At 38.3% G+C, this 215,204-nt stretch overlaps 5 protein-coding genes and 1 non-coding gene across 8 annotated transcripts; 1 reads left to right on the top strand and 5 right to left on the bottom strand.

Moving 5' to 3' along the window:
- Positions 1-14,950: 14,950 nt before the first annotated feature.
- Positions 14,951-16,961, bottom strand: LOC148862106 (gibberellin 2-beta-dioxygenase-like). Its single transcript, XM_088982848.1, has 3 exons — positions 16,250-16,961; positions 15,788-16,136; positions 14,951-15,436 (listed from the first exon to the last, which is right to left on the bottom strand). The coding sequence occupies exons 1-3, from the start codon at positions 16,648-16,650 to the stop codon at positions 15,161-15,163; spliced, it is 1,026 nt and encodes a 341-aa protein (XP_088838974.1). The 5' UTR covers positions 16,651-16,961; the 3' UTR covers positions 14,951-15,160.
- Positions 16,962-75,758: 58,797 nt separating this feature from the next.
- LOC148862105 (uncharacterized) lies at positions 75,759-76,737 on the top strand. Its single transcript, XM_088983569.1, has one exon. The coding sequence runs from the start codon at positions 75,945-75,947 to the stop codon at positions 76,602-76,604; it is 660 nt and encodes a 219-aa protein (XP_088839695.1). The 5' UTR covers positions 75,759-75,944; the 3' UTR covers positions 76,605-76,737.
- Positions 76,738-87,378: 10,641 nt separating this feature from the next.
- Positions 87,379-88,607, bottom strand: LOC148862104 (uncharacterized). The gene is made up of 2 exons (XM_088985314.1): positions 88,249-88,607; positions 87,379-88,094 (listed from the first exon to the last, which is right to left on the bottom strand). The coding sequence occupies exons 1-2, from the start codon at positions 88,497-88,499 to the stop codon at positions 87,662-87,664; spliced, it is 684 nt and encodes a 227-aa protein (XP_088841440.1). The 5' UTR covers positions 88,500-88,607; the 3' UTR covers positions 87,379-87,661.
- A 4,397-nt stretch (positions 88,608-93,004) lies between these two features.
- LOC148862103 (ubiquitin C-terminal hydrolase 15-like) lies at positions 93,005-128,718 on the bottom strand. The gene is given in 15 exon segments (XM_088941158.1): positions 93,005-93,366; positions 93,368-93,821; positions 93,890-93,951; positions 95,180-95,392; positions 114,918-115,002; positions 115,127-115,284; positions 115,408-115,531; positions 115,716-115,878; positions 115,985-116,070; positions 122,382-122,470; positions 122,566-122,723; positions 122,818-123,271; positions 123,369-123,822; positions 126,659-127,011; positions 128,494-128,718. Coding segments are annotated over 14 exon segments (3,111 nt in total). The 5' UTR covers positions 126,946-127,011; positions 128,494-128,718; the 3' UTR covers positions 93,005-93,042.
- A 2,016-nt stretch (positions 128,719-130,734) lies between these two features.
- LOC148862102 (small nucleolar RNA snoR14) lies at positions 130,735-130,821 on the bottom strand. The gene has a single exon (XR_016095384.1). It is a non-coding gene; the product is annotated as a small nucleolar RNA snoR14 (small nucleolar RNA).
- Positions 130,822-150,065: 19,244 nt separating this feature from the next.
- Positions 150,066-198,598, bottom strand: LOC148862101 (heat shock protein 70 (Hsp 70) family protein). 3 transcript variants are annotated; one of them, XM_088985354.1, is made up of 15 exons: positions 197,527-198,598; positions 191,354-191,586; positions 188,961-189,120; positions 178,401-178,646; positions 178,122-178,258; positions 177,622-177,961; positions 177,306-177,467; positions 176,723-176,797; positions 176,529-176,629; positions 176,382-176,451; positions 161,798-161,854; positions 161,611-161,672; positions 150,791-150,863; positions 150,476-150,689; positions 150,066-150,257 (listed from the first exon to the last, which is right to left on the bottom strand). In XM_088985354.1, the coding sequence occupies exons 1-14, from the start codon at positions 198,283-198,285 to the stop codon at positions 150,483-150,485; spliced, it is 2,682 nt and encodes an 893-aa protein (XP_088841480.1). In that variant the 5' UTR covers positions 198,286-198,598; the 3' UTR covers positions 150,066-150,257; positions 150,476-150,482. The 3 variants fall into 3 exon arrangements, with proteins under 3 accessions (XP_088841480.1, XP_088841481.1, XP_088841478.1); XM_088985355.1 differs by having other exon boundaries at positions 150,066-150,252; XM_088985352.1 differs by having other exon boundaries at positions 150,066-150,689.
- Between the last annotated feature and the right edge of the window lie 16,606 nt (positions 198,599-215,204).

Here is a 215,204-nt window from a genome sequence, read left to right as displayed (position 1 = left end):
ATGCTAGTTGTGGGAGAACCTTATCATATAAGGATTTAGTACCTATTTGGGAGGGTTTTCATATACTGGCTTTTGGATTTACAAGATGAATCCCATATGAAAAGCTTAGAAGTTATGTTGGGTGAAAACCCCGGAAAGATCAAATATGTATTATTCTAGTTAAGAAATCGACTTTCCGATGAAGCTAATTTTAATATCAAAATGGCTCAATTAAAACTGAAGCCCTCCTAAATGGGCTCTTAATGAAGGTAGCAAAGCCCAAGAGGAATTGAAATGCTATTTGAAGTCAGTTATTCAAGGCTGAAAGGTGTCCCCATAAGTAGTCTTTTGGGCCCAAAAGATAGTTGCCACATGAGGCAGCCATAACATCATCAACTTTGCATTATTTTAAAAGACTGTCGAGAAAAAAAGAAGGCTTGGCTGTTGTAACCTTAGACTGTACTAGCAAGGCTTAGGCTTTGAGTTGTTTGAGGTTTACCCATTTGGGCCTTCAGCCTTGTAATGTCTACAGCTTGAGACTCAATCATTTAGCAAACTAATCTTGAATATGAAGGTTTATATAAGGGTATAATGGAAATTTAAGACAAAAAAGCGTACATTGTTTTATATATATTGGCATATTGAACAAATAAATATAAATATGACAAATAAATGCATATGATAATAGTTTGTTCTATTGTTCATACTTTATTCTTACCCCTTTTCATTTATCCCGTATTTGATAATTTATTATTTTCTAAAGTGTATGCAACGCATAGGTGGTCATTTTCCTTTTTCTTTTTTTATATCTAGGGGGCGGTGGTCCAGGTGCAAGTGGGATTTGATCCTAAGTCTATGCTACAACTTAGGATATGCTACACCTTACAAAAGAGGCTGAGGCTGAAATTGAAGTAACATAACTGGTCATTTTTCACTAATGCATAAAGGTGCAAAAAACGAAAAAAAATGCTTTGCTCTTAAAGCATTGTTGGTTTATATCATTGAACTGAATAGTTAGATTTATATGGTATTGTTCTTATAGCGCTTAGTGATGGTGCCGGTCAGTCCTAGCTGCCGGTTACTTCGCTTCCGACGAGATTGAAGGTGCCTGAAATAAGGAAGAAAATGGAGACATCCGGGGAGGAATCCGGTTGGAACACTCCAAAACTTAAGTTAGTGCTCTTCAGAAGGCAAGGGAAATGAGAAATTCTAAGACCAGAAAGCGCAAGAATCACATACCTTCTTCCCCATGAGATGGGGGCCTTTATAGTCACCTTGTATACTTACTCTCGAACCCTTGTCAGTTCGGGTATCATTACCTCTGCCAGATCGGGTCACTTCCTCTAATAGATCAGGTCACTTCCTCTGCCAGATTGGGGCCATTTCGGGTGTCAACATCCACTGCCAATTGCCAGTTCGGGTGTCATAACCTCCACTGTTCCTTGTCAGGGCCGTCCCTGCCACGTCTGAGATGGCAGTGGCAGGTGGCTGTTGGGGGGCGACTATCATGTGTCGGACCCCTAATCAGTCAGGTGCACCGCCTCCATGTACAGGCTTCCTGGGCATCAGGAACGGCTCAGTCAGGCGACTTGGGGCCGAAGTGGTGTGCGAGGTGAAGTCCGTTTGGATAGAAGTATGGTCTGAATTGCCCTTTGGCTAGCAGTTCGGGTCTTTGCCTTTTGTGCCTTTTGTAAGACTCAAGACCTTGAAGGGAGAGCTCGGGTTCCCCTTGGGGAGCTCGGGACTCTTCAGCTCGGAGCTCAGGTTGTAGGTTCCCCTTTGGGGGAGCTGACTTTTTCCTCGGAGATCAGGTTATGGGGCCCACTGTCGTGTCGAGCTGGCGTTTCTGCCAGGTCACTCTTGGTTGCTTTCACGTGTCGTATGGCCAAGGGGTCGGGTCAAATCTTCCTCCATCAATTGCCCCCCATTCCCCATGCTCGGGGTCCTAACCTGGCGTGGGGAGTTCACGGGATGACAGGTGGATTTGCCTCGGGACACTTTGGCCTCGGTCTGGGACTTCTCTGGTTTGGCCTGCTTGTGTTCTTGGCTCAACTGGGGTCGGCTTGGTTCGACCAGGGGTCGGTCCTGGGTTGTGTAAATGATTTCAAATTTTTGAACGTAAACAACGCGTGCCAAAGTGTCTTTTCCTCGGGAAGTGCACTCCTAATTTCACGGGGAGCCGTTGGATGGTTTCGATCTTGGTCGTTGATGTGCAGGTACCATGGCTATAAATAGTGGGGGACTCCTTGTCACTTTCCTCCGTCATCCTTCAGCATTTGTTCCTTGAGCTCACGTCCAAGCCTGTTAGCTCGCGTCACTTGTTCGTAGTTTGGTAGCTTTTTCTAGTGAGTCCTCAGCCCCTTTTGTTTTGATGTCTAGCTCGGGTAGCTTAGGTAGTCTCATGGGGGGTCCGATGCTGGTTCTACGAACCGAGCTACTGCCCCCGACAGCCTTAGTGAGTCCGAGGCGGGGCTCGAGGTAGAGCTTGAGGAAGAGCTCAAGGAAGAGCCCATATACCGAGTCACCTTGGGTAGTTTGGCATCCACTTCCCGCTGAGGTCGAGTGCCAGATAAGTTTGGACCTTCCACTATGACGTCCGAAAGGCTTTGGTCCCTTATCGTCCAGTACAACCTGCCCGGGGAGTATACCTACTTTGTACCTTCGGGCGACTTTCCTTGGGAGCACGATCCAAATGAGATCGTGATATTCTGGGACCAGCTTGTTGCCTGGCTGTGCCTTTCCTTTCATCCTCTTATCGTCGAAGTCATGAACCACTTCGGCATTACTATAGGTCAGCTCCACCCGAACTCTGCTTGTAACCTTGTTGGGACTATCTCCCTGTGCTGCGAACACTGCCTTCCTTTAGACTTGGAAGTCTTTTCGGCTATCCTCATGCTCAAAAAACAGGTGGGTCCCTTGCCCGAGCGTAGGAGGGTGTACTACTTGTTACTTCGCCCGAGCTTCAAGCTCTTACACGACCTTCCAAACAAGGTCCCGGCATGGAAGCGAGACTACTTCATAGTTCGAAGTGCTACGGGGTGGCCATTTCCTACTGAGTGGGGTTTGGCCGCTCCTGACCCCGATGTCACATTAGATGAAGACACGGTGAAGGGCCTCCAAGACTAGGCCCAGCAAGGGCTCAAATGCGAAGTCTACCTGACGGAGGACAAGCTTATTCAGGCCGGTTTGAGTTTGGGTAGGTTTCTTGCTTAGACGAAGATACTCTTGCTTTTGCTTTTATTCCTGTCTTCTCATGCCAAGCTCCTTTTTGTAGGTGTTATGGAGGCAGGGAAGACTCGAGGTGCGAACTTGTTCGCTAGCATGAAAAGAAGGAAGTGAGCTGCTAAGCGGGTCCGCACCGATCCTTCCCAGGTTGCGGAGCCTGAGGCACCGAGAATGGAGCCTCCTGGGGAGCCCGAGGTGCCCCCTTCAGTTCAGGAAGCGGCAGGGGCTCCCTATGCCGACACTGCCTATACTCGGGCTGTGCCTTTAGGCTTGGGAAGTCATGAGGAGGTTGGGAGCGTGTTGACGTCGAGCTACACTCTCCAAAAAAGCAAGAAGGCCACTTGCCCTGAGGAGGTCGCGTAGTGGGCCGATCTTCCTACGAATCTCATACACGCTCGTGCTTCAACTCATGCCATGGTGGTAAGCCGAAGTAGTTTTTTTTTTACCGAGTTGATTCATCCTCATTTTGGCAGGTGAACTCTTCTATCCACGCTTTGGAAATCTAGGCGAAGAGGGGCTTGAAGCGAGCACAAGCTGCCGAAGCGACTTCCTGTGCTGCGCGAGCTAAGTTGTCGAGGTCTCGGAGGGACACAAAGGCCTTAGGAATGGTGGTGAGGCACATGGTCTAACTGAAGTTGGACCTGGAGCATCAGGTCGAGTACCTTTAGGAAGATATTAGGGAGAAGACTCAGATCTTTTCTCAGGCTGTCGAGGAGGCGAAGGTGAAAGCCGTTAAGGATTATATTGCTTCGCCGCGCTTTGACGATATGATGATGGGCTCGTACAGAAGGGGTTTCAAGTTAATCCAATGAATGATAAGGAACACGTACCCCGAGCTCGATGTTAGTGTCATAACCACTTCGTGCATCACTCAGGAGATGGCTACCGCAGCTGATGACGATGCGGATTCTGAAGACGAAGTGGGTCCTTCGGGTGTTGCGGAAGTCCCTTCTGAAGGCAAGGAAGATTGACCTCTGGGCTTGCGAGCTCATTTGTGCTTTTTGTTTGTTTTTGCTTTTTCTTTTTAAACACAATAAAGCAAAGATTTAGCAATGAAGTACTTTTTCTGTTCAAAAGTGTTGTGCAAATATTCTCCTTTTGCCGAATTGACTATATACCCGAGCTGCTAGACTTAAGCCCCGAGGCGAGTTATCATAGTAAGGTTATGTGCCCGATCTGTTCTCCGCCCGGGTTAGTTAACATAGGCCGGATTGTGCCTTGGGCTATGCACCTCGGGCTCCATACTTGTGCAGATTGCTTTTGTTGATGAGGTGCCGAGGTCATCTTTAGCTCAGTATTCTGCTCCTTTCGGTGCTAAGGTCCTTGTTAGCTCGACATTCCAGACCTTAGGGTGCTGAGGTCTTTGCTAACTCGACATTCTGGCCCTTAGGCTCTGGTAGCAGCTCATGACCTGCTTAGTTATAGGTAAAATCGTCTTAAGTTGACGATGTTCCATGCCCGGGGTATCTGTTTACCTTCCAGGGTCTCCAGCTCGTATGCTCCCCTGAGGACTCTCTTCACTCGGTAGGGTCCTTCCCAGTTCAGCCCAAGTTTGCCAACACTGTGCTCAAGTACCATGATTTTGCGGAGAACCAGATCGCTGACGTGAAAGTTTCGTTTCTTAACTCTAGCGTTGTAGTACCATACTACCATTTGCTGATATGTTGCAGTTCTGATGTATGCGAGGTCCCTCACCTCGTCAAGTAGGTCGAGGTTGGTACGTAGCTTGTTGTTATTAGTATTGTCACTGTATGCTTCCAGCCGAAGTGAGGGGACTTCGATTTCGGCTGGGATGACTGCCTCCGTGCCATAGGTGAGGTTGAAGGGAGTTTCTCCAGTGACGGTCTTCTCTGTAGTTCGGTATGCCCATAGGATGTTAGGCAGCTCGTCTGTTCGTAAACCTTTAGCTCGGTCTAGCCTGGCTTTTAGTTCGCGGAGGATAGCTTTGTTCGTGACTTCTACCTGACCGTTTGCTTGTGGGTGCACGACCGACGTGAAGTTTTGCCGGATCCCCATACCTTGGCACAACTCTTGGAATTTGATGTCTTCGAACTGCTTGTCGTTATCGGAGAACAACACCCGAGGTAGCCCGAAGCGGCACACTATGTTCTTCCCGAAGAAGTTCTGGATGTTTCGATCTGCAATGGTTACGAGAGTTTCAGCTTCAACCCACTTGGTTAAGTAGTCTACTACCACTACTAGGAACTTCCTTCTTCCTGTTGCTGGCGGGAATGGCCCAAGTAGGTCGATACCCCATTGTGCGAAGGGCCATGGGCTGGTGAGGTACTTGAGGTAGGCAGCGGGTTGATGGTGAATATTGGCGTGCTTTTGGAACCTTTCGCACTTCCTGATTAGCCCGACGGCGTCTGCTTTCATTGTTGGTCAATAGTACCCTTGTCGTAGTGCCTTCTGAGCGATAGCCCTGCCCCCCAAGTGTCCCCCACATAGGCCTTCATGAATGTCGCGGAGTACGAGCTCGGCTTTGGGAGGTTGCAAGCAACCCAGGTAGGGGAGCGTGTAGGATCTTTGGTACAGCCGTTTGTCTATCAAGACGTACTTGGCTGCCTGATGCTCTACCCTCCTAGCGGCGTTGCGTTATGCGGGGAGCATTCCATGTAGCAGGAAGCTCGCGAGTGGGTCAATCCAGCTCGGTTATGCTTGGGCGACAAGAGCGACCTCCTCTGCCTCCCGGAGAATGTTAGGCCGAGGTAACTCCTCTATGTACACAGCTCTCATGGTGTTGTCACTGGTGCTAGCTAGCCGGGACAGGGCGTCGGGCTCAGTGTTCTCTGACCTCGAGATTTGTTTGATGAAGTGTGACTAGAAGCTAAGCAGTGCCTCTTTTACCTTTGCCAAGTAGGCGACCATATCTGGCTTGCGGGCTTCGTATTCCCCTGTAACTTGGTTGATCACGAGTTGGGAATCGCTGCAGACAACTATGTGTTTTGCCTTTACCTCTTGCACCAGAGCTAGCCTTGCTATCAATGCCTCGTATTCCACCTCATTGTTGGATGCCTTTACCTCTGAACCTCTTTTACTTTTCGAGGTGGTCTCATATCTAGGATGGCTTTGATTTTGTCTGGGTTGGCCTCAATACCACGCCGGTTGACGATGTACCCTAGGAACTTGCCCGAGGTGACACCGAAGACACACTTGTTTAGGTTTAGTTTCATGCTAAATTGACACAGAATTTGAAAGACAGAATGCAAGTCTTGTATTAATTCATGTGAAAACTGTCTTGACGACCATGTCGTCTACATAACATTCTATTTTTGTGCTAATTAAGGGCTGAAACAACTTATTCACGAGCCTTTGGATGGTCGCCCCAACATTTTTCAGTTCGAAGGGCATAACTTTGTAGCAGTACAGGCCGAACTTGGTTATGAAGTAGTTTTTTCCTCATCAGACGGGTCCATCCTAATTTGGTTGTAGCCTGAGTGGGCATCCAGGAAGCTTAGCAACTCGTGTTCCGAGGTCGCGTCAACTAGGCGATCGATCCTGGGGAGGGGGAAGCAATCTTTTGGGCAAGATCGGTTCAGGTCGGTGTAGTCGACGCACATGCGCCACTTGCCATTTGCCTTTTTACCAGAACTGGGTTGGCTACCCAACTCGGGTAATGAACTTCCCTTATGAAGTCCGCTGCGAGGAGCTTCTCGACCTCCTCATCAACCACCCTCCAGCGTTCTGGGGCTAAGTTGTGTTTCTTCTGTCTAATGAGTCTGACTATAGAGTCAGTATTGAGCTTGTGAGTTATGAGCATAGGGTCTATGTCGGGCATTTTTGCCGCGGACCAAGCAAAAACATCTAAGTAATCTGGTGGGGTCTTCTGCCGAGATAGAAATGGGAATAGTTTCCTCTGTTGGTGCAGCTCGCTTCTCGTTCTATTCCGTAGGTTGCTCCAGTTCGAGGTCGTTGGTTACCTTGGCCTTTCCCTTGAGGGCGACAACGTAGCACTTGCGGGACTCGAGTTGGTCGCCCCGCACTACCCCGATGCCGAAGTCCATTGGGAATTTCATGGCCAAATAGTAAGTGGATGCCACAACTCTTAAGGCGTGGGTGATCAGCCGATCTAACTAAGGCATTATAGGGGGAGGGGGTTGCGACCACCAAGAAATCATGACTAAGTCTTATCGTGCTAGGCCACATGCCGACTTCCACAGGTACTGTGACCTTTCCCAGGGGTCTGGCCTCTTCTCCGCTGAAGCCGACCAGCGGGGTGTTCACGGGCTTCAAGTCACTCTCTTGGAACTGGAGCTTGTTGAAGGCCGCTTTAAAGAGGATGTCTGCCGAACTGTCAGAGTCAATGAGTACCCATCGGACTTCGAACTCGTTGATCTTTATCTTTATGACAAGTGCGTCGTCGTGGGGGTTTTTCGTCCTAGGCCGCTTCGGGGGATTTTGTTCTTCTCTGGCGGCCTCCCTAGTTGACGCGTGAGCTGCTGCCGAGGTGCACCTTGCCATGACCGATCCTCCAACGATCACGTGGATTGTTCCCCGAACAGGTCTTTCCTCCGGGGGCTGCTTCTATGGTTCTGCTGGCCGGCTACTGGACTTGGGAGCGTCTTTGTTGTGCTCTCCCTGCTGACCTGGCTTATTACTATTGTTATTATTATTGTGCTGTACAAAATTTCGTAGATATCTGCGACGGATAAGTTCCTCTATCTTGTCGCGGAGATTATTACAATGTTCAGTGTTATGACCGTGATCCCTATGGAAACTGCAGTACAAGTTTTTATTCCTCTCGTTCGGGTTTCCCTTCAGACGAGGTGGCCACTTCACATACGGGGCGTCTTTGATCGTCATTAAGATCTCGGCCCACTTCACGTTTAAGGGTGTGTAGTCCGTCCGAGTTGCTAAGGGAGCTCGGAATGGCTGGCTTGGCTTCGTCTCTCGAGCTGGGTCTTTCCTTCTTCTGTCATCTGGGTTGGAGGGCTCGCCTTCCCTCTTCCTTTTCTCGATCCCGCTTTCAATCCTTTGGTTGATCTCCTCCTCTGTTCTCATGAATTTGTCCGCGAGCTTGAGGAATTCAGCCACGGTCATAGGCTAGTTAACTACCATGTGCCACTTGAACTCCTTGTGTGTTGCTCCTCTCTTGGCTGCCGTGATCTGCACCGCGGGGTCCAGGCGCGGTATCTGCAAGCATGCGCCATTGAACCGCTTGATGTAGCCCCGGATGGACTCTCCTTCTCTCTGGACTACTTCGAAGATGCTCTCCTCGGTTCGGGGGCACCGTTTGCTGGTAACAAAGTCCGCGGTGAAGACATGCACAAACTGGGTCCAGCTTCTTATTGACCTGGGGGCCAAGTTCTTGTACCAGGTGCGGGCCACCCCCCTGAAGGTGGTAGTGAAGGCCACACACATGCAGGATTCACTGGCCCTTGCCAGGTGCATTTGGGACTGGAAGGCATTGACGTGGATGTTAGGGTCGAAGGACCCATCGTACTTGTCTAGAGAGGGGAGTTTGAAATCTCTGGGCATGGGGACTGCAAGGAGTTCTGATGAGAGGGGGAAAGGGACTGAGAGAATAGGGACAGCTTTTACCTCGTCCGAGCTTGTCTCTTCTTTACCTCGGAGCTCGGACAGGATATGGGTGGTAGTTCGGCGACTTCACCGACGTCTTCGTTGCTACTTAGAGGGCCTGGTATTGGCGTTGTTGGCCTTGGTGTTGTCGAGCTTGATGGGCCCGGACTATTGGTAGTCTGCCGCTAGGATGCCGAATCGGTTCTCTGTGAGCGGGAGCTCAAACTTGGAGTGCCGAGGTGCTGACTTGACTGGCAAGGAGGTTCCCGATCCGCCGGCGAGCTACAAGGCGGGGGTGATTAGTCTTTCCCTCCTGCACGGGGATGAGGCCTGGCTCTTGGAGGGGTTTTGAAGTTGGGAGGCTTCTCCTCGGTGAAGGCGTCCGCCTTGAGGGGAGGGCTTAATCGACTTCAGAGCGGGGTGCCAAGGTGGAAGCCGTGGTTGGTTCGGAGGCAGTTGGGGGAACTGCTGTTGATAGTGATACTGAGAGATGTGGTGTAGTACTTGTTGTTGATGGAGCTAATGTTGCTGGAACTGCTGCATTTGGGCTTGCATTGCCCGCATGCACTGCATCAAGTCATCAAACTGGTTTTGGCTAGTCGCCAGAGGGACAACAGTTGGTTTGGCAAAGGTTGTCTCAACAGGGAGAGGAAGGGGAACATTCACAGGTGCCACTATGCTTGGTGCATTGAGGCTAGGGATTTCGTTCGTTGATAGGGGGACGGTGAACTGTCCTATGCACACAGTGGCAGGCTGGGGGTGTTCCCCTACAATATTCAAGTCGGCGTTGTGCCTGTTGTTGTTGGGAGAAGCCATGGAAGCTATGGTTTCTTTGAGAGAGAGAGAGAGAGAGAGAGAGAGAGAGAGAGAGAGAGAGAGATTAAAGGTTAGGGGAGGCTTTTTGAAGTCTTCCCACAGATGGTGCCAAATGATGGTGTACAATCCGGTCGGTCCTAGCTGCCGGTTACCTCGCTTCTGATGAGATTGGAGGTGCTTGAAACAAGGAAGAAAATGGAGACTTCCGAGGAGGAACCCGGTTGGAACACTCTGAAACTTAAGTTAGTGCTCTTCAGAAGGCAAGGAAAATGAGAAATTCTAAGACCAGAAAGCGCAAGAATCACATACTTTCTTCCCCATGAGATGGGGGCCTTTATAGTCACTTTGTATACTTACTCCCGAACCCTTGTCAGTTCGGGTATCATTACCTCTACCAGATCAGGTCACTTCCTCTGAAAGATCGGGTCACTTCTTCTACCAGATCGGGGGTCATTTCGAGTGTCAACCTCCACTACCAGTTGCCAGTTCGGGTGTCATAACCTCCACTGTTCCTTGTCAGGGCCGTCCTCGCCACGTCTGATATGGCGGTGGCAAGTGGCCGTTGGGGGGCGGCTGTCATGTGTCGGACCCCTAATCATTCAAATGCGCCGCCTCCGTGTATGGGCTTCCTGGGCGTCAGGTACGGTTCAGTCAGGCGACTTGGGGCTGAAGTGGTGTGCGAGGTGAAGTCCGTTTGGACAGAAGTATGGTCCGAACTGCCCTTGTGCTGGCAGTTCGGGTCTTTGCCTTTTGTAAGGCTCAGGACCTTGAAGGGAGAGCTTGGGTTCCTCCTTGGGGAGTTCAGGACTCTTTAGCTCGGAGCTTGGGTTGTAGGTTCCCCTTCGGGGGAACTCACTTTTTCTTCGGAGCTCAGACTGTGGGGCCCGCTGTCATCCTGAGCTGGCATTTCTACCAGGTCACTCTCGATTGCTTCTACGTGTCGTATGACCAAGAGGTCGGGTCAAATCTTCCTCCATCACTTACATTTCTAAAAAAAAAAATCCAATGCAAATTAATGCCTAAAATATCAAACAAGTCATAATAAAATTTCTTATTTTTCATGTCTTTATTATTTATAGATTATATTTTTTTGCTCAATAATGCTTACCCCTCAAAACGCCGGGCCCTCTGTCACCCAACCGCCTCTCCTCCACTTTCCTTTTAGCACTGTTCATCTATCTTTCTATATAGCAACTTTTCTTCCAATAACTCTTTGCCAACTGGCAAGAAAAAATCACCTCCTTCTCCTTGTTTGTTAAAGATTAAACAAGAATAATTGTAAGGCTATTATTTGCGGGGGGAAAAGTGCAATATAGGGCATATATCGAGCTGAAGTGACAAGGACATGATAGAAAAAGGCCCACAATCAAATCAAATCAAATCACGGGTTGCAATCCCATAAAGAGTAGGTAGAGATGGGGGACTGAGTGTTGGGATCAGAACATTGAATTGGAACATTCTATCCCAGTGATTGGAAGTATGAACTACCACTCTGCAACAATGATTGTGTACCAACCAACCCTTTGGATTTTGAGATAAGATGGTCAAGCCCCAGAGGATTTTCCAGAAGATACACTCAAAATAAATTATTCCAAATTGATGATTTTTGCATCATGTGTATACCCTCCAACCTCTAGATACCAAGAAATCTAAAATGTGGCAGCACCTAATGTGATCGCATCTATTTATGAGGCAAGTGTAGCCAAAAGAGCCCCTCAGCTTGGCCAGATAAAAGGGTTCTTTTCAATTATTTTCAAAGTTAAAAACAATGAATGAATCATTGAATGGCCTCTATCATTTACAAAAAGACCTCAAACCCAAATAATTCTGACCAGCTGAGGCATGCATGATATGAGCTGGGAAATGAAAACAAATTAAGCGCTTCATCTGTTATCCTTACAGTCTAGAACTAGGAGCCTCATATTTGACACAAATAATTTGAAAAATAAAGTACTTCAGCTTTCCCCCCAGACCACCTGTGTTGTCTCTCAATCACATGATAATAATGGCTAATCCATACCCATATTAATTTAGGTTATTATTATTGCATTCAGAATAACCACATTAGACCTTTTCACTCAGTATCATTTAGTCCTTTGAAAGCAGATTTGATTTGAAACTATCAGCAAATGATAGGACAGTTGTCTATGTTTTCAAAAAGGGTTATTTGCATAAACATCTCTCTAATTTCACATATTTACTACAACTTAGAGTAGGAAGTGATGTTTTTGACCCTAATGTCTATTTGATCAAATTAATGAAAAAAAAGGCAGCTGAGAGGTAACCCACTTGGCATGCTGGATGAATTGTCTCAGCAGTGATCTGTTATTATCATGTTTATGAGAAAAAGAATTGTATAATATTGTACTGTTCGCTTAAAAAGAGTAACGGTCCCTATAAAGTATCATCTTTATAGACAGTGATTAATACCAAAAAAATAATAACAAGAGGCATGACCCTTCTAATAATATGGATGCTATGAAGTAGGTTTGAGTAAATACATGAAATGAATTCAAATGATTCTCTAATTAAATGACCTTTTTAAAATATAAAAATTTGAGATGGTTTTGGATTTAGGCATGTGGCCCATGATGTGATTCTCTGTGTTTGAGTGTGACACCTTTTTATTTGAACAATTATCTTTCTTTAGCATTCTTTGTATTAAATTGGTGAATGAAAAAATACTGATGAATTATTTTTATTTCTAAATGAAATTATATTAGATTTGGTTTCTGGGTTCATAATTCAGATCAAGTAATTATGTTAGATTTTGAAGAGACTTAAAAAAGGGGAGGGAGACTAAACTAAAAAGTTGGTTGTGTTTTGTTTAAAAAATGAAACAGTTATGAGGACTGTACTTTTGATCATTCACTTGTTCAATTTCCATCCAGATCACCTGCAAGCCTTGGCAGGATTTTTTTTTACCAAAAAATAAGTAGGATATTTTTTTTTGTCCAGACAACAATATTTGATACTTTATAGCAATAGTTGATAGCAAGGGTTCTTTTAAGGTTCCAAGCAGTGTATTAAAAGTTTAAAACCCACCCAGTCTGGAGCTTGAACTGTTTTTACTCTGGCTCAATGAGTCAGTGGTTCAATCGTTTAGTTCAAATACATCAACCCATAATGTTATCAACAAAAAATTCTAAAAAAAAATCCCAATAACCTGCTGAACCGGTCAAATAGATCAAGGGGTTGTTAATTTTATCGACATTTTCTTTTTGTAAAATAGCTGATTGGAGGTTGACCAACACCGGTATTGTGACCGGATCACCGGTCCTATGATTCATTTAGAGACTATTATTTATTACTTATTACAAAAAAATCTATGATACTGGAAAGACATGATACCAGGAGACATTTGGCTGGCTCTATTTTTTTCCGGTATCATATTAGAACGCTACTTATCATTATAAATTTTAATGAATGATTTTCATCCCACTATTTTTTCCATCAAAATTACTTACGCCCTCCATCAAACCAATTAATCAAGAACCCAGGCAACAACATTATTTGACAGACCGGCATAAACTTTTGTCCATAAAGACTTAATCAAAAGAGGACAAACATGATTGTTTTTTTTTGCAAATACATTAATTGTTTGTTATCGCTTGTCATTTTGTGATTTAAGGGCTCAATGACCACAAAGGCACTACAACCAGTGACTTGGTTCAAACCAGTTGAAAGGACCATCACTTTTGGCCGGTCCCTTTATCTAAATCACACGGAAAATAATCTGTGGATGCCCTTGCCAAACAATTCAATGGGGTAGGTGCTAGGCACAGGCCAGAAAATGTAGGGCTACAAGATCACCAGTTTGGTATTTCTCTCTCTACAAATCCAATCCAATGGGTGGCTGAAAAAAAGAAGTGTTTCAATATATAGAAGATCACAAACAACATGATTGGGATAATATTTTGTCTAATACATTCATGTAAGCCCACCTAGGCACCTATAAACCTTATAGTTCCCCAACACAGTAAACTTAGTCCTTAGATTGAGGTGGAGATTGGTTCATTGAGCCTCAGCCCTGCTCAACTTATGCTTTGTAATCTCACATCTATTCTATCATTGTATAGGCGTTTTTGTCTTTTGGAGTTAGTGCAAAGCCATTGAGTTGAGATATATATGCTTTTTAGGATTATTCTTGAATTTTTCATAAATTTTTAAAGATTCCAATGAAGATGCATTTTGTAAGTTTTATTGTACATTACAACAATATTTCAATCAATCATGTTAAAGACGTCATATGGTCTATTTATTTTTCATTGATTTATATTTTACAAAGATGTATTTATCATTAAAGACTTCTACCATATTAAAAATGCTATTGTGATATGCCAATTTATCACGAATTATGTATAGTTTTTGCCATTTTTTAATAATCAAAGATCTTTTCAAGGAATTACCAAATTTGCATGTATTTTACTAGTACTTAATTGAATTGTCAAATTTACCTATACAACCTTTTAAGTTTGTGTTTTATTAAGCCTAACGAATTATAAAAAAAAAAAAAAAGTTTTGAATTGTATGTCTTCTTCTTCTTGCAAGAAATCCTGGACACAAAAAAGTGATGACACAAAGTAGCTGAAAATCACTTCTTTGCCTAAAGTTTTTAAGGGCTCTTAAATATAGCTAAAAGTTGGAAAAAAAATCTCAGTTGAAAAAACACTACCTAAGCGGGATTTTGGGAGGAAAAATCTAAAGAACTCCATGGCATAGGCTATAGAAGAAGATCAGTATATTTGTGCTTAGTGTCCCCAAGAGGTTGTATGAAGTACAATTACTTGAGCGGTTTTCATGATAGGTTTGCAGGTTTTTTACTTATAATTAAGAGTGTTCAAGAAATTTTCTTGCTTCTTAGATTAATCAATGCAATTTTCCAATGTCTCTTACATTCTATGCAATTTCTGATTTTCTGTTATAATTCCCTTCTTCGGGTAATTAATAAATAAATAAACAAAGGTAATCCTACATTCTAAATGGATAAACCAAGGGTAGCTTTTGTCTTCTCAACGGACATGCCCCAATTACTTTTGGCCAGAAAGAGAGAGAGAGTATTAGTAGGGAAGGTGGGGCCCAGATGATCAAAACATAGGGCACTAAATAGGCCCTTCTCAATACTGTTCAACTCATATGTCAAGAGCGGATCTGCCAATGTTAAGACCCAGTGACCCCAAAACAAATTAAGGGAAGATGAGAAGAAAAAACAAAAAAGAAAGAAAAAAAAAAAGGAGAAAGAAAGAAAGTTTATTGTCTGTTTGGGTTTTATTGGTTACTTCTTTTGTTAGTGAGGCATTTCCTTGTTATTATGCAAAGTAAGTTGGCTGTCTTAGTAAAATCCATTTTGTGGATGCTTCCTTGGTACGACCGTCACCATCCTTTATTAGCAATTCTGCAATTCTGTACATAATGGTAATCATAAAGCTCTATTGGGACAAAGAGTAGTTACATGAGATTGAAAACCCAAAATAAAAAAAAGGAAATAAGAGAAATAAAAAAGAAATACATCAAATTAAAAATAAAAATAAAAATAAGAGAGAAAAAAAACCTATTTTTGTTTCCATCTTTGGGTACTTTGTTCCACCTGTCCAACCTGTTTTGACCAAGAGAAATTTTCCTAAAATGGAGACTTGAGTACATCATCTGACCTCATTTTTCTTAAGAAGTGCCCAAGTCTATTTTCAGCCAACCTTGATTTATAAGCTGTCTTTTTATATTCACACCATGTGAACTCTTTGTACAAGCTCTCCTCTCCTTCTTCCATGAGTGCTGCCAAGGGGACTATTCTCTCACTCAGAGGTGGCCCTCCAAAATAAATCATGGAAACCCTAGATTTGAAGCTGTTGGCCAGTACTCTATGTCTCACACTTTTAAACCTTCCATTGGTCATAACCTGCAAAACCCATCAAATCCAAGCAACAGGGAAATTAATGCAAAGAGAGAAATTGGGTACTTGGGTACTGGATGGAGTAGAGTCTGAGAGTACAGAAACAGAGAAGGGCCAGGGGTAGGGGAGACAGACTTGAAAAAATCCATCACAACAGTAGATAAAATCTTAAGGAGAAACCCATTAAAATGCTCAGAAATAATTTAAAGAAAAACCCATTAACAGATTTCGATTCATTAAACTAATAAATATACTGATTGCCACTTGGCAAATAGGCTTTGATTTCCTGTTTGAGAGATGGTGGGAGGAGACTCTGCAAGGAATGAAGTAATAACAGTAAGTGGTTACTGGTTGTACCTGGAGGGAATCACCAACATTGATGAAGAAGGAAGTCTGATCAGGCGGGACTGAGACCCAGCTCCCATCTTTTAGAGAGATTTGCAGGCCCGACGCGTTGTTGGAGCGTAGAATCGAAATTATATGTGGGTCTGTATGCTCCCCAAATCCAATCAAGTTCTGACCACTCAGTGCTTGAAGCTCTGGACATGGAGGGTAGTGGTTTAATCTGAAAAAAGAGTCACTTTTATCATCCATCAAAAGCCTACTGAACACATTCCTCGGTTGAATCATCAGTCCTTCCGCCAGTAATTCAAGAACTTGGAAAGCCATCTTCTTCACTGCTGAAATATAATCATTGACAGCAGAGCTGAAACAGACAGGGAAGAACAAATTCAGAAATCTCTCCAAGCAAGAAATGCTAAACTGATTAAGAAGAAAATGAAACAAATTATAAGAGTTTGTTTCTTCTGCGTTTCTTACCAGAACATTTCTGGGTTTTCTCTGAAAATGGAAAGAGAGCTCTGATAAATGGTTTCTGGATTGGTGTTGAAGAGGAGATATTCAATCCAACCCACATCACCGTTGGATCCAATTCTCCTGTTTCCATACCCAAATGGATCAGGAGGTCCTCTTCTTTCTTTCTCAGATTGGGGTAAAGAGAAGAATTTGACGGCTTCTGATTCCAATCTGGAAACAAAGTCCATTGGAACACCATGGTTGATAACCTTGAAGAACCCAAACTCTTCACAGGCCTTCACCAGGAGGGTCTTTGCGTCTGGCTTCGAGAGGTCTATTACAGGAATCCCAGGGAAGAAGAAAGTTGATTTGCAGGTTTTGATCAGGGGAAACTGGTCGAATGATGGTTTAGACAAGAGCACCATGACTTCCTTCTGTTGCAGAGGAAACAGGGGAGATTTACAAAGAGCTGGTCGTAGAGAGAGAGAGATGGAGAGAGAAAAGAGGGGGAGATTGGGTGATAATGCAGATTTGGTCGATGAGGGTGTTATTTAAATGCGCAGTGGGTGGGTTGGGAACTTGAGATTGCATGAACAGAGGCGTTACGAACTATAAAGCTCAGACATCTGGCTTTCGGGTCTGTTTGGCGACTCAACACGAGAAGAGAAAAGAGATAGAGAGAGGATTATTTTTTTATTAAATTGGTTTCTGGGTTTCTACTTTGTAGTAGGACTTCATTGAAAAGAAGTCAATTGGAGGAAGAAGAATTAAATTAAGGTGACGAATTAAGGAAAAAATCCAGAAATGAATCCATTTTTATTAGAGTGGTTGAGGAACTTGCCTTGCTTATTAAAATGGGTTGGAATTTCAAAAGTGTCTACGCGTCTTGGTGTGAAATGACAACTGGGATAATGGAGTCCTTGTGTGAAAAGGACCGTAAAAGGGGCTTAACGTGAGAAGGTGTATAGCATGCACAAGGAGTTTGTGACATCACCCTCACCTTGATTTCATTGGTTTGAGATCCGGGTCGGGTTGCCCCATTCCCATTTTCATATTCAGCAACCAGAATCAGTTGATTAGTGATTTTTCATTTAATTTCTTTTTGATAATTAGTTGATTAGTGATTAGTATAGCAGATCTTGAAACCAAGGATGCAACTTGGGTCGGGTCGGGTCGGGATGAAAATGCGTTAATTTTTAAAATGAGCCCATATTCTATATCAGTTGAAATTCTTCCAAGTTGGGCAGCTCCACTTGTAATCCTAGTGCCAATTGGTTTGCTGGTAAATTTCCATGCTTGTTTTAGGGTTACGACCTTAGGGGGTAGCCGGGTAGGGCTGTTAACAGACTCCGACAATCAGATACCTGATCCGACATTTTTTTTTTTAAATAAATCCAATATCTAGTCTGATTATTTGGATTTAGATGTTTAACTGCAGCATGCGGATTTGACCCATTTGATCCATAAAAATCTAAATTGTATTATATTATACTATATTTTATTATATAAGTTAAAAAAATTAATATTTTAAAATTTCTTTATTTCAATGGCAATAGAGAATTTGATTAAAGTCTGATATTTCGAGTTTTAGGTCGGATTTGGATGTAATTGAATCCTATTTGAATCTGACTTGATTATCGCTCTATGAGAGGAGTTAGTTAGGGATGCAACTTGGGGTGGGATTGGGTTGAACATTTTGTTGAATTATATTTTAGATGGGGCCCTAGCCTGATATAATTGAAATTCTTTTGATGTATTTGAGCTTAAACTTATGCAACCCGAATTTCTGGCTGTGGGGTTGGACAGTGAACTCCAGTAAATTCTAAATTTTAAATCACTATTAAATATAAATTCATAATTGATTTGTTTTAGAGGGTGTTTGCCAATGTATATGATTTTGTTTTTTTGTTTTTTAAAAATAAAAATAAAAGTGCCACAATAATAAAAAAGTGATTTTTTTTCTCAAATTTACAAACTCTAGTAAAGATCCAAAGGATCTATGTTTAAAAGGGGACATTACTTGGTGTAATACTAAAATCTTAGGTGGGCAAGCGTGATAATATGGGTTTGAATTCGGGAGAAATCACTTTGTACCAAAAAAATGCCAAACATTAGGACTGTATCTACTCTACTCCTCCCAACACCCCAGATAGTTAGAACCGACCTTGGATGGCCTTTTCTTTTCGTTGGTATTGAATTATTTATAGAGGGTGTTTGCTAATGTGTATATTCTTGTTTTCTAATAATAACTGCCAGATCAGCAAAAATGTGGATTTTGTTAAACTTACAAGATCTGTGCATCTAGTAATATTTGTAATTTGTAGATGAAATTAACTTATTTCACTAGTAACTTGGATCTCAACAGTTACCTAGTGAATGGTTCAAGAGGCAGAGGATCCATACATACAGGACTGAACATCCGGATTCGATCTATTGAGGGAGTTGAGATCTTCTGCCAATAAAATATGTTCCGACCCTCCACCAACTTGATCTAATACCACACATCTCACTATGAGATTGGGACTCATCATGTATGAGATGTGGGGTATAAGATCATGTTGATAGAAGGTTGAAACATGTTTTATTGGCAGGTGATTCGGACTCCTATTGGGGTTGCCTTTGATCTGAATAAACCTTACATAAAACAAAAGAAAATAAAAAAAAAAAGAAAGAAAGATAAATGAAGTGGGGAAGAGACAAGGTTTAAAGCATCAGTGTCACAAAATGCATTAATAAGGTTGAAATTGGATATATATGGATGCATGTTGAGATATTCTTTGGATTCAGTGGAAAGATCTGGATATGTGAAACATCAAAAAATCTCATGAATTACATAAATATATTAATAACGATAACTTTAATAAGGAACAGGCATATAATTAACCAAAAATAAATAAATTAAGTTACATATGCATAGGAAACACATCAACAGTTTATATAAAAAAATCACAAAATGCACTAATAATGCACCAACCAAGAATCCAACACACATACTATATAGCATTTTATAAATTATTACATGTATAAAGTCATTAATATGCCATTATTGGTTTGTTAAGTTATTATTTAAAAATCATTAAAATATACAATTAATGAAAATTATATATTAGATCTACAAGAATGTAGAAGATCCATAAATCCAACAGTCCAAGACACACATTATATGTTACTAAAAAATAAGTCAATTTAATCTTAAGTTCCTAATATACATGCTAAATGTAATGGCTATATAAATTCTTAAGAATTATTAGCATAAATAAAGATAATTTTTAAATAATATATTTTTCATTTCTATAAATAATAAATTTGTGGTTATTTAATTATTGTAAATAAAATTATTAATCAATAATTTATAAAAACATATAATCTTAATTAAAATTATATCAGATCCATTATATTTTCTATGTTTGTTTCTTGAAATTACCAAAAAAATGAAAAATCATCTTTTTGACATAAAGGATCAATGGATTTGATAGATCATTCACAGATCCATCTTCTACTTCTTTTCCTCCATCAAAACAATTTAATATAAATTATTTTCTTTTTTTGGATTTCCTTACTTTTGGGGGAAAATCCATAGATATGAAAGACATAATAAACCCAATAAAAAATCAAAATATATATCCTTGGATTTCAAACACCAAAATAGATCGATTGAAGGTTTAAAAAATGTGCGCATTCTTCTTCTTCTTCTTCTTCTTCTTCTTAGCTTTCTTCATTACTAATGTTAGACCTCAAGTCTTTTTTTAGATAGGAATTGTCTGAAGTGAGAAAACATGCTGGAAAAATGGAACTAGCAAATGTAAATAATTTCGCCGACACATGGTCCATATTAACCTGTATCAGTCTGTATCGACCGATACAGGTTGGATATAGCATGATATGAACAATACCAACTGGCACATATGGAATGAAAGGACACCAGCCCCGTTCTACTTGTGCCATGTTCTAATTTCTATGGAAATGGATATGGTACACCTTGTATCAGGCATATTGTGTCGATATTTTAAACCTTGGGAAGAGAGTTATTAGATGAAAAAATTTTGTTGGGCAAGGAAATAGTTGCCACCTAAAAAGCATTAAAGACTTTGTCTTACTTCCTGCATTTATAGCATACCCTAATTTTGTCCCCAAACATGCCCATGTCCCCCAACTTGTTTAAGGGTGGTAATCTCATGACTCTCATTGGATACCCCCTAGGTGTGTATCACTTATTGAGTTGCAAATAGAGAAAGTTCACAATTTTGTTTTTTTATAATATTTGAACGAATGGCTGAAAGGCTGAAGTTTTGTGCTTTTTACTTATTGTTAAAATGAAACTTAGCCTTTTTCAAATTAAATCAAGTAAGGGTGAAGTTTTAAAATAAAAATAATTTTATTTTGGCTTTGTAGAAAGGCACACTAAAAAGAAAAATAAAGCAAATATATTACTTCTTATTTGGTGAAGCTCTCCATAACAATAATAACAACCAATGCAAAAGGCTATTGGATGCCTAAAATGTCATTTTAGAAGCAGTTGAGCAGAGGTTGAATTTTAAGAAGAGGTTGTTGTTTTTTTTCTTTTGACAAGTAGAACAGGACCTAGTTGGCACAAGTTTTCATTAGAAGAAAAACTTATTTTTCAAAGAGTTTTACCCCAAATTCTCTAATTGTATTAAAAGCTTAGAGGTGCCTACATCAGTATATTTTCAAGATTTGTGAGGCAATAAATGATAAGCGCTTAGGACATTCATGATTTAAAAAGAGCACATTCATAGGATCATGGCATATTCTTTAATCCTTATTCATATTTCTCAGCATAGTTTCTTCCAATGATGTCAGATAGGAGCGGTAGAATTGTCGACTTCATCAAACTTATTAAAATTTAATACTTAGGCCCCTTTAGGGGTTTGGAATCAGAATCAGAATGGGTTATTCTGATTTCAACTGTTTGGCTGGGTGGAATCGGAATCCCATTCTCATTCCTGTTGGAATGGCATTCCCCTATTTAAGAGAATGACCATTCCCCGTTCCTCCATTGGGAATGAAATCACATTCCTGCTGATTCCAATTTCCATTCCTATTCCTGTTTGAACCAATAGACTATGGGAATAGATCATTCCAATTCCGAATTTCAAAACCAAATGAACTCTTTTTGTTTTAAGATTATTTTGATGTAGAACAGTTTTAAAAGATTATATAAAACTATTTGCCTTTTTGTTATTTTTTATGTAAGTGAACCGGTTATCACACAATGGTCAAAACAAATTTTCATCCAATCCAAGTCTCAACAGTGATTTCTTCTATTTCATTTTCCCTCTTATGCTAGAAGTCCCAAAGTGAAATTCATCCACTACATGAATTCAAATAGGCCATATAATTTTTTCTATTTTTCATTTAGGTGGCATTCAGTAGCGTGTATATATCGTGGATAGGACCGTTTTGGTCCTATCTACAATAAGATATGGCATTCTACTATGTGTGGACGATCTCCATCCACAAAATAGTGTGGACATGGATGGGTCACACTCCAATTTATCATCCACAATATTTTCTCGTGGATGGTCCATACTATGGTGTGAACAGTTTGTGGGAAGGTTTCCGTGTAATGCACATATATTACATTGGTCCAATTACTCTTATTTTATTTAATATTTTAATAATTTTTAAATTTTTAAATTTTAATATTTTATCAACAAAATAATAATTTATAATGTTAATTCTAGCACAAATCCAATGGTTCTCCTTCTCAACTCTTTTTTTCATTATTTAAATAATAAGTTTTAATATTTTTATCAATAAAATAATATTTAAAATCTTATTTTTTAATTTTTTTAATTATTTTAAAAAATGCAATTGTTGTCTACATATTGATGCATTTTTTTTCAATTTATTTATCATATAAAATGCAAAAATTAGACATTTATGATCGACTATGTAAATCTCTCATAAAATGTATATAAGATAAGTGGAATAAAAAAGTGTGATGTGGGTTAGTCCAAACAATCTATCCACAATTTAAAACAATTTTGTACTATGATGTGGTATGGATTGGTCCTTGCCACAAGGTGTGGTGTGGATCAATCCACACCCATCAATTTGTCATCCACAGTACAAAACACCCCCTTAATTTTTGGTAAAGCAAGTATATAACAAAAATTTTTAGCTAACCAATGTGACACTCTTGCATCATCATCATCATCATGAGATTCATCATTATCTCAAGCCTGACATTGGACAGTCTTAAATCCATCATCCTTCAATTAGTTAGTTATGAATCTAATTAAGCAGGTATATAACAAAAGTTTTTAGCTAACCAATGTGACACTCTTGCATCATCATCATCATCATGAGATTCATCATTATCTCAAGCCTGACATTGGCCAGTCTTAAATCCATCATCCTTCAATTGGTTAGTTATGAATCTAATTATCTTCATCAGTTTAAGGGAAATCCAAATTACACCTAACATTTCATTTGTTGGTTAGTTGATTGATGTTGACCTATATTGTATGTCAAGGAGAAGAAGAATAAGAAAGAGAAAGAAAGACAAACCCTAGTTTGACAATGCGTAAATAAATTAGAACCATAGAAATTAAACAAGATGTCAATCCAGCCCAATTCTTCAATATATAGACATGCTTTGCTTTAGTCTTGTACACAATGTATTTCAATTTATCTCTTTTCAATGGTAGATAACATAGACACATCACCCATGTTATCATATGAACAAAATTGTTATTCTTAGCTAAAAGGTTGAATTAATAATAAAAAAAAGACTCTCCTTGTCAAGATTATATTCCTAAGGCTGTCTTTGGTTGTAGTACAATTTTATTTGCACTAATACAAATGCATGAGAATGCAAATGAAAAGACTGCAAATTCTAGTTTAGTTTTATTTTATTTTGCTTCAGCTCTTATTTTACTTTATTTGTATTGTAATCAAACAAAATACGGTAAAATTTGAAACAAAAATAAATCATAATTTGCATTATAATAGTTTTGCATCAATGCAAATTTATTTGCATTACAACCAAATGCATCAGAAAGGAAACCAGACTAGCTACAATATTGTTAATTAATATCATGTCATCATCAAATAGTTGTTCACCCTAAAGTAGCTGATATTAGTAACAGTAACCATTGCATGTTGCATGTTTGGTCAATAATCTAATCTTCAGCTTACTACTCTCTTATTAACTTAGTCAAGGAATACATATAATTTTCAAATTAACCTATCTCTTACTTGATTCTAGTGAGACTTTTGATGTCTCATTCTTGGCAATACATAGAGTCAATACTTGACTCCAGGTCCATCCCATAATACGAAAATAATCTCATTTCTCCAAGGGGTATGCTAAAGCTACAACTTTTTTCTTCTAAAAAATGTTCATGATACAGACACCTTTTATGTGAAATCATTCTCATATGGCATAGTGGGCAATTTGGATTACAAAGAAATCTTCAGTGAAAGTGATGAAACAATTATTGGGAAATAGGAATGATAAGGGCAAGCTCCGAATCACAGCTTTATCTTATCTTCCTTCTACCACAAAAGAAAAAAGGAAAAAAAGAAAGAAAGAAAGAAGAGATAAACATAAAGAAAGAGCAAAAGTAGATAAACATGGATAGTATAATCTGAGATGTCATATTGTCATATGAAACTCATCTTAGTGATCTACAAAGAAAAGATATAAAGAAGCCATCCCAAGAGACAGATATAGTATGTTTGGATATAACCATAATTTGGACTTTCCGTAAAGAAATATAATCCCCAAGAGATGCTCTCAAATATGGACCAATCTATATCTAGATCCAAATTTGGTTGGTTAATATTTGGTCTCGAATTGAATCTTATCCATTGGATTTAGTTCGAATTCAGATTGAATTTATATTGACTTTTGGATATAGAATTGCATTAATAAATTAAAATGAAAATGATCAAAAGATTATATATTTTAATAAAGTAAACTAAAAATGACTTTGTCATTGTATTTCATGCATCTACGAGAGTTAAACATTATGAACCTATATAAATACATAACATCTAAACCAAAATTATTAATATACAAATTTTATATACAAAATTATTAATAGAGAGAGAGAGGTAAATCAATCCACTTATATACAAATTGAAAATCATATTAGATTTGAATTTGAAGTTGGAAAAAATAATACCATTTAATTACCTAATGCTATATAAGTTGGAAAATCATATTGGATTTGAAAATCAAATTGTTAATGAGCTTGCTTTGTCATAAACACCATTAAATTAAAAGAATATATATAGATAGATAGATAGATAGATTCTTTGAACCTTGGTCTGATCCAAACTTGCAATATTAGTCCTTACACTATTTAGTGTAATGGTTCTGTTTCAATTTTCAAATGCAAGCAGCTAAATAGTGTAAGGACTAATGTTGCAAGTATGGATCAGACCAAGGTTCAAAGTATCAATATTCTTTTTATTTTTATATTTTATTTTTTCGAATCTGGTTCAGAGGGACTGGTTTAAGGCTGGTCTACCCCCTGAATCACTTGCCAACCCGAAACACCTCCTGTAGGGACATATCGGGAAGAATCTGATATGATACGTATCGGTATTTTGAACCTTGGATCAGACTGCTACCTCAGCTTATCACATGTAAAATCCAATGCTTATTTTGATCCAAATATCATACCTTGCCTCTTGCATAAAAGAAATCTATCTATATCTATATATACTGAACTGTAAAATGATTGAACGGACCTGGAGTGTTTTTGGACTTTTTCTTGACTGAAACAGCCTTATTTCTGAATTTAGCCTTTTTTCTATTTTGAGGGTAGAAAGCTTTATTTGAACTGCTACTTTTCATTTCACCATACCTTCTCTCATTAATTTCTATATTTAAGATATAACTCCCATGGTCATCTCAAGGAAACATTCAACTTAAAAGCTTAATTTCTATTAGGTGAGGTTGTTGAATAGGTTTTTATTCTCTTACAGGCCCCCTCATGCAAAAATCTATTGGTTTTGAATGATGGACAAGCACAGGCCCACCCATACCTTGTGCTGAAATTTAATTAACTATGATGGGGGCAAAGAGGACTGAACACTAGATCACTTGGTCAAATGGGCCCACCCATTTGGGTGGCAGGTCAACGATTAATTGTCTGGGTCAAATGATCCAACTTGTGACATCATAGTTAAATAACAAAGTTTAAAATATAAAATTTACACAAAATACAAATAAGAACTTAGAACATACATACATACATATACATATTATTGTGATGAATAAATATTATTTTTATTAATGACAAAAATGTTAAAAAACATAAAAAAATTATGATATCTAACTTATGACACCGCTTATTAGGTCAAATGATTCAATCAGTTGAATCACTAGGTCATTAATTGAGTCAATGATTTTTGTAGGCAAGTAGCTTGGTGGTGATATGAACATGAAATCCTGATTATTAGTTCAACCATACAGATTAAACGAGGCAAACCTCTAATGTCATAAATTAGTAATAAAAATCAAAATATAAAAATCATAAAATTTGTTGAAATTGGACTTATTTCTAATATTTTATGTTCATCATCTTAAACAAAATTATATGTGATAAATTTGCATTATTGTATTAATGATGGGGACGACTAAAATAATTAAAAAATGAAAATGAGAATTGACCAAGACAATGTTTTCAACAAAAAAGGTGGTTTTGGGTGAAATAGGTAAAAGAAATATAGCCTAATGATAAGTCAACTAATCCAACTGTTCTAACTATTCAATTCAACTGCAGGTTGAAAATGTTGATATAAACTACAAGTAGAAAGATTTAGAGTTGGGGTTTTAAGTTGATGGACAACAGATTGACCACTGTGCCATGCTTCAATTATCTGTTTTTGTTACTGGGAATTCTAATAATAATAATAATAATAATAATTTTATTATTATTATTGTTATTTGCATATTGGCAAGTACAAGAAAAAAAAAGAAATTTATGAAGTTGGTAATGAGTTTTAGATATTTGCATTAATACATAGGTGGGTATTATGTTTCATCAGTTATTGCAGAAGAATAAATATTGATGTCCCCCATGTTTTCTCTTGAAATTAAATGTGTTAGAAATAGCCCAATTGAAAGGTCGTTGATCACTTCTCAAAATTTCTAGGCTCCCATCACCCTTTGCTTACCTACCAAGACATAAACAGTCCTCTCCCTTTTATGGGTCCCAAGCACTATTTGGATTTGGTCAATGTTAAATCACATTAGGACCCATTAAATAGTACAGTCACAGTCGGCAGTTATGAAGACTGAAATGTCTCACGTGTGGACCTACCATTAAAAAATGGGTAGAAGTAAAACCCCACCATAAAGTCCTGACAGTTCACAAATTCAAGAGAGAAAAATCATAGTACTGGACCCCTCACATAAGGAGGTGGTTTTTTAACCTATGACTTATCATGCATTATATGTGTCAGTTATGGCTTTTTAATTTATCATGCCATGATGAGTCAAAATCATCAGTCTTATTGGTGGATACACACACATATATATATATATATATATATATATATATATATATATATATATATATATATATATATATATATATATATATAGATATATATATAATATGTGTATATGTTAACTATCTAAGGTTTCATTCATTTTTTCAGTAAATTATTTATTTGGGCAAATACTTTTTTATTTTTTAGATAAATAAGGTAATGACCTTTTTAGTTATAAAAAACCATTATTAAAAGAGGTATTTTTATCTCATTCAAATGTTAGTGATTTTTTTCATAGGTGGAAAAATTATTTACTCACCTCGGAGATAGGTATCGTTTGTCCGAGAAAATAAACTTCCTTTGGTCTCTACATAAATATGAAAAAAGGATATTGGTTTATTGATCAATGGGAACTAAAATCCCATTAACCAACTTTCCCTTCTCAAAATCCAAAAAAAGAATGCCCCACTAAGAAATTTCTTGCATTGCATTCATTTGATAAAAGGATTAAACGGGGAGGCTCTCACTAGGGATGGCTTTTAAGCATGCATCCTAAATTAATTAAGCTAGAGGGATTCTCTGTACTATATGAAGTGTGACAGCTCTTTGTACCTTTTGTTGTGATACTTATCCCTTTATATGAAAATAAAGGATATGTTTGCTTTGATAGAAAATAAGGGGAAAAACAGTTTCACAATTTTTTTTAGGCTTGGTTATTTGCAGGCAAATATTGATCAGATGGGTGCAAAATTTGTAAATTTTATATTCCAAAAACTGATGCAGAATTTGCACCACCCTTCTAATTACTTTATTTTACTTCCTGCTTTATTTCTCACAAACAAATAAGGTATTACACTCAATCCTTTTACACTCCCATGCATTTACACCAAACGGAAATGAAATTTGTACTTCAAGTCTTCAACCAAACAGTCATAGGAACTTTCCTTCAACTTATTTGCTTATCTCTCTCTCTCTCTCTCTCCTATCAAACCAAAGACGGCCATAATGTCAAAACATCTAGCTATAATATAGTGGAGCCAAAAAAGAAGCTCGTAATAACCTTTATTCTCCTTTTTGTACACTTTGAGGAAGAGTACAAATACGAAAATGCATTGTATAAAAGCTTGTACATGATATTTCTAAACCTCGTATTTGCATTGTACATATTTACATTTGCACTATTTTCAAATTGAACCTCATGAGCATATAGCACATGCTATCAAATATTCTTCTTATAAATTGATAATGAGAGGTGTCAAACTGTCAGTTGCTGTAAAGGCCATTACCCTATGTGAGTCCCAGGCTTTCAGCTATCTTGGGGTCTTGGAAGGAGTAGACTGGATATGATTAATATAAACATTTTTTTCTTCGCACAAAGTAGCCACTCTCAAACTCGAATTCGTATTCTCACACTTTCCGGTCCAAAATTTTACTATTACATCAAGTAATGGCCCTTAAGGGTATTAATTGTTATTTGTTCTTTTAATAAACTGGCTTAAATTCAAATCTACCATAACCTTAATTGTAGCGAAACTTGTGATTGTACAATAAAACATAAATATATTTTCATTTAAGCTCCGTTTGAAACGATTATAAATATAAATTTGTAGAGCACAAACTCTTATATTTTGTATTATTTTATACGCATTTGCACTATATATTGTATTTATACTCCTTCCAAGCTGAGCCTTAACTTCAATTCAGAAGATGAGAGTGATTCGCTTTTTGGCTGGATTGTCAGTGCATTGGTGTTTTATTAACGGGCAATCATAAGATTTTACTGCAACCATAATGGCAGCAGATGTAGGTAGGGAAAAAGAAAGAAGATATTCATCTGTGCATCTTTCTTGAATCAATCACTAATTCCACAACTGTCAGAGCAATTGCCTTCAGAAAAAGCAATCACAACGTGGATGTAGTGAGTGAATGTGTTAAGTGGGGCATAGGTTTGTACGAACCCCTAATCCCATGGGACAAAACCATGGGACTGTGGGAGATGGAGTCCAACCAACACACGTGTTGAAATTGCACTTTAAAAGCAGAGGACCCCACCAACTGATCTATGACGTGGTTGCTTGTCATTGGTTTTCAGCGTCGGTCATATTAGGGTGGTTTTGTCTTTTGTGATGTAGCTCTGATGTTACAGGTTGGCCATTAAGCCATCCATAGACCGTAGGGATAACAGTATTGCATCTTATACGTCTCCTCTTCTCTATATCAATATCACCCCCATACTTTGGCATTCTTGTAAAATTGTGAAGACGAAACTGGGAATTGCAAAGGGAGGGTTGAGTTACCATCACATTTGTCATTTGTCCTTATGATGTAAGGACACAAAATGAATAGATAAAAGAAAACAGAACTTTGAAATTCAAGTCAAAACAGTTTAAGCTTGTGAAAGACAAAAATGTTTCGGTCTAACATGTATATACACACACCCACACCCTACCCTGACTCAGTTAGGCTCCGTGTACATGTGCCTGAAAGCACCCCCAATTCCCATCATATGCATGTAGACATATATATTGCTTTCCTCCTATATCCATGGAGAGAGCAATCCTAGTAATATACTCCAAGCCTACTTTTTTCCCAATCAATATGAAATATGAGTCTTCTAAATATAAGGGGAAGAAAGAAAGAAAAGACAAAACCAAAAAAAAAAAAAAAGAGAGAGAAAATTCTTAAAATTTTGAATTTCCTACCCACAAACTATTCCCACATCCATACTTATGCTACAAGGGCACATTGGAAATAGTTTATAGTTCCTATGGATATGGATATTGGAACAGTTTGTGGGTGGAAAATGGGGAGTGGTCTAAGACCTATCCCCCATGACCAGTTTTGATAAAAAAAATTAAAAATAAAAAAATAAAAAAGGGTTTTAGGCGGGGTGTATTTATACTTTGAATCTTTCACATTTCTATATCATAACCTTCTCAATACAATTCAACAACTAGTAGAGAGGGGTTTGTATTGGAATTGTCACATTGCTATTTGCTACATCAAAGAAGACAACTTTTTCTTAATAAAGAACTTGCAATTATAAGTACTCAAGTCTTGAAACTCGTATAAAGACTTAAAAGAAATTATCATGTGCTTGGTTTTTAAATATTGCTTCAGCAAAGCATCTCATATAAAAGAGCATGATCATACAGTGTCCGTTTGGCCTAGGATTTGTCTAGGCAATCGGTTCCATTTTACCCCAAACCTGATCCCTAGCAAAAAATCGTTGAATCGATAAACGACCATTGACTTGAGTGGTCGAACCATCGACCCGTCGACCTGTTCAATGATTTTGGACATTTTTATTTTTAATTATTATTTTTATTTTATTTTGAAAATTTTTGTTGTCAGAACAAGTTGTCCATTCAAACCAGACGGTCGAATCATTGACCTAGAGACAGTGGTCAGAACGACTTCATTTTTGGGTCATTTTTTCTAGATGTCAATAATTAGACAAAATAACTTTATAGTCATAGTCATGGAAGGGTGGACATTGCGAGGGATTCCAAAACCTTGAAAAATAAATCCAAAATGACCTTAAACACACAAAAAAAATGGCAGTAAATCCACCAAACTAGAAAACCCAAGGCGAGGTTACTGCCATTTTTAATTATCGAAGTCCACAAATCCCCTGAGACATTACATTCACTAGACCAAAGGCGAGGTTACTCTAATTAGAGCCGTTATAAGGACAACTAAAATTGTTCTGCTAATTAAGGCTGAAATGATTGAGCTGAGATTTTTAATTTTGAACTGATGGGATGTATATCGATCTTATTGTTGGATAGTTTTGGTTTTAACATTTTATTTCTTAGCTGGAGTCGTACGAATTCCAGCAACAAAAACACTTATAAATAGAAGGGAAATGTATTTTGGTCAACATGTAGATGGAACATATCTAACAGTTTAATTGCTCAAATCAATAGATTGTTGACCAAATCAACGAATTTTGGCAAGATTCTAGTTAGAGGTGAAACGGAACCAGTTGAATACAATGATACACTAGTGTGTTTTTGTCAAAAACTCTTTTATGGGGGTAGATTGGAGTGGGTTACTTTGGATTTGAATATTTGTCTCTACAATTGTTGGTGAACACTTTGGTTAATTAGTTAGAATTGAATACTTGTCTCTATAATTGAAATCCACAAATAATTGAGTACATTGATTAGACCAAAGTGTGGTTACTTTGGTATAACCATTATAATAGAACACATAAGTATTTTTGTAGATTGAAGTGGGTCACTCTGGATTTCAATATTTGTCTCTTAAATTGTTGAACATTTTGGTTAGTAGAATTGAATACTTGTCTCTAAATCCACAATCCATTTAGTACATTGATTAGACGAAGTGAAGTTACATTGGTCTAACCATTATAAGGAGGAGAAGGAGAACAACTAAAACTGTCCTCTTGCTAAAACAATTGGGCAGGTTTTCAATTTTGGACTGATTGGATGTATATCAATCAATCTTATTGTTCAATATTTTCAGTTTTGGCATTTTATCCTTAGCTGGAATGTCATACAGATTCTGCCCATGTAAAATAGAACATACAAGTATTATTGTCAAGAGTTCTCTTTATAGGGTAGACTAGATAAGGTTACTTTGGATTTGAATATTTCTCTCTGCAATTCTTGGAGAACATTTTGGCTTGTAGAATTGCATATTTCTCTTTAGATTCAAGGCTATATTTGGTTGCAGTGCAAATAAATTTGTACTGATATGAAACTATGGTAGTGCAAATTGCAAATGATTTGGATGCAAATTTTAATTTATTTTTGTTTCTAGTTTTATTTTAATTTGTTTGATTGCAGTACAAGTGAAGTAAAAAGTAAAACCCAAAGCAAAATTAAACCAGAATTTACATTCTTTTTATTTGCACTCCCATGCATTTGTATTAATGCAAATAAAATTGCACTACAACCAAATACAACAAAATATTTGTGACAAAAAAATCAATGCAAAATATTTCTTGATTTAATTTTTTATTTTATAAAGGATAAGTCAAAAAATTTCCAAAATCTCAAAAGAAACTTTTGAATATATATATATTTGAATAAAACCAACTTCGCACTCCAAAGATGAGAGTGAAATTTTGTCATGTGGAAGAACACATGGACTTATTTCTTGATGGTTACATCAAATGCCATAAGCAAGCATGTGCATAAACAAAACATTGAATAATGTGTTTGGCATGAAAAACCATCTTTTCTTTGACTTGATTGTTGAATAGGCATTCTTGGTGGTTGATACATGCATCCTTGGTGATAATGAGAGTTCAATTTGCCTGCAAAAATATCAACAATGGACCCAGAAGATCTTTCTTAGGATGGACTATGGTAGAGCAACTTCAAAAACCCATTGTGGCCATGTCTTTCAAAGATCACATCTGCTGCAGCAGTGGTCATAGTGCTCCCTTGTGGCTAGACCTGTTCATGGGCGGCCGGGCCGGGTCCAGGTCGGGCTTTCACTCTATATTATAGATTTTTCTAAGGCCCGAGTTTGAGTCTGGCTTGACCGGTCTACAAATTAGGTCCGAGCCCGACCCTCATAAAAAAGCCTAAAGCTCGGGTTTGGGCCTGAGCCCGAAATTGAGCCCATACTGTTACTACTGTTGAAGCGGCTAAAGAGAGAGAGAGAGAATTTATAAAGAAAATAATAAAAAATGTATATATATTAAATTATATATATATATATATATATATACATTTCAATAAATATTATATCATTTATATATTTTATAAAAATATATAATGTTGAGTCGGGCCGGGTTGGGCCTTTTTGACAAATCCTGAGCCTGGCCTGAAACACAGTTGGGCTTACTGTGTTAGGCCCGAGGTCAGGCCTGCAAGCTTAATTACATGAACAAAGCCCGATCGGGGTGTGGGCCGGGCCGGGCCAGGCCATCGGGCTACCCAGCCCATGAGCAGGTTTACTTGTGGCCCCCCTAATGAAACACAAACACACTGGTGATGGAAATAAATTCAAAACATCCTATGCTCTTTCATTTTCGGGTCGACTATGGTACCAGAAAGACATGACATCCGAAAAATTTCTGACCAATCAACTTGTATCATAAACATGGTGACAAATCATGTGTTATTTATCAAAATTCATGGATAAGTTTTGATTGATCAAAACTCTTCTGATATCATGTCTTTCCTGCATCATAATTTTCCTTTCATTTCCTGATATCAAAACTCTTCTGGATATTTCAGAAAAGAAATTTTGAAGAGGTATTTGGGAGGAGGACCATATCTTTCGTGATCATAAAATCTATGATGCTGAAAAGAGATAATACTGAAAAGGATTTGACATGAATTTTGATAAAAAAAATAGTTTAGGGGTTTTAATAGCATTCATCTAATACTTATGAAATAAAAAAAAAGATAAAGAGTATCACTTATATCAATATACACCAATACTCACTTGAGTTTATTGGGCGTATGGGTATTTTGATTCTTGGATTGGTTAAGCAATATTCATTGATATTTTCTAGTGTTTAGGAAACCGGACTTGATGAGGGATGAATCATCCGACTTCCCTATTGGAGGATAGTTTGGACGAATAGTGGCTGAGGTAGGTAGACCAATCTGTAAAGAAAATATGATCAAAGTATCTAGGGGTTTGGATCCATGCTGAGCACTTCGATGCTTAAGTTAGACGAGTTGCATGGGATTGTTAAGAAAGCAAAGAGTAGAGAAAGAGAATGAGAGCAAGAGAGTTAATTTTGCACTTAATCACATGCATCTTGTGAAGACATGGAGGTACTTTTTATATGCATCGGGGTCCAAGAGCCATATTTGAGATATTCAGGAGCGATAAGCCTTATCGGCCCATTATCTTGGGGCACATTGTATAGGCGTTGGCAATGAATGGTCTTCATTCAGTCCCTTCGTAGCATGTGGGGACCAGGGTCATCATTGTCGGGTGGACAATGTGTCGTTTGTTTCAGAATCGATAGGTGTGCTAACCAGACAAGGACATCTCGACATGTAGGTCAATACCCCAGAGGTCGGTTTGCTACTCAAGTTGTTTTTTGCTGAGGTCGGGGAGGTCAAGTTGACATCTGAGGTCATCAGCTTGTTCTCTCGAGGTGATGTGCTCTGCTCTACTGTGGAACAACTCGTCGGTCTTCCATTGGTTGAGACATAGGTTGGATTGGTCGGCTTGGGCCGATCTGGCCAAGTGCAACCTGCCTCCATGTGGTGCCGAGGTGTCATTAAACAGTTTGGAATTGCTACATGACACTATGTAATTGGACGACCAAATCATCCCTTATTAGAACTGGATCAGTCGGTCCAATTGGTTGAACCATAACTTGAGGCCTTACCTAGCTTAATCACACACCAAGAACCACAATAGTTAAAATTTTATAATATATGAGTAAACTTGAACGCATGACCTCTTATTTTCTTTATTGTATTACTTTACCACTATTTTATCTCTTTAATTGTATTAATTAATGACTTTTTATTGTATATATTATTTTGTTATATATGCATTTAAAAAAATATATAAATTAATATACTTGAATCTTTATCATTTACTTTAAAAATAAAAGAAACATATCATCCATGCAACACATTTAAATATAATAAAATTATAAAATATATATTATCTAATATTCATATGAACCGTATATATGGTCAAATTCTCTCAACATTTATATTTTGAAATCTGATATATATATATATATATATATATATAAATATATATATATATATATATATATATATATAAACAGATAAATGAATTCAACTTAAGGAATCAACTTTTTTTTATAACATAACCAACAGGATTAAATCCAATCAATTTGCAGTCATATCCCCAAATGAATTTTATTGAATAGAAAACCGATATAGGTCCGTACTAGCCTTGTATCGGTCCGTTTCGGGCATGTATCGATACAATTCAAAACAGGCCGATATGCATTATGTATCAATTTTAATTTATATATTCTCTCTCTCTCTCTCTCTCATTAATATCAATTTTAATTAAGCCTTAAAGTCTGAGATGTCACTAAATGCTAATATAATTTAATTAAATGCTTGTTTAAGTTACCTTTAATTACAACATTTAATATGTCATTAAATGTTATTTTAAGTTTTGAACCCAAGTCATTTGCTTGCAACACTATTTAATTAACCATTATGCTAACCTCAATTGCTTATTATAATAACATGCTTTTTTATACTTAAAAGTAATCTTTCTTACCTTGGTGGATGTTTCCCAACAAATGCTATAAATTTGATTATTAATATTTATATAATAATAAGATGAATGCAAGTTAAATTTATTTATTAAAAACTAAGGAGTATATTAACTTGTATACACACACATTTTAGTTCTTTTATTATTTTTCAATGGTTACTAATTATATCCCAATACTTCATATAAATCATTAAATAATGATTTTTTATGTTTAAATAAAAGTTATAATCACATAGAACTCATTTTTATTATTGTTCATATTTTTTAAAGATTTTTTAAGTATTCTAGTATATCCATGCATTTCTTAAATTTTCGTCCATATTTATATATTTTCAAAACATATCTTAATACATTTCTTAAAATTACCTTTCCATTCTTTAAACCTTATTCGTGAATACCCGCGTCCAACCAGCCCATTATTACCACCTTTATCAGTTTTTATAGCATCATGTCATATCATACTCGGACTCAAAAACATTAGACATGACTCTGCTTTATTAGGGTTACAGATGCCAATTGCCAACTGAGTGGATGACATGGGCCCTTGGGCCCACGCGTAGTGGTGAATCAAATTCAAACACGTGATCCATGTTTTAAGAAAATCCCATGTTGCAGCAGATCATACAATAATCATTACTTATTAGCCGTTGGATTGAGATTTATATCAATATTTAGGGTGAGATATTCCAAATCCAGTTCATAGTACGAAACTTGGGTGTTATTAGAGTTGAAAACAACCCAATCTTCCAGGATTTTAAGCATTGGCATTTCATGTGATCCGATGCTGATACAATTACACTGTATCATTTCTTCTAACAAATTTAAAACACAAATATTATTTATTTACTCTTGACTGTGGATGGACCGGACTGGGGGTCCACAGATCAGACACGTACGGAACACGGCTAATTCTTAGAAGCGGCGCTGCAACCTGATAACGATTAACGAACGTAGTAGGGGCCATCACCCTTCACCATAATTTAGACACTTGGCAAAGCTCATCACCCATGAAAGCAACTTTCTTTTTACGACTGTGAATGGGCCCCACGATCCAACAGGCCTTGATGTTGGCGTCGTAAGATTGGGCCGACGCTGAGCATTGAATCTGTCCACGGTAACCCAGGGATGGTCCACATAAACCCAAACACAGAACGCGACTATAACGTGGCAAGCAAATCATCACAAGGCCCAAGAAAAGGACGGATCAGATCACCCGTGGTAGTACAGCTGTTTGGTCCACTTTTGAGAGATAATGACACGTGGAAGTCAATGGGCCTTGATGGAACGTAGAATCCATCAGACAATCTTACTCATCATACTTGGAAAATAAGAGGTGGGCTGGTGGGTGGCGGGTCCGGGTCACGCTGTTTCGAGTTGAATATTTGTATCAGGCGTGTCTCGTTTGACTCATACATGTGCTTCAACTGCATGGACTCTGAACCTTCTGACCGCCTTCCTTTGATCTGAAATCCTATTGGTTCAAATGGATAAGCCCGGTCCACGGTCGACCATGTGTCCGTACATGATAATGGTCGCAATCTAATTGGGAACATTTCCGTACTTTATGTTTTATTTCATGGTTGTTTGAACAGACTTTGCAGTGACTGAATCCCATTTCCGCAATCTAGCAATTCGATCGATCCGTTTATTCAGTAGCTCCAGGAATTGACCGGGCTTTGGGGGCCCGGGGGGGGGTGGTTGGTCTTGATTCTCCTTGAAAAAAATGCTTGGTTAGGTCCAATATGGTTTAATCCGGCTAGAATTGTTTTCATCCGAACCCATATAAAAAGGTCCGTTTTTATCATGAGTGTTATGCTTAATTGGAGATCATGTCCTTTCATGACTAAGCTGCAAAAAGTATCTAATTGTCTGAATTCCAATTATATCTCAGTAAGGATTATTTGAATTTGATCCATTTATAGTTGTATCAAATATAAATTAATTCATCTTGTTCATGAAATATAATATTAAAATCTATTTAATTTACTTGTACTATTCAATATCTATTTAAAATCTGAAATCAATCCGACAGAGATAAATTTAAAATAGAAATGAATCAAATTTAGATATATCGAAATATTAGATTAGACTTTGTACAACCCCATCATGATCTAATCCTATCAAATAAATTGGAGGAGAACCCCAATTCAAAAGGGTTTTCTTACTATATGTAGTCAAGTTTTGGGGTTTTACTTTATTTGCAATGAAGAAGGTTGAACTGGTTTTTAAAACCCGGTTTCTTCATCAACCCGGAAAACCGGTCGGGTGGTGGGTCATCAGATCAACTATCCGGGTCAATGATTGTTCAACAATTCTGATATCAACCGGCTTGATGGGTGCAATGTGCATACTGAAGACATGTGGTTGTCAATTCACAGTCCTTTAGCACTTGGCTTCTTGCCTTATTGAACCAGAAGCCTAAATTACACAGACCTTGAGCAGAGGTGATGGGATCGCATTCACGTTCCTCTGTTTCCTTTGGGGCCATGAGGGTGTCTTCTATAATCGGGTAAATTCATGGGTAAACCGGATCCAGATGGATTGTGAAGGGAGTCTTGTTCATGGGTATACTAGTTTTTCAGGTCTTGTTCCTGATCAGAGAAGGAATTCTTTTTTAACACATTCTATAATTGATATATTTTGGAGGGGTCCTTCACGATCCTACTGTCTTTTCAGTAATAGAGGTGATTATTTTTTACCCGGCCCTACCTGGCCCACAAGTTTCTAGGCTTGGAACTGGGTTTTGTGTGCGGGCTCGTACTCATATCAGGACTGGAAATCTGGGGGCCTGGGTTTTAAGTCATTTTACTACTTTATTCTAGGGGTGGCAATGAGTCGAGTTTTTTACGAGTTGTTCGAGCTCGATTCGTGAAAAGTTTGGCTTAGCTCGATTTCAGTCGAGCTCGAGTCCAATTCAGTGACTCGATTGTTAAACGAGGTGAACTCGAACCTAGTAGAGCTTGGATTGTGAGGCTCATGAGTTGGCTCAAATATATATATTCGATATTTAATATATATATATAATAAAATTATAGAAAATAATATATAATAAAATTATTATAATTCTGAATTTTTTAAATATAAAATAAAAATAATATATAATTTTTATTTTTATAAAATATTTTTATAATAAAATATTTATAAAATATAAAACGAGCCGATCCGAGCCGAGCCGAGCTGAATAGTACCAGGCTCAAGCTCAGTTCGAGCCAGAACCTTTAATTTGTAATATATCACTTTTTACGAGTATTATAGATAAATCGATCCCTCTGAACCGATTTAAAAAAAAAAAAAAAAAAAAAAACACCGATACTGACGTATCAACTTGTATCGTTATTTAGAATTTTGCTGTAGATAATTTTTTACTACATGTGATCAATTAGAACTGTCAATCGAGCGGATTGAGTTTGATGTAGGGTGACCCAGAGACCCTTATATATAAAATCGGCTTGGGTCGTAATTGATTCAGAATAGCAAAAGCAGGTACCCAATTGTAATTGGGACATAAAACTTAAAGCCAAAACAGGTATAGTTGTTTTGATTCGGTTTACTTCTATTGGATAGACCTGACCCGAGATTTAAAGTATTGAGGCATCTATACATACGAACTTGCGTATCGGGTGTTGAAAAGGCACTCTCCTCTGTTTTCTAGTTTTTTTTTTTTTTTTTTTTTTTTTTTTTTAATTTTAGGGGGGATCGATCTTAAGCATGCCTATTACATGAAAGTGGTCAAACCCAAAAATAATTGTTATTTAGCATATTAATGGGCCAAACATACAATTTGATATATGCCACATCGAATCAATACTTTAAACCTTGGATAGACCATGTGCAAAGGGGTGTTAATTGGACTGGATTTGGAAGGGGTATAAATCAAACACTACTTAAAGGTCTCCCAACTTTCTTTTTCTTCCTTTTCCTACTTTTTCTTTCAAACCAAACACAACTTAAAGGTCTCCTAACCTCCTAGGAATGGTCTGATCACCATAGAACCTACCTTAGGATATCCTAGTGTAGATTCCAAATGGAGGAACATGACTAGCCCATTTTGCCCACCTTTTAACCAATAATATCTATGGTGTGACAATTAATGAAAATTATATATACCATTAATCTCCAAATGATTTTATTTATCAAGTAACCAATTCTGATTATCAAATCAATGATTTCATAAGCCCTGATTATCCCAATTGTCTGTTGAGGATGAATATCCATTGATCCATGGCTTGATTGCATAAAATTATGGAGGTTAGGACTTAGGAGTGATCTCCATGTCTGGGGAGACTAACCATCTCTTCTTCCTTTTGTTCCTATTTGGGGAAGCCCTGTTTTAGGCTCCTAACTCCTAAGCCAGTCTTTTTCTTTTTTAGGAAATCCCCCTATTGTGTTTGTTACATAGTTACCGGATTTGTGCCACTTGGATTGATTAAGATTTCACCATGTGTCAAACTTAATCTAAGCTGATTATGAAGTTGGGGTATTGTGAGTTCACATCTGCACCCCACAGCACATCCCAACTGTGTATTGAAAAGATCTCTCAATGATAAGTATAGGAGATGTTTCCAATGCATGCTGAGATATGCATATGGGGCATTTGTAGGGCGCAGATGTGAAATTGATATGATTGGGTTTGAATCCTAGCTAGCCAGCTGACCCATACACATGCAACCACATTTTGCCCATAAACATGATACATGGACACCATATACCACTGATATTTTGCAAAAAGAGCCCCAAGTAAACTCTTCTCTATTCTACTCTCATATTCATGGGAAATGACTCAAAATAGAGTGAGGTATGGAGCTCATGCAAATAAGGGTTTTGCAAATGTGATTAATTCATGCCAATGTTCCCTTTTCAACTACACACATGGCTTGGAGCTGTCATACCCTGCAAATAGATAACGAAAACACTGTAGGTCTGTATCTGTACAGTTTTGGGCCTTCCCTGCAAACCCTATCTGCTGCCAATTTTGCTTCCTCTTATCCATGACATATGTTGCTAAAGATGAAACCTTCTGCCGGGAGGTAGGGGAGAGTCTGGACCGCACATTAAATCAAGTATTCTAGTCAAAGAGACATACTTGAACTTATACCTTACTTGCATTAGAGATTTGGTACAATGAGGGCACCCTCATCATACCAGCAATGAATTCCTCCTCTATGTTGTCATGTGTCTAGGTAAAGAGGATGGAGACCTTTCATTAGATAGGTCCCACTTTCACACATATCTACATCAACAATCAGCCAAATCAATCTGGTTTAAGGGTGCAACTTAGGTCGAGTTGGATTAGATTAATTTTTGATAAATTTTGAATGGGCCCAAGCCCAAGCCCAAGCCTTGTATAGTTTAAATTCTTCAAATGAAATAACATGAGATGATATATGCATGTATGTTGTAGGATGATGAGGATTCTCTTATTGTAGCATGAGATAAGCCATGTTTGGTTGGAATAGTCAGACGGCCCAAATAAGGCCTAGCCCAATCCTTACCTTGGTCAGTCACTTTTGGAATTGGGTCTGACGTAAGGTTGCACAGTCTAAGCATCTTCTCTTAAAAATAATAATCTTGAATTCTGATGATAAATGGTTTCATTCTTTCTTTTTTCTTTTTTATTCAACTCCATATAACATCTGATATGGCAGCCTCAGTTTGGTCCCAATGTTTCAAGAGACCACCCTCTTTTAATTTGACAAGTATGGGACCTATAGACATCTTCAACAAACCAAACGTGTCACCACCTCAACATTTTTATTGGAATCTCTTCAGTGCAATAACAAATAAGAATTTGTAGGGCATTTATACAAGGAAAATGACTTGACATGTAGTGTGTTATGGAGCTCACATCAAAGCAAATTTTGCACACATGATCTACCCAGAAGGTTCCTTGTCAATGTGTGTACCAGTGCCAGTCACTGGCTTCTAAAGATTTTATCGATCTTTCTTTCTGTTCTTCACTAGAAATAATAGTACACTTATGCTGTTTTTTTATTAAAATTCCAGTGCAAATGATCACTGTTTGAGGAGTGAGTTCTGAAGCCAAAAACTTCGTTTGATGTGAGCTCAGAGAATCACTATATTTTGTTCAAATTCGGTTTCAAATTGAATCCAGTAAAGGATGATCCAATCAGACATTTTTTTTAGGAGAAATTACTGATATAATCATTCCTAAAAGTAGTAATCAATCAGGTGGGTTTTCATCAAATTAATGGGGAGGGGGGAGTTGTGATTGGTCAAAGCCTTTATCACGTCTTTCCGGCATCACAGATTAATTTTCCCCATCAATTAACATGAATTAGTTTTTTTTTTTTTTTTTTTTTTTTTTTTTTTTTTTTTTTTTGTATTTGCTTTCTTGCTTTGTATATTTCTGGTTTTATTTTACAAAAATTAAACTGCTAAAGTATATTTTTGATTTTATTTTATCCTTTTATATTTATTTGATTAATAATCTATTTACGTTTCCAACAATATGATTCTGTGACATAACACAAGAGCAGAATGTAAATAAGTATTCTACATTTTGTTGTTAACTGATATGATATTAAGTAACACAGAATGAGGTTTATGCTAGATTTCGGACTTAGTGGGAACTACCCATTACTTTAAAGATGGTGAAAATTAATGCAAAGAAGCTTAATGCATTATCCTTGGTCGGAGCCTATTTTTGGGAATTTCCCTTTATTTTATTAATAATATATAACATTTTGGTCACTTTTAGTCTAATATATGAATGTTATTTATAGGTATATCTGATTTGCTCTGATCCATTCTGTAGATTGCTTATAAAATTGCTTTACAAGTTAACTGCACATTGGTCCTGACACCCTTCAGCGATTTGACCACTAGAGTCTTATTTGCATGTAGGAGTGTCAATTGGACTGGATTTGGTCCAATTCCATCCAGTTCAATGTGAATCCACTACAAATGGACCAGGTCCAATTCAATTCAATGAATATTTTGGATTGGTCCAATTAAATGTCTAGACTGTTCAATCAATCCATTCAATAAGCCCATCCAATCCATTCAAATTGGTTTTGATTTCGACAGATCCAATCCAAAATCGGTCCAGTGACACCCCCTATTTGCAGGTCCTTTGCAATACAGTTTCTGCCCTACCATGCATTAGATTCTACAGATGTATTAAAGTTTAATTTGATTTTGATAGAAGGGTTTATTGAGGGCACATGCTGGAAGGTATGTCCTTATTAAGAGGATTCTCTCTTCAATTCATGGATACTATATGGCTTGTCAACACTGTGTGTAATAAGATTGATGCCATTTTTATAAGAGATTTTTGGTGGGGATATAGAGAGGGGAAGCAACACATTACACGTGTTTGAAAAGTTAAAAATCTTTATTGCAGAATATGGAGGACAGGAGGAGGGTGGTTTGGGTTTGCAGGAGACTTGGTTGCAGAACCACACACTTGTCATGAAGTTGGAGTGGAGACTAGAGAGCAGAGAGTACTACAATCACATAATAAGCTTTTGGGATGAGTCTTATTAATAGCAAAAGTATTTGAGCCATTCAAAGAGGATTGATGAAGGGTTTCATGGGGGTCTTCCATTTCGCCATTATAATGTTTCATTGCACATTAATTGTGGCCTACATTCATTCAGGGGTGCAACTTGGGCGGGCTCAACCGGAGCAAAGGCTTTGGACGTGGAGTGGACCACTCTGATGATCATTGACCATCTTCCTCCATTCACTATTGAACTTCCCCCTTGCTAAGTCACGTCTGCATCGCTGCCCGATTGTCACACTCGAGTTAGCTTTTCTTGGACAACTTCCGGCCTTGAGCCTGCAACTCTCTCCCAACTCTCTTTCCCAACCTCTCCCCGTAATCCCGGCCTTGAGCCTGTAACTCTCTTACTACCTTAACCAAATCGCCCTCTAGTAACTTAAGCCGTCACACAACACACAGTTCCTAGATCACCCTCTTCCCTGCGGAAAGTTTGTACCTCCACTCTTTTTCTCTTTTCTCTACTGACCACATATTCCTTCACCTGGGCCCCTACAAAAAAAATCTGTTTTTTTTTTTTTTTTTTCACCAGATGGCACTGAAGGAAAATAAGGGTAAAGAGATCATTGACATGGCACAACTTTTTGTACATGTAGTCACTGTAATAACAGACCAAGAATATCTCTCCTTTGACCCAGTAAAAGATGCAGTAAATATCATGAATCTTACACTAAAGCCTGTCAAAGAGTTAACTCACCAAGAAAGCGACACCCCAATGCAGATGGCACGTGGAATTCATGCAAAAGCACCATTAAATGTCCATTGAAATAATAACATGAAACCCACAAATGGAGAACATGCATCCAAGCAAAAAGCAAAGCAAGTCACCCAAGTAACTAACATGCACACCATGCATGATAATTACGTGGAACCCACAGAACCCATGAAATCTTTCTCACCACCCACTCAAGTTTTCAGCCACAGGAAGAGAGGACCAAACCCAAGAAGTCATCAAACTCGACAGCTGGACATTGCCTCGAACCAAATGGTTGTGAGCTCATTGCACCAATGGATGGCTTGGGGTCTCCGACAATGGAAGCAAATTATGGGCATTGTACATCACAAAAAAAGGAGAGATCGGTGCCATTGATCTTCACACAGGCAAGAAGAAGAGAGGACGCCCATTTTCAACATTGCTCGATGCCACTACAAATAACATCAATAACATCCTAATGGTTGAGAATGGTGCACTCGTAAACTTCTTCACGGGCCTAGGACCCCATCAAGAATTGCCACCCCAATCACAACCATCTGCAGTTCATGACAATCTCCCTTACTGGCAACCAGATTGGATGCAAACCGAAATGCCAAAGGTGGTAAAAAAAGTGGAGTCAAAGCTTGTTTGTAGGGAATCTGGAAGGCGGAGGGCTCAACCAACTTGCTCAATACCTTACATAGGAACCATTCCCCCTCCCCATATCTATAGGACAGGTAAACTCTCCCTTCATATATCATTTTTATTTCTCCTTATTATTGTTTTCTCACTCATATTATTCACAGCAACATTGCACTCACCCCACTACTACAATGAAAATGTATTCATGGAATATCAGAGGTGCTAATAAACCCTCCAAGCTCCGGGATCTGTACAAAACAATAAGAAAAGAAAAATCATATGTTTGCTGAGAGAAACCAAGATGGACATGAACAATAGTAGGAACCTGGTGCAAAAATTACAATATCTAGGTTACTTAATTCACCCATGAAGAGGCCAATCAAGGGGTTTATTATGCTGCTAGACAGGAAACATCATAGCAAAACCTCTTCATGTACAACCAAATTTTATCATCCTTGAAATGGAAAACCTTCCCCCAAACAAATCTTGGATCCTCATTTGTACATATGGACACCCTCAAAATAACTAAAAAAATTCATCTGGACCCAATTAATAAACATCTTACAACAAACCAGTCTCCCTTGGCTTTTAATTAGAGATACCAATGCCCTCCTCACAACTCAAGACAAAAAAAAAACTACAGAAACCAAATTCCCAAGACATCAAAACATCTCCAAAATTCCGTACAACTTTTTAACCTAATCGGTATAGATTATATAGGTTCACCTTACACATGGATAAACAGATAGCATGGAAGAGCCAAAATCCTAGTAAGGCTAGACAGAGCTTTCACTACATACTCTTGGACCGATCTATACCCTGACTCTATAGTTCATCATCTGCCAATTATCTCATCAGACCATGCACCCATCATGCTAACCACAGAACAAATCACAGTTAACAAAACATCATATTTCCATTTATTGCCTTTTTGAATAGAACACAAAGAATGTGGAGACATTATCACTTCAGCATGGCAAACATGTATACCTGGATCTCTACATTTCCAAATATCCACAAAACTCAAAGATTGCAAAAAAACACCTCAAAGTTTGGAATCATCAAACTTTTGGAAAGATACAAGACCATCTCAATAAAATACAAAAGAAAATATCAGATTCTCATCTACAAAATGAAAGTCAACAAAAGCTCAAAAATCTCCAAGCCCAATACTCATATTGACAAAAAAAAGAAGAGTAAATATGGAGGCTAAAATCCAAGGAGCTCTAGCTTACAGCAGGAGATAAGAACACAATTTTTTTTCACAAAATAGCAAAATAGAGAGCCATCCAGAACCATTTTCAATGGTTGAGGAAACCATCGGGAGAATGGACATGCAATAAAGAGCAAGTTGCTCAACTCTTCATCAATTCCATGCAAGAGGTGAAGACACTCAATGAAAGTTTGAACACCAACCTCTTTTCTTTGATCACTACCCCAACCCTTATGGAGCAACAGAAAGAGAATCTTTTACAACCTCCAACCTTCGAAGAAGTAACATGGGTAGTGAGACAGATGCACCCCCACAAAGCACCAGGACCAGATGGCTACACAGCTTTTTTTTATCAACACTTTCGGGATGTCATAGGAAATGACATACATCAAATGGTGTTCCAATTTTTTCACTCTAAACATCTCCCCAAAGAAATAAACAATACAAATTCGGTGTTCATACCAAAAGTCCATGACCCCACAGATACCACACATTTCAGACCCATCAGTCTCAACAATGTCCTCTACAAGATTATCTCTAAGTGGTTTGTGCTCAAACTGCAACCAGTGCTAGAAGAGGTGATTTCCCCTTATCAATCTGGCTTCCTAAAAAACAGACAAATAATAGACAACATCATACTAACTAAGGAGATATTGCATCAAATGAGAAAGCAGAAAAAAGGAAAGGGTTTTATCGCCCTAAAATTAGACATGTCTAAAGCTTTTGATAGAATGGGCTAGATTTTTCTCAAAGAGACACTTAACGAAATGGGTTTTCCACCTAAATGGATTCAAATGATTTATTAATGTATCACTACCCCAACATTCTCAGTGAAACTAAATGGCAGATGTTATCCTCTCTCCCCATATCTATTTATCATGGGTATGGAGATACTAACACAATTGCTAACATGTGCTGAAAGAGAAGGTCTCATTGAAAGAGCCAATATTTGCAAGAATGGCATGTCTGTTATTTGTAGATAATTGCATTATTTTCTACAAAGCAGATGCGCCACAGGTTAAAGTTCTATGCCAAATCTTATCCATTTTTTAGCAGCTTTCGAGACAAAAGGCAAACTATGAAAAATCCTCTATCATGTTTAGCATCAATGTCCCAAGACACCCATAGAAAATTCATCTCCCATATTCTCAATGTCAGAAAGCTTCTACAAGGCACAAAGTACCTAGGTACCAAACTAGGAGTTCAAGACAATAGGATATCAACATATCAGCCACTAGTGGATTGGGTGCTATCAAAAATCACATCTTGAAACTCCAAATTCCTATCCCAAGCAGGGCACACCACTCTAATCCAATCAATTCTACAAGTCATGCCAGTTTACTCCATGCAGACATTAATTCTCCCCAAAGGAGTACTCTCCAAACTGAACAAATTGATGAGGGACTTCTGGTGGCATGTGGGTGACAACAAGTCTAAACACACAATACAATGGAGAAGAGCAAATCAACCGAAACAAAATGGTGGTTTGGGCTTCAGAAAAAGCAAATACATGAATAGTCAATTTTTGGAAAACAAGTTTGGATAATGATATTTTCTCCAAACAATCTAGGGAGCCGAATCATCAAACAAAGGTACTTTCCAACTCAAAGCCCATTTCAACCAAAACCACCCGCACTTCATCTTTATGGTGGCGATCCACATAAAAACTACTCAAAGAACTAAAGCCAAACATAATATGGCAAGTTAGTTCAAGTAGGAACATTGTAGCTTTTACGGATCCATGGGTTCCAACAATCATGGGGGTCTCCCGCATCCCAGAGATACAACCATTGAGCCTCATGGTAACCATCATGTTTGATCTTTTTGAACCCAGATCGAAACTGGAATCATCAAATGCTGGCCCAAATTTTTGATGAACAAACATGCTCCCATATCCTCCAAATCACACCAGATCCAGAGTCTAGCCAAGATAATATTTTGTGAAAACGCAACACCTCCGGAATATACACAGTGAAATCGACATACAAGGTTTTTGAAAACCAAAAACCATCGCCCTCCCAAACACATTTTCCATGGAAGGATCTATGCAAACTGAACATACCCTATAGGTGTTCAGTTTTCATTTGAAAAGTGGTGTGGAATGGTCTTCTAACCCGGAATGAATGCACAAAATGGCTTCATCCCTCTCAAAAAGACTACCCTTTCTGCAAAAGTCAAAAGGAAACAACCTCACATCTCCTCTTTAGATGCCCTTTTACAAGAGCAGTCTGGTGTGAAGCACAAGTAGGATTGAACCTGAATGACATCAAAGAGGAAGAGGAAGTTTATATCTCCATCACAAGGTGGTGGGAAAAACTGAAAAATAACTCACCATCGCAAGAGACTATACAACTGTTAGGGAAGGGTTGTATCTTATTATATCTCATATGGAGAGCCATAAATGATTTCATTTACGACCACAAGAACACAAATCCAAGGAATATCATATTTCGAGCATGGAAGTATCAATGTTTTCAAGACAAATGTTTTGAAAATATTAATACCACCTTTCCCATAGATGTGAGAAGGAACACCCTCACCATACTCTACACTGATGGACAAGCTTTCATCATCCAATGCATAGATAGAGGTACAGTCTTTGCTGAAGGAGAACCATGTTGGGCCATCGATAGCTATGATGCGGAACCCTGGGCTCTAATCCAAGGGCTAAAAATAGTCAGCCAACTTCAGATATCTAGGATCATGATATAAAGTGACTCATCCTAGCTAATAGATTTTTTGCAAGATAGAAGTCAACCAAGGAGATAGATAGACCAGTTACATTGGGCACAACTATCAAGACTTTTATCTACTTTTGATCAACTACAGTTTGTACATATAAATAGAAACTATAACAAGGCTGCTCATAAACTAGCCTACCTAGCATGTAAAGGCCAGCTGAAAATATCTTATAACCCATGCTTATACTCATTTGTGCAGTTCGGTTTACCTTAATGAAAAGGCTAACCGTTTTCTTTTCAAAAAACAAAAAAAAAAACCTTGGGCGGGTTCAGAATAGGCTAAGTTTGAATGGGCCTGTCCCAAAGCAATGTAAAATGCTAACTCGGCCCAATTCAAAATTTTGGGTTTGGTTCTTTCGGTTGTGCCTATTCAAATTTTTACAAAAGCATATTCTCAGCCCGCCCAAGTTGACAAAAGCCTATTATGGCTCTCTCAGCAAAAAAAGTATTTGGATCTATATAATCAAAGACCAAAACATTTTTATTTTTTTCTAGATAAATCACAATATGAATTCAGTCTATTAAAGGAATCTTTGGTTTCTAAGAGACTTTTTTCTTCTACATTTTGTTGAAACAATAGAGGGGGAAAAATCCTCAAAACCTTCCAATAGGGAATCTTAAATTCCAAGCACAATGCATGTTTTGCCACATTGCATTTATAAATTATATGTTTCATTGTTTTCTTTGCTTCACAACACCAATTACAGTTAGGGGTGAGAAAAAAAAACCAAAAAATTAAATCGATTGAAAAAACTGAACAAAACTGAACAGAAAAATCGATTAACCGAACAGATCGGTTCGGTTTTGGTTAACTAATATAGAAAACCGATGGTTAATTGAACCAACCGGTATATATATTTATGTATACTAGTAATTAAGCACGTACGTTGCACATATGAATTTTTTTCATATTAATTACTTGAATTTTAGATATATCATAGTTAAGATAGAAATTGAAAATTAATAAAACTAACAATATGGTTAAAAATAAACTTAAATACGTGTATTAAATGTGCACTTGCAGAAATTTTAAATTACAATAACAATTACTATTGCTACTACTACTACTACTATTACTACTCTATAACATTAGAAATGTTCCAAAATGCCTTTGAAAAAACTCTATACTTTTTTATCTTTTGTGTTCTATCATTTATTTAAATATTTACTATCCAATTATGACATCATGAATTTCTTTGAAAATTTGGATCACTGACCTACCATTTAAATAAGAAAATTCCTTTGCTTTCTAATCAATTTTAAATTATATATTTCATCTACACTATATATATATATATATTATTTTTACTTATCACACTTAATTTTTGTTTGACATAATTAAAATATAATTTTTTATATATTCTTTTGATTACTTGTACTTTTTATATTTTTAAATATTTATTATTTAACTATTATATCATCGATTAATCTATTTGACCCAAACAACTAACTCAAGACCCAAAAAGAAAAATAGTTTGATTTCTATGTTGACATTAAACTTTGTATTACATTCCCATTATTGATAAAATTATATCTTATGTATAATATTTATTTTTGTTCAATATAATGAATGTGTAATATTATATATGTATCCAATATTTTATTTTTTATAAATATATAATATTATATCTTATGTATAATAATTATTTGTGTTTCTTTGTATTTTCAATTTTTATTATTTCACTATGACATCATTTCATTTTTAGATTGATTTTAATTTTGGCATTCCATTTTCATCATTTACAAAAATATTTTTTACATTTCATACTTATTTCTGTTAAGTATAATAAATATACAATATTAATGGCATGCCCAGTTCCTTTCATTTTTTTGTATTATATATTTTATTTATTTAAAACTTTTATTATTTAATTATGGCATTATTTATTAATGGATTTGACCCCAAATGGTTGAATTGCTTACCCACCACCAAGAGGGAAGAAAATAGTTTTGTTTTCAAATTATTTTTTAAAATATTTATTTTTATACTATTAAAAAGAATGTTGTTGATTTAATAACATAATATACCTTAGATATGGGATTTAATGAGAGATAATAGGAAAAATAATTTTACTTCCAATTGGTTTTAAATTTTACATTTCATTTCAATCATTAATAAAAGCATTTTTTATTTATCATCAATGTTTTCAACTTGTTGTTGACTAGGCCAATTGAAACACTCAAACTGTCACTCGGCCTTGATTCTAGGTTTGGTTCTGTTGAAAACTCCCCCTTTTGGTTAAAAACCGTCTAACTTAGGCGATTCAACCATTGACCCTTTCGACCAAGTAACCAAGTTGTAGGTTGCACACTTAATTATGTGCAAACTTTTGGAAACCATAACTTTGCACTTTGATGTCCAATTAGGTTTATCTTTTTTTTTAATAACTTTTCAAGATCTATACGTCCAAATCTAGAATTTTCTAAGGACAAAATTTATCCCTCTATATTTAAATTTATTGATAAAAAATGAGGGCAAATAAGGTAATCGGTTCTTGGTATTAAATGAGTTGAAAATAGGTAGTTTAAAGATATTCAATACATTCAATTCTCTTTTCATTAAATCCAACATTTAAGTTATTAACTTGTATTTAAAGTATAAGTTTTATGTTATTGAAATTATTATTTTATTATGTATGTATTTAATTATAGAATTTAATGATGAGAAGAAACAAATAATCTTTAAATATATTATTTAATGAAAGTGAATGCAAATTAATACCTTAAATGTTGGATTTGATGAGAGATAATTGAATGCATTGAATATCTTAAAATTAACTCATTTTAACTCATTTAATATCAATAACTAATTATCCCATTTGCCCTCATTTTTTATCAATAAATATAAAGATAGAGGGGTAAATTTTGTCATTACAAAATTCCAGAATAATTCTTGAGGCTATTCGTACTTTTTAAAGTAGTATAGATTATATTATATATATATATATATATATATATATATATATATATATATATTTATTTATTTATATATTATAAATTAATGTGTGCTTTATATATATAAATATATATTTATAATATATGCTATATTATTTATTATTTAAAATATAATGTGTTATATATAAATTTATATAATATATATTATAAAAATTAAAAACTCAAAAAACCGACAAATCAGACTGACGATTAACCGAACCAGTCAACCAGTTAACCGATTGACTTCAGTTCAATTTTGGTTACTGGTTTTTCAAAAACCGGTAGTACCGGTTTGGTTACAAGCACCCCTAATTACAGTGTCAACATTCTTGCCTCTGTTGCTTAGAAGCACCTAAGTGGGTAGTTTCCCTCCCAGTGGCAGCCAAATAATATCTTTTATTCCTATTATGAGGGCTTAAATTAGTTTGCATTGATAGATTTCCTTTTGGAAATTTCCTCTTGCTGGCTTTGATTTTCTCACTAAGATCATCACCAACTGTAGAATGAGAATCAACCTTCTTCTCTTTACGGTCTGCGTCTGCTATAACTTTAATCTCCGTTTTGTCACACACCCCACCCTACAGAGTTTCAATTTATCCGGACAATCCAAAGCTAGCTGCGACATTGAATCTTGATCGCTCTCTCAATGACAGTGTGCACCACGACTGACTTACTTACCACCACAGCTCAAAGTGTGCACCACGAAAATAAACCCGTCAGCCGAGGCCGCCATACTTACCACCAAAGCTCACAACTAACGATGAAGAAATAATGACAGAAACAAGAAAACCCAAAGCAATTGATTGACGCAGAGATGAATTAGAAATTTTCCTCCCCATCAATACTAGTTGTTTATAAATCTTGGAAAGAGTTAGAATCGGCTTCCAACAGGGGTTATATTTTAGAAACTTCTATATATGTTAACATACTTTGTATCGAAGTTACAACATGGATTAGAAAGTATTGACAAGTGATAACTTTACTGCCCAAATTACTTTGCCGAGCCGTTGCTCGATCAACTCTCTTCTTACTCTCAACTCTCTTCTCACTCTCTGTTCTCTCTTTTACTCTATTGTCTCTTCTCACTTTTGAGTCGGTTGGAATGAATTTTCATTCGAGGGAGAGGGAATGGCCGTTGGAATTCCAATTCATCAGGCATGGAATTGGATTCCAATTCCAACTAAACTGTTGGAATCATACCCCTATTCCCACTAATCAAACTGACCCTTTTGCAGGCTGGTTAATGATGGTTTAGCCCAGGGTCAGAATTTTTAAGCCCAAAGTACCGTTGAGCTAGGTGTCAGATTGAAATTGATGCCAATTCACGGGTGGGCATTGATGCAAATAGTATGGGTATTTGATATTTTGAATGTTTATAGATCTGCAGTGGAATTCAGAAATCTGCAATGGGCCTGTCTGTACTTTTCCATATATTAGGCTTTGGGTCTAGAAATTTTCAGCCCTGATGTGGACCTAGGCTAGACCAAACCTAGAGAAAAAACCAAGCCCCAAACCCATATATTTCTAGGTTGGTCCTGGTGGGGCTGAAAATGATCAGCCCTAATTCATATTTTGAAAATGACATTGGACCAATAATGATATGCGATGCTAGTTAGACGAGTAGGATTCACAGTTGGATCTAGCTTTCCAAACCACCAATTTTTAATATTAATTAATAAAAAAAATCCCAACCTTATTCCAAGTTTCAATGGTGTTGAGGTGGATTTAGTCGATTGTCGAATGTTGCCACCAATATGTTGTTATTAACTTATTATCCATGACTTAATTGACTTCTCTCCCATTAATTCTATTCTTCTATATAATCATCTTAGTAGAGGCGTAACTTGGACAGGCCTAATCCAAGCCTAAACCGACCTAGCCTGTAATCTTACATGGACTGAACTTGGATTTTTGGTCCTCAGAGTAGGCCTAGTCCCAAAAATTTGGGCTTTTTTATTTTTTGGGCTGGGCCTGGGCCTTGCCCTTAGGTAGCCCAAGCCCTTATCTTAACCTTGTATTTTGAATGTATTTGAAAAGACTAAAAATACAAACATGTACAGTAAAAATACATACAAAATATAAGGTTTTATATTCTACATATTTGTATTTGTACTCATTTGATATGCCATATCAGTTAGACAAGTAGAATTCACAGTTGGATCCAGCTTTCCAAACCACCAATTTTTACTTTTTAGCATTAGTCTATATCTATCTATACTATTTACAAAAGTATGAATGGGGTGTAATTTTTTGGAATTTTTATTGGACAAAATTTGCTCCTTCAACTTGAGTTATCTAAGGGGTAAATGTGTATATTGATAAAACTTTAATTAAGATGGTTGAAATACCCATATTTGTGAATTTAGTCCACTGATTGTGAGGGTTGAAAACATAATTTCAACTATTATTTTTTACTTCATTTAATCCTCTCTCATTAAGTCTTATATTAAGGTATTGACTTCCATTATCCCTTGTTAAATCCTATATTAAAGTTATTTTTCACAAATAAATGCTATTAATTAGATCTACTTTTAATACTTTTAACAATATGAACCCATGTATTTTAAAAGTGACTCATAAATAAAACCATTCTTCCATCTAAATGGTGACTAAGCAATTCAACCATTCGAACCAAATTAGTTAACCCATGAAGTCATAGATAATAAAATTTTCAAAATAGAAATAAATATAGAATATTACAAAAACATGTAGAAAAAATTGGACATATTTATGACATTTTTATTAATCAAATTAAAAAATAAGGGTAATAAACAAAAAAAAAATTATTGACAATGAAAATGAAATACATAATCTAAAACTAACCAAAAATGAAATTATTTCCCTGTTTGGTGGAGATTAATAATTCTACTTTTTGGAAAAATGTGTTTACTTTTAATGTCATAATTAAATAAAAAAAGATAAAAGACAAAAAAATACATAAATTTTGCGAAAAAGAATCGGGCACATGTATAATATCGTATATTTATCATATTAAACAAAAAACTAAGTGCAACATATCAAAATTATTTTTATGCACATAGAAATGTAAAAAATTATAGAAACAAATTGAACACATCTATAGTTCAGATTTTGCAATCTGTATCCAATTAATAATCGAATTGAATTCAAATTTGGCTCTATTCGTTCCCGAAAGAAAATCCGAATTCAATTATATTATAATATTTATAGGTTTTAATATATAAAATTTATATTTATATTTAAAATTATATAAAATAGTTTTATAAATTATGTTATATATGAATTTATATATATAATAAATTTGATATGTTATATTTATATTAATTTATTATATAAAAAAGTTGAAAAGTAATTAACTTTTTATTTTATCAATGAACGTGGAGTCATATTATAACCAAATCTGATTGGACTTCAGATTAGATCCAAATGCATATTTTCAATACCAGGTCAGATTCGCATACATATTTTCAATAATTAGATCAGATTTGAATTTTGCTCAATCTGAATAAAATTTGATTCATTTGTAGCTCTACAAGGGGGCGGGGGGGGGGGGCTTTCTCATATACAACATTCATTCAAAGGTCTAACCTTCTAGGGTATAATATGAGTAGGTTTAGTGAAATGTCAAGATTTGTAACCCAAAGTAACAAAAGAAAAATGTTTAGCAAGCTTCCTAATTTTTCTTAGAACCCAATGGGCATTTCCTTTAATATTTTTTAGAATGGTGTCATTACCATGTTTCCATATGAGATATTAAATCTTGTTGTCTCTCTATTTAAGGTATTTTTTCTCATAAATAAATTCTATTAATTAGATCTATATCCAATACTTTTAATAATATAACTCATATTTAGAAAAATAACCCAAAAACAAAACTTTCTTTTGTCCATATGGCAAGTAAGCAATTCAACCTACATGTCAAATGGGTCAACCCATGAAGTCATATAAATTTTATAAAAAAAAATTAGGTACATTATTATTACTATTATCGTCATCTAAAATTGTCATGTGCATACTTAGTAGTACTATTTATAAAAGTACAAATAGGGTCTGGTTTTTTGGAATTTTCATTGGACCTAAATTATCTCTTTAATCATTAAATTTCTTGGGAGAAATGTGTACTTTCACAAAGCACCATAATTAAGAGTTTAAGATAGTTATTTTCTGAAATTTCCAGAACATAAATTACCCCTTTAATCACTGAATTTCTTAGGATAAATGTATACTTTGACAAAGCACCATAATTAAGAGTGTAAGACATTGTTTTTTGGAAATTTTAAGGCATCAATTACCCCTTTAATCACTTAATTTCTTGGGACAAATGTGTACTTTGATAAAGCACCGTAATTAAGAGTTTAAGATAGCGGTTTTCTAGAATTTTCATTGGACATAAATTACCCCTTTAATCAATCAATTTCTTGGGACAAATGAGTATTTTGACAAAGTACCATAATTAAGAGTTTAAGACATTTGATATTGTAATTATTCAAAAGTCATGCACGTGGATAAACTCCACCTCATCCTTCCATTAAAATTCACTCAATCAAAAAGAAATGCATCCTCACCTTCACATACACCATTATAAATGTAAATTTTCCTCTCATTCAAAAGGAACAAAATTTATAAATAAAAAATCAATTGTAATACATGACAAGAAATAATGACTAAATGAACCAAATCTAAATTTGATCAGTTACGTAACATGTCATCCCTTTTTAAATTACCTTTGTTGATTGAATTAAAAGGGCTATTGAAAAGTAGTTCCAATCCAATGCAACTTGACTTCATTAGGTATTTTTCCAAGCTCATTAAATTTGTGACAAGTTGAAAAGGTCTGACATTAGCCAAACCTTTAATCGGAAGGTTCTCTAAGGTTGTCTTTGGCCTGAAAGAAAAAGTAGTGAAAGGATGCATTTCCCTACTTTTCTTTCCTTCAAACCAAACATAGCCTAATGAAAATCAAGAATAGTGAACTTTTTATTTAGTTTATTTTATTTTTTAAATATTAAAAATAAAGTTTTTGTTTACCAATTCTTTCACCTCCCATCTGTAGCACTTTTAAAAGAAGGAAGGAAAAATATATAATATCGGAAAGACATGACGCTAGAACCCCCACCCCCGTGAATTTTGCTAAAAACTTAGTTGGTTGGCTACCACTTTTTATGATGTCCCAATACCATGTCTTCCCATGGTGTCATGGTTAAATAATAAAAAATTATAAATAAATATAAAATTATAAAACATAGAAAGAAGTGAAATTTTTAGCACATTTCAAATATTATATATTTATCATATTAAAAAATAAGTATATTAAATAAGAAGAATTATTTATTAATGGTTGAAATGAATTGCAAATTTTAAAAACTATCCAAAGACAAACAATTTTCATATTCAAGTGGTGGGTTAATGGTTCGGCCTTTTAGGTCAAATGGGTTAAATAAAAATTAAAAAAAAAGATAAAATCATATAATTACTAAGAAATATAGGAATTTTGAATAAAAATATGTATTTATCGTGTCCAAAAAGTAAGTGTGATAGATATAATGTTATTTTTATTAATGTGGAAACAGAATAGAAAGTTAAACTTAACTCTAAAGAAAACTATTTTCTATCTAAGCAGTGGTCAACAGTCCATTGGGGTCTACTTAGGTGAGCCCAACTCAAGTCCGGACTGACTTAGATTGCAAATTAAGACAAGCTAGGCTTGGACTTAGTCCTTAAGTAGCTTTACCCCAGCCCAACTATATACGTATAGAGACATATTTGCATATATACATACATATATGCATACATAAAGACATACATTTATGGCAAATTATAGTCCAGGCTGATTGAGCAATCTAAGCTTGGCCCCAGTGCAAGCCCAACCCAAGTGCATCAAATTCCAAAATGATTAAGCTTGGATCGAACAAATTAGGCTTAGGTTAGAGCTTAAATCAGGCTTAATCCGCCCAACTTTCTATGGACTCAAACAAATCGGATTGGGATTCAGATAAGAGGTATATCCCAATAATGTTAATCCTATATCTGATCCAATCTGACCTGATGATGTGATGGATCTTACAAAGATCATTTGGAATTCAAATCTACTAAGGATGTCGGGTATCCATTCTGGTTTTAAAAACAGACATGGAACCTGACCATTCTGGCCACCAGTTTCCATTGATGATTCGAATGGATGGCCCCCTTCCACCTTAAAAATAAAAAATTAAAATATTAATTAAAATAAATAAATGGTCAAAACCATTGAACAGGTTGACGAGTCGGCCACCGGGATTAGTGGATCGCTGACCAAATCAATAGTTATTGACCAAGGACCGGTTTAAGAAAAAATGGAACTAGTTGTCTGGATGGTTCCCGGGCCAAATGATCTGACAATTAGAGTTAATAGTGATTCAAAAACAAAATAGGAAAAATAAATAAAATAGTTTATATAAAGAAAAACAAAAAACACAAACATTTGTTTCAACCATTTTTTTTATTATATACACACATTTTTTGAATGGATCCTATTTTGCAATCCTATCTTATTCAAATTCAAAGCGGGTCATGATTTGAACTAGTTTGCACCCCTAATGATTCAACCACTTGAATAAAATGGCTAAACTAATGACATCATAATTAAATGATAAATACTAAAATATATAGAAATAAGAAACTTATAGAAAAAATTAGAATATCTCAAATGTTATAAACTTATTATATTAAACAAAGATAAGTGTGATAAACAACAATTGTTTTTATAAACAAATTATAAAAATGGAAGAGAAAATTAAAGGCTACCCAAAAATGATACCGCTTTTTCTTTCAAGTCAAATGGTCAACAAAGGATGCCATAATTATATAATAAAAACTCAAAAAAAATGTCAAAAAAATTATTCAAGCATCTAATATCATACATTTATCATATTAAACAAAGATAGGCTTCTTTTAATAAGTGATATTTTTGCTAAAAATGAAAATGAAAATACATAATTTAAATCCACAAGCGCACAATGCTTTAATTACTTAATTATCTTTTTATAATGATTCAAATAAGCATATTGAAATTAACATTTTATTGAGCTATTATTGAAGTTAATACATGCAATGCACATACACATTTACTAGTTAATGAAAAATATCCCAACCTTCTTCCAAGTTCCAATGATGTTGAGGTGGATTTAGTTGTTTTACTTTCTTAAGGATCATAAAGTGAATATCGAAAGCCGAATGTTGCCACTAATATGTTATTATTATCCATGATTTGATTGACTTCCCTCCCATTAATTCTATTCTTCTAGATAATCTTAGTAGAGGTGAAACTTGGGTGGGCCTAACCCGAGCCTAAACAATCCTAGCTTCTAATATATGGTCTGAACTTGGATTTTTGGTCCTTAGAGTAGGCCTAGCCCCAAAAATTTTGGCTATTTTATTTTTCGGGTTGGGCTTGGACCTAGCCCTTAGGTAGCCCGATCCCTAGTCTACCCTTATCTTAACCTTGTATTTTTTTATTTCTAAATTTGTATTTGCATTGTACATATTTGTATTTGTACTCTTTCCAAACAGAACATAAGGGGTAACTAGAAAAGGCCACTAAAAGTGTTCAACATCCCCCAATCACTTTTGTTGGTATGCTCATTATCTCTAAGTGATCTAGGAATGGCAAAGGGGCAGGGCACCCCCTCCCCATCCCCGCCTCATGGCTAAAATCCCCTAACCTGTCCCCGCCCCATCCTCGGTACCGGAGTAAGGATTCAACTCCCATCTCCGACCCCATCAGGTATGGGGAATCCCCAACATATCCCCACTCCGCAACCATTGAACTTGGGGACAGGGAATCCCCGACATATCCCCGCCCTGCAACCAGCCAAGCTTTGTTGAAACTTGAAATCCCATGTTATATGGATAAAGAGATAGCTGAAATCCTAGGTTTTCATCTGTTCATTTGTTCAATGGCCTAAATGAGCTAATGCACAAATAGAGTAACAAAATGGATACTCACAAATAAAAATACAAATTGAAGAAAAGAATAAAACAATTAATAGCATTTTCAAATGAGCATGAAAGATGATGTCAACTAATTACAGTCCATAAACATAATAAATACTTCTAATCATAGCTAACTTTAGAAAACTTAGGAGGCAAAGGTGAACAATTGCACACAAAAACATAGATGACTGACCCATAAACATAATAAACACTTCTAAGCATAGCTAACTTTAGAAAACTGGAGGCAAAGGTGAACAATTGCACACAAAAACATAGATGACTGACCGACTATACATACACAGTGTTGCTACTTGTAAAGGATTCATCAATGGAAGGGATTAAAGGGAAGAAGACCAGGCCACAAGTACATGCATTATAATAATTTAAAACATCATTATATTGCCTAACTGCACTCTGGTACCTAATTCTTCTTGCACACTAGGAATACCAAAAAGAAGATTGGAAGAAGAAGAAAAGAGTTCCATTAAGCTTGATAAAGTTGAAGAGGAGACTAAAGCAGTCCCCCACAAGACTACCCTCCACAACGTCCCATACCACATCTCCACCGTGTATTGGGAACATCTCTCGATGATATTATCATCAGTACACGGCGGGATGTGCTGTGGGACATTATGGGAGGCTGATTTGAACCTGTTGAAGAGGTTTCAGATTTTAGGATAAGACTAATACAAATGCATGAAAGTAAAAACATAAGAATTCAAATTGTGGTCCACTGTTACTTTGGTTTTACTATGATTAGCTTCAGGTTTTGTTTTACTTCACCTACAATGCAAAAAAACAAAACAAGGCTAAAGATAAAACAAAAATGAATCAAATTTACCCTAAAATCATTCGTACAACCTACCCGGGTTTGATTAGCTTCAGGTTTTGTTATGTCATTTAATAGAAAATTTTATTTAGAGTCAATTAGTCAAAAGACTCAAAACAGCTAAATTGGAAGTCAGGAAGCTCTCTGTGCAGAAAGAAACTTCATTATACACCATTCTAGACTTTTTTTTTTCCATTGAACAACAACCATTTTTTCCATCAACTTCATTATACTCAATAAATCTACATATATAAAAATATAAAATAAATTTCCAAACTTTTAAGGGTTAAATTTTACAAATAAAGCTTTACATGGTTAAAAGGAGAAATAGAGAACGATTTTAGAGTCTGGAGCAGAGAGAGAGAGAGAGAGAAAGAGAGGGAGAAATAGTTTCGTTGCTGCTACGACGAATTGAGAAAGGGAGAAGGATAATGGAGCCACTAGTCCACACTCCGCCGCTAGTGTTCTTCGCGTTGGTTGATTTATGGGACTATGATCTAGTTTTTTATAGGGGTTAGCTTGGGGGGAAGTTGAAATGCCAATTGCGCTCTGCGAAGAGGAAGAGAAGAACCAGAGAAGAGCAAACAACAAAATGATGAGAAGTCTGGAAGTGAGAAACCCAAAGTACAAAATTTAACTCACATCTCTCTCTCTCTCTTTCTATATATATAAGGAGTATTATTGTAATTTACAACTAGGATATGGTTGGAGACTTATATGCAGATCCCATCTCCACCTCGTCCCTAGTTTGGGGCAAAAGAAAAATCCCTGAACCCGATTCGTCCCCATTTAAGGATGGGTAAAATCCACTCCGTTTAGGGCAGGTCAGATCGGGGACCCAGTTTTGTGGGGAAAATTGCCATCCCTTTAGTGATCATTATATATCATGGTTTAACATCATATGGCAATCTTCTCATTCAACCCAAGCAACCTCTTTTTCATCTTTTTTATTTTTCTCCAAAATTTACTCTAGGTGGAGGGGTGGCCACGTTCAGTAGGACATAGACCGCATTGCCCCGAGCCCAATACACAAGTCTCACTGCTAAACCACTCACTCCAAAAGACATTAAGAGATCCTAAGTCTAGGAAGAAATAAAAGGTCATTGAATAAACACTTCTATACTGAACGTGGCAAAGAGGATCTACAGCCAAACTAGTTGTCCTACTGGGAGTCACACGCATAATTGGCCAAAGCACCTGCAACTGAGTTTCCCTCACGAAGAACATGGGTAATACCCATTTGTACGTTACCTGAAGCTTTGCTATGTCATCAAGAAGATGGAGAATGGCCCAAGGTGGTCTAGTGCTGCCTTGAAGAATGTTAATAACCAACACCTGGGACTAGGAGTCACCCTCAATTGCAATTTTCATAAAACCAAGGGTTTGCGCAAACATAAGTGCATCACACAAAGCCCTACATTCAGCAACCATATTAGAGGTTGAATGATAGTAATTCACAAAAGCAAACTGAAAAGCTCCTCGTTCCCCTCAAAAAATTCCTCCACCAGAAATAACAGGATTGCCCCTTGAAGCTCCATCAACATTCACTTTCACCAAATCACGTTTAGGAGCATTCCACATCACAAGCCGATCTCTCAGAAATCTAGGAAAGAGAACTTAGAGATCCAACAAGTCGAGAAGAATTTTGTCAGAGAAAGAATGATCCTATTTTAGATAGGACCACTTCAGTTCCCGAAGCCAATCAAAAGTTTCTTTTAATTATAAAATTTGCAGTTTAAGCTCTACCTTCCATGTGTTTGGAGCATCTTTCCTTCTAGATTTCCCAATAGATAAGGATAGTAGAGGTCACGATTACCTCACACACCTGCGACGAGTGGGACTATCCAAAGGACAACCAAAATAATAAACCTGGATCGAGCCATTTGGTTAGCAATCTTAGGAATGGATAAAAGAGAAGAAAACTCCCTCCAAACCTTAGAGGTGAGAGTGCTATAGAGAAATAAGTGGTTGCAGCGGTGGTTTCAAAACACCTTTGCACACAACAATTGTATGTAGAAGCAAAGGGGATGCCAAGCTTTCAAACACTTTCATTAGTTAGGACATTGCCTTTTAGAAATTTCCAAGCAAGAAAATCCATTTTCAGGGCAATCCTCATGTTCCACAGAGTGACAAGAGAACAGGCCATTAGAGGTGAGCTTCTAGATCTATACATCATCTCCCTCACTTAATATGATCTCTTGGGAAACAATATGGACTTTCAAATCATCCCGAATGTTGTTTCTTATCTATTCCCAATGCCAAACACTAGAGTTGTCTAGAATGTCCCTAATTTTAATACTGGGATCAATATCCAAGGGGTCCATAGCAAATTTAAAAAGAGGTTCATCACCACACCAATTTTTTAGTCCAAAAAGGGATGTTACCTCGTCAGATGTGCCTAGTAGAATTATCCAAGAGAGTTTCCAAGAAGCTGAGGTTCTTTCTCTAGGAAGACAAACCCTTACACACCCATCTCAGTCGCTAGTGATTGGTAATTTTATCACTCAAACACATCGGCCAACACCCATTCTCTAACAAAGCACACCACAAGACTTTCAAGAGAAAAGTAACACCCAAATCCGTTAGTCTTCAGACCAAGATGTCCTTCCTCTAGTGGTTTACAAACCTTGGACCATGCCACACAACTATGTTTATTGATTTCTTTAGTACCCGACCGTAGGAAATGTTTAAATATTCTTTCCATTTTGGTGAGAACACGCCGAGGTAAATCGAAGGCCATCGTTTGGTAAAGTTTCATTGTATATAAAACAGATCTGAGAAGAATAAGTCTCCCTCTTGCTAAAAGCATTCTTCCTTTCCATGAGGACAACTTAGTTGATATCTTGCTGAGCAGCTCTTCAAACATGTGTTGATGGGCCTTTCCCTTATGGTTGGGAACCCCTAAGTATTTACAAGGAAGGGAATGGAATCCAAAACCAAGAACCCCCTGTATTATATTCAGCCTAGAAACAATAGCCTTTGAGGAAGTGTAAAAAAATCTTTTCCTCTTGTTTATACGCTGCCTAGAAGAACTCTCATAACGATGCAGAAAACTCATGAGTTTGTGTAGAGAACCCCTAGTCCCATTATAAAAAATGATTGTATCATCTGCATAAAGACAGTGAGAAATAGCAGGACACCCTTTGGGGACATGATAAATTAAAGCATATCAGAATTCTAGGAAAGAAGCCAAGACAGTCCATGGCCGAGACTTCTTTTGCAATAGTGAAGAGGTGTGGCAATAGAGGGCCCCCTTGTTGGAGAGCTCTAGAGGATTTAAGATATCCATGTAATCAGCCATTCATTTTTAGAGAGAACCAGCAATTACAAACAACTATTCAGATTATAGAAATCCAGGAAGCATGAAATCCGAAATTATCAAGCACCGAGAAAAGAAATTCCCACTCTAGCTGATCATATGCTTTAAGCATATCTAGCTTAATCATCACATTAAACCCTCTTACTTTCCTATCAATCTCCTGTACTAACTCTTGCACAAGATCAACATTATCCAAAATATTTCAGCCTTGAAGGAAGGCCACCTGTTGAGGAGATATCAACTTATGTAATAAACCAGCAAGCCAATCAACCAAAATTTTTTAGATAATTTTGTACGAGAAGTTACACACTGATGGGCCAATAATCTGAAAAAGTAAGGGGGTTCTGACCTTTGGGAATAAGGGAGATGTAGGCTAAAGTATAGCTGAGAGGAAGATCACTTCCCAAGAAGAACTCTTATACAACCAATATTACATCATCATCCTTTACAATATCCCAACAATGGGTATAGAAGTGGCCGGTGAAACCATCAGGACCAAAGCGTTGCCCTTGGAAAGAGAAAAGATTATAAATCATTGTTAGAGTGGGTGATGACTATAGGAATAACATTTAAAAGGTTTGCAAACACACTACATTGTTTGGCTATAAGAGTAGAGCTAAAATAGCAAATACCCTCCAGAACTATCTAAGGGTTATCTGTGATCATCGTACCTTCATCCAAAGAGATTTTAGATAGAGCCAAGAGTTTTCTATTAGCCTTAACTGTAGCATGAAAAAACTTCATGTTTCTGTCTCCTTTTGAAATATGATTGGTTAAAAGAAAGCAACAAATATGTTTTTTATGTAATCATTTGCTTGGTATGTACAACACAAGATGCTCAACAAATAGGTTGAGCAAGAGCAAGTGAAGAGAGGAGAGGAGAAGAGAGAAGAGAAATGAGTTGAGTGACTGAAAGCCCTCCAGAACATAGGGGGCAAAAGAATGATTTTCTTATTTATACTAGTATAGTCGAACAGTATAAATAAAGGAGAAATTACAATAGTACTCTTATGGTACTAAATCTAAATACATAAACAACTGACAACACTCCCTCTCAAGTTGGAGCATAGATATCAATCATGCCCAACTTGTCACAAAGATCATGATGTTTGGAAAGGTTTAAACCCTTTGTAAAGATGTCTGCAAGCTGGTTCTCAGAAGTGATATAGGGGGTATACACTTCGCTTGTGATAACTTTCTCTCTTATAAAATGCTTGTCAACTTCGATGTGCTTTGTTCTATCATGTAGCACTGGATTGCCAGCAATGCTCATAGCTGCTTTGTTATCACAAAATAGAGTTATAGGTTTGGTCACTGGGAAACCCAACTCCCCCAACAAATTCTTTATCCACATGCCTTCAGCAACCCCGTGGGCCATAGCACGATATTCAACTTCAACACTGGATCTAGCTACCACATTTTGCTTTTTACTCCTCTATGTAACAAGGTTCCCTCCTATAAAGGTGCAGTAGCCACTGGTAGACTTTCTGTCACTTTGGGATTCAGCCCAATCTGCATCTGTATAAACTTCAACTTTCAAATGTCCATGCTTTTGAAACAACAAACTAGTACCCATATACTTCTTTAGATATCGGAGGATTCTCTCTGTTGCTTCAAGATGAGAAGACCTAGGAGCATGCATGAACTGACTGAGGACACCAACAACATATGCAATGTCTGGGCGAGTCATAGAAAGGTATAACAATCTCCTTACAAGTCTCTGAAACTGTTTTACATCCTTGAGTGATTCACCACAGTTGTCACCTAATTTATGGTTGGGGTCAATGTGAGAGTCAATTGGCTTCACCCCCATCTTTCCAGTGTCCTGAAGTAAATCTATGATATATTTCCTTTGAGAAATGAAGATACCCTTCTTTGATCGGGCAACTTCAATTTCAAGGAAGTATCTGGTAGGTCCTAGATCCTTCACTTCAAACTGAGTGGCAAGAAAAAGTTTCAATTTCTGAATTTCATCCTCCCAATCACCAGTAACAATTATGTCATCCACATATACAATTAGAGTAGCAATTTTACCTTCTCCTTTTTTCACAAACAATGTGTGATCTGATTGACATTGCCTGTATCCTTTCTGCTGAATTGCCACATGGAATCTGCTGAACCAAGCTCTTGGTTATTGTTTCAGCTCGTAAAAGGACTTCTTCAACTTGCACACTTTCTATTCATTGCCTTGGGCTAGAAAACCAGGAGGTTGAATCATGTACACTTCCTCTTCAAGGTCACCATTCAAGAATGCATTCTTGATGTCTAACTGGTGTAAAACCTAATCCAGATTAGCCGCAAGAGAGAAAATGACTCTAATGGAATTCATTTTGACAATGGGGGCAAAAGTTTCTGCATAATCAACTCCATACACTTGAGTAAATCCCTTTGCCACTAAGTGAGCTTTATACCTTTCCACTGTTCCATCAGCCTTATGCTTGACTGTGAACACCCATTTACATCCAACTGGAACCTTTCCCTTAGGAAGATCAACAAGTTCCCATGTGCCATTTTTGTGAAGGGCATTAATTTCTTCTCTCATGGCATTTGTCCATTCAGGAACTAAAAGAACTTCTACCACATTCTTAGGGATAGGGACACTGTTAATAGAGGTAAGGAAGGCATGGAATGAGGATGAAATATTCTCATAGGAGACAAAGTTGGAAATGGGATGTTTAGTGGTGCACAATCTAACACCCTTCCTGTGAGCAATAGGACGGTCAAGATCATTAGCAGTAGATTAATCATTTTCAATAGATTCAAGGACATCATTGGGAGCCAAAATACCTGTGTGAGTATGGTCCTCCCCCGAGGAGTCTGGTGGCACTGAAGGTATAACTTTCAAATTCTCTGCAGCTCTTGAATTTGGTTGGCCTTTGCGACGATGAGAAAAAACACGAAAAGGTGGAGGGTCAGGGAGAGAGGGAAGCTGAACCAGTTTCTCCTCATGCCTACACTCCCCCTGAGGAGAAACAGGATAGAAATGCTCATCTTCAAAGAAAGAAACATCCATGGAAACATAGAATTTACGAGAAACATGACCAAAACAGCGGTATCCCTTTTGAGTGAAGGAGTAACCAAGAAATATGCAAGGGATAGCATGATAATCCAATTTCCCACGGGTGGGAGACAGATTTTGGACAAAACACCGGCAACCAAAGACACGAGGAGGAATAGAAAGAAGGGGAGCCTTAGGAAAGAGAAGTTGATGTGGGGCTTTGTACTCTAACCGACGAGAGGGCATACAATTTATAAGGTAAGTGGAACAAAGAACAACTTCAAGCCAAAACCGTTTGGTAACATTCATATGAAGTAGTAAACCTCGAGCCACTTCAAAGAGATGCTGGTTCTTCCGTTCGACCACACCATTTTGTTGTGGTGTGCGGGCACTAGAGCTATGGTGAAGGGAACCACGCGAAGCAAAAAAATTCGTGAGGTCACTATGAAAAAATTCTTTTGCATTGTCTGATTGGAAAATTTGGATTTCAGTTTGAAATTGAGTGAAGACCATCCGCTGGAAATCTTGAATGATTTTTGGTACTTCTTCTCTAGTTCGCATCGGGTATACCCAAGTATATCTAGAATAATCATCAATGAGGGTAATGAAATACTTGTAGCCACTCTCAGATGGTAAAGTAACAGGGCCCCACACATCAGAATGAACAATGTGAAACGGAGATTCAGATTTACTATTTCTTTGAAGAAAATGAGTTCTACAATGCTTACTCAACTGACATGTTTGACAAGAAAAAACAGAAACAAACATTGACTTAAACAGTTCTGGGAATACAACTTTCAAAGACTCAAAAGACAAATGACCAAGACGACAATGCCATAAATAGACTTTTTTCTTACAGGACTGACTCATAGACTGACTCATAGACTCTGTAACATGAAGACCAGCCTTATTCTCTAGCATGTAAAGTCCATCAGCCATACGACCCCTACCAATCGTCCTCCTCGAGGTCAGATCCTGAATCACACAATGAGAAGGGAAAAAAGGTCATTGAGCAATTTAAGGAATTAGTAACACTACTAACATAGAACAAATTAATGGAAAAATTTGGAACATGAAGAACATAAAAAAGGGTAAGGCCAAGAGGAAGAGAGAGAGTTCCTTGATTAGATATGGAAGAGTATGATCCATTGGCTAGTCTCACATTGTCTCTTCCAGAAAGAGGGTGATAGGTTTGAAAGTAAGAGGACGTACCGGTCATATGTTTTGATGCTCCAGAATCAATGATCCATGGAGAGTCAGGGGTGTGAGAAGCAACATGGAAAGCAGTGGTAGGGTTACCTGAGGTAGATGCAAATGAGGTCGAGGGAGGAGAATCCATCTGACGAATTGCTCTACCATAGAGCTCTAAATGGTCATGGAAAGAATTCATAATGTCCTCCCTCGGGTCAAGTCCAGTGAGATGTGTCTGAGTCATAGTAGAAATGGGGGGCTGATTCTCCCGAGTAGCCATGTTGGCCATGTGATGTTTCTTTGTACTTTTCTGTCCGTACTTCTTATTCATCTCTGAACCTTGCTTCTTAGTCAGATCTTGAGCTCATTTTGGTTTTCCATGAAGATCCCAATAGGTATCTTTGGTGTGTCAGGGTTTCTGGCAATGAGTGCACCACAAATTTTCCTTATATTTTGTTTTTTTCTGGAGATCTCCTTTCCGGGAAGAAGATCTCACACCAGTAGATACACCTCATTTTGTAACTAACACAACAGCATCCCCACCAGGGTTGTTCATCAAATTTCTTCTGCTTTCTTCAGATTGTACAAGAGCATAGATTTCTTGAACAGAAGGGAGATCCTTAGAGCTGAGAATCTGAACCCTGATAGATTCATACATAGGATTCAGACCATGTAAGAATGCAAACACCCTTTGCTGGGAGGCAAGCTGTTTGTACTTCTTAGCATCCTCATCACACTTCCAATCCACACTCTGGTAGTGATCCAACTCCTTCCAGACAAATGTTAAGTCAGAGTAATAAACCGATAAACACCTCTCCCCCTGTCTACAAGTAGAAGATGCTGCCTGCAGTTGATAAATTTTGGCATAGTGTTGCAATTCTGAATATGTAGACTTTGCTTGTTCCCAGATTTCATTCGATGTTTCAGCCCACATGAAATTCTTCTTGATTTGATGTTGCATGGACACCAAGAGTCAGAACATAACAATATTGTTCTCCTGATTCCACCTATCATATTCAGCACTCCCAGAGGATGGTTCTTTTATCCTCCCATTAATATAGCCTATCTTCCCCCTTGCAGTGATGTATAGTTTGATCCCTCTTGACCACTCTAGGTAATTTAAATCATCAAGAGGGACAACAACCATGGGAAAGGATAGGTCACCCCCACCCATTCCATTCAGCATTGAGGAAACTCCAGATGTGGCTGAATCTTCACTGCCCATGATATCTGAATAAAAAGTTGAAACAGCAACCAAAAAAGGCATAGCCGTACAAGACTATTTCAGAGATAGGTCCTTCTGACCACCGGTTTCACTGAGAACAAAAGAAAGAGCACTGTTGTTATAGTACAAGAACAAGTCCTTCTGACCTACAACTTCACTGAGAACAAATAACAAACTGAACACTGGTGTTGTAGTACTGAAACAGGTCCTTCTGACCTACGGTTTCACTGAAACAAGTCTGCACACTGCTGTTGCAGTACAAGAACAGGTCTGAATGACCTACTTAGTAGGGCTTAATAAGATTGATGTTGAGCAGACAATTAGTTAGCTAAAACAGGCCATGGAGATCAATGGATAGAATAGGTTTGGTTCCTAGGCTTTGATAGACTTAAAACAAGATTTGAAATGTTGAAACCCTTTTGAAAGTCAAGGATAAGATCCCCAAACCTTTAGATAATTTTTTTTTAAGTTTTTAGTGTTATGTTGCAAATAATCAACTACCCAAAATTTATAGTCAACTACCCTTGATAGCCAAGGCCATTGTCAAGCAATAACCAACTACCCAGAAATGTATAGTAAATTACCTTGATAGCCTAGCCATGAAATACCCTAGCACTATGCAATAGTCGGTTACCCAAAAGCGCATAGTCGACTACCCTTGATAGCCGAGGCATGAAATGTCCTAACACTGAGTTGTAGTTGACTACCTGAAAATGCATAGTCAACTATTTCTAATAGGTTGAGTTTGAATCAGCCAACTAAATGGAGGAACCGGTCGATCGAAGGAGAAAAAAGATTCCTTTGTCTAACAAGCAACTACCAACTCATTGTAATGGACTACTTTGTCAGATCTTTTACTGTTTGAAGGCATAACAATTAGTTTTATTTTTGGGTATGCTATCTTCTTGAGGACACTCTAAATCACTTCTATGAATGGTAAAAGTTCTCTAACAACTAGAAAATGGCCACCCACTCTCCATCCTCTTTAAATGAGAGGTTCTATCTATAAATTCATAAGAGCTTGCATTGTATATATTGTATAGATAGTAGAGGGCAAGTTTTTGCAAGAGTTCTTTCTTTTCTAAGAGATTTCTGAGCTTTAATAGTTTAAATTGTGAGAGAATCTAAGAAGCCATTATCCTTGTATAATCTCACCAAGCTATTGTGAATCTCTTCACTACACTAAGCATCTTAGTTTGTTAATCTCTTGCATTTGAATAGTTTGTGTTGTATCTTATTATATCTACCTATTAAGAGGCCTTGTGTTCTGTTGTATATGAACTTCATTGTAATATCTTTGTAAACAAGAGGTGTTCAAAAGTGAGAACACCATCCAATGTTTGATTGGCACCTAGAAGTCTAATCTAGTTTGGTAGACACTTGTAATTTCTACCAAGTTAGTTGGGATAGAACTTGCAAGACTGTCTAAGATATTAGTAGAAATCCTCAAAGGGTGTTTAAGATAGAAAACATAGGTAGGGTTTGTCAAACCTCTATAAAAATTGTATGTGTAATTTTTTTTGCTATTTCTTGATTTTTATTTCTTACTTTACCTTCAAGTTTTTCCATTTACTTGTTACTAACTACTACTAACTTCTTGATCATTGCCTAAACTTGAATATTTGGCTATCTTGTAGTTCTTGTTCTTTACTTTAGTTTATATTCTCTTCAACTACTAGATATAGATATCTTGGTTACTTAGCTACTAACTTTACTAACATTCTACTAACTACACTGACATTTACTTTCAATAGCTGTTTGTGTTTATCTCAAAGAATCATTCATCTCTTTAAGTGCATAGCCCATAATTGTTTGTGCTCATTCTTAGGGATGCAAATGGATCGGATCCATTTCGAATAAGGGTATATTTGAATATGATCCGACACTATTCATGTCGGATCCGGTCACATCTAATAGCACTCGATTTGAATTTGAATATCAATAAGTCAGATCTTCAGGCCTAATCCGATTTGACTTGTTTTCTTTAAAATTTAATAAATTATTAAAATAAAAATAAAATGTGCTGATTTAAATAAAGTAAAAAACAAAAAGTACAAGTATTTTTTAATTATTTTCATCATATATATACATGTTTTTATAAAAAAAATAAATAATATAACAAATTTATAAAAATATATTTATAAATAAATAAATAACATATATATATGTATTATATATAATTATATTCATAAATATATAATATATATCGGATTGGATCTTCTTGGATCAGATAGGGGTGATCTGAATCCGATTTGATCCAAAGATCCGAATTTGACCAAATAGGATCGGATCAGATCATGATCCGACCAATTTGCACCCGTACTCGTTCTTACATTTGAGTAGTTTGGTTTGTAATTACATATTAGCCTAGTAGAGGCAATATCTTTGAGGTTTATTAGTTCATCTCACTATATTTTCTATATTTGGATCAACTGGGATAGCACCCGTACGTCTATCCAAACCTAGGAAGATTAACTATTGTAAAGGTTTTTCCCGCACCCGTGAAGTCTAGCTGGTTTAGTGAAACTCCTAGGTGGTGTGCTTGGAAAGAGGATGTTGGTCTAGTTTGGTTCAACTTCTATAAATCCTATTTATATTATCTATTTACTTGTTTTTGTAGTTCTTTATATTTCTTTTTGGTATTGTTTTATTATTTTGTTTTACATAATTTCATATTATTACTCTCTACTATGCTTGAATAGCGTTGATTTGGGTTTGAAAAGGTATTAGTTGGAGAGGAAATATATAACCCAATTCACCCTCTCTTGGATTAGGCTACCTAGGCAACACATTGTACCTTGGTCCCTGAACCCAATAGGATTCTAATCCCCATTGGGCTCATGCGTCACTAAGAAAACTTGTTTTTCTTAACAAGTGCTAGGTTTCCTAAGTTTCTCGTTCCAAAAACTATTAGATGCGCAACTCCATCTTACTACTTAGTGAACCAAATTGGTTTGGCCTCCTTTAAACATGTTTCCACAAGTTTAAAATCAATCCAAAAATCTAAAGGACTACAACAGAGAGAGAGAGAAAGAAAAGTGAGGAAATGAGATAGTTAATAATAAATATTTATATATTGATGCTTTTTTTGAAGTTTTTTATTACTTTAATTTTGGTTATGCTTAAATCTAGAAGTTCAGGGGGGGGTCTTTTTTGCAAAACAAAGTTCAGGGGCTAAGGTGGCATTTGATAAATCTAAAATCTGAAATCTGAAATCTGAAATCTAAAAAGAGACATATGCTTTTTGACATTTTAGAGGCTCTGAATAGAGAAGGTTGTTTGTGTGGATCAAACCTTCAGCATATGAAATTTGTTAATTTTACTATTTTACCCCTAAAACATACTATTTGGTAATTTTGAGTTCAATTTGTACTATTTCATAAAATATAATTTATTAAATTCAAAATAATATTGAAAAGTATGAACAAATTATGATAAATTATAAAAAAATAAAATTATTAAAATAAAAATAAAATTGAATATATATATAAATTTATAAATTAAAAGTAAATTATTAAAAGTTAAAATAATAACAAAAATAGTAATAAAGTTCATGAAGCAATGAAAAAAAGTATTTAATAATTATCAAATTATTAAATTAAACCTATTAAACTATTTAATAATTAAAATTTTCAAATAATTAATAATTAACACAAATAAAAATTATAAAAAAATAATTTATTATAATAAGAATGCCGTTGCAACTCTTTGCAGCGGTGGTGGTGAGAAGACAAGGAGAGAGAGAGAGAGAGAGAGAGAAAGAGGGAGAGGGAAACGCCGCTATTGAGAGTTGCAACAATGGTGGCGGGAAGACAAGGGAAGAGAGAGGGAGAGGGTGAGGGAAATTGAACACCATTGTAACACTTTGCAGCAGCGGTGGCGAGAAGACAGGGAGAGAGAGAGAGAGAGAGAGAGGGAGAGTGAGAGCGAAAGGGAGAGCGGGTGTGGAAAATCGAATGCTGCTGCAACTCTTTACAGCGGTGGTGGTGAGAAAACAGGGGGAGAGAGAGAATGGGAGAAGGAGAAGGAGAGGGAGAGGGAAACACTGCTGCTGAGAGTTGTAGCGGCGGTGGCGGGAAGACAAGGGGGGGGAGAGAGAGAGAGAGAGAGAGGAAAACACCGCTGTTAAGAGTTGTAGCAACGGTGGTTGGAAGACAAGGGAGAGATGAGAGGGTGAGGGAAATCGAAGATGGGCATTTTTGTCTTTTGATGTGGTATGAAAAACGTCTGAGCGCATTAAATCATTGGCCTGCCTCTTACAAATTCAGATCTAAAAATGCATTTCAGATCTGAATTTTCAGATTCAACCCAAACATAAATGATGTTTGAAAAACAATATTTTCAGACTGCTTTAGAGGTTTAAAAAGTGTTATCAAACACCACCTAATTGTCACTACCCCCAAGTACAATACAGGTGTAAGTTGAGTGGGTTAAGTTGAGTTTAACGTCAACCCAAGCCCAACCTTAAGCATTAATCTTTAATACTCGATCTCGAACCAAGCTGAAGGTCAAACCCGGTCAATCCATCTCGAGCTTAGCTCAAAGTAAAACATGCATGTTGTATTTTTAAACTTTCATTAGTCATTTATCATGGCCCTCTACAAACCCATGATTCAAGGCTGCACTGCATGACATGAAACTATCTGACCAACTTTTGTCATACCATCAAGCCTTTACCTATGATGATTCCCTAATATCCATTTTTCGTATATCCCTCCTTGGTGGAGATCCACCAGCTCATCAAATACAATTAGCCTTACAACACATGGAACCCTCCTTAGCCACCCAACAAAATATCCAAATAATTGCCCCAACTTTTCACTAGCATAACCTGATCAGCCAAGAAGGCCCACCCATAAGCAAATGACTAGCTTTTAAACTAGTGTCCTCTCCAACCAAAAACTTGCCCGGATCAAAATCCTCATCTCTCACGTCAAAATCCTTTAACCATTATCTAAGACCCACTAAACTCAAGGATCAGGCTCCTTCTCATTCGGCGGTCTTGTATAACAAGTACCCCTTTCAATTCAAACTCGAGAGCAATGGTAGCCCTACCGACAGGTTGGGGCTGTCAGGCCAAATAGGATCATGGCTTGGAATTATTAGGGCTTGGGGTAGGCCTTGGCTGTTCATGCTCTATGATCCCACATTTAGGATCATATTCATACCCTAAAAATTCTAGGGTTTTTTGGACTGCACTCCCCCTTAGAAATGGGATTTGCAGTCCCCTCCTAGTCTTTTAATAGCCCTCTCTATACACCCATTCTGCCCGTAAATCTAGCATTAATCCATGAACAGGATTCCAGTCCACCCCTAAAAATCCTAACTCCAGCTAGGGATGGACTGAATGGTAAAAACCCCAAAATTCTATTCATTTTGGAGACAAAATTTGTGTCTAGCATAGTTACCCTTTCCTTAATCGCAAAGTCCATAATCTGGAGCAGTTTGTCTCTCTAGGGGCCCTTATTATTGTTGCATGGTTGTGCATGGAAGTCTTGACGAGAAAGCATAAATCAAATGTTTGGAAAGAAGTGTTTACCTGTGTGTTGGGTTTTAACAGGAGATTTCAATGCAATCCTAAATCTTGATGAGAAATTTAATGGGAGGAACTATATGGCCAGGGACTTACCTAGTTTTAAGACTTTGTTATGGGACTTTAGGCTGTCTAAGGGGATTCCTTTTACATAGGACAAATAAAAGATAGGGTCATGGTTTTATTTGTGCCAGGTTGGATCTTTTTTTTTGGCTTGTATAGATTGTTGGAAAAGGAATCTAGAGGCTATGGTATTTAGAGAAGCTCCCTCAGGGTCTGATCATGGGCCAATGGTCCTTCCTTGCTCTCCTTTAACCAATCAAGAACCACACATGTTTTTGTTTTGGGGCCGTTAATTTGGATTTTCCACTCATTGTGAAGATGTGATAAATTGGGGTGGGGTGTCCATGAAAAATCGAACTTAATCGAAAAAACTGAACCAAAAAATGTGGTTAATCAAATCGATCAGTTCGGTTTTCGATTGATTACCCTAGAAAAAATGACAGTTAACCGAATCGATCGGTATATATATTTATATATATTTTTAAATATACATCACATATTTTTTATATATTATATATATAAATATATGCATATATTATATATAATTTATTATTTATAATATAATATTATGTATATGTATATAATATATTATAAATATAAAAGCTAAAAAATCAAAGAATCGAACCGGTCAAAAACCAAAACCAACAGACCGATTAACTTGTGACACTGATTCAATTTTGGTTTCGAAAAATTGAAAAACCAATAAAACCGATTCAATTTACAAAAATTATCCATAATTCAATTAACCGAATCATAAACACCCATAGTGATAGCTTAATCTGAGGGGTTCAGTGAGCATGCTTCCCCCTATGGACGAAGTTTGCTATAGTCTTAAGGAGTGCTCCAATCATCTTCACGGATGGAATAACTAATAAGCACCATTTCAATAACATTGATGATTGGGTCAGGGTAGCAAAATGGAACCTCCAAATGTATCTTGAGCATCTAGAGAGATAAGTGACTCCAACAGGAGGAATTAAATTATTCTAGCATTAGAAATCTAGAATAAGATGGATTAAGGAAGGTGACCAAAATACTCTGTTTTTCCATCAAATAAAATTCTAAATAAAAGGGCTTCAAATAGGACTCTTCATCTTCAGTTGAATGATGAGAGTTTGATTAGCTTTGAGTTTCTCGTATTGAGTTTGAGGCAGAGATCATTCAGTATTATTCCTCTTAGTTATTCTCGGCTTAGAACTTGATCTCTACTAGGACTAATCATATTTTCAATTCCATTGCAAAGAAGTTCGCTCCAAAGGTAGCTTCTAAGTTGTCCCTTCCTTGGTTTTTAAAACCGATCTGGAGATCGAATCAGTCAGGGGTTTGATTATCGGGTCAAACGGTCTAACTGTTCAAATTGAACGGTCAGTCCATTCTGACAATAAATAAATAAATAACGGTCAAAACTGTTTGAACAGTTAATCGCTTGAGTCAATGATTAATAGACCAAAATCAATAGTTTTTTGAGAAAATTCGGTTTTTGAGAAAAACCGAACCAGTTCCCGGTTTTTCAATCCGACCGTCCGGTCCCGGTTTTGAAAACCATGGTCCATTCTTTTCGTTGAAGAAGAAATCCACTTTGTAGTCTTATCAATAGCGCCTTCAAAAGCATCGAGCCCAGATGTCTCATCCTTTTTGGCTCTTCCACATGGCAACATGGTTTGCAATAATTTCTTCCACGTGGAATATCTTAGCCCAAAAACTTTGCCACGTGTCTAAAACAAAGCCTTTTTCATATACATATTTTAAACTCAAAAATTGAAAATCTGCGAAGATTATTAACGACATTTAGGATAGATCACGGTGGAATGGATCAGTCATAAGTACAAACATAAATGGATCACCCAAAGTTTTGTGTCCCTCATAAATGGATTTTCCCAATGGTTCCTCCACTTGGGCAAAAAAGTGGAGTGCTGTCAAAAATCAAAATGAGAAACCAAGTTCATTCAATTATACCCCAAAATCACCCATGTGCAAGGCACGTGCAAAATGAGTGCACTTCTGACCATTCGATTACGGTAAAATGGAATCAAATCAAGCACCAATGGAAATATTAAACACGTGTAAAGTAGATACTAATCCAACGGCCATCATTAAACCTAGATGGTAATTTTTACATCACTGGCTCACTGCCCAACTGTGAACCGTCAACAACCTCCTTGTCTATAAATTATAATGGAAACTGGAATCGGCAAGAAGTCGCAATTCCAACGAATCAATGAGGATATTTCAGTAATTTCAAAGTCCACCGCGTCTACAAAATTCCTCATCTCCGAGACTCCTCCGACCCATTCAACTAATATTCGTCGCTCGGCCTTTTCCAGAACCAGAGACAGAGCCTCGAAGCAAAGAATTGAAGGAGAGAGAGAGATGGCAGCTCAAGCAATCGAGAAGTACAGAGAGAACGCAGAGATCTACAACGGAAAGGCCCTCTGCAAGGAAAAGTCGCGGCAGCTGCTGGAGGAGATTGCGCTGCCGAAGGGTCTGTTGCCGCTGGAAGACATGGAGGAAGTTGGGTACAACAGGGAAGCCGGGTTCGTGTGGCTGAAGCAGAAGAAGAGCACCCAGCACAGTTTCAAGCGCATCGGGAAGAATGTGTCGTATGGGACCGATGTTACGGCCTTCGTGGAGAACCGTCGGATGAAGAAGTTGACTGGGGTCAGGAGCAAGGAGCTCTTGATTTGGGTCACCATCGCCGAAATCTACATCGACGATCCCGCTTCCGATAAGATCACTTTCAAGACGCCGGCCGGGATCTCCCGTTCGTTCCCCATCTCTGCTTTCGAGCTCGAAGAGGAAGAAGAGAAGAAGAAGGAAGAATCCGGCAAGAACTGAACTGTATTGCTTCTAAGAATTGTAAGGGAGTTGTACTTTCTATAGATGGGATCTCTACTGTTACTCTGTGTAGAAGGCCGATATAATTAAAAAGGTGAATAAAAGAATAAAAAAATCAGGTTCGGTTTTCCTAGATTACCCTTACCTTTATATATTGGAGAAATTAATTACACTTTAAATATCATATGTAGATTTGTAATTTTATATTTTTATCATGTCTAACTAGTGTCTAAAATTATTAGGAAAGGATCAAATTTGAATCACAATTTATAAGATTCATCGGGTTGATATTAAATTCGGATCACCCTAAAATTTTATAGAACCAAATCCAAATGGGAGATGGAATGAATCCAATTTGAACCACAATTTATAACACCCATCGGGTTCATATTGGATTCAGATCACCCCAGAATGTTATCGAACGGAATCGGATCTCGATCCCTTGCAGAATTCGATTTGATCCCTTTGCACATGAAATCATCTCATTGGTTCTGGTATAGAGAAAATGTTTCGATGCCTTATCTTCAATGCCATTCAGTCAACGCAGTTCAATTAAAATTGACGTTCTCTTCTAGGGGTGATCATTTCAGCCCGGCCAGGCCAGGCCTGGCTCGGGCCCGCGTTACATCACGCCCGTAAATTTTAAAATCGGGCTTGGGCTTAATATTTCAAGTCTGGTTGGGCCAACCCGCATACAATTAAATTTATACCATTTTTTTGTGTATAATATATTGTGTATAATGTATATAAGAGTGTAACTTGAGCGGGCCTAGCCCAAGTTCGAACCGACTCGACCCAGAATTTTACACGGGTTGGACTTGGATTTTCGGTCTTTGGGCTGGGCTCGAGCCCAAGGTGTCGGCCTTTTTTAATTTTTGGGCCAGGCTTTGGCCTAGCCCTTAGGTAGCCCAAGCCCGGCCTGAGTCCAGATCAACCCGAGCCTAGATATATTTGCATAAATACATAGTTACATATATATATATACATACATATTTATATATATAACTTTTGTATAGATATTTTGCATGCATATTTACATACATAAATAAATACATCTATATATATTTGCATAAATACATTTATATATGTATCATTTTAGAGTGGGTTCATTGATCAACCTGAGCCTAGATCGGGCTCATGCCCAACCCAAGTGCATCAAATTACAAGGCAGGTTGGGCTCGGGTTGGAAAAATTAGGCTTGACCTTGGGCTCAGGCCAGGCTCGGACCTTAAGCCCAAATTTTAGGATCGGGCTTGGGTTAACCATAAACCTGACTCAACCTGCCCCACTTGCAACCCTAAATGTATACATATGTGTACATGCTATTTTACATTATATTATATATTTTATATATAAATATTATAATATGACATGTATAATTTATATTATATATAATATTTTATATTATATAATGTATAAAATAAGTTTATATGCATGTTATGTCATTTAATATAAAATATTATGGATATGTAATGTTTTATATGAAAGGCATTGGTCTAGAATCAGGCCTGGCCCGTGTAGACTTGAGTTAGGGCTTATGTTTCAGGCTCAAAACCCCAGGCCCGGGCCTAATCTATAGCCCTTATCATAAGTGCAAAACCCGGCCCGGCCCATGATCACCCCTACTCTCTTCCAAACAGGGCTCTATGGTGGTGTTTGTCAAAAATCATATTTTTTTCATACAAGAAGACAAAAAAAAATGGCATTTAAAAGATCATTCAAGAATGTTACACCAAATGTCAAAATGTTTCTTATCTAATAAGCAATTATTCAAAATAAATGCTTATTTAAAAGCGCCTTTAGAAAGGAAAAGGGCCCTACACAGGGTAGGTCTGCAATTGGGGTTTTGGGTTTTTTTTAATGTATGTTTGGCATTGATGTTGTAGATACTATGCTGATGTGTGGGTTGAAAGCACCTTTCTCAAAAAACAATGTCTTTTTTTTGTTTAGAAATGTTTGCTGTCATATAGAACATTTCCTGGAGCAATAACAACACCTTCTGTTTGGTACTAATGCTCCATATCTGTTTTCAACACTGATACTCATTATAGGAAGTCCACGTCATTGCCACATCATGTCCTCATTGGCAGCAACGAGCTCCAATATAAGAAAACGTCAAATTCGGCATTGCTCCAAACCATGCATTCTCGATTTTCAAGGCATGGCTTGGAGCACCATTTTTTATGGAAAAACGGTTCCAAACATATTGGCATTTCCTGGAGCACCGTTTTTTCCAATGTAGTGCTGATGTGTCACCGTTTTCTAGAGCAATGGCTTCGATGCCAAATAGACGCTTAGTATAGTCCTTTCTAATGTTTGATGAGGTGCAACTTTTTCTTTGAAAAATATGAAATGGGTTTTAGGCTCCATTTGTTTGCGATACAAATGTTGAATTGGGGTATTTATATACTTGGTTTGCATTTGCAAATATTTGTTTGACATGTAAAAAAGTAATAATTAAGAGATCAAAAATGTATTTTCTAACATTTTTGTACTATACGAAGAGAGCATTATTTTACCTATTTTGTAGATACAATTTTGTGCTCTTCATAATTTTGCTATTTGACCAAAGTTTAAGGAAGTGGAATAGTAGTTGAGCATTAATGATGGGACCCATGCTTTGCATTGATTTCAAATAAACAAGATGAGTGCAAAAACGGTTTAAAAATGTAAATAATATTTTGCACTCATGAACCAGAAAAAAAAAAGGTAATTATGTAGAGTATATATTTGCATTTGCATTACAATCAAATGCAGCCTTATATTAAAAAAAGCCAGCCAAGTGTTATTTTTGAGTGCTTTTGGTTTTTTAATGCAAATTTTGGACTTTTGCTTTTAAGTAAAAAAAAAAAGTGTTTGCAACTTTTTACCAAGTATAACTTTTTAGGTTAAAAAAATCAATTTTGTCCTAACGAAAACATATTTAAGCTTTTTAGACACCAAACTAAACTTTTTTTTTTTCATATAGGGCCACCTTCAGGCCTTTCCAAACCGGCGTGAAAAAGTCGTAAAATAACGACACTAATTAATAGGGAAAAGTACCGATTAACCCAACTCAGAATTTACTAGCCACGAAATACAGGAGGAATGCATCTTAACCGTGAATTGATGTCAAATTCACGGGCAGGATGTGGTTTATAGGGGGGAAGAGGGCTAATCGTAGAGGGTGGCTGAAATTCAAAATTCTGCATCATGTGTATTATACTTTTTCCTAATTAATAAAGAGAAAATCTATGGCATGAAAAAGATATAATATAGAAATAGTTTTGACCACTCAAAACCAAAGTATGAATTTTGACAAATAACACCTGATTATCACAATTATAATTTCAATTTATTGATTAATTGCTCTTCGGACCATATCTTTGTCATATCATAATCGAACCCGAACGGTGGAGGGCCCAGCAGCATGGCCCACTAAAGTAATCAAATTTCACATATTCCTGGACCGACCCACACGGCCCACAAGAATTATGGCGGGTTATTACTAGGTCCCACGCATTTATTTATGGGCCCAGTGACCTAGGAATCAAGATGCTGCTTTGATATGAACTGCACTTAATTTCTTTCTCCCCTATCATTTATCTATTTTATAGTTTTTTAATTTGTATTTTTTTAATTAAATAAAATAATTTAAATGAAAAGTTAAATTTAAGTTTTAAAGACTTTTATCTCTCCTCATTAACTCATTTGATTATCTTTCACTAATCATTCTCATTCCATTAAATTTATCTCCTCTAATAACATTTTCCACTAATTCTTTCTCCTTTGACTTACTCCATTAAATTGCTTAAAATTTATTGATTCCTTTTCCTTTTCTTTCTTCTTTACCTATTTATTTTTATTTTTTTTCACTCTCCCTTCCTCATTATCTAATAAACCAAAAGCAATTTGCTTGTGGGTGATTATTTCAGTTTGACCTTAGCTCGTGCCTCAAAAATTATAATTTAAAGCCCAATAAATAGAATTAATAAAAAATTACTGAAGTCAATAAAAAATATTAAAATTTTACAATTCTTTATCTAGCAATTATTAAAAATTAAGAAATTAATAAAAATTAGTAGTTTGTAAATTAAAAATTAAAACAAATTTGAATTCTATTTAAAATAACTAATATTGAAATGATAATTCAAATTAATAATAAAAAAGTAAAAACAATATTAAAAGTAATAAAACAAACCATTTGCTTTGAATATAAAAATTAACTAAAATAATAAAACTAATAATGACCCAATTAGAAATGTCATAATACTCCTACTTAGGGGTGATCATTTATAACCTAGCCTAACCTGGCTAGACCTACAAATTTCCATGTTAAAACAACCATCTTCTTATAAGATAGATTTAGCTCAAATCTATACCAAGTCCACACATAATGTGGGCACTGGGCAAGGCCTAAGCTAAGCAACCCCTAAGCTTGACCTGAAAGTTATATATTATATTTAGATAACAAATTTTATATTAACATATAGATAGAAATTTTTATATTTTTTTTTCCAATATAATAAAATTAAATGAAAATTTTAATTTGTAAAAAAAAATTATAGTTTTATAATTAACATGGGTAAGTCTGTCCCTATCCCAAGCCTAGACAAATATTATTACGCTTGGGGTGTGGGTCGAGTTAGGCCAGGCAGCCTTAAAAACTGTTAATACACTATCAAAATCTAGTTTGTGATCTTTTACCTTTTTATTTTTATTTTTTGGTTCCTTGGGCTGTACAAATGGGGATAGCCCACTCCCCATAGCTCCTTTAGCTACTTTATTAATAATTTCTTGGCCTTTTATAGTCCACTCTCCCTTAGAATTGTTTTACTAATTCCTCAAATGTATTTATCCCTACCCCCTGTAAACACAATTCCCCCTTCCCCACATGATTTGGGAATCTTTCCTCTCTTCCCCTTGACACTGACCCAAACTAATTGCATTATGAATTATGAGGGGGACTGAACTCAAATTGCCCATAATTTTTATCTTAAAATAGTTAAAATCCCAAAAGTAATGTATGCATGAGTTGTACTCAGTTTGATTTGATCCAATTACAAATGTCAAATTGCTCTTATGGGTGCAACTTGGACAGGTTGGGCCACGTTAGGGATTAACCCAAGCCTAAACCAAAGTCTTAAACTTATAGCTCAGGTTTAGATAAATTTAATTATGACTACAACCTAATTTTATATATCTACTAATATTTAAGTATTTTAAATGTGTAAGTAATATTTATAAAAATTTTAACACTTAATAATTAATAAGGTAAAATAAATAAAATAGAACACTAATAGATAATATGAAAAAATAATTATTTTTATCAAGTATTTAACAGTAATTTATTATTTTTGCAAAAATAATTAATGTAATTAATCTGAATTACTAAATTACTTTTGTAGCAAATTACTAAAATAAAGATTATTTATTTATTTAAAACAATAATGTATCCCTTCCTTATAATAGTTGTTAGTTTCCGTTGTTTCACTTTCCCTTGACAAATGCCATGCATTGCATGGGTCCCTCCTAGTCTATATATTACAATTAGTCTTATCATGTTAGTAGCCTTTTCCTTTCTCCCCTACAACTTATCTATTTTTCGGGATTTTTTTTGAATTTTTATTTTTAAAATTGAATAAAGAAACTCAAGTAACTCATCAACTTTAAGTCTTTAACACTTTCATCTTTCCTTGTTAACTCAACCATTAACTCTCTCTCTCTCTCTCATTAACTCCTTTGATCATCTCTCCTTATTATTATTCCATTAAATCTCTCTCCTCCAATAACTTACTCCACTAATTCTCCCACCTCTCAATTACTCTAATAAATTGCTCGAAATTCATTGACTCTTTTTTTTTTTTTTTTTATTCTCTCTGCTCTCCTCATTAATCTAATAATTCAAAATAAATTTTCTTAGGGGGTGGTCATTTTAGTACATCTTAGGCCCAAGCCTGCATCAAGCCCACAAATTTCAGGGCCAAGCTGGAGCCTAATACTTCAAGGCTAGCATGGGCTCAACCCAGCCTGTAAACAAATAACAATTTAAAAATTAGTTAACAAAAGTATTATAAATAGTTAAATCACCTAAAAATGATGAGAGAGAGAATTCCAATTATTTGTGTAGGCCTCTTCCCTTATATAGCCTATTGTATTCCAAAGAGAGAGAGAGAGAGAATTTTACTCTCATCCAAATTTCATTTATTTGTTTCATAGTCAAATTATATATAATTGTTTAATTGTTAGAAAATAATAATTTGAAACTTAATAACTAAAATTAATGAAAGACTACTTAAGTTAATAAAAATATTAAAATTTAACAAGTTTTTATCTAGTAACTATTAAAAATTAAGAAGTTAATAAAAATTAGTTGTTCATAAATTATAATACATTTGAATTCTATTTAAAAATAACTAATATTAATAGGATGGCTAAAATTAATAATAAAAAGTGAAAACTATTAAAAGTAATAAAACAAACCATTTGCACTCCATATAATAATTATAAAAATTAGTTAAAATAATAAAACTAATAATGACCCGATTAGAAATGTCTTAAGACTGCTAGTTAGGGATGATTGTTTATAACTTAGCCCAACCCGGCTAGACCTACAAATTTATGGGCTCAAACAACTATTTTATTCTAAGCTAGGTCTAGCTCGAGTTTACACCAAGCAACTATTTTCTTCTATAGCCGAATTCTTGCTTTATGTCTTGGGCAAAAACCTCTAGTACTAGAACCTTTTCTCTTGTATATATAGTGCTCTAGGAGTCCTAATCCAATCCAAAAGGAAACTTTCCAACCAGTTGAGAGTTCTAACATCTTAAGAAAGAATCCCATTGTGGAATTATTCTCCTAACTAATTATAGAAAATATCCAATTCGGGTCAAGGTAGTCTCACTAAAGAATTTCCTAATCCAAATAGGAAACATATATTTCAACAAATCTCCTTAAAACAAAAGGGTTCTCTTAGTATGCTAAGTCGAGATCGACCTTGTATGGTGTATGACCGCTAAGATCTCAGTCTAAATTAAATTTAAATAAAATCCGATGCCTCATAGGTGTGGTACCCACTATGACCGAATCCATTATACCCAATATAGTGAATCATCCACTAGTGATCGAGTCTAGCATCACCACAATAATGTCTAAAATTATGTTAAAAAGTGTATGCCTTTAGTTCTAATAATATATTGTAAACAACATTTATTGTGGATAAAATTAGCACATTTATTATTTCATGTTTTAATTATACCCCTAAGATATGTATTATATGAAACTCATGTAAGCTTAAATGTTCTCAATCAATGATTTAACTTGGGGTGTTTATCATGTCAAGATTGACATTCCTGTGCCACCCAAAACTATGGAGCAATTTGTGTTAGTTGCTAGAGTTGAACCCAAGGTATAAGAATGGGTGTTTATGAAATTAACACTGAATTGGACCATTTACAATTTAGTCCTAGACCTTGGAGCTGGTAGATTGTTTGAAAAGTTACATGTGATCTCCTAATTTGATAATGATACTACATTAAATATCATACTAGTTTATTTTTGATATACCAACTAGTGAGATCTTTTGGGGAGTCAAATATCTAGGTAGGATCAACAATTTTCTCAAATAGAGAAAATAGTCTAATTTACATTATTTTTAGTGGACAATGGATTTTGCAAATGGTTATAATCTTGGGATCGGTTTGAGTGGAGGGTGAAGAGGCCCTTCCATGTTGGCAATGCATTGATATTATTAGTTATGAAACTGTGTGCAAATGTCTAATTAGGTAAATATGTGATGAGTCCTGGGCTCATAAGATAATTGAAACCTAAGTTCACAATGTTAGACATTATTGGGCTAATTTATGCCCAAAACACTAGTTGATGATTCATTGGACATAGTGAATTCAGCCATAGTGGATTCCATGCCTATGAAGTGTTGAATTTATTTATACTTACTTTGGACTAAGATAATTGGTGGGTCCCACACCCTACAAGGTCGACCTCCACTTGGAATTCAAAAAAAAAAAACATTTTGCTTCTAAGAGATTTGTTGAAACATTTCCTATTTGGAATAGGAAACTGCCTAGTAAAATTCCTATTTGGAAAAAATTATCGATTGGGATTCTCTCCAAAGAGGTTAGGACTCCCAACTTGCTGGAAACTTCCCATTTGATTGGATAAGGACTCCTAGAGTTTTTGTTAGAAATGAGATTTTTCCATATATTCATTCAAAGTCAGATGTAGCAATTAATTTCGCATTATCTTTGTTAATAAAATATTAAACTTTTTCACAAGGCATGTTATCTACACTTTACTTTCTCCTTAAACGTTGTGTCCCTACGTAATCAAATAAGGCATCTAAATGATAGATGAGATTTATCATGGGAGATCTAGATAGCACAGTTTCTTATAGACCTAAAATATCCTAAAGGTGAATCTACACCACTGACTTTAAAGGTTAGCACATGGATGGCTTTCACTAGGTGGAATAGTGGGATCTCATCCATTGAAGTAATGTTGCCCATTTATCCTATCCCAAGAGGGGACAAATTGGGTGATAAAAGCTTTTTCCCCAATTAAAGCCTTCTAAGGTGATGGATGTATAAATGATTCAATGGAAAGCTTCTGTGTGTGTGTTATACAAATGTACTAGAAAGTAAAGCAACCAAATTAAAGTAGATAATAGATATAGGAAGAGATTACAAGAAAGTAAAATACAAAAAGATTTTTATAGAGGTTCGATTAAACCCAAGCCTACGTCATTTTTTTGGCAACCACTTAATAATTCCACTAAATTCGACTGGGCTTATTGGTGCTAGTCAAATCTTACAATTAGTAGGGCTTTGTACTTTCAAGACCTTAATCAGTTGAGCTTCTTAGGCCCCATTCGTTTTTTGGTAAGTTATTTACCTGGTTAAATGCAGTTACTTAGGTAAGTGCATTTACCCATGTTCTTTTATTTCTCGTGTAAATAAGGCAATGACCATTTTAGTCATAAAAATCCATTATTAAAAAGGGCATTTTTTGTCCCGTTCAAGTGTTGGCAATTTTTCCCCTAGGTGGGAAAGTTATTTACCCACCTAAGAGATGAGTATCATTTATCCGGGTAAGTGGTACCTAAGAAAATAAACTTTCCCTAATCCCTACATAAATATGAAAAAAAAACATGTGATTCTTGGTTAATGGGAACCAAAATCCCTTTGACTAACTTTCCCCCCTCTCAAAATCCGGAAAAAGAACACCTCGTTTGTATCAATCCAACTTGAATAGTTGACTTATAGGCACTAGCCACACCTATAATGGTGTTATAGTCTTTAACACCTCAAGTACAGGAGATATTATAATTTAAACTCAAAAGCAACAAATATGCCTCTCAATAGGCAGATAATAACAAATACAAAATAAACTAGTTTAAAGCAAGAGAATGCACAAATAAATATAGTCTCAACTCTTAAAGAGATTCACAAATTGGACTTGGTCCAATCTAATTTGAGATAACTTAAGTTGGGCTTATTCCAACCCAAATCATGTAAAAAAATCTCACATGATACATTTCTTTTTTGAATGCATAAGATCAATAAGTAGAGAAATCGGTAATTCCCCTATAATACCCAAAAAAAAAATTAAAAGTAAAAAAGAAACTAATGATAATAGTGGGAAAAGTGAGTTGTGACTTGATTGGAAGGGATATTTGCAACTTTTTCATTAGGGGCTACTTATTAAAACATAAAAGTATTAAGAAGCGAAAACCTAATTTTTTATTAGCTAATTAAAGAAACCTTCTCTGAGATAAAGATAATCCATCTTTGGAGAATCGAGGTGGGGCTAATGAGAATTATATGAAATCTTAGATTATAACAAAGTGGACATCAGCCAATTTTAGGCCTTTCGAAGCTAGCCTTCTAATGACATTTTTTAATAGATTTTGGTTTCAACTCTTAATTTGGATCTGCTCCTCACACCTGGCGCCTCACAAACTATTATTCACGAGATATATTCCCCCATTTGTGAGTGATCCCAATTCATTGAAAGATTATTGTCGTATATCTTTTCTTTATAAATAAAGTAATTATATTAGAAGAAACAAATATTTACAAAGTTTTGCACATTAGGTAGCCCGTTGGGATTAAATACTGTCTCATTTTGATTTTAATATTAAGCAGGTAAAACATTCCATGCTTAATAAGGAAGCATTTGGCGTTGTCCCGTGCCTAACTAACCTGGGGTGTGACATCCCCAAAACCCTCAAAATCAATAATTATTGAAAAAATGATTTTTGTAAATCAATACTCCAACCAAACAACCACTTAAGACATTGCATTGCAAGAGAAACCATAATTTTAGCGATGGAAAAGGGTTGGACAAATGTTTGGCTTGAAGATAATTCAAAGTTAAAAGGGGCAAGAATCAAGATGGTTGACGAAATTGTAACTTGTTACACTGCATTTCATTTAAAGAAATTCGGGCTGTGCCAACTGATACCCTTATGGCTTTATCTACTATAGCCTTCTCTGAGGTCTTTCATCATACACCAGAACGGAAAAGTAGAAAAAAAATTAAGAGAGCCTACAACAAACCCTTTTACAGATTTACCATCTAATTATGTGTATTTAATTTGTTTCACAAATGTAGCGTGAGGTGATGTTAGGGTTCTTAAACTGTTTGTTAGAAAATATGGTGGAAGTACTCTTGATAATGGCTCAAGTGACTTGACTTTTGCTTTGCCTTTTAATGGGTTGGTTTTATATGTGTATGTGTGAGGTGGAATATAGCAAACAGATAAAGAAACTCAAAATTATAGATAAAACAGACACAATTTAGTGATGTTTATTTAATCTAGAAGCAGGGTTAGGAGTAGGAATACAGCCTAAGGACAGGAAGAACAGAGTGATTGATTGATGAAAGTCTCTCGATACAATTCGACCACTGAGTTTTATATCTCAAGACGTTTTCTTTTTTTTTTTTTTTTTGAGATCTTTATGAAGAAAGTAGAATCCCATCAACTTCACATTCACAAACTGCCCATCAGTTGGTTTTGTAGTTTGTACATGAAATTTCAAAGCTGAAATTAGTTTAGCTTACATGGCTGCTGAATCGTCCTCCATGTCAAACATCATCCATATCTCATTCACTCTGTTCTGAAACTCAAATGGGGAGTTGTACTGAGCAACAGTGTACACCGATGTGGGATCAGCCCGGCCTTTTTCAACTGCAGACGACCAGCTAGTGCCGGCAAGACTGGCCTGCAGTGCCGCTGCTTCCTCTCCGACATTCTCGTCTGTTACGAATCCACTAAATTGTCTTACTGCTGCATGCACAGGACCCCATTTCTGAGAATGGAGGCCTTTTGCCGGAGGTGGGTCTGCTTGATTCACTCTCGGGACATAAAAGCTAACCACAAAGGATGATTCACAGAAGGGTCCATCGCTAGGGGAGACCTGGGTGATCACAGGAGCAGTCATCTCTATCTTCTCGTCGTAGTCATTCTTCCCTTGGATGTAATCAAATAGCCTGTGAAAAGGAATCATGAAAACTGAAAAAATCAATTTACTGGGTTCTTTCAGAGAAGGGAATGGATTCCATACTTGTTCTCTGTTAAAGAACAGAAGAATCAATCAAATACTAGAAAATTAAAGAAAGATGAAAAGTGGGTGAGATTTCTTACTGTAGAAAGCCTGTTCTGGTGGCGTCGACGAGGGAAATGTCTTGGATGGGAGAAGTCGACATCCAGACAGTGGAATTGTAACGACGAACTTCGAAACCATTGCCGACATGAACTACATCGAAGCTCGGGCACTCGATACGACTGCAAGTGGGTGGAAATATCCCGACGCTATCATGGTTTTCCGACCAAGGCACGATGCTGGAGAGGAGCCCGAAGAGAAGCGATAGCCGCTTGAAGAGATGGGTAGCCATGGCAACTTCCCTATTTCTGACTTTTGAGCTGCCAAAATTGAGGCCTTTACATGTAAAGATACATGGATGATTTGAGAAGGGAAGCACTCAAAACAATAGCCCTTGCAAGCATTCTTAATTACAGGGGTGCAAATGGATAGCATCATCATCCGATCCGAAGTGCGATCCTATTTTGTCGGATTCGGTTTTGGATCCGACATTCCGATATATATTATTTATTTATTTATAAATATATTAATTATATTATATTTTTATAAATTTATTATGTTATTAATTTTTTATAATATATATAATGCAAAATAATTAAAAGATACTTGTATTTTTTTTGTTTTTCTTTATTTAAATTACCATATTTTATTTTTTTAATAATTTATTAAATTTTTAAAGAATTGATCAGATCGGATCATATCCGAATATCCGACTTCATTATCAAATTTGGATTCAAATCAATGTTTATGAGATTGATCAGGTCTTTGAATGGAATCAAATCTATCATTCAAAATATCGGATCAAATTGAATATGCTCTTCATAGTATGGGATCAATTGATATACCCTAATTTAAATCCAATCCAATCCATTTGCATCTCTCTACAAAAAAAAATTGAAACTCTAGAATTAGAAGCGTTTTTATCTTGATTTATAATTGGTTTAGAATCGTGTGTTTCAAACCTATGATAATCCTAACCGATTATTGTACACATGGTTTTTAAAATTGAATCGATCAGGGTCCGATTACTAGTTCGACTAGTCTAACCATTCGACCCGAATGGTCGACCCGTTCTAACAAAAAAATTTAAAAAAATTGAAAAATAGTCAAAACCGTTCAAACAATTCGAACAGTTAACCGGCCAATTCAATGGTTTGCTAACTAAAATCAACGGTTTTGGTGAAAAACGGAACCAGTCACCTGATCGGTTTCTAGTTTTTCCGGTCCAACCATCCGGTCCGGTCTGGTTTCAAAAACCATGATTGTACATGTTTTTCTTATAATTTTCGTAATATTTTATTATATAAAAGGATAAATTTTATGGAGAATATATAAGATAGTTTTGATTAAAAATACTATTTGTCAATATATAAATAATTTATTATTTTATTACCATTTTTATTAAGATTGTATTATCAAAAGATGGATTTTTAAACTATTATTAACATTGATAACTATAGATGTCAAATATAATCGGGTCGTTAAACCTAATTAGTAATTGGTTCGGACCTACTACACTCTGTCCTGAACAAAAAAGCCCGACCCATTGACAGCTCTCTAATTATGCAACTTTCTGATTTTCTTGGAACACCTTGGGCTTTTATATAGCATTTGTAGGGCTAAAATGGTTCCACGTAGAGAGACCATTATCTGAAGTAAGGGCTTTTATATAGCCTTTGTAGGGCTAAAATGGTTCCACGTAGAGACCATTATCTGAAGTAAAATGGGAAATTTCTAACCATTGGTTGGTGTGAAAGGATAGACCCATTTGTAATCTTAGATTTTATTGGGAGGAATATCCCTCTAGCTAGGGACTTGAGATACTTCAACACATTACACATGGCTTGAAACATGACATTACACGTGGCAGAAAAAAAACTTAAATTGTCATCAATGTGGACTAGAAAAGCCCATAACTTAAGGTTTTTTTACACGTGGCTTAGGAAAGAAAAATTATATGGGTCGGGTGGCCCGACGGGAATATCCAGCCCGACCCGACCCCCGGACGGGCTTAAACATGCTTATAGGCCCGCAGGCTTTAATTCAGGCCAAAAAGCCCGACCCGCAATAAATTCGAGTCGGGCTCGGGTTTTGTTAAATTAGCCCGGCCCGAGCCCAGTCCAACCCAACCTAATATTAAACTTAAAACTAGTTATGTGATTATGTCCATTTGAATAAATTTTTTGATTTAAGAATGTAAAGTTGTGTTTTAAAATATAAAAGAAAGGGAAAAATACCATCTTGTAGGCCCATCGTTCATTTAAATAGAAAAAAAATACTATCTGAATTTTTAATTCTAATTTGAATAGGAAAAATTGTTATTTTTTTTCAATTAGGTCGGGCTTCGGGCTCGGGCTCGGGTTTCGGGCTTTTTACCAGGGTTGGGCTCGGGCCCAAGTTATAAGCCTGTTGGTCGGGCCAGGTTCAGGCTCGGGCCTAGTATATTTTCATTAGTGATAAGTGAAAGCCCGGCCCGAGCTCGGCCCGGCCCGGCCCATGAATAAGTCCACTCATGACCCACCAAAGGAAAAGCAGGGAGACCGAATATCCCGGTTCCATCCCTTCTACAGAAATGCAAGGCAATTGCAATAACCAATTCATCATCCAGAAGGAATAAAAACAAACTTGGGCCTCAAATGTTGTTTGCACCTAGGGCTCTGTTTTATTTGTAGAATAAATATTTTGGTTCGCTATTTCTTTGGCTTGATTTTGCTTTAGTGTTTATTTTACTTAATTTGCAATACAAACAAACAAAATAAAGCAAAAATATGAAACAAAAATGAATCAGAATTTGCATTCAAATTGTTTGTACTTTGTACTCCCATGCTTTTGCATCAGTACAATCAAAATTGCAAAGGAAACAAACCAGACTTTGTGGATGATGATGGCAGTGCCTGTGTGATCTTCAACTATATGACTTGCCTTACTCTTGCCTCTTAGGCCTCCTTCATTTTTGGCATGGTTTTAAAAAACAACTCGGAAATGGAACCATTCTGGCCACTAATTTTTGGGTCAACAGTTTAATCATCCGGTTCGAATGTACAGTATGTTCTGATAAATAAATTAAAAAAATATATTTAAAAATAGTCAAATGTTGGATGGGTCGATGGTTCAACTGCCAGGGTCAATGGATTGTTTACTTTTTTAACGGTTTTGGGCCAAAGACAGGGTTTAGGGTAAAACAAAACCGGTTGCCTAGACTATTTTCGAGCTGAACAATCCAACTATCTGGGTCAACAGCGGTTCAAAAGCCTTTTTTTTTATAAGTCATTTATCTAAGTAAATGTACTTACCTAAGCAAGTGTATCATGAGGAATACTTATTGAGATAAGTATACTTATTGGTGTTCTTTTATTTCTTAGATAAAGTTATATAATGACCATTTTATCTATATAACAGTAATTATTGAGGGGACAATTTTGTCTCATCACATGTAAAAAATTTTCCACTCCGACAAGAATAAATCCCAATTGAACGTATTTTCTACTCTGTTCAAATAAATCTCAACTTTTTCTTTGGTAGGAAAAAGTTAAACCAACTTGTTGTAAACTCCTCCATATCTACGATAGGGTCTGTAAGGGCTTTGAAGTAGACTGATTGATTATAAACTTATAATATGTAGCAGCCTGTAGTACTTCAGCTCTGTTGTGTATAAACCTACTTGTTAAATTGACAAGCTACTTATTTGTTAAATTTGACACATTTGGACATCATAATATGATAATATTACAATACCATGAGAAAAATGTGTATCCAACATGTGTGCCCGTTTGAGAGGGCTGAAGCACAGTGGCTTTTGGCTTTTCCAAGGTGATTCCCACACAGGCAGCTACTATGTTTGTCAAAACATCCCGAGAGCCCAGATTGGCTATCAATCAGTCATTTGAAGAGCCGTCTGTTTAAGCCTCTATAAATTGCATCTTCTGGATAACTTTAAAGAAGCTGAACCAGTTAAACTGAATCTTTAGCCCAGCCTCTCTCAAACAGGCCCTATATATAGTTGGTTCAGAATTAAGGTTCAAAATATCGATAGGTCCGATAAACCAGTAGAGGAGTATCATTTCTTTTCTTTTTTTTTTTTTTCAAATCTGGTTTCCATCCACCCCCTGAACCAATCGAGACCCCAAAACACCCTCTGTAGGGCGTATCAGGAAGCCCCTGATACAATGTGTATTGATATTTTGAACCTTGTTCAGAACAACTAAAACCAATCTCAACCCAATTATGATTGAGACAACGTAATGCAGACCCTAGCCCTATATAATTGAGTTGGTTTAGTCCGATTCTGTCATGTTTTCCCCATACATTGGCAGCCCTAGTTTGGGTCCTGACGGTTATAAAGTCAGATCAGAGTGGGGCTGCTAATGGCTTTTATTTCTGTTTTTCTGAGAATTGGTGTTTCTGTCTGTTTGCGATTTGGTTGTCTTTCCCTTAATGACGTTTCCTTTACCAGTAAAACCATGTAATCCACATGTGATAATCCCCACGACCGAGTAATCCTTATTGTTTCTGCTTGAATTAAAATGGTTCGAAACTTTGAATACATTGACCTTCAAATTTGAATCCGATTAAAATCCAATTCATTTGCAACCATATGAGCCTACATTAAGCTGTAAGGATTGTTTAAATTCATCTGCAGTATGAAAGTAAAGGTCAGTGATTCAGGGACAACGGAGGAGATCTGAAATAAAACAACAGGCTCCGCAATCGAAATTATCCTGTCATAAAACTCACTCCAGGAAGGAGTCGAGAACATGACATGAACATTTTAATCTTAATCTTAAAAGACCCCACTGATTTAGGTATAACACCATATAGCTCATTTAACGGATTTGTTAAAAAAGTAAAGCCTGAAGTGTAATTACTGTGGAAGTGACATATTTGATCAGAAGGGAATTCCCACCACAAGATTCTAAAATTACAGTTGACAATGACCAGATGTTTGAGCAAAAGTATCTTTTGGGACTACTCCCGTTTTTCACAAATAAACTGCAGTTACCAATAGAAGGAACAGGTTCAGTCGGAAAAATGCTGACCTGTTTCGGATTATTCCCATTCTGTACACTGTCTAGGGGTTGGTTTGACAGGGATGAGTCCAAAACAAAACCTTTGTCTTCTGAGTGGAATCGTATATGTGGCTTACTACGAGAGACTTTTACAGGAATGAGATCCGTGAGAGTATTCTGGTGGATAGTAGGAGGTGTTGAATATTGAGGATATGGAATCAAAGTTGAAGTCAGCATAGTCTACAGTACTAAAAGAATCTCTGGTGCTCTCAGTGGTAAATGATGATTCATCTGAGCTTGTAAAAAGGGGCCAATCACTTGATGTGGCATCTGGAAATTCAGTGCTTGAGTCGGCATAGTTCTCTCTCATAGACAAGACATTTACATTTGCACTCCTTAGAATGCTGTTAGAGGTTTGGTTGCTTGTCCCCGTACTAATTTCTAGTTTGGGATCTGATGAAAATCCTGAGGTGATAGAGTGGCCACTAGGATTGGTTTGCTCTAGCCTTGAAGACTTCTGAGTTTTGGATGTACAATGCCTTGCAGAAGATGGACTTTGCAGGGAAGTAGCTTTCCCAAAACAAGCTCTTGGAGAGCGTGGGCAAGACCTGGACAGGGTTTAACAATTGAAAACTGGATGAACAACTGAATAGGGAAAAAATTAAGTCAACGTTACCTTGAATAGAAAAGGATGTATGCACCTTCAGACATCACCTGGCTCATTGGCACTGGCTGAACCTGTTAACAGAAGAATGATATTGGATAAGAAATCACAAACTGTGGAAAATAACTACAGTTTACATCGAGTTGAGAACTAACTCAACCAAATAACAATCCTATCAATAGAATAGAGAAATAAAACATTACAGAGCTCCTTCAGCAATTTGGACATATCTTGGAACTCAGTACAAACCATCCAGTCCAGAATGAGGGAGAATATCAGCCACCATCCTAGTGATGTTTCTACTTTCTACCTTCCTGTCAAAAGCTATTTTGTTTCCTTTCTCCTTGTTGAGGATTTTGCTGTTTTGCTGTTAGTAGCTTGTTGGGACCACAGCCTATTAGTTGGAAGTTACTTGAGCAGTAGTTCATCTTTCTTTTTCAAGTTGTAAGCACCTGCCAGCCCTATTAAGGGAATATGTCTTTATACATGCTTTTCATTTAAAGTAGAAAAGCTAATGGGATAGGGCGGCCAGCATTATTGGCTTCTCTTCCTTTTCTCCATTCCTTCTCTTTCTCTTCTCTTCTCTTACAAATTCTTTCTTTCTTCTCTTTGTATAATTTTTTTTCTTACTACTTGGTATCAGAGCCTAGTTAGGCTTTCTTGAAGCTGATTCATGCAGCCCTAGATCAGTCAACTGCATGAGGGGATAGACAGCTGATCGATTGTCTATAGATTGCCCAGGTCTTGGATTTTTTGGTGGGATTCAATTATCAGGAGGATGATTTGGGATTTGGGATCAAAATCAGGAAGAACTGGAATGAGGGGAAGAGTCCTAGTCAGGTAGAAGGAAGGAAAGGAGTAGAGGGATCATTAAAAGGAACTAGGGCAATCAAGGTGTATTCAATGAATATGCAGGGATATATGTGCATTCATTTTGAATTGGGAAATGATGGTAAAATAATGTAAGCGTATAAGCTGAAAAGATAATCAATATTTTAAGTCAATGGGATGAGACGGATATTCGGGGGAGTCTTTTGTGATCGGGTGTTTGTGGTATACTAAACTTTTATGTAATTATCCTTTTTGGCGGATCTACAATATATATGTGTAGATCTTTTTGTTTACTTCTTGTAATCCATGTGTCATTGATACAAATCTCTTATAACTCGTCAAAAAACATCTGAGAGATCAATGAATGCTGCAAAAATCCCTTGCATGAATTTCTTTTAACCAATAAAAAAGTAGTTTAAAAATGCCTTAAAATTAAGAAATTGAAACAATTGCAAAATAGATAGATTTTACCTCTGTGTCATCTATCCTTAACCATATACCCTGTAGATCTTTCACATAGGCCACATAATGCCCTGAAAATGATGCATTCAATGTATCCAAGTGCACAACGACAGCATAAAGCAAGTACAGTGGAGGGCTATCGCCTATTCCAGTCATGAATGGAATCATGTCTAGCATATCTGGGAATGTGATATATTTGTTTATTTTTCCATATTTCCCTGTCTGATAAAGAAAAATACTCAACAAGTCAATAATTATACCAAAATTAGCAGAGCTTCAAAAAAAGTTAGATAGTTAATATATTTCCTCAGAAAAAGCTGAAAAACAGGAAACCATTTTAGGCAAGGATCATCAAGCAAGAATATAAGGAATTGAATATTAGACTATTGATGAAGCTTAGTGAACACTGCAAACAATATTATTTGCAATAACTAAGCAGTTCCTTAAAAGGAACTCAGCAGAAACATTTTAAAAGGAACCGAAGGCACACACCTGGAGGTGCACCTTAAGGAAAGGCATGATCCCCCAGTATAGAGGTGCATATGCTTGCAGTATAGATATAAGAGGCATACACCTCTGTTGTGCTTTATACAAGACAGGTGTGACATCATATCCTTTTTTTTTTTTTGATAGATAACCAGAAAATTGAGTTAATTAAGGAAAATTAGAATAAATACAAAGCGACCTGAGAGACCAAGGTTCAAATCTTGGAAACAGCATCTCTGTAAGTGCAGGGGTAATGCTGCATACATCTGTCCCTCCCCAGACCCTGCATTAATGGGAGCCACGTGCACTGGGCTTCCCTTCTTTGGAATAAGTATAAAGCTCCCAAGCCAAGCCAAACCCACATTAAGAGATTAAATTAGCCCAGATCAAATGATCCCTATGCATCCCTTGCTTTACTAGTTATCTACCATTGCATTTGCCGACCTGTTTATTCATTTAAAATTAGCCTCAACCTCACCTGCTAGCCTCCTTATTCTCTTATTACCTGCTTTACTAGTTATCTACCATTGCATCTACCATTGCATCCACCTTATTGCCAGCAAAGAGTCACCCTCCACCTCAACATGTCTCAAATTCAGCTGTCTCATAATTTTTAACCCTTGCAGAAGGGCAGAGAGTTCTGCTAATATGGAATCTGTAGCCCCAATAGGACCTGAATATAAAAACCAAAACTGCACCCCTATCATCTCTAAAGACTCCTATGCCCAAGGACCTGGATTTTCAAGAGAGTTACCATCAAAATTCATTTTGATTCTGTTATTGCTAGATGGAACCCAGTCCTCTTGCACTATCGGTTTCTGCAATGAAGACACTACCATTGCACTGTCGTCTGTCGTAACTTGTATGACCTTATATCTCTTATCTTTTAAACTGGTTTTCTATAATAAAAATATAATATATAAGTTGGAGAGCCATTTTGTCATGTTACGTGTTTTTTAGGATCTTAATACAGGGAAAACGATTGATGAAGGCACGGGCATGAGAGCAAAGGAGTGTATTATCTATTTATCTCAATGGTGATGGAAAACTGACTACACTCAACTTTTCTGTTGAACCACATCAATAACATTGTAAACTTGGTCATCCATCTCTTCATACACTGAAGTTCTTGTTCATCTTTGAGTTCAATGTCCATGTTAGATTGTGACTTGTGAGTCATGTTAACTTGGGAAACTATAGTGTCAGGTGTTCTCACAGTGGAAATAGATACTTTGTAACCATTTTGTCATGTTACTCCTCTTATGCATTTTGACATTTAGGGTCCTATTTGAGTCATGCTTTACAGTGGATATAGATACTTTGTAACCTTTATTGATGACTATTCAAGAATGGCATGGCTTTACTTGGCAAAAGAAAAAAAAATTGATTTGTTTGCCATTTTTCAATCTTTCCACGCTAAAATAAAAAACAATTTGGTGCTTCAATAAAGATTTTATGTTTAAATGGAAACAAATTCCTATACTCTTACAAAACATATTTCACCCAGCATAGTATTTTTCTTGGACTTCTTGTTCACATACTCCAAAACAAAATGTAATAGCTGAACGGAAGAACCAGTATTTGTAGAAGATTGCTCGTCCAAGTGACTATACCAAAATGTTTTGGAGTGACTTTTCTTGTGTTGTTTGCTACTCTCCCTCCACTGGTATTTGTTGTGACTGTTTTGTCCGGCGTTTAGATCCTTATTTGTCTAAGTATAGTACCGCAGGGGTACTCTTGTAATTTTCTTCTTTTACTTTTTATGTTCTGTCGCCCTAGTATATATATCAAAGCTGACACCACCAGCAGTACCTTTTTGGCTCAGTTCTCTCTTCTCTTCTTCTTCTTCTCTCTCTCTCTCTCTCTCTCTCTCTCTCTCTCTCTTTTCTCTCTTCTTCCATTCTTCTCTCCTGCATAACATGGTGTCAGAGCGGGACTACCAGATCTGAAAGGAGAAGTCGAGTGAACAGTTTTTCTTCACACCAGATTTCCAGATCTGCCGCCCTCATCTGCTGTTCGGCTGATTGAAGATCTCACGCACTGAAGTAACTTTTCTCTCTCCTTTTATCTGGTCATGTGCCAGGGCAGAACCTGTACTAGGTCTGCTGATTGGATGTGAGGTGATCAGCACCTCTTTCTTTCCTTTTTTGTGGGGTTGGCTGATCCCTGTAAAACTGTAGGTCGTGAGGACCTTTTGTGTGCTGCAACAGCAGCTTTTATGGTGAACTGAAGGTCAGAAAGTGACCTGTACTTGCTGTAACAGATTTTGTGTGGTGCAACAGCAGCTTCTATGGTGAACTGAAAGTCAGAAAGTGACCTGTACTTGCTGTAACAGCCGTCCTGTTGATGCGTAGGTCAAGAGATGACCTGTATGCACTGTGGCAACACTTGTGTTGATTCTGTAGGTCAAGGGATGACCTGTTTGTGAGGTAACAACACCTATGTTTTTACAAAAAGAGGTGTATTTCTGAAGAAAAAAAGGGTTTTTCCTTTCTCCCTCTGTCAAAATTTTTTTAAGGCTGTATACCCCATTTAAGAGTATTTTTCTGAATCTGAAATCATGAGTGGTCAAGAGGGATCAAATTATACACCACTGCATGGGGAAAGATAGGTTATATAAATGGGAGAATCAAATAACTCAATTCTGGGAGTGTTGAATATGACAGATGGAACCAAGAAAACAGCATGGTCATATCCTAGCTTTTAGTGTCTATGCAATCTTAAATAAGAAGGAATTTTATGTGGGCTGAAACGGCAAATGAGATATGGAAACAAGCAAAATCAACCTATTCCGAACTGCGTCACTATGCAAAAATCTACTAGTTACAGGCAGAATCGTCCACTTGTAAACAGGGGGAGAGGCGTCTATCTATGTACTACTCAGACTTGACCTCTGTCTAGAAGGAGTTAGACCATTATCAGAGTGTGGACTGGAAGTGTGATGAAGATGCAAAACTGTACAAAAAACTTGTTTCCCAACAGAAAGTGTTTGCTTTCCTACATGGTTTGAACCCTACATATGAATTTATCAGTCTAGATCCTAGGTAGCAAGGATCTTCCATCAGTCTAGGAAGCTTATGCTCTTATATAATCAGAAGAAAGCAAAAGAAATTTGATGAAAATTTCTAGAGGAGATGCAGTTGTGTTGGCAACAAAAGGGAGTGTTACTACCAGTGGGGGAAATACCTTTAAAAAGGGGGATTTTCAGAGAAAGGTGAATGACAAGGACAAATTGTAGTGTACTCATTGCCAGAAACCTCGACACACCCGAGACACATGCTGGGATCTTCATGGGAAGCCAAAATGGGCTCAAGATCTGAATAAGAAGCAAGGTTCAGATATGAATAAAAAGTCAAGACAGCAAGGTACAAGAAAACACACTATGGAAAATATGGCTACTCAGGAGAATCAGCCCCCCATTACTACTATTACTCAGACACATACCCCTGGATCTGGACCAAGGGAGGATATTATAAATTACTTCTGTGACCATCGAGAGCTTTATGGTAAAGCAATTCGTCAAATGGATACTCCTCCCTCAACCTCATTTGTGTCTACATCAGGTAACTCTGCCACTGCTTTCCACGTAAAATCTCATACCCCTAACACTCCTTGAACCATTGATTCCGGAGCGTCTAAACACATGACTGATAAATCCTCTTACTTTCAAACCTACCTCCTTTCTGGAAGAGACAAGGTGAGACTAGCCGATGGATCATACTCTACCATTGTTGGTCAAGGAACCATTTCTCTTCCTTTTGGCCTTACATTGTCTAATGTTTTACATGTCCCAAAATTTCCCATTAATTTGTTCTCTGTTAGTAGTATTATTAATTCCTTAAACTGCTCAGTAACCTCTTTCCCTTCTCACTGTGTGATTCAGGATCTGGCCTCGGGGAAGATGATTGGTAAAGGATTTATGGTGGATGGGCTTTACATGCTGGAGAACAAGGATGGCCTTCAAGTCCCAGAGTCTAAGAGTCGGTCTTGTAAGAGTCAGGTCTATTTATGGCACATTTGTCTTGGTCATTTATCTTTTGAGTCTTTAAAAGTTGTGTTTCCAGAATTGTTTAAGTCAGTGTCAGTGCTAGAATTTACTTATCAAACTTGTCAACTGAGTAAGCAATGTAGAACTCATTTCTCTTCGAAGAATAATAAATCTGAATTTCCCTTCCACATTATTCATTCTAATGTTTGGGGCCCTATTACTTTACCATCTAAGAGTGCTTACAAGTATTTTCTTACCCTTATTGATGATTACTCCAGATATACATGGGTATATCCCATGCGAACCAGGGATGAAGTACCTAAAATTATCCAAGATTTCCAGCAGATGATCTTCACCCAATTTCAAATTGAAATCCAAAGAATATTTTCATAGTGATCTCACGGAATTTTTTGCTTCGCGTGGCTCACTTCACCGTAGCTCTTGTTCCCAAACACCACAACAAAACGGTGTTGCTAAAAGAAAGAACCAACACCTTCTTGAAGTGGCTCGGGGGTTGCTATTCCATATGAATGTCCCGAAACGTTTTTGGCTTGAGGCTGTCCTTTGTGCTACCTACCTCATCAACCACATGCCCTCTTGGTGGTTAGAGTATGTAGAGAAGATGGGCCGAATGGCCCATAGAGTGTCATTTCATGTTATGCTATGTTTCTCTCTGTTGTGGGCCTTATTCTGGGCCCATACTCTGTAATGTTTTGTTTTTTGTATTTTCCTGCCCACTCAAGGGCCTCTCTGTAATTTGTCAAAGATTAACTTATTAATAAGATGTTTAGAGTGTTAGAGGTGTGTTATGTTCGAAACTCTTACTCTCTAACACTCGTTGCATCTAACTCAAACAGTTCCATACATCAAGTGGGCTGTTTTTCAACTTGGTATCAGAGCGAGCCATTGCTTGGCGTGTCCCTCATGTGGTTCTAGTTCAGCCAACTACATGAGGAGGTTCTAGGGCTGAAAGTTTACAGTCATCCGCCTGGTTCTTGGAGGTCATTGGAGGGTGCCCAAGGTGACCAGGAAGAATCAGAGAGCAAGTTGTTTGGCCTGATTTGAAATCAGAGAAAAAGAATTTCGAAGTTATCTCAGAGAACAAGTGTTCGGCCTGGTTTATAGTTCAAACCAGAGACTCTCTTACTGTAAGTCTTTTCTCAGTCCTTTGCTGGGTTATTTTTTGTTGTTTGGGAGGACTGTTAAAGCATTTAAAGCCCACCTCCATTCGGCCCACTGTTGCTGGACTGATTCTACTCAGAAATTTCTAGGTTGTTTTGGAAGTGCTATTCGACTGATTATTGGACTGCCAAACTGCTGAAACTGATCTAAAACTAAGTGGTACTAGTCTCATCTTCATCCCAGCCTCTTCTTGGACCTATACTGAACACTTTGAAGTGGTTTCTTCTAGTTAACAGTAGGCTGTTAAATACTGCACACTGAGTGTTCGACAAAAGGTCTCTTAAGGACTGTGGCCCTTTTTTTCTTCTCTTTGGGACAACAGCTGTTGGGAATCTGAAATACCTTGTGATTGGAGGTTTGTTGGGTGTCCTTTGAAGGCTGAAATAGTAAAGAAAGAACTACCACCGAACTGGACACAGTTATCAAGATTGAACTGATTCTGTGAGCTAGTTGTTGTTGCCTATTCAACTCAAACTAAACTCATCAAGACCCCAATACCTTGGGAAACCTATTGAAAATCCTAATTGAAGTCTTTACATGATGGATTTCTCAAGCCTTGAAAACAAGAATGCTGCTGAATATGGACAGATTTTGGGAACCCCAACTGATTCTATGCTGGCTGTAACTACAATTAAGCTTGATGGGACCAACTACTTGGCTTGGTCACAATCAGTGAAAATCCATATTTGTAGCAAAGGAAAATGGGGTTTTATTTCTGGGAACAAGAAAGCTCCTCCAGAGGATGATCCATCTTATGAGAGATGGGTGCAAGAAAACTACACAGTGATTGGGTGGCTTGTGAACACAATGCAACCACAAATTAGTCAACATTATCTGTGGATGAACTCGGCTAAAGAAATCTAGGATAGTGTTGCAGAAACTTACTCCCAGAAGTTGAATGTTGCCAGAGCTTACAAACTGAGAAATGATGTGAAGAATCTAAAACAGGGGGAGAAGTCACTTGCAGCATACTTCTCAGCCCTAAAATCTATATGGCAAGAGATTGATTTGATAGAGGCTGTGACATGGGATACCCCTAAGGATGCTGAAACATATAGGAAATTGGTTGAAAAGAATAGGGTCTTTGAGTTCTTGATAGGGCTGAATTCTGAATATGACATTACAAAGCAAAACATCTTGTCCAAGGAAGATGTTTCATTGTCTCAAGCATATGCTTTGGTCAACAGTGAATTGGTTGAAAAGAATAGGGTCTTTGAGTTCTTGATAGGGCTGAATTCTGAATATGACATTACAAAGCAAAACATCTTGTCCAAGGAAGATGTTTCATTGTCTCAAGCATATGCTTTGGTCAACAGTGAAGAAAGTAGGAGGCAAGTGCAGGTTCAAGAAGTCAGTACCAATGATCATTTTGCAAATATGGGAATTAAACCCAAAGGGGTTACAAGAGCTCCCAGTGGCACAGGAAAGGAGGTGGTGTGTGAATATTGCAAGAAGTCGAAACACACCAAGGACAAGTGCTGGAAATTGCATCCCAGTCTTGTCCCTATCCGATTCCAGAAGAAAAATGATAGTAGAAAGACAGGAAGTGCACATGCAGCCACAAGTACAGATACAGAGGTTGAGTCTGCCAGTGCACAATTGGCAGCCATGAAAGCTGAATATGTTTAGTTTGGAAAGATGATCAGCCAGCTTGAAGGTGTAACTTCATCATCCAACCCTTCTGTAAGTCCAGCCACCACCGCATTTGCTCACTCAGGTATAAGGGCTTCTGCTACCATGCATCCACCTCAGGTAATCCCAAGACCCCTTGGATCATTGACTCGGGTGCTTCTGATCACATGACCAACATTTCCACTTTGTTTGTGTCATATGATTTGCTTCTTGGTCATGACAAAATCACCTTAGCTGATGGTTCTCTTGCCCCTATTTCTGGCAAGGGAACTGTCAAGCCTACAGACTCTTTACTCTTATCTTCCACTCTTCATGTACCTAAATTAAATACCAACTTGTTATCTGCAAGTAGCTTGACCAAGTCATTGAATTGTTGTGTAACCTTTTTCCCTTCTCACTGTGTGTTTCAGGACTTGAAGTCTCGGAAGGTGATTGGGAGTGGTCATGAAGCGAATGGAATATACTTGCTCGACACCCCTGGCCAATGCTTTGATCATCCCAAGAATGTTGCTTTTGGTTCTACTTCTTTAGAGTCTGCCAGTCAAATTATGTTGAGTCATTGTCAGTTGGGTCATTTACCTTTTTCTGCTTTAAGTCATTTGCTTCCCAAACTGTTTAAGGGAGTCGGTGTGTCCAGTCTCAATTGTGAGTCATGTCAGTTGTCAAGCATTGTAGAAAAAATTACCCTGTAAGCAATAAAAGATCTTCTTTTCTTTTTCATATTGTACACTCTGATGTGTGGGGACCTTACCACTTATCCTCTATGGGGGGTTACATATACTTTATCCAGTTTATTGATGACTTTTCTAGATTCACTTGGATATACTTAATGAAATCCCGAGATGAAGTCCTGAGACTTGTGAGGCAATTTCATGAGTTTGTTTTAACTCAATTTGATACGAGAATTAAGGTTTTCAGATCTGACAATGCAAAAGAGTATTTTGAGAAGAGTTTATCCTTGTATCTCTCTAACATGGGGGTTACTCACCAAAGCTCTTGTGTTAGAACCCCTGAACAAAATGGAGTTGCTGAGAGGAAAAATAGACATTGTTGAAGTTGCAAGGAGCCTTTTATTTGCCTCACATGTTCCCACAAGATTTTGGAGTGATGTTGTACTTATTGCTACCTATCTCATAAACCGTATGCCATCCAGGGTTTTAGGGTTTAAATCCCCCTTCAGTCTTCTTCATCCAAACAAGGATCTCTTCCCAATTCCTCTTCGTGTGTTTGGCTGTACCTATTTTGTTCACATTCCAAGTGTGCAGAGACACAAATTTGAACCAAAAGCCCACAAATGCATGTTCCTTGGTTACTCCCCCACACAAAAGGGTTATTGTTGTTTTGATTCAAAGACTGGCACCCGACATGTCTCTATGGATGTTACCTTTGATGAACTTTCTCCTTTTTATGGTTCCTCTCAGGAAGGACATTGTCAACAGGGGGAGAGTCTGTCACAAGTTTTTGCTCTTCCCCTTCCTGTCCTGGTTGAGTCTCTTAACAAATCTGTATCCTCACCAAATGAATCAAAGGAGGATCAGCCACTTCATTCCTCTTGTCCTAGTAATCCTATTTCTTTACCTCCTCGTCCTACCCATAATCCCAAAGTGTATCAAAGGCAGAGATCCAGGAATGAGCAAGTGGTTTCCCTTACAACAGATGAGGCTCATACACTCTCAATCACATATGAGATAATAGGTACTACTTCAGCTCCCTTGGAATCATCCTTCCCAGATCTTGATGTCCCCATTGCTGTTAGGAAAGGAAAGCGAAAGTGTACTGCACATTGCATTTCCAAACACCTTTCTTATGACCTACTTTCCCCCTCATATTGTGCCTACCTCTCTTCAGTTGCTTCTAACCCCATTCCTAGGCCTGTCTCAGAAGCTCTTGGGATTCCAGAATGGAGAGATGCCATGCAAACTGAAATGGATGCTCTACATGAAAATGGTACTTGGGAGGTGGTGGATTTGCCCGAAGGGAAGGATCCAGTTGGGTGCAAGTGGGTTTTTACCATTAAATATAGGGCAGATGGGACTATTGAGAGGTACAAGGCCAGACTTGTTGCAAAAGGCTACACACAGACATATGGGATTGACTATCTAGAGACTTTTGCCCCTGTTGCTAAGATGACATCTGTGAGGGTTCTTTTATCTATGGAGCTCACTTTGATTGGCCTCTCTATCAGTTAGATGTAAAGAATGCATTTCTGAATGGTGACTTACATGAGGAGGTCTACATGTGTCTTCCTCCATGAATGTATGGGAAAGATATGCAAGGAAAGGTATGTAAACTAAAGAAATCTCTTTAGGGCCTCAAACAATCTCCTAGAGCATGGTTTGAGAGATTTAGAGCTGCACTTGTTAAATTCGGCTATGTTCAGACACAATCAGATCATACTCTCTTTGTGAAGAAAAGTGGATCTCTAGCAGTGTATCTCATTGTGTATGTTGATGACATTATAGTGACTGGTGATGATGCCTCAGGCATTCTGGCCCTTAAGTCTTTCCTCCGTACAGAATTTGAGATTAAGGATCTGGGGGAGTTGAGATACTTCCTTGGCATAGAAGTTGTCAGATCCAGGGATGGGATTCTTATTTCCCAGAGGAAATATGTCCTTGATTTGTTGTCTGAAACTGGAAAATTTGGTGCAAGACCAGCTGCAACTCCTATTGATACGAGTCACAAACTTTCAGCTTCGGATGGAACTTTGTTGGAAGACAAAGGGGTCTTTCAGAGACTTCTTGGGAAGCTTCTGTACCTGTGCATGACTAGGCCAGACCAGATATTGCGTATGCTGTCAGTTGCATTAGCTAGTTCATGCATGCTCCTAGAGATACCCATATGGCAGTAGCAGAACGGATTTTGTGCTATTTGAAAGGCTCTCTAGGAAAAGGAATTCTATTTGCCAAACATGGTCATCTGAAACTTGAAGCCTATACTGATGCTGATTGAGCTGGAAATATTGATGATAGAAGATCTACTTCAGGGTATTGCAGTCTGGTGGCTAGTAATATTGTCTCTTGGAGGAGTAAGAAACAAACAGTTGTGGCTCGATCCTCCGCAGAAACAGAATATAGAGCCATGGCACATGGAGTCTCGGAATTGTTGTGGCTAGGGTCCTTAATGGAAGAACTTGGGATTGATCATGACAAACCCATGATGTTGTATTGTGATAATCAAGCTGCCATCAACATTGCTCACAACCCGGTACAACATGATAGAACCAAACATATTGAGGTTGATAAACACTTTATTCATGAAAGAGTCTCCTCCAGTGAAGTGTGTCTTCCATTCATTACTTCTGAAGGACAATTAGCAGATTTCCTCACCAAGGGCATTTCCAAGGCAAGGCTTCAACATGACACTGGCAAGCTAGGCATGATTAACATCTATGCTCAGCTTGAGGGGGTGTAGAGAAGATGGGTCGAATGGCCCATAGACTGTCATTTCATGTTATGTTATGTTTCTCTCTGTTGTGGGCCTTATTCTGGGCCCATACTCTGTAATGTTCTGTTTTTTGTATTTTCCTACCCACTCAAGGGCCTCTCTGTAATTTGTCAAAGATTAACTTATTAATAAGATGTTTAGAGTGTTAGAGGTGTGTTATGTTCGAACCTCTTACTCGCTAACACTCATTGCCGCCAACCCTCTCTTCTCTTCCTTTCTTGTTTGTTTTGTTCTGGTTTGCATCTAATCTCAAACAGTTCCATACATCAAGTGGGTTGTTTTTCAACTGAGTACAAAGCCCCACATCAGCTTCTTTTCCCTAAGGCTAATCTTCTTTCTATTCCTCCTCTTGTGTTTGGGTGTCATTGTTTTGTTCAAAATCTGTCACCCACTCGTGGCAAATTAGATCCTCGTGCCATTCCTTGCATTTTCTTCAGGTACTCCTTCACTCAGAAGGGATATCGGTGCTTTGATCTTGTCTCTCAAAAATTTTATGTCCCTATGGATCTCTCTTTTTTTGAGAGTGAGCATTTCTTCCCTGTTTCTCCTTAAGGGGAGTGTAGGAATGAGGAGAAATTAGTTCAGCTCCCTCCTCCCTTCCGTGTCTTCTTTCATCGTCACAAAGGCCAACCGTGTGTTTGAGAGTTGTGGGGCACCTAGAAGCTGTACCACCAATGCCATCAGACTCTCTGGGAGCGGATCATACCCATTCAGGTACATTGGTCCTTGTTGATGTTCCTGACCCTATTGCCATTGACACTTTTGTTGCTAATGACCTTGACCTTCCTATTGCTCACCAGAAAGGTATTAGATCTTGCACCACTAAACACCAAATTTCTCACTTTGTTTTCTATGAAAACATTTCACCCTCCTTTCGAGCCTTTCTTTCTTCCATTGACAATGTCCCTACCTAAGAATGTGGCAAAAGCTCTTTTGATACCTGAATGGACAAATGCTATGAAGGGAGATATTAATATGTTACATAAAAATGGCACATGGGAACTTGTAAATCTTCTTGAAGAGAAAGATCCAATTGGATGTAAATGGGTTTTCATGGTTAAACACAAGGCTAATGGCACCGTGGAACGGTATAAAGCTCGTTTATTAGCAAAGGGGTTTACACAAGTGTATGGAGTAGATTATGCAGAAACTTTTGCACCCATTGCTAAGATGAACTCCATTAGAATCCTTTTCTCCCTTGTTGCTAACCTTGATTGGGATTTATATCAGTTTGACATCAAGAATGCCTTCCTAAATGGTGACCTTGAAGAGGAAGTATACATGGTTCAACTCCCTAGTTTTTAGGTTCAAGGTAATAAATAGAAAGTGTGCAGGCTAAAGAAATCATTATATGGGTTGAAACAATCACCAAGAGCCTAGTTCAACAGGTTCCATGTAGCAGTACAGCAAAGAGGATACAAGCAATGTCAGTCTAATCACACATTGTTTGTGAAGAGAGGGGAAGGGAAAATTGCAGCACTGATAGTATATGTTGATGATATAGTTATCACTGGTGATTGGAATGATGAAATTCAGAAGTTGAAGAATTTTCTTACTATCCAATTTGAAGTGAAAGATCTAGGTCCTCTAAGGTACTTCCTTGGGATTGAAGTGGCCCGCTCACAAAGGATATCTTCATTTCCCAAAGATAATATGTCCTAGATCTACTCCAGAATACAAGAAAACTAGGAATGAAGCCAGTTGATTCCCCCATTGACCCTAACCACAAACTAGGTGACTATCAGGGTGAACCCATCAAGGATGTTAAACTGTTCTAGAGACTTTGTAGGAAGATTGTTATATCTTTCTATGACTCGACCAGACATAGCTTATACAGTGGGTGTTTTTAGCCAGTTCATGCATGCCCCTAAGACTATCCATCTTAAAGCAGTAGAAAGAGTTCTTAGATATCTTAAGAAGTTCCCAGGTGCAGGCTTGTTGTTCCAAAAGCATGGACATTTGAAAGTTGAAGTGTATACAGATGCAGATTGGGCAGGATCCCTAAGTGACAGAAAGTTAACTAGTGGCTACTATACCTTCATAGGAGGTAATTTAGTTACTTGGAGAAGCAAAAAGCAGAATGTGGTAGCTAGATCTAGTGTTGAAGCTGAATACCGGGCAATGTCTCATGGAGTGAATGAAATTATGTGGCTGAAAAATTTGTTGGGTGAGTTGGGTTTTCTAGTTGACGGACCTATGACACTATTCAGTGTTGCATGATAGAGCTAAACACATCGAAGTCGACAAACACTTTATCAAAGAAAAGGTCGTCACAGGGGAAGTGTGCACTCCTTATGTTAGTTCAGAAGATCAATTTGCAGACATCTTTACAAAAGGGTTACACCACTCACGGCATCATGATTTATGTGGCAAGTTGGGCATGATTGACATTTATGTCCCAACTTGAGGGGGAGTGTTAAAAGATTGTTATTTGTCTAAGTATAGTACAGTAGGGGTACTCTTGTAATTTTCTTCTTTTATTCTTTATGTTTTGTCGCCCTAGTATATTTATCAAAGCTGGCGCCACCAGTAGTACCTTTTTGGCTCTCAGTTCTCTCTTCTTCCATTCTTCTCTCCTGCATAACAAATCCCAAGGATGAAAATATTTTGTTGTTCTGATGTTACCTTCTTTAAGTTAACAACCTTCTTCTCTAGTGAAAGTCTTTCAACTAATACATGTTTATTTCTACTACCTAGTCCCATGGACTGTATTATAATATCTTATGTATAAAGTAGTGTGGAGCAACCTAAAAAAGAGTGTTTACATGTTAGCCTACCACATGACTAATCTAGTGTCTCCAACATCATTGTTTCCATTAGGAGTTTAGACCACCTCATCTAATTTTCACCTTCCTATTACACACTAAAGTCTGAAAAGGTAAGCATAGTTGTACTAACCATCTTATTTCTCAATTTGTATAACTTGAGCATCCATCCCCTTCCTCTCAACAATTTATTTCTCTATTATCTTCAGTTTCTATTCCCTAATTTATGACAGAAAACTTGGTCTAGATGGAGAAAAGCTATGGGGAGTTAATTGCACTTGAATAGAACAATACATGGGATCTCACACGTCTTCCCCTAGTAAGCATGCAGTTGGCTGTCAATGGGTGTAAACAGTAGAAGATTTACCAAATGTTAGTGTTGAACATCTTAAGGCAAAACTGGTAGTGAAATAATATGCTTAGTTGCATGGGGTTAGGGGCCGATTCGAGCCGAGCTGTGCCGAATAGTACAAGGCTCGAGCTCGGCTCACTAATGTTGTACAAGGCTCGAGCTCAAGCTCAGTTTGAGCTAGAACATTGAGCTCGAGCGCAACTCGAGTCAAAAACTCATAAGCTCGAGCTCGATTTCAAAAAAAAAATGTTTTATAAACATAAAAAATATATATAAAGTATTTTTATTTGATATTTAAAAAATGTAAAGATACTGAGCCGAATGGGTCCTAGTATCTTCTCTTGTAATATCTTTTCTTTTCTTGTTGGCTAATGGGCCTGTTATTTCTTTTTTGTTTAATCTCTTTATGTTACTGCCTAGCTGGCCGTCCACTTAAGGGCATACTTGTCATTACTCTAACATTAATTCTTAATAAAAAAGGATTAGAGGAGAAAGGAAGATGATTCGAATCTTCTTCTTCTTCCTTCTCTTTTCGCCATCTTCTTCTCTAGTATTGCTGCTTTTACTTCTCTTCTTCCTTTTTTTCCCCTCTAATCTTCAAATTTACACCCAATATTTGAGGACTGATTTACATCTAAAAATTAAGAATTATAATATTTTTATTATATATACTATTTTCTATAATTTTACTATATATGTATATATATTCGAGCTCGGCTTGAAATTCGGTTGAAACCGAGCCGAGCTTGAGCATCTCGTGAATAGTTCAGCTCATGGCCACCCCTACATGGGGTCAGTTATTGTGAAACTTTCTTGCTAGTTCTTTTTTCCTTTTTGAAAGGTATATAGTGAAACTTTTTCTTTTGGGAAAAAGTAACTTGATCATCTTTCTTGTTGTTACCTTAGGGTGACCTCTATACCAAATGCCTTATTGCATGGTGATTTAAATGAGAATATATATATATGGAGCAACCTCTAGGCTTTCTTTAAGAATATGTTAAGGTATATAGGTTGAGAAAAGGCTGTATATGGCTTGAAACAATCCAACCAAGAGTGATTTGGTCAATTCAATGAAGTTGTACAAAAAATTGGCCTAAAATGGTTCCACATTGATCATTCTGTAATGTTGATGACATTGAGATTATAGGCAATAATTACAACCAAGTAAGTTTTTTTCATTTTGATAAATAATTACAGCCAAGTAAGTTTTACAGCATCATTTCAAAAATAATGACCTTGAAAAACTAAGAACACATAACAGATAAGACTCCTACTGATCTATACTACTGAATTTAGATAAGAACACATAACAAATAAGACTCCCTACTAATCCATAGACTCCCTACAGATCTATACTACTGAAAACAAATAAGATAGACACCGAATTAGATAAGATGAGAACTGAATTAGATAAGATGAGAACACCCTTTACTGTTGTTGTCGGCGGCAATACTGCTTCCCAATAAAGGCGCCCATAACATTACTCCCCTACGGGACTAAGAGCTTGTCCTCAAGCTCGAATCCAGGAAATGTGTCTTGAAACTCAGTCAAAGGGATCCAGGTAGCTTCGGTCAATGGTAAGCTGACCCATTCCACCAGGACTTCAAGAACACCTCGATTAATTCTGGAGCGAACAATAGTCTGAGGTTGGGGAATGAGTTTGCCGTCCTTCAAGGATGGTAAGGGGGGAACATTGTTAGGAGGAATATCTAGAAACGGATTGAGCAAGGAAATGTGGAGGACATCATGGAGCCTATTGTGCTCTGGCAGTTCCAGCTGGTATGCAACCGTACCAATTCATTGTAAAACCTTGAAAGGTCCATAAAACTTAGGAGCTAATTTAGGAGCAGCCCTGCGGCTCAAGGAGCGTTGTCGATAAGGCTGAAGCTTCAACCAAACAAACTGCCCAGGTTCAAATGACAATTCCCAATGATGCTTGTCGTAGGCATGCTTCATGCGTAGTTGTGCCTGCTGTAAGCGAAGAGAAACTTCGACCAGAAGGGCATCTCGCTCTTGTAGGGAACGATCAATCTCCTCCAAATGAGTAGAACCAGGTTCATAGGACAACAAACGAAGAGGTTCACGGCCATAGACGACCCGGAAAGGTGTCATTCCTAGGGAAGAATGATAGGCAATGTTATAGCAGTACTTTGCCCAAGGAAGCCAATCAACCCACTGTCGCAGTTTATCCCCAACAAAACAACGGAGATACATTTCGATCATTCGGTTCACCACCTCAGTTTGACCATCTGATTGAGGATGATAAGCGGAAGAAAGAGCTAAAGTGGTACCATGTAACCGAAACAATTCCCTCCAGAAGGTACTAGTAAAAACCGGGTCCCTGTCGCAGACAATCGATTCCGGTAACCTGTGTAAATGGAAAATGTGGGTGAAAAAGACGTGGGCGACAGAAGTAGCACTGTATGGATGTGACAAAGGAATGAAATGGGCATACTTAGAGAAGCGGTCCACCACCACGTAAAGAACCGATTTTTCCCCAACCTTGGGTAGTCCCTCTATGAAATCCATGGAGATATCGGCCCATATCTATGCTGGGATCGAAAGGGGCTGAAGAAGGCTAGCGGGATGCAGATTTTCCCATTTGTGTTGTTGACAAGTAGAGCAGTTTTGGATAAAGTCCCTAATAGAAGCCTTCATACCTTGCCAATGGAAATCTGCTTGGACGCGATACAGTGTCTTCTGAATGCCTTCATGGGAAGAGTTATGAATACCGGGGATGATGGAGGGAATTAGAGGGGAATCGGTTGGAAGATGCACCCGACCTTTATACATCACAAGCCCGTCTTGAAGGGACACTGGGCACCATGAAGTTCATCCAACAACTCGTCCACAATGGGAATAGGGAATTTATCCTTGACAGTCCAGTTATTAAGTTCTCTGTAGTCAACACAAAATCTCCAAGTGCCATCCCGCTTTTCCACCAACAAGACTGCCGAGGAGAAAGGAGAACGGCTAAGGCAGATGATCCCTTGCTTCATTATTTCAGCACATTGCTTCTCAATCTCGTCTTTCTGCAGATGTGGGTAGCGATAAGGTCAAACGACGACTGGTTCGGAGCCTATCACCAGAGGGATCCGGTGATCACAAGCTCAGGAAGGAGGAAGTCCCTTGGGTTCTTGGAACATGTTTGAAAAATCGGCAAGGAGCCTTTCCATGGTTGTTGTCTGCGTCATCTCACATTGGAGCACATGTACTTGTGGGTTTTTAGCCTTTACCATGTTAGATTGCCAAGTGACTTGCTTCCCGTTTAAGTGGAATGTCATCGATAGGGTGCTGAAATCCCATAGGATTGGGCCCAGGGTGATCAACCACTTTACCCCAAGAACTATATCAAATCCATCCAAGGATAGCACAAATAAATCAGCAAAGAAAGATTCAAAATTGACCTATATTTGGACGTCCTTACAGATGCCCGGGCTGTGTTCTCTTTCACCATTTGCTACGGCTACCTACAGTCGTGGTTTGACTTCCATTGGAAACTTCAGCTGGAGGGCAGCTTGCTCGCTTACAAAATTGTGTGTTTCCTGAATCAACGAGGATCAGTACTGGTTTTCCCACTACCCACGCTTGCAACTGCATAGTTTGAGAGGTTTTTATTCCTGTGATCGTGTGGAGAGAAATTTCAGGTTCTAATGAAGAGGGTACATCCTCGTCCTCCTCTTGCTCATCCACCAGGAGGCAGAAGAGTCTCTTGCACCTGTGTCCCGCCGAATAGAGATCGTCACAATTGAAACACCGTCCCCTTGCCCGGCGTTTTGCCATCTCATCCCTAGGCAAGCGCTTAATGGGGGGTGCCACCACGCTGCTTCCCACACTGGCCGATCTGGAAACGTTGCTCGTATGTGACTTCTGTTCTCGTCTGGCTGCAGAAGATGGGGTCGTACCAAGTGTTTTCGGGGATGCCCATGTTGTCAGAGACCGCCCCATACTGAAGGTTCCACGGTTGAGTTGCAGCTTGCGCTCAAAAGCGCGAGCCAAATTCATAGTCGTAACCAGGTTGGGGGGATTTTGTATCTCCACATCCACCCTCAAGGTTTCGGCTAACCCTGCGGTGAACATGTCAACTTGCTAGTCTGGTCGTACCGATGATGCTCTTGCAAGGAGGGTCTGAAACTGGCACTGGTATCAGCCACCGTTCCCGTCTGTTTGAGGTTGATTAATTCGCCTAATGGGTTGCTTGTTAAAGGGGGCTCGAATCTGAGTAGGCAGTAGGATTTGAATTGGGTCCAACTGAGCCCGGGTTCCTCCTGCTCTAATCTATAAAACCAGAGTTGCGCCTCCTCCGTCATATGGAATGCGGCCAAGCTTACCTTGTCTCTGTCCGCTGTCCGTCGGTTGCGGAAGAACTGCTCACATCTGTACAGCCATCCCAACGGATCTCCAGCACCGTTATAGGAAGGGAACTCCAGCCTGCTGTATTGGGGAACGATCGCGGCTACCTGGGCGACGACTTGTCGCTCGCCGAACGACTCTGCCGTGTCTGGTCGGCGGTCGTGTGTGGTTGCAGCCCCTTTTGGATTCCTCTCCTTGCTAGGAAAATAGAGCTCCATCATGCGCTTTAATTCTCGGACGTCTTCCTTGATCTTGCGCACCTCCGTGCTGTTTTCCACGAGCTTGTGCTCCAGTTCATGAACCCTAGTTGTCAACTGCTCAAGGTCACCCATGACGCCTTGCTCTGATGCCAAATTGTTAAGGGCCCATGAATAGGATCTCGTCATAGGTCGGTCAACGGGGAGAACCTCTTGTTCCCCCTTGTTCCTCCCTTTTCTTGAGGTACCTATCTTGGCGCCTTAATGGTGATTGTCCAAGAGATTGCCAACTCTCCTCTACTCTGTCTTGACTGAGAAATTCAATGCTTTATTGAATATCATTAGCTCCTTTAAATAGGAGATTACAAGAAGATAAGAATCCTACTTTTTGGAGGACTCCTACTGATCTATACTACTGAATTTAGATAAGAACACATAACAGATAAGACTCCCTACTAATCCATAGACTCCCTACTGATCTATACTACTGAAAACGGATAAGATAGACACTGAATTAGATAAGATGAGAACACTGAGATAAGATGAGAACACCCTTTACTATCGCTGTCGGCGGCAATACTGCTTCCCAATGAAGACGTCCATAACAATTCTCCTATAGACCATAATATTTAGCTGAGCTTAACAAGATTGTAATTCAGAATTTAAATGTGTATATACAGTTTCTAATATTAATGAAGTTGTGACCCAAGGTGAATTTGTTATTGGGATGAGTCGAGTTTATGCAAGAGCCTCGTGTTTGTTATTGGGATGATGTTTAACAAATCTATTGGTATTTGAAAAGTGCATTTGGACATGGACTGTTGTATAAATGGACACATAAGTAAAATGATATACATATGCTTATTGGGTAGGATCCCTTTTTGATAGAATGTCAAGAACAAGAAATTGTACCTTTTTGGAAGATAACCTTGCTAGAAACAAATGTGGACGCTAGGAGCAATGCTGAAGAACACAAAGTAGTTGCTCATACTACATGTGAATTGGTGCATAGTGAGGAGTGTTTTTGTCTTTTCAGTTAGCTTCATTTTGTATGGATGTGTATAGGGGTAATTAGGTCTTTCTACCTTTTGATTCTGATGGAGAGAATAACTTTTTTTTGTCTCCCACATTTTCTCACCTTATTTTTGTTCTCTTTTTTCTTCTCTACTATTAAGTCCAAAATCTATTGAAACCAGCACGCTAAGATTCATAAGAAACTAAGCAGAAATAAAGCAAAGTAAACAGAATCTCAATCTGGGATGTAGAAGCTCAAGTTTTTATCACACAAAACTCAGGAAACCAGCATAGCATGATAGAACTTTTGTTCAAACTACTTAAAAATTACCTGGAATCTCTTCAAAACTATTGTCAAGATATTTGGTGCCTCATGTATACTCAATTGCTTTCGGGCTTTAACATATGTTGCACACCTTTTATTGAAATGTCAAAACATGCAAAAGATTGCAGATTATTCAACTTGAGATAGCTATGGAGAATGGACACAATCCGCAGGATATGGAATGAATTACTAAGATGCACATAATGTCATCTAACCTTCCACATCTGTACATGTTTTCTCCATCCAAATCCTCAGCTGCAGTGAATTGAGCAAGTGCATCCTCCAGTGACTCAACCCAACCAAGTATCTCCAATGTAAGATCCATTATATTCTCATATCGTTCAGATTCATGATGACATCTCAGACACTTGACCTGGTTGCAGTCAAACAAACTTAATGTTGATCTAAATATGAGCAGGATAGCATTAAAACATAGAGGCATCATCACTATGGAGTTTCATAGAAATTAAAAGAAAAAGATGATAATGATAATCACTTTTGATCTGAGACTACCACCAAAAGTATGTTGTATGAAGGTTGTTTCTTGCAATCTTGAATCAACATGCTTCTCACCACCCACTGCCTCAAGGCATATAGATTGCATGGAAGTAACTAGAAGCCTGAATAAAGACCTTATTAGAAATAGAAAGGTCTTGTGAAACAACCAAAAACTGAACAAAAAGATTACCAATTGTTGGCTGAATGCAAATCTAAAATTGAATTTGGATCCCTATGCTTTTATGGAGGAATTCAGAGACGCAGACCACACATCTGAATGACACTGGCCTGTGCATCTTCACAAACCTTAAAAATTCATGAGCATCTTCCTGACTACCACCACCCATTTGAGAACCAATATTCCGCATATGCAAAAGGATTCTGTTAGGAGACAAAGGGCCTCCAGCTTCTCCCAACATCATTACATGCTGCTCAAGTTCACACATGAGACACCAATCTTTCACAAAGCCTAACATATACAGAATAGATAAGAAGTTATCTATATTCTTAAATAATATAGCATCATGCCATTTACAAATTTTAGGAGCATTGATATAAAAAATGCAAGCACATACAGGTTCTTGAATGTGATTTCTGAAGAAGGTAGATAATAAGAGGTTTTGTGCAGGTCAAACATTGCAATACAGCATTTGCATAGCAACTGCAAGATTAAAACAAAGAAAAAAGGTAGGGAAGTCAAATATAGAAGCATAGAAAGATGGTAAGAATTAGATGACAACAGAAAAGGTTACCTTTTATGCTTTAACCTTGGACAACTATATTTCACATTTTAAATTTACTTTTCCACTTTAAATTTAGACATGTAAGCAAGAAAACAGCTATATATGAAAACAAGGTGTCAAAAGTGAGGAACTGAACAAACATCTCAATTCTCAAACAATGACCAAGTCCTGTGGCAATCTTACACATGACTCTCTCCAAGAATCAAAATATCGACACGATACACCCCATATTGAGCATATTTGTATCCAGGGTCATGGATACACCAATATACACATGGTTTAGGGGTTTTGAAAGTTTATGATGATAGAAGGTATCCCTCTTAGGCTGATAAAATAAAAAATAAAAATAAAAGCAAGAGTATCGGTCTATAAAGACACACCAATACCCAATTTTTGGCATCGGTGTGTATCAATATTTTGATCCTTAAGACCTTGACCCTTTCTAAATTTGAAGTTATTTTCTTGATAAAAGTAAGAGAAAAGAACCTTTCTACTTATTGTACAGTCAAAAGATTGGGCTGGATGCAACAACCTTTCTATTTGTTGTAGGGTGACCCAATAATAATAAAAAAATAAGGTAAAAGGAAAATATTGCCATATGACGAGTTGATCATTAGGCTGAAGTAGACTGGAACAGTAGCAGAATACCAACTCGAGTTTGAACGGATGGCGACCAGGGTGCGCGACTAGCCAAAGAAGGCTTTAGTGGGGTGTTCTGTGGGAGGACTCAGAGAGGATATCCGCCTAGAAGTGAGAGCACTCTGTCCGGCGACTGTCATGGCTACCGTGGGATTGGCTCGCTTGCAAGAAGAGAGAATTGATAACCTTCGTCGAGCTAGTAAACAGCCCTACCCAATCTTGAAGACTCCTCCACGAGTCGACCAATTGACCATGAAACCGGTTGGTGATCCTCCTAAGCCCATACTGCCCCAGCCCACTATGCCTTTCAAGCGCTTCCCTTGGGCTGAAATGCAAGCCCAATGCAAGAAAGGCCTCTGTTATAACTATGATGACAAATTTGGACCGGGCCATAAATGTCGGTTCCAGCGGGTATTTCTCCTACAAACAGAGGAAGAGCCGGCCAGAACCTGACGGGGCCGAGATTTCCTTACATGCCCTCATGGGCCTCAACTCTCTCCGTTCCATGCGAGTAGAAGGGAAATTGATGGGCCAAAGTGTGATGATTTTAATTGACAGTGGCTCCACCTTGAGTTTCATCACTTGTCGTTTGGCAAAGCAACTAGGTATGACCATACAACCCACCCCTCTCTTTTCAATTCATGTGGCTAATGGGAGTCAAATGTCATGTAATTGTGTATGTAAGAAAGAGAAAAATCTCATACGAGGCCATAATTTCGTGGTGGATCTCCATCCATTGGATTTTCTGACGGCTAATGTTATTTTGAGGGTTCATTGGTTGCGTGGTTTGGGCCCAAATGACAATGGATTTTGATCAGAATGGCCAATCTTGTCATCTACAAGGGGTGCAGCCTTCAGGCCCTCGAAGTGACACTTTAACCTCCAAAGCTGTTGGCCAACCCATATTTATGCACCTGGGCCTTTGACACACAGTCCCAATTTTGGACAACCAGGGTTGTGTCCGCCCCACGAAAGTCCAACAAGGGGCCCTACGATCGATACTCGATCAGTTTGTTGATTTGAGGAGCCGAACCAATTACCCCCCTCCCGGACTCATGATCATCAGATACCTCTTACCTGGCTCTAATCCCGCAAATGTGAGGCCATATAGATACCCTTACTTTCAGAAGTTGGAAATTGAGAAGGTAGTAAGAGAGTTATTGGAAAAAGGACATATACAGACCAGCACCAGCCCTTTTTCATCTCTCGTGCTCTTAGTGAAAGACGGTAGTTGGTGCTTGTAGATTACCAGGCCTTAAATCAGATTACTGTGAAGGACAAGTTTCCTATACCCCTCATTGACGAACTACTTGATGAGTAAGGAGAGGCACGGGTGTTCTCCAAATTAGACCTGCGCTCCGGGTATCATCAAATCCAGGTCCACCAGGCCTGAAACTCACCCTCACAACTTTGAGGAGAAATCAGTTACATGATAAAATGACAAAGTGCTCTTTTGGGCAAGGACAAATTCAGTACCTTGGACATGTGGTTGCAGCGTCAGGTCATGGCAGATCTAGAGAAGGTAGAAGCCATTCAGAAGTGGCCCAAGCCCACTACTGTAAAAGCACTGCAAGGCTTCCTTGGGCTTACAGAATATTACAGGCGCTTCGTTAAGGGGTATGGGCTTATGGCCGCCCCACTAACGCGTCTATTGAAGAAAGATTCATTCAGGTGGACTGAGGAAACCCAACGGGCTTTTGAAGAATTGAAGACAACAGTTTCTAGCCCTCCAGTCCTCACTCTTCCGGACTTCTCTCAACCCTTTGAAATAGAATGTGATGCTTCGGGTGTAGGGGTAGGGGGCCGTCTTGATGCAAAAAGGGCAGCCCATTGCTTATTTCAGCAAGGCTCTCTCAGTAACTCACCAAAATCAGTCCACTTATATTAAGGAAATGACGGTTGTAGTGATGGCAGTGCATAAATGGCGTGCATACCTCTTGGGACGCCAGTTTGTTATTAGAACAAACCAACGGAGTTTGAAGTATATAGCATAACAAAGGGTGCACACTCCAGAGCAGCAAAAATGGCTTAGTAAACTGATGGGCTTTGACTACCTCATAGAGTATAAGCCAGGGCCCGCAAACAAAGTGGCCAACGCATTGTCACGAGTAGAAGAGTTAGCCCAGCTAACCTGCTCTCAGCCCTGCTTCCCTTTATTTGAAGCTATACAACAAGAAGTCAGGTCCGATCCACAGTTGCAGATCATTAGAGATAAGTGGAATCAAGACCCATCCCAAGTTGTTGGTTACCATATTGTGGGGCCTGATCTTTTCTTCAAGGGTCGGTTTGTTGTAGACCTGAATTCGGCCCACAAAACTGAACTATTAAGGTTATTTCATGACTCCGCTTTGGGAGGACACTCAGGGGTGCTACGGACCATAAAGAGGCTCAGCAGCCACTATCATTGGGTAGGAATGCGTAAGGATGTATTACAATATATATCCGAATGTCAAACCTGCCAGCAACAGAAATACTCATCACAGTCTCCCGTTGGCCTTCTACAACCTCTCAGAATTCCAGATCAGGTGTGGGAAGACCTTTCCATGGACTTCATCACGGGTCTTCCCCGTTTTGCAGGAAAGGCGGTTATCATGATAGTGGTTGACCATCTCACCAAGTACAGCCATTTCTCTGCATTACCTCACCCATACACCGCAGCTATGGTGGCTGACATCTTCATCCGGAACGTAGCCAAGCTGCATGGGACCCCAAGATCCATTGTCTCAAACCGGGACCCTGCTTTCTTGAGTTCATTTTGGAAAGAATATTTCTGCTTGCAAGGAACCCAATTGCACCCTTCCATGAGTTATCACCCACAAACTGACGAGCAAACTGAAGTTCTCAATCGTTGTTTGGAGGCCTACCTTAGATGTTTCGCAGGAGAAAAAGCCTAGACAGTGGGCTCACTAGCTCCCATGGCTCTTTATTGGCTTAGATGTTTGGAGGCCTACCTTAGATGTTTGCATTCAGCAAACTGAAGTTCTCAATATTTCTGCTTACAACCTCGCAGAATACTAGTACAACTCGACCTATCAGTCGGCTGTTGGAATGACAACCTTCAAGGCTCTTTATGGTAGAGAACCTCCTCCCATATTACCTTATGAGTATGGGTCATCCAATGTGACAGAAGTGGAGACTCGTCTGATTGCAAGGGATGAGATCCTTAGATTGCCCAAATCCAATTTGGCAAAGGCCCAGCAGAGAATGAAGACCCACTATGACGCTTACCACCGCCAATTGGAATTTCAGGTGGGTGACTTTGTTTATCTCAAGCTCCAACCTTACTGCCAGATCTCAGTGGTGATACGGGCTTGACACAAGTTAGCACCCAGGTATTATGGGCCTTATAGGGTTCTGGAAAGAGTGGGCCCGGTTGCTTACCGGTTGGAGCTCCCCACTACCTCAAAGTTGCATCCAGTATTTCACATCTCACTTCTTAAAAAGGCAGTGGGGAATCAGACCCGTCTCACCCAACTTACCCCGGTTCACTGAAGAAGGGGACCTTGACACTAAGCCTATAAGAATTGTGGATTTCCGTTGGGTTCAACAAGGTGGTCAGGTTGTGCCCAAAACCAAGGTAGAGTGGGTTGGGCTTCCTCCAGAAGATGCCACTTAGGAACCTTATCTTAGGCTGAATGAAAGGTTTCCAAACCTAGACCTTGAAGGCAAGGTCAATGTTAAGGGGGGAGGAATTGTTGGAGCCCAAACACCCCCTTCGAACCCAACTGCAGGTGTGGAGTAGACCATAGTTTTCAAGGCGCCAAGGCGAGGCTAGGCGACTAGGGGGCGCCTTGTCACCTAGTCGCCTAGGCGATGTATTTTTTATGTTAAAAGCATAGATCCTAGGGTAGTTCCCTAGGTACCATAATCATATTTCTTTAATAATCATTCATAAGAAGAAAAGGAAGAAGGAAAATAAAATTCAAAAAATATAGGGGCTGAACCCTTATTTTTGTTATAGGAAAAGAAGAAAATAAAAAGTATTGGTAGTAGTAGTAGTAGTAGAAGAAGTAGAAGAAGTAGAAGAAGAATATATGGAAGAGGGGTCAAGGTCAGGTGAGGTGGGTGAGTAAGCTTGCCAGGGGCAGTGCTGGAGGTATTCGTAATGCAACCTAATTTCTTCTCATGTTGGTGAGTTTGCAGTGTCGATGGTGTTGGAGTTGGAGGGTGGATTCCAAGGGCTTTTTACTAATGCATATGGTTCCATGGAAAGTGGGGAGAGGGAGAGGCTGTGGGAAGATCTGTCAGAAGCCAGAGGTAACTCCAATTTGCCTTGGGTTATTGGAGGAGACTTCAATGTGGTGAGGTTTGAGGAGGAAAATTGGTGAATTGGAATCAGGTACATGTTCCTAAGGAGAACGGGGGCTTGGGGATCAGGAAGCTAAAGTTGTTTAATTTGGCTCTTTTAGGAAAATGGATTTAGAGATTTGAGACTGACAGTGGGGTTTGGGTAACCACTACTCAGATGAACTCCTTAGGCTGCTCCACGTGGAAGAAAGTTATGGAAGCTCTCCCTTGGTTTAACAGAGGTCTGTCTCCAAAGGTGGGAAATGGGAACAGGCTGAGGTTCTGGAAGGACATTTGGTGTGACAATAGACCTCTTGCTGAAGTATTCCCCCAGTTATTTCAAATTGCTGAAAACCAGAATGACTCAGTGGCTAGGGGTGCAAGTCAGGTTGGCCCGAGTCAACAGTTTACATTGTTTTGGGCTTGGGCTTCGGGTTGGGTCCGTTAGAATTTTGACAAAATCCCAACCTTAACCTGCAAAAGTTGCACCCCTATCAGTGGCTAACTATTTTGAAGTGAGTGACGGCACTATTGCTTGGTGCCCATCATTTAGAAAGCCATTCCAAGATTGGGAAATTGATCAAGTCTCTGAGCTTTTGGAGTTGCTGTACAGGCAATCCATAGACTTGTCGGCTGAGGATTCTTGGAGCTGGAAATACAGTGCTGATGGTTTATTCTCTGGTAGCTCTTTTGCTGGGTTGTTGAATCATGAATAAAGGAAGGTGTACCTGGAGAGTCATTCCTGCCACCATTTTCTGCACAGTCTGGTCTGAAAGAAATAGGAGGATCTTCCAAAATTATTTCCTGGGTTGCAGCGGCCAAGGGTCTCCAGAACTCAGTCCTTAACTCTCAATTGAGAACTAGGAATCTGTTTGAGCTATGATGTATTGCAGTGTGTTCTAGTGTGTATGGCTCCTTGTTTTGGGGGGCTGCTGTTGTAATTTGCAGTTCTATTTAATAAAATTCTACATTACCTCTTCTCAAAAAAAAAAAAAAAAAAAAGTTAAGTGCTAATAATTTAACAATGGATATGGCCAGAACCGAATGGCAAAACAGGATTCATGTAGCTGACCCAATATAGTTGAGATAAGGCTTAGGTGATGATGATGATGATGATCATTGTGATCATGATGACTTATTTGGGGAACTAGTTGTGAAATAGTCAATAAAAAGCAAAGGGTAGGTAAGAAGCTAGACTACAAAAAAGGGTGCTTGGTACATTTCTGTTTTATAACATTCTTATAAAAATCTAGTAAAATATTTGATTGTTCATAGATTAAAAAAAAAAAGATTATGAGGTTACCTGTTCCCACAGTTTAAAAGGCCTCTAGGATACAAGTCCCAGATTTCACATTGAAAGAACTTTACAAATTCCTCATAAGGGAAAAGAACCTGAGCCATTAAATTGTCAGAGAATAAACGGGTTACTATGTATACCTAGAAATAGAAAATAGCTGAATAGACAATTCTCTTGTCAAGGATTACACCTTATTTCTCTTATGAGTATCTCTAGTAGCCCCTGTAACACCCTGTCTAGAAACTTTAGGTGACTTCTTTAGGCCCATCATCTTCATAATTCCAGTATCTGATACACCATTGCTGTTCTGTGCACGGACATCCATCAAAGCATTCACTTGATGGATTTCTGCATAAAAGCAAGAGAATTAGCAGTGATAAAATCATGCTAGTTTAGAAGAATACATCCACATAGATCTTGAAAAGAAAATGGCACAACCCACTTGATTCATTTGCTGTGTTCTCCTTTCTCCCTACACCTGAGTATGCATTTTCCCTTTCTAGTTTGAGCACAGATTTTGGTGAGCTATAACTTTTTGGTTCTGAAGGGTGTAAGATACCCTTAAGTTTTCTGCTTGACTTGACAGAAATTATTTCAGGGGAAGAGTTCAAGTATGATGATTCATCATTAGAAGTCAATCCTTCCCTAAGGAAATTATCATTGTTCAAGGTGAAGCCCTTCTCAGTTTCACCCAAGTTTGTCTTATTCTTCTCTAAGGAGTTTGAGATAGGGGAGTCAATGCCTGTCTGAAATATGCATCCATTTTCTCCTCTTAACTTGTGACTTTCATGATTAGTGCTTCTAGGAACACTCCTTCCATGAATGACCACAGGACTGTTGGCATGGTGTTTCCAGGAAGGTTCTTCTGAAGATACAACTAAATCATCGTTTCCTAACTGAAACCATGAAAGAAATGCAAAAGTAAGGAGATGCATCAAAATTGCAGAAAAAGGAATACAATCTTTAAGGAAACACAACTTAAATTACAAGAACCTTATGCCTCAAAGAAATCTCCTTCAAGGATATAATATTAGGCAGTGTTGGATCAGTAACCCTACTATTGTAGGCTTCTTGAGAAGATCCATGTGATGCAACATCCTCTCTTCTTGAGCATTCTCTTTTGGATCTACTAGAAACCTGCTTGTCTAGCAGCTTTCCCTCGAGCAAAGAAACCTCAGATGCATTAACCGCAGTAGTAGTGGTAGTGGTAGAAGCAATAGCTGTGTTAATAGGAGCATGATTTGGTTTATCTGGAGAGGTGATTTCTTGCTGCTTAATTTCATATCCATAGAATAGCTTATTCAAGTTTTCATTTAGTAAAGTCCTCTGGTCAACAGAGTCTTCAACTGAGACAGGCTTAGGAGATGAATTTGAGCCAGGGGCCCCCAATTGGTAGCAATCTTGCCTATGACCTTGCCTCCAGTGAAGTATTTGACATTTACCAGAACTGCACATAGGTGATTGATTCAGCAATCATGGAAAGCAAATTGAGAAAGTCCATATGATGTAATAAGATCAATTTAAAAGTTATATGTTCACAATAGATGAAGACAAGTCTACTTGTACTTATGTGCTTTGCCTTGTTTTGAAAAGGTAAAATAATTTTATTAATAATCATGAAACATGCTACACGGGAGAGGCACAAGATTATGCCTTCCTTACTGGAGCAATAAACACATCAACCATTGCACAAATAAACAGACTACAAAATCTGAATAGAAGACAGATGAGAGAGATCATTAGTAGCAGCCACCCAAGATCCAAGCTTGCAGCTCACAAATCTAGAGAGATCCTCCTCAGATCTATATTTGTTTTTTGAAAATTCTATAATTCCTCTCAGTCCAAATAGACCACATTACTGCAGATGCACCATTCCCCAAATCAATTTCACTTGCTTGCTCAAACCCTGAGGTTGCCTCCATGAAAGCAGATCACATACTGTTCAAGGTGTAACCCTACAAAGCTTTGCAGCTCTAAGAAAATACATTCAGATTCTATATGCCACAGGACAATGAATAAGAAGGTGATCCACCTGCAGAAGGTCATGACCACACAACACACAAGATTGGTCTTGAATCTGAATGCCTCTTCTACTCAAGTTATCTTTAGTAGGGCACTACCCAAAAGCAGCAGACCACAACAAAAAAAACTTTTTAAGGCACAGCTGATCTCCAAATGAACTTATGGATGAAAGTACTTCAGCTAGCATAACTGAGATGATTGGCAAATGATCCAACTGAGAAAATGCCACTTCTATACCATTTCCAGCACCATTGATCCTGTTGCCCCTCTCTAACTCATTGGGAGCTCAAGATTTGTAGCAGCTCTACCACACTCCCAACTCCCAATCTTGCAAGTGCCTTCTAAAGGTGGGGCTCCAGACCACACTATCACCCTGTCTGTGGTAAACCTCAGCCAGACAACCACCATGATCTCTTTATTTGTAAGCTAACTGAAACAATTGCAGGTATCTGGTCAAAGGGCCCATCAGTGCACCAACTATCCTGCCAGAACCTCAATCTATTTCCACCCCAAAGTCTGTAAGAGATGTCACCTGAAAAGACACTATACACTTTGGAGATGCTTTTCCATACCAAAGTGGAAAGTTCCATAGGAAGAAAGAGAATCATTTTAGGTCCAGTCTCCCCAAGAAACCCCATATTTTTTGCAGTTAATTTCCTCCACTAAGCCTTTCTTTCAACACCAAACCTCCAAGCCCACTTCCCTAGCAAAGCCACATTAAAATCCTTGATTCTTCTAATACCAGGCCCACCTTCAGCAATAAGAAGTCATCTGATTTTTTTTCAAAAAAAAGTGACATCTGATCCCACCTAGCCAAGAGGATCTTATTTTCTTCCTGCCAACCCCTCCACAGAAAGTCCTTTTCCAACTTTCAATTTTCTTAGCCACTTTAGAGAGAACAAGGAGCAAGGATAAATAACAGGTTGGTAAACTAGCCAATATACTTTTAGTCAAACTAGACAATTTGCTTTCCAAGAGAACATCCTTTTTTTATCAGTAAAAATGATTAATTTATTAATGGGAGTAAAAATTACAACAGCTTGGGGATCCATCCCCCCGGAAATACAAATGTCAAAAAACTAAATTACAACAGAGCCCAGAATAACTGCAGGCCAAAACCCCTTGCTTTGCTAGTGTATCGGCCATCCCATTAGCTGTCCTGCGAATCCAATTGAAGGAGGCATTCAGGTCCCCTCTCTTATAGAATATGGACAAAAATGCTGATATATTTGGGGTGGAAATGGATCCTGAGTGATATTAAGAGTTTTCTGGCTGCATGGGATCTAAAAGGTCCGAGTAAAGCTGGCAAAGTGGCATGGAGTATTACTCCAGCAGCTATATTATGGGTAGTGTGGGGGTGAGAGGAATGCTTAGATATTTGAAGGGAAACAGAGCTCAGTAGATAAGATTACTAGGAAGGCAATGGGCATGGTCTTTTCATGGTTGGCAAGTCAAAAATTATTTAAAGAAAAAAAACTATAATTTCTTTAATAGGGATGCTATTTTTGTAAAGTTATGCAATGTGGTTTCAGATGCAAAGTCATACTTTGATAGCTATTTATCATTTGTACAGAGTAATCCTGTACTTTTTGGTTTTTTTAATGAAATACTTCACCTTATAGTTTTTGCGGAAAAAAAAAAAAAAGAACACTTAAGGAGAAAGGGTTTACATAAAGAAAATATATGGAAGGTTTGAAGATTTGATTGCCCAATTATTGGATCCCCAAGGATTCTCAATGAGAACTTATATGGGTAAAAAACATAAAGTCCATAGGTGGAGCTCTTGATAGGTGGCATAGACTCGCTGAAGCACATTATATAGGTGAAGACCATAAATGTCTACAAGATCCATTTGGAGCTACCAACAAGTGGTATAGACTCAAGTAAAGCACACATAATGAGCTAGAATTCTTTAAGCCTTCGAATCTAAGGATCAATTTGATTAGAAGTTAGTGGTTAAAGGTATTCAGCACATTCACATGACATAAAGTTGGAGAAGCAATTACACAAGTATGCGAATGAACTATTAACTAGATGAGCCCTGTACTCCTATACAGGAGTTGGTTAGAGAATTAGCATTACCTACCTTGTACACTAACAGATGCAGATGAAAGAAATTAAAGATTTCCAAGCAAAATGTCGGAGATGGAAATTCCCCATATATATATGTGTGTGTATATATATATATATATAAAGGATACAAGTAAAATTAAAGAAAGGAATTTGATCATGTAGCTCAAAAAAAAAAAACCTAGGCATACCAGTATCTAACAGATTTGCATCTGGAACAGCGAGTGATGGCTGGACTAAAGCATCTCGCACACTCGTGAAACCCAATCTTTGAAGATGGCAAAGTAGGGATAACACTTGCAGTAGCCATTGCTTCTACGCGGAGATCCTCTTCAGCTGCCAACTGAGCAAGCAGGCTTATCCTCTCCTTCTTCTTTGCAGACTCATTCCACTTTCCAAGTAAAATGTAAGTAACCAAAGGAAGCACAACCAATACCAAAAACAAGGCAGGTATATCAGCTTCCCTTGGCTCAAGCATGTCCCCCCCAACATACTCATGTCCAGCTTCTTCTTAAAACAGCTTCTCACAAATTCAAGACTCTGCCTTCAGTATTTAACAAATAAAATAATTTTTTATCATGCATATTTGTTTGTTGGTCCACAATAGTGAAAAACTTTGGCATAAGTTTTAATTCTAGATACAATTAATTTTAAACAACCATCAACAACCAAAATCCTCTAAAAATCTCTCTCCATACCATAAGTTAATGAAAAAACTGAATTAAGAAAAAGAGTAATGTCCAAAAAAGTCGGTTCCTTATGCCTTTCCTGACAGATCTGACGAATTCCAGGTGCACCAAGACTCAATCCCATGAGAAATGAGATGGGGTGAAAAAAACAACAACAAATTCATTCTCATTCTTCCTTTCTTTCTTTCTTTTTCCATCTTTTCTTTATCTCCAGCAGGATGCATGTGAAAAGGGATTTAAAGCAGAGGGGGGTACAAAGAGAAACAAGAACAATAAGAGGAAATACCACTACTTGAACGATAATAAGAGGAGGAACCATTAAATTGCATATCTATTTTACCAAAGAGTAGCCAATTATCATCAAAATACACAAAAAAAAATAATGAGAAAGGATGCAATTCTTATGGCTAATAAAAGCCATCTTATGTATATGCAATTTAGAAAACCCAAGACCCAAGCACATCCCCCAATTACTAAGTTACATATGAAAGGTTGTATGCTCTCATCTTTTAAATCATGAAGTGCAAGACATCTACACTAGCTTTCAATGCTTAACAGCAACTGCTGAAAGGGCTAAATGATAAACAAAGCCCGTGCAGAAAAGTGAATCTTAGCACAAAACCAACTCAATTGACTTCATCTGCTTCCCTAAAAATGTACGAAGAAAACATATTTTGGGGTAAGTAAAAGGCAATCGATCTCCTCTTTTCTTATTGAAAATGAGAATAAAACATGAAAACAATCAATTTTGATATAAAAGTGAAAAAAAAAAAACAGATTTTTGCAATATATTTAATGGCCAGGCGGTAAGAGCAGCTAAACACCCAAATCTTCAATAATATGATTTTGAGAGATACCCATCTCATAAAAGTTTATCTGTTGACAACCTCATGAAGAAATGATCAACATTTCAAGGAAGCAGATGAGAAATACATCACTCACTCAGAGGATATGATTTGAATGAAGCATGACGAAAGCTACAACGCTTGAGCAAGCCATATCCCAACAGAGACCCATTTCAGAATGTCTCCCCTTTTGGACACTTGGCAGAGAAAAGCACATAGCTTTCAACAAAACCAGCAGTATAAAAAGCATTATCAAAGACCAGGATTCAATTATAAATATGACGAAAAAGAGAAAAATGTTGCTAGATTTCTCGAGGACTCGAACTCAAGAATATGAACTTTTTGCAGAAGCCTAGCAAACTCCAATTTTTTTCACAGATTTCAGTTGTACAAACAAAACCCAGACAAATCCAGCATTTTCAGTGTGAGATTCAGAAACTAAAGAAAATTGGCGAGTCATAATAAAGTTAGTTAACTGTTCTTTATTCCTACCTTGTGCAAAGAAAAATCTACAAAAAGCCCAAGGCTTCAGCTTCTCTCTCTCTCTCTCTCTCTCTCTCTCTCTCTCTCTCTCTCTACAGCGACTCTGATTCTTGTTCAAAGACTCCCCAAGTCCCCCAAGCCCCAACAGCACCTCTCCTCTGCAGTTCTCTTCCTTCAGTCCCTCGTCAGCGCTCAACCTACTTACAAATAATGAAGAAATAGACAGAAAGAGAGGAGATATACAGTGCTCTTTTGAACATCAAGTATTGGCGGCACAAGCATCATATGCCCTACACGTGACCATTTGACTGCAATCAATGGCTACTGGTAAGGTCCAATCCGTCGCATGATAGAGACCGTGCAATTATCAGTAGACAATTCTCATAAAGCATTTCACCAGTTGATTCCTCACCGTACAAATAATGTAATGGTAAATGGCTGAATGGCTGCGATTTTGGCCTTTTCTTCATTTCTTGTATTTCTATTTTTTTTTTTGGGAAATTCTTTTGTTAAATACATTTTAATGATCAACTATATGATGGACGGTTCAGATAAATCATAGGATCCTTCCACGTGGCAAAAGGGGATGGTTTTGCCTAAATAAAATGCCAATTGACCCACCTAGGGCTGGGTCCATCTTGGACCCTGGCTGGCTCAAAGAGTGTTTCTTCATCAAAGGCAGATACCAGAAACCTGGTCTGGTCAAAGTCAAACTGTCAAAGAGTCCCGTGAAAGGTAAAAGTTGCCAACTGTGGGAGGTTTGGCTCGATTGGTATCTCTTTCTGGTTATAAGTTATAACAGAGGTTCCTGTCTTAACTTAACCTGTACAGTTGTAATTGGGTTGGGTTTGAATCCGATTTAACAACATCCAGATCCGATCTGATCAACTAATAAAACACTGAGGTTTGAGCTTAAGTTTGTGTTTATGCTCGGCCTAGGCCCAAGCCCACAAATTTCTGGGTCGGGCCTGGGCCCAACATTTCAAGCACAATCTGGGCCTGACTTACCCGCACGTATTTATATGTATATTATTCATACATTTTTATCAGTTATTTTATAGGGTAAATTATAAAAATCCCTTGTACTATGGGGTCTGTGATAAAGACTCTTTTATATTTTGTTTTGTGACAAAGACCCCTTCTGTTAGCTTTCGTTAAAATCTGTTATTGTAATATTTTTTAATCCCCATACTACCTTTAAAAAAAACATTGTTCATCTTCCCAACCTCGGTGGCGGACTTTCGAAGTCCTCTCTCGATTTCTCTCTTCCTCTTCCCCTTTCTCTCCTCCCTTTTTTTTCTCTATTTCCTCTATTTTTTTATGTCATAGTAGCAGAGGTAGCAATAGAAGGAATCGTATTCAGAACTGGTTGGTACTTGCATCTCCTGCTTAGCTTTTGGCGGAGTGCAAAATTCGTCATTGCATCTAGTCCTCTCAATTGAATCGCTGTAGCATCCTCGATAATCCCAATCCGGTCGTCCTTCACCACAAGCGAGAAAAGGGCAGTAATTGCACCCAATTTAACCATGGTGGCACGGTTGAGCGGGTAAAACGAGATACCAAAGAGGGCTTTAAGGGTGTCCTTCATCAACCTCGCAGGTGAATTGGAGTTCTAAATGATGTCGACAAGAGCGAAGATGATATCCCGCTTGGCTCCAATAATGAATCGATACTCATCAACGACGAGAAGGCTGTAAAGGGTCGCAGTGGCAATTTGAACAGTGGCAGGGATTGAAGTGGAGAGGCGGAGAACGTGGGAAAGCACACCAAGAAGGCCGCGAGTGGACATGAGCACATCGCGGTTGGAGATGGAGATGTTAAGAAGAGTAGCCACCGCGTTTTCCTGGGCGACGGTGGAGCCAGCTTCTATGGTTGTGGGTTGTGCCTCTAAGCCTCCCTAGCTCTCTCAGGTTGATTGATGCGAGGCCGATATAACCAGAGTTTGTTCATATAAATATGCATGCGCCTATAACTAGACACTCTTGAAGCTGAACATGACAAACTATGAATGCAGCTGGATGAGTAGGGCTGCTGAATGAGCAGTTTCGTAGAACCAAGAATGACACCAGAAAATCTCGCAATACTCCTAAAAGGATACAGAAAACAATAAATCCAAAATACGAAAAAAAAAAATTGAAAGCTGCAAATCAAAGAAAATCAAAACCCAAATAAATAAATTAAAAGAAAAAGAAACAAAACCTCCAATGGCGTGTTGGAAATGAATTCAAGGTGTTGGTTGTTGTGGAGAAAACGATCAAAACCTGTCAGGATTTTTTATTAACATCACACTAATAATTTCAGTGGATTGACAGACCATGAATTTCATCGCCACCTCGTCTTCTTCCAACATCCATCAACACACCATTAACCAGTGTTTTGAAATAAGGAAACTAAAGAGAGTGGAGAACAATCAGAAGGTAACCTTCTGCTATGAAGGTTAGAGTGAGGGAGAACGTTTATTTGACTGAAGCAATTGCCAAAGTTTATTATGAATGTTAGAGTAGCCACCATGTTTTCCTGTCGAATGGTTTTTTCTTTCATTTGGAAACTTCTAGCAAAACGTTCTCCCTCACTCTAACCTTCAGTCAACTTCTGAAATTGACTGAAGCAATTGCCGAATGGCGCCAGCTTCTTCTATGAAGGTTCTCCGCTCTCTCCGGCCACAATAGCGCCAGCTTCTGCTATGTATGTTAAGAAGAGAACCCATCTCCCTAATGGCACTAGCTTCTGCTATGAAGGAACGGCTATCTGGGTTGTGCTTGGAGATGAAATGAAGCTCGCAGATCGCCTCGGTTTGTTCTGAAACGAAACTTAGCCTTTGTACCAGAGAAAAACGGGAAGGGGAAGAAGAGAGACAGGGGAGAGAGAGGGAGGACTTCAAAAGTCTGCCTTCTTGCTTTTCGTGATCGTCAGGTCAAAGAAGATAAATAGTGTTTTTTTTTTAAGGATAGCATGGGGATTAAAAAATATTACAACGAAAAGGGATTTGTCTCATGGTCATAGTACAGGGGTCTTTGTAATTTGCCCTATTTTATATACACGTATTATAAAATAACACTTGTATATTACAAAATATATAAAACAATTTTTACACATTATATGATATATAATATAAAATATTATAAATATTCGCTATTTTATACATAAAATTCATAGATCCAGAACCCTTGTTGTGCTAGGCTCGGGGCTGGGCCCTTATCAAAAATACAAAAAAAGCCGGCCCCAACCCATGGCCACCCACTCACCCCTGGTTACAACTAGGGATGTCAAGGAGTCAAGTTGGATACAGGTTTGGTTCAACCCGAACCCAATCTGCTCTAATTACAACATAGTAGAATATTAAATCCAACATGACCCGCCCAATATATAGCACACTTGCTCTCAATAACCCTATATACACAAAAATTTCAATGCTGCATTAATGTCAAAGGGTCAAGCTCAGCACCGGCCCACCTCAACTTGAACCCAACTAAGCCCGATCCAACTCTAACCTGATAGGGTCTTGTCAGTGCGGGTTTACCACTTATCTCAACCCACTGGCATCCAAATTGGGATCTGCTCCTCACAGCCACATTCCACCATGTATTGAAAACATCTCTAACCCATATACCTCTCAACAAATAAAAATTTCGTCAAAGTTGCAGGCCTGTTTAACTATCTTTTAAAATGGACTCCCACTTTGGCGGGACTCCTCTTTCTCTCACAGTCAACTTAGTCAAGCTTTAAAGAAGTAGATATCAATTGGTATAAAATAAACACTCACACAGATATACAAGCCAAAATGAACTCAACTTAGCAATGACAATGTAACTAGTTGACAAATATTTTACACAAGGAATTAAATAGGGGTGTAAGTTAATATATATATATAGGCACATACACATGCAAACATGAAGTTAAATCGGGTTTGGGCTGGATTGGATTGGTCAAGGCTTAACCCTTATCAACCAAAAGTTAGTTTGGATTCATACTTCTCAACCCTAACCCAAACTTCAATTCAACCCTAGTTTTTTTGGGCTGGATTCGTGCTAACCTGGCCCAAGTTGCAAACCTAGTTATAGGGGAGTCAAGGCTAGGGAAAAAGCAAGGTGCATGTGAGGCCACTTGCCATAGCGTGAAGAGCATGCTATTCCATGGGCTTGAACCCATGCCTCCACTTTAAGAGAGATGCCAAGTAACCATCTGGTCCATCTCCGCTATTGGGTCATTGATAAATCTGTTCATGGGCTGGGTAGCCCAACAGTTTACCTGACCTGGCTAGTTCTTAGTTGGGTTTGGACAAATTTAGGCCCATGGGTTCGAACTCGGGCGTAAAACACCAAACCTATTTTTTTTTAGGCTGGGCTTGATCTTTCTCAAAAAACCCAACCCAAGCCTAGCCAATTCTTAGTTGGGCTTGAACATGAATTTAGACCCATGTACTTGGGCTTGGGCCCAAAACGCCAAGTTCGATTTTTTTGGACCAGGTTGGGGTTTGGGTTTTGAGGCCTTTTAATATAAATAATAAGTCAGTTTTGTTAACAAATAAAAAAAAAAAATCTTTTTTCCCCAATTTCTTACATAAGCTTTGAACTCGGACCCGAACTTTAGATTTTATATGAGGGTTGCACTCGGGCTCAGACCTGAATGTATTCTAGAGTTAAAACCCGACCTGAACCCAGTTCATAAATAGATCTAGTCATTGACTCACCCATACCATAAGTTTATATTGGCCCCTGCACCAAATGCAAGGTAAATGGATATCATGAATGAAGAATCTAATGTGGCAGCCTATGATTGTTAGCGTGGATTCGACATAACCTTTTCAGGGGGTCCAATGTCTATATTCTACTCATGCCGGTTGCCTTCATCCTCGGAAAGGACGTGTAGGGCAGAATCAGGGTTGTTGATTTGAAGGGCCACCTCTAATCATCACCAACAGTTGTGGGTCCTTGAAGGGACATAAAATACGTGATGGTGATGGATATTGACTGGTCCTTGTATCATAATTTTTGACGAGGTAATTTATAGGGTTTAGGGTTTGGAGTCCTCTTGTAACAAATTTGAGTCAAATGCCTCTTTACCGTGTCCATTATCTTCATGGTAAGATAAAAAGTAAAGACCTTTCTTTTTCTTGATACCTAATGACTATCTTTATTTCTTTGCCATATAACGATGATACTTGCCTTAGCTTGATGTCCAAATGTTTATGCACAATTTTTAGTGCATTTATTCCTCTTTCCCCATTTTGGAACATCTTGACAATTGTCTGTTTCACCCTTAACCTAGTCTTTATTCAAAAATTATTGATTTGATCAATGACTCATTTACCCTAAAACGTGTTTTCCACCGCAATGAAAAGCTTCAGAAATTCTTTCTTGCACAAAAGAAAAATCACTTTGTAATTCATATTTCCGCTTTGAAATTCTTTTTTGTACAAAAGGAAACCTATAGCAAACCTCTAAATTCCTAAAATTTCATAAATTTTTATATAACCTATATTGTAGCGAACCTTATACATGAAGGCTAAAGAATTGCAACGAAAATTTTAAAAATTTTCTGTGGGAGTTTTTTATGATCAGAATCCAATCTTTTCAACGTGGTGGAAGACACGTTTTTAGGGTAAAATGTTGTTGACATATCTATTTTTGTTTTATGGTAAAATATAAAAACCTCCCCTGAAGTTTCTGACAATCATAAAAACCTCCTCTATAGTTTTAATTTAGCAAAAATTTTTCCTTTATTTTTGAAAAATTCAATAAATACATTCCTTCAGATCAAGACGGAAAATATTAAAGAGATGATTTTTTTTCAAAATACCCATTTTACCCTTTTACGAATTACTGTGCATCTGTTTTTATTAAAATAGCCCGCACTCGAACACTGTTCATATGGTTTTAGTCTTCATAGCATCCACACTTTGATGATCATAGTTGGTTCCATGAATTTCAGAAGTGTCCTCGAAGATGGGCTAGCAAGTCTTCCTGTTCCAAGGCAAAATGCGAAGCAAGTTGTTCTCCCCAACCATCTTCTTAACTGAATCTTCAAGTTTACCTGTGACCACAACTCAGTCGTTTCTGTCCTTTGGCAACCCATTTCCGATGCTATTACTCCATTGATTTCTATTGAGCCTTATCTTGTATAAACATTATCTTAGCGTAGCCTTATCCTGTATGTATTTTAGTTGTTTGTGGGTTTGGTTTCCATCTTCGTTTAGGAGTAACTCTAACTCTAACTCTGTATATATATCTTGTAATCGTTCGCTAAAAGGGATACAGAAGAAAATCTTTCTCCTTCGACCTGAAGTTTCTCATGGTATCAGAGCCAGTCTTTCATCCGACGCTGCTGCCGCGTAATCAACACAATTATCAGGCGGAAGCGGGTTCCGCAACCCCCCACTTTCGATGGCAATCAAGCCTTGGGTTGGTCTAGGTTTCATCGTTGTCGTATACTCTCACGACCGAACGATTTATCCAAGTCATCAGCGATCCACGTTTCGGATCTCCAACCCAACGCAAACCTATTCAACTCTGCCAGTCCCGGAGGTGGTGACTCTGTCACTGATGCTGTTGCACCCGCCAGAGTCTTAAAAAGGATCATCGAGACACTCTCTTGAGGTGGCTTTGTCACTGACGCTGTTGCACCCGCCGGAGTCTTAAACAGGATCGACGAGACACTCCCTTGAGTCGGTGAGAATATTGGTTGCTCGTCGATTTTAACGGCTTACTATGCTTTACAACCTGACCGAAATATCGTCTTCAAGCTTTGGTTGATCGATAATGACGGATGGAAGAGAGAAGAAGAATGAAGGTGAGGGCGGAAGTAGAAAGGTAGTCTCACCGTACTACCTGACTGCCAACGACAACCCGGGTAATATAATTACCCAAGTTCAATTGAAAGGAGATAATTATGAAGAATGGGCTCGAGCAATGCGGATGGCGCTCCGAGCCAAGAAGAAGATCGGATTTCTCGAAGGGACTATATCTCAGCCCGTAGATGATTCATCGGAATTGGAAGACTAGTGGGGAGATCGGCCAACATATACTGGAAGTGGGAAAGCACGAGGCCGAGGAACACAAGGCAAAACTAGCCGTGGACGTGGAGGCGTACAGAGAGCAAATGCTGCACAAGCGATAGGGCAAACCTCTGAAGCAATCCACGCGACAGAGGGAGATCGCGTAGCATTCAGTGGATTGACTAATGAACAATGGTCCACTTTTCTTAATCTCTTGAATTCTTGCAAACTCAACACAAATGAAAAGTTGACAGGTATGAATTGGATAATTGATATAGGAGCTTTACACCATATGACCAGGAACCTGAACCACTTGCATGATCCCGAGATCGTGACTGGTTGTCAGGTTGGATTGCCCGATGGAAAGCGTGTCATGGCAATAAAGAAAGGGACAATCATTTTAAACAAACACATTAAGCTTACTAATGTGCTTTATGTTCCTCGTTTGAATTGTAACCTGATATCTGTGTCGCAACTACTAGAGGAGTCAAATTGTAATATCCAATTCACTAATAAGTTTTGTGTTGTATAGGACCACACTTCAATGATGGTGATTGGTGCGGGTGAACTACGCGAAGGGCTCTACTACTTCAAAAGTGCATGCTCAAGCAAGGTTTACAAGGCAAAGGTTGAAGCTCCATACGAGTTATGGCACAAGAGAATGGGTCATCCCTCCGAGAAAGTAATTAAATTTCTTCATGATTTGAACATTAGATATGGTAGTGCAAACAGGATTTGTGGTGTTTGTTCAAAAGCCAAACAGACAAGAGGTACGTTCGATTCTAGTAAAAATAATGCTAAAGGAACTTTCGATTTGATTCATTGTGATTTATGGGGTCCGTACTCTGTACGTGCGTCTTGTGGTGCCACATATTTTTTTACTATTGTTGATGACTTATCAAGAGCTGTTTGGATTTTCTTACTTAATGACAAAAGTGATGTGGGCAAAACATTGCGGAACTTCTTCACTATGATAAAATGCCAATATGATAAATTGGTAAGGATAGTTAGAAGTGACAATGGTACTGAATTTACTTGCTTGAAGGAATATTTTTCTGAGCAAGGTATAATACATCAGACCTCATGTGTTGAAACACCGCAACAGAATGGACGTGTCGAGAGAAAGCTGTTAGACAGTTTTGTATGCCCTTAGCTTCAATCAGAATGATGTACATTATGAGTTTATTGTAAATGAATAAAAGTACATATTTGATTCATGTTTTCTTGGTATGTTTCTGTGTAATACCCTTAAACTGGACACTTAATGAGACTCGTGTTAGTTTAGAATGTTCACAGCCAGTGGGTCGGTCTAGGGAGACCTATCCTGATAAGGCTGACACTGATGTGCCACCAAGTCGGTTGGGGTGGCCTGTCTCAGCTGCCAGGGTGAGACCCTAGGCATATACAGTGTAGGATTAATTGAAACTTTGAACTGGACCAGATTTCCAGTATTGCCTTGGACCTTGGAGATTAATGGGCAAAACTGGTAAGTTACACCCGACCCCTAGACTCGATTATGATACTGCACTAGGTGTCGGATTGAGATGTCTTTGATGTACCAATCAGTGAGATCCTTAGCGGGGGTCAAAACCTGGGTATGTTGGGATAGTCTGAGAACTCATCTGAGTGGGTGATCATAGTGACAGGATCAGCCCATTTGTCGAACAAAGGTAATGATCGGGGATGCATTCTCTCTATTGGAAACCAAGACTACCGGCAACCGATTTCAATCATTGAGATTTGTTTTGCAAAATATATTTTATATGAGATATAAAAGTATATATATGGTTTCTAAAATGTTTGCAAAGGTTTTAATTCCTAGGATCCATATGAGTAGAGAGTGCAACACTGTTCCTTGCAGCCGAGGGAAAGGTCATCTCTTGTCAGACAGTGTTTGATCATCATGGGCTGAGAGGTTGAGTGTAAGACTATTGAGGATAATACCTGATGGGCTAATCTTGCATCTGCCCATAGTCCCTGGGTGTTAAAAGGTGACTTGGTCCAAGGACGACTTAAGGTAAGTGTTGGGCCCATACAACCCATTTGATGGGTTTCAGGGGGTGCATTGTCCATAACAGTGTATTCAGCCAGGCCTTGTAACAAAGGCTGGGCTGAACCCATGTGGCTGATGTGTAGATCAATGCTTGAGTCCCATGCCATACAAGGAAGCCCAACTGGGCAGAAGATAGGAAGGCTAAGTGAGCACTTAACCTTAATGGGCCTAAAGCCCATTTCGAGCTGGGCTATTTAATTAGTTAAATATGGGGCGAATCCTGAGATGGATTAGCAGATAAGATAGGGTCTTAACCCTATCCACTTAGAGAGTCCGGATCTGAATGTGATTTAGATCTAGAAACCTCCTAATGAGATTAGGAGAAGGTTGATCTAATCTGAAGATGAGATAAGGGTTTATCCTTATCACCTAAAGGGATGTCTGATCCAAATATGATTTGGATCAGCAACTCCTAATGGGATTAGGAGCTGATCCTTTAGAGTTACAAAAGAAGGAAGGGGCGGAAGCCTTTAGAAGAACAATTATTCACATCCTCTTTAGTGCTGAAATCACAAAAGAAAGAAAAAGCAACCCTGTAGAATTTTTTCTTGCCGCCTACCTTGCCAGTTCGATCTCCAGTTGTGGGAGAAGTCAAGATTTGATCTTGATATCAGTTCTTTGTGAAAGGACTGGTAGAAAGTTGTTCTCACATTCGATCTCCCTGGGTATGTTGGGACAGTCTGAGAATTCATTTGAGTGGGTGATCATAGTGACGAGATCAACCCATTTGTCGGACAAAGGTAATGATCGGGGATGCACTCTCTTTGATGGAAACCAAACTGTCGGCAGTTGATTTCAATCGTTGGAATTTTGTTTTGCAAAATTTATATGTATGATATATACTTATATATGGTTTCAAAATGTTTGCAAATGGTTTTAATTCTCGAGATCCATGTGAGTAGAGAGTGTAGCACCGTTCCTTGCAGCCGAGGGAGAGGTCCTCTCTTGTCGGGCAGTGCTTGATCATTATGGGCTGAGAGGTTAAGTATAAGGCCATTTAGGATAATATCTAATGGGCTAATCTTGCATCTACCCACAGTCCCTAGGTTTTTATATGATGACTTGGCCCAGGGACCACTTAGTGTAAGTGTAGGGCCCATAGGGTCCATGTGATGGGCCCAAGGGGTTCACTAGGCTTTCTAGTGAATTCGGCTAGGCCTTGTAACAGAGGTTGGGCCGACCCATGTGGCTGATGTATAGATCAATGCTTGGGTCCCATGCCATACAGAGAAGCCCAACTGGGCAGCAGTTTGGAAGACTATTGAGCACTTAATACATATTGGGTTTAAAGCCCATTTTGATCTGGGTTGATTTGATCAGTCACTTAAAGGGGCGGATCTGAGATTAGGTTAAGCCTAAAAGTTGATCTAATCTGCAGATAAGATTAAGAAGAGTCATAATCCAAATACTGATTTGGATAAGGGCAACTCCTAATATGATTAGGAAGGTTTTTCTTAATCACTAAGAAAGAGGAGGAAAACCCTAATTCGAATTACTTGAATTCGAACCCTAGATTTTTTAGCAGAACACTCTGCATTCTTGAGATAAGATCTCAGGTAACCCTAGAGAAGAAAATAGCAATTCGCTGCCTTCTTCTCTAGCATTCTCCTCCAACAACCGCCTCCACCTTTTCTTCCAGTTCGAGTTCTCAGTTAGAGAAAGTCAAGAAAGGTTCTTAATTGTTCATGTGGTGCTCACAGTCTTCTATCAAGTTCTTTAGAAGAACCTGGTTCATGGGACGAACACTGCTGGTTCGGCTCCATCATCACTGTGTCATCTTCAGTGGGAGCTGATCTTGAGATCTTCTTTGGGCGTGAACACCAACGTTGGGAGATACTGCTTCTTTGGATCAGGTATAATCCCTCCCTTCTCTTTTGGTTCAAATATGATCTGGTTTGGTTCAAGTAGGATCCTTGAATTTTGATTCTAAAATCAGGGAATACGATTCCCAGTTGGAAGAAAGGTAGGAAATCTTTGAAATTCGCCCACCCATTCTGCAACCTTTTTGGCGTCCATACGATGGATCCTATCATTCTTTCAGTGGTATCAGAGCCACATGTTCGAATCTTGAACCAAAAGATCAGATCTGTTCTATCCAGGTATTTCGCAGATTGTTGTTTTGCTTCAAGAAATTGTTTCTTGTTTTGGGCGATTGATCTGAAATTAATTTTGTTAAATCGGAAATAAATTTAAAATTGTTCTTAATTTATTTATTGATTTAATGGACTGTTCGTACCTTGAGATCAAAATGCAGAATTGGCGCAGATTGTCTGCGCAATCTTTATTTGCAGTTTCTTTTCTATTTGGTCTGTAAAATATATATATTTTTTAAAATTTTCTAGACCGAATGTATAGGATTCAATCAAGAATGTAATTATTTTGTAGAAATAGTTTTTCTATTTTTATTTTCTTGATTGGAGAAGGCGGCGGCGCTGGAGATTCGCAGATGAAGAGTTCGCTATCTGCGTTTTGTAGTTTGGGAAACTGCAACCCTAATTTCTAACCTCTGTTTTGCAGGTTCTACCAAAAGTCCAAATCTGTTTTCTATTTGTCAATTTTTTAGGATTTTAATTTCAAAGTCTTTCATTGAATTGTTTCTTGAATTAAAGATTGGTTTTGGACCGTTTCAGACCTGAAGAAACTGCAACCCTACCATTCTTTCAGATTTGTCAAACAAGGGTTGTTAATAAGAGAAACGAGAAGAAACTGAGGGAATTTACATAGCTTTAATCCTTTAACTATAGATTTTGGGGAACAGTGAAGAAGAGGGTTTGTCTTGTTCTTTGTTGTGGTCTACACAATAAATTATAGGGTAAAATACAAAATAGAGGGCAGTTGATTGTAGCTAAGATCAAGTGTTTGAAGGCTCTGAAGCTCCGCAAGCTTGGCTGGAATCTCCCTGGATATGAAGTTACGACTAATGGAGAGAAACTAGAGGTTCTTCAACTGTGAAGCATGATCGGCTAACGTTGAAAGTTTATCGGTTGCAGGATCAACACAACTGGTTAGGCGAGGAGAACCAGCTCTAGGATCACCTAGGTTCAATGCGATGACCTTGCCGGCTTCACAGTACACAACGGCGAAGTTGCACGGGTCAAAGATGAAGTCACAGGAGGAGAAGAAATTCGAGCCTGGCATGTCATCGAGGACTTTCCGAATCGACTACAGGGCCAAGAAATCAAGAGGGTGTAACATGGAGAGCAGAGACTGTAGAGAGAGAAGAGATAAGAGAAACCCAGGGGGCAGGGAACTCTGGTTTGACGAGAAGGGTCTTAACGGTTTTAAAGAGGAAGGGATGACCTTTTCTGCTACTTCATACAGATTTCTCGTGCGAGACTCCATGAACACTTTAATGGCGAAGCAGTTGATGAACAGTGTGCGTCTTGATGAAGAAGATGAACGAGCGTTGAGACAGGGATATTTTAATAAAAATAGATGCACGGTAATTTATAAAAGGGTAAAATGGGTGTTTTGAAAAAATATCATTTCTTTAAAGTTTTTCGTCTTGATTGAAGGGAAGTTTTCCGTCTTGATTGTCAGAAAAAGGAGGTTTTTGTATTTTACCCTTTGTTTTAACAAAAACGATTTTTCCTTTAGATTTTGATCGTGGGTTTCTCTTCACATGATTATCCCCAAGACTCTGATGTGGAAAGCGGTTCAAAACTATAGTTGACATATCTATGTCAAAGGCCATATTTTTCCCACATATCCAATTGCTTGTCCAACTTTGGGGCGGTGGATTGTTGTTCCACTAGGCGTCATGGACAATGTCCCCTGTAGTCGTTACCTAAAGTTTTCCATCTGCTTCCGCTTTATTTGAGAATAGTCCCCTTTGGTCACGCAGGAAAATGGAGACGGAGGGTGATGGAGATGGAGCAATAATCTATTTTCTATTCTTGAAAATTTTCATAAGTTAGACTTTATTTTGAAAAATTGAGGAATAATAGAGGAAAAATTCGACATTTCAATTTTTTTATTAGCACTTAACAAGAATGTCAATTGTTAGAAACAATAAGAGTACTTTAAAACAATATGTGAACAATAAGGGTAGAGTTAGTCAATTAAATAAACCATAAGGTAGTCTAAGAAATTTTCCCTTATCTTAATTATTATTTTATTTTTTTTTAATTTTTAAGTTGGAATGGGAACCCATCGACCTAAAAACCAATGGCCAGAATGGTTTCGGTTCCAGGTCAATTTTTAAAACCTTACTTCTTCCTAGGGGTGGGTTTGAGCCGAGTCGAACCAAATACTTAGCTATTCAAGCTTGGCTTGCTGAAATAGTCTTAGGCTCAAGCTCGATTCAAGCTAGAGACTTGAGCTCGAGCTCAACTCGGTTCAAAGCTCGACTACATACCAAGCTTTTTCTAAAAATAAAAATTATACATATAAAAATATATATTTTTTTATTTTACATACAACAAAATAACAATTATAAAAATTATTCATTATTATCTATATAATATAAAAGGGTAAATTACAAAGTCCCCCCTTGTACTATGGGGTCAGTGACAAAGTACCCCCTTATACTTTTTTTTTGCGGCAAAGACCCCTTGAACTTTAGCCATTAATTTAGATGATGGAAAATGTTAAATTACCAAAATACCCCACTAAACTTTTTCTATTTTCTTTTTCTTGTCCTTTTTCTCTTAAAACATATTTAACCTATTGTTTTCCTTCTTTTAGAGTTTTACTTCACATACCATGATTATGGCCTTGATGTTTTCCTCCTTACTGAAGCTACCGAGACTCTTTCCCTTTTTTTCAATTCTTTTTTTTCCTATTAGTGCTCTTCTTATGAAAAAAACAGAGGAGAAAGGAATTCGGCTTCAGTCAAGAGGAAAACATCAAGGCCATAATCATGGTATGTGAAGTGAAACTCAAAAATAAAGAAAACAAATAGGTTTTAAGAGAAAGGGCAAAAAAAAAAAAAAGAAAATAGAAAAAGTTTAGTGGGGTATTTTGATAATTTAACGCTTTCCGTCATCTGACTTAACGACCAAAGGTCTTTGTCTAATGGCTAAAATTCAAGGGGTCTTTGTAATTTACCCTAATATAAAAATATACATATAAAAATTGTTTTCAGTTTGCATACAAAAGAATAAGTTGTAAAAATTATTTACTATTATACATAAGAAATATTATTATATATAATAAAAATTATTTATTTTATATATATTTATATATTTATATGTATATGTATATATATGTATATATATAATAAAAAAAAATTATTTATAATACTAGGATCGCGAGCCTCACGAACCGAGCTTCACTAGGCTTGAGCTCAACTCAATTAGCAAATGAGCCTATGAATCAAGCTTGAGCTCGAATAGCTCATGAGAAGCTCAGCTGGTGGCCACCCCTACTTCTTCCTTCTTTTGCTAATATTGTATTTTGCAGTATTTTTAAAGCGTTGATCCAGGTGGTCGAACCATCACCAACAATCTGAATAAACTCCAATTTGGAGAATTGACCAGAAAATGTTGACTTAGTAAAAAACCCTCAACTCATGTGGTTGAATTGTCAACCCGTTTGACAGAACAATGGATTATGATTACTTGTTATATATATATATATATATCCATGATTTGAATTTTTTTTAAATAAATCCAGAAGGTGCTACACAAGCCTGGGGTAGCACGTCCCCACAAGTCACACTATAAATAGAAATCAAAGCACTTGGAAGATTACAAAGATTTAAAGACAAGCACCCACAACTACCTTGAGCCTCATTAACCAACTAATCAGTAGCTTGATTAGCCTCTTGGAAGACATGCGTGTAGGCCACCTTTCTATCCATGCACTGTTTGATCCGCAAGCAATCTTGAGTGTTGTTCATAAGATTCCAAGGAGCAGATGTACAACTCTATAGGTAAAGGATAACTAGCTTTGATTCCCCTTCAATGATCACCCTTGAATCTCTCAAGTTGAGAGCTAGATTGTGAGCTTCCCATGCCGTCCAAGCCTCTACATTGTTAATAGAGGAAATGCCTAAAGAATATGAGTTGTAATCTATAATTTACCCTAAGTGATTTCTAGCAACTGAGCACATATTATTACTTCAAGGGGAAGCATCAAAATTTATCTTAATCACCCCCTCTTTTGGTGGGGTCCAAGTTATATTCTTCCAACTCTTTTCACTCGTCTTTGGGTTAGTGTTTTTAACTAAATCACAATAATCAGCATAAACCCTAGTGGTTTTCTCAATTATTAGTTGGGGAGGCAATGAATTATTTGAGAAACATTTATTATTTTTGTTCTTCCACATCTACCATAAGAGGTGGGCACATCTTTCCTTCATCTTTACATTATTCTTAACATCTTCCTCATGGATTTTGAACCACTATTCCTTTTGATCATTGATGAAGTCTTGGGGACTCACAACACTACTGCATATAGCCATCCAAATTTGTTTTGCAATCACACAAATTTCTTAGGAAGCTACATTTCCCTTCTATATAAGCTACATTCCCCTTCTATATTTAGAAGCTACACTCCCCTTCTATATTCAGATCACTATTTCTTAGGAAAGTTTTTGTAGGAAATTTGTTTTCCAAGAACAAAAGTAAGAACACTTTTATTTTTTGTTGGCATTTAATATTCCAAACCATAGATTTCCAACTTAGATCTCCCCCTCTATTTTTACATGGATTGCATTTAATTTTATAAGCTGATTTAATAGAGAGGATTCCATCTGGATTCATTCTCCACAACATAATATCTCCTTCATCCTCAATAGGAATGAAAATGGGCTTGATTTTTTCCCAAAAAACCTGAGGCACTAATGTCTTAACTTTGCTTTTCATCCAAATTTTCCTTTCTTGGTCAATGACCTCCCTTACATACATACTTTTTGAGCCACTAATACGGGTCTCAATGCACTCAATGAGGGGATCTTCTCCAATTCATCTATCTTTCCAAAAATTTATAGACTTTCCATTTCCTACAACCCACCAAGGCATTTTTTTAGTAGATCTTTTGATCCTAGAATTCCCCTCCAGGCCCAAGAAATATTTTTTTTTTCTTGCTTTCAACATTGAGAAAATTCTCTCCCTTGAGGTATTTGCTATCTTAACCCAAAGGTTATTTTCCTCTTTAATTATTTCCACCCTAATTTGGCCAGATTAGCTTCATTAACCCATTTTAAATTGGTAAGGACCAGACCCCCCAATTCTTAGGACGACAGGCATTACCCAAACTTAGCAACTTTATAGGTCTTTTATCACTAGAATTGGTCCAGATGAACATTTTTTGGGCTTTATCAATATCTTCAATGGTGTTTCTTAGCAGTTTAAATGATCTCATTATACATTGAGGCATCATATTTGCAAAGGATTTGAGGAAAGTGATTCTCCCATTCAGAGAGTATTTCTTTTTCCAACTAGCCAATTTCTTGTACACTCTTTTTTTAACAAAACTAAAGGAGTTACTAGAAACTCTTGAGTTGATTAAAGGCACACCAAGATAAAAATTTGAGCTAGATTTTATAGGAATTTTTAAAATTCTGCCTATTATTTTTTGGAATCTGGGTGGTACATTCTTTGAGAACTGGATTGCTGTTTTTTTTTTTTTTTATTTTTTTTTAATTTGGTAGTTGGTCGGAATCTCTTGCATAATCCTCCAAAATTTCTTTGATCTTTAAGCAAGTTGGGATATTGGGCACAGCAAAAATCAAGCAATCATTTGCAAATTGTAAGTTGGAATTTTTGGGCTATTCTTGGCAGCTCTACACCTTATGGTATATTCTGTTCTTAAAGATTCCTTCTCAAGTTTTTTAATTGTGCTTCTACACACAAGACAAATAAATAGGGAGAAAGGGGATCTTCTTTCCTAATACCCTTGGAAGGGTAGAATTCCCTAGTAGGGGTACCATTGATAAGGATTTGGAAGGAGATAGATTTAATGCATTCCATGACCCATCCAATCCTCTTTTCATGAAAGTCATACTTCCTCAACACTTTCTCTATGAAATCCCACTCCAATATGTCATATGTTTTTCTATGTTGACTTTACAAGCCATTGTTCCTTTCTTTCCTTTCTTTCCTCTCATAGTATAAAGCATCTCATGTGCTATCAGAATATTATCATTGATTTGTTTGCCTAGGATGAAAGCACTTTGATATGATGACATCAAATCTCCTAGAAAGGGTTTGATTCTATTTACTAGAATTTTTGTAATAACTTTATAAATTACATTGCACAAACTTATGGGCCTGTAGTTATTAACGATTTATGGATTTTCAGATTTTGGGATAAGAGCAATAAAAGTTTTATTGAGGATTGGGCATAATTTCCTAGAGTGGAAGAAAGCTCTAACTACCCCACAAAATGAATCCTTAATTATGTCCCAAAAATTTTTTAAAAACAAGGCATTTAAGCCATTCGGGCTAGGAGCCTGAAGATCCCCAATGGATTGAAGAGCCTTATAAATTTCAAGATCTGAAACATCCTTAATGATCTTCTCATTTTGTTCATTGGTGATAGTCATGTCTATGTCTGAGATGAAATCACTAATTCCAATGGTTCCTTCTAAATGGAATCTTTGTTTAAATATTCCATAGAAATGATTTGTAATGCTCTCTTGATCCTCTAATTTATCTCCTATTCCAGTTTTTATAAAAGTGATCCTATTCTTGGCTCTCCTTATAGTGGCGGTTAAATGAAAGAATTTATTATTTATATCACCATGATTAATCCAATTAATTCTTGACTTTTGTGCCCAGTAAATTTCCTCTTTCAATAATAACATATTAAGTTGCTTTTGTAGAGCTCTTTCTAGATTAGTTTTGGCTCTCCCTTTTCCTTCAAACCAAACATAGCCTAAGGTTTTGGGGCTGCCTACATTCAACAGCCTGCCCTGTCCACTCCATGTGACACATTAGTCCATACAGCAATGCCTTCGGCACCATTAGTGTTAGCATGGAGTTTTTATGGACAAACGTATTATGGAGGGAGAACCCAGTGAGTGGCACAAATTGTCGAATGTAAACAGCCAAAATATCGCCTCAGCTTTAATCTTTTTGAATAGATTATCCAAAGCGTTAGCTTTAAAGCAGCTAAACTAACTTAGTTGAATATTCATGTCATCCCTCCCAAACAGGCCAGTAAATCATTCCTTCAGCCTCTTTGAATCAAACAAAATTGTGACCATTTAAGGATGGCTATGGGGACTGCCGAGCAGACTTGGTCCAAAGTTCAACCACATATATATGGCTGGTCTTGAGTCAATTTTCCAGGTAAGAGAAGTGCTTTTCTAATTTGCTTACCCACACTTCCCCATTTTACTATACAATAGAATGTGACAACATGGGTTAGTTTAATCTAAAGGTATACTGCAGTACATGTTGACCTTAATTGCATGCTGACTAAAGACATGAATTGACCTCAACTGTTTGCTGACTGTAAGGGCCCAACTAGGCACCTGCATGAACAAACCATTCTTTGCTTTAAATTCGGTTAATAACCCTGTTATAGATGGAAGAATCACTGTGTCGGTTTTACCTCACCAAATCCATTATATTGGTTTTGGTTCTATGGTTTGTGACTTAATCAATAATTGGACTGCGACCAGTTCATCTTCTGAACCGATTAAGACCTAAATCGATTATATAGTTGACACTATATAAATTTATTTTTCTATAAAAATTGAATTTTATTAGTGAAACAAAATTTTTTCCTAATAGGCTAGGCTTGGCCGTTGATGTTGTCTGATCCGAATTGTAGTCCAAATGGACACGTAAAAGAGTCGAGGTGGTGCACCTAATAGATATGCAAACAAAGGAAGGTCAGAGGCCCGTAGATGAGGTCCTTGAAAAATGTACTCCGACACTCAAATTAATAGAGAGTGATTAGATCAGTTGGACGGAGCTGTTGAGGGCTAATTGGTCCAAATTGAGGAAAAGGTGTGAGAGACTGTCTGCTCAGATATGCTCTCCTCACAGGGTTCAAGGGAAGAGACTGTCTGCAGAGGTCTTTAGAAGGCTCTGCCTTTTTTGGCGGGGGCGTCTATCCATAAGAGATCGCACTTATTCTTATCCATGAGGGGTTATGCTTCCTCCAAGGTTTTCACTGTTGGAATTGTATGCCCCCTCGGTAGTCGGTAGGCAATGCATTAATCTGTTAACGTGATCCAAAGACGTCGATTGGTACCAGACCACAGAGGCATCCACATGGCGACTTCAATCGGCTAAGGCACGACCCTAACAATAATTGGGCATTAAAAATAGGACATCTTTAGTAGGAAAAGGAATCTCATTTCCTTTCCTTTTATTCATGGTCATTAGCATCTCATTGATCATGCTTATTACAGAACGGGGTGGGGTAATTAATGTTTCCCAAATAGGAGAGCCTACTGGGCTGACCACATACCCAAGCGGAGATGTTGGGCTGAACTTGTCAATTGATAGCAAGATGTTTGAAACAATCAACCAAACATATGGAGCACATTTGTCACCACCTACTGTGCAGATCATTTGATTCTTCTGTTTTTAACGTTGTGCTTGGTTTGAAAGAAAGAGAAAGGAAGAGAAATTGAATAGACTCGTTAACAACTCCACCCATCAAACCCGACAAGACACACCTGTGCTAGGCTTGCAACTCTGAATGCTTTTTCCTGGTTTCACTGTAAATCGATTCTTAAAACGATTCCTAATCCAATGATGCTATCATAATTGAAGGAAATTGTCTTGTATTAAATTGAATGTTTTTTGTGAAAAGAAAGAAGATGCATGACTAAATTGATATGTGAACTTATAGATAATTGTCTTGTATTAAATCGATTCTTTACCTGTTAAATGATTCTTTGGAGACTTTTGGAGTGTTGGAACCATAGGTAATGCCTAAGGCTGATGTGTTTTAGAAAAATTAAAATTAAAGTTAGGTTAGATAGAAGATATTTAACTATGGGTTCTAGAAAAATTAAAATTAGGTTGGCTAGAAATTCTTTACTTTCTATCTTTGCAGACTTTTGGAGGCTGGTACCACGTTATTGGTGTCTGATTCATCCCAACTATCAGCAATCGTTGAACTATGCTCTAACTAGGGAATTTGGTCCAATCTGATCCAGTTCAATGTGAATCCATTGCAAATGGATCAGGTCCAATCCAAATCTATTGAATATTTTGGACCATTTCGGACCGGTCCAATTCAATATCTGGACCATCCAACCTGTTCAAATTCGTTTTAATTTAGATTGATTCCAACCCAAACCTAGTCCATTGAAACCTAAATTCTCATCTTCTATCAATGGACCAGATATTGACTCAATCCAATCTAATCCAATATAAATCCATTATGCTTAGTTTGGAAGGAGTACAAATGCAAATATGTAGAATTCAAAACCTTATATTTTGTATTATTTTCTATGTATTTGCACTGTACATATTTGCATTTGTACCCTTTCCAAACTGAGCCTTTCGGATGAACCAGGTCCAGTCCAATCCAATAAACACTTTGGACCATTAAGTCTGGATTGGTCCAATTCAATGTCTTGTTGGCCCATCCAATCTGTCTAAATTGGTTTTGGTTTGGATGGATCCAACCCAAAACTGGTCCATTAACACCCCTAGTTCTAACCATAAATGGCATTTGATTCGTTGATCATCCTACCTGACCAACAATTTGAACTGTACTCTGACTACTCTCCAACACTAAGAATGATGAATGTAACAAGGTATCTACGAGAGACAATTCAACTAGGACAGAATTATTGGCCGTGGCTTTTGTCGTACAGAAAGCAACGGAGATAGGAGTGAAATCACAAAAAATAAAAAAAACAAAAAAAGGCTTTCATGGGCATACAATTAAAAGTTAATTGGATTCCAAGAGAAGCAAATAGTTTGACTGATTAGTTAGCAAAATAAGGGGAGAAATGCTTTTGGGCTCAATTGTAACTCAAATGGGGGGAGATATTAGCAGGGATTGTTCTCTCAAGGGTTGCATTGCATGTATTTTATAAATACGAGGATACCATACAATGGGGTCCCCGTGGTTACCCAAATGCTGTATTCTTTTATCCTTTAATGAAAATTTCTGTAGCTGTTGCTGATAAAAAAATTGGAGTCATTGAACAATTAGGAAAAGATTTGTTGGAACCAAAGAAATCCTACATATTTTGCACTCACATCAAAGAGGGACAAATGACCAAATAAGGGTATTTCAGTCACAAAAAAAGTCAAATAAAAAAATATCTTCAAAGGGCTAACGGCATAGATCTGTTAACTTATTTTTCATATATTTTCAATTTATACCATTCATGGTTCAAGATGTTGATTAAATCTGACTCGACTATGAGTATCTAAGGTCAAATCTGTTATTTACCAAGTACCAAAAATACCAGCTCCACTTTGGTTGCACTTACACAGCATTTGTCACAGTAACCAGTTTCTAGTAGATCCAGGTATGCACCATCTCAGGTTATTTTATTTTATTTCTTGGTAAAGCTAACAAATAATTGTAAACAACTACTTAATTTCTGATCTAATCTACAAAATCTGGCAAGGCAAAATGTTGCACAATTTCACAGGGGGAAGATAAAAGAAAGCATGTATCTAATACCAAAATGTTTAAGACAAATATCCAGACCCAATGATACATCATACAAGTGAGAATCAGAGAAAATAAACCTTGATATCAACCATTGAGGTAACTTCACTTTCAACTCAATGCAGGTTTATGTACCCCCAAAAAGCGCGGGGTTTTAATGAAGCATCGTAACCAACTGCACTGAGAAAAAAGTAGATTTCAGTTTCTATTCATCAAGTCCTTCAGGGCTTCAATGATGGCAAGCCATGGGCCTCAAGGACCTTTTGTCATAAAAGCAAAAGGCTACCATAATTCTACTGTTTCCAAAATTGCTGGGTTGCAGAAGCGACCACCATGATCTCACGTATATCTTTTTCTACTACCAATAGTGAAGAGAGAAGAATTGCTTGCATAAGTACCAGTTTATCACAGCTCATCATGGGCCTCAGTTTCGGACTCAACTTTGTCGTTTGATGATTGAGCAGTATCTCCTGTGGATTGGTCTGTCTGAGAGGATGTCTCCTCTGATGTTGAGTTTGAGGTGCTTGTGTTCTTTTCCTTGCTATCAGCTTCATTCTTGAGAGGCTTCTCAACTTTTGGCTTCGGTTTAGGAATTTTGTTAATGCTGGCAACCTGTATACAAGTTTCACCAATTGGTATAGTTTAATACAACTTAGAGAGAGAATTTGCAATTTATGTTTTGCTTTCTTTTTATAAGAAAGGATTGTCCATACCTTGTCCTGGAGGCCAATAACCTTGTCATAGACTTCTGATGATGTGAACGCCGGTGTGTTAAATCCAGAAATTCTGTAAGAAGAACCCGATTAGAAAAAATGTACATCTAGACAGTTTATCGTCATTTACAAGCACCGACTAAAATGTTGTATGCAATGCCGTTGAGAAGTATGTAATTGTAAGCAAATCAAACACCAAGGAGAAAATAAAACACAAGTTTAACTAGACTAAATTATATATGAACAGTTTATTGTCCTCCACAAGGACTGAGTAATGGAATTACAATGCTGGTGCAAAGTATGCAATTTCACAAGCAAGACGATTGTCACCGCCATTTTGCTTGTAATGCAATCACATGAACAACTTAGGTTCTCTTTATTTTCTCTTGTTGTTAATTGCCAACAACAGTAGATACAATAACTTGTATCTCTAATAAAAAAAGATACAAATAATGACACATCTTTCTAATTAGCCAAATGTAGAACTAGCTTTAAATACCAAAAACTGTAGGTAAAAGAACAATCTTTGAGAATGACCTCATACATTTTATGATGTAGTCTGCCATAGAATAGAGTCAGAAGAAGGAAGAAAGTAGGCAGCACCCTAAACTCTTATTTGAATAGGACAAATCATAAAAATAAGTATAATGACAAGAATATCCTTATGTCAAGTATAAGACAAATTAACATACTCCCTCTAGTTGGGCTGTATATATCATGCATTCACAACTTTTTACACAACCCACTATGGTGCAGATGGCAGAGCAAACATACTTTTCGTATAGAAATCAACTAATTGATCTCTAGAGCTAACAAATGGAGAACATATTTTACCCTTCTCAACTTTCTCATAGAAAAAGTGCTTATCAACTTCAATATATTTTGTCCTATTATGCTGAATAAGCAATGCTTAGCTTAGTTTTCACAATATAAAGAATAGAATCTGTCATAGGAAAACCCAACTCAGTTAATAGGTTTCTCAACCACACCAGGTCCTATAGCCTATACTCAACTTCACTAGATTTGGCTAGGGGTTTAGCTCATATTTGAAACCAAACCAATCCTATCAGTTTTTTAAAAATTCAAACCAAAACTGAACTGAATCAATCGGTTAACAGGTTGACTGGTTCATTTTTCATTTTTATAATATATATTACAAATATGAAGGCAGTAAAAAGGATCCTAAGGTACCTCAAGATGTACCTTAGAAAGAGGTAATTGTTTAAAAATTATAAAAAAAATGATGTGGAGGCTTATACTGATGCCGATTGGGTTGGTTCCCCTAGGGATAGGAGATCCACATCAGGATATTACACCTTTGTAGGTGGGAATCTAGTCAACTTGGAGAAGAAACAAACGGTACTGGACTAAGAATAGGGCCATGGCTCACGGTGTTGCTGAAATAGTTTCGCTTAAAATTCTCTTAAGTGAATTGGGAAATGTATCACTGGACCCTTTAAGTAGTATTGTGACAATCAAGCTGCAACCAACGTTGCAAATAATCCTGTTTAGCACAATGGAACAAAACATATTGAAATTGACAGACTTTTTTTTTTTATCAATAAATTGATAGACACTTCGTGAGGGAAAAGATTGTCTTTGGAGATTTGTGTATACATGCCTTCTGCAAGACAATTAGCAGATGTGTTCACCAAGGGACTCACTAAATCGAGATTTCAAGAGCTTATGTGCAAGCTAAGCATGAAAGAAATCTATGCTCAGCTTGAGGGGGAGTGCTGTGGGTCTTAACCATATGGAGTCATTCATGTACTTGTTTTGTTTGGGTGTAATGGGCCTAGGCTTATGTTTGTCTTTTATGTTTTGTTCTTATGTATTTTTGCTGCCACCTAAGCAGGGACATACTTGTCTATGCATGTATTATTGTAAAACCCTCATTTATATATCAAGGGGCTGGAAGAGAGTATTGCCGCCCATTCTTTCTTTCAAACTCCTATAGAAAGGCATGGATGATGATGATTCTTGCTAACCAACCCACCTATTTATCAGAATCCCGATGTAATGCTAAAAACTTGAGAAGATTATGAGAGACCTTTTGTGAGAGCAGGGTGACACTGGTAAAGATCACTTGATTAAGTGGTACTTAGTGTGTAGGAGTAAGGTGGGTTAAGGATGGGGTGATGTAGGACAGGTAGTCCTATGGGAGCTAGGTGAACTGGAAGTTTAAAAGAATGACTCAATAAGCTGAATTTCAGCTTTAGTAAAGTTTCCTGAAGCTATCTAAGCATTACAACTTCACCTATTAAGACTTTCTAGGTTAGATTCAACAATTGTTTGTTTCTCATTGAACCAATGAAATTTTTGAGAACCAATAATGTAGGTCTAAGAATGGAATTTTCCTGTGAGGTTGAGAATAGACTTCCAGCCCATTTGGTTTGCAGGAATAGGGGTCTGGAATTCCAATTCCAACTGTTTGGATGGGCGGAATCAGAATGGCATTCCCATTCCTGGTGGAATAGCATTCCCCCATTTGAGGGAATGGCCATTCCCTCCCCCTCGGGAATGAAATCCCATTCCAGCTGATCCCAATTCCTATCTGAACCAAACAGACTATAGGAATAGACCATTCTGATTCCAATTCTGAGGGATTGTGATTCCAATTTCGATTCTGGCTATGAACCAAAGGGACCCTGAGATATTGAGATGCAAGGGGCAATTTAACTTTAAAAGTCTTTTTTTTTTTTTCTTTTTTAATCAATAACTGTGGATTGAATTAATATTAAAAATATGAGAAAATTACAGGGCAAGGGGGCTAAACAATCTTAGCTCCCAAGAACAACCATTAAGCATCAAAAGAACAAAAATTACAAGACAGCCCAAAAAATAGAATGTCTGTTCACCCCTTGTCTAGCTAGACCATCTGCCAAAGAGTTCGCACTTCTTTTTACCCATTTGTATTCGATTTCCATGTCCATAGTCAGCCACTTGAATTTCCTCTTTTCATTACTGTAATTCCAAGTCTAAGACTATCCTTTTTCAGCCGGTTTACCACCACTTCAGAATCTCCTTCTATGATCAACTTGTTAATATGCATATCTTTGATTCTTTGTACCCCTTCAAGAGCTGCAAGAATCTCAGCTCTCAAAGAATCTCCCACCCCAACTGGTCCAGAATACATAGCTAACAGCTTCCCTTGTTCATCTCTTATTACTCCTATTCCGGAAGGCCCTGGATTGCCCAAGCTGCTGCCATCAAAGTTCAGTTTAACAAAGTCATGGGAAGGGGGGATCCAACAAACATTTGAGGCCTTCCTCATTGGAACAAATTCTGCTATCACCTTCCACTTTCTTTGCAGTTCATCAACTGAGAATTCTGCGAACAGAGCCAAGGTTTTCAGAGGCTTCCCAACAAAAACCCCCAACCTTAGGAGGTAAGGATGACACCACACCTCTTTAACAGGGAAAGACAAGCCTGTAGAAGAAGAATGTGTGAGAGCGCTAAAGAAAGAGGCACAAGTGAAAGAACCAGAGGGGGTGAGAGTCCAAATTCTACTATATGCCTTTGTTGGCTCTAGGAACACCCCTTCAAGAATGGATAACAGTGATGGGATACCATCAAGCTCTGTGTCCCTGATATCTCTTCGCAGGCCCAAATTCCAGCCAACCCCAGAAATAGAATTAGAAGGAACAATGGATGAAGACACCGGTTCATTTTTAAAAGTGGAAAGGGCAAAAAGGCTTGGGAATTGGTCTTTTAGGGAGGAGTCCCCAATCCAAACATGTTCCCAAAAATTAACGAGATTGCCTGAGTGCAAGTCATACCTGATCTATGGAGAGAACAATGGTAGAATAGCTTGAATAGTTTTCCAAGGAGATGCTCTTGTACTCCTTGCCAGAATCCCAGAGTCCCATCCATTTGCTGCAACCCCATGAATACTTTCCACTATCTTCACCCAAAGTTTGTCCTTCTCCAATGAGAATCTCCAAAGCCATTTCCCCAGAAGAGCCAAGTTCCTATTCCTTAAATTCCTGATACCCAAACCTCCCTCCCTCATACTCCTATAAACCATCTCCCACCCCACCCTATGGTCCTTCTTCTCCTCCCTCAGCTCCCAGAGAAAGTCTCTCATTATTTTTTCTAATCTACTAGCCACCTTTGTTGGAATCTTGAAGATTGACAAAAGTAAATAGGAAGGTTAGCTAAATTAGATCTGATTAGAGTGGTTCTCCCTCCAAGAGACAAATAGTTTTTCTTCCAAGTTGCTAATTTCTTTTCAAACCTCTCCACAACCGGAACCCAAAGCTCACCTTTTTGAGGGTTATCACCCAATGGCAAACCAAGGTAATTAAGGGGCCAGTTTGCTATTGCACATTCTAATAAGTTTGCAGCCTTAGAAATCTCCCCCTTGCCCATATTTACCCCAACTATACAACTCTTCTCAAAATTCACCTTAAAGGTTTGACATTTGCTCAAAAAGTCGTATAGTGAGCTTCAAGTTTCTAACCTTGTTAGGGTCCCTTGCTTCACAAAAGAGTATGGTGTCATCTACAAATTGCAAATGTGTGAGTGGCACAAGCTCCCTCCCAACTCTCCAACCTCTGATTAAGCCCCTGGAATCTGCTCTATAAATTAGTCTCCCCAGAACTTCAGCTACCAAAGTAAATAAGAAGGGAAAGAGGGGGTCTCCTTGCCTAATCCCTCTCAAGGCTGGGAAGAAATCGACCACTGTCCCATTTACTAGTATGGAGTAATGGTAGTTCCTGATACAACCCAAGATCCATCTGCACCAATTATCCCCAAAACCAAAATTGGTCATCACCTCCATCAAGAAAGACCAATCCACCAAATCATAAGCCTTTTCCAAATCCAATTTACAAATCAACCCTTTTTTCTTGGATCTCTTAAACTCCTCCAAGCTCTCATTTGCTATCAGAATCTGATCTGTGTCTCCCCTTCACAAAGGCTCCTTGATTATCTGCTATAATTGTTGGGAGCACTTTCCTTATTCTGATGGACAATACCTTGGTGATAATCTTAAAAAGGCTGTTGACTAGGCTGATCAGCCTGAAATCCTTTGGGTGACATGCATTCCTCTTCTTAGGAACAAGTGCAATAAAAGTGGAGTTCAGCCCTGGGTTGATCACCCTCTAGAGTGGAATTAATCAAACACAATCCATAGATCTTTCTTTAATATCTCCCAGCAATCTTGATAAAAAGCCATCGTAAAACCATTTGGGCCTGGTGCCTTTGATCTATCCATAGAGAACACTGCCTCCCTTATCTCTTCCACTTCAAATTTCCTTTCCAACCAATCGTTATCATCTATCTGCAAAGTTGGCCATTCCATACCCTCAATCCACACCCTATTATTTAGGGGTTTTCTAAAGATAGACCTAAAGTGATTTGCAAAAGCCCCTGCTATTTCTCTTTGGGTGGATATTGTAACCCCTTCTTCAATCTCCAGACTTGATACAAAATTCCTTCTTCTTCTTCCACTTGCCATCGCATGAAAAATTTTGGTATTTCTATCCCCCTCCTTCAGCCATTTACACCTTGATTTTTGTCTCCAACTTATTTCCTCCTGAAGAAGATAATCCTCTAACTGTTTACGCAAATTCCATCTTATCTCCTTATCTTCTTCTGTAAGACAACCCCTTTCTTCCTTGCCATCCAGGTCCTCAATTTGTACAGTCACTATTCGCTTTCTTTCCTCTAATCTCCCAAACTCTAATAGATTCCACTCCTTGATTTTGCCTTTCAAATATTGGAGCTTCTTATGAAACCTCATTCCACTCCATTTCACTGTTGGATTGCTTTCTAGCCACCACTCTTTGACTTTCTTTATGAACCCCAGGTGTCCTAGCCACATGTTTTCAAACCTAAAGGGAGCAGGACCAACACTTCTCACTTCCTCCCTACAGATTACAATAGGCTAATGGTCTGAAGTCACCCTTGGATATGCTCTAGAGTTTAGATTTCCCCAATGTTCTTCCCAATCATTTGAGAAGAGAAATCTATCCAGCTTAGAGCAAATCAGGTTCACTTGGAGATTGGACCAAGTAAAACAGTTGTGTGATAGTGGGATCTCTTTAAGCTCGTAAACATCCACAAACTGATTGAATTTCCTCATACTCAAGGTCGATCTCCGCCTTGGACTATTTGTCTCTTCCAGGAATCTTATAACATTAAAGTCACCTCCAAGACACCAAGGCCCTTCCCATAGTCCCCTTATATCGACCAGTTCTTCCCACAACTTCCCTCTCTCTCTGTAATCATTTGGACCATATACATTGGTAATCACCCATTCAAACCCATCCTCCACTTGTTTAAACTTCAAGGAAATTGAAAATTGTCCTATTAACTCTTCCCGACCTATGAGTACTTCATTCTTCCACATTGTGACAACACCCCCCACAGTCCCCCAAGAAGGTAGAGCCGCCAAGCTAATCCCCCTGCCTCTCCAAACACTCCTTGCCCACCTAATGCCAAAATCTGCTCTCTTGGTCTCTCCTGCAAAAGTACCACATCTGGGTCTGTTTTCTTGATGGCCTCTTTTCTTACTGCTCTCTTCCTAGCACTTCCCAAACCTCTGACACTCCAGCTTAAGATCCTCATCTAACTATCTTCTTTCCCCTTAGACCCTCCTACCCTCAATTATTCCTCTTCCTTCTCCTTTAACCTTCAAACTTCTATCTCCTCCCACCTCCTTTAGCAGCCTTTCAGCCTCACTCACTCTTCTCCTTTTAGATTTTGCTTCTTCTTTCTTTGTTTTCAAAAATACTTTGAGAGCATTTGGATCTTTCAATTTGCACCCCGGTTTTTGTACAAAACCCGCCACAGAATCCTCACTAATTACATCTCTTACACTTGAATTTCTACTTCCCTCCCCTGTTGTTGTCTCCCCCCTTCTATCTCCTTCCTCCTCAGAACCCTCTACTCTAACTCCCTCTGGTCCTTTCTTTTAACTGTTTTCCACCACTGCTTCATTTAATAGACACTCTAGGATTTCCAAGATTCTTTTCTTTTTTTTCTGTTTCTCCTTCATTCCCTACTTGTCTCTCCTAACCCTCCTTGTCACTTCTATTTTCTCTCACCCCATCCCCTCCTTCAAGGGCTGCAACATCTGGGTTGGGATCTATATTTGGCACGAAAGTCAAAAAGCAACAGTTAGTATCACAAAACGAAAGGACACGATTACCTAGGTTGTGGTGGGAAAGATGGGGAGTGTTGGAGTTGGATACAAAAACGGTCTGGCCTTGATAAGGAATGTGGGTTCCATCTGGTTCCAAGGCTCGGTTCTGATTAGTTAGACTTTCTGTCACCTCTGTTAAATAGAGATCACAACTCTTACCCACCTATTTATGCCTCCCCACTGTGTCCCCATATTGCTTTTGAGAAGTCTCGAGGGATCCTTTACAAAAAACCTATTCAGCAAGGAGATTTTGAGATGGAGCTTCTGAGTGTGAGTTAGAGTTTCCACCCCCAGAGTTCAAAATGTGTTCAGCGACAACAATGTACGGCTCTTCCTCAGCACAGTGAGACGTTACCGCACCTGGTCTTTGTGAGAACAATGTATCCAGATCAAAATTTGTAGCAGCTTCTTCCTCTGAAAACTTCACACCCAAAACACTGCCTAAACTGGACTGGCTATCCGAAACTTCTTCCACGTCTTCTTCCTCCATTTCGCAGTCCACCCAGCCCTCGTCAAAACCATCCTTTTCCTCGAGATGAGCTCGATCGTACCTGGGGTTTGGTCTGTCTTGTGATGTTCGTCCCTCCCTGGGTGTTTCAGGAACTGCGTGAGGCACCCACCGAAGAGTACTTGAGCTTCGCTCTGACTGCCTGAGATCACCTACAACGTCCCCGTCCAAAATTTTCAAAGAAGAAGAAGATAGACGATGATTATCGTCTATAGTCCCCAACTGTCTCCCCCGATCCACATGCTCACTTAAACAATAACGTGGGTAGGGATTCCCCCTTCTGGCTGAGCTGATCGGTCCACCCATTGGTTCAAATGACCCAGCCTGCAAAAATCTCCCTTAACCACGTCAGTGAAGGTGTCTTGTCCCTTTGAGTTACCAGCTAATTCAAAAAATTTTGAATTTATTTCTTTTAATAGATTTCGTGGCTTTTGGTTCTCTCCCACCAACTTTTCAGCTTCCCTTCTAAGGTGGCCCCTATGTTCAGTCTTACCCTCTAGTAGACCTGTTCATGGGCCAGGCTTTTACTCTTCACTAACAGAAATATATTAGGCCCGAGCCTGAGCTCGGCCTGACCAACGGGCCTACAACTTGGGCCCGAGCCCAAAGCTCGACCTAATAAAAAAAATTAGAAATTTTCCCTATTCAATAATCAATATAAATCAGAATTTATTTACATTAAAAAAAGTATAAATTCAAAATTTATTTATATTAAAAAAAGAATATAAAAAATGGAAAGAGGATGTGGAGAATAAGAATTCGGTTGGAAAAAGAAGGGTATTCAACTAGGGCTTTTAGGTTTAGTAATAGGTTGGGCCGGGCCATTTTGGCAAATTTCGAGCCCGGCTCGAATTTATTGTGGGCCGGGCTTTTTGGCCCGAGGTTAAGTCCGCGGGCCTATATACCTGTTCAAGCCCGTCCGAGGGCCAGGCCAGGCCAGGCCGGGCCATCGGGCCACCTGGCCCATGAACAGGTCTACCCTCCAATTGTAGGCCTCTAGTAGTCCAACCCTCCACGTTAGCATTGTCTTCTACCTTGGGTCTTCATCTCCACAGCTCTGCCTCCACCTCTGAAACCAACCATACTTTAAACCATGTACCTTCAGCAAAAACCTCTATTGTTCTTGGGAGCGATTCCGGTCTCACCCTGACCATCCTAACCACAGCGGCACGAAAGTCTTGCAGATGGACTTCCTCCATTTCTCCACCTAGCAGCTTCACAATATTTCCCAGATTTGCTTCACTCCAGAGATGGAAGGGAAGACCTACCAATTTGAGCAAGAAACTTCCATAGACATGTTCCATCTCATTACACAACAATTTCCAGTTTTGAATCTGAATCAAACCTTCTTCACATTCAAAAGATGTAAATCCCTTGATTTTTTCATCGCCAATTCTCAACACTGCCTTCCTATCTGAGAATGGTTTCAGAGCAACCTCGGACTCCAGCTTCAAGTTGTGCACCACTGGGTTTAGGGCCTTCCTCCAATCTTGTATTGCTTTGCTCGCTGAGATCACCATTCTCCACTCCCAGTCTTCTTTCTCACCCTCAAACCACAGCTTCACCCCTGTATTAGAGCTCGAAATAAGTTCACCGTCACTGCATGAGCTCTTCAACGGCTTCTCCAGGCTTTTAATGGGTGCTGAACTTTGTTCTTGCTCCAACACCACATCGACAGAGACAAGAAACTGTTGCAACCCCTACGCAAAGGCCATCCAACCTTGTTTCTTCTTCCCTTCCAGTAAACAAAGCAATTGTCTTCTTGCGTTGAAATATTCTGTGACCATGATGAACCAGCCTTTACCATTGCATCTCAGTTCCACTTCGTACCTCTTCTTTCTCAATTCAAAGACATTTTTCCATCCTATTGTCCTAACCGATTGTATAACACCATCAATAAAGCCCTTTAACCATGGCATTGCTTCCTCAAACAATAGTATCGTGGCCTTCCTATCCTCCCTAATTTTTAACAGGTCCTTTCCTCTGGCCCTTCCGCTCTCAAATAAAAATTTCTTCGCTTCAATAATCAGTTCAGACTTCCATCTACTCACAAAATGAAAAACTACTCCACTTCGGCTTCCCATCAGTTCAGTCTTTAGTTCCAATCCACTTCTCCACCAAATGAAAAACTTAATTTAACTTTAAAAGGTTCTTAGTAGTTTAGGACCAAAAGGCTGAAAGTCCTCGTTTTGTTAATATACTAAAATCCTAATAACTAGGGCTTTGGTCGCAATTTGGGTTGAAACATAGCAGGATGAATTATAATGAAAAATAATAAGTGAGGTATAATTTAAAATGGATATGAACTAATCTTGTACAAAAAAGACCAAGAAAAGTTGAACTCAAAACTAAGGAAATTGAATGAGAAACTTACTCAAGTCTACAAGGTCCTAAGGAGTGAACTGAAGTCTTGTTAACATCTACAATAGATGCTAACAAGAAGATCTTGATTATTGAATTTATAACAGAGAGTTAGAAGGGAAGAGAATATATAAAAATGAGAGAAAATAGAGAAAATAGGGGTTTACGTTTAGAAGAAACATACAAGGAAACTTTCACCTCTTGAAACTTGAAAGTAACTCTGTCAATTAATTTTCTATCCAAAAAATGGCTTACAATGTGTATTTACAAATAATAGGGCCCATGTTGTTCACAAAAGTACAGAATTGCCACTGTGTCAAGCTCGAGCCCAAAGAAACATTATACCTATTAAACAGTAGTCATGCATGCAAGATACTGGAGACATATCTTACATTAACTTGGATAGGCCACTATGAGCAAAGGAAAATTTAGCACTAGCCTACACTTTAGCATAGTCCTTTTGTTTTAAGACAGTAGTTGAGACTTGGGACTTGGGATTTGGGGCCCAGTAAGATCAATATTATACTTGCTCTCTTAATTTCTGAAATTTTATTTTATATATTCTTATATAGCTGTGTCTCCATGTCAGAATGTTTAGGAGTATACATAAAAACAACTCTTGACCCTTGGCCAATTAGTAGTACCTATGCCATGTACCTAGGTTACACCAGAGGACAGGTCCCATTAAATGATTTTGCAGATCTCTATTGCCTCTTTTTGTGAATAATATACTCATCAATGCATCAATAAAATAGTAGCTCATTAACACAGTGATTATAGAAAGAGAGAGGAATAGCATACTTCTGCTGCTCAGCCTCCTTCTCCTCCAACCAACTCTTGACCTTGTCAGCATCGTTCAAAACCTGAAGTACCAGATATCATTCTTGATCTTTATCATGTTTCTTAATCATAAAATATCAATAAAAAGCCCAATACTGATCTATTATAGTCAAAACAAAATAAGTTGAATCAGATGAAATATTGATACCTCATCTATTCTAGCTTTGGGGAGCCAAGACATGTTCTTCTCCCAATCACTTATAATCTGCAAAGATCAAAAAAAAAAAAAAAGTTGGAACTTCCATTACCTGCATCCTTAAATTGATTAGGAAATTGAAACTCATTTTGATAACAGCTGAAGTGGCTAAACTGAATGACTTATAACATTGCCTTTTAGTCAGTGTTGCATGGATATGAACACAGGCGCAGGAATCCGGTACATGTTCAAGAGTCTGACTTGGAAAAATAAGAAAACATGGATTCATGGAAACATCCATGAAAAGTACATACTATTTAAAATAGTTATTAATTTTTGGATTCTAACATTATGAAAAATGTTGCTTAGAATGTCATATCACCCCTTGGCCTTTGACCTATCTAGGGCTACCTCTAGGTGCAAACCCAAAGGAAAGCAGCTTTTGGAACCCAATTGTAGAAAGATGTAAAAAGAAACTGGCTGCTTGGAAGAGAAATTATATCTCTTTGGGATGTAGGATTATTCTGACAAGATCAACATTGGCTAACCTACCCATCTATTTCCTCTCTATTTGTAGGATCCCACCAAGGGAAGAAAAGAAACTGAAAAAAAAAATCATGAGAGATTTCCTTTGGGAGCCAAGAGAGACCAGGATAGATCACTTAGTAAATAGGGAGGTGGTGTGTAGAAGCAAGGAAGAGGGTGATTTAGGTCTTGGGAATGTAAGAAAGAAGAATACAATGCTCTTAGGGAAATGAATATGGAGATGGCCTTAGAAAGGGAAAATTTGTGGGTTGAGATATTGGCTAGCATACATGGGAGATCAGAGAATGGTTGGGATGCTGGTGTATCATGAAGGGCTACCTTGGCAGCACCTTGGAAGGAGATCCATAGTCTCCTCCTCAATTCCTCAAGTATATCAGGTATGATGTTTACTCAGGGAATTTAATTTGTTTAAGGGGGGGACATTTGGTTTGGTAACCGGCTTTTTGTTCCCTGTATTCTATCTCTTTGTATAAAAATGAGGTGATCTCCAATTTTCCTATCCTTCCTTCTTTGCCTTTTGAGTTTTAACTGGGATCTTGAGTTTTGGCGGGGGTTGAGGGATGAGGAGGCTACTTGTCTATCAGAGCTTCTACTTCTCCTTGATAAAGTCTGCTTAGAGCTTTCTAATCTAGATAGAAGAATTTGGAACCCAAGTCCTAAAGGTTTCATTTCTTGTGCATCCTTTTTTAAAGCTCTTTGCCAGTCCCCTTCCTCTTTGTCCTTTCCTTGGAAAGAAATTTGGTTTCAGCCGATTCCCCCTAAAATTAAAGTTTTCTGTTGGGAAGCGGCTCTTGGGAAAATTAACACTTTGGATTCGTTGCAAAAGAAAAGACCTTCTCTGTGTATTTCCCCGAATTGGTGCGCTCTATGTAAATCCGATAATGAATCTTGTTATCACTTACTAATCTCCTGCTCATTTGCTAAAGAAATCTGGAATTGGTTTTCTCTTTGTTTAAGTGCAAGTGGAAAACGCAAATAGAGATTAAAATGATGTTTGATCCATCTACCTATGGTTTACCGAAGAAAAGGAGAAGAATAATGTGGAGGTGCACTAGAGCAGCAGTAATCTGGACATTATGGGAAGAAAGATATACCAGAATCTTCCAAGAGAATGAAAGAAGTAAACAACGAATTATGGAGTGTGTAATGACCATGGTTATACATTGGTTACAAACAATGTACCTATTCAAATCTTTCTCCTTTGATGATATTTGGAGGAATTGGAGCTTGGTAGCCTTTAGTGCAGTGTAGAAAGTTAAAGCAGGGATGGCTTGGACACCTCCAAATGAAGATTGGTTGAAACTAAACTTTGATGGGAGCAGTCAAGGCAACCCAGGTCCATCTGGAATAGGAGGGGCTTTAAGAGACAAGGCACCCAAATGGGAAATGGAGACTCTTTAAAGGCAGAACTATATGCAGCCCAAAAAGCATCCAAATTGCAAAAAAGTTAGGCATGGAGAAATTGGTGATAGAAGGGGACTCCAAGGTGGTGGTGGGTTGGCTAAAAAACCCAGATTCAATGATTTGGCTAACACAATGGGTGGGAAGGGAGGCCAATGCACTGGCTGATTCTCTAGCTAAGCAAGGGGTAACTAGGGACCAGATGTATTGGGTCCATGTGTGAACCTGTTGTATTTCTTTGTTGAAGAGTGACGCTACACTTCACGCCTCCCATTCGAATGCTTGTAACGGCTGTTATCCTTTGCTTCTGTTGAATATTAATTAGTTTTATGATGTTTTTCTGAGTAGATGTTTTATGTTAGTTGTTAGATAGGAGGTGGATAAGGCATTGTAGGAAAGATGGTGTGAAATGCAGTGGGTTGTACACTTTCTCTTCTCCTTACGAAGTGCAATGGGAAGATCAAGGTTAGTGGGATTAGTTGCAACAATGGTGTTAGGGACAGAAACATTATCATCAGAAAACATAACAGGCTTAGGCTCGAGAGGAATACCTGGAACTGTATCTGCTGAATCTAGAGTTTTAGAAGGACTGACAGAGAGTGGTGTGGGTTGAGGATGTGTGGAGTCAACCATCATCTGTGGGCGTTGATATTTCTGTGAGGCTGTCTGTAGTGGCTCAGGTAATGAAACTGGAGGTGCAGGTGCTGGCTAAACTGATGTAGTTGCTAGCTGAACTAATGGAGGCACCACAGAAACAGGAAGAGGAACAGATTGTGAGTTCTCCTCCCCAAAACTCTCCCCCTGAGGAGAACCACTCGAGAAGAAGAATGTGGATTCAAAGAAGGTAACATCCATAGTGACAAATTTGCTCATCGACACTGGGTCATAACAACAATACCCCTTTTGGTTCTGAGCATACCCAAGAAAAACACATTTCTTGGCCTTAGGATCCAATTTCTTGCGATGAGGGCCAAGAATGTGAACAAAAGAAATACAACCAAAAACCCTCAGAGGTATATGAAATATCTCTCCATCTGGAAAAAAAAAGGCTAAATGGCACTTTAAACCCCAAAGCCTGTGAAGGAACACAGTTAATCAAATGCACGGCTATAAGAACTACATCTCCCCAGAACTGTACAGGAACTGAAGCATACACCATAAGACTCTTTGATTATTTGGAAACCTTTGCACCAGTAGCTAAGATGAGTTCAGTTCGTATCCTTTTATCTCTAGCAACCACCTATTCATGGCCCTTGTTCCAGCTTGATGTCAAAAATTCTTTCCTCAATGGTGATTTATAGGAGGTATATATGGACATTCCAACAGGCTTTTATGAAAAATGTTGGTAAAGAAAAAGTGTGCAGACTCTGAAAATTTCTGTATTGACTGAAGCAATCACCTAGGGCTTGGTTTGACAGGTTCAAAGGGGCACTCATCCGTTTTGGATACACATAGACAATTTGATCACACCCTCTTTGTGAAGAGGAGAGATGCTTTGGTGTCAATTCTGATTGTGTATGTGGATGATATAGTAGTGACAGGAAATGATCTGGAGGAGATTGATGATCTCAAAAAATAATTGCAGTAAGAATTTTAGATCAAAGATCTTGGTGAACTCAAATACTTCTTAGGGATTGAAGTTGCAAGATCCAAGCATGGGATCTTCATTTCACAGAGAAAGTATGTACTTGACCTACTGCAGGAAACTGGGAAGCTAGGGACCAAACTAGTAGATACTCCAATTTGTCCAAATCACAGAATTAATGGTGTGGATGGTGAGTTGGTAAAGGATGTGGGGAGATATCAAAGAATGGTGGGCCGACTGCTGTATTTGTGTATGACACGTCTAGATATTTCTTATGTTGTCAGTGTTGTGAATCAGTACATGCATGCACCTCGGGTTCAGCACTCGGAAGCTATTGAGAGAATACTTGCATATTTGAAAAAGCACCTTGGCAAAGGCATTCTTTTCTCAAATCATGAGAATCTGAAGCTAGAATCCTATACAGATACAGACTGGGCAGGATGCTTAGATGATAGGAGGTCTACATCAGGAGTGTCTACCTTTGTAGGTGGAAACTTGATCTCCTGGAAGAGTATGATGCAAGCGGTTATAGCAAGGTCAAGTGCAGAGGCTGAGTATAGATCCATGGCTCATGGTGTCTCAGAATTTCTTTGGGTTAGATATCTTTTGAGTGAGATTGGGGTGAAAGCAGATGAACCTATGATGTTATACTGTGACAATCAGGCTGCAATCAATATTGCCCACAATCCAATTCAGCATGATAAGACAAAACACATTGAAGTTGATAGACACTTTATAAGAGAAAGGGTAACAACCGGAGAAGTTTGTTTGACTTATGTCTCTTCAGAGTTGCAGCTGGCTGATGTTCTCACTAAAGGGGTGCCAAAGGACAAGATTGAACATTTACTCCCAACTTGAAGGGGAGTGTTGAACATTAATTAGTTTTATGATGTTTTTCTGAGTAGATGTTTTATGTTAGTTGTTAGATAGGAGGTGGGGACCACAATAATTATGTGAGTCCAAATTTTATTATGTTTTTGAGTGTTATATATGTTGTTTTATGTTTTGCTGCCCTATAAGGGCATAGTTTCTTTGTACTGTTCTATTATTTTAGTATAAATAATAAGTGAAGGGGGCGGCCAGATTATTGCTCTCTTTTCTTTTCAACTTCTCTTCTTCTCTTCTTCTCCTTCTCTCTTCAAAAAATTACTTTTCTTTTATAATTTTTTAATTCAGCAGATTTCTACTTGGTATCAGAGCATCGGCTAGGGTTTCTTGGAGCATTCTCATGCAGCCCTAGATCAGCCGACTGCATGAAGTAGGAAAGGGCTGATCGATCTGCTATAAATTGCCCAATTCTTAAAGTTTTTGATGGGATCTAGTCATCAGGAAGGTGATCTACTGTTCGACATCAAAATCAGGAAGAACTAGAGTACGGGGAAGAGTCCCAGAAAAGTTGGACTCTTTGTTTTTTATATGATCTTGGGCACCCAGGTATTGTTAGTTCTCTTTTGATTTTCTAAAGAGGGCGGTTTGGTTTCTGGACTTTTCTGGGCCTCCCAAAGTGGTTGATTCACTTTTCTCTCTGTTGGAAGGCATGGAGAGAAGAGAGATTTCCCTCCAGCTAGGGTTTTCTTCTTTTGCAAGGGTGGTTTCTATGCTTGTGATATTAAATTATTTTTTGAAGGTTTCCAATCTATTTTTTTCTTACTGTTGAACTGTTTGTTGTAAGATGGAGAGTTGGAATACCGAGATGAAATCTACCGGTACTGTGGGACTGGGTGTTGGAGGTAGCAGTGATATTTTTGGATCTGAGATCATTACTATAGTAAAACTTGATGGTACAAATTATTTGGAGTGGGCACAATCAGCTAAGATGGCTATTGGTGCCCGTGGAAAATTAGGGTATCTCACTAGGGAGAAGAAACCCGATACAGATTCTTCCCGATGGGTGCAGGAGAATTACATGGTAATGTCTTGGCTGTGTAATTCCGTGTTACCTCATATTGCAAAAAATTTCCTATGAGCTAATACTGCTAAGGAGATTTGGATGGAGTGACTGAAACCTACTCTCAGAAGCAAAATGAAGCCAGGGCCTACTAGTTAAGAAATCAGGTGATAAGTATGAAACAGGGAGAAAAACCTCTTGTTGTGTATTTCTCCATGTTGAAAACCCTATGACAGAAAATAGATCACTTATAAACCGTGGTATGGGAAAGTGTAAATGATGCAACAACTTATCACAGACTGGTAGAGAGGAATAGGGTTTTTGAGTTCTTGGCAGGGCTGAACCTTGAATTTGACATTGCTAGGCAACATATTCTTTCTATGGAGGGTGTGACACTCTCTCAGGCCTATGCCTTTGTCTCAAAAGAGGAGAATAGGAGGAATGTAATGTTGAGACAACCTGGGATTGACCAGTTGGCTATGGTTGGTACAACAAAACCTAAGCCGAATGGAGACATGGGGAGTAGTGAGACTAGAAGGGAAGACAAGAAGGACTTGGTGTGTGATTATTGCAAGAAGCCTAAGCATACCAGGGACACTTGTTGGACAGCTTCATACAAATCTTATGCCTGCTCGAATGAGAAACAAGAAGGGAAATGCAAATGTAGCCACTACAGGAGACTCTTCAGCCCCTCTCTCCCAAATTGATTGGGAATCCATTACAATAGTAGCAATGAGAAAAGAATTGGAGAGGTTTGGACAACTTATGAGTAAGAAAGATTCACCTAGCTCTAGCCTTCCAGATGGACAGTAGAATGTAGGAACCAACTACACCACTTCCTTTGCACATACAGGTAGTTCATATGCAACAGCAAATCTTGCATCCACTTCAGGTAAGGAGGGACCTCCCTGGATTATATACTTAGGAGCATCTGAGCATATGACTAATGCCCCTACCATTTTCAATTCCTATCAGTTGTGCTCCGCTCTACAGCAGATGGTTCACATATGCCCATTGCTGGGAAGGGGACAGTTAGAGTGACCAATGATATAACTATGTCTTCTATTTTACATGTCCCTATACTTCATACAAACCTACTGTCTATTAGTTCTTTGACAAAAAATTTGAATTGTTCCGTGACCTTTTTTCCCGGTAATTATGTTTTGCAAGATCTGGAGTCAAAGAAGATGATTGGCAGTGGTCGTGAGGTGAATGGAGTCTACCTTCTGGATTAGATTCCGAGACATTAGGGTCATCATGTTAGCAGCAACAGTAGTAGTGGGTCAGAGCCAGTGAACCAGATTATGCTTTGTTACAATCGCTTGGGACATCTTTCTTTTAGTTCTTTGAAATATCTTTTCCCAAAGTTGTTTGAGTCTGTTCAGTTATCTACTTTGGAGTGTGAGAGTTGTTAGTTAGGAAAGTGTTGAGTGGGCCGATTTATGTTTAGTTTGTTTTCTTTTAAATTAAGAAGTTGTTGGGCCTTGGGCCCATTAGTTTTTTATTTTTAAAAGAATTGTAAGTACTTGGTTTGAGTTTCCACCCTACTAGGAGCGTTTTTGTAATAACTCATATTTTTAAGTTAATTATAAATAGAATGAGGGGCTGGCGGCTAGGGTTATGTATCACTATCCTAGTCGACCTTCTTCTCCTTTTCTTCCCTTTCCTCTGTCTATTGCTGAAACCCCCAACTTTCTACTCTTCCTTTCACAAGAAGCTTGGCCAAATCAGCACATAAGGTTTTCTACTTGGTTTCGGAGTAGGTTGAAGGTTCTTGAAGAGATTCACTCCTACAGCCCTAGATCGGCCGACTGCATGGAGATTTAAGAGGCTGATCGAAGCTCTCAGGTAAGCCCAGTTTTTGGATTTTCTTGATGGATCTATATGCCCTGTAGCTGGTCTAGGGTTTCTCATCAGAATCAAGAAAAACTGGAGGAAGGGGAATTGTCCTGATTTTGTTGGACTCTTCAATTTTGACCTAAGTAGTGGCGCCCTAATTTTTTAGGGTTCTTCTGGGTTTTCTATAAGAGGCGATTCATGTTCCATGTGGTTTGGAGGCTTCTAGAGAAGGCGGTTGCTTTTTCTTTCTCTTCTTCCATCCCACAGAAAAGGAATCTTTCGTGGGAAGAAAGTCCAGGATGGTACAAACTACTTGGAATGGTCCCAATCTGCAAAGATGGCCATTGGGGCTCGTGGAAAATAGGGGTATATTACTGGTGAAGAGGTGAAACCCGAAACTAGCAACTCCCGATGGGTGCAAGAAAATTATATGGTAATGACATGGTTATGTAATTCTATGTTGCCACATATAAGTAAAAATTTTTTATGGGCATACACTGTTAAGGAGATATGGGATGGGGTTGCAGAAACCTATTCACAAAGGGAGAATGTTGCTAGGGCTTATCAACTGAGAAATCAAATTATTGCCACAAGGCAGAGAGATAGATCTGTTGCAGCCTATTTTTCAGTCCTTAAGACCCTGTGGCAAGAGATTGACCATCTAGAGACCTTTGCTTGGGAAACCACCAAGGATGCAACTACCTATCAAAGACATTTAAAGAAGTATAGGGTGTTTGAATTCCTTGTTGGCCTTAACCCTGAGTATGACATTGCACGACAACATCTTTCTAGGGACAGTGTCACTCTCTCCCAAGCATATGCCTTTGTGTCAAGAGGAGTGCAGGAGGGATGTAATGATGAAAATGGGGATCTGCAAGAAGAGGTGTATATGAATCTTCCAGCTAGTTTTTATAATAATTCTGAAAAGGGAAAGGTATGCAAGCTGAAGAAGTCACTATATGGCTTGAAATAGTCTCCTAGAGCATGGTTTGACAAATTCAAAAGGCCCTGATTGTTTTTGGCTACACTCAAACTCAATCTGATCACACCTTGTTTGTGAAGTGCAGGGGATCTTTGGTGTCAATCCTAATTGTTTATGTGGATGACATTGTTGTCACTGGGAATGATCTGAGTGAGATTGATAGTTTAAAGAGGAACATGCATAAGGAATTTGAGATTAAGGATCTTGGAGAACTAAGATACTTCTTAGGCATCGAAGTTGCAAGATCGTAACATAGAATTTTTATCCCTCAAAGGAAGTATGCCTTGGACCTTCTCCAAGAGACGGGGAAGCTTGGAACAAAGGCAACCAGCACCCCCATTGATCAGAACCATAGAATTAGTGCATCAAAAGGTGAACCAGTGAAGGACCTTGGGAGATACCAAAGACTTGTGGGTCGGCTACTATACTTGTGTATGACAAGACCGAACATCTCCTATGCAGTGAGTGTAGTGAGCCAATACATGCATGCTCCACGAGACCAGCACTGGAAGGCAGTTGACAGGATCCTTGCTTATTTGAAAGGACATCTAGGCAGAGGCATAATGTTTACTGATCATGAACAGCTGAAGCTAGAGACCTATACAGATGCGGATTGGGCAGGATGCCTTGATGACAGAAGATCAACTTCAGGAGTGTGCACTCTAGTTGGGGGTAACCTAGTTTCATGGAAGAGTAAAAAACAAATAGTTGTGGCAAGATCATGTGCAGAAGCGGAAGAACCTATGATGCTATACTGCGACAACCAGGCAGCAATCAATATTGCCCATAATCCAGTTCAACATGACCGAACTAAGCACATTGAAGTAAATAGACATTTTATCAGAGAAAGGGCAACTTCTAGAGAAGTTTGTCTTCCATACATTTCTTCTGATATGCAGCTTGCTGATGTTCTCACAAAAGGTGTTGCGAAGAATAAGCTGCAACATGATCTACGCAAGTTGGGAATGTGTGACATCTATTCCCAACTTGAGGGGGAGTGTTGAGTGGGTCGATTTATGTTTAGCTTGTTTTCTTTTAAATTAAGAAGTTGTTGGGCCCTAGGCCCATTAGTTTTTTATTTTTAAAAGAATTGTAAGTACTTAGTTTGAGCTGCCACCCTACTAGGGGCCTCTTTGTAATAACTCATATTTAAGTTAATTATAAATTGAATGAGGGGTTGGCGGCTAGGGTTATGTATCACTATCCTAGTCGACATTCTCCTTTTCTTCCCTTTTCCTCTGTCTATTGCTGAAATCCCCAACTTTCTCTTCTTCCTTTCACAAGAAGCTTGGTCGAATCAGCACATAAAGCTTTCTACTGAAAGCATTGTAAACAATATTTTAAACCAAGTAATAAAATAAGTACTTTTGCTTTTAATATTGTTCACACTAATGTATGGGAGCCATATCATATCCCTTCCATGGGAGGATTCCGTTACTTTCTCTTGTTTGTAGATGATTATACATGATATTCTTGGATATATTTGATGAGATCACGTGATGAGGTTCCTAACTTAGTACGACAATTCCACCAAATGGTTCTCACACAATTTGGAATTAGAACTAAGGCTTTTATATCAGATAATGCCAAAGAGTACTTTGAGAAGGACCTGACCATGTATCTCTTAGAGCATGGTGTAGTTCATCAGAGTAGTTGTGCATATACACCGCAACAGAATGGAGTTGCTGAGAGGAAGAACATCATAAAACTAATTAATCTTCAACAGCTTCTATTGAAAATTAATGAATTTTATTTATTAAAAAAATGTTACCTTCATTACTAAATTACATTTGACATGAAAAAATAGCATTCATCTTGTACATTAGTTGTTAATTTATGCCAAATGAGCCATGAGATAGAAAAAAATGTCACACAGAAGTATCAACCATCCCCAAGAATCCATCAAGTATTTGACTCAGATATGTGTTCAACAAGGACGCACCATCCATTTAATAGAATCCATGCAATACCGCTTTTACTGGATAAAATAATCATGTAATTAAAGATTTTGGTGTATAGTAACAACTCTAACGTGCTACTTAGCCATCAAGGAGTTGCAAGCTACTTGATAACTTATTCACTATAATGAAAAGCAATATGCCATTCAGTACCAAGGAAGCTCTATTGTGGAAGTGGAGATTAGGGAGGAAAGAAATAAAAGAATTTTTGAGGAGTAACAGAAGTTTTAAGAACAATCAGACCAAGGAATATTAATAGAAAGTATTCCTACGAGGGTAGCCCAAGGTGCAGAGCTTAGAAGTATTTCAGCCATTTTCCACTAAAAACAAAATTAAGAATTGACAAAATGTAGAATTTTGGAAAGGTAACAGTTGTGTGTTTTCCACTCTTGATGTATTGTTTTTATGATCTTTTTATGCTTGGGGGTAGTTCTGCCTTTTCCGCTTTTGTTACGGTTGTAGGTAATTGTGGCCATCAGGCCTTCCTAATCCATTGTGTGATGAGAAAGTCCACAACATCAATGGTATAGCCTCAACCATAGGAGAGATCTCTACAATGTTAACACTACACAGTCATCCCACTTTTTCCAGTATTGGCCGAGAAGTAGTTGCACCTGTATTAGGCAAAGTAGAATCAATCAATCAATAGACAAGAATGAATTCACAACCACACCAGGAACCAAAGGATTTGGAGAGGATGCATGTGTATGAATAATTTTTTGATTGGTCCACAACTAAGTAACTTTTTCCCCTAAGTTCCTAACTAGGGGTGTGAACAAGAGAGGTAACAACCTAAGTATTTGTTCCTTCCATTCCCTTCTTACCCCTTTTTGATGAGTCAAAGCATTTCCGTAAGTGAGAATTTGGAACCACTGATCGTACATCCTTTAGACATTGAGAATCCGGGAATCATTCCTCTTCAAGGGGGGGGGGGGGGGTTACAACCTACTAAACTTCAATAATTAAATCTACTTTGTTTCCTTCTTATCTATCCTTAATATAGCCCTTAAATCTAATTGTTCATGTCTTCCAATAGTGATGTATTCAGGACACTACATCCTCAATGAAAAGAAGCTCTATGTGAAAACTTTCCTATGCCTGCATATCTATCTTCCCTACCAAATCTACACTACCGATACTACTCGAAGAATCTAAGAAAACTAACTCATCTTCCTCCTCGTTTCTAGACCATTCATCATTCAAATCAGAGAGCTCTTGCTCCTTGCCTTTGCTGGAACCCAACGCAGTACCCCGTTATCTCCTTTTTCCATTGTTGCAATCTTAGTCTAGCCAGGATTTGACAAAGAAGAAGATGACAGACGGCACTTACTATCCATCACCAACCTTTTAGCCCCCCTCACATTCTCCTTAAGAGATTCACATGGCCTCTCAAAAGTAGGAGGCCCAATTACAAAGGTCACTATTGTTTTCACCTCACTAATGGGCCTGTTTGATATCCATCAGCACTCCTCCCTTGCTCTTTAAAAAGGCCCATCTCCTGTCTGGATAGTCCTAAGTGCCTCCATCTAAACAATGAGTTTGTCCACAATCTACTGGTTCAAATGAAGGCCTGCCCCAAGTTGTCGATCCAGCTATCCAAATTTTATAATACTTGATTTACCGTTGAAATCCCTAGCCACCACCTATGCGTAGGTCCAAGCACGCATTTTACCAGAACTCTAATCATTTCTCTCTTCATTGTTTTCTTGTGGTAATACTTTTGGCTTTCTAGAAAATTGTGACACCATTTTAGTGTAACTCCCAACCTCATTTGATTGTTTCAATCTCTTCATGCCACATAAATCATCTTCTCTGTGTGCTTCCCTACACAACTCCGCTTCAATGGAGGAAACAACCCACACTAAGTAAATAATTTAATCTGTGAGGATTTGAACTTTCCTAGGAAAATCTGGTAAAGATTCCTTCTAATACACCTCCACACATAGAAGTCAAAGATGTAAAGGTGTCAACCTTCAACAGATGAAACAACAATCCCAGCAAACGAACTACTATCCCCTTCTCCATGTTCAATGATTTCAAGTTTCATATTGGAGACCACTTTGTAACTAAAACTTGACCAGCCTCCAAAATACAAACAACTCTTAAATCCAAACTATCCTCCACTAATTCAAGCAGGGATGTGTTCTTCTCAAAAGGGGTTACTATTATTATACCTATCAAGTGTAAGTTTCTAATTATCGCCTATGCAACCTTTTTCCAGTCTTCTATCTTATCCTTGGCTTGAATCATCTCTTTTTTCTCCCAATCCTTCTTATCCTGTGTCAAGGCAATACTACCCCTACTTGCGATGCATTCCAATCCCTATTGACTTTTTTCCATCCTCCCAATGGTCTTCACCTCTCATTCTTCATCTCTTTCCACTGTCTTCATTTATACTTTTAACACCTTTGACACCACGTCCCAACCTTCTCCTTTCTTACCTTTAGGAAAACAAATCATCTGCTTCCTCCCAAGACTAAAATTCTCAACCAAGAGTACTTAAAGCTCCCTTCATATTCTGCCTCAATTCAGCACCGAATTGTCTTCATTCCAACGACTTCACGTTGCGCCATTCCTTTACTACTTCCAATGACATCCATGAGAAAAAGCTTGAAGCAGTTTATTACTTCTCCAACCAGTAAGATTATAGCTCTTTTCCCCTCTCTAACTTTAGTGGAAACTTCCCACTGAGTTCTTCAAACAGAAACAGTTTGGCTTCGACCATCAGGAATCTTCTCCAACGAGCTCTTTGTTCTCTCTAGTCCTCCATCTTCTCCCTTTCTCTTATACATACTACCATAACAATCAATTCATTCCAATTTTTTAAATAAAATGGTTACAATTTACAATCCTACAAAATAGACCCAAATATATTCAACCACACTTTTAAAAATATTAAGACAATATATTATTTTAGTCCTTTGGTTGCCTCCCCATGGGGTAGGGATTGGGAACCCCACCAATGGGGATTGGAAATTTCCCCATTGTCGTCCGCGGAGGGGGGAAATCATCCCAATCCCCATCCCATTTGAAGCAAGTCTTTGCAAGGATCAAGGAAATGGGGAAAATTGTCACTCCTATCAACAACATCCCCCATCACCAAAAGATCTTGATCCCTTATGGTTGAAGACTCATCCATCTTCCCCAAACTGTGATCTACTTTAACATTTACTCTCTTCCTCTTATAAAACCTCATAAATTTATTACAAGGCCCTGCCCCACATAGTCCTTGTCTCAATCTAGAAATATGTGCCAACTGCCCTGAATTTGTGCCTTTTGTTTTTTTTTTTTTTTTTTTGAGTTCAAACGAAATTTACTTTTTACTCCATCCTCCTTTACATTCTATCCCTATTTACTTCATGCCTCTTTCCCAAATCTCAGCCCAATTTCTCTTCAACGATTTCAACAAAACATCATGAGCCAAAAAAGTTTGCACCCTCAACCATATTGCTATTATTACCAAAAAGATTCCCTCCAATCATAGTTTCACTTTCTAAAGATCTATAAATGCTGGAATTTCTTCTTGAAGTACAAAAGCATCATCTAACTTCCACTTAGAAGCACCTACCTGCACCGCTATATCTGAGTCTTCTTCCTTTTCAAACGAAATAACTTCAATGTTATTAGTCATTACCTCAAGGGACCCTTGATGCATCTCTTTTGGTCAATGAGAAGGAACTTCCCCAACCAAACCACTACAATCTAAGTGCTGACGAGGCTAAGACTCCAATTTCAACTCAAGCAAAGACTTATCTGGGACTTCACACAAATTAAATGGAGTTGTTCCCACCTTCAAAACAATTGGAACCTTACTACCTGTTAACAACCTTGAAATATCATTTTAGAGAATCTAGTAACCACCCATACCCATTTTTCTTTCTCCCTTGCTCTCAAACTCGTAGCTTTTCTCAAGTATTACTTTTTAAAGATCATGCCTTTCTTCCTCTTGAGACGTACAATGAAACCAACGATTAGACTACTTCACCTTTTATCCAAATTGGTCTTCTTAGAACCACTCTTTTTATAGCACCTTCCTGAAGTAGCTGAAGATTGCTCGATACTGTTAGGGTTGGGTTTCTCCAGCATTATTGATTGTGAGCTTGGGATTGGATGCCCCACAAGCCAACAATTCTTTTCCTTGGTAATTGATAGTGAGTCAGTTATCATCCCTAATATCTATCATATTAAACCTAGGCTCACATGATCACATAAGTGAGCAAGAGACATCTGGTTTAACCTCATCTGATGGAGTTTATAACGTGACCCACTCAACCGGTTTGGCCAGCTAATGGATTATATATATATATATATATTTATCTATCTAGAAAAGTAGATCTTTAATGAGTAATGACAAATATTGGACATTTCAAATTACAACCACCAACTATCTCAGGTACCTGTTTCAGCTCACCAAGATATCTTCGCGCATGTTCAGATGCTGCTGGTCGTGCACCAAGCTCATTTAATCTGTATAAATAGTCAGCAGAAAGTAAGTTTCCATAAATGAAAATAAAATCCTTTGAACTACTGCAAATGGGAACCACCTGAAAAATATTGGGTCACCAATAGCTTTTAAAAAATCTAGACGTTCCTGGAACTCAGTTGCTGAAGCATCTTCACCATCAGTATACAGCCATTCTTGCACCTGACACAAAACAAAATGGTTGAATCAGAATGCTGAAGTGATAGAGTGAAGGCAAAGCCAATATGGCTGCTAAGTGGATATATGACAACTAACCTCATCAAGCTTCTCAACAAAGGATTGACATTCCTGGGATGTTGATATTTTTTCAATCTCTTCAGATGATTCAAGCTGGTATTAGCAGCAACAAAGATAACATGAAAGGAGTCAAAATAAGTCAACTACAAGGCCAATGTTTAAATAAAAAGTGAAGAAAGTTACAAGCGAAAAAATAGGTAAATTTAACTTTTAGATGAAAATCAGGAACTAGAAAATGCTATGACCCCAAGCAATCCCAATCCTCTCCCCGTTAAAAGAAAATGAGATCTGACAAGTGGACCGAGGAATAATGAAAAGCATAATAACCAGTTTGTAGAACTAAAGAAATGATTTCATGCCTCTTCAGGTTGCTAAAACAGTAGTTTCAATATCATGGAAACAAGAAAATTCCACTATCATGAAAAAAAGGAGTTGTAGGAAAATGAAACCTCAATAGGACCAATCTGCAGGATAAATTAGAAATGTAACTAAACAAAATCCTCAACACTTGTCAAAAGATAAAGAGATAAAGAACAAGGAAGTTCAATAGAGCTTTATTAAATACAAGTTTAGAATTGTTAAAGAACTCTAAAGTACAAACCTTTTCTCTAGTAGCATATATGTATCCTTCCAAGTTATTTTTAAGCTCTGCAGTTCTTCTTCGCTCTGCATCTTTTTTGTCAAGTTGCTCCAGTCTATCTTTTGCTTCAGAAAAAGATTCTTTAGAAAGAGACATTCCAGGGCCAATCGTTTTTTCAACTATCTGTACTTGTAAAATAAAAACAGTTAGCTGAAATCATCAACTTCTAAAATAAAAACAGTTAGCTGAAATCATCAACTTCAGAACTATCCCTGGTCAAACTAAAGTTACAGTGTGGCATAAGTTAATGACAACAAAGCTGTTTCAATTTATGCACCTTCAGTGGAATCCTAAAAGTTCTCTTCTTCAGTTTTCTTTCAGTCACAGAATCTATGCTAGTTTGCTCTTCCAAGTTTGAATTCGATGTGTTAGCAATTGCACCATCATTGAGCATGTCATCCTTCATTGTTTCTGAGGTGTTTACTGCACTAGATTCAAGTGATACATTAGCAGTAACAGTAGTTGAATTCTCCACAGTCAAATTCTTTTTAGGAATTTCTACCCATTCTGAAATTTCAATGACAGCATCTGCACGATCCAAAGAAAGTATTCCACTTCTACTGAGAGAGAAATGCAGGTTTGCCTTGATAGGAGATGACAGATTGCGAGATGAATACCTAAACAGAAGTATACCATAATAGCTGGTTATGTTATGCAGTCTTTGCATAGGAGAACTAGTATCATTGCCCAAAATTATTAAAGCAGTTTTTTAATCAGCAATAGCATCAAAGAAGAACCTAGATCCAATCATTATTTAAGAAGCTGCCAATCTCTTACTTCTCACTAGCATCTGTCAGACCAGAAACTGCATAGTGGGCAAATTTATCAGAAGAAATGCCAGGTGGTAGTAGATCTGCACTCTCATAACTGAGAGAAACTTCAAAGTCCTTGTTATGATTAATAGACCTAAACATCTGTATCATTAGTACACCCAAACATAATTAGTAAGTTACCAACCAAATGTAACTCTAACAAACTTAAACATTAGTGAGAAGCAAATGCAAATACCAATCTAACACACTATCATGGCAACCAAGTCCAACTTACAGTTTATACCTTACTGGGAAGTTTCTTCATTCGTGTTACAAGTAGCTGTTTACTGCTATAGTCTTCTAAAAGATCTGGCCCATCAATCTCAATCATAAAACCATACGAACAACCATCAATCATTCCTAGCCTGCGATTCAACTTGATTCCATCACTTAAATTTGCAGCATGAAGTGATGCTCCAAGTGCAATAGCTTCATCAGCATCCAGATGTTTGTCCAGATTTTTCCTCCCAAGAAATTCCTGGAGTTTAGCCTGTAAGAAAGCGAACAGTGTCTCATACTCAGTTTGCATCAAATGTAGATAAACTCAACCCTTTAAACATAATGGTGCGTGTCAGTGTAATGGATTACATTTTTTGCATGGTGGTCTGGGTGTAAACCCAAGAAGTATTGGCATTATATCATATATTATCTCCTACACATGTACATTGACTGGTTGTTGATTGTCATATTAAAGGCATTATATTATATATTAACCTCTACACAAGTGCATTGGCTGATTGCTGATTGCCATATTAACCTCTATATATGGCAAAGGAGTTCTGTGTAAGTTGGATGTCGAGAGCCTATGATCTTGTGGACTGGTCTTTTTTACTGGAGGTAATGAGGGAACATGGATTTGAGGGGAAATGGTGCAAGTGGATTGCTGGTGGTTTACAAACTTGTAATTTTTTTCAGTCTAGGTCAGTAGTGAGAGATTTTTTCCCCACTTACAGAGGCCTCAGACACGGAGACCCACTATCTCCTTTCCTTTTTCACTCTAATCACAGACATGCTTGGCAAGTCAACCTCTAGAGCTGATAGGGAGGAGTTGTTTAAGGGTTGGACAGTTGGGAGGAACAATGTTATGTTACCTCCAAATCATTAACGATATAATAATCTTCTATTATGGGAGCAATTTACAATACATGAGGAGGTTGAGATTGTTGCTAAAGTTATTTGAATCTTTGTCAAATTTAAGAATAAACTTCAAAAAGAGTTGTATAACTGGGGTAAATTCAGAGGACAATGAATTAAGTGAAATAGTGGAGGTGCTAGGTCTTCCCCAAGGATGCAATCCGAGAGGTGATTTTTGGATCCCTGTCTAAGAAAAATATGGGAAAAGGTTAACAGCCTAGAAGTGTAATTACATTTCCATTGGCGGAACGATAACTTTGATTAAGTCCACTTTGGCCAACCTGACTACTAGTTTTCAGGGTGCCAAAAAAAGTGGCTAGGGTTTTGGACAAGAGAAAAAAACAGCAACTTCTTGGCATTCCAATAGACAGATTCTAGATACCAACTAGGCAGCAATAAATTAAAAACAATAAGCAATCCAACTCTCTATACACTCTTCCAATTAAAGAGTTTATGGGATTGAAGAGAAAGTTGATCTAATACCAAGATGTAAATCAACACAAAAGAAAAAGGTATTTCAATCTGAAAATAGAAGAAAAGTGAAGATAGCAGAAATCAGAAGAGGAAGACGATGGTGAGAGAAGAAGGGAGAAGGAGAAGAGAGTTCAATCAGTCAACTCCAGTCCACTCTCCTTTCTCCTAATTACTTTTATTAATCCAATCTCAAAGGAGATAATTACAAAGATTCCCTTAATGGGGAGGCCTGCTAACAACATAACACAAAAGAATGAATATGTAGGGAACACTGATGTGGGCCCCACTGCAGTGGTCCCCACTGTGTTCGTAGGACAGCAGTGTAGTTATTTGTTTCAGTTATAGTAGTGCCAGTTTGAGAGTCAGTTTGTTAATTCAGTTGTTATTTATTTCAGTTTTTATTTACTTTATTAATTATGTAAGTACCAAGGGCAGATGTGTCCTTTCCATTATGTACTAAACATAACCTATAAATATTAAGAGTGGCGGCGGCAGATCTGTTAGAATCTGCCCCTCCTTTCAACGACTTGTGTTCTCTTGCTTCTCTTCTATTCTCTCTCCTTTCTCTCACTTTCTCTTCTGTTTTGCAAACCTAAAACCTTTTAGGATTCAAGACTGATTACAGTCAGTCTTGATCTTCTACTTGGTATCAGAGCCTATCTAGGGCTTCTCATGTGTGTCTAGTCCAATCGACCACATGAGGACTAGCTAGGGCTGGAAGCTTTGAAGAAGTTTTTCGGTGGCTGAATCTTGGAGATTACTAGGAGAGGTTCGCAGCAGTTGAAGACTTGCCGCGGCTTGCAGAGAGTTGGTAATCAGGAAGAGGCAGCGAAGGTTAGGGTTCAGGTAACCCTAGAAGACAGTAAACCGAAGACAGGTAATCAGTAAGTAAGTTTTTTTTACTTGGTTTCAGAGACTGCAACCAGCCGAGATAGGTTGGACCTATCTAGAAAGAGGGACCGAACTGTGTTCATGTTTGTTCTAGGGTTTGGCTTGCCGAACTGTGGTTAAGTTTGTTTCTAGGGTTTGACTGTTGGGCCGAACCCTCCTCTTCAAAGGTGATTAGTTTTTAGGGTTTCATATTGCCCTACGACAAGTCCCACTTGTGCGGACTGCTTGGAGAGTGCAGCTGAGCAATTACTTCAAACCAACAGTTGAAACCCTATTTTTGCTCTCGTAGCAGTGGGCTCCACAGTAGTGATTTCAGAAAATAGCATCTCTGATTGATAGGCTGCCTAGTAATGTGCATGCCGATTGATTTCAGATCAGATTTGAGTTGATTTCTTGCATATACTGTGATAAGCGATTGATTTCAGATCAGATTTGGGTTGGTTTCAAATCGGATCAGATCAGATTTGTGTTGGTTTCGGATCAGATTTCAGACTTACTTGCTTGACTCTGTTTTCTGGTATAATTGCTCTAATAGTTTGTAGCCACTGAATCTTGATCAAAGATGGAGCTTAAGGGTCAGGGAGAAAATAGTTTTGGAAACCACAGTTATGGTAATGTATCTGAAACCGGGTTTCAGATTACAACTATGAGATTTGATGGGTCAAATTATTTGGAGTGGGCGCAATCAGCCATGATGGCTATTGGAGGAAGGGGAAAACTGGGTTACCTCTTGGGAGATGTGAAAGAACCTTCCAAGGAGGACCCAACATACACCAAGTGGGTTCAAGAGAACTATTTAGTTATGGCATGGCTGTGTAATTCTATGCAGCCATATATCAGCCGAAATTACTTGTGGGCAAAGACAGCCAAAGAGATATGGGATGTTGTGAAAGAAACCTGATCCCAACCCCTTAATGTTGCCAGAGCCTATGAATTGAAGTGTGAGGTGAACAACCTTAAACAAGGAGAGAAGCCAGTTTCTGTCTACTTCTCTACCTTGAAATCCTTGTGGCATGAGATTGACCATCTAGAGACCCTTGAGTGGGAGAGTCCTAAAGATGCACAGACTCACAGAAAGCAAGTCGAGACAAATAGGGTATTTGAGTTTCTGGCTGGTTGAATTCAGAATATGACATTGTGCGACAACAGATATTGACAAGAGATAGTGTGACCCTTTCTCAAGCATACTCCCTGATGCATAGTGAAGAGACTAGGAGGAAAGTTATGATGCAGCCTCAGCCCTCTTTCCCAGCCTTGACAGCTATTAAACCCAAGCCAGGGGGTGACTCAGAAAGGGACCGGAAGAAGGAAGGTAAACGGGATCTGGTATGTGAACATTGCAAGAAACCCAAGCACACAAAAGATACTTGTTGGAAGCTACATCCTCACTTGGTCCCAGCAAATCTAAGAAATAAGAAGGGTAATGCTCATATGGTAGTGAACACTGATTCAACATCCTCATCAAGCACATCCCTGGAGACTTTAGCTGCTGTTCGGGCTGCCCTCATACAGTTGGAAAAGGAAGTTGGGAGTTCAGCTCAGCCATCTCAGTCACCATCAGCTCCTGCCACATTTGCATTTGCACATTCAGGCACTCGAGCCTCAGCTTACCATGCTTCAACTCCAGGTAATACTGATCAGTGTTGGGTAATAGATTCAGGTGCATCTGACCATATGACTAGCTTGCCATCTTTGTTCACTTCTTCTCACTTGTCCTCTGGCCGAGATAGAGTATCCATTGCTGATGGCTCTCCTGTTCCCATTTCGGGCAAGGAGGACATCAAGCTATCGGATACTCTCTCTTTATCTTCTGTCTTGCATGTTTCTAAGCTTGATACTAACCTGCTTTCAGTTAGTAGTATTACCAAACACATGAACTGTTCAGTAACCTTTTTCCCTAACCGATGTGTTTTTCAGGATTTGGAGACGAGGAAGGTGATTGGGACTGGCCGTGAGACGAACGGGATCTATCTGCTTGGAGAGAGTTCTCGTCGGGAGGAGTCAATGGATAAGAAGTCTTTTGTTTCCCAGCCTGTGAGTTCGGTTATGCTTTGGCATAACCGATTAGGTCATTTGTCTTTTAAGTCTTTGAATAGTCTGTTTCCTGCTTTATTTGAGTCTGTTGAGTTATCAAAGTTGAGGTGTGAGAGTTGTGAGTTTGCCAAACATTGTAGGACCTCTTATTCTTTAAGTAATAAAATGAGTAATTCCTCTTTTGATATTGTGCATACTGATGTTTGGGGGCCATATCGTATCTCTTCTATGGGTGGGTACAGATATTTTCTACTGTTTGTTGATGACCATACCCGGTTTTCTTGGGTCTATCTTATGCGTTCTCGGGATGAGGTTCCTGCTCTGACCCAAAACTTCCGTCAGATGGTTCTCACTCAGTTTGGGACCAAAATCAAAGTCCTTAGATCTGATAATGCAAAAGAATACTTTGCTCAGCCATTGACCTCCTACCTTCTTAGTCATGGAGTTATTCACCAGAGCACTTGCCCTTATACACCACAGCAGAACGGCATTGCCGAAAGGAAGAATAGGCATATCTTGGAGGTGGCTAGAAGCATTATGTTTACCTCCAATGTACCTATTCGCTTCTGGGGTGATGCTATCCTCACGACAGTTTATCTCATTAATCGAGTTCCTTCCCGAGTCCTTGATATGAGAACCCCCTTTTCCCTTCTATACCCAGACGAGGAGTTGTTCATTGTTCCCCTTAAAACCTTTGGTTGTACCTGTTTCATTCAGCTTCTCAGGCCTCATCATTCCAAATTTGAACCTAAGGCCTCCAAATGCATTTTCCTTGGTTATGCACAAACTCAAAAGGGTTATTGCTGCTGTGATCCGGTTTCAGGGAAACGGTTTGTCTCCATGGATGTCACCTTCTTTGAGGAGACACCCTATTATCCTAGGGTTTCTCCTCAGGGGGAGAGCAGTGAGAGTGGGGCTGTTTTGAGTTTCTTTCCTCGGGGGGAGAGCAGTGAGAGTGGAAGTGGGGCTGGTAGAAGTGGGGCTATTCCTTTACCTATTCCACTGGGTAATGAAGGTTGTAGTGGTGAGGGTGGTCAGAGGGAGCCGGAGTTGAGAGTCTATCACAGGCGACGCAGGCAGGTTGATCCTAGTCTTCGGCAGTCCCGGCTAGCTCCAATTCCTTCTGCGCCTCCAGATCCAAAGCCTACTGAGATACCTCTCACTGTGGCCACTTCCCCTCCTGTGAATGACCTTAATCTCCCTATTGCCATTCGCAAAGGGAAACGACATTGCATCACTTCTACAGCTCACAGCATCTCACAGTTCTTATCCTATGATCGTCTATCACCATCTCACCGGTCCTATCTCACTTCCATTGCCGATGTCCCTATTCCAAGAACAGTGCAAGAAGCCCTATCAGTTCCAGAATGGAAAGATGCAATGCAAGTCGAAATGGATGCCCTGTTGAAGAATAATACTTAGGTACTGGTTGACCCACCAAAAGGAAAGAAACCGGTGGGATGCAGATGGGTGTTCACTGTGAAACATAATGCTGATGGCTCTATTGAAAGGTACAAAGCCCGGCTGGTTGCAAAGGGGTTCACTCAGACTTATGGTATAGACTACTTGGAGACCTTTGCCCCAGTAGCCAAGATGACAACCATTCGAGTTTTGTTATCCCTTGCAGCAAATCATTCTTGGCCCCTGTTTCAAATGGATGTTAAAAATGCCTTTCTGAATGGAAACTTACAAAAAAAGGTTTACATGCAGTTGCCTCCTGGATTCTATGATACAGAGACAAGTAAGAAGGTTTGCTGACTGAACAAGGCATTGTATGGTTTGAAGCAGTCACCTAGAGCCTGGTTTGATAGGTTCAAATTAGCCCTTGGAAGGTTTGGTTATGTACAGGCCCAATCAGATCATACACTATTCATCAAGAGGGTGGAGTCCTCTCTAACACTACTAGCAGTATATGTTGATGATATTGTGGTGACAAGAAATGGCAGTCATGAGATTGAGTCCCTCAAACAACTCCTTCGTCAAGAGTTTGAGGTGAAAGATCTTGGTGCACTACGGTACTTTTTGGGTATTGAGGTTGCTAGATCCAAGCAGGGGATTTTTATCTCTCAGAGAAAATATGTTCTAGATCTGTTGGCGGAAACTGGAAAGTTGGGTGTTAAGCCGGCCGATACACCCATCGAACAAAATCACAAGATTAGTGCAAAGGGTGGGGAGCCTCTTGAAGACAAAATTATGTTCCAACGGTTGGTTGGAAAGCTTCTATATCTCCGCCTCACTCAGCCGGGTATCAGTTATGCAGTTAGTGTTGTTAGCCGGTACATGCACTCCCCTAGAACTTCTCATCTTGCGGCAGAGAGAATATTAGCATACTTGAAGAGATGCCCGGGTAGAGGTATATTGCTCAAGAACAATAATCACATGAGGGTGGAAGTCTATACAGATGTCGATTGGGCTGGAAGTGTTGATTACAGAAGGTCTACCTTTGGATATTGTGCCCTGGTGGAGGTAACGTTGTCTCTTGGAGGAGTAAGAAGCAGAGTGTTGTTTCCCGCTCCAGTGCTGAAGCAGAATACAGGTCAATGGCTAATGGAGTGGCTGAAATCTTATGGCTGAGGTCACTACTTGAAGAGTTAGGTATTGACTATGAAAAGCCCTTAATGTTGTATTGTGATAATCAGGCAGCTATTAATATAGCCCACAACCCACTGCAACATGACAGAACTAAACATATCAAAGTTGATCGACATTTTGTGCGAGAAAGGGTCACATCACAAGAAGTGTCTTCCGTACATCACATCTAATATGCAGCTCGCGGATATCCTCACCAAGGTTGTACCAAGGAAGAAGTTAGAGACAGATCCATCCAAGTTGGGCATGATAGATATCTACTCCCAACTTGAGGGGGAGTGTAGAGAACACTGATGTGGGCCCCACTGCAGTGGTCCCCACTGTGTTCGTAGGACAGCAGTGTAGTTATTTGTTTAAGTTATAGTAATGTCAGTTTGAGTAAGTTTGTTAATTCAGTTGTTATTTATTTCAGTTTTTATTTACTTTATTTATTATGTAAGTACCAAGGGCAGATGTGTCCTTTCCATTATGTACTAAACATAACCTATAAATATTAAGAGAGTGGCGGCGGCAGATCTGTTAGAATCTGTCCCTCCTTTCAACAACTTGTGTTCTCTTGCTTCTCTTCTATTCTCTCTCCTTTCTCTCACTTTTTCTTCTGTTTTGCAAACCTAAAACCTTTTATGATTCAAGACTGATTACAGTCTTGATCTTCTACTAACTACTGTTAGCAGGCCCATTAACATAAACATAACAAATAAAAGGATAAGAAATAATAAAACACTAGGGCCCATTAGGCCCAGTCTCTTTACAGAAGATGGGGGCATTTCAGGAGTATTAGTAAAAAATTTAAGTCCTAAGTGGTGGGTCTTGAACTCTTCTTCCTTTTGCATCTCACATCTTTACTCGTTTGGCCTCCATGAGCCCACCACTCCACTCTCAGTGGTAGTGGTGGGCATCGGGACTCGAAGAGCCAAGTAGGAAATGAAGCTAAATTGCTGGCTGGTTCTACTTTTATGGATTGGTCGACTTTTGTTGACTCTTTTAATGTTGGTGCAGAGAGTGGGGTGGTGGGCTCATGGAGGCCAAACGAGTAAAGGTGTGAGATGCAAAAGGAAGAAGAGTTCGTTGGGTTAGAATGGGTGGAGCCACATGGTTTTGTGGGGCCAGTTGAAGGATTAAATAGGGAGCTTTTTAAGGAATTTAATTTTAAAAAGAAGAGTGGGCTGTACCTGCGGCCTAAGTTGCAGGTTGACAATAGGGGCCACGCTTATTTCAAGCGTTGAAAGGCTAAAGCTTTGGGAGTCCTAAACAGAAACGAATCTGAGAAGTGGAACAAGGGGAAGGAGAGTTGGGCTAGGATGATCTCAAAGTTCGATAGAGGTGGCAACAGGAAGATTGTTGAAGATGTTGTGGAGGATCATGCTGGCTCTGGTAGGTGTCGGAGCATTGCTGTGGGTGATCAATCTCCTGGGACTTGTGATCAATAGAGCATTGAGTCTCCTGTAGCTAGTAACAACTCAGAGGATCAGAAGAATGCTGACTTTCCGATAAAAGAAAGTTTTGCTGCTTTGGTAGAGTCGGTTGGGTGATCAATCTCCTGGGACTTGATCAATAGAGCATTGAGTCTCCTGTGGCCAGTAACAACTCAGAGGATTAGAAGGATGCTGACTTTCCGATACAAGAAAGTTTTGCTGCTTTGGTGGAGTCAGTTCTGACTGGTTCAGAGGAGAATGATGAAGGGGTGGATAGGGCTGGGAGATCATTAGAAAGTTGATGTTCTTTGTTCAATTGGCTAAGTATCTGTAGGTGGTTCAGAGGAGGGTCCTGTGGAAGCTATTGGCAACAGGAGTCTTTCTTTGAACTTGATACCTGCTGCTGATCCTTTTTAATTTGAGGTGATGATAGGTAAGTTTAAACCACATTTGCTACAGCACTGTCGTAGCGCTGCACTGAAACAACAAAATCAAAACCTTTGATTTATAAATGTAGCCCACCTTGAATTAAATGAACTGACATTTTGGAGGGGCCATAGGAGTGGATTTGGGTCGCAAGAGGAAAGAGGAAGAGGAGGTGAGGTTGTGGACATTGGACTGGTTCCAAAGAAGTCTTGTGTACCTTGCAAGCACAACGCATTGTTCACGTAACTAAAGTCTTGTGGCCGAAGCTTGGATTGGTTGGTGCAGGTACAAGAGAACAGGGTAAATGCAAAGGTTTCATTGTTGGATAGCGTTGGTGGGGAAGACTCTTTCGGCACCAGAAATTTGGAGATACAGTTGGATTATGATCATAAGAAGAGGAGTGTGGGAACAGTTGAAGATGAGGTGAGAATGGTTGATGGCAATTCGGAGACACAGATGGATAATGATCATAAGAAAAGGAGTGTGGGAACAGTTGAAGATGAGGTGAGAATGATTGATATGATCCCAGGAGAAAAGGTGGAGAAGGAAGGAAATTTGGCTACTGACAAAAATGTTGAAATTGGAAAAAATCTTGGTCCTTTTTTTTTTGGGGGGGGGGGGGGGGTGGCTTTGATTAGAGAAGCCTAAGCCTTGAGGAGTTTGAGAGGAGGGAAGAAAGTTTGAAAAATGTTATAGTGGAGGAAGGAGGAGAGGTGTGGAATGAAGCTGACAATGGGCAGGAAGAGCTGTTTGAGGGGGAGGACTAATGATGATTCATGAAGTTTTCATTTGGTCTTGGAGGGTTAGGGGATGGAGTGATGATGTATGGTGTTTTTTTTTTTTTTTTTTTTGATAAATAGTGATGATGTATGGTGTTTGAGGAAGTTTTTGATTTTGCTGTTTTGTTTGGGGTTTAGTTTCCTGTTTTTTAGTTTGTTTCATTTGAGGTGTTTTCCTTCCCCCTGTTGGTGAACCCTTGTGACCTTGTTTTATGTTTTCTTTTGTTTCTTTAACAAATTTCATTTTATTATAAAAAAAAAAAAGCTAAGGCTAGTGACTAAAAGGGATGTCATGCACACATATTGTAACACATTCTCCCTAAATATATTAACAAAGCACTTTGATTATTATCAATAAAAAAATAAAAAACTATGCCCAGAAGCAAGCCGGTGGTGGATTGGAAGCCTCCTGATGCAGGCGTCATTAAACTAAATTTTGATGGCAGTAGTTTGGGCAACCCGGGGCCATCTGGAATAGGAGGAGTCTTCAGAAATGATGAGGGTCAGATTGTAGCTCTATTTACTGGTCCTATAGGGTGGGGAGACTCTGTAAATGCAGCCAAGCTGTGTTACAAGGAGCGGAACATGCAAGAGAGTTGGCAGTGGAGCATTCAATGATTGAAGGTGATTCCAAACTGGTTATTGGATGGCTAAAAGAACCAGAGACAGCAGCCTGGCTGTATAGGGGGGCTTTGAGAAGATTTAAGTGGCTGACTTCAAATATTTCAGTCACAGTTCAATGGGAAAGAAGATCGGCAAATGGGCTGGCAGACCTTCTAGCTAAACAAGGAGTACATAGGAATCAGCTCTTTTGGGCTCAATTGTAAGCTTTATGATGTAGTTTGGAGGCTGCACCTCACGCCTCTTTGTGGGGAATTGTATGATGAATACTTAGTTCTTTATTTAATAAAATTTTCATTATCATTATCAATCAAAAAATAAAAACAAAAAACTATGCCAGAGGAACAACTAAATTACCACTTCTATGAAACAGAATATAAAAACATGAATTAGCTCATGAAAATTAGCACCAGATATCATAAAGAAGATCTATCCACTGACCTGTAACTTTGGCACGCGAGTGGCACCGCCTATCAGCTCTATTGCATATATCTCATCAACACTCAAACCTGAATGCTTGATCACTTCTTTCACAGGCAGAAGAGATTGCTCCCACAGGTCTCCACAAAGATCTTCAAATTTCTCCCGAGTTACTGTGCTTCTATAGAAAATAAAAATAATAGAAATAAAAAAAAGAAAAATATAATTACCATCATGTTGATTTTCACAGGTATTAGTTAACAATTTACAAAAAAATGTAAAGGGTATTAAAAATGAGCAAGTGAAATCATGGCTCTATACTTGCTGGTTACCAAAGTCCATTTGACAAAGGGAACAATAGGAAAAGGTATGCATTTTCAGTGAGTGCAAGGTGCAAGAAAAGCACAAGGACCTTATGGTGCTTGAGGAACAAGGCAAGGCACTCAGTTTTGAAGCAAGGCACAAATTTTTGAAAAAAAAAAGAAACCTGGATTTTAAAAGAAATTAAATTTAAAATGCCTGATGCCTCAAAGTAAAATACATAAGCATAACATATAATCACATATAAAGTGAAAATGTGAAAGTGAAAGCAAACATATGTAGATCGTATCTAAGTGCTTCATGCACTTAACAATTCAAGCATGTGAAACTTTTAATCTATACATTTATCCCTATTTGAATTATTTCAAGTAGCTAGTGTGATGTTAAACACCTTGCATTCCCTATCCTAAGAAATTGGCCCTCCACCTTTGTAAGGGCCCCTCGAGGCAAGTCAAAATAAGTTCATGCTGGGGTATGGGGCAACATCCAACCTAAATTTTTAGTCTTTATATGTAAAGCGGGGTTGGTTTTGTGATTTTAGTTGCAATTCATTTCATTTTAGGATTAGGGGTAAGGTATTGGTTGTACTGTTATAGTAGCTTTTTCAGTGACAATTTTGCTATTTGAGATCCTATTTGCCAGAAGCACAGCTTCAGAGCAGCAATATTGTGGACTGACTTTAGTAAGTGCCATTTCTTATATCTTCTCTTGTCTTTTAGTTTACCGCTTTTACATTACTTCTGCCCAAGGTTCAAAGTATCAATATACCCAAATATGACAGAAGGGGTGTATATGTACTTTGCACCACACTCTTCTTTTTTTAGTTTTCTTTTTCAAAAATAGGGAAGAGAGGTAGGTTTTAGGCCTGGCTACCCCCTGAAATGGGTCAAACCACCCAAAAGAAAAATATTTGGCGTATTGACCGATATGGCCAGATGTACGTGATGAAATTTTGAGCCTTGCTTCTGCCCTCATAATAGTGAGTCTAGCAATCATACATCTTATCTACAACCACATTCATCACTGATTCACTGCTTTCCTTCTTCATAACACTCACACTTTCTACTACTAAAAACTAATTCAGCAAGTCTTTTCCTTTAGTTTTCTCTATTAAATTACAAAAGCAGTGTAGCCCCTAACTGATCTGTTTAGAGCATAGAAACCTTCTCTTTCTCGCAGCCTAACTGGTTTCCAACTACTTTACAGCTTTCTAAATTCTAACCTCATATCCAGACCTACAAATCTAACCATGTTCTGAATCTAAAAACAGAAGTTTCCAACACATCTTGCTGCATCATTTCCTATAGTATGATTTGCTAAAATATACAATATTTTTCAGTCTGTTAAGCAAAGAAACTCTAGAAGCATACATAAAGTAAAAGGCAGCCCAGTGCATGAGTTTCCCCGCCAATGCAGGGTCTGGGGAGGGACAGTTGTACACAGCCTTACCCTTCACATACAGAGAAGCTGTTTCCAAGATTTGAACCCTGGTCACCCAGATTGAAATGGAGCAACTAACCGTTGCGCCAAGGCCTCAGTATTGATGTTACATCTTCTTGGTAAATGGTAAGCAAGTTCAAGTAACCATGTACTACAGGATGCAATGATTAAAGCCTAGATTGTTCAAGCAGCATGGGAGGATGCTATCTTTTCCTTTGTATAGTATGTCCCCTTCTGCAAATCTATAACTATAGATAACACAAGCAAATTTAGAGAAGCCTTCTAGATTTTCAAATCCTATTTACTGGCCCTTTGTTTTGGTTGGAAATTCCTACATTTTTCTGCTCTGTGATTACTATTTCATGCCAAAAGGTTTGAAAACATCATAGCTATGTCTGTACATGAAGCTAGTTTTCCTTCTTTTTTGATCAGTATTTTTTAATATATGCAGTACTAACCATCTTGTAACTTCTTGACAAGAAATAGTATCACATTTACACATTTACCTAGGTTGTCTTTCTCTTTCCTTTTCTTTCCAAGGCAATTAGTTAGCAAACCATTGGAAAAAAGAGTTGCAGCATTTACTACTAGAAGGAAAAACCTGTTGCTACATATAAAATGTTTTTGAGGTAATTGTTTGTAGTTCAGCCCACCTAAAATCACGATCATCATAAAGTGATTCAACTGACATTGGAGCCATGGTATTTGCACTTAAAATTTCTTTGGTGCGCTTAACCTGTTTCTTCAATTTAGCCATTGCTTTAGGGGACTTCCTTACATCTATCCCATTCCCAACTTGATTATTGAACTCATCTGCGAAGTACTCCACCAAACGCATTTCCATATCTTGACCCCCAAGTGCCATGTTCCATCTGACATCTTTAACCTGCAACATCATTCATGAATTACATGCCATCCCAAAACAAATGAAAAAATTCCAATGACCATCAATAGGCATAATGCATAACGGAACACAAAAAGGGCACAAATAACAATAACAATTATAAGGTCACAAGCCTAACAATCTCAATTACCAAAATAAATCTAGATACGTAATAGGAATTAGTCAGAGAAAAATGTCAGGCTATTTTACAGCTCCACTGTTAGTAACACAATAACATGTAACAACATCATAACAAGTGACTAGCCATCTTTGAGAGGAAAAGGATCTCAAAACGGTAGAAGAAACAACCAACTTCTTGATCACCATGAAATACAAGGAGAAAAGGAAGAAAAGTAGGGAAGACCATTTGCTATACAGCATGTATACATGTACCGAACATTCTCCATCTTAAGATGATACTTATGATATAGACTTTGTAGAGAGACTGGGCCGAATGGGCCCTAGTGTCTATTTTATGTTTCAGTAGTAGGTTATTTATTTTGTATGCTAATGGGCCTGTTAACTTCTTTTAAGTTATTTAAAGTTTATGCTTAGCTAAAAATCCCACTTAAGGGCTGATTTGTAATTAACTACATCAGTTAAGACTAATAAAAGGATTAGTGAAGGGAGAGAGGTGATTATCGAACCCTCTTCTTCTTCCTCTTCTTCTCCATCCCCTTCTTCTATTCTACTGTTTCTTCCTCCTTTCTCACTTTTTTACTTCTTTAATCAAGTTTCTTATCAGATTTAAAAGTCAGATTTACTTTTTGGTATCAGAGCAGGTTTTCCCTCTTTTTTCTTTTCTTAATTTCTCTTTTCCCATACACCCTTCGATTAGGAGTGTGTATGGAGAGATAAGTTATTAATAGATCAGAGAATATTTTTGCCTAGTTGGTAGAGGGTTTGAAGAGTTAGAATCTGGCCAAAAACTGCCAAGAAGTGGAGTTGTAATTTTCTGACCCTAGCCGACTAGAGAGCTTTCAGGTTATAGGTCAAGAAGAAGATTTGGGTGTGGCGCTCAGGACTTGGGAGGTGTAGTTTGATCTCTAGAAGTGTGTGGCTAAGACTTGTAGGTGGTTTGGAAGCTCTGGTAGGAGCGGCTACCTATTCTCTCTTCCTCCTCGACAATCGGGTGCAGTGAAACCCTAGTTTTCAAGTCTGCAGGTATTGTATTGACCTCAGTTAAGTTTATATAGACTAAAAAACTAGTTTTTTTTATTTTCATTTGATCAATGGAGCATTCCAAAAGTGAATCAAAGCAAATGTTGGTATCTGGGGTTGGCCTAGTAGATTCCTTTTTTACTGGAGCGACCACAATCAAGCTAGATGGCACCAATTATCTAGCCTGGGTACAATCTATACGGATTCATGTTTATAGTAGAGGTAAACCGGGATATCTCACAAGCAGTAAGGTGAAACCCGTAGAAACAGACCCTGCATATGAGAAATGGATATAGGAGAACTACACTATTATTGGATGGTTAGTTAACTCTATGCAGCCCCATATAAGTCAGCATTATCTCTGGATGTTTTCGGCCAAGGAAATCTATGACAGTGCTACGGAAACATTCACAGAAGTTGAATGTGGCAAAAGTCTATAAGCTGAAAAGTTATGTGAAAAATCTGAGACAAGGGGAGAAGAGTGTAGCGATCTAGTATTCCGTCCTGAAATCACTATGGCAGGAAATTGATGTTATGGAGACGGTTGTTTGGGAGAGTACTAATAATGTAGAGACTTTTAGGAAACTGGTGGAACGAAACAGGGTGTTTGAGTTTCTTACAGGACTCAACCCTGAGTTCGACATTACTAGACAGAATATTCTAGCGAAGGATGATATCACTCTTGCTTAGGCATACGCTATGGTAAGCAATGAAGAGAGAAGACTATAAGTGCAGTAATAGAGTCCACCTACAGAACATTTTGCACATGCTGGAATAAAGATAAAAGGTCCGACCGAGAAGAAAGAAGTGATATGTGAATATTGCAAAAAACCAAAGCATACTAAGGACACTTGTTGGAAACTCCATCCTGATCTTCTCCCGGACAGGTTTCAGAATAACAACAATAACAGCAATAGCAACAGCTTTAAGAAGAATGGTCAGACAGGATAGCCTAAGAATGCTAATGTTGCCACAGTACCTGAAGGAGAGAACAAGGAGAGTGAAGAAAAGTCAGCTATGGAGCAGCTGGCAGCAGTAAAGGAAGAGTTTGAAAAGTATGGGAGGTTACTGAATCACTTGAAACCACTATAACAGCATCCTACCCTTCTGGCAGCACTTCATCACCTGCATTTGCTCACTCAAGTACTCGTGCTTCTACAAATCATGCTTCTATTTCAGGTAATCATAAAATCCCTTGGATTATTGATTCTGGTGCATCAGACCATATGACCAGTTTGTCTAACATCTTTTGTTCCTATCAACTCCTCTCTGGTAGAGAGAAGATATCTCTTGTTGATGGGTCTCTTGTTCCCATCTCTGGCAAAGGAGATATCAAGGCCTTTGACACACTTGTCTTATCCTCTGTTCTTCTTGTCCCCAAGCTAGCATGACTAAATCTATGAATTGTAGCATAACCCTTTTTCCTACCCGCTGTGTTTTTCGAGGCCTAAAATCTTAGAGGATGATTGGGAGTGGCCACGAGGCAAATGGAATATACTTGTTGGACACACCTGATAAGAGTCTTGGACCACCTAATGGAGTAGCTTTGGAGTTTGTTGTGTTAGAGTTTATTGATAGAGTCATGTTAGGTCATTTGTGGTTTGGTCATTTACTTTTTTCAGCCTTGAGCCATTTGTTTCCCGATATGCATAAGGGAGAGTGTCTTTATCGAGTCTTCATTGTGAGTCTTGTGAATTCGCAAAGCATTGTAGACAATCTTATTCAGTAAGCAATAAAAGATCCGTTTCTCCTTTTTCATATTGTGCACTCCGATGTGTGGGAGTCATATCATTTGCCTAGTATGGGGGGTTATAGATATTTTATCCTCTTTATTGATGATTATTCTCGCTATATTTGGACTTATCTCATGAGATCCTAGGATGAAGTACCAACTATTGTGAAAAATTTTCATAAGCTTATCCTTACCCAGGTTAATACACAGATCGAAATATTCCAATCTAATAATGCTAAGGAATATTTTGAGAAGAACCTTTCATCCTACTTTGAGACCTTTGGGGTTATTCGTTAGAGTTTTTGTTCCTATACTCCACAACAGAATGGAGCGGCGAAAAGGAAGAACCACCATGTGGTTGAGGTTGCTCGATGCCTCCTTTTTGCATCTCATGTTCCTATTAAATTTTGGAGGGATGTTGTCCTTACTGCCACCTTCTTGATTAACAACCGTATGCCTTCTCAGGTTCTGGGTTTCAAAACCCCATTTAGCCTTTTCTTTCCGGATGGGGATCTCTTTTCTCTTTCTCCCTGAATCTTTGGGTGCACTTACTATGTACATGTTCATAATCATCAAAGACACAAATTTGAGCCTAGGGCACATAAGTGTGTTTTCAAGAATATGCCTCCACACAAAAGGGACATTGTTGTTTTGATCTAGCTCGTGGCACCTGCTTTGTCTCTAGGGATGTCACATCTGCTAAGTCCATTCCTTTCTTTGGTACTTCTCCTGAGGGGGAGCATCCTGAGGAGTCATTTGCTACATACATCTCCAATGGTTCCTCTTCCAATTCCTTTTGAGTCCCCTACTGACTCATCTTCTTCTAATGCCTCCCCTTCCACTGTCTCTCCACCACATGTTCCTGCTCCCCCTCCTCCTCCAGCTCATCCTCCTACATTTCCTTCACATCCTGTGCTCCAAAGGTGGTACTAACGACAAAGATTCAAGGATGGGCAAGTTGTTTCCACTCCTTCCACAAAGCCTCGTGCACCTCCCATCACTATTGAGGCAACAAGTCAGCCCTCCTCTAACCCACCTACCTTCCTATTGCCCTTCAAAAAGGCAAGCGGAAGTGTACAACACATTGTATCTCTAAACACCTGTCTTATAGCCTTATATCCCCTACCTATTACTCTTTTCTTGCCTCCATTTCTACCCATGTTATTCCCAAGTCTGTACTAGAAGTCCTGTCCAAACCTGAATGGAGGGATGCTATGATGACTGAATTTGATGCTTTGCATAAGAACCATACCTAGGATATTGTGGATTTGCCTAAAGGGAAGGAGCCTATGGGTTGTAAATGGGTGTTCATCATTAAGTACCATTCTGATGGCACCATTGAGAGGTTTAAGGATCGATTGGTTGCTAAAGGCTACACTCAGATGTATGCTATTGACTACCTTGAGACCTTTGCTCCTATGACCAAGATGACTTCAATTCGAGTTTTGTTGTCTCTAGATGCTACTTTTGATTGGCCCCTTCACCAGTTCGATATTAAAAATGCCTTTTTGAATGGAGACCGCCATGAAGAGGTCTATATGTCTTTGCCTCCAAGGGTGTATAGAAAGGAAATGCAAGGGAAGGTGTGTAAACTGCAGAAATCTATTTATGGTCACAAACAGTCTCCTCAAGTTAGAAGTATACACTAATGTTGATTGGGTTGGATGTATTGATGATAGGAGATCCACCTCAGGATATTGTGCTTTAATGGCAGGAAACATTGTCTCATGGAGGAGTAAGAAACAGTATGTAGTAGCTAGATCTTCAACTAAAGTAGAATACAGGGCAATGGCACATGGAGTGTCAAAATTACTATGGTTGATATTACTTCTGGAAGAGTTGGGTGTTGACTATGTAAAACTAGTGATGCTCTACTGTGACAACCAAGCTGCTATCAATATTGCACATAATCATGTTCAACATGACAAAACTAAGCACATAGAGGTTGATAGACATTTTATACGGGAAAAAGTTGTTTTAGGAGAGGTTTGCTTGCCATTTATTTCTTCAAAAGAGCAGTTGGCTGATGTCTTGACCAAAGGTATTCCAAAAGGGAAACTGACACATTATATAAGCAAGTTGGGCATGATTGGCATCTATGTTTTAAGTTTATGCTTAGTTGGACACCCCACTTAAGGGCTGATTTGTAATTAACCACACTAGTGAAGATTAATAAAATGATTAGTAAGGGGAGAGAGATGATTATCGAACCCTCTTCTTCTTCCTCTTCTTCTTCTTCTTCTCCATCCCCTTCTTCTATTCTGCTGTTTTCTTCTTCCTTTCTCACTTTTTTACTTCTTTAGAAGTCAGGTTTACTTCTGACTTGGTCTTGAACCTAGGAATAATATGCTAGATAAGACAAAATCTTCCAATCTCCTGAATGTATTTTCATGAATGTGGAAATTCAAATCTTAGAAAACAGTACTGCAGGAATTTCTGAATTCAAATTTTTAATAAAAATAGTACCAAAGATTTCTTGAGGAGAACAAGTATAGGTATAGATTTTTTTAATAGGTAAAAAATGAAATTTTCATTAAAATATAAGAAAAATACATGCTGATGGTGACAAGGCATCGCCCAATTACAACAAGTATAAGATATAGATATAGATATAAAAGATTTTAATGATGTTGAGACACATTCCATTTATATTTCATATCAGTATTCAGTACCCTTAGACGCAGAAAATATGCTGTGGAAATGTTAGGAAATATGTAAATCATGGCCATATGCAACACGAACTTTTCATAGATATGCTGTCAAATATACAAAATTGATCAATTATATTTTCATTGACCTTATTACTTTCAAGCATTAGTCTTAAGCCTTCACGTTAAACTCAATTTTCAGTGTTCTTCAGGTGCATAAAACTTTCATGCTTGAAATGATCAAATGTTGCACTGCTAAGATGTTCAATGGTTAAGCAGGAGCCTAAGTTATGTGTATGGCCTCACCTTATAAACTTCTATCTCAATTTAGGGGCAAATTTTGAGAACGATATATGCGTTCAGGAATTAATAACCAAAGGAGAAGTCAGCATTAAAGCTTACCTGGAATTGATTGACCGACACTGTCTTCCCATACTCCTTCGTATTATAAGCCGAGAAGTACACAAGAGCAGCGTAAGTACTAGTTGAACCCATGTCATAGAATATAACATGCCGTGACTCATTGGAGAAATCCTTATCGATCCCATACTGGAGTGCTGCACCAGAGTGCTCATTGATAAGAGATAGCACATTAATACCAGCCAATTGTGCTGCTTGAAGCAATCCTTTCCGCTCCGCCTGCCCAAAGTAGGGCGGCACCGTAATAACTGCATCCTTAATCGGCACCTTCGAATGAAACTCCGCCAAGTGTAGGCCATAACTTAGCACCATTGCTACCAACTCTTCCGCCGAATAAACAGTAACGCCGTCATCGGTCCTAATTCCTGCTGTGCCTCTGGAATCCTCCACCAGATCAAACGGCAGGTACAACGAATCCATAAGATCCTTCACGTACTTAAACGGCTTTCCGATGATATCTCTAACTTGTGAATAGACCTTATCAGGGTACCTAGCGATAATTCCAGCTGCTTCTTCTCCAACCAGGCGATTCCCACCTTGAAATGCAACTAATGCCGGAGATTTCCTCTTTGACATCTCATTAATTGCTATAGAAATCGGACTCTGCCCGGGCTTGAGGTTTACAACCGCCACTTTCATCCACTCTGAACCTAGATCTATGCTCGAAACCGCAGATTCCGACGGAACTACAATGAGAAAAAGAATCAAAACCGATAACCCTAACTTAGGCCACATCTTCATTCCCTGTCGCTTTTCAACAGCTAAAAACGAACAAATGAATGCAAAGCCTGCAAGCCGAAATCCCAGTGTTCAAAATGACATTCAAGAATAACACACATAAGTATCGAAGGTCCCAGCCATTAACACTGACCCCGAGCTCAATATTTCGAGACTGTGGAATTAGGGTTTCAGTTTCGCTTTTCGAATTCTGAGAAAAGGAACTGATCGATCATTCGATCGAGAAGAATAGAGAGAAGGAACCCAAGATCTGAGTTAACGGTCTTTCTTTCTGGGGATCAGTAGGACAGGTTTTGAAGGTTGAAAAAAAGTGTGTATGAAGAACGGTCTACTTGTCTAGTTTACGAAACACTATCGAATAAAATGAAGCCACGTTGCATTATGTACACGTGGCGCAAGTTGAGGCGCCCACTCTGCTGTGTGCTTGTAGATCGTAGATGTTTCTGGAGCTGAATCAAAAATCCACGTGTCGAGTCAAGAAATCTAAAAACTTGGTATATAAAGAACGGTCTACGTGAACTCTAGCCAATAGAATGAAACCACGTTGTAATATGTTCACGTGGCGCAAGCTGAGGCGCCCCTTGTGCTGTGTGATTGTAAACCGTAGATGGTTTCTTGGACCTGAATCAAAACCCAGATGTTAATCAAGAATATTTTTGGGTAAATTGGAAAATCTCCCCCATATTTTCTGACAATTAGTTAAACTTCCCCTATATTTTGTGCGTAGCAAAAACTCTCCCGAGGTTCAGCCCGCCGTGATATCTACACCCCTCCCGTTAGGTAGATAAAATGATGTTGTCATAGACTCGTACTGTCATTCTCCCAAAATTTTAAAATACCCAAATTGCCCTTATAAAACAAGGTTTGGATTATTTAATGAAAAAAAAAATTTAATAAAATATACAATCCATGTAGATGGTTGATGAATGACGAATCTAGGGGTAGCTTAAATTTGTCACCTCTCTAGGACTAATTTTCAGGAGCAAAATTCCAGAGGACATTTTGCTAAATAAATGATCGTGTGATCATTTTTGACAAAACCGATTACGTTTCAAGAATATTACAAAAATTGTGAGCGGGTGAGGTTTTTGCTTTTTGGACAAAAATGCCCTTACTAAATGACTAGACCATAAAACTCATTTATCCTTTACGTTCACCGCACTTCTTGTTCGGGTGATGGTGGAATTGGCTAAGATGCTATATGGCATCCTTCGCAACCATCCTCTCTCTAATTATGTTGGTACCACGTGTAATAGAAGAGTATGATCAAGAAGGAGTTTTTTACATGGATAAGGAAACAAATTCCGTCCGGAAAGAGAAAACCTCTCAAAAATCTTGGCAGATGATCTCATCCCAACAATCCTAAAAGCACCATCCATTTAGAACATGGACACCCAACTATAAATAAGTATTCCTCACTCGGGGTAAAAGACATTGGACTTTTAAAAGAACACTTTGAATATCTTTACACTATCTCTTCGGTTCAAACCGACATTATTCCAACCTATTCAACCCGACCACCTCTCTCTCTACCGAACTGACTTGAGTGCCAGAGTACCTACCCAGGGAATAACTCCTCGGGCCTCTGACCCTTCTCCTAATTGTAGATCTTAGTGCGTAACTTCGTCCTTCTACCTCGGCTTCGTCTAGTTGGTAGGGTTATTTGATTGTGTCTTCCATTCAAAACACCTCAGATCGAACAACATAAGGTTGGCGTCGTCTATTGGAAACGTACAAATAGCCATTTCTCAAACACCTTTCTACACACTCAAAGCAATCATGCCCAAAAACGCATCCTACCTCTCTAGAGCACATTCCCCATCTCGGGGATCCCGTTCACATCGCAACTCTCCACCTCGTGAGCCCTAGCATCAGGCTGCGGTCGAAATTGCACAATTCAATTCATGCACTAGAAAGTCGATTGCGTCCTAGCCATATGGAGGCGTTAGGGCAACTAGCTCACCCTCCCCAAGCTACATGCCCTGCCACATAGGCGCCTACTATAGTCGATCCTCGCACCGAGGACCCTAAAGGGTGCCACGTAGATAGGCACGAACGACTGCAACCATCCAAAGTATCTGACTCCCCAACTCGGTCTCGCGCACACGATGCCCACATTAGATCTCATCACTCTACCAGGGTGCTAGCAAAAGAACAGCTCGACCAACGTCTACAGCAGTTACTGGTCTCGATAGCCAAATCTAGCTTGGTCCGAGATTAGCTTGCAACCCCAGAAGGGGAGAAGTCCACAAACGCGGTCCTAGCCAATAGAGGCATCGAGATCAGAGAGCTAAAAGAGCGCTTGGCCGAACTGGAGTGCAACCAAGCGAATAGAAGCGCTGCCCCCCCTGACAGCTCGACCAACAAAGCAACACCACGGTCAACAGCCCGCCAAAGAGCCCATCTTCATCCAAGAAATTGTCGACGAACTCCCTCCAACCGTATAGAGACCTTAGTTCGACAAGTACAATGGAGCCTCAGGCCCCAATGGCCACATAGAGGGGTTCAAGGCGTTAATGATGCTACACGGATCCTTTAAAGGCCTCATGTGCAAGGCCTTCGTTGCCACCCTCCATGAAGTCGCTAGAATGTGGTATGCTTCCCTTCCTCCACAGTCCATATCCTTGTGTGAGCAATTGGAGACAATTTCTAGCATAGTTCATCGCCAACCAAAAGCACTGGAAGATGTCGGCTAACGTCATGCAAGTGCAGCAAAGAAAATGAGAGACCTTGAAGGAATACTTGGCGAGGTTCAATGCTGAGGCCCTCCAAGTCCAAGCTCTAAACTAATCAGTAGCTATGATCGTCATCATGAGCGGACTGCACTCCTAGATGTTCAACTTCTCTTTACAAAAGAATCCTCCTCCCAACCTGACCATGCTCATAAAGCACACAAAGAAGTATATGAATGTTGAAGAGGCCCAAGCATTGCATAGGGAGGATGAAGACCCGCATGACTGGAAGCGCAATGACCATGATGGTTGAATACCAGACCAAGAAACCAAGAGGCCAGATCGACAACCTGACCATGGACCGAGGACCCCGCCGCTGACGTTTCACAACTTCACTCCACTCAATGCTCAGCGAGCTCATATACTAATGCAAATCAACGATCGCAACTTCGTCAAGTGGCATGAGAAGATGAAAACCCAGAGCCATAAGAGAACCCAAGACAAGTTCTATGACTTTCAGCACAACCACGACCATGACACCGAGAGCTGCCACGACCTCTGCCACCACCTGGAAGACCTCATCCAATGCGGATACCTTTGTGGATTCATTGACATCAAAGAACACAAACCTAGGGAAGAACCACACCGTGTCAACGAGCCCCCAGCCCGAGCTCCCCCGATTGGGGTCATCGCCACCATCTTGGGCGAGAAAACCCTTAAAAGGGGGAACTAAGCATAGAAGTCTACCCGAGGCACTAGAGTGTCAGAACTATAATGTATCGATGACGATCGGCGTCGAACAGTAATGGTGACTAGACTATACAAATTCAATAAATAAAGAATCCCCTTCAAGCACGACCGGCCAAACGTTTGTGCACAACTCGGCCAAACTCCACGTTGACCAACGATCACTACACGGTGACAACTCCATGAAAGACCCGGCTGACCACAAACGGTCGAGGCTAGAACAAGCCCCCAATGGGTACTGTGGGAACGACGCATAATGGCAAGAAGACGGTCATCGAGGACCACACACCCCCCGACAAGCAACCAAAGCAGAGCTAACCAAGAAGGACCATGGTTAGCTCAATAGAAGAGTGCGCAACTCTCTGAAACCTAGTGCCGCTGAGCTCCGTGGCAACATTGAAAGCTTGGAAGCACCTTGACCAGCATAAAACTGAGGCCAAGCCAGAGACCTTAGCCAATGAAGACCAAAGACCTTAGTTAGCATAAGATCGAGGCCACTAAGGCAGAGACCTCATCCAGCGAAGACCAACAACCTTGGCTAGCACAAGATCGAGCCACTAAGCCAAAGACCTCAGCCAACGTAAGACCGAGGCCACCACACCAGAGACCTCATCCAATAAGAATCGGAGGCCTCCAACTAGCCTGAAGTACAAAAGCACAACCTACACTCCTTACCGACCAACCTAATTCCAGAGCGCGACAACTTAGAAAATTCAAAAAGGTAACACAGAATGTGCTTGGTAAGAAAGCCAAATTTCCAATAATAAAAAAGATTTGATACATTGATTTAAGCTTGGCATACCGAGCTATATACAAAAAAAAAAAGGAAGAGAAAAAAAGAGCACATCAACTGTCCATTGGGGGATCATTGGCTTGCTCTTAGGCATCAGCTACAGTGGTACCCTAATCAAGCTCCTCGGCATCAAAAGGGCCGAACCCCTAAATGACTTCAGCCGACTCTAGGAAGTGAAGTATCACCCTCCGTTGACAAAGAGCAAACCCCTCTTGCCAGGAGTTAGTAGCATAGTCGTCCAACTCGTTCTGATGGGCCTTCAAAGCCTTATACTCAGAGATGCCCTCTTCCTTTGCCTGAGCAATCTTTACCTCAGTCTCGTCGATCCCCCTTCTCAGTGCATCACATGCCTCCTTGAGATCGTGAACGCGACCCTTCAACTTACAGACAATGTCTTCTCTCTCCTCGACATCATGCTTCAGCTCAGCCAATTCCACCTTCAGCTGAGCATTTTCGATCTCTTGTGACTCGTAGAATTGTCGTAGTCCGCAAGGCAGTTAACAAGGCTGACAACCAAGCAAACCGACTACAAAACATTGAATAGTTAGTACAAGAAAAAAATGGGAGAGAAACAAGGAAGGATAAGTAAAGCCAAACTTACCACCATGATCTGATGGAACACCGCATTCTCTAGGAAGTTGATGGTGTGACTACTGCTTCCTTCCTAATGCTGGAGAGAATCACACCCCGAGCGAGTTTCTTGGCCACCCTTCTGGCTCAAAGGTGTCATCGAGCATCCCCGCTACGACAAAGACCACCCTAGTTGAGTTGCGACCTCCTTAGAGTCGACCACCACGACCTCCATTGACCTCGACCTCTTCCCCTGCCGAGGTATGCATTTTGCTTAGTCATTGATGATCCACGCCCCCAGAGTGTGCACCCAGAGTCCCAGCCACTTGTGCCTTCCTCATTGTCGCGACCCTCATACACTGAACTCTCTCCTCAGCATCAGCCATATCTGAGTTTGCACAAATCACTTTAGAGTTAGACAAGCTCAAAAAAAAGGAGACCGTGCAATCCACGAACCGGATTGGGATTGATCAGCTAGAGGACACATCAGCCAGGTCATGGTCAGTAATCAGGATGATGTGTATTCCCCGATGTGCACGTGCACTATCCCCCTCACAGCAACTAACTCCTCCTTTGATAGCTTGGTCTGGGAAGGACCCTTATCCTTGGTCCTCAAAACAAACAAGGTGAGGGAGAACGACAAACTTCCTTGCCACTTCATAATGAAAAAACCCCCTTTCCAATGTTGATGGAAGAGGGGGCCCCAACAAGTACCTTGGTGTTCGATCTAGCCAACAAGTAGTAGTACCCCTGCTTGTGCTTCTTCAAGTGAAATAAATATTTAAACAATGGTAGGGTGATCTTAATCCCCTTGAGAGTGCAGTAGCAGAGCAGCCCGACCAAATACCAAAACGAATTTAGCATCAATTGAATAGGCAGAACCTGATACCACCTTAGGATGACCACTACCCTAGGATCTAAAGGGAACCTAAGGCCAGCTATCAAATTGTAGACATATACACAAATTTCCCTGGGATGGGCCAAAGTGGCCCTTTCCCTAATCAGTTTGTACTCCTTAGGAATCTGATACACTTCCCGGATCCGAGCTAGGTCAGCCTGGGAAAGGCTACATGAAGCTGAAGCAAACTGCTCTTCAGGCTCCACATTGGTCTCGTTCACCTCACCGCATCAATCTCTTGGACCTCAACGCTGCCTTCGTCACCAACCTCAGCCACATTAGCATCGATCTCTGGTACCCTAACCTCAGTCGCCTCATGCCAAGGACTACCCTCGCTCTCACCCCTTGAAGTGTACCCGGTGAGAAGGGAAGACAAGGAAGATGAAGTGAAAGACATCTTACCAAAGAAAAAAGAAGTTCGGGACACCTGAGATATCAAGAAAGGGACTTCAGTCGAACTCCAAGGCATAGACTCTTCTCAACTGATAAAGTGAAATGGCTCGCCTACCCCTTTTTATAAAGGCAACCAATGGTTCAAATCAAACCAGATCAATGGCACTAATTTGATGCCGCCATTCGCACAAGCATAACCTTGGGAAGATGAAATGATGCTTCTACCAACCCGCCTCAAAAACACCACTAGCGTTGAACTGACTAGTTCGCTTAGCAAACCAATCTTACTCTGGGCTAGTCAACCTGAAGAAATTAAAGTTCTTCAGCCGAGGACAATATAGCTCTTCCACATTTAGTCGCGGCTGAACACTACATTCCTTGACTTCGAAACTGGGGGAGTGGTGTTCTGGTGATGGTGGAGTTGGCAAAGGATGCAACATGGCATCCTCCGCGACCATCCTCTCTCTCTAGCCACGTTGGCACCACGTGTAATGGAAGAGCATGACTAAGAAGGAGTGTCCTACACGAACAAGGAAGCGAACTCCGTCGAGGAAGAGGAAACCTCCTGAAGACCTCAACGGACAACCTCATCATGACAACCCCGAAGCCCCATCCATCTAGGACACGGACACCCAACTATAAATAGGTATTCCCTACTCGAGGTAAAGGACTTTGGACTTTTAGAAAAACACTTTGAATATCTCAGCACTATTCTCAACACTATCCTCGAGCCTCTGACCCATCTCCTGGTTGCAGATCTTAGTGAGCGACTTCATCCTTTCACCTCGGCTTTGTCCAATTGACAGGATTATTTCATTGTCTCCTCGATTCGGAACACCTCAAATTGAACATCATCACTTCTCACCATTTTAGAGTGTTTCTTTTTGTGTCCTCTAAATAAAACAATCAAAAGGTAAAGAAGGTACCAGTAGAGCTGCAACAAATCCCTAGCATATGAAGATCCAGATCTTGTTATTGATTTTATTTTTATTACCTCTCAGGTTTAATGGATTTGGATTTTATATGTTTTATTTTTTTTCATAAAATTCAATATATTTTTTTTTCCTTTTTGGATAAGGCATGTTGTCGTTTGAGTTTGATGGGGGTGGATTTTGTATGTTTTAATTACAACCTTGATGTTTGACACAAGCAAAAAGAAAGCAGTGACAAATAAGAATGTAGGGAAGAAGGTGATGAGTTTGGGAGGGATAATTTTGTCTTGTTTGAAAGGTGGTTTTGTACATCTCTTACCCTCTATTATTTTTTTAACTTTAATTTCTTCTATTCTTTCTTTCTTTTTTTTTCAGAGGCACTAAGTATTCCCCATTTTGTAGTAAGTTACTTTTAATTAAATAAGAACTGTTCTGAAGGGTTCACTAATAGCTTTTTCAAAATTCATACATTCATCTCGTAGGGATACTAGTTCCTATGAGTTATAATAATCATTGTAATCTTGTTATAGACATACTTAAATGGAGACTTGCCCATGTTTAAAGCTTTAGTTCCTCCCCTGTTTACGATCCTCCAGTAATCAATTAAAATTTAAATTGTTATCTAATCATGTCACTAAGAACTCAAGAAACTAGAGAAAGGTACTAGCAAATTTTCTTATGGCTAAAAGCCCATAAAAAGGATATTAAGGCTCAGTTTGGAAGGAGTATAATCTTGTATTTTGTATTATTTTACTTATATTTGTATCGTATAAATTGGCATTTGTACTTGCCAAGATAACATGTAGGTTTTTGCCAAGATAGTTAATAACAAGAAAACACACAACAGAAAATGAGAATCATGTTTGCATCAGAATATGAGGTCATGATGCCTCAATTATATGACACTCAAAATTTCCTCTAAGTAAATTTAGTTGAATGTAATTGCCATTACCTCTAGCAAGAGCAAACAATACTTCCAACTAGGTTAGTATGAAAACTATAGGAAGAGTATTTCTGCTACAGTCGTAAACAAATAGAAATATCAAATGGAATAGAAAATACTCTAAAGTTCAATCCCTCCTGAGCAAACTCTTTTGTAGAAGTAAGAAGCAACATGTAAGAATATTATCCTTTTACATATAACTCCTAAAATCTAGAATTATGGTTATAATCGCAAGTTTAAAAAATACAATTGATAGTTTATATTTAACCATTTGGGTTAGAAGAATGGAGTTGTTGGGCCAATGCCCATTCTTGTAACTACATTAACTTGTAGGTCATTCAAACTAATTGGGTCTATTAGATAAGTTGCCAAAATCCTCAATTAGGAATTTTTTTTTCTTATTGTTTCATAGGTCACAAGAGATTAGTAGTTGTTTTCTGAATATTTTTTGTTGCCAATATTTTTTGTTTCATAGGTCATAAGTTGCCAAAAACTAATTGGGTCTATTGAATTAAAAATCTAAATGAATTGTATTCTTATAAAGCTCACAAAGGATTAGTAGTTGCTTTCTGAATATTTTTTGTTGTTTTCAGGTTGGGATCACAATAAGGAAAATGACTTTTTAGCAGCATCCAAAACCGCCGCTAAAGGTCTCTAAAATTGCCGGTAGTCAACAAAATGTCACTAGAAGTTCTAGCAACAGTGGCTTCTAGTAAAAACAAAAATTACTGCGAAAAACTACTTTAGTGGCAGGACCAACTGCCGCTATAAGTTTGACACATTTTTTAGCAGCAATCACAAAGTCTATTTTTTTAATATAACCTCTCTCTCCCTTTCTCTTAATTATTCATATTTTGCTTCAAATAACCTGTTTCTCTATATTCATCTAAATTGGAATGAAATATAAAAATTAAAACATCAATTACAAATAAAATTTAAAAGTCCATTCTGAATTTAAATAATTTGAATCACAAATACATCTTACTTTCAAATTGATAGTTTCATCATCCATTCTTTACTACAAAAACCTTAAGCTATGTTTGGTTTGAAAGAAAAAGTAGGGAAAAGAAAGAAAAGGTAGGAAAACCTATACAAGATTTGTGAAGGTTTTCTTAACTTTTCTTTCATTTCCCTACCTTTTCCTTTAAACTAAACATAGCTTTAGTTTCAAATTGCTAAGAAAACATTACTTATTTGTCATGGAAATCAGTACATTAACATGCTTTGCATTCTCTTCTTCCATATGACAACCTTATCCTTTATTTTTCTTTTTGAAGAAAGGAGCATGTATTAATTCAAAGGAGAATCTATTACAATAAGTTCATGAAGAAATTATAGTTCAGAAGACCATGTATAGACACTGGGAATGGAACAAGCAATCTTCGCAACTCGGTGAGCAATGGTGTTAAATTGCCTTTTGGTATGTAAGAAGTTACACACCGAAAAGGAAGAGACCAAGCTTCTGCAGTCGCTAATAATTGTGGCAACTAATTATCCACCAACAGAAGCTTAATGAGAGATAAACAATCACTACTCTCCACTGAAATCCTTGACAGTCCCAATTCTTTTGCAAATTGTAGTGCATAGAATAAGGCCATAGCTTCAGATTCTTCAGCAGAGCACACCTTTGAAATCTTTTATGATAATATCCACACCCGCAACAGTAGTGTTAGCCGCACGACCGGGCCATCAATGTTGATTTTAAGGGTATCTTGAGTAGGGGGAGTCCATCGTAAGGATTGATCATTTCCTATCAAATGAGGCTGTACATGAATCATGTAAAGGATCAAGACTGTGAATATCTCCGTGATGTGAGCATTTGCAGATGAAATAACATCCCATGGGCTGAAAGCATGACCTTCCATTACTTTCTTACAACACCATTTCTAAGAATGCCACAAAACAAATAGCGTATTTAAGGATAAGGTGTTCATAAGAGGGCATCACAGAAACCTAAGATCAATATATAGTCTCGTTCTCCTCACCACAAACTGAGCAAATGGCCAACTTTAAGGTTGTGTTTGATTTGAAGGAAAAAGTAGGGAAAGGAAGAGAAATGTAGGAAAATCTTTACAAACCTTGTATAGGATTCTCTATGTTTCCCTTCCTTTTCCTATCTTTTCATTCAAAGCAAACATAGCCTAAGAGAACATCTTGCAATAGTAACCAAAAGAGGAAGAGCACCACAAAGACAACCCATACTGAAAATATGAATCCGTGGGGGAATATGCTTAATGTGCCAAAACTCTTTCAAAGAGAGATTGGGAAGTGCCAATGAACTGGACGTCTGAGGAGCCAATGTCATTAATAAGTAATTTGTAAGCTCAAGAACAAGAAAAGGCCCCCGCTTTTTGTTTTGGTCCAGACTAGAGAGTCAACTCTGTCATTAGTGGATAGGAAGGCAAATAGATAAGATGCATCTAGCTTTCACATCATTAAAGAGAGAGGATTAGATATTGACGTGCCACCACTTACTTGTCATTGGATCATATAGAGAAAAATAGATTTATTTTGAGTTATTTATTTTTAAAAGTTAAATTAGGTTGCTTTTTAAAAGTTAAATCAAGTTTGTAATTAATTAAATATTTTCTTTTTGAAAAAAATCATTTAAATACAAACATGAGTTTATAGTAATCTTTTAATAGGTCCCATCATTTGTATTTAATAGATTATGAATAAATATGTGTTAAGTTAATAAATAACTGTCTATTGAGAATGTTTAGGAGTGAAATTACCCACTTTTTGAATCATATTTCTTAAATTAATAGGATGCCATGTGTCTGAATGGTGGTAGAGGGACATGGACTTTAGCAGCAACTTCTTAGAAAATGCCATGTGTCTAGCTTTCTAGAAAAATGAAAATGCCGCATGTTTGAATGGTAGAGTACTGTAGCTTGTGAGTTTTAGCAGGAATTTTTCAAAATTTGCCATATGTCTATCAAGAAAGCAAAGGAATTTGGAATTCCCCACCAACTCTTCAAATAATAGTGCTTCTTGTCCTCATTAAATCCTCACCAAAAGTCTAATAATTCCCTTCAGCTTATGGCAAATAGATTTTAGAAATAAATGCGTTGCCATGAAATATGTTGAAAGTGCAGCAAGAGTGAAACAACTGAGAATGGATCTTCCCACATGCGAAAGACATTTGGCTGTCCACCCATTCAACTTGTTTTGGAATTTTTCAAAAATATAATTGAAATCTTCTTTTTTTGGTTTTAAAGGGTAGAAGGCTGCCAAGATAAATTTCATTTTTCTTCATCACCTCACCCTAAGGAGCGCTGCCAGCCTATTTCTTTTCCTTCTATGAATTACTGAACGAAATAGAAGATTTATTGAAATTAATTAATTGTCTAGACCAAGAACAAAAAGAATTGAGAGCATTATAGATCATAGTCGATTCCCGATGAGAGCTAGGTATGCCATCCACAAATAGAAGGTGACTCAGTTTGCATGAACTGCACCCAAATTTAAACCCCACAAAATCTCGACAATCCATCATCGTGGTCAACAATAAGCGGGAGTGAATATCAATGTAAAGAATCTATCTATCTACCTATATATATACAGAATGGGTGTACTTGTGCTAAATGGAATCTATTCATGCAAATAGGTGAACACTTTCACGTGCGAATAATTTGAGTGTGTCTTACCACCAACCTCTCTAACTCTCTTGGCTTCTTGAAGAAACATTGTCTTGGGTAGTGCTCCCTCTCAGTGAATGAAGCCGCCTCCTCTCCCCGTTTATTCTGTCTTGGTCCTCTATTTTTCTCAATGAACCAAGCCATGTTAACCGTCAGTTGCCATTGCTCATCTTCGGCTCAATCTCTCAGTCTGAAAAAAAAAAAACTTCAATCTCCTCTTCCTCTTCTTATTCTCTCTCTCTCTCTCTCTGTTCTTGATCTTTTGGGTCCTCTGTTAGGGTTTAGTTTTCTTTGTTGCCTTCCTTGTTTGAGATTTCACTGTGTTACTGGCCTTCCCGAATCTTCCTCATCATTGGACTTTCATTTCTAGGATTTAGTTGACTCATATTTTTTTCTCTATTATAAAAGTATTTGAGCTTAAAACGTTGATCTTTTCCTTGGCTTCATGCTTTGTTTAAGAGGGATAGAATAAGAACATGGGAAGAGCTCCTTGCTATGATAATCAAGGACTTAAGAAAGGGGCATGGTGGATGAACGGATAGCTATTAGAATTCAGAAGAGGTTTGAGAAGCCCACTCTTGTACTTCAATCAGTTTCCTACCGAAAAGGTAACTGCTATTGTTTAATGTTTATTTTCTTTTTTATTGTTACTTTTAGATTTTTGAATCTGAGTTTCATTTCCATTTAGCAGAGAGAATCTGTGTGTTCCATTTCCAATTAGTAGAGAGAGAATATTATCTTTCATGTATATTTGTTGCTTAGAGTTTAGATCTATATTTTTAGATATTATGGTCATTTTCTCTTACTGTCTGAAATGCTTTGATGTCGACAATTATTTTTTGAACCACATTCTTGCAACATTTCTTTTTGTTCTACTCATTTCAAGCTCAACTCCAATGGTGGAATCTTTCATCGGTGTAAACTGCGGAACAATATCTTTTTACAGGCTCTCACCCTCCATTGTTGTCGATCTCATGAAGGAAAGTAACACAGGTCAATATGTTTGGTGCAGAACCAGATGTTCTTTTAGCTCTAATAGGAAGCAAGGTTGAAGTTATGGTAGGGATTCCAAATTAGATGTTTGCGGTATTTAGTTCATCACTTGTAGTTGCAGATTTGTGGGTTCGTCGGGATGTGTCCAGATATATGGTTAAAGGCGGTGTTGATATCATGTATCTATTCTTTATATTCAAGCATTGATCTTACAATCTCTGAACTGAAGTCTTTTTTTTTTTAGGTTTCAATCATGTTTCATTCATTCAAGAGATTGTTGCAAAGAGATGCCAACAAGGACAAGTAAAGATCAAAGATACATTCTCAAGAAGAACAAAACAAAGAAATGGATTTAAGAGAATTGGAAGAACTTCTGCAACCAAAGTAAGGTGACTTAACATTACCAACATAAGTGGATAAATACATCTCCAAACTACCATAACTGCGAACAAACAAACAAGAGGAGTTACCAACTAAAATGAAAACTGATAGGGGTTTGACTCTGATATGGAAAAGATATGATATTGAAAAAATAAATGACCAATAAACTAGAACCATAAATGTAGTCAGGAATCAAGTGTTATTTATCAAAATTCATGGGTGGATTTTGATTGGTCAAAACTCTTTCCATATCACATATTTTCCGTATCATAGATTTCCTCAACTGACAGAGGATGTTACATAGCCACAAGCCATGAACTGTAACTTTCAACCACTCCAAAAAAAAAAACCGCAAAAGACGGTATCATCTATAACTGCTATCCAGTACACCAAAGAACGTCCATCCACAATGCTGGAGAATTGTAACGTCCATCCACAATGTTGGAAAACTGTAACTACCAACTGAAAAGCCGAAGAACAGAAACTATCATCCTAGACGTCGGAGCAATATCATGGCCATCTAGGATGCCGGAGAATTAAAACTGCCTTCCAAAGCGCTGGAGACGGCAAAACAATGGACAAATCCACCGTGATTTTTGCAGAAAGGAGACAGGAACTCCATATCAAAATGCCCGCGAAAAAAAAGCAAACAAAGAAACCACACAGAAGAAAGGAGAAACAGAGGAAACGAGGAGAAACAAAAGAACAAATGAACAGAAGGGAAACGAAAGAACATAAAAAGGAGAAAAGGGAGATAAGGAGAACGAAAGAACACAAAATGGAAAAAAAGCAAAACTAAAAAACAGAGAAAAGGAGAACAAAAAAGGGAAAGCAATAGAGCAGATGGAGCATAGACAAAGAAAAACAGAGAAAAAGAAAAGAAAAAACACAGAAAAAACAAATGGAGCACAGAAAAAGAAAAAGGGAAACACAGAAAAAGAAAAAGAAAAACAAACCGAAAAGGCACAGAAGAACAGGTGGAGCACAGAAGAACTGAAAAGAAAAGGGAAAACAGAGAAAAAACAGATTGGAAAAAAATGGAGAAGCATAGAAGAATGGGAAAACAGACCGAAAGAAAAATAGAGAAAAAAAAACAGAGAACCGAAGAGAAAAAGAAAAAGAAAAACAAACAAAGAACTGAATGAAAAAAAAAAAAAACCTCGAGAATAAACATCGAGAGATCTCGAGAGTAAAACCTCTATGAAAACAGAGAGAGAAGGGGGGAGGGGGTAACCCCCTTCGATACGGCGGAAGACGAATAGAAGAGAGAGTAACAGAAGACAAAAAGAAGAGAGACAAACTACTAAAATGATTGTTGAACTGAAGTCTTTTTGTTTCAATGCCTCTTGACCTTCCTTTATTTTTATACCTATTTTTTATCACTTTTGTTTCATATACACATACTTAATAGTATCTCTTATTTGTTATTACATATATTCATTAATTTGTTATTTTTTCTTTGGGTGGGGAGGGTAATCACTCGTTCTGTTAAAGTTGGTAGGGCCTGATTTGTTGTGACTCTAGTATTAAATAATTAAACAGAGTTATTATGAATGTATACAATCACTATTTATAATTATAATAGCAGCAAATTTATATAAAAGTTAATTATTTAATTTATTTGTATTTTCTTGTAATTTTAATTTTTCTTCATGAAGTGAAAAATTCAAAGGTGGCTCTAGAACTCCATAGCCCAAGATGAACTCACAAGCATTTTGTGAATCTACCTTACTCAACATTCATATATGAAATAAAAACTTGAAGAATTGTAGTTCTTCTTTCACTCAATTTGTTAGTTGTCACATTTATTGGAGTAAAACTCTGCCCACATTACACGTGGTACAATTGAAATCCAACCACCTTTACCATTATTCTGCAAAAACTGAACTGAATAACTGTAAGCACTGAATCCAATTACATAAAAGTTAAATTATTTTATTTATTTGTATTTTTCTTGAAATAGGTTATGTGAAAAACCCAAAAGCTGGTTTTTTCCAACTCTCAAATAGAAAGGGGGATGATTGAAGGGTGAGGACCGAAAAAGAAGAGACATGGGAGGGAGGTAACTATCCTAATTAGTATTAGGAAGATGAAATAGAAAAGGAAAGCTTGTAGGAGGGATGTGATGTGGGGATAGATGAACTTGTAGATTAGAACTCTATTAGGAAAATAGAGATTGAGGGAGACACTATAGAAGGGTAGAAAAATGAGATTAAAGGAGAGGTTTTCTAAGAGAGAGAGGGGGCACATTATAGGATATAGGTAATTGAGTACACCAAATCATATAGGAACCAACTAATTTTTACTTGTATATATTTAGAAATAAGGAAAGACAATAGATGTATGATTTGATGTATAAAAGCCAAATATATACAATAGATGACTAACTGAGCTGTATGACTTGATGAAATTTGGACCCTCTTCCCCATTTAAATTCTGGTAATGACTCCATTGTTCACAGTCTGAGTGGGAAGAAGGAAACAATCGTATCTTTCAAAACAAAGTTAAATCCTTTAAATATTTGATCCCTCATATGACCTACTTGTGTAATATGTAGTCGGTTAGTTATTTGGAATTCAAAGGAGTCTCCTTAAATGACCTTCAAAGTAATGTGGTGGAGATGCTCCCCCAGATTTCTAAGCAATCCCAGAATCTTTCCTACTAGGGAAGAGGATGCGATGTCAAATTTTGATGGAAGTGCCCTAAGTAATCTGGAACAATGGGTATTGTGGTGCATTCAGGAAGAGGGATGGAAGTTTATGATGGGTTTCAGTGGAATGATTGGAAGTGTTGATTCTACAAAGACTGACATTCTAGCTGCACTTAAAGGGATCCTAACTGCAAAAGAGTTGGGACTGTCTTTCCTAGCCACTGACGGTGATTCTGTTAATACTATAAAGTGGCTAGAGGAGAGGATGGCAGCTCACTACCTAGCTGACGCAAGAGATATTATAGATTCCTTGATGGTAAAACTCAATTAGGAGATTAAACTCTTTAGGTGTCCACAAGGAAGATTTGTCTAGTGATAGAATTTTCTTATGTAACTTCTGTTTTTTTTTTTTTTTTTACTTGCTTACTTTGTACATCATCTCATGTACCCACTTTGATTTCTTATTATGTAAATCAATTATTTATTCTGAAAAAAGAGTGTATATTACATATCTATAATACATTAAAAAGCACAAGTAGCCTCAAGAATATTTCTGAAATTTTCTAAGGACAAAATTTATCCCTCTATATTTAAATTTATTGATAAAAAATGAGGGCAAATAGGGTAATTGGTTCTTGATATTAAATGAGTTAAAGAGGTAATTTAAAGATATTCAATGCATTCACTTCTATATTTCCATCTCATTAAATCCAAACTTAAGTTATTAACTTGCATTCATGTTCATTGAATCATATATTTAAGTCATTTTTTTTTTTTGTTTCTTTTCATCATTAAGTTCTACTAATTAAATCCATACTTAATAAATTAATAATTTCAATAATATAAAAGCTTATAATTTTAAAATCTACCTTGCAAAAATATTGTTTTCATCTAGGTGGTGATAATAAATTAAATCATTTTTTTGTTAAATGGGTTAATCCATCTTGCCATGATTAAATAATAAAATTATAAAATAGATAAAATGAAAAAAATATAAATTAGAAAAATTGGGAACATTTTTAACCTACATATTAAACAATAACAAGTATGATAAATAAGAAATATTTTTATTAATGATGGAAATGGAATGTAAAATTTAATACCAATTGAAAATAAAAATATTTTTCTATTCTCTCTAATTAAATCCTATATTTAAAATATATTTTTCTCAACATTAAATTCTTGTAATTAAATCCATAATATTAATTTTAATAATATGAAAATAAATATTTTGAAAAGTAATTTGAAAACAAAACCATTTTCTTCCCTCCTAGTGGTGGGTAAGCAATTCGACCATTTGGGGCAAATG

The sequence above is a fragment of the Nelumbo lutea genome, chromosome 4 (assembly GCF_056320005.1).
Source record: "Nelumbo lutea isolate HS-2025 chromosome 4, American lotus-T2T, whole genome shotgun sequence".
In the NCBI taxonomy this organism is placed as follows: domain Eukaryota; kingdom Viridiplantae; phylum Streptophyta; class Magnoliopsida; order Proteales; family Nelumbonaceae; genus Nelumbo; species Nelumbo lutea.
Note: the sequence above shows the minus strand (reverse complement) of the source record. Positions and strands in the feature narration are given on the sequence as shown.

Bases quoted from the DNA above. Each gene is read 5' to 3' on its own strand.
- LOC148862106 (XM_088982848.1), bottom strand. From the start codon at position 16,650: ATGGTGCTCTTGTCTAAACCATCATTCGACCAGTTTCCCCTGATCAAA. The intron at 16,137-16,249 runs GTAAGAAACGCA...TGTCTGTTTCAG, and splicing joins GAAAACCCAGAAATGTTCTG to CTCTGCTGTCAATGATTATA. The intron at 15,437-15,787 runs GTACAACCAGTA...TGGGTTTTGCAG, and splicing joins ATGTTGGTGATTCCCTCCAG to GTTATGACCAATGGAAGGTT.
- LOC148862105 (XM_088983569.1), top strand. From the start codon at position 75,945: ATGGAAACTGGAATCGGCAAGAAGTCGCAATTCCAACGAATCAATGAG.
- LOC148862104 (XM_088985314.1), bottom strand. From the start codon at position 88,499: ATGGCTACCCATCTCTTCAAGCGGCTATCGCTTCTCTTCGGGCTCCTC. The intron at 88,095-88,248 runs GTAAGAAATCTC...TCCTTTTCACAG, and splicing joins ACCAGAACAGGCTTTCTACA to GCTATTTGATTACATCCAAG.
- LOC148862101 (XM_088985352.1), bottom strand. From the start codon at position 198,285: ATGAAGATGTGGCCTAAGTTAGGGTTATCGGTTTTGATTCTTTTTCTC. The intron at 177,468-177,621 runs GTGCATAAATTG...TTACAAGTACAG, and splicing joins CTTTTAGGATTCCACTGAAG to ATAGTTGAAAAAACGATTGG. The intron at 161,855-176,381 runs GTACCTGAGATA...TGATCTTTGCAG, and splicing joins ATCTTGGTGAGCTGAAACAG to ATTATAAGTGATTGGGAGAA.